Raw genomic sequence first — 243,793 nt, forward strand, 5'->3', positions numbered from 1 at the left:
CCATTCTCGAATCTCCACGAACACACACAAAAAATTTCATCAAAATTGGTCCAGTCGTTTAGGAGGAGTTCAGTCACATACACACGCACACAAGAAATATATATATCAAGATTTAACTAATATTTGTGTGTTTAATATTTGTGTACTTTAAAAATTCCTTAAACACTCAAAAACTTGAAGAAATTTTTTGATATATTGGAAAAAATTAAAATCGATACAGGTTCATACATCTTCATGTAACGGAGAATCGTCACACACACTCTTTTCCAAAATTTAAAATGAAACCATTATTTTATTAAAAATAAAATAAATCAGTGGCGAGCAAATGTTAAATGCGCACATAGAAAGACAGTCCATTGGTACACAGCCGGGGATCGAACCTACGACCTCAGGTATGAGAGTCGCACGCTGAAGCCACTAGGCCAACACTGCTCATTATATTTTATTGACATGCGATAAAAATTTCTAAAGCTTACAGTTTTACATTTATATTTTGGCAATGTGTACATATAGTGTTCTTTGTATCTGAAACATAGCGTGATACGATTGCTTCAGGATAAATCATCAAAGCAATAAAGTTTAAGTTCCGTTCCATGTGTCTTGTCTCATCAACAAACATGGTCGTAAACTTGCCCAATTCCAAGTCCATTTCCTAAAAAAATAAAACTCGTATAATCCTAGCTTAGGCCACATAAAGTTAATTCACCTCCGGTATGACGTCTCATAAATTTTACGCGTTCGTACATACACAGCCGTTGTACCATTGAATAAATAACAATTTCATATGCTCCGGCTTTGCCGCAAGGTGCTTTTAGATATATTGCAGCTACTTGGAGAAGCTTTATGAGAATACATTAACACCTGCCCCTGCCCCTCTTGTATAAAAAACTTTCTTACTACAATTAACTAAATGATTATGGCCAATGGCCAATGACCAATATAAGCCCATAATAATTGTCTTAACATGAGAGGCTTACGTGATGTTAAGTGATACCTTGAGTGCGTTGCCGGCCTTTTAAATATAGTTTTAATGAAATTTAAAAAAGTTGTATACAAAAGGCTTGGTTTTGAATGCGTTAAGCCGGAAAATGTTATTTACTTCAAATAGTTTTAAATTGTCTGCTTTCTTTAGTTGTTGAAGGTTTCTTTTATAATAAGGCTTTGTCGTATTCGTATGTTTTAAAAATCGTTTGTTTTCACTTCAGTATATTTCAGAGATATATATATATATATATATATATATATATCATATTCTTCCGGATATTGTTAGTATAAAGTATGTAATTTCAATTATAACAGTAGACTACATAATGTTCTTACTAGAAATATTGACCATAAATTAATTTAATCGCAACAATTATTTTCAGTGAAAACCGGTTGAATCCGGAAAAATACACTTGTCAGTAAATCTGAAACGTTATGACATGCATAAATTAAATTCTCCGTATAAATCTGAGTTGAGCTTTGCGGGATATACTGGAATTTTATACAATTAATTTTCCTTATAAGCTCCAATTAGATTTTTACACAACCGCAATAAATTTGCATTTAGGCCTTTATCAATCTATTTAACCCATTTTGTATAATGCAGCGCATTATATGAAACACAATATCACATTATTAACCGAGAAACAATACTGTAATGCGTCTTTGTATTTTTAGAATGACAAAGAGTTGCAAATGACAGACGCCATTTCCTCGTCCCAAATACGGTTACATTAAGGAACATTAGTTCGGACAAAGGGTGATGTTAGTGTCTGCTGACGGGACAATGGTGTCGTCAAGATGCACGCGACCTTCCGCTAACGACTTAATACATGAGGCACTGAAAAACAGCTTAAATACGTGTTAGGAAGTTCCGTATAATGTTTCTCGTTTATAAGAATGTCAAGTATTTTTATTGAGAAAATATTCACTATTACTTTTCTAAAAGGACACCTGAATTTTAAAGGCGTAAAGATTATCTATTTATATTTTTTTTATAAAAAAGGAGATTATTACAACTACTATTAGGCAAAGATTTGAGAGGACGTATTAGATTTTTATGAGACAATACAGTAAATATCTATCTGAATAAGTCCTTTCTATCGGACGAATTCGAATCATATGACACCGATCACCTAGAAAATGGGTTTTTGTCAACCAGTTTTGCCTCAAAATTCAACAATACAGTAGGGAAAGGTGGCGCCAGAAACACTTATTCAAATTTATTATACATATATTTATTTTTTACTTTATCACCTAACTCCGAGTCGTTTATTAATAGTTACTTAATTTACGTTAAGTTACGTTACTTATGGCATTTCATTGATATTTAGTTTCGTAGTTATATATTTGATGTTATTTTTTTCTATATTCGAATCTAAATGTTCTAATAGAAAGAAAATTCAAGACATTAGTTGTAGGTTTGAAGTATACTTGACATAAGATGTTTGTGATAGAAAATAAATAAAATTAATAATAATGCGATTTTCAAAAATTGACTGGACTATTTGATAGGCACTTCGTTTATTTTTTATTTACTTTATGAATCTAAACTTATATCAGAAGTCTTTAATTTTGAATAAAAAAAAAACTTCTCAAAATGTTTCAAAAATTGACTTTGAACAATGATAATATTAGTAACATAATTTGCATATAAGTATGTAAATAAGATGAAAAAAAATCTCCGAGCCATAAACATATTTATTTTCTTTTAAAGTGGACATGTAGGTTTTTTTACACTTTTGACCGACTACTCAAAGTAATCAGGCATGCAATTGCTAATTTGGACTGAGAGTTTCAATGTTAGTGTGTTCTCTGTGGCTTAGGAAGGCATGAAGCGCATGTAATATTCTGTACTCCTAGAAACACAATTTTGGATTCAATTTTATACCGAGTAACGACGTTTTCGGTAACAGAATTTCGTTGTTGTGAAATTGTTTTTGAGTTTTTTTTTTATTTTGAAATTGTTCTTCATATACGAAGCTAGCAGAAATTTTGATGCATAACATATAGCCTGGAGTTTACTTTTTAACATAGAAGGAAATTCTGACTTAATTGATGTTGATGGGATTACGTAATAGTGTAGTTTGATTTTCTATATACGAATGTAGAAGTATATTTAAACAGATAAAACTTACACAGCAGTTTTATACGATTTTTTTTTAATGTGGAAAAACAAGTAAACACAAGTATATTTACTTGTATTAACTTACTAATATATTTATACTTTACTATATTATATTATATACTTTATTGTTTTTTCCAAATTCAAAAAAAGAAGCCAGTGTCAGAGTTTCACTGAGCCTAAAAAATAATGATATATCTCATTACAATACAGTGTCATTCATGGTTATGCAATTCAACTGTAAATTTTATGTTCTCTGTAATTGACATTTATTTATTTATTTATTAACACTTCGTTGCATTACATAAAAGGAAAATATTAAACATAATTTAATGAAAAGCAACTGGCGGCTTTATCGCTTTACAGCGATTTCTTCCAGACAACCGCTATTATTTTATTTTAGAATAGATAGATTGTAATATTGAATAAATAAACGGATTAACTTTTTATGAATAAGACAACTGGGTTACACACATTAAGATTTCCCTGAGGATAAATAATACGGATAGCAATGAAGCCACAAAGAAAACAGGAATCACTTGAACGTCATGTCATCATGTTACAGCTTCCCATAGTTGGAGGCTGTTTAGATAAACAGGCTTTGATGGCTTCCCGTTTAGAGATCTTGTTTCATCCCAACTTTTTATCTGATATGGGGATGTAAGATGTTTTTTCTTGACGTAAGCGTTTTATATGCAAATGTAGGAATAAATCATACGTGTTTTCTAATACGTCTTGCATGCAAGGACACACAATTGGCAAAGTGATAAATGTATTCAAATCATTTCTAAACATCTGAACCTCTTTTAACAAAAAACAGCAACCCAGCCATTCCAAGCACAAAACCTAAAGGTTCTTGTTCGATACTTAGAAGCAGTTTTATACCATTTTAACTGAAGTATTCATTGGTTTCTATTTGTTATCTATCTATACGCTTTGGTTCATACACGTCTAATTTATAACTTTAGTTTTAAGTCAATTATAAAGAGAGAACAAAGATTTAATAAAACGGTGTTTTATGACAGATTTAGTTTTTATGAATAAAGCTTTATTATGGGTTAATTATGTGAAGTAAAACAAATGAGTATATATTTATATTGATAAATAAATCAACGTGAGCGCCGGGAGTATTTTTGAACCAATCGCACCAAATCTTTTTATATGGTAATTTTCGCTAAGGTAAATTTATTTAACCTTGGCGAAAATTATATGAAATCACATGGAACCAATTTATAATCCACAACATTTGCGGCTCGTACTTTACACCTGGCTACGAAAAAGTTGATTGATTTTATAAAATATCAAGTAAACGAAATGTTTTTTCAAAAATTAATTAAATTAAAAATGCTAGCGGCAAATTTTGATAGGCAATTTAGTAGATGTACATTCTCCTCATTCTGAATACACATAAAAATTTGATTTTTAGCAAATAATCGATGATGGCACTAATCCTGCAGCCGGATCTTAGATCAATATTGGTAATTAAATAATTCCTCACGGTTTTGGTAAACCGCATCGTGGCTTAAATGATAGCAATATATTGCGTAGGTGTTTGGATGCCAGGTGAAATAATAATATATGTAATTATTTATAAAAGGCTACTTCATATACAATCGTATGTAACCGTCACCAATAATTCTCTTATTAAAGGAGCATACATTTCCGCAACGCAAACCAGCAACATGGGTGTCTATCGTATAAACAATGCACTCTTTTTACTAATACATTCTCTCTTTCATCTTTTCAGTTGTGTTTACGCTATTGTGAAAAGAGACAGATAAATGATTTAGTAGATTAAATAAGTTTGTAGACATGTTCAAAATTTTCACGAACATATTTTCAGAGCACATGTTAAATAAGCACAAGAGCTTATGATGTATATACCAGTCTTGTACTTGAAAAATATCTGTGACAGAGAAATATATCTGAATTTGGATTACGCTTGTTAATCGACAGGTCGATCTTAATAGCAGAAACTAATTTAATTGATGGAAAGCCCGATCTATTTTATCTCAATTAGAGAGGGATTGACCCTACCCACTGATAAACACAACCATTACTCACTTTTAATTACAAGGAAGGTTTATTAACTTGATATTTGACTGATTAGGTAAGTAATTTACTAAATATTACAGAATTTAGTTAAGTACTAATTCTTTTTCTTAAGAGCACAGGCAACGTTCTAAATTTAAAAAAATCTAATTACAAAATAAGTTTGAATTGTATTTGCCTGAGTTCCAGTTTTAAAAACTATGACGTCATGTGGGTTATATCCACGAAAAAGTACGATATCGTTAAGGAGTCAATCAGTAGCTGTATACATCTTACTAATACTGGATAAATATTATTCAAATTAAGAATTGCACATACACAGTGAAAGATTTCTATTTTGAAAAAGTAATTTGCAATTCCATTCATAAAATATTGAAAACCAAGTATGTAGCGTGTGGTTTTGAAAATGTAACTCATTCCGTTGGTCATATTAAAATTTCAAAAATGGATTTTTAACTTTGAACGGCACGTTTCATAGCTTTGTTTGCAACTTTGTTTTGAACTACGGTACTAAATAGATGTGTTACTCGTTCCTGCTAAGACTTACCTGGCTTTTGTGAAGTTATTTATGTGTGAGAAGTTTCTCATGCGATGTTGTAAACATTCTAGTGGGAATATTAAAGTACGATCGGGTACAAAAGTTTCCTTGTTTAAACCCCTAAACTAGACTGGGCATATTAATAAAATTACTATTTTTTTACAAATCAAAAAATAAATTATTAAAATCTATATAAAATTATTGATTTTGTATAAACATCTTATGTAGTCTTAATTAAATTTTTCATAGCTGGTAATACATAACCAAGCATAACATTCAAATACTAGTTATGTACAAAAGCTGAAGTATATTAAAGTATACCCTAAATTTGTTTGAAGTCTAATGATATGATAAAAGTCAGCATCCTACTCATTTCCTTCATAACGAGTACACCTAAATCACACAGTAATATGGCTACATCATATCACATTCTAGCAACAATGCATGTGCATTCGCGCGGGAATTTACAAAGAGCAATTTCATTTTTTTTATCCGCACTCTCTTGTTTCCTGCCATATACATTAACCTGCTCAAAAGCTGTAACGGCACTGGCTTTGAGCACTCAAATAAAAGTTTTCTTTTTATTTTGTTTCACGGCTATGAATACATCCAGCCAGTTTTAATAGCACTGCTGCATATCTTTTTAATTTGTTTCGTTTACTTGCGTTTACACGATTCTTTTTATAAACGTAATTACATTTTCTTTTGTACCTATCTATTTTGTACATCTATTTTAACATAAAATATTGTTATTGTGTGTAAGATTCTCTTTGTACTATTGGGATAACATTTGACGTATTTTGCAAATAGAATTCAGTTTTAATTGCATTTGCACTAAAGACTAGACTATGATAATTTCGAATAATCAAGAACTATAAAATTTTAATAAAATTATTGTAGGGATGGTATTACTACATATGATGTATTGTTACATAACAATTCTTATATACACAAACCAATGTGTAGGTTGAATCTGAACATTAAAATTAATGCCTTCAGACCATGAATAATCCAAGAGAATTCTCGGATATTATATATTTTTATACTTGATATTGTGAACGTTAATCATTTATGAAACATACTAAAGCAGTAATTGTTTTGAACATCGTACATAGAAGTTGTGTAACGTAATATGCAAAAGTTAAATGTATAAGTAGAACGTTTGAAGAGCATTCAAATTAACTGGAGAAACTACTCAATTTTGGTTTAGCCTAAAATCTTTTTAAGTCTTAATATAAAAATTAATCAAACTAATTTGGTTTTCCACTAAAAGTTTAGCCAGTCATATTTCACACTAAATTATTTAGATAACGAAGACGAAATGGATGTAGATTACAGAATCTAATAAAAGAGGATTTATCTTCGCGACGTTGTATTATAATCTGTGCAATTAATATTGCCTGGAGAATGCTGAAGAATGGTTTCGATATTTTCTTTCTAATCTACGCGAACTGTCATGTTTTTTGTTTCTTTGTTTGGTATAAATTGACAGTTTCATTGCATACTTTTACTACTGTAAAGGATTGTCATTTTAGAGATTCTTCTATTGTTTATATATCTCTCGGTGTTTAGAATGTTACAGGTAATGATATATTTGATAGCGATGTTCTAATTTAGTTAGGACCTTAATTCACTAACACTAAATTGGAATACCACGTGCTACAAAATACATAATACGTCTGAAATGTTAACACTTAAGCAACGATGCACACGAGAAACTACAGCACCTTTATAATAAACATGATATATGTATATAATAAGTGTTAAAAATAAAGGTTACATATGAATATTCGAAACAAGTTATACTCACAAAACAGGAAACACTCAGCCAGTAGAATTTTAAAACGTTTATAATATTCATGTTTAAATAAACTAGGAAAATAGTTATGGTACTTTTGTTATAAGAGTTATTAAAACAGAAGTGTGTTAGTTAATACAATAATTATTAGTTTTGTATATTTTCATCCTTTATCTATTATAAAAAAAGCAGTAGCGCTACAACCTCTTTAATCTATTATTTATTATTTTCAGTCTGTTAGAAAAGTAGGTGATTAGCCTCTTATTAGCCGACACGCGTTGTCGACTTTTTGGGTCTAAGTCAAGTCGGTTTCCACCAGATGTTTTCCTTCACCGTTCGTGTAAATAGAAAGAAAGTTTTGTGCACAGCCGGCGATCGAAGCTACGACCTCAGGGATGAGAGTCCCACGCTTAACACACTTGGCCTATACCTAATATATTTCGTAATTTTTTTTTTGTAGACCCCTAATGTATAAGCCGGACACTGCCACAGCTAAGTATTATACTATGCCATAGACCCCCTGGTGAAAAAATACCCTCAACTATGTCAAATCATTTATAATTTGGATACTCTGTGCTGTTTAAAATAATTTTGACGTTCGTAATTCAAATATTGCGAGACTAGATATATTAATTATGCCATATACTCAGTATGCGGGATACAAAATTATGAACTCATAAAATGTTGCTCACTTGCATTTGGCCTTAGAGGTTAATTGCTCAATTAAATTATATCTAAATTACAAGGAGAGCTAACGAGTTAAGTTTCAGTTTCTAGTTCAAACAGCCTGTATCCAACAGGTAATGATAATAAGGGATGCTTCAAGAAATATTTTGATATTTGTTTGTAATGTATCTGCTAGATGGAAACCTACAATAACTAATCAAGGCTTTTATTAATAAATAGTTAAATCAAAGTAATATTGCGTTTATTTTTTTACCGCAACAACTATTGGGTTGGTAGAACACATAAACTCGATTTCACAATAATAAAGGGATACTCTTCTTAAATAAAATCCCAGAGGCTCTTTTATCTCTGCCTTTTAATAAATTTATAAAATGTATTAAAGAAAAGTGTACATTATGTTACCTATATGAATAAATGATTTTTTTAATACATAATATTGATAGTTTTATCAATACAATAATGGTGCCGTGTGTTTATGTGTAGAACTCGGCATTACATACATATATACATAATATATTGTTAAAAGAATTAATTTTATGTAAATCGGCGCTTCTGAAATGCGTACGCTGTAGCGGCGTAAATGATCTAATAAAAATAAATGCGTTCTAAAACAATTATTATATTTGAAATTTAATCGTCATATTAAACGAGAACATGTTCCACATTTGAATTTAAATGAATATAGTTATTAGTGTAAAGTATAATTGAATAAAGTTTATTAGTTATATTAAGTTTTTATTAAAGCTGAAAAAAAAATTGTTGGAAATACTATTTTGTGGATTATTTTTGTTAATTACAATTATAGCGGATAAGCGCTATAATTTAAACTTAATTGTAACAAAAACGCAGGAGGCAAATGTCTTTCTTAAAGATTAAATTGACTGCCAAAAAATATCTGTCCGATGCCCCAATTATTTCATTAACTGTGCTCATAATACAGCCCCTTTGCAAGAGTTAGTTATTTATTAAAACTCGTAAGAGAAAAGGAATTTTTATTCCTTGTCTGCAAAGAAACTTTGTCGGGAAAAATTTTAACAAGGATTTTCTCTCTTAATAAAGAGTTCATAAAGTTTTCCTCTGAGATTTTGTCGAAGTCCAATAAATTATTATTAAATTTGGAATTTTTTGTGAATACTATAAAACCTAACCTAATATAATGTTATTGGCATATTTTCTCTTGAGCTCAACATCACCTTATCTATGGACTACACCACTCGATTTTCCCTATGTCTGTCTCTATGAGGTCTCGCTCTAACCGAAGCATCCAGAGCCGTACTGCAGTTAGAAATGAATAACCCTGTATTAAAGTCGTATCTGACAGTGCGTCAGTGGCGTTTGATGGCCTCTGATGGCGTTGGAAAACAAAAATATATACAACGAACTAATGTTGGACTGTCACAATGCACTGGATGCAATAACCCTGTCAAACAGGCACCATAGAATGTATCTCTCGGCAGTGATGCTGCCGACGAGCTTGCAAGGATTCTGAAATGATGCCGGATGTCTTATACCCGCTCCTTCCATTTCCCGTCTCAAAAAGTTCGAACCTGGATTCGAAAAACTCTAACATAATAGTCGCTTAACGATGACTGCTGACAATCGTAAATGATACTGCCAGCTGCAAACCCACTAATGACTTAGTGACTTCTAAGCCTCAACAGAATTAATCTCAAAATAATGATTGGGACAATTATGGGCCACTGTTTCCTTTATAAACATCTCTTTGTTTTAGGCTTGACAGACAGATACTTATGCAGAGGCTTTTTCAGCGCAATACAGGATTCCTTAGAGCAGTCAGGTCGCTCCGTAAAGCCAGCCAAGTGTCAAGAAAACTTCTGAGCTTTTGGAAGGAGTTAGCTGGCTTAATAAGCCAGGATTTTACATAAAATGAATTATCGTCTAAGTAAAGAAATTAAAGTATATGTAAACCTTAATAGAAAAAGTTACAAAAACGAAGCTTTCGCACTGCTGATTGTACAATAAGTACATAACAAAAATAGAAATATTTCATACATAAAAACACATTTATGCTTATTACACTTCGGTGATCATAGCTTCGCTAATAACACAGAAATGTGGTGTATGCATATGTACGTATGTATTATGCAACACTTAAACGGTAACAGTAAAAGGTACTAAAAATAGACATCGGAAAGTAATTTTGTTGTAAGTAGGTTTAATAGGTTTACCACTGCGAGATGAAAGCTTTTTTAAAATCGTACTTATACTTAGTTCGATCAAAAAATAAATAACAACACAAAGCGTAAACCAATTTTAGCCTATTAAATGTTAATAATTATAACAGTTTTGTTTTACAAGCCAATTATCACTAATTGATGAAGAGGTTTTCCGACGACAAATTACTCGAAGCGTAAAAGCTGAACTTCTGATTATTTAAGTCAAGTTTTAGGAGATTGTTAAAGGAAGATTCTTGGGGAAATTGAAAGTCCATTTCATAAAATTAATGCAATCATTGAGAAATTCTATTCTGTTTGATAACAATTATTGTGATGAATTTGTCTTTAATTACTTTGTAGAATTTTTATTGTTCTGATAATAAATGGATTTGGAGATTTTATCAGAATCCTACATTTTTAATTTCTGTTGTTTATAATAGATTTTTAAGTTTGTAAGATGTCACATTGGTACTGTTATTTCAATGGGTATTCTTAATTATATATTAAGTGGCTAACTGAAAATAATAATTTCTATAATAAGCTTTAGATACTTTAATATATGTAAAGAATATCATATCTGTAACATCATTGTGTTCTTCTAATGATTACGTTGTACAATTAAAGTTAGTAGGGAGTCAATTCTGTACTTCGAGTACTTGTTTATTAGTTTTCTTAAGCCCACACAGTTTTCTACAAAATTGTTTGTAGTCTATGTAATTATAGCCATTTTTGTCCAGCTTCATTGGAGCCTCATCCAAAGCGTAGTCCGCTTCCTTTTCCGTAAAACGGTCACCCCACGTCATTAAATCATGGCGAATTCTGTGAAATGAAATAAGTGATTACATCACCGCGCAATTATCGAGATTATTTATTTCAAATAATAATATTAACATTATTGGTTTAGTAAGAGCCAACAACTGGCGCACACTCGGAGTTCCATTACCCTGCGTCTTGATATTTATATAGGGTCGGCTACCTGGTAAATTTACATGGTTTATAATATTATATTCTTTAAAGAACGCTGATAAATTAAATAAACGCCATTTAGGCTACCAATATGAATATATAATATAGAAAAAAAAAGTAAATTACATGTACAAATAACTTTATTCAAATTTATTCACAAATTTGACTTTTCGTAATTGATTGAATATTGAATAAAAAGTTGGGGAGGCGCTCAATTAGTTTGTATAATATTAATTATAATAATTATTATTTTCTCACAAAACTTCATACATGATAAGTTACAACTATTTATTAATGTATGTAAATAATTGTCATTCTTCTTTTGGGGGATAATTATTGTTTATGTGAGACTGATGCCTGCTAAAGGTTAGAGCATCTGTGTTACAGGTCATCAAGCCTCCACCACTTCGGATCGACAAAGATAATAAATAATAGAGAATAGATAATTATGGTTATAGTAGGTTGTAACATTACTTTAAATGTAGGATTCATAACTGAACTGTAAGGCATGTTATCACGGATTATATTATTATAAACACTTTAAGTTAAAGTAAATAGCTACTCATTGAATTAAAGCAGCGAAACAATTGTAATTGTCCTTGGAACAATCGCATAAAGTTGAACTAAGTAAGGACTATAGTTTTATTTAAGTTCAGACCGGTTTTAAGTTAGTCTGCAAGTTTATTTTCTTGGCGTGATCAAGTTGAGAAGTTCTGATTAAACAAAAAGAATGTTTCCTAATCAAGTCTAAACTTTTTCAATAAATAAAACATGAAATTTATTGAATGAAATAGAAGTAAAAATAACCTTACATTTTTCAATTTAAATTGGAATTAATTATTTTTATTTATAGACAAGCCTACACAATACGAGCGGGTACTTCACAGCCGGGATTCGAACTGACGACCTCAGAGTTGAGAGACGCATAATAACAGCCCATACAAAATATTACCACAACAATCAGAGGAAACATCGAAATCCTTTTTAATATTATGATAACGTTAACATACAATAGACGAGCAATCTCGGTAATGGCACGTCGACTCCCATTTTACAGCCGTAAGCTGCTAAGATCGACAAATGTCTTTGCATTAGTCTTGTCATTACATCTGTGAGAATTATGTAAATTGCTTCGGGGATCGTAAAACATTTATACCATGAGACATTTTGATAATGATCTTGATCTGTTAACACAGAAACGATATAAACCATAGACTGTAGAGTTTTTAGTTCATAGAGCATAGACTGAATTTGGCGCTAATGTAAAAATAGTTTTTAATTATAAATATATATTGAAAATTTCTTGCTTTTAATTATTTATGAATGAAGATATTGCCTGAATTATATATAAAAAGTGTTATTATACTGTTTCAGAGTATCTGACCGATAGGCTTTAATTTATTTATTTATGTATCTAGTAAGAATAGAAATGTATACGTATATTGGTGAAGTATGCGATTCCACAACATTGCTATACCTTACCAAGGTCCTTATTGTAATAAATTATAACGTGTCACGTGTAAAATATTAACATAAAGAATGCAATAAAGATTTCAGTGTGAGTTTGAGTTTAAATATTGAAGTTCATAATAACTAAGCGTACCTTTCTTCTGGTATGTATCCAGTGTTATCTGGGTCCCATCGAGACAGAGCAGTTACTAGAATTTCCTCTGAATCAAGCTCAAGCGTTTTGAATCCGAGTAGGTTGACGAATGCGTCGAAGTCTAATGGATTTGTGGCCTGTAATAAGATAATACTTTCATAAATTATAATAGGATTATACGATTTAACTACGGGACAATGTCCTTAGGTGGTTTAGCCACTTAGAATGTATGACTGTAAAGTCCAGTCACTCCATATTTTTGATATGAAAGTTTGTGTCCGTAATATGTACGTAAAAAAATTACCCAGTTTCATTTAAAAAATACCCATTTTCGACGACAACACACCTGTATATTATGAATGAAGAGAGGTATGTTAGCAAATGAAGATCCGTGGTACTCTCCATACCATTTACGATTTCGCTTTTCGTTATATTACACAAGTCTGTTTATGTGTAACCCGTAAATCATCTAGATGCACAGATAGATCATTCTAAAATTTATATAAATAAATACGATGTTATTATACAATTATTCGACTCGTGTATTTCTAAACGAAATGTTTGTTTTGATAGTGCTAATAAATAACATTAAACATATAAAACTTTCTATAGATATATCGTAAACAAACAGTAAATTTATTGAACGCAAACAATGCTCTGTTTAATTTGATAGAAAATTGTTTAAACAAATCGTAAAATATTTTTACACGAACAGAATTACTCACAACTGGATTAAAGTGTGGTTTTGTATAAATAAAACAGATTTATTGTCATATTTTTTTACAGATGTCTGGCATTTGTTTTGTAATATGTGCAAGATTCTTAAGACTTAGTTTAGTTTCTAGTTATTTATTGTAGTTAAAAATAAATGATCTTAAAAATATTTGAATTATAGTTCTAAATAAACGCACATTTTTATTATGAACGGTTTGAGGCGTTTTATTTTTTATTATTGTTCATGTATTTAATTATTAATTAAATAAAAATACCTAGTAGTTATAGTATGACGTTCAGAATGTTTAGAGAATATTATCAAAATATTACAGACAAACTTAAACTTTGGCTCTTTAATTAAACATAATTATTATTAAGACATTTTTATGCAAAGCAATAACAATTTTTCAAACTACATATATATAAAAGAAATTACACCACTTATAACTCAAGAACGGCAGAACAGATTTGGGTGAAAATTATGAGGTAGCTTAGAGCCAGGAGACGGACATAAGATACTTATATCCCGTTCGACAGCGTTCCCGTGTGACTTGACATGAAACGTCAGTCACTATAAAACGTGGTATAACAAAAAAGAATCAGACTTGGAATAACTAAACGCAATTTCATTATTAATTATTCTGATTTTTTGTAAATTTATGCGCTTTCAATTATTTATGCTATGTCGCGATTGGTTTCCTTAGTTTTTTCATTATGCATAAACTGTAAATAATTTAAACAACGAATTATAAAAATCCCATACTTGACGCTGGCTAATGCACAAACAGTGTTAGAGCCAAAGGGAAAAAAAAAAAAAAAAAACTAAACGCAAATGACAGCTATGTAATGACGTATAGATGACAATTTGATATTTGTAAGAAATCAATATTCAAACTATTTCTATTAAATAAATAATTAACAATTATAATGTAATGATAGTGCCATTGCCCATTCGAATAATGAATGATTAATGTAGGTATTTAATTTTTTTGTATTTTTTCCAATAAAAAAAAACCAGCTTATTAATTGCCATTAAGGCGGAACAAAGTTCGCCGGGTCAGCTAGTATACGATAAAATACACTTAAAATTTAATAAAGTATGTCTAAGTCAAGTACATATTTCTAGGCGAATAGCCATCAATATATACTGAACTGTACATAGTATACCTCCTTGAAGCCCAGTGGTCTGGCGCATGGTTTGTTAATTGAGTTTATTCCAGCATGATATTGCTCAAGCCAAAAACGGTTTTTGATTATTCTGTATAACAGTACAATACAGAAATACCATATACTAATTAAAAGTTCTACCTCAGATAGCATTTTGCTGACGGCGTGTTCATCTACATTTTCTCCTAAGCTGATAAAAGTCCCGCGTAGGTCGTTGTGATCTATGCACCCGTCACCATTCATATCGAATAGGAGAAATGCCTGAAAAACCAAACTCATTAAGAATAAACACTGAAGTATTTCATTTTAAAGTTCTGAATATTAATAAAATTGGTAGATGATGAGATGAATTAAAATTAAACATATAGAACACTAAAATATATATTACATATTTGGTCGCTGTGACAGTTGCACCCTTAATACTGGCAGCATTTTTGCGCGCAGTACCAGCTCTGGGGTCACTGGTACTATGTACCAGGTTCCAATAATTAGTTAGTACCTACATTGGAACTCCATGGCTCAGATGAGAAATGTTTCAGGTACAATGGAATGTCGACTTAACACCTATTAATATTTTTTCATTAAATGTTAAGATGTATCACCTGCTCACATGTTATAGTTACAGAACATACTCGAAAATAAAATTCAAGCCAGTTCCAGCTGACGCATATTATTAAAACAAGAGTAATATTAAAGTTTTCATAAGTCAATCCTTATACCGATACTGAGTTACATAAATGTTAAGAATTTAAGCTGCAGTACTTACGATAGTCTTACGTTATCAGTATATAATTATAAATGGAAGACTAATCTGATGTTAATTTTATGACATAAAACAGTATAGTATAACAGTAGTAACATTAGTTATATATAACAATAAAAATTACACTGTAAGCCAAAGATAGAATTCATAATATTTTCAAAAAAGCTATAACAGTTACAAAAGGAAAAAAAAACATTCAAGACATTTAACTAATATGTAATTTAGCTGTATTGTATGATGGTGTAATAATTATGGTATGTAATTGAGGTCGTGTATGTCGGGTCTGCTCACGATGAAAATCAAAATCTTAATTCGTTTATTCAGTTTAGATGAATGACGAAAACGTCTACAAAATTCGCGAAATAGCAAGACTACGCCACCCATTCGCAAAACTACCAGAAGGCCTTGTTCTGAGAAGAACGGGTAAGAAAGAGGTAGCGCTTTTAAAGAATATTCAGCAATAGCTTAAATAAGTCAAGGCTTAAATATTGGGTAATATTTTGTTCAGAGTAAATCCTTCAGTATATATTCATAACATATTACTTTGACTATTTTGTTTGAAACAGACATTCTGTTTACTCCACTAGTAGATTTTATCAGGCGGACGTGACCTGTTGTTTGCCGAAGCGATTATGTAGACGCCATGAATTGCTCTCCCGGGTTATTCGAGACTTTCTGCTTAAAAGTAATTGCAAATTTTGAACGTTTACGGAATAGCTTTCTACATGATGTAATGTATTATTCTGTGCGTAATGAGAATATGTAAAAATGGTTTTTATATGAATAGCGGACTTCCTCGATAAATTGAATATTATACAAAAACTAGTGACCCGCCCCAGCTACGCACGGGTGCAATGCTGATGAAAAGCAGGTTTTTATTATGTATTGTTATTTCCGTCGCTGGATAGCTCCGATAATAAACGCGACATATACCAGATAGACATATACCATCACGGACTTTTCTGTAAAACTTTTCAATGTGTACAATACTTAGTACATTATTTTGATAAAACTCGTAGGGTTCAGGAAAAAATGTAATTATTTACGACATCACATTAGAAACCTCAAAAATAACAGTATTTTTCCACTATTTAATGGATGTTATTATACATATAACCCTTCCTCTTGAATCACTCTATCTATTAAAAAAACTGCATCAAAATCCGTTGCGTAGTTTCAAAGATTTAAGCATACAAAGGGACTAAGGGACAGAGAAAGCGACTTTGTTTTATACTATGTAGTGATAATTTAATTATTGTAAAAGGTTTGAAGAAAACTCTAGTAAACCAAGAAAAATGTGGCAACTCATAAATGAATTATCTAAAAATAAACTGCATAGCAGAACTGGACCGGACAGACTTGAAACGGAAGCTGGCACTATTACTGACAAAAAAGAAATATGTGAAAGTTTTAACTCATATTTTTCGACCATTGGCTCAACCCTAGCAAATATGATTTCTCAAAAATCAAAAGTTATTCAAATTTTAGAAGAATGTAGGCTAACTGATAGAACAGAATTGCGATTTCTAAAACCAGTAACTACGAAGGAAGTTATTACCATAATTAAAAATTTTGACTGTAATACTGCATCTGGCATTGATGGTATTAGTACAAAATCAATTAAATGCGTAAAAGACATAATTGCCACAGAACTAACAGTCTGCATTAACTATCATTTGGCACGAGGTACTTTTCCCAACGAGTTAAAAGTTGCAAAAATTGTACCAATTCATAAGGCCGGAAGTAAATTTGACCCGTGCAATTACCGCCCTATATCAGTTCTCCCAGTGCTTTCTAAGGTCTTTGAGAAGATTCTTTATAAGCGCTTAGAGTCATTCCTTAATTCAAAAGATTTCTTTTACCAAAAACAATATGGATTTAGAGCCCAATCAAATACCCTCGCTGCTACAATTGACCTCGTAACCAAGATTAAAAATAAAATTGATCAAAAACAACTTGCCTTAGGTATATTTATCGATCTAAAAAAAGCGTTTGACACCATCAGTCATGAAAAATTATTACAAAACTTGAACTCACCGGTGTTACAGGCAAAGCACTTGAAATTTTTAAATCATATATGGAGAACCGTACACAAATAGTAAAAATAGGTGAATATGAAAGCAATCCCTGTGCCCTGAATTATGGCGTTCCCCAAGGATCAATATTAGGCCCCCTCCTGTTCCTTACTTATATTAACAGTATCTTTGAGTTGGGTCTCAAAGGAGACATCTCCCTTTATGCAGACGATACAAGTCTCTTTTACTTTGGAAACTCGGTCGAAGTTCTAGTAGCCGACGCTCAAAATGATCTCAATCGCTTACATGAGTGGTTTCAGTCAAATCTTTTAACTATTAATATTACAAAAACGAATTATGTTATCTTTGCAGCAAAAAATAAAAAAATAAATAATAATTTCGAACTAAAAATAGACGAAAAACTACTTGAACGAAAAACCAAAGAAAAATATCTCGGACTAACTTTGGACAGTAACCTAACCTGGAAGCCACACTTAGAAAAAATCAAACTTAAACTAATCCCACTCACAGGTGCACTACGAAATATAACAAATTGTCTCCCTCGAAAGGTGCGATATCTTATCTATAATTCTTTGGTAAAGCCTCATATCGACTACCTCATTGAGGTGTGGGGTACTGCAGTGAAGTCTTATCTAGATTCAATTCAAAGAGTTCAGAATAAATTAATAAAAAAATTATTTAACTATAAATTACGGACACCAACTAAAAAGATATACGAAGAAACAAAAATAATGAACATAAAACAAACGTACATATACTACACTTGTATTCTAATACGTAAAATATTAAATAAGGAAATTAATTCCAATATAACATTTGTAACAAAACAACAGACACGAAAGATTAACTTAAGACGCGCTAGTTACTTGGTGACGCGCCCTCCTAGAACTAACTATGGAAAAAGAAATCTGGAGTTTGAGGGTGTTTCAATTTATAATAAGTTACCATCGGTTATAAAAGGAGAACAAAGTTATGCCCGGTTCAAAAAGCTACTAAAAGCACACACAGTTAATACATACAAATAAGTGATTAAATATATGTAGATATAAATAAAGCAATACACCCCATTTCGATTAGATTTGCACCGCTAAAGTTTAAATATTAATTATTAATAACTTCTATTAGACAAAAACAAATAAAACCCAATAGGTACATAAAATATTTTATGAACCCATATAAATCATATAAATGTATTTACCTAAAATATCTTAATAGAACAATAAACTAAAAATAAAATAGTCTTATTAAATATATATATAATATAATATAGTATAGCGTAATATAATACATATAATATAATGTATAAATATAAAAAGTAATTAATATAAACCTGTTATATCAGGCTATGCCATCAATGCCACATCTAGTAATAAGTCCAATCCTAAACCTATGTTTTTGTTTCGAGTCTGTTGTGTCTACCTGCATTTTTTTTACTGTATTTGTTTTTGAATTTTTGTATAGGTACCTTCTGTGCGTTCTAGTAATAATTATTTAGTCTCTTGTAATGTTTTTTTCTCAGTAAGCGAATTTTTTTTTTATTCCTATGAGAAATAAAGTTATTCTAACCGTAACCGTATTTTAGGAGTACACAGTAGTTCCTGATATAACGCCTTAAACCAAAAAAGTATTTGTCGCTTAGTATTAAATTATTACATTAAATCATTGTTTAACTGAGGGTGCTTCCACATAAGTAAAAATTATCATTATTGATTTACATGAGTAATAAAATGAAATAGTCAATCGCTATTAACTAAGCTTTAAGAGGAAAAATAATACAAGTCTCTCCAAAACAGTAGGCACGAGGAATATTTTTTTACAGACAATAAACAATATAAAGTCATATATTTAAAATCAATGTATAATTTACCTCCTTAAGTTCGAAGATTTTATTCTCGTCCAGTTCCGCTAATATATTGGCAGAAACTTCCAAAGCTTCACGGGCTTTCGAACCGGAGCGAGCTCTCGGCTCAGGAACCGAAAGCTCAAAAGAGTTATCACCAAGAATAATCCTAGAAAATGTTATCATAATGTAAAATCAGATTTCTTATCAAGGAAGTACGGCTCACTCGACGTTTGAGATATGAGGAATTATTTTCATAATTTCAGAATTTATAACATACTTCCATAGCTGCATAACGTATTTATTCTCGATAACTTAATATAAGTTATATATAATAAGTTAATAAACTGACTAATTGTTATTGCGTCGTGCAATTGCCTGCATTGATTTGGAGAAATATTATCATGTATATACATGGTAGTTGTAAAAATGGTATATGCAAAAACCACTTTAGCTACTATTTTAATAGAGTAATTATTTTTTTTGCACGAGAAGTATTGGCCCAATGGCTTCAGTTTGCGACTATAATTCCTGAGGTCGTAGGTTCAATTGCTGGTTGATTTTCTGTATATGTACGCATCTAACACATGCGCGTTCGTTGCAGGCGGCTTATCTCAAATAAAAAAATCAACATGTGTCAGAGAAAAGGTTGATCACCAGAATGAATGATGAAATAATAATATCAAAGACACGGATGCAATCTGAGGCTAAGACCCAAATAGGATTAGAATGGATTATTAATCTCACTCTTTATCAAATTTTCTTTATTTCAAATCTCTTTTTCAAATCACTATTAGTTATTACTAGTTTTTCAAGGACAAATTTTCATCAAGATTAGAATTGTATCATTTATTTCAATTCATAGGTATTATAAACATTAAAATAAATTATAAATTTAAAGTTTTTAAAATTATAATAAAATCACTTATTTAAGTTCTACCATATCTAATGTTTTCAGACTTACCCCCCGTCAGCCACAGACTGCAGTAAATTCTCCTTGAATTTTTTTATTTCTTCCTGAGCGTCTGACTCATTTCGGCCGCGACTATCTTTGCGTTCTTTACTTTTCTACAAAAGGAAAGCAATTTTGTGGAAATTTCTTCGTTTAAACCTCATCTATGTATAAAATATCCCATCTCAGATAAACCTTTGAGTTATAGAGCAGTTTATTTCATAAAATTTATAAGTTTATCGAAGCTAGTGGAAGTTAAAATTTTTAGCTTTTCTTGAAGAAATTTATGATATTAAATAATAGGGATAAATATATTTTTATATATTGGACAACGTTTTTGAATAAAATAGCTCATTTAAATATTAGCAAATGTTGCCAATACAAATATTCGATTTAACATAATACATATTTAAAATCTTACTGTATTTTCATAAAGCTTATTGAAATTTATTATAGGACAGATCAAAACTCTAAAATGTAATTCACATTTATCTAAGTATCCAATTAAAAAAATCACATTAAGACAAATTATACTGTATGCAATTTCAACTACCACAATTTATTTTTGTAATTTAAAAAAAAAAAATGTAAAACCGACCCAAGTTTTCGCCTACTATCAGAAATTGCTTGAAAGCCTTACACACACACTTACGTTTTTAGTTTGCTTAACGGAATCTTGTTCCATATTCAAATTGAATTTAAAAAAATGGCTCAGATACGTGCTCGTGGCTTACACTAGAATTTGTGACTAAACAAATCGCCGGGATTAAATTTACATTGCAATTCCAGCGGTAGATAGGATCATTTTATTTTGGTTTCTAGATTTTCATCTTTACGTCAACTAATTAATCTTCAGAGTGGGTCATTTAGTTTTTATTACATATGCGAATATTAATTATATTTTTAGACGCCCAACTGGCTTTTAAATAAACACGATCTAGACACATTAAATAGAGTTTTACAAATTATTATATTTTAAAATGTATATAAATATTGCATTAATTACGCACAACTATATTAGTTAGAAGTTTTACTTTATTTTATCTTCCACTAGTACGCCTCGTTCGTATGTCTGTTTAGACTATTTCAAATCAGATTTCAAACATTGATTCTGTAGGTGACTAACAATTTATTCATGTATCAACGATATAACGTTAACAGCTAATTTAGTCACCTACAATTCTATTAATCTACCCAATTTCGATCCAAAGAGTAAAATCTTATACTATACGTAAATCATATCTAATCATTAATAACATGACAATAGAGATTGTGATTAAAATCTGAGTATTTGTTATGGATAAATTTTTGTCTAAAGTATAAAATCGAACAATAAATTGCTAACCCATCTCAAAAGCAAACATTATTTAACTGGCGAAGCACATTGAATTTTTAATTTCCAATGGCAAATAGCGGGAATAATTTCTGCCGTAATAGTTCGGTTTTTAATCAATTACAAGAGCATCTTAAATCCAAATGTTAGGAATTGTGGTAGCCGGATAGAATCCGCTTGCAACGAATAAAATTTAGTTCATGCGGTGCTCTGGGTTTTACGCTATTGTAATTAAACTATAAATCTCATATAGACGAATTGTTTGTCAAATTGATCAAAAGAATTAAAGGAATTGCTTGTAAGCGTTAAGTGACTAAGTTTTTTTTACGTTTTAGAAATTCTTGACACATTAATATCGTATACGTAATGTTTTGTACCAGGATCTTGTATGGAACACAAATGTATAATATACCTTATAAATAGTGTATGGGCACTAGTCATAAAACCCACATTTTTATAGTTACGCATTAATATTTGATGAAAAATTGCGAAACGCGTGACACACTTTGCCGTCTACGTGTTTGTCTAAATATTAATACAGTTGAATTCAAGTTAGTTAATGCTTATTCAACTCAAGTGCATGTCAACTGAGTGATATTAGTAACATAACAGTAGCCTAACTAAAGTGAAGTAATCTTTATTACACAAATGCTATATTTATTTTAATTTTCTACATAAATATACTACTATCCGAAAGACATATACGCATTGAATGCTTTTTATGTGACTTATAATTCGTCTCTTCATGTAAGCAAATTTTTTTTTCTTTATTAACGCCTATAACAGAAAATATATTATTTGGATTGAAAACACCACAAGAAGTCTACTTATCAATAAAATAAAAATGATGAAAGAAACTGGATTATTATTATTCTCGCTTCTGCGAAAATGAATTGAGGATAAATCCGAAAATGAATTTAAAAGTGGTTAAGGCACATTCAAAAGGTCAATCACCTATGTAATCGATTTTACTGTTAATTAAATCAAAATACACTAGTGTATGACCTACATTACAAGTGGATTTATTGCCCTTAGTTTTTGTGTTTTATTTCTCTATATGACAAATCAGAACAAAGAGTTACTATACTTATATGTATACTGTAATTATTTTGTCCTGGCTTCAAAATATTCTTAACATGAAAAATGCTACACAATTGTTAATCTTAATAAAGAGAAAATATGTTTAACACGCTGTTCCTGTATCTCTATCTTTATCTAATAATATAATAACTAATCTTTAAATGTTATAACTAAAATGTATAATTAAAAGGAGTCCCTTTAGGCTAGGTTCCAAAGATACTCACAGCGTTCCCCCTTTAAATAGCTAGATTAATTCTTTGTCCGAGGTAGATGCCAGCTCTTCGGTCTCCAGTGATGTCGACTAACCTTTTCCAGCACTCTGATAATATAGTAACTAATACTTTGCCTTGAAATAGTCTTAAATGCGCACTAAAAAATATACAATTGAGGGCGTAACTAATAAATAAAATTGGAAGAAATAATACATTTTAAAATGCCGTTCGTCAACATAACCCAAGCAAAACGAAAAAGTAACTATCAAATGTGACGATCGGCCGAGTCAAAATATTATAGATCCCCCATCAAAATTACAAAAAAAAATATTTTGTAACTAACTAGGTAACCAAGTACACTTATGAACGTCAAAAATATTAAATTAATTGTAAATTTACATTTACCATCAGTTCGCAAGTCAAGGGCGTAGAGCGGGCAAGAAGAATTGGTATTCAATAAAAATACGAAAGCCTTGTTACATTATGAAAATCACATTAATTTAAACAACGGCGTTTATGCCTATGGTGCTAGATCTTTTTAGGTCTGGGCCTAAGATTTCTGTGTCTGTTCCGAGATCATTTTTGATAGGCAAGTAGGTGCGTTCTGTCCCTGACACACACCGTAAAATTTTCAGCTTTTTATGGGTCGTGTTAAATGCGTACATATTTACACTGATAATCACACATGGGTACAGACTAAGACTTCAAAAGTAACCCAATCAGCTAGCAGGACCGCTAACTATACCAGAAACTATTCGACGACTTAAAAAGCGGCGAGACATTTTTGACCAGGACAACCAAAGACTGAGTTTTAATAAGAATAGGCAGGCTCCGCTGGGAGTAGCGCCTAACACGTCAAGAAGCACTCAACGTATCTACTTATAGTCGCAAACACTGATTGTATGATTCATAAATTAAAAAAATGCGTCCACAGACAGAAAGTCCACAATCGAGACTTGAAACTACTAGGTTAACTCTGCTCTTAGCTAGGGGGTTTAAACTATAAGAAATTGCTCCGAAGAAAACGTCATACAAGTTATAACGAATATCACAGTTCTTCAAAGTATACATTTTTAACTAGAAAAATATTTTATTTAATTAGACGATTGGTAAAGTTATAAAATTGATTGTCATTTTATACGCATAATGCATTAGTATTTATATATTAAACAAATTTATATGTAAATTCGTTATGTAGATACATATTCAAAAATCATAAATATCTTAGAACCTGGATTTATCTTTAATATTGAAATTATAATTTGCATATTAGTTATATATTATATGACTGATTCTATTCATACCTCTAGAAGTATTTTTTTAAAGAAACCACTAGTCTAGTATTAGTCACTAGTAACAGTTAAAATGAATGGAAATATGTATATTAACATGTTAATAAAAACCGATTTTTTATGAAATGGAATGGAATTTTATGAAATATGAAAATTGATGCGAAATGGTTAATAGTGTCATATTTCACCTCTTCAAAAAAATGAAGCAAGGTTTGAAAGTAAACGCAGGTGCTATGACATGAGAAATGATGGAAGTTACAATCGGAAATATTGGTCAAGTTTCTGATAACTAATGGTTCTTTTGCCCATGACGATGTACGGAGATATATCGTATATGGAACAAAACAAGTGATAGCCTATAGACAAAAGAATTTGTCTTTAGTGTCAAGTACTTTCTTAATGTGTTTCGCTTGAACAGCTTATTAATAATAATAAATAATTCGTTCACACCTCTCAATATAACACAAAACATTACATCTCCAAATCTAAATGTTAAGACAGTCTAATTAAGATTAGAATTCGGGAGTCGGACTACTGATATATAACTAATATATATTCTGCTATATAAAAATTTACTATTAATTTATTTCTTCTGTATAGATTATCAGTATCAGTCCATATTCAGCATTAAAAATTTTAATGATTGTAATAAAATTTTGAAAAAAATGAGTTGATACATCAGTATCGCAATTGTGATATTAGCAACCATAAACCATGTTTAAAATGTATCATTTATCTCAAAGAACTCGATAAAAATTTAAAAAAAAAAACTTTTTACTAAAATAAAATCGTTCTTGAAATTTCAAGAGCTGAAACCTCAATTCGAATGCGATTTACGTTCGTACTCGAGTGAAAACAAGTTCATATCGTCGCCTGTATTTACGACTGCGGGGCTCACAGTCTCGCGTTAGTGTACCGTATATAAAATACATACATGTATTAAATGTCTACAGGCGGGTTCTTTACCTAAATTTGTTTTAAGGTATAAGAAATTTTCCTCAAAGGAAGGAAGATAAATATATATTTATAATAATAAATAGTTGTAACTGAAAAATAAATAAAGAAAAATATTATTAATTTGCGTACTATTTGAACATTAGAAATTCTTACATTAGAAAACTTATTTATTAGAAAAAACAAATATGCAATAATAATGATTTCAAATACTCTTGGTTCTCATGAGTTAATTTAGGATAAATTATAATCTGAGGCTAGCTTAGAATATTTTTAACTTGAATTTTGTATAAGAGGAATTCGTTTCACTTTGATTTTATCAGTAACATAATAAAGTCAACGTTACCTATATTAAAAAGGAAAAATTCACCCTGTATACATGCATAGGCACTTAAGTATAAGCTACATTTATAGACGCGTCCTTACTTAACCCTGCTGTTCAATGAAGCATAAAAATGTACTTAATTTATCTTATACTTTGAGAAAATGTAACCGAAGGCTTGCGTTATGTTTCTAAGGTTGCGGCACGTGTTTGATCAAAATGAAATTGGTTAAGAACAATGTTTTACAATTCAATAGACTCGATTTTTTTTTAAATTGCTGTTACAATGACATACATTGAATCGCGATATGGAATCGTGTTTTCGAACGCATACAACATCTCGGAATCAGCCACTGATTGACTTGATTAGACTAGTTGAGTATCCTCTCTTTCTTTCTCTCTACTTTCTTTCTCTGAAAAAGGCTTCAAAGGTATAGGGCATATATGGGCAACCACCGGCCCGCGAGATATCTTGAAAAAACCCAATTAAAAAATATTAGGTACTTATAGTCACGGGAGTGAACAGTGAGGCGGCAAATATCCTATCAATTAAAAAAATTGCCACCTTACTCTTTGACTATCACCGCTATTTGACAATCAAAACAATCAACAACAACAGCCTCACGGGCGACACATACAAATATTTATTATTCTAGACTAGTTTATTCCAGATTATTCCTTCATTAAGCCTATATATAAGGGTAACATTTAATGTGTAATATCACTAAATACTTTTTAACGCGGCCGCGAATGTATTTGCACGCCAAAGTTTGGCCCTCAACATGTCAAAGGTTGCCCCACACCTGGTAAAGGGTATAAGAGATATGAATGGCTCGACTTACACTAAACAGCAAGCTGTTCAGGTAGTACTTAAGCTGCTTTAGTTGATGGAATCACTATCAATATATATCAATGTACCAATGAATAGACGGTATTTTTTTAATAACATCGTAGTATTAACGGTTTAGACTGAATTGAATTTGACAATGTTAATTTATAAGCTCTGTGACGATAGCTGACAGTTACACCATTGCTTTGACATACTGCAATACGACTGCAGCCCAAAGATTTTTTGTTTTAAATTTTATTGGCGAAATTTAATCCTCGCGCAAAGCCAATCTAATTCTTATAATAACTCCTGTTTAGCGTGACGAATGATTCATAAGTATACCATAATTTTATAGTTTATATTAGCACATATATTTTTAGATCTTCGTAATATGCGCTATTTTCTTAAATAGCATTCACGCAATTGCTCGGACGTCAAGGATTTCACATTTCATTTAAAGCAGTATAAATATCTAATTCTTGTACTACAAAATTACAGTTATCAACGATTTTTCAACTGCTGCGCTATAATTCGAAGCCTCATTATTTTCTAGGCTTTATGCCCGAAAAATAACATAAAGTCCCTTGCCATTAAAACGTGCGACGAATATCAAACGTTTTATTTGTTTTATTGGGAGTTTAATGATTACTGCAGTCAATAACAACAGTGATTGTCCGCCAATTGGGTCTGAAAAACTTAAATATTTTTTTTGACAAGTCTTGAAACAATATTTAAATTATTTTTATTTACTTTTAATATTATAAATAAGTATTATTGAACTATCAGTATAGTGATACTTATTAAAAAGTGAAAATCAAAAATCAACTTCCCGTGTTTATGGATAGTTCAGAAATACACTGTAAGATAAATCAAAAATTTATTTGCCTTCCCGTCAACTGAAATTGCTGATGAGATTAAGATGTGTAATGACACACGTAAATAAATATAGTTACGTACATGCCAACTGTAATTTATCAGATGTGTTCTAAATATTGCATGGTTGACTGCAACTTCCCTCGTAAGAAAATTAACAATTAATTAGAGAAAATTAACAATAATGTAATGTTTGTTTTGTTTAGTAATGGTTTCGATTGATATTTGTATGTACTCTAAATGAATGTCATCTTTGCTTCTAAGTGTACTTGTCACATTAAAAATTGTATTTTGTGTTTGTTTTTAATAATGTATCAGTGTGCCGAGCGTTGGCAAACTTTATCTATAAAAAAGAGGTCAAGAGAGATCAAGAGGTTCCGATTATAATGTCTGTCATTTCATAGGTATACATACATTATCTTTTAACTTGTTTAATTTATATCAAATTTTAAATAAAATTTTAAATGCAAGGTGCTTTTATAGCGTGGGCGACTATCTAGATTAACATACACAAATTCTAAATAACTTCACTTACCCATTATTATTTATTATATGTGTATGTTTGTATTATATGACATAAATTTAATATGACATTTGCATGCATATTTGTATATAGCGGATTGTGTGGATTTTTATAATTAATGTATCTAATTTTACCACTACCTTAGCAAATAAAGTATTCATTTCATTTCAAATTCCCATTTTTCTATCTTATCTTTTATTTTATCGATATTTTTTTAAAAGTTTAATAAAAGTTATGATTATCTATAATTATGTGGATATCTTTGGTTCGATGAAAATAAATGCGTCGCCCATCAGCAACCTGGGAAAAGGAAATAATAGAGATTGATTGGAAAATAGGCAAGAAGATGAGAGACAAATGGAAGAATTACAAGGAGGCCTTTCTCCTTGACTCCGTCGAAGGTCATGTACTAATATTAAATGTTAAACTAAACCTATGTTTTTGTTTCGAGTCTGTTGTGTCTACCTGCATTTTTGTTACTGTATTTGTTTTTGAATGTTTGTAAAGGTACCTTTTGTGCGTTCTAGTAATAATTATTTAGTCTCTTGTAATGTTTTTTTCTCAGTAAGCGAATTTTTTTTTTTAAATTCCTATGAGAAATAAAGTTATTCTAACCGTAATAATAACATGAACTTCATGTAATCCTCACTCCCTGTAATCCGTATTTAAATATACGGTATTTTTACGTTTATTTATTTGTATATACATAATTCTTTTAAATAAATCTTATAAACAACTATAAGAATAAAAATTATACTGTCGTCTCTCTCTACGTAGTCGTCGCCGTCTCTCTCTCTATTTCATTAAATCTTCTTATGCGGTTTTGAATGAAAAACTTTGTTTAAAGTAAACAAATTATATATTAAATTAGTATAAGTAATATATACTGTTAATAATTCCGTTATAAAATAAATAACTAATTTGTGCTTTATAATTTTGAGGCATTTTTTCATATTAAGATGCCTAGAAATAATTCTTCGTGCGTTTGATCAATTTCTACCAAAACTACTTCTCCATTCATAGACAGGACCGAAGATAAGAAGGCTTCCGTACGTAAAAACTATACGAAAGATTTTAATGATCTTTTTATTTTAAATGAAAGCAGATAAAACGAGTTACACCTGAGTTTTGCAAGCCCCAAATGCATATTTGAATAAAATTAACACTAACAAAAGTTAAATCTTTAAGACTATGTAAGAGGTCGCGACTTACAAAATGGTGGGACAATTTTTAGATTTACATTTTACTTCCTTGCCACGTTTCTTGAATACTTAGCGCCTTTTTGAATACTAAAATAGATGGCAGTGAATATTTCACGTTTTCTTACAATATAATGTAGAGTAGAATGTACTATTACTATATAGTATTATTACTAGTATATAGAGTTTATATTATATACGTAAATATGTGAGCGACATGTATCAAGATAATAATATAGATATCTGCTGCATTGCTTTTTATAACACTGTGCTTATTTTATTTTATTGTAATTGTTGTCTTTTGTTCTAGATGGTCCAGACATATTTAATCTTTCTATACAAGATATTGTAAAAACTATTTTTTAAAAGTAAATTTTAAATTAATTCCCCATTCTTCTCCATATCCTTTGGATGGCGCAAATAGACTTTTTTTTAAATATTTTAATCATGTTATTTTGATTCTCAAAAGAGCTTTTTTTGATAGACCTAATTGAAATGACTGATTTGATTTTATTTTTGACATACTAATTGTCAATTTTCTGTCAATTAAGTCTTAAATTGTTTGTTTGTTGTTGGAATTTTTTAAATTGCTTTGGGAATCGTAATTTGTAAGCTACGACCCGTTTAAAATATGGGTATTACATATAGAGGTCGACCTATGTTGTATATTATGATAAATTAAATAATTATACAAAAGATAAACAAGCAATCGAAATTCATATAGTTATAAACAAAAAATATACCCAAAATGTATTTTTAAATCATAATAAACATTCGTTTGTTTGGTTAACATGCATAATATTTTGCATATATTTTCCAAAACACGAGGTGATTTTGATAGCATATAATTGGTATATAAAGAAACCAATAGTTACGAGGAACAAAATGTATATAAAGTGTTCCATAAACTATACTTAACCGGTAAATCTACTATTACCTTGCGTAGAAAAAAATACAATTCAATTCAAAAATCATTTATTCATGTAGGTAACATAATGCACACTTATGAACGTAAAAAAAAACATACATTAAATGCTTCTAATTTTACATTCATTGCCAGTTCTCAAATCAAAGACGTAGTACGGAGGAGAAGAACTGACAATAAACCCTCCGTCACTCTTTTTATCGCCAAGTTTTTTTCTTTTACACAATGTTTGTAAGCTGCAACCATTACACCATGTTCCATATGACATCTTGAGTAATAAAAAATAATAAAATAAATTAAAAACAAAGATTTGTCCTCTATCAGCAGGAGGCATGGTAAAATGCACGCACTTACATACTTGTGAGAACAACACGCACATACGTAGTAGAAACAACTAATACCACCGCATACGTTCTATATCCACATTTTTGTCACGTCATGTCATACGTATATGTAAAGAAAAACACTTTTTTACGTATTATAGTTATGTTGTATTGTATTAAAACTATAAATAGTTAGTTTAATAATTTTAAATTTAACGACACCGTGAGCAATTTCTGCAGAAACCCTACATCTTTTAGTAGATACCAACTCCGGGGAAATAATTATACAGACAACATTTTCTACAGTTGTGATACTTTTTGACATTTAACACCTTTGTCTTCAGTCACCGTGACCACGCACGCTGTAAAGCACTCGAAACGTCGGTTAAATTTAAAATTATGTCTAAATAATTATAAGTTTAAATACAATAATACATAACTATAATCCCTAAAAAAGTGTTTTCTTTAAATGTGTAAAAGTTATGTTAATAAAAGATAATACTATACGTATATGTGTTAATCTCAATGTCAATAGATATATCCTTGTCACACAGTCAAGTGTTTCTAGGACATAATATATATAGAGAATATATAAAATAAGCTTTATAACTTTCCTATCCCATTGTTCAAACTTGTATCTTCGAGCCAAGATTTAACTTTGGTTTTGTCTTAATAAGAGAACAGATTAATAGTTTTGCTTATGGGAAAAGTTTTGAAGTAGAATTCGCGTTTGCACGAACCAGTTCTTGTGGAAACTTCTTAAAGCTAAAATATACCTCGCAATCTTATACAGGTAGAAGAGAGGAAATTTTGAATTAATATTATTTTGTTTGACATGACATTTTCTTTACAAATAATTTTTAAAACATTTATTAGTAGACACGAGCAGTGTTGGCCTAGTGGCTTCAGCTTGCGATTCTGATCTCTGAGGTCTTAGTTTCAATCCTGTGTACCAATGGACTTTCTTTCTATGTGCGACTTTAACATTAGCTCGAACGGTGAAGGAAAACATCGTGAGAAAACCGGCTTGCCTTAGAGCTGAAAAGTCGAGGGCGTGCGTCAGGCACAGAGGGCTGTTTACGTACTTGCCTATATGTTTAACAAATGATCATAAAACAGATACAGAAATCTGAGGCCCACTTTAAAAGATGGATTTGTGGCGTTTCTCGACAGATCGCTCTCTAAGACACTTCTTGCTGCACACCATAACTTCATGGATGCAGCTACCATTACAGTTATTTACGATCTGTTCAACTTAGAGGCCTCCAAGTGAAGAGCCTACCTTAAAGACCGGCAACCCATATGCAAACCTCCTTATTGCATGTGTCCATAGACAGCGGTAAATACTTTACTTTAAATGACGTGCCTTCGGTTCCAGTCCCATAAAAAATCGGCAAGAAATTATTCTTTCCGATCCATCCTTTTTGCTACTTTTTAAAATCAACACCTTTATTCTGTTACCTCCAATAGCAACAGCGATGTTGATGCTGACGTTTTCGTATGGAATGTAGTTCAATATCCAAACCACAAACTTTGGTTCACGCGGTATGAAACTCATTATTGAGATCGGAATCGCTATAGGAAGTTACAGAGTATTATAGTAGTAGTAGTGCTTAGATATTGACTGTCTGTATCAATAGTATAATATTATAAAGCGGAAAGATTTGTATGACGAATGAATTGGCTCAAAAAATACTGTACCAATATTAAAAGTTCTTTCACTATTTGAATCCCACATTATCACTGATTAATATGGGCTATTTTAATTGCAAAAAAGGATCTCTGATAAAACTAGAATAATCTTCTCAATCTGTAAAAAAATAACACATGCGCTACGAAAACTATTGATGATATAAAAAAAATGTTTCACAATATTAAAGAACATATCAATATAAACAAAAGATGTTTAAAAATAAATGTCCACGCGTTTGAAGCCGGGACTGGGCGCTAGTTACTTAATACAGCACTTAGTTGACCTTGTTATGTCATCTTTCAAAGTAAATTAAAGCATGTAATATGGGGCCAAAGTACCCAAGTTGCAATGTTCACTTATATACAAACGTTCATTTCATTATTAAATGAGAATATGACCAGAGAAATCGCATCAATATTCACTGTCGGAACTGAACTGTTACTGATCGGAATTAGATTTGATTTAGTTCGCGTTTGTCAGCACGTACTGTAGCTATAAGTCTGCTGCAACCGGTGACTGCGCAAGCTATTTATTGAATTTATGGTTTCATATATAAACAATGAACATATAAACTAATCTATCGTTAATGCCTTAAATATTTGGTTTGTAATTCGATTTTTATTGAAGCACTATTTAGATACAATGATTTAACACAGACAAAAAAAATCTACAAAGAAACCAAAATTATGACAATTAAACAACTATATGTTTATAGCATCTGTATTTTAATTTAAAAAATTTAACAAACTCTCTCCATAGTTGCTTACATTTAGAAAAATCAAATACACAACTACACGCAATACTCGTCGAGCGAGTTTGCTTATCTTGCCGAAGCCGCATACAAATTATTTGAAGAAATCTATTACACCCTCATAGTGTGCAATTGTTTAATCAATCACCATCTCAAATTCGAGATATTGGAGTGTTTGACAAATTCAAAGAGGCAGTAAAGATGCATGTTAAAATGAACACAGTTGACTAAAATTAAGACGGCTAATGGGGATGTGTATCTCGCTTGTATATATACAAATTAAGATTCTCATGTAAATAATTTTTTCTATATTATAGAAATAAAGTTCTTTAAACAAAATTTTTCATTGTTGTTGTCATTTTTTATCTTTCTTTCCTATGTAAGCAAGTTCAAGGCCAAATAGAAACTGAATTAAATTTTATTTCAAAGGTTTAGATTGCTTACTAACTGTATGTCATATATATTAAGGATATAAGAAACATGTAGGTTCACGTGCCACTCTAATATTATCTCCTGGTTAACATGTACTCATTCGTTGAAACACAAGCCACGGTGCCAGTTTCATGCATATTAATGACGTTACACACAATTTACTAATCGGAAATGCAGAATGGATACTTAATTTACATCGTTTTCTATTTTAAATTTGTCAGGACAACTTTTTGGTATCAGTCGATTGTATTTGTTTGTTCTCATTTGCCTTTTTGAATTAACTTGATATATTATATTTGAATTAAGGATATATTCAGTAATCGTCCGGTTACCATCTAAAAATATTGATCTTATGTTCAAAGAAACATTTTATGACTGATGCCTTTTTGAATTATTATAGGCCATCCTAGTAAAATTCAAATCGTATATTTTAATGAAAAACTCAACAAAGGTCTCAATAACTCAAATCTATATTATGTTCGTCATAGTGTTCATTAATATATGTAGAGTAAAATAAAAAAAATGGATTCCAATTACCAGATCATATTTCAAATTATTGAGGAAATTGAGTGAAAGGTGTTAATAATTAAGAGTGAAGTGCAAACGCGAACGAACTCCAGCGTAATCGCCAGGAAAATGATTCCGTGGCACTAATTTAATCCTACCATCGAGTAATCCACGAAATGCAATTTGCACTCTAACTTTGATTACAGTCTTTACCAGTAGTGACGTAATTTTTATGGATATTTAGACGTTTTGGTAAATCTGTTCTTTGAATTAGCAAATAAAAAAATTAATTTACGTTGTATGCTATTAGAATTGAATTATTTTTTTTTAATTATTATCATAACCATCAAACAATTTCTTTTTATTTCAGCGATGAAATACATAGAACTATACTAATATTAGGACGTTTTTCGTCCGTTGTTCGTTTCGAATGTCATATTTCCTGATCAATCGGTACCGCTCTATCCGATATCGGTACTCACCACAATATCTGTCCAGCAATATCAAGGCCTACCGGGTCAGCGACACTTTGATGTACCGAGATGACTTTTTTACCATGGGCTACTTTAATACCTGTTCACACATAATAGTTGATGATGATGATTCTACCATTGCGGGAATGCAAGCATAACAAGACAAAAATCTATACTTAGCTCTATGTCTTGACAAAATTAGACCCTATGGGCCTCTGAGGACCAAAGAGGAATCTACATTTTGCGGATAGTAGATTGTAACTTTAGGTTATATTTAATTATAAGACGTTGCAGAATCTATGAATAAAATGAGAATAACTAGATTTGTGATGGCTTGAAGTTTATTTGCATAAACAGCTTATTTGAATCTATTAAAATTTAGTTATTTAAAAATCCATAGAAATTTACTAATCATAAATTTTTATACAATCTCAACTATCAATACAAAATCTTAATAACATAATTACATTTATAGTTTCTTATTAGCGAACCTTCGAAAAAGTCTTTATATATATTACAATCTCGTATAAGATGATGCATTATTTACTACGATTATTATAAATAGCATATTTTATTTTTTAGTTTTGCCCTGAATTAAACATGTATAAGATGTCCCTTTTATTCTTGCATAGCACTCAGTCCCTTGTGTGTAAAGTCCTGGCTAACTAAGACAGCCTAGCTCCTTTTAGAAGTCTTTTGGGCACTTCGAAGGCTTCACGGAGCAACCTCACCGCTCCAAGCATTTCTGCAAGTTTAGCCACAGCCTCGCATTCCAGTACTATGTATGTTACTGATTCCTACTTCTAAAATACGACAGTAACTATTTCTTATTTCCAATATTATAGCGTTTTGTATATTCATTGTTAATTCGGTACCTTAATTGTACCGTGGGGTCCTAGCGCTATAAGGCTTTTTAGGGAAATATAAAAAAGGTTAGTCGACATCACAGGAGACCGAAGAGCTGGCAGCTACCTCGGACAAAGAATAAGTCTAGCAATTCAAAGGGGGAACGCTGCTGAAGGGACTCCTTTTAATAATATATTTTAATTATTACCTTTTAAGGTTAGTTATTAGGTATATTGGAATTAACTGCAATTATATTTTACTGGTTTAATGTATAATTGTAAATAATTAATAAAATATTTATATATAGTCAGTAAAAGGCAAATTAATATATATTTATACAAAGCCTTTATACAGAGTGTTATTTCTTGAAAACTTTTTATATAGTTCATCCGAATATGTGTAACACCCATAAACGCTAACACTGTAGAACGTGTTTTATCTACAAAGTTATTCTAACTGCATTGCACAGTAGATAAACTTAATTCAAAAAGTGATTCGAAAATGGTGAGAAAATTGAAATCTGGTGCTGCAATCTGAACAGAGAGCATGTAATAACCATATATCATTTTGCACCTGTCTTACCTAAAATTATACTCGGGATATGTACGGCAATTTGATTTAAACATTCACAAAGTTGGATAAAGTAATGTGAGTTTTTATTGAGGAATAGTGGAGACGGGCATTTGTTAAGTTTAACGTCTTGAAACAAGTACGAACATAAATTAAAGTTTTTTTAACTTTTCCGTGGCATTTGGATGTTCAAATAAATGAAGTAATTTGTCAACTGTTTTTGATTGTTCAGAATAAGAGCTTATAGCTAACTATGGCAATATAGATATTTATCAGTAAATTCTTAAAACTAAGTGACGAATCTGTTAAGTATAAGTAAAATAATAGATACAAATGTTGCATATTATTGACATTGTAGAATTTTTTGGATACAAATTACATTTGATATAACCACACAGTATTATATTTAAACTTAAAGTCGAACTATACATTACTTTTACTATACGTTACATTTAGAAGTTATATATAGCTTACGTAAAATCTGTCCCTGTATCCTGGAAAAAGCTGACAATTTCTTATGTATTTACGCCAGTTATGTGATAATAAAAATTACAAAATACAGCTATTACATCTAATCTAAAAAGTAATCCTGTCCTATGCGTGAAAGCTTAAGTAAAGGACTGTTTTCACGGCTATATATTTCATATAACAAAGAGGAATTTTTAACAAAGAAAAGAAGACAATGCGGGCCAAAGTGCACAATGCTTTCATTATTTGCTATATCGTATTTGCATAAAGTTTTGCTTAATTTATGCCTTATTATGTCATCAGATTTTACTGTCGTCTATTTTAGTTCAAGACAGTAGTAGACAAGCTCAGTGAAACATCGATTTTATATTTAATACTTTTATGGAAAATATTTATTTTTTAAAATTATTTGACTTTAATTGTTGGAACTATAAGCAAGTCAAAGTTTCCTAATTGACAATTATTATAATGTTGTTAGAATTATTTACAGTTTATTATTAGATATGTAAGTTTTTAAACCCCTTTAATGTCGCATAAAATGTAAGTATAAAATCTTATACAGTGTTGAAGTAATTTAAGACCATTAATCTTCGCTTTCCTATGAATTTACAGGGTATGAAACATCAAGTTTATTTTATATCTTATCTAACAATAACCTACAGCGTAAAATCAGGAAATTTATTTATTTAAATTATATAAAATTTTATCGTCTAAGATTATCCGTGGGATAAATACAGCATTTAACTACAACATTAGTATATAGTAGTTTTATTAATGGCAATATATAGTAACCATTATTTCCTATAAGAACAAACATAGATAGTTTATTAAAACTTGTAACCACACTCTAATAAAGACTCTTCTCAGTCAACTCATGACGTTAATAAAAATGGAGATGACAGACCCCGCTCAAATTGTCAGCTTATTGAGGGCACGAACTCGCCTGTCTGAATAGTGATATTTTCAATCATGCACCCGACACAAACCAATTGTTACGTCAAAGTTGCCTCTAGATATTTTTAAGTGCCACAGATTCAGGAAATCAATAGACGGTGACCTTAACTAAAAATAAAAAATTATAGATTTGGATATGTATTGTGATACATTGTAAAGTAAAATTAACATTCGATTTTTATACGTTTTATGATTGAGAAAATATTCCAGTGTATTCATAATCTAAAAACCTTAACCTATTTAAAATATTATTAATGCAAATACGAAAATAAATGAAAACAATTTCATTGCTTATCACACAACCACTTTTATTACCATATACTATGACCAACATTTCGAGTGAATGAAAGCCAAACCTAAATTTTTCATGAGAGACGTGAAGCGTACATTTGGTATTGTTTGGTGGCACGAAACGTGGGCCATTATGAGTAGTGTCGTACTATGCATGGGCCCTTCGTATAATACGTATAATGTAGTTCACGAAAGCCTGCACAAGCAGGGTAACATTACATTAATTAGTCCGAGTGGCGTGCATGTCGACGCAGTGACCTCATGAAGTGTAAACACGAAACAGCCACCTAGTTTGAACCTTATTAAAACTTTTATTACGTTATGGTAGTTTTTGTACTCTAAGTGGTAATAAGCTTCACAATTTAAAGTTTTCGGGATAACTGGTAGCCATGACAAGGTTGTGTGCACTTATAATTAATTATAAGAAAATCTTTTAATTCTACTAAAATATTGTATCGGATTTTACTAAAAATCAGATACAATATTAAGAAGATTGCGTTCTACTCCGACGTTCTTCCGGTGATGTGAAACTTAAATAACTTGCATATTAAAATACTTAAAGACTAGGCCTTCTATGAATTAAACTGTTAAAATTAATCCTTTGAAACTCCTTGACCTTATTTATGAGACTAAGACATTTCAAAGTAAAAAAATAGAAATGTTGAGGAACATAGCATAACATCAGTCAGTGCTACGCGATTGCTACGAGGACACAGACGTCTACGCCGTAGCGAGATACTCGCGCGTTTTTACGTTTGAGAACTTCATTCGATTTTTTCAGTAAATTTTATTCTTAAACTTAATAGGGTGATTAAAGAGCAATGTTGTGACTAATCAAAAGACTCATTGTGTCAGATAAAAAGTGTACACTACTTGAAAGGTCAAAAGGTAAGATTTTAAAGTTAACTTATTAATTTTAGACTTTAATAATGCAATTTCAACTTAATTAAAACAGTAATTAAAGTATATATATATATATACTTTAATTACTATTAATTAATAATTAATTAATTAATTAATTATAATTATGTTTAAATTCAAATGTACAACAAGAGTATTGAACAGCATTTATAAAAAGTTAAAATAAGTCACTCGCGATTTTAGGTTAGCTTATAAATTTAAAAAAAAATATTTTACTTTATTGCTCAATGCTATGCCATGCATCTATTATTGATTGATGCATTGTATAGCCTTCACTTGTAGTGATTATATAAAGTATGTATAGGTGTCCACATTCCTATAATTTTAATTAATATGTTAAAACATATTCTTTACAATTAGTATTCATATTATAACATACTTTTTTCTTATTCATTGAAAGTAGTGAGGCTTTAATGATTTTTCGTTTTTATGGTCTGTAATTAAATTGTGAATTACGTCACTTCCTTTCGGAGTTGAAACTGGTATTTGGGTATCTGATTGTTAATCAACTTAATTAATAGATGTTCGTTTATTTAAAATATTGTTCTCCCAGAACATACATAAAAACGAAAAGTACAGAAAAAACATAAAACACAACTTAAACGCATCGATTCAGAATTTCATGGAAACTTCTATGTTATTAAAAGGTATAATTTTATCTGTAAAATTTTTAACGTTTTATCACTGCATATCATAAAAGATAGGATTAAAATTTTCTTCAGCTCAACTAATAATTATTCCTTGAAATAAAACCGTAAAGCGGTACAAGTATAATATCATGGGAAATGAAGTTATAATGTAGTGCGCGGAGGCAAGCAGCATGAATACAAAATAGGGGAAAACGTGTACATCATACTTCTCTTTTTACTGGAATGGGAAATTGTCTCAAAAGACCACATTTATACGTATAATTCCGCAACTTTCTCGTCATTAGTTCGAGTGTTGTTTTCTACGACATACATTAGAAAACGCTAAGATAATTTATAATTTGAGAATAATATATTTGCCTATTTAGTATGTCTTAATACATTTCCTGACATTATAGCTTAGTGCCATGTCAAAATTTTTGTTAGATTTTTTTAAGTTATTACAAAAATGGTTCAATGCCTTGTGAAAAAAATAATTTTTGCACATATTCTATTTTTTTCCTACAATTTAACACTGATAATATTTCATTACAGTTGTTGCAAAATATATGTATGATTTCTCTCTCAATGCTCAGTAATAAAGCTTTATTCATTAGGTATAATTTTTATAATATAACGCTTGACATTATTACATTTATCTCACATTAGAATAATATATAGATTTAATGATCGTAAGAGTAATATTTATCTCAGATATTGCGATGTCAATCAATCACGTAAAAACATCGAATATTCTATAAATTTATTATAAGATCCTCATCTGATTGATATCTTACTAGTACTACTATAATACAAATAGTATAGACTCGACTCAAAAAAGATAACTGGCTATCGGAGGCATTGAAAACATATAAATTACATTATTAGTTAACATAGGTAGATATTATATATTTTTATATAAAATAAAATAATACTAAATCACGTAATGATTTTCTTTTGTACAAATTATACATTAGTAGCATGCCCTTTATTGAAACAAAATATACGCATACATCATATATTTATGAAAATTGGTTCTTATCTATGAGCAATCCCAATAATAATCGTTTTACCGGAAGTGTGATAAATCTAGAGCGATCGATGTCTGGGCGCCGGTTTCATGGATGAGATAATTTTTAATGAATTCTACGGGTCACTAATTTTTACAGGCCAGCTCAATGTTTTATGTACATTTTATTGGCCTGAATGTAATCAAGGCTTTATACCTTCTGGCCTCAGTAATAAATTGATGATGGATAATTATTTATTCAATGTATTCATTCATTCAAACCATGCACTGAAATGAAATTAAGAGTATATTTCATATAAAAATCATATATATGATTCCTCGTGATCGTCATTTATTATGTGCAGTCAAGTATGTAATCATCTGAGAAGTTGTTTGCCGTCTAACTTTTATTTAATTATATCTATTCAAACTTTATAAAATAGAATTAACTGGATTTTTTTCATTTGATTTTGAACAGCGTTGCGTATATAATGAAAATTCTATTTTATAATTGCTATCTAAAATGTATATAAATGGAATCACTGACATGGTTTATATCGTCAAGGTTGCTAAGGTGTCGATCTTGATTGATGAATATTGGGATTTTGACCTCCTTACATACCGATTGGACTTTAAACATATGTCCAGTCTATGAAAGTTATGTATTACATCTTAATATATATAAGCAACCCACTCTTAGAAGAGCTGTTTAAGTAAACATCAGCCACCACAAACAAATCGTATTAAAAAGTGTGTGCCTACAAAGTAAAATTGTCAGAGTAAAACTTCTTTGTTAATTAATTATTACTAAAGTCAAAGCATCAATAGATGATCATGTACTAGTATATGATCCCTCCACGTATATGGATATCGTCTTGTTCATAAAACGCAGATTATAGTACGAGGTCCGGCTGCAGGATTAGTGCGCTCATCGTTTATTTGCTAAAAACCAAATTTAAATTTAACATGTAACAGACTATTAAATACTATCGTAAAAACTGGTAAAAATTTCAAATAATATATTCACAATAAAATTTTCTTTTACAAGTAACCTTGGTTTTTTTTTATTTTAAAAACCCATATTAAATATGTATATTGAATCAATACATTTTTTTTGTTATAAAGTACTACTAGATGATTTATTATCTCGATTACTCTCCGGTGGTTGAAAACATCTAGAAGCACAAGCGTGGTACTGGCGGTATTCGCTATCCTCGTCTGACAAATGATGTTATGCAATAAGTCTGTTTCACTCTACCCTAAATATTTATCATCTTTAACAGCAGGTAAACCTCTAGCGGCCAGTTTTAACAAGGCACCCTTATACGATAATTAATAGAAAAATAAATGTAACGAAATCATACCTGTTTACACCTAGCTTTTTTTTTTATAGAACAGGGGGCAAACGGGCAGGAGGCTCACCTGATGTTAAGTGATACCGCCGCCCATGGACACCCTCAATGCCAGAGGGCTCGCGAGTGCAAAAAGTGCGGCCAAGTGATCAACGGCACCCGTGATTTTTTGTACATCTTTATGTAAATGGCCCTGATGTAGATGATATTTTATTTTAATAACAAGTGAACTAAATGTTTGCCCAAAAATCAATACAATTTTTTTTAATTAACTAGCGGCCAAATTGTAATAGGCAACTTGGTAGATATACATTCTCCTCATTATAAATATACATAAAAATTTGGATTTTATCAAATAACCGAAAACCACACTAGTCCTGCAATAGTTAATTAGTGCCCATTACTGCACAAGACGTCATGCGACATAATTGCCACCTAGAGTTCTTACATGTAACGACTACACGAATACATCAACCAATAGCATGTATTTTTTCTCGATCTCCCTTTCGCACACCTTCTCAATCGCTATCTCCCGTTTCTTCGAGAAGTTTCACTTAAAAACTCAGTAGTATAAAAAAATTATGTTCATTTGCAAAAAAAAATTAATTCTCCAATACACAACCATGAAAATCGCATTATGTAACGCCGCCCGTAGGTAGTATATCATTTCCGGTATTATATAAGTGTAGCTGTTAGAAAATATGTTGATAGCATGGTGGTTCATCTGACCACGATTGTAATTGTGATAAACACTGATAAAATGTAAAAATATTAATACTTCGAATTTTAAATATTAAACCCCACCCCCACAGAAAATGTTAACAAATTTTTACAAAACGTGTTTCCGTACAAAAATATCATATACTCTCGATAGTAGAACCATTAGGACTCATATAATAAACGCCTATAGATATATGTATTTTAATATCCTCTGGGGTGATTAAAATAAAGTTTTGCACTACGGGAACTAAGAAATTATCTCTCAATTAGCTACCCCCAGTTATAATCGTTTAACGTCTTATCCCGCAGCGCTATGCAAATTAATTTTATTCCGTTAACATTGTTAAGTTTCTAGTTTGAATATTCCTGAAATTCTATGTTATTATGGCGAGATTGGAAATTTGTATTTTTAATTTCTTGTACAGCAATTCAGTTTAAGAGCACGAAGTTTTCAAACTTTTCTTCAATTGATAGTTTAACAAAGCGAAAAGTATGTAGTGATATCTTGAAAATTATTCGAAACTATTTTTCCCCATGGATATTTAGTCCAAATACAAACCAAGTAAATTATATTCCTTAACCTGCCACGGGTTAAAACTTAACTTAACTCAAAATACATAATTTTAGTTTAATTAATTTTTATGAGAACCTTTTCCTGGAAGATATCGCTTGTTAGCTATACAAAGCCGTACACAATGGTACTTATTATTTCTATTATTAGGCAAGAAATATTTACTATAAGTTAGTAAAATTTCACGCTGTTATAATGGCATAATATTAATAACTTTAAGTTTATAACTTGCACAGTAGAAACGTACAGTAAGTTTACAAACTATAATATTTATGTATTTTTTTTTTGTATTTATATACCAAGGGATCAAACACGGCTGTGGGTACCAACATCTGGCACCAGGCTGTATAAAAAAATAGATAAACCATAGCAATCAAACTATTTAATCACCTTTCCACCGGAAATAGAACACTACCGTATAATTCAAATTCAAAAAGTAACATAATGTACACTTATGAATGTCAAAAAAGAAATATACATTGAATGCTTATAATTTTACATTTACTGCCAGTTCTTAAATCAAGGGCGTAGAACGAAAGAGAAGAACTGGCAATAAACTTATGTTCGATTAGATTTTTAAGAGTACTTCTGTAATGGGAGGTAGGTTTGAAATACTAACTATAATAATAAAAATTAGACATTTGCATGGCAGTTTTTTATGGCTGACTTTGCAGTCTTATATAAAATTTATTGTTTTTAAATGTGTAATTCCCATAAATTTATGAACCACTTCAAGGACAATAGAGATTTTATTTATATTCACTGCACTCCTGTTTTATTCAATAAAACTTTAATATGGTAGATAAGATCTAGCTTTCCACGGATCAAAGTTGAAAATGTTTAGATTTCCGAATGGCAAAACATTGATAAATAAATTCGCATTTATTCACAAAGTAACGAAAGTGTTGAATGAAACGTCAGGGGTTGATTTGTTGACACTTCACCCTCGATACTAACAACACTGCGTCCAATTTGAACCTCTATATTTTATTTAACAATTTACAACGATTCGTTTAAATTAGCTTTAAAAACATTTCACTTTGACAGACTACACCAACTTTGTTTGAAACATTATACCGCACTTGCCATAAGTAATACTTTATAGTTTTTTATTTTAATTGAAATGAGAAAAAATTTCTTTTTATAGAGCAAACCAGTATTCCGTCTAAGTTTGATTTTATTTTTGTATTATTTTTATCGTTTCCTACAAGATGTTACTTGTAGATTTCATGTGCAATTTCAGTTATAGTTTATTTACTTATTTATATATTTAATGTACTTTAATGTTCTATAATTCAGGTGCGACGATTTATATTTCTTAAATTAATAAATACTTCTAACAATTTTGAGCTACAGTCTCTTTTAAATATGACAATGACAAATATTAGGTTCTTCTTACATATGAATTTGACGTTTGGTCGTTCTGGCCACACTTTGTTTATAATTCCAAATTCTGTTTATACAACTATTTATTTATTGCATTTGTTCATGGTTTTCAACCATGATTCATTTTGCCGTTTTAATTTTAATTTTCTTTGCGTCATTCTAATTCTTAAATGAACAACATACAATATCGCGTTATTTACGAGTACGAAATCCACCATGGCACTAATGCTGAAAAAATTAAATACAGAGCGTTTTAGGTTCCAATGTTTTCGTTCTGGAAATTTCGACCTGCAGAACAAGCCTCGTGGACGGCCGGAGACCGTAGCTGATAACGAAGAATTTATTTAAGTAAGTTGCGGGATAAATACAATATAACTGTATTTAACCATTTGAAGCAAATGAGGAAGGTGACAAAGCTTAAAAGAAGTGGCCACCACTTCACGAGGTGAGTGAATTATTCGACAAACTTGCGTCAACTGCTACATTACTCAAGCGGCACAATAATGGCGGTTTTAGATATTTATAATAAAATACAATTAAGTTACTTACAAAATTTCCAGTAAATGCTATCCTCTAATATCCTCCAATAAAATCCTCAAATCAGACCTAAAGCTTTTTCACTGAAATAGTGAAAATCCTTTTTTAGCTTCTATAGTGCACTTATTAATAGTAAATAAACAAAGTCTATAATTAAAAATTAAAAAATTAAAAATATGTGGTTTACTGATAAACAATAAAATAAAATGAATGCAAAATAGTTACCATCAGATCTTGACAGTTAAATATGGGTAAGGTGGGTAGACTTTTTATTTAAATATTAAATACGACTCAAATAAAACCGCAGCGATTAAGGCATATTGAAGCAATAATTACTGAAACGACTGATTAAAGTATGTCGGTTAATTAATGCACGAATTAAGTGAAATGTCAAAAGTCATCCGCATAGTGCGTGATGCTTTCATTATGTTCAGAAATGTAATGCTCGCTTTACATACAATACAGCTGAGAATTACACATTAAACTGTATGCCCATATATATACTCCATAATCTTGTATTTAATTTGAATGAAATTTAACGAGACTAATTTTATAATAAAGTTTTCTATAATCATATGTCATATTATATTTAATATATTACTAGTCTGGCCATAAATACTGTTACATAAAAACATTTCTTTTTTTCAACTTTTCAATTATTTTGAATTTGGAATACGTATATTAAAAGGCCTGTATAAAAGCCAAAGGTTGCTATTTCAAATAAAAGATATTTTTAATTTTTGCTGAGACTTCAGTAAATGTGTAGGTGTACATTTTATTAACATAACATTACTTGATTTAGAATAATGCATTTTCATTTGTAACAAAACCTATGGCTGGACTATCGTAGGACTCTAAAACACATCAGTTCATCGCCCATATGCTATAAGACCTTGCCAGAAATGTTCAATACGTCTTAATAACATCGCTCCCCATTTATGCATTCAAAAAAAAATTGAAGAAACATCAGTGACATTAAAAGTCAGTGACACAAAAAGATTGGCGGAGAGTTTATTGCCAGTTTTCTTTTTCGTTCTACGTCCTTGATGTGGGAACTGGCAGAAAATGTAAAATTAGAAGCATTTAATGTATATATCTTTTTTTGACGTTCATAAGTGAACATTATGTTACCTACATGAATAAATGATTTTTGACTTTTTACTTTGACATTATATTTTTTTCACTTTAAACTGTCACTTGAACAATGCCCGGAAGCATTCTCTTCTATTACGATAAGGGATGAAACAAATATTTGAATTTTATTTTCTTTCTTATGTTTATAAAGTCATTTGGAATTCCTCTTACAACTTGTTAATCGTATTTTATGATGTAAGAATTAATGAAACACATTAGGTAAGTTATTAAGGATCTCATTAAAAATGTCATCATCAAGGTAATAAAACCATAGAAATAACTTGGAGCATCTAAGAATTTCATTAAAGATAACAGTTGCGGAATTCTAAAGTTAATTATATATTGATACTAGCGGATCCGACAGACGTTGTCCTGTCTACACGTCTTCAATTTGAAAATTTCAATTTTTAATAAGCCATTTTGATGAAAATTATTATTCAAATGTTATGACAATATCTAACGATCCAGCACATGGTCACACACGATATAACACAATGATAACAAAACTTTTTTTAAATTTCGGGACAGACTAAAATTAAAATTCGAATATTATTTAAAATTTGACACTGCGATGGTAGCGCCGTCTGTCGGATCCAATGTAAAACATTCCAAAATCAACAACAACTAATAAATTGAAAATTAATTAAAAAAACATTGTCCAGCGGACAAAATTGTGAATCTAAACCATTCCCAGATCCCCTTGAACACACACAAAAAATTTCGTCTAAATCGGTCCAGTCGTTTAGGAGGAGTTCAGTCACATACACACGCACACAAGAAATATATATATTAAGATTTTATTTCCTTTACAATTGACCGAGCACATGCATTTTTCCTCATTAAAATAATTAATTTACGATTCCCGTAGCGTTTCTGTATTAATTTACTAATTCGAAGGTTTGACACAGTTTGTAACAATTCTTAACGTAATCAAATCGTGTTAATTGCTTTTTTGTTCGCTATTATAGATAGATATCAAAGGCTGTTGAGGTATAAAGAGGCATATTTAGTGTGTAGTCTCACGCGATCATAAGCTTTGTCTACGGTGCGTGGGTATGAAATTAGCCTAAGAATTCAGTTCCATTTTATAACAAGGTTTTTGTAATTTGTATGTTATTGCGGTAAGAATGTGCTTCCGTGTGGGTTACGTTATTCAACTTGTATTTTAAAGGTAATTGAATCTTAATATTTTTCATAACTATTATGGTGTATACAATTAAGTGTAGTAGTGTGCAGCTTTAGTGTGATTGTGGTATGATAGCCTTCATTTGGTTGAACTTATACTTAAAGCTTCTTTTGAAGTTCCCTCGGCCTTTTGCACGGTCATTTATATAATAATAATAATAGCCTTTATTTCCAAAGAAAACTTTAAAATTTAGGAATATTCATTTAGTTAGGTATTGGTTTGTCCACCGTTGGACAAAGGCTTCCTCCATCCGGTTCCACTCGCGTCAGTCGCTGGCCCTGACCCCGGCGACGGCGATAATGTCATCTGCCAAGCGACGGCGCGGCCGCCGCGCGTCGCGTTGGTTCCAGTGCAGCACTCTCTCACTCCATCTGTTGTCACATTTCCTTGCTGTGTGCCCTGCCTAACGCCATTTCAGACGGCACACCACGGTCCTTTATATGGTATTTGCAAACACTAACATTTTTTAAAACATATTGTTGTGAACCCGACAACTAATAGACAATCATGGCCGCACATCGATTAACTTCTGCCCGTTACTAAGACCAAGTTTGTTTGTATACCAACATCCATAAAAATATATGATATTGCGTGAATCGTTTTCATAAACAGATATTGCTAAAGTTTTAAATCACTGCCGCTAATTGGCTATTAAAATAAGTTTAAAATGTCTTCAAAAGTGACGAAGACTAGTTAAGTCAATTAGAGGTGCCGAGCGTAATTAGAAATAATTAAAGTTTTTCAATTTATCGGGTTTCAATTTCATTTTAAAACGTAAATTATTATAAGTATTTAGACCAGAAATGAATTTTTAAGCAGATTGTTAATTAGTCTGAACCGTTTTACATATATATGTTGCTCGGTAACTCGAACTTTCAGTAATTGTGTTACATACCCAGATTTATCCATCATTAATAACATCGTAGGAATACATAGACGCTTAATCTATGCTATAAAGCGAAGTGAGTATTTTTTGGAGTATAGAAAAAGATCGATTGTTTAAATTATTTTAATTATAGAAGCGGATAAGCCTGGTACCAGATCAACTGTTTTGTGTTTTTGGTGTTCGCGACTTTCTGCATTAGAAGTAGCTGTAATAAATGGCTTTTGTACGTATTTTATGCTGGTGAGAGGACCCAGGTTCACATAATACACATTATAGTTATAATAGTCGCACAACAATTCTTAATTCCTTCTTATCTTTAAAGAAGGTGATCAGTTTATTGCGGACATAGACACACATATGACCCCTGTGATGAGTCACATTCTCAAGCGACATACTTCATCATCGACATTCTTTTTTTTATGGTCGAGGGGCAAAGGAGCTGGAAGCTCATCTGATGTGAAATGATATCACTTAATATCCCGCAACATTGACAGTCCCTTCACCACTGTCAATGCCAGAGGGCTTGCGAGGTTGTTGCCGGCCTTTTCGGAATTGGTACACTCTATTTTTTAAGGACTTTTGAGAATCAATCCGTGTCATACTTCTTTGGAAAAAACTGCCTTAAATAAGGCTTAGTCGTTGAAAGACGGATGTCGAGATAATACGCATCGAATTTCGCATATTGCCTCGACGCCGATGATAAAACTCAGCTGAACATAATACTCCGAACAAAACCTCTGAACACTCGCCATTTTTTAACAAGTTTCGGTTTGAAAACAAGCTCAATAGGCGTTGTAACAGTTATATGCAATAAAATAAAATGTGTCAAAGCAAATCAGTAGTAAATTATAAGGAAAAACTATACGTATAAACATTCTGAACCTGAAATGTAACGTAATTTTATTTATGAATGTTCTAGAAGTTTTTATAGTACGTAAAAGCATTTTTCTTTTCCTTCGAAAAGTTAACACGAAGACTGAATGTTATATTGTTGTTGAGAAAGTACATGATTATATAAAATATTATTATGATACTCATATTTTTACGGTCTCCTTAATATAATAATAAAATTCCCGTTCTAGCCGCAGGCTGCCTATATATATAGCGAGGCAATGATGGCTGAAATATGATGGCTTGATACGTGATAGACCTATGTAACATTTTTATATATAAGCAAAAAATAGTAATTTCATTACATGTAATGGGTTGCTATCCGAAAATTGGTAAAAGACAAAAAATCGGACTGTACAAGAGGTAATACAAAATAAACTTGGTTGACAGCATAGTGCACAAGAGTGGGAGTGATGGAGAAACAATGCAAGAATCTGGACTAAGCTTATTAATTAATTGTATGTAAGGAAAAGAAGCTGGTCTAAAATATACATTATTTTTTAAAATAATAGTTACGCGGGATCATTATTCGAACGTAAAAAATTATAGATTCTTAAACTTATTAAGAATGTATAATTTTTTTATTTTTAGTACTAGAGAAAACATAAATGACATGGACTTAATGTAATTAGTGTACTCAAATAAAGGCTATTTTTATTTTTTACATTTATCATAAGACTTAAACTAATCAAATGGAATTATAAAAAACAATGTGGCCTACTTTAATATAATCCGATTGTTATATACATTTTAATAAAGAAAGGATAAAATATTTTTGTAAAGTGACAAATGATCTATTCGAAATGTAAGCGATGTTTTGTTATTTAAATTCGTTGTTCATTTTATTGCAGTTGTATCGCCTGACAACGGTGGTTTAGTTTGATTTATTTTTCATTGAATTTAAATAGAAAAACACAAGTGATTGATGAACGATGATAGCCATACTGTATACCGTATATGTAATGCAATATAAATATATTTAACACAGATATAAAGATACAAGATTTTTATTGTTTTTCGTGCTGCAACCACGCACGATGCCTCTTCTTCCTTTCATCTTTTCCTGACTGGTTTCCAAACAAGAAGAATTCTTTGATTATAGTTTTCCTAAATTATGGCTATCCGTAGGTATGATGCTGTTCAGGTTAAGTTCATTTGCAACTGTTAAACGCGTATAATAAAAATTTATAATTTTATAAAAATCGAAAGCTAGAATAGATAAGTATATATAGATAGATTTTTGACACACGTTCTTAATTTAGCAGACTAAACAAATTACATTCATCAGATATACAGCAACATGATGTAACAGAACTTTCAATGAAACGCGTCCCGATGGTTTCAATAAGCCCAAATATCAATTCATAATATCCGAAATCCATCGCGATCCGTTCATTTTTTCCACAATTTATATATTCTTGTGATTTCGTAGTATTTGGATGAGACCAAATTCATCTCATTTAACCTAATGTGGGTAATTTATCAAAAATATTCGTTGGATTATTTGACATGACATTTGGACGTAGAACTGTTTGCGAATTTGTTTCTTTCGTTTTGTTTCCTTTTCGGATGAACACTTTATCCTATCGCTTTTAAACGTACTACTTGGTATTAGAAACATTTTGATAGGCCTTCAGATTTCATATGTTACATAGATCTTTTGTAAGTAGATCAGCCATTTGACAGGGTCTAATACCGGTATCAAAAATGTTAATTTTAACAGTTCGACAAAGAATTGATTAATAATATGTATTCTATTTCTTGTGGAAAGCCCCTTAGGCCCTTAGGAAAGGTACTTAGTACTTTTACTACTTCTCTTTCTACGTCACAAACAATTCTTGAATTCAGAATCCTTATTAGGATGGTGAAATAACTGAATGTGTTGTAAAACTAGGATGAAACAAGCAAAAATTTTATAAGAAACTTTTAATGAGAGCATTGGAAGCCTTATCAGCTAATGAAGCCGCTAAATTACAGGATTATTCATTAAAAGGTTTTTAAAAAACACAATGGAGTTTTTTCCAACTATCACGATGATTTCAGTGTTTACAATTCGTAAAAGGCTGTTGTACTTACTGCGTACTAATTATTATCAACGCTATACATGGCCTTCTTTTTCGAGAACATACTAGAAGCCACAAATATGTTTTGCCACGTTTGCGTATAGTGAATTATTACTAACTAGAATCTACTATTAGGACTAGTTTAAGATATGATTTATTCATTTATACTGATAAACGAGCTACCTGGTCTGGAACGGTCTGGATATCCATCACACATTAAAATCGATTTTTGTTTAGGTGTTTTAAATGTAAATTTTTTTGTTACTATTTTTTCTTTAATGTTTGTTTTTTTTGAATAGTTATTTTTTATAATATTTGTTTGATCTTTTCGTCTATGTCATGTTTGCCTATAAGTGCTTGTCACATTAAAAGTAGTATTTTGTGATTATTTTAGTGATGTAAGAGTGTGCCGAGCGTTGGCAAGCTTTAATTAATAAAAAATAACAAAAAATTACACTTCTAAATTAGTCAAATACATTAAAACATACTTCGCGTCGTCGCTTGGTGAATTAATAAATAAAATTTCTATCAATAAAGTGTACATACAGTTTTGCATACATAAATAATTCAGCGAAGAAAATCCAGTACATTTGCAAAGCGAATCGCGAAGTCTTAAGAATGTCTTGCAAATAGCTTCACAATTTGAATAGCTCGCGCCCATCGAAGCGCCTAGCGTTCCGTCTATTCGCTCGAACGCCTTAGCGACATCAAATATGGGAACGATTTTAAGATTTCCCTTAAATAATTTAAAATCCTACATGAATCGTATGAGACAAGTGTTCGCGAGTTTTTTTTAAATAATGATTATTATTGCTTTTCGTCGCAGCAAATTGTTCGTCTATTCTTTAAAAGCCAAATTTACATTTATTCGTAGCGGTAAATTTACTTGTCTTCAATTCGATGTTGTAACATTATCGGATTTTCAACCTTCTATTTTAAAGTTCCATAAATAATATATTCGTATATAGCTTATATAGATTGCGTAGTACTATAATCATTTTGATTTAATAAAATCCCAGAGGCTATTTTACCTCTGCCTTTTATTAAATTTAAGAAATGTATTAAAGAAAAGCTGTGTAAAAAGGCTTACTATAAAGTTAGTGATAATCTAGTTGATAAAAGGGCCTGGGACTTCTAATTAATTTGCTATATTTGTTTTAAATATTGTAGAATTGTTTGATGATTTGCTTTTTTTTAAAAAGTGTACCGAGAGTTTTTTACGTCGGCTTTTTCTTTAGGCCAACACCCTCTGTCTTCTTCGCCGATTTTTTTTCTTTGTATGGATGCCAACAGGTTCGAATTTAATGACATGGAATAAGTGATACCATGATGATCTTATGTTCCAAAATAAACGTTTTTATTTTATTTTATTAAATATAAGTAATTTAATAGATATTATTAAGCCTTACTATGCTTTAATGAGCTATTGAACGATGTGTATTAACTACGAGTTTTTACCGTTCAAAGATTAACCAATATAAATGATTTCCCTAGTGTACTAATTTTGTGGCGAATAATGAATGTTTTGTATAAGCCCGAGATTCAGCAAGAAAATATTTATTATGATGCTCTTAATTAACATAACATAATTAATTAATGCCTTTGAAAACTAAGACGCTTTAGATTCTCAAAGGTAATTCACTTGTACTATAATAATCAAGTATAGAGGTTTTGGTAGTAATTTTCTGGAAAGTTACTCATTATACATATATATTTTATACATTATACAGCTATTGAAATTTATATGTAAATTTGCATGTAACTATTGTGCTCTGGAAACTCTTTAATGGAGCTATGAAAGGCTAAATTATATAAAATGTTATATGTGAAATATCAAAGATATATATAATAAATAGTCTGTTAAAGATACGTCGTGTGCCGTTAAGCGGGCTATACTATTCAACAACACCGCCTAATATATAGAGTTACTTAATAAACCCAATGAAATATTTGAGAACGACTCAGGGGCTTTGAAAAAAAAAACAATCGAATCACGTAATTTTATGTAATTAAATTTTGAAATAACGACTTTTCTTGGTGTCGCTTATCCCTTATTTAACACTTTTAGCCCTCGAAATGGATTTAAAAATGTCTCGAGTTAGTGATGCCGTAAAAAAATGCAGTCGTTTTCTTTTAATTTCTAAGCTGGTTTTGTTCTGATAAAAACAATGTTCTACAATTTTAATAATACTCTGGTTTAATTAAAGATAAGATTACGAAAATATTACAATTTTATTGAAGATTGCTTTCCAAGAAATCGTTCTTAAGTCTCGGATAACAAATAAAGGCTCTTAAAGTAATTCCTTATAATATTATGAAATGAGGACAAAAGTCAGAGCCTAAATCTGACCTTCGAGGAGTTAATTTAATTGCCTGGGTCCTGGGATAGAATGAATTTCAAATTTATATTTTTGTACTATTCGTATAAAATTATGCATGATCTACAACCATTTTAATGTCTTAGCCGTAAGTTGCACTACTGTGATCATATTACTCGTATAGACACGTAGATAATCAGATTTTTTTATACGTAATGCCGAATCTTTCACGATAATAATCTTGATCGCACAGCGAGTGCTAATAGCCGTGGTTTGAACGCACTACGCCAACACTGATGTTTATTATTATTGCTATTAAACTTTTCTTATGAACATAATTAATCGATATCCTTCTTCTTCGTCCTCCATCTTCCAAGTTCTTGACTTAATTAGGGGAGTGAATATAAATAGATTTCTCGATTGTGATTGGTCTAACGGACTAGCGTATCATGTATACGTCCGCCCTTCCACAACTGCGCGTTTTGTAGGCAGTTTTTGCCGCGCACCACCACTTTGTGGAACCACCTGCCCCCTGAAGTATGTCCGAACCAATTCGACTAGAAATGTCCACGGGCGGCGGTATCACTTAACATCTGGTGAGCCTCCTGCCCGTTTGCCCCCTGTTAAAAAAATGTCGCAACGCGTGACTATAAGCCACGAGTGAACTATCGTTTTGTCTTTTGTTTTAAATTCTTGCTCTTAGGTTGTAAGAACTGTGGGTCATTCGATACTAAAGCAAACGACAAATGAACTAAATATAAACACACAATCTCCGTCCATCAGATTAAAATGAGTAAAAAACAAAGACTGTTAGGGTAACTGGTTAAGAACATTCCAATTCCAATTACACTAAGCTCTATATTCCATTATGTATCTTAGGATCCCTTGATCAATATCAAGTATGGCGAAAATTAATTAAAATAATGCTTTGGCAGAACAAAGTCTTAGAACTATGTAGATTCACAACTTAAAGTGGTGGCATTAAACTCATAAAATCAATAATGAACAATTCAGCTTGATATAATTAGCTTTATGCTGTAAAATTATTGTTATGTTAAGTTGCCGTAGTATTTATCGTCGGAATTCGGAAGTCTGTTTCAAGTTTCCAGAAAAGGAACTTGAAAGAATTTCTCGATAAAAGCAAGTGTATCTTAAAGCTATTCATAATAAACTAAACACTTAAGTTATATGTAAAGAGACGCGAAAGTATTCAACTGGTCATCATTAAATATTACATATAATGAAGCCCAAATGCTAATTATATGTCATAGATATAATTTGTCGGACAGCTTCTCATTAGTGTCGTCATTAATATTCAACGGAACTAACCTAAAGCGCGGAACGGCATGATTTACAGCCTGTAACCGCCGCTAATCACAATGTATGAGCGGTGACGTCCACTGGGTCATGGTAACACACCCTTTGCATCTTTGTTGAAGTAAAACTTCTATATCGGCGTTGGAAAAAATTTACCGTCACATTTTTCGGTTACGCGTCTCTGATTCTATTGATTCAAAGAGATTCGAAGTCATTAAAACAAAAATATATATTAACGATATATTATAATTTTTTTTACAATTAATGAAATTGATATATTGGTTGAATGATTATTTATTTAATAAATCGAATACACAGTGCAATGAAAATCCACTAGTATTATTCTTAAATTACCTGCCTGTATAATTTTATTGCATTTAAATTGTGACGATAATTCTAAATAATGCAAATATTTAAATTTTATTTTAAATGAGCACTTGTTCTACAGTGTGACAGTTCTCACATACTGTGTACTTAATTTTTACGTAGTACGTGGGTTACTTAATTTTTGATCTAATGTTCTATTCTGAGAAACGACTTACGCAAAGCCTATTTATTCGTCTACAAAGGTTTTTAGATCTTCCATTGGGTTAGTTGAAACACCGAAATCAAATTTATTTTCTTTTAACTGTCTTTTTTAATTATTATAATTTATTTATTTAACTTAAATATAATTTTGGTTAAAGTCATTTTCTACTTTGGCAATTGTATTATTACAGATCGCAATAATACGTATTTCCTCTACACAATTGAAAGGAATTTATTTAACATAAAAGAACAGTCAAAAAACGAATTCATACCAATCTGTCGTTCAAATTGAATTAATAATATTCGGCAATCGACTATAGACTTATAAAACATTAACTTATTGATTTTTTGATAACTAGCAATTATTAAGTCCATTATATTTGCCTGTATTTAGGTGAATTTATTAGAAGCTATGTCCATTGTCATTCGAAGTAAAAATCATCTAATAAATACCTGGAGGCATAATTAGACGACAGTTATAGATCAAAAAAATCAATCAAAACTTAAGTAAAACGAAAAACCCATGATTTTCAAATTTCATAAATTCTCTTTTGTTTAGTACTGTGATTCCTGCGCCAGTGATGTTTATAAGTTAAAGTAGAAATAAGTTAAAGTGTAAAGTTAGATACAAACTAAAGATATAAAACTATTTTATGATATGTATTGTGCTAGCGCCTGCATGGTATACCAATACTCTTGGGACGTAACTTCAACAATTTACGTAATCGCCACGCTTATAACTCTAAGAAACCCAAAGTGAAGAAAATGGCTTCTCTAAGTACAAAAATCAGCTCTATCTGATTTTTGTACTTAGAGAAGTACTTAGTTTTTCCCAGGGACGCATTTAGTGGAAATTTTTATCAATATGAAATACGTAAGCATTTTAAAGGTACCTACTTGAAATGTTTTGTTTATGTTATGTTTAGGATGTTTTACGGATAAAGTATCCAATAGAAACTCTGGGTGAGTTGAAAAGGTAACCCAACATTGCTGCTGGTAACAATAATTCAATTGTCAAAAGAATAAAAAATCAATAAGAATCAATTTAAAAAAAAACACGCAAATCTGATACTACGAGTATTTTATTTTCGCGGGTATATTCATTTGTTTTACTGTCCAGCTCATATGTGTTTAAATAATCATGACACAGTAAGTTATCCAATACATCCGATAGTGAGAAGTTTTTTAAACATACAAAAAAGGTTATATAATTCGATGAAGGAAATTTATTTTTAGTATGAAAACATTTCATACAATAAAAGAGAATTGCAAAAAGACCGTAAAACAATACATAACCAAAAACACACGTCAAAGTGTTTGTGTGACGTTTCCATTCTATTGAGTAGGGTTGGGGACTTGGAAATAGCCTGTCATGAACCAAACGTATGTGTTAGCCCTAGTTTGTGAATCTGTGATAATAAAGCACATTCAAACAAATGGACCCTGACATAACGTGGAATATTCTGTCTCTGTTAAGATAGATTACATAGATAGAATTAAACCTTTACCGTTAGATGTCGCTATTTTAAACTTAGAGGGAAAACCGATAAATTTAAAAATAAATTATATTATCTGAGTCTTTACTCTGTAACTAACAATCCTGATCATAACAGTGAGGTTTTAAACCTCGTGATTCCAAGGTCATTATCACCATGAGCGCGGCTATTGAAGATGCCTCGTACATCGAGATACATGAAAAACTTGGCATTGGTTTCACTGACGCTATTGGAAGATACAGAGTAAGGGCACTGATTTGGAATAATTTTTATGACATCACTTTATTTATTGTTAATTACGACTTCATTCCAACACCGTAAAAAAAATTCTAAGAGAATTATTTGCCAATCTATATATGTTTGGAATAGCCATAGATGTTAGAGTGCGTGTGCGACAGAATTAAAAATTCATAGTTCCATAGTTGGTATCATCCTTAGCGAAAAAGACGCAAAGTAATTTACTACCCCACAAGAAGCTCTTTGTTGATTAATGCCTGAGATATTGCAAAGAGATTTCCGTAATTAGTTACATATAATACAATCCAAACATATACACACGTTCAGAATAATATTGACGCAACATGAAATTTTAATGATGTGTTTCCAATCTGGTTTTCTATATACATATTAAGATACATAGTAAATCTTATATCTTTAAACGAGCAATTCTTGTATATATATATATATATAATTGGAATCTCGGAATCGGCTCCAACGATTTTCATGAAATTTAGTATACAGAGGGTTTCGGGGTTTCGATAAATCGATTTAGCTAGGAATCATTTCTAGAAAATGTCATTTTATTTGTGTTTTATCAACTTAAACATAGAATTGCTCGTTTAAAGATGTCAATCAAATAAAAACTCAAATATGAATATATATATATATATATATATATAATATAATTATCGAATAAAGATAATCTTTATTCTTATATTATAATTATATTCATATTTCATAATTTTATTATATGTTATTCGTACTTAAATAAAATTTCCAAAAAACACGACTTATAAATAAATACCGAGCTAAGCTCGGTCATCCAGGTCCTTTACTTTACATGCCGTAATTATGACTATCTTACAAATATAGAATTTGAATATAAATCGTAGACAATTATTATTGTTTATTGTTTTAGTGGAGGATGTCATAATTGTGATCAGGGGAACCAGTGACAATTATTGTCTTTGGTTTGACACCAATCAAATAATTACCGTGGCATAACTGTTACTCACTGTTAATACAAATTCGGCGTTGGATATCATAAGAATCAAAATAAGAAATGTTTATCTAAAGATAGAAATGTGTAGCAAAGTGCTGGGAGATATTGCTTTTTTTTATTCTTACGGACGCTTGTAAATAACAAACATTTGGGTATTCTTAAAATACATACATTTTCATTGAGACTATTTGTATTTTTTTTTTTTAAATTGTATGGCCTGGTAACGAGACCTATAAGCCAAGATCGACAATCATTTAAAAATATTCTCAATTACTAATTCAAAAACAACATTTAAATATAAACACGTCAGTCAAAGGCATATTGGCTTAACTTAAAAAAATGTTATTTCCTTAATTTAAAATTAAGTAGAATTTATAATAATAAACAGTTATTTATTTATTTAACAATATCATCATGATTTTTTTTAGCTCGGGTTGTTTGACATTACCGCTAAAATAACTTTTTGAGATAAATTGCGGATTTCCTGAACCCAGAGTAATTCCGGGAACTGTAACAGTGATTTTGTTAATAAAGAAATAGGCTGGTTAGAAATATGTTTCTATGAAGTGAGGTGATCAGTCCCTAGAACCCTCAAATATGCGGAACAATAGCTCCATTTCAAAATTAAATTTAATTAACAACACTTAATTTGTTTCTAAGTTTGTTTACTGTCATTTGTTTTAAAATGTCATTTGTCAAGTTTTGATTGAGGAGCTTTCGTGGAAGTTGAGATCTAACTTTTCTTATTGTTTTGTTTTAGTTACTGTTATTCATAAATTTTATTTCCGAATTTCATATCTTAATAACGTAGTGTACGTACGATCTCATACGAGGATCGATTCATTGAAAAATTATGATATGCATAGGTGTATTAACTAATAGCTATATTACAAATCCACCTCAAGGTATATTATAGGTTTCTGGGACTACGGACGTACAGTAAAAATAATAACGTAAAATGGGACGTATGTACGTATGGGACGAAAAAAAATGTTTGTCTAAGGTTTGACTTGAAACAAGCTATTTTCTAAGCGTTCGATATTTAATGCGAATAGCGTAATGGATTTTAAATTATCCTTAAACTACTACTTTTAACTCACATTGTTCAAGTATGCAAGAGCTAACGTCAATATTAATCTTATCGTTTTTTTTTGAAGTTGCATAATATGTATTAAAATTGTCTTAATCGTAAATAAAACAATAGGATTTCATAAAAGTAGTAACTTTTTATATTTAAATTATTATGAATTCTGTGTCAATAACGTCTTTTTTTAATTTTACGCTAACAGTTTTTTTTACACAAATTACAGAATTAGCAATTTTGTGGTTCAACAGTCAAATTGTTTACTGATCGAGTTAAACAATTTTACTGTTGATATTGACCCGTTCGCCACAAGTCTGATGTTGGCAAGGAGAGCTCTGAATTCTTTAGGGACATACATATTTTATCACAAAGTTCACTGTCCTTAATGTCCTAAGTTTGTTCCATTTAGGCTAGATTACAATAGGTCTAATTGTATCAGTCCACTTAACTATTAAGTACTTAATTTTTAATTAAATATTTTTTATTGGTATACAAAGTTCATTTAATTTTATTTAAATTTATAAGCTGTATCTCTATATGCTATATTTAGTTATATGCTGGAAATCTACTTCATATTAAATATAGAGATGTAAAATAATTATGTACATTTTTAACATATTACACAAATCAATAAATAATCTATGGAAATAAAACTTACAACTCACGACAGTCAGACTTAGTAGGTACTAAGCGTCTTTGCTTTTTACGTAAGATTCAAAAATTTAGAGCGCCTTAAGACGATGTCTTCCAGATGTCATCAAGAGAAAATCATACCAAAATACCGGCACTATAATATATAAATGTGTATATTATATGGTGCAAATAATAATTGAATATTATAGTTAGATAAGTTTCAATTGTTAGTTTAGCGTGAACTTAGCTAAGTTTAATTTTGCTAGACGAGAAATCGATTCACAATAGATAAATTGAATTACATAAGTTTCACAAAATCCAATTTTATATTAATATGGTACGGATTGCTCTTCTGTAACACTTCAATACGCATATATCGAATGAATGAAATATTTTTTTTAAATTTGTACGGGATTTTCTCCATGTATGAAAACAATAAATTATGAACGATTTTGAGGTGGCTTTGTTGCCATTATTATGGAAATTTATTTCATCACATAGAAATGAGTTGTTTATTTATCAGACAGACGTCGTTACGAATTACTCAAAAGTATTTTGTTGTTTACTCTTTGATATCATTTACTAATTCAATAATAAAATGTTAGATAATAAACTAATAAACATTCAAAATCCCAACTGTGCAATAGTAATTATCTTTATTTGTAAATAATTTTACTTGCTTTTAGCATGCTTATAGTGAGACAACCTAGTAGACTCAAAGAGAAGAAGCAGAAAAAAAGAAAAAGAAGACAAGAAGAGTACAGAAGTACAGAATACTATGCCTTTGAAAATTTTTAAATAAGACATGAACCCAGAACATCACAATTTTATATGAAACTTGTGACCAACCACTGTCAATTTTTCATTCTATTATTACTTCAAAAATAATAAAATAAGAAATAAGATATGATATAAATGCCTGTTTTAAATCTATCTGCTCAATGCCCAGTGGACGTGGCTGAAACGAACGAAGGACTCACGAATTATTTGATTTCAGTTTTGTTTTTCATCAAATGAGCATTAACATTCATTGGAAATGAGCCGCTTTTCCTCATCAATCAATACGAATTGAATTTCATGTTGACGTAATTATTTATAGAGCTTTAGACAGGCTACATGAAAATGGTATACATTTATAAGTTTACTATACAACCTGAGACAAGATTTAAATTTCCTGCGGACTAAATAACTATGTTGACCACTGGATTGAAAAAAAACATCTTAAAATAATCTTGCTTATGATTTATTACATTATAATACATTTCTGTAATAATATTAATAGGACTATATCTAAATAAGATACACTAATATGTGACAATAGGAGCGTGGTTAATTCAGTCTATCATAATATAGTACTAACATAACCCAATAATCTGTTTATTTTTGTATAATATTTTATATACGTCAGATCAGATTGTATAGAAATAAAAACACTGAGCTTAAATATCTTTTGCTTATATTCGGATTAGTTATTTATTTGTTTTTCAAATCTTTGAGGTTAAAACTTTTTGAATTTGATATAGATATTTTTTTAAGATTATAAGAATTAAAAGTACACTTAATACACATTTGACATTATGACACACTTAAAGAACATTATTATTTTAGGTGAAATATAAAACTTGAATGATCCATAGCAAATATAAGTTCAAATGTATATCATTTTTAAAATATCAATTACAGCGTAGATACAAATTGTCAAAGGTAAATTACTACTTAAGTTAAAAGATTCAAACTGATTTAGTTTTGTGATGAATGATAGTTATAATAATTATAGATTACTGTAGTTGAATATATGATTACTCATAATGTATATACAAATAACAACATACAAGCATAACATATTTGTAAACCCAGAAGAATCCTTAATAAACAAGTTAATATCCATGTAATGAATACGAAATCCACAAAGACACTCCTGTTATTCTATTTAATAGGCACGTTGTATGCGCAACTGCTCTTTTGTGAAGGAATTTTCAAAGAATCTTGTCAGCCACAAAGAAATGGCAAACTTTAATGATGTGTGCATACCTTGTACATTCGATTCTTTCGTCTGATGTTAGAAATTAAATGAAAATATAGACTTTTATATATTTTTAGACAGAAGATATTTTATCTCTATCCGAGAAAAATATATTTATTTAGGTAATACGTTTTAACGTTAAGATATTCATTTATAAGTGTATATTTGTAGTTTTATAGCCTTGTTGCAGTATTATTTTAAATAATATGACATTTTTGTATTCGAATGTTTGAAAATGCTTCCTGTTTCCTGATATAAATTCTAGGAAATTATTTTTAAGGATCCTGTTTATTTTATAAGTTTTTTTATTATTGATATGCTTTGTACATAAATTATACTTAATGTGAGTACAAAATCTGTAGCTATTGCAATAATAACAATTTTGTGGAATAAATTTAAAGGTACCCTCATTTTGTAGTCCTATCTAAACTTGAGTTTCATATACTAATGCGCGATTGATATCTAAAAACCGTTCCTTTTAAAACAACATCATTTTCATAGTTAAATTATAATTCATCTTGTGATAACAACTTCATTGCATACAAATTATATATCTATATAAGATGCTGTTTGTTTGTCTCCTTATCACTTCAGAATGGCTGGACTGATTTGGCTAATTTAGATATTTGTGGAAGTTCAGGAAAGCTATTCGTTGCATGTTTTCGGAATTCTCTTGGAGTAGGTATATGATAGGCACTTTCTTTCCGACTCGTTCAGGTCCTCACGGGCCATAGATGTTTCGGTAGATACCTTCACAGGGTTGCATCCGACATTTGAAACGGGTTTCGGAGACGACACAGCGCAACACTCTTCAACACTCTTAAGAGGTTTGTCCAGCGTAGAGCTCTGAACGTAGCTTACTAACCGCCACCTTCGGATTGGGTCTGTCGTTTCCAGTCATAGTGAAAGCTATGGTGGAGACTCACGTGGAACACTTTCAGAGCGTTCTGTGAGGGCGTCATAACACTTAAATGAATGTGGAGGGTTCGGGAGTGTAACCCAGGCGCTGATTTTCAACGCAAAAATGGCCTGAAAGACGACGACGCAATTACGCACGTCCTCCACTGTGATCTTCGAACCGAATTGGGTAACTCACAAGTTGGGATCGCACAGCAGACATTCATGGCGGAGAGACGGATTAAGGCAAACTGTTACCACGCCTCCCGTCAAGAACGAACAGATGGGGCTGTTGGGTTTTAGTGGGTAGTCCATTGCACCATACGGACTAAACCCCACACTCCCCGCGACACTTTTAAATCATTGATACGGGGTCAGTAAATTGATTTCCTAACAATAAAGAAAAGGTGATAAGAAGTTCGCCGAGTCATCTAGTTATTTATATTAATTTATTTTCGTATCGATCTACCAAAAATTCACACAATAGCAATAACTTACCCGGACCATATGTCACGTGTCGTGAATAGATTCGTTATGAGCCAAGGCTGTCTATGAAATTTCATTAAGTAGATTAACTACCGAGCTAACACATGGTCGTAGCACGCCTGACACATATTGCTGTGGATAAAACATGGTTCTATATAAAAGCATGCAAATGGGCAAAGTTTCTGTGATTATAAGAACAAATTTCTTATAAAATAAATCGGTTTTATATAAAGTTAGCTTAATGCAATTTTTGTCTGCTGGCTTTAGCGTGCGATGCCAGAGGTCGCGCCTTCAAATCGGTTGCAAAATACATTGATGCACTGTATTTTTCTTTCTTTATGCTTATTCAACACATTTTTATTCATTACTTTATTTTTTGAAATGTTTAGGTACCTTCTTGTTATTTATATTTATTTAAATTAAACTATTTGTGAAGATTTATAATTGGCCCATGTTGTTATGTATATATTCATCTATTTTTGTATTGTGCTGTGAATCTTCTTATGAATAAATAAATAAATAAATACTTTATTTTAGGTTTACAAACGTGTATATCTTTCTCTGTTTAATTCGATGTTCCTATAAGAGTAAACTTGAAGATCCTTATTTACTTAAGCCCTGCGACACAAAGCTTGGCTAAATTAATAATTAACAATATTTAATTACGTGTATTATATTTCTTTACAAACTACATAAAGGCTATACAAACCAAATATCAAAACATAACTGAGAGTAGGCATCTGACGGCCAATTAATCTAACGCCGGACACAAAAGACCACAACCAAAACCTTCATATACAATATTCAAAGGCTAAAATAATATCACGAAAGTCTATTTAACTCACTTTCTTTTGTGAGTACAATAAAATAGTGATAGAAATTTCAGTTGGAATGCGGCAAAAGTTATCGTCACGCAAACTTACCGCGCCGTCTAACCGCTTTGAGATTGAATAATTAACGAAATAACGTATTAAATGTTTATGAAGCTTTCTTAGTATATTTGAAATGCCGTTTAAATTACTTTATATAATTAAGCTTCTTAATTAAGTCTTTTCTGAGAATATAAAAACCGAGTTAATAAGTCTGTGTCGATCTTGTTCTTTATATCTTTATGACTTTTTGTTTAGCTCTTTTAATATGAATTAAAATATTTTATCATTTTCATAGTTTAAACTTTCCACTATTTTTAACTTCCTTATGGGTAGTAAATTTTTGTTGCTATGAAAACGCTCAAGTGCTCATGAGATTTTTAAAATTTGAAATCTGTTAAGCCTTTGTTTCCTCACAATAATGTTTTTTCGTTTTTTTTTTTCAACATACAACACATAGTACAAACTGTGTAGAAAAAAATACAATAGATACCATTAATTATGGAAATAATCAATCCCATAGATAATTTTTACAAGAGTCGTTTCTGTTGTGCAAAAAGAAGGTAAATATATATCTAGTAGACACTAGATGTGGCGCGCCATCTTCTGCCCTGTTCTACTTACCTTTTGACCTCTCAGTCGATTTGTCGCTGTGACCGAAGTTGGTTACGTAATTTGTCCAAGCGCAACCTATCCTTTATGTGCGCCTATTAATCTAAGTCTTTATTAATCTTAATAAATATTAATAATATATATTAAAAACAAAGATTTGTCTCAGATTTTCAAAGATCCTCTATCAGCAGGAGGCATAGTGAAATAGGAGCATTCTCATGGGAACAACACGCAAATACATAGTCGAAATAACTGACATCACCACTCACACGAATTCAAGTACGACCGGTCACCACACTATAGCATTCGTTCAAGAGTAAGAGGCATGGCCAGCCATCGGCCATCTCACCATACTTCAGGAAGGGGACAACCCGACGCATGGACGCCGCCACAAGGCATGACATGTAAGGGAGCATGACGATCCTTGAGACTGGCTTCGAAATAATTTAATAATAATAATATAATACTGATTATACTTAAATAATTTGATACCATATGGATCATCACGGATGATAACATTTTGTTCCCTTTACGTTAAAAACAGTTGTTGATGTTGACATTCGCCTTAGAATCTGGGAATGCAGCCGTGAAATTCAGTCGTATTACCTCTTTATACTAGAGAAATTTATATCCAAGCACTAGGATCGTTTAAATATTCATTTATATTTTAATAGGCCTTAGCAAGCAGTTTTACAGTTATGTACGATTTAAATTTATTTATTGACAAAACTTGTATCTCACTAGGGATTTATTTGAATAAACGTATACAATTTACTTGGAATTACTCGTTTTATGCAGCCTTGTAGTTGGTGCGCTAATCTTGTCTTTATTACGAGTACTATAATTATGAGGTATCTATATGTTTCCGCAAACTACCATGTAAACTTAATACTATTTATTATATATAAAATATTTAAAAAAATTACACTCTATTTTTTTTCCTTTTTTTTATATCTGTTTACCAATTATTTTGCAAGAACCCTTCCGCAGGTGAAGGTCTCCTTCAAGGATCTCCAGGTATGTCGGTTTTGGATAAGATGCAGTTCGAACCAGCCGCTTCAGCAGTGTCGTCCACCCATCTAGTGAGCGGTCTTCCTCTCTCTTGTACCTTAGTCCATATACTTCACAAGGAGATATTTAGCAGGACTTCACATATACACTTGGCAAAAAATACATAGACTCGTATTTTTGTGGCGTGGGTTTCCTACTCTTCTCGCGACCTCATGAACCCCTCAGTTCCCAAGACTCTTTTTTTACGCTTTTATTCCAACCCCTCATTTGTTATTTATAATAGTGCCATTATTTCATAAATTAAATTCAGATACGAAGAATAAATGAATTGGTCGGGATTGTATTTGTTTTTCATTACACGCAAGTGTCCATTGTTCTGTATTATGAATTAGAACCGATTTCGAGCTAGCTTTGTTTCCATTATCATGTAAATTTGTATAAGCCGTTGAATAGAAACGTTCGGAATCGTTAATTTATCACGTAAATCTTGTTTGGTACTAGCAACCACATACGAGTGTTTCAGACGCTGTATTGACGCTGATTAACATATACTATATTGTAAGAGCGAATTCCTAAAAATATCTTTATTGGTAATTTAATTACGGACCCGTTGTGTTACGACAAATTACGTAATTTCAAAAGATAAATTGACTGTCTTTGGTTTACTTATGATTTAGTTTGTTTTCTGACTTCTACTTAAAACAGCATTTTAATACTATATTAATACTAATAACAACTTTTTAATTAAAACTAAAATATAATGATTTTACTACTAATAGTATTTTACAGTAGATCGATACATCAGTATAATTCGCGTAGTAGAGAACTTTTGAGTAATGTCTAAGGATTGTATAAAAACTTAGTCTGTACTATTCCTTAGCAATATTGAACAATCACTATTATCGAAAAACGTAAATTACGATTTTGTAAAATTCTAAAGACGCAAACGATTGTAAACTTTCTAATTAAAGATTAGATTGAAACATAAAAAAACAATTTTCTTCTCAAACATGAATTCTAATTTCAAAATTAAATAGAGCATTTCAACACAAACATTTCATTTAATAAATCAAACTAGTCGATGAATGTAGCGTTCCGAATAAAGGCATTCAAAGTGAAGACACAATAACACTGGCGGAAAGATTTACGGCCGTAAACATTTTCCGGTCGTTGTAAATATTAGTCTAGATAGCGAGGATCTTCTATAGATGGTAGACAATAGGGTTATTAACGTTTCAAAAATTTTTAATACCGCTTTTAATCGATCATGTTTTCATTAAACATCATTTCAAAGTTAAAATGGAATTTTTGAGCTTATACACTGCACTGTATGCTATTGCTGTAGAAGATTATATAAACATAGTGGTTTTTACTCTGTCTGACTTGACATTTCATGAGTTGAAATTTATGGTGGATTAGGGCTTAGTCGAAGTAAGGATGTAAAAGCATGACCGTTAATAAAATATAATGTATTATTATATTTTATGAACGGTCATAATAAGATATTAAAATTTTAAGTTATCAAAGATTTCAAATTTAAAACAGCAGGTTTTTGAAACCGCATGACTTAAATAATAATTATATATAATATATAAATATTCGCATAAAACATTGAAACGAATTTATTCAAGTGGCTTATGTTTGTAGTTTTAGTTAATGTGGCAGTAAAGAAGTTAAATCAGAGATTTAATTGAATCTCTAGACAGTTAATTAACAATATACATTTTGTAACATTTTGGTGTCAAAATATTCCTTGTTGTCGCTTCCGTTCTTTTTTATAGCATAATCGCAAAATGGGTTGGAGGATCACCTGATCTAAAGTGATATCGCCGACCAATGCAAGAGTGCTGGCGATTGCTTTGTCAGTCTTTTTAATAATGGGTACGATCTTTTCTTGTAACATCTTAAGTTGTTTTAGTTCGGAAATACCTCGACCTGCCGATGGTTCCAAGCGCTAGTAAGCGGCAAAGTCAGCCTTAAAAAACGCTCAGTTATGGAACGACGTTTCTAAAGCTAATTTACCACAGCAATCTTATTAATTTTGAATCATTATTATTTCATATTTTTCATTTTTCATTTCATTTCATTATATAATCATTATTTTTGAATTACTAAGCCAAGAAACAAAAATTTGAGTTGAATTCAAGTAGTAAGTCGAGACGACACGACGTTTTTCGTGCTGAGCATATATTTCTTTATCGAAATATAACATCCTGTGACCATATAAGTTATTTTGTACTTATACCAATTGATTTAATAATGTGTATTACACGGTTAAAAACCTTTCTTAAACGAATATAAAGTCGGATTCGTCATATTATTTAAATATCTCGTTTTGAGTGCTATACCGTGGAATCAGGTATATATATATTTGGATATATCACGGATATGTAATGGCATTAAAATGTGAATTTATTTAGTTTCTCGTTGCTGATGATGCAGTGTAAAGTGTCAAGAGTTTGATATATCGACACTCGACATTGTGTCACTGACACGTCTGTATCAGATTTACTGAGCGCTCAAAATTGCCGGAAATAACATTGTTTTATCATTTTCCAATTCCGTATTATTTTCAGAAAATTATGATAATTGCAGGCTAGTGACAAATGAAAATTTGATTTATCTACTTAAAACTTTCATAAATATTTTTTAATAATATAAATTATATGTTATTTAAATACACATGCGTACAATTATGGAATCATTGAGAACAATACGTAGAGTAGCAGAGGTCATGATGAAATATCTAGAAATTAATAGACGATAAAAATATAAATGTTATTAAATGTAAAGTTTTTGAAAAACAAGGCTTTTACTGTTTTTATTATACGTGTTTTATTTTGTGGTAGTTTATTATTTTTTTTCCATTGATAGATTACATATGTTCTAATGTAATTGAGGTGTGTTAAATGTTTGATGTCATATTTTCTTGTATTTTTAGGCGTAAAAATAATTAATGAACTGTTATAGAACGTATAAATTAATTCGAACCACAAGCCTCAAATAACTAATAAATATAAAAATTTAAATTAAATTTTAAATTATTTAATTCTTATCAGTGTTACATGAGATTCTTTAATACATTTCAGCTTATGAAATAATTTTTATTAGTATGTATACACCTAAAAAGTATGTTATTTTTTAAATAAAACTTTGAAGGATGAAAGGGTTGCTTGGACACTAGGGGTACATTAAAAGTATTATCTGTGTGAACTGTGAACTCGTTGGAGAGTAAATAAATTATCGGGAGATTTTTCAACATCTGAGCGTAGAAACAATTTTTTTTTATAGAACTGGGGCCTTGCTTGCGAGTGCGTTTTAGAATTGGAATAAAATTTAAAAGTTTAAAACTTGGATTATGATTATCAGTTATGAGTTCAGATTGGCAGGGTTGGTCTAAAAGCGATTAGCGGGCGAGTCTTATCCCTAAAATCGTAGGTTCGATCCCCGGATGTGCAAAAAGCACTCGCTTTTTGATCAAGAAACTTATACAAACATTTCAAGCAGAAATCTTATTGTACACATGTAAGTAGACTTAGGGCCTGTTTCACAATGTATGGATAAAGTGCCAAATAGCTATGCAACACATAAATTATTCGAAAGATAAAAGTTCCAAATAAGATACTTCACATTTCATGACATATAGCGCTATCTGACAGTCGTGAAACGCAAAAATACTATTTATCCTACCAATAAGTAATAAATAGCTTATTTGGAACTTATCCGGACATTGTGAAACAGGCCCTTAGAATTAACAACAAAGATTTTAACATATTGGTAAGATCATTATTATTTATACATATTAATATTTTTTTTTCCTGTTCATAGATAAAGACACAGACCTGTCTCTTTAAATAACAAAAATAACACAAACCCACAAAACGCGAGGTATTATAAAATGTGAATCCATTTTTTATTCAAACACTGAGCTGAATATTTTGTTTCGAGGTAACATTGTAATAAATTGTCAACTTTTAAATTGAAATACTTGTAATGACACTCATGTGACGAGGGTTGTTTATGTTCGAAGTTTAAAATATTTAAAAAGTATTTATTAGGTTTTTGTTTGTGACGCGTTATTTGAAAATGGAACATGGTTTTTATTTATTTATTATGCACGAATAGGGGCTATCGTCAAAAGACTTCAGCCTGCTCTCCGTGAAAATAAAAAAAAAGTATCTTTGGCCGGTATGTTTTCAAATAAGTACGCCATTTATTAAAACAATTTGGCTTACTTTTACAACTAATCTAACATGAAACAGATAAGAAGATGGCATTTATAACAAGCTCATCAGGAAATTAACAAACTATAGACTACTACTCTCTAGTAACTGTACGTGTATTGACAATATTTTTTTTCTTCTATCCTGTGACTAATTAAGTGAATGTGAAAATATGAAATATCTCCAAACAAAATGCCACTAAAAATATTTCTTTACTTTTAGCAGTAATTAAAAGTTTAAAAAGTAAATATTTTACATTTCAAGATTAATACAAGCGAGTTTGATACGAAAATCTTGAAGACTCGTATACTGCGATGAGACTGTTTCTATCGTTTTATTTGCATTTTACATGTTGAATATATTAACGAAATTACAATACGCGTTAATGGACTGTATAATAGTGTCAATATAAACAGAAACATCGTGATATTAACGGAAATTTTAAATAAATCTTTTTTTTCATACAATTTAAGTTAAGTTCACGTTTTTCCTATCTAGAAATTTTCAAATCAATCCATAAATTTCAAAATGATGGACAAATTAAATTTACGTTTGTAACCTTGTTTGACCTTCGGATTATGCCGCTTAATCATAAGAAGTTATGTACCGTTTTAACCAAAGAGTATGTCACTATTCACCACATTGTTAGTATAATTTGTTAGTAAGAAACGGATCAGTGTTTTAGTTAAAATAACATTATAATGTAGTTGTTATGAGTTGTAGCAAAACTAATATCACATGTTTAAATTGTAAATATGTTTTCAAATCTGACATTAATACGAGAATTGCTTTACATATTAATGACATACAATTTTTTATATATTATTAAAACTAAGCATTAGCTGCCATTTCGCTTGTTAGCGATAAGGCCCTCTATTGGTTTCTTTCTTACATAAACGTTGTACATAAGAAGAAAAGTATTAATGAGTTTTTCTATTATATTATTATGAAAGGGATTAAAATAGAGAGTTTAATGCATCATTTAAATAATGAAGTCGAGTGCCTTTCAGCAATCGTGTTCAGTGAGTGAAGAAAATTTATACAGAGCTAAGGCATAAATTTGCGCGTTAAAAATATATTAAATTACTTAGATTTCCACACATAGACCCCAAAGTAAATTTCCCACATTTTCCATGTTTGAAATATATTATACAGATTTTTAAAAAAATTCTCATTCTCTTTTGTTTTTCAAAAACTCATTTTATTATTATTCTTAACTACAATACTTAAAGTAAACCTTTATATGTGAAAATGAATTTTCTCCAGGTTTTGATCAATCACCAAATTTCTTCGCGTTGAGTGGGTCTGGCTTCTGACATCCTAGTGCTCGGGAGTTCGAAATACGCTACATTACAAGCTTTAGATGGTGGAATCTTATTTCTCTTCATCAGCTACCTTATCACAAAAAAATGTGATCCATATTAGCTTAACTTTTAACTTTGTACTATCATATGTAAGTAAAATCAGCTGCATTGACAACTAATATTTTTTTCTTCGCTCAGTAACAAGTAACGTAAAAATCTATATATCTATTCAGAACAGTGAATTTAATGAATAAATACATATCGTCTTATTGGAAATATGTATTTATGTATTTACGAATTTCTAGAAGTCGAAGATTTAAAACATGTTATTTACAATACTACGTTTTTAAGTGTAAGTGAAAACAAAATGAGTTAGCGCTAAGTATAACTTTTAAATGTCAAATTCAGAACGTTTTTAACATACGAGTCATTACCCTAAGTACGAAAACGCTCTTCAATTGTTTTTCTAAATATAATTGTTAAACAAATTCTCATAGAAAACTGTGCAAAACTCGTTTATAAGTTTTAATGTAAGAGCTGCGAAGATTAAAGTTCGGTACCGAAGTTGCTAGACAAAGAATATTATATGAACGCGACGGCACTGAGTTAAGATGGTCGTACCCATAACTACAAAGGCGTCATACTTTTGTTGAAAATTTCAAGGAAATTGCTATATTTCCGAACAAATTGCGGAAAGTGGCGCTCTCTTTCCTTTTCACTAACATTCTACGTACAACGTTCGTTTGACAATATCTTATATCCCCGCTTTAATATAAACTTGAATGAAGTGATATATATCTCTGTTTGTCTTTTTCAGATGCAATGGTTGCGATGGTAGTGCGGAATAGTATGCAGGTAAACATTTTTATTTACATTATTAAGTCAATTTTAATATCCCTGGACGATGAATGTATAATATTTTAAATTAAAAGTGTTTTTACATACGAGTTCGTAAGTTTTAATAACGAAAGTTAATTATTAATGGAAAAACAACTTTATATAAGTATAATTATTTTGAAATTAATTTGAGTAATTTTCAGAAGTTAATATTTTGTTTTAAACCAGTGTCGAGTTACATTCGGTAGCGGTTGTTGTGTGGATGTTCTAGTATATGTTAAAACACTTAGTTTGAAGCTGGGTGTCAACTGATTTTAATTGTTTAAAACATGAGCTTATAACAAAAATAAATTGTATTAAAACTTATTGAGGAGTTCTAAGTATTTGTGACAGTTATGTTATTGGACATTATCAAAAATGAGAGTGTTAAATTACATTTTAAATGGCTCATATTGGCTTAAAGTGTGCCATAATTCTATACATTTTATTTAGGCTTCTAAGCATTAACTAAAATTTAATATACAAAATTCTAGTGTTTATAATTATAATCCTCCGAAATGGCCCAACCGATTTTTGTGAATTATTTGATTATTTTTATTTATTAATTGGTTAGGTCTGCGAATCGGACGGCTAAATATTAAGGTTTACCCTTAAATTTTAATTTTTACACAAAATAATTGGTTTCTGTGTTTTGATGATACAGCATACAAACAACCCTTAATTTTCACCCCTTTACAATCAATGATGGTTTTAGCATCAATTTTAGAAGTGAGTCTCAAATTTCTGTATCTGTTTCGAATCAGTTTATTTCTAATAGCTTAGTTATCAGCCATTCGTGTCTGACACACGCCGTCGACTTTTTCGAGCGAAGGCACACAAAGACAGAAAGTTCATTAGCGCACAGCCATACAGCGAACGAATCTACGACCTACTCAGCTTAAAAATACTATTTATTATATTTTCGATTCTGTTATTATATTTCTGTTTAATTTAGTTGTGTTACTCTTACTTGTATAAGAATATAATACTAATATGTTTTAGTTATTATATTGTAAGGTTTGTTTGTGTTTTTTTGTTATTAAATAATTCATTTAAATATAATATTTATTTATCTAAAACAAAACTCAGTAATATTTGTTTAAATAATTATGTATCAAATATTTGATAAGTAATCTTGTTTAAATCTTTTCATATTATATGTCACTCACAGTTTTAATTGATTTTATATAGAAACATGACAGACACATCACAAAAAACTACAAGTAAGTGAAGTAATGAATTCTTTCACAGTTTATAACTAATATTACAGAACTAATACAACTAAATGAAACAGAAATATAATAACAGACACGGAAATATAAACCCTTTAGAAATTTAGAGTACATACATAAAATACCACAATAATAAAGATTTAAAATGGCGTTTGAAAGCAGCATGGGAAGTCGAAACCATCAACAACGAAAAAGTGAATGTTATAGAATAGAAATTATTCATTCTATGAAAGAGGGCACGAAACATGAATTTGGATCGCGTAATAGGTAAATAAATTGTATGCATGCATAAGCGAAGAGAACTGGCGGGAACATAAAAGTGTATTAGATCGAGGAGTTCAGAGGTGTATTTGACTAATTAGGTTATAAACTCAACAGACAATACTTTTCGAAAAAAAAACATTCATCTGGCAAAATTTTACGTTTTATCGTCTCTTTAAATTAATTAAAACTTACCAAGTCAGTAATCTGTAAATTAATACGCGTGATGTGAATTCTGGCAATTGAAAATCGATATACACGGCCAAACAATAACTGGGCTGTTTTATCTTTTAAGTTGCTTTAGTGAACAATTAAATTAGCACTAATCTTACTCGTCTTTTTAGAAGATCCCAGAAATACTCAATTGGATTGATATCGGTACTTGATGACTACAGTCAATCTAAACGACGGATCCCAACTTCTTGCATATACGCTTCCACCTCGCCAAATCCTACATAAAATTGGACCGATCCTTTTATAAGTATAGAGACTAGTGGATGCAGACTATACCCGTCATTTAAATTTAATTAAATAACTGAATGTTAGACAGTTAATTTCCTCAGGTGCTCGTTTGTTATTGCAAAAGAGTTTTTATTCAATAGACATAAGCTCTTGCTGTATTAAAGTTTTCTGTTAGACGCAAAAAATAATACTCCGTAATCCATTCTACATGTAGAGTATATTTAACTTCTCGCTTTATGTTGTAAGCGAAGTTAGACAATCACTTTCGCTGAGATAAGTTTACAAAGACCTTATCTAGAAAACTTTTAAACAATATCAAGTTAAATTCGCGTTGGACGAAACAAAATAGTACTTTTTCCAATACCGTGTTCGAAAGTTTACCGGTTGGGGTTTGGAGACATTTTTTATTATTGCCAAAACTTTTATAATAGCGCACTTAGACCTTTTCGCTTCCGTGGCCTTCTGGTTAATGCACATGAAATAAACAAGAGTTCCAGCTTGATTTCTGGGAAATCACTACATAGTATTTATGTAAACAATGTCGCTTTCTCTGTCCCTATGTCCCTTTGTATGCTTAAATCGTTGAAAATACGCAACGGATTTTGATGCGGTTTTTTTTAATAGATAGAGTGATTTAAGAGGAAGGTTAGTATGTATAATAACATCCATTAAATAGTGGAAAAGTACTGTTATTTTTGAGGTTCCTCATGTAATGTCGTAAATAATTACATTTTTCCGCTTACATTGCAAACGCAGGCTGAACCCTACGAGTTTTATCAAAATAATGTACTAAGTATTGTACACATTGAAAAGGTCTACAGAAAAGTCCATGATGATCTATCTCTTATGGATAACCCACAATAATTTTTTTTGTCATTTATTTTTTACGACAAATAATGGCTAATTTTCGAAGCGATTTTGACCAATACAGCATTAATCCTTAACCAATTAAATACCTTGAATACATTGTTCATTTAATATGGATCTATACAGCCCATTACAGCTTATTTAGCTTATTATCTTCGTTATATTAATAGACCACGTATATACAAATTTAAGAAATGACTGTTTTCATATAGCATTTATTGAGACTGGAATGTCTGACTATAGGCAACTCTCTTAATACTCCTTTTATAATATAGGTCATGAGCATACCCTACATGTACGTACCCTCACTAACACACCATCACCTTTAGATGGATCGTATACCTACAGGTTACAAATTACCAGCAAATCGATATATTGAATGTGATAAACAAAAACTCTGATATCTTTTACTAATAATGGCTTTGTTTGTTCCTTTATATTCAATATATATTACAATCTATCAATCTATCAATATATCTATCAAGATATAATATAAAATAATATAATCTTAAATATAAAATTCTTGTGTCACGGGGTTAGTAACATTTCATTTAATTTTTTTATCAACTGTATCAACAGCAATAAAAAATACATGGTTGTATGTATAAATTTTTTGTCTAAATTTTCAACCCACTACGGTCAACCCCTATTTTTAATTATAAATTATATACATGGCAAAACGACGTTTGCCAGGTCAGCTAGTATATTAAATATGGGGATGGGGGATATATAAATATATAATATATTCCGCGATAATAGGATTACACAAAGGAATATAAAATAGGAGGCTAAAGGAAGTTATAAAAACGGTGCTGACAATCTATAAAACGGTACATCATTAAATGCTCTGTGCAAAGTAAAATAATTAAAAACTATAAAACACTTGTTTAATTTTTACATGTATATAACTTATAAATCTGTCCGTTATCGCGTGCTATTCAGCATGTTATGTCACTGGTTGAAGCGTGTATGCGTGTATTAGTAAATACTGTAAAATTAATTGTCAAGTTATAAATTTTTCGTCTTGGTGCTGTTTGATAATAATACATTTTATATATGTATAATTATCAAACAGCACTACATATTATATATATGAAATAACATAAGAATCATAGAAAAAACACAGATTGATTAACTACAAGATGTGGGTCATCATTCATTTGCTAGAAATACAGTGAACATTTTGTAATGTGAAACAAAAACGAAAAAAAAACAATTTAAATTAAGAACTCACTTTTCACATTATGTATTTGGGAAACGACGATTTGTTTTGTAGTTCAAAACATAAAATGATTTAAATTTCGAATACCTATCATATTGCGGGAAAACCGTAACCAGTAAAATTCTTTATTTAAATAAAATAATTAAATAGATTCAAATTTGGAATCTGCTGTAACTTTGATTACTTTTATTTTCAAATTGGTTACCTAAATTGTATGATTAACGCAACTAAGTAGTAATACAAAGTAAACGTACAGAATAAGCTATAAACCTCGAACAAGCAAGTGGAGTGGGTCAAGTAGGTATTTACTAAGCACTTGATCCCTTTTAAAGCTGGATTGTATCCACACGATCAATCATCGTATACGGAAAGCGCTGAGAAAGTTTCGAATATTAGTCTCATATTTAATCGTTTAAGTAACTCTTGCTAAATGATGAACACAGTATGTGAACGAAATGAAATGAAATAAATATATAACAGTATGTCATTGAAGCACAATTTAATAAATAGCTTCTTCAAATGAATTTTGATCGTTCTTAATCTGTTTGTCATTTCCTTATATCAAGTTTTGACTGGTCCAATTTCGCTACAAAGATACAAAAACCATGTTGGCTTATCCAGCCTTCTAAACAAAATTACAACTACTATTATACAATATTGGCAAGTCTATTATTTTCTCTTGATATTAAATAAAACGTCTTGTATTTTATAATTACTTTATCATTTCAAAGATTGGATCCAAGATTGTATAGAAATACAATCTGTTCAGACTCAGTCTCCGATGGTTTGTATTACGGTGCGAGTAAATTAATTAACAAGACTGTGTTACAATTAATTTAGGTTTAGATATTAAACTTAATAGCTATGTTATACTGAGGCATTAGTAATAATTTAAACTTCAAAACAATGTAATTCATTTTTCAAGTAACAGTAATATCTTACAGTGAATGATTTTCTAAAAACTCAACTCGCGATCACTTCAACAATAACATTATTCTGGACTTTTGCCAGAACTCGACTTTTGTTTTGCTTGCTTTGTTTGGCTTGTATGTAAATAACTGCCGACGTTTATAATCTACTTCGATTAAGTTTGCGTCGCTAGAGGGCCTAATCTTTTCCTGATAATATTAAATGTAAAGATATTATCAGGATACGATGCTACCATTAAACTCATTAGGTTTAGCATAACCTTAAAATCTGAAGTGAAAAGAGCTTTTAAATGTGTACATAGACACATACATGAAGGTTACGTAGCGATAAGTCTAAATATCTGTGTGTGTGTATTAAAAATTTGAATGATTGCATTAAGGGCTTCAATGTAAAACCGTAGACGCCACTTTTAATTTACCATAAGTATGTGTGTTTCTAGAATAAGCCTTTTGGCTACAGCGTACTATACGTTAAGTATATTTTAAACGGTTTTATTTAGCTCACCCCGTTTGTTTTATTATTTTTTCTTTTTTCTTTCTTGTTCTTAGGTCAAATTTAGTAATTCAAATTTCACCCTCTTCCTGTCAACCGATTAATCTGAAATTTTGTATACACTTTGGATTTTGGTGACAATACAATTATGTTTATTCATTATCATTATAAATTCAAGATGTCCGCCGCTACAAAATGGCGGATAACGTAGGTTTTATCAATCCCATCAATATGGGTAACAAATGAAAGGGCTCAACAAGCAGAATACAATATACTATAAATAACGGGCAAGAAACCTTGAAATAATGAAGCACTAAATGAATTATACAGAATGCGAAATAAAAACTAAAAACTAGAAAATAAAAATAGGTAAAAAAACTTTTTAAGTTAAACGGTTTATGTTAAACATACATTGCAATGTTTAGGATAAATGTACTAAAAAACAAAAAATATTAAAATAGATACAGTCGTGGGAATTATAAACATATGCATAGACTAGACTACAATAAAACCGTGGGGCACGTCAATTGTCTACAAATCGACTTAATTTGCGATAGAAGAATCGTTTAATTCGTCGTTAAAATAGGCAGTTGGCCCGCAGACATTTATCTTAAACATTGCAATGTATGTTGACCATAAAACCGTTTATGGAAATGGAAATTCCCCACGGTTTTATTTTAGTCTAGTCTATGCATATGTTTATAATTCCCACGACTGTATCTATTTTATTATTTTTTGGTTTTTAGTACATTTATCTTAAACATTGCAATGTATGTTTAACATAAAACCGTTTAACTTAAAAAGTTTTTTTACCTATAATTTTTTGTTATAACATTGGTTATAAATTTGTTTAATATTACACGTCACGACACAGTGGTTTGACGGGAGACACAAACCGTCATACTTCTTTTAAAATTGGTTTAAATCAAATGCAGTTCTTTGCCGTTGACGGTTCTTTCGAAACATGTGACGACCAATTTACATTAATTTAGAATATATTATTTTAATTATACTTAATCGGAATTTCGCTAAATATACATGTAACATACACTTTAATAATTGTGTTAAATTGTAAAACAAATATAAGTGGCGCTACAACTTTTTAGTTGTGGGCCTCAGATTTCTGTATCATTTTAGTAATCGCAACTTTTCTTAAAAGACAGTTTTTCTAACTTTTTTTGCCTGATACTTGCCGTCAGTTTTGGGTCTAAGGCATGACGTGTTCTCACGAAGTATTCCTTCGCCGCATGAGAAAGTGTTAAGTGTTTATAGACATAAAGTTCATATGTACTCAGCCGAGAATGAACTACCTCACAGACATTGGCATACTTGCAAAAGGGTTTATTTGTACTTAATTAAAACGATCAGAATAACAAAGCCAACAAACAATCCAAGGGTACTTAAATTTTACTTCCTCGTTTGTTATTCTTAGGGCCTGCCAAGACGATATCACCCATAGTCAGCACTAAGCTCGTTTGTTCACTTGGCTTGGCATTGGTGAGGGTTCAAACATATTTCAATAGAACAGTGTGGCAGTAAATTCAGTTGGCACTGGACAAATAATACCAAGAGCTTGTATCCTGCCAAGCTGTTCGCATTCCATCTCAATAGTACACGAGAGACCTATGAAGACGTTATTGCCTTTTAATGTAAAATCACGGTGCTCGTCTTTGTATGGAAATAAGAAACTCTTTTATCTTTCTTATACCCTGGTACTTCATTTTTTTAACCATTCACTCACTCACAATGTAAAACCATTTTTCATTTTTTTTATAGTTAAGGTTTGTTTTTTTTTAATGTACTAAAGTTTCGGTTTAAGTTGGAAACTTACATTTTTGACAAAATAGTAAAATTACCTGCAAATTTTATACAAGGCGTTAGGAGGTCATATTGGGCAATTATCTAATATGAGGCTTGCTATACAATCATGTGGGTACTTTGTTAGATAGAACTGAGACAAAATAGACTCACAGGTTGAAAACAAACCATTAAAACTGTATCATAGATTATATAAAAACAACGTCATAATTAAAAAGATTTGTTTAAATTTTAATTCCATGGAAATAATGAAAGTACAATTCATTTTCCATCCTACGTGATGACATCATTTTTCCTGCGCGGTACGATATTAATCTCAAAATTTTCCTTTTTATTAAAAACATTCCGCATTTGTTAAAGTAAAATGTAATTTAAAACAATTTGTAAATCTGCTCTGACAAATTTATTTTGCTAATTAAATATTTCTCGCGCTCTTTTGTGTAAGTTAAAATTGATTCAATATTTAAGTCCTTTGTAGTATTTTTATTAATTTCCTAGCACTTATTCATGTATATTATTATATACATATAATTATATAATTTCAGATCATAAGATCGACCCATCTAAACGAGGCCGTAGACACCACTTTAACATATGCCTACTTTAATGTTTTTTTAAACAAATAAATGTAATAGTTGAAACATATGGAAAATTCCGATTGCAAGGCATGGAGAGATGAACTGTATTATTTAGTTATTAAAGAGGATTTAAAACAACAAAATTACAGGATTATAGAACAAGTAAAATCTAATTTTCTATGAGAATTGTATTTTTAGAATCATTATTTATATTAGTCAGCAGTTAAATCTATTAAAGATCTCACAGCGAAAACTAGTTAAAAGCAGAAAATAAACTCGATGTGTAACCACGACACATTCATGGGATTAGCCTAATGGAGATTTACTGACTTTCAGCTAAGGTCTATCTCTAGCCGACATCGCTGTTTGCTTCTTCCATTTATTCCTATTTGCCTAGTATCTATTTTTAAATACTCTGTCACGTTACATTTAGTAGGAATTACTTCCCAATTATTATTTTTATTTTTTATAGTAGCCTAGGTTAATCGAGCGATCGTCTGAACAAATGACTCCTTCTACACGAAATCAACAGACACTGATATATAGCTAAATATAATAAAAATAAAATATATTTATAAACATTAATTTTTTTATAGCCTTATCCTACGATTGTATAGAATGTGTATTGTGCATGGGCGGCAATTCGACTGTTTTTTTTTTATTATATACTATATGTATCTTGCTTTTGTTTCATTTACTACAAATTAGGAATATAAATATCTTCTGAATCTGTTTTATAACAAATTCTTAAAAGGCCGGCAACGCACTCGCTAGCCCTCTAGCATCGAGAGTGTCCAAGGGCGGAGGTATCACTTAACATCAGGTGAGCCTTCTGCCCGTTTGCACCCAGTTCGATAAAAAAAACGAATATACGACCATATTGGAAAGATTTTATTAGCTAACTTACTGACACTTTGCTTGAGTCTTTGCTGAGTTTATATCCTATACTGTGTTTTATTCTACAACAACGTGCAATGAATTTATAATTGTTTTATTTCTATGTTAGCAAATTGATCTTACAGAATTTTATACGGAATAAATAATATTACGGAAATTTTAAAATAATAATCCTTGTATTTCTATCAGTAAAATAACTATATTTTACCGTAGTATTTAGAAATAATACTGCAATAGCGACGCAGGCTATTGAATACTATCAACGGAATTAAAATAGCTTAATTAATAATAATAACAATAAGAAAAAAAAATGTGCGTGAATAAAGGGTCTCCCTTTAATAGACACTTTAAGTAGAGCTACTGGATACTTTCTTTATTTTCTTATATTAGATTTTTAAAATCAAAAGACAAATAACGAATTTTGACGATGTGAACAACGCTCTCTCTTCGATTGTCCATTGGTTTAGTATGAATAACCTTCTGCTTAATGCAAAAAAAAACGAAATGCATTAAATTTTGTGCAAGAAATGCGAGGGTTATGGGTACTAAACCAATTATAAATAATGAGGAATTGAATCTGGATGATACAACTGTATTTCTTGGGATCACCCTGGATTCAAAACTTCAGTGGTCCCCTCATATCAACGGATTGGCGAAGAGACTTAGTTCTGCAGCTTACGCGGTTAAAAAAATTCGCTCACTGACTGATGTCGGTACAGCTAAACTTGTTTATTTTAGTTACTTTCACAGCTTAATGACTTATGGCTTATTGTTATGGGGTCACGCTGCTGATGTCGAATCTGTTTTCATTCTGCAGAAGAGGGCTATTCGTGCAATCTATAATTTAAAATGTAGGGAATCTCTGAGAGATAAATTCAAGGAAATTAATATACTTACCTTTCCCTCGCAATATATTTATGAAAATATTATGTTTGTATACAAAAATAGTGAGTGATAAATATACTAGATTAGAACATACGCACAATGTCAATACTCGGAACAAACGCAGGCTGCAATTTCCCCGTACTAGACTATGTAAAGTTAGTAATTCTTTTTTGGGAAAAGGGATACTCTTCTTTAATAAAATCCCAGAGGCTCTTTTAATAAATTTAAGAAATGTATTAAAGAAAAGCTGTGTAAAAAGGCTTACTTTAAAGTTATTGATTATCTAGTTGATAAAAGGGCCTGGGACTAATGCTGGGCAGGCTACCTCTAATTAATTTGATATATTTGCTTTAAATATTGTTTGATGATTTGCTTTTTTAAAAGAGTACCGAGAGTTTTTTACGCCGGCTTTTTCTCTCGGCCTACACCCTCTGTCTTCTTTGCCGATGAGTAGGGACTACAAGTTCGAATTGATTGACGTGGAATAAGTGATACCTAGATGATCTTATGTTCCAAAATAAACGTATTTTATTTTATTTATTTTATTAAATATCTAATATACTTTACTCATGTCATATTAAATCATGTCTTTAGGATTATTTATAAGAAAATTATATTGTAAAAATATCATTTCATTGCTTCTTATAACGGTTCTTAATATAAACCTCAGAGAGAGAGTGTCCATGGGCGGCGGCGGTATCACTACAATCAAGCCTCCTGCACGTTTGTACTCTGGTCTGTAAAATCTTTGTTATGTTCGTATACGAATCCTGACTGTCAGAATTATAGGCAAATTTACGTTCAAACAAAGCAACTTTCACAGCAACTCTCCTTATCAACTACAAGTCTAAGTAGATAAATAAACTAATTGGGCTTGGAGCTCATCTCGTTATCCCAACGGACTGAGTGGCTGTTGATTTACACGTTCCACTGATACCTTCGTTACTGCACTTTGTTCTTCCGCTACGTTAAACGCTTTTATTTTTAGCTTAACGTAGATCGCACAAATGTTTTTGTTCCTCGAATTTTAATGTACTTTTCACTTAATGGCGGAGCCTCCGTTTCGTTGAACGGAACGTGAAATGTTATATGTTAAAAGCAAATTGTATTTTATAATACTTATTTTGATCAAAAGTATATTTCTTTGTTGTCCTTCTTCGTAGAAAACTATATAAAAATCTCCTAGTTTTACACTGAGGCAATGATACTAGTAGAAGCAAAATTTTGTTTGTTCCAGTATCAATAATTATGGGTAAATATTAACAATATATTATAATTACGGCATAAAAGAATTCTTCTTCACATAATACAGACATAAGTCGTTCGTAAGTAACGTTCGTTTAAGTAAATAAGTATATAAGTGAGAAATGTTACAACGCAAACAGTAGATAAGTTAATAGTTATTTACATTAAATTTTCATAAAACGTTGTATAGAATTTAATCAATAACCCCTAATGTAAATAGCGTACATTATATTAAATTATGTGATAATTAGGCCTCATCATTATTAATTAATAGGATAATATGTTTTCTCTAATTATAATGCATTGTGCGTCAATATGAATTATGATGATAGAATATTTTGGAATATATTAACTGGATTGTATTATGATTAACGATAGATAGGATAATTTTATCTTCATCGTCACCTCGACGTTCGATAGGCACTCTTTCTTAGGTATATAGATTTTGCACTAGAAGCTAATATAATAATAATATAAAAGAATACTCTTTATTTTTAGGAATCAAAAAAAGAAAAGATTATTAAGGTTTCTACAGTTCAAGTGACTCAAATTTTATTTGTTTCTTTTAGGGACTTTGACTCAGATTAAATTGATTGATATACTATAATTGAGATTTTGATACAAGTTACTTACAAAGCGTTTGTCCCAGTCCCATTCCTATAGAAGTGATAGTTAAAAGCTGGGCGGAAACCAAAATTATTGTTACAGAAGAGAGAAGCAAATATATTTCATACGCAATTCATTACAATTTATATCTCATACTCTATTTAACTGGCAAACAGTGAACGTGTTGAAAATACAAACTCAACGGGGCTTAGTTCACTATAAAATAAAGGAAAAATGTATTTTGGCATGCCATAGTCGAATTTTAACAACCACAAAATGGACTTTAAAGTTTGTTGCGAACAAAAAATTCCCCGAGCATGTGTCACCCGCAGACCACAACTTGGCGATATTCTTTACTTGCTTCTTACTTCGAAGCTTTGCTTAAGTGTTTTTGTGCTGGTTGCAGCTTGTTGTAAACTAATATTGTGAATATGAAACTTTATAACAAAACTATACTTAATGAATTCGCTTGCGAGTTTGATGAATTTCATAACAGTTTTGTTCTTTTTATAAACATAGTTATGTTTTACATGCACAAAAACGTAAGCCAAATTTCTATTTATTTATTTATTAGTAATCTTACAGCTTTTTTGCAGCTATTTTGTTAATATAAAATACTTAGACAATATACAAAGTCAAAACAGATTACATAAATAAACAATATATCTATCTATATGGAACAGAAAACATAAGAAAATTAATAGACTAAACCATGAAAGAAAACGGAAATTAAACATTAAACAAATGACAATACAATACGTAATAGTTCATAGTTGGCGAATAATGCAGGTGATTCGTGTATTGTATAGAGGCACATGAAACAATTGTGTATATCTTGTCGCATACAGAGGGATTCTTAGGGAAATTAACGATACGAAATATATACCCGCCCATTGTACAAAAATATGATGAACTGTTTTTCTTAATTCAATATAAATCATGGACATAAAGTATTAAATATAAAATTGAAGTAAAATCCCTATAACAAAGATGAATGCTGAACGAATTTATTTTCAATAAACCTAGGCATCGAGTATCGGCTTAAAAGTAATTGTTTTTTGGTCACAGATACAAACAAAAGTAAAAATAAGTAAACATTCAAACAAATTATGTTTACATGAGCTAAAAACTTAAAATATTTCATTTTCTCTTCTTATTTTTTGTACGTTCCAGTCATATATTTATCTAACATTTTTTATGAAATGTTTACGGACAATGTTGTAATATTTAAATTTCGCACCTTTTGCTCCATTCAATTGAGTTGTCTTTAATTACTCTGTTACTAGCCGATGTACTGTTTTTTAAACTAAATAAATTCTAAGTTATTTCCCACGTATAAACCAACTTGTTTCCATTAAATCTTAACAGACAAAAAGGAACTTAATATTGGAAAACATTTCCTGAAATAGTTAAGCATCCTCTCAACCTTGAATCTAAAGTCAAATAGTTTCAATCCTATGGAGAAATTTTAATCATCCGTATAAACGTGTTTGGCCCTCTGATACTTTTAAGTCTTCGGCAAATAATCGTTTTTATATGTCACATACTGGTCGCATACAGTAGATTAATATAAACACATTTTGTTTGAAATCCCATTGGGCATTTTATGTGCACACATTTATCATTTTGTATTAGGTTATGTTCAACTTACCAATCCGAAACAAAAACCATACTCGGAAATAAACTTAAAACTAGATATATGCCGTTTGCCGTTTGCAGCTACAAAACGGACAGTCACACAATTAATAATTAGAACAAAAACAAAATCAAGGCTACACTGAATTTATGGCTCTACGTTTAGGCCCATAAGGTGCTATTTCAAAAAACCCTCTGCCAAAGTTTAAACCTGAAAAATTGTCTGTTATTTTTAATTGTATTCTTGTTGTTTCAGCTCTCCGCTACGTTGATAGCATTGTTGTCGATTCACGTAGCTGATGAAGGACACGCTGTTAATCCAAGTAAGTAAAGTTTATATTCGTTAAAATTCAATTACAACGACGACGATATGTTGTATTGATGGGATGACGAAAATCGTTTTGTCCTCTATATAAATAAATAAATAAATATCTTTGAAAATTACATATACTTAAAATACAAAGACAGACAAGTATAAGTAGTAAATATAGAATATCGTTGAATAATATAAAATATTGGATATTAAATGCGTTAAGCGTAAAGATTCGAACAAAATACCGGCGGGGATCTTCCCTGAGAGAACCTCCAAAAATTAAAAATTCGAGTGTACTCCTCCCTTAAAGGCCGGCAACGCACCCACTAAAAATGGTTGTCTATGGGCTGCGATGACTGTCCTTTTTAGGCGTCCCGCAGGCTCGTTTGCCCCCCACTTATATAAAAAATCATTTGTATACTTTGTTATTGGGTAAAAATAGCGTTATTTTTCAACAACTTCAATTGAATGGTCAGTTAATACGTACCCGTAAAGAAAAATCTATCATTGTGTGTTCTACTGGGATCTGCGTTGTTTAGTTAGATTTCGACTTAGATCATTCGAAAACCGGTCATGGCTTATTTATTTATTTTATTTTAGGAGCTTGACGTGTTCATAGGCGATGACGGTTATTTAATAACGATTTTGGCGGCGATAAGAAACATCAAAACTTTAAAAAAATTATGTACATAAACAGGCTAACTAGATATTTTCAGATGTATGATATTATTCTAATTAACTAAAGATAAATTAATTGATACATAAAATTATGCCACACAAAAAAAAATAGAGGTAACTTAACAAATAACACAAAAACAAATCAATTAAACCTTGCTATTTATTGAAAGAAATTGAGAGAGCCACATAACCTTCTTATTTGATTTTTAGAAATGAACCGAGGACAAATGTATGTATTTAGTTACCACCGTCAATAATTTATCATGTTAGCGCTATGTACTGATTTGAATTTTGTCATCGATTTGCCTTGATTATGTATGTTACGCTAATAGCAATTCATCACTATAAAATGCCTAATAAAAACCTCTATTATTAATATTAAAGCTCTAATTATTATGTACTCCTAAGTATGAAAGATCGTATCTAAAATAACACAGTCATTTTGAAACGAATGTGTATCTTCGTAGCTGTTTTAAATAATAATAACAAGCTTTACTTATTTTTTCTTAAAAAAAGTGCATACATAAACAAGTTACAGTTAATTGTCTTTGTATTGAGGGAAAAGCATTTTTGATTGACTAATGCCTGCTAAAGGTAAGGGTACCTGTGCCATCAGGCCTCCACAACGGATCGACAGAGGTTCTTAAAAAGTAGAGAAAATGTATGCTGAATAAACAATTATTATAATAATAGGTTGCAACATTAACAAATATATATATATACTAGCGGATCCGACAGACGTTGTCCTGTCTACACGTCTTTAATTTCAAAATTTCAATTTTTAATAAGCCATTTTGATGAAAATTATTATTCAAATGTTATGACAATATCTAACGATCCAGCACATGGTCACACACGATATAACACAATGATAACAAAACTTTTTTTTAATTTGATCGCAGCGCTGTCGGGACAGACTAAAAATTAAAATTAAAATTCGAATATTATTTAAAATTTGACACTGCGATGGTAGCGCCGTCTGTCGGATCCAATGTAAAACATTCCAAAATCAACAACAACTAATAAATTGAAAATTAATTAAAAAAACATTGTCCAGCGGACAAAATTGTGAATCTAAACCATTCCCAGATCCCCTTGAACACACACAAAAAAATTCGTCTAAATCGGTCCAGTCGTTTAGGAGGAGTTCAGTCACATACACACGCACACAAGAAATATATATATTAAGATATATAAGGAAACAACATAGGGTATTTGGTACCCTACCACTACCACATTGGGTAAGTGTGTGTATGTGTGTGTGTAGTAATAAAAAATACATTAAATTTTATTGATTATTTCTCTCTCTCATTAAATATTTATAAAAAGGTCACAAGTGTCTAAACATTTGAAAACATTTTTTAGATTATTTATGATCTCGGTGGAACGATGATCCATCTGTTTCACCACTACATACACGTACACTGTACAGGCTTAATTAATATTTGATTATGAGTAAATTATATAATGTTGATGAACATAATCAATATTGTGGCACGTTATTGGATCCTTCAGATTCCGGATAATATTCATAACATTAGACATAATCTAATGCATGTGAATATTCATCGAGGCTGGATTTGAGAATATTAAGCCCCGGTTAAGTTAGGGAATGTCGATATTAACCTATTACGGATATAACTAATAGTTGAATGGCCAATTTCTACCCGTTCTAATAAAAATTTATTGAACTCTCGAGACTGCAGTGTAGTTTTAGGGTTTTAGGTGACACTTGTGTTGGTGATGGACATATTCACATGTTTTCTGGTTTGAACTGGATTTTCAAAACCAAAACGAGGCAAAGAGGTGTCCACGTTATAACACTCGTCTTTGGTAAGTAGATTTAGTATGAGTCCAGTCTCAAAGTCTGGTCTGGTGGTGATCATTTATTTTTGTAATAGGTAGGTGGTTAGCTTTCTGTGTCTGACACACACCGTCGACCTTTAAAGGATAAATCCTTAGCATGCCGATTTCCTCATGATGGTTGTCTTCATAGAACGAGAGCACGTTCGAATCAGATATCGGAGTTGCTCAAGCTGCTCTCTTTATATCTCTTGTCATATTGTATGCCTCCCATACGTAAGTCTCAAGTTTGAATTAAAAGATTATTGTTTCTAGTCTTAGAAGAAACATGATTTTTTTTATATTGTAATCTAATACTGCGACGAAGTAGCGGTGAAGTCTACAATTACGAATATATTTTTGTTGGCACAATAAATATATTATATTATGTGTTTTACTTAACACATACAACTTAATTGTTTGTGTAAAGTTCATTGTGGTAGGGGAGCCCACGATGCTAAATGGGGATTTACTCGAGCGTCGTGGAGACCTATTGGGTTGCAAAGCTTAGATGATAAGAAGAAAAAAATGTTATATGATATATACCTTTTCATCGGTGGGGAAAGCGGCTATAGATGTTTAAATATGTAAAAAAAAACTGTTGCATGGACATACTCGAGCGCGTCAGATATTGATAGCATCAATGTCCTACGTATTTTTAATAATGTACGTATGTTAATCTGATCATTTGCATGATGGGGGTGGTTGTACGTAAGGGTTAAAAATGAAAAAAAAAAAATTTAATCGAGCGCGTCAGGTTTTCTAAGGGGGTGTTAAGTGCACCAAAAAAAAAGCTCTCATTCAATAATCTGACGATTTCGATCTGACGCAAACTCGCAGCCATTATTATAATGTGCAAAAAAAAATCGCCATTTTGAAATACTCGAGCGCGTCAGATTAAGATATATATGGTTCAGATTTATATTCTAAACGTACTGTCTCATAATCTGACGATTATCTAGAGGGATTTGCCTGATCTGACAAAAAAAATATTAGAAAAACGGTTCACCCTAAAGGCCATGCCTGCAATTCCATTCCTGGGCGCTTAAAATTGTACTTATGAGCTCGCTGAGTTCAAAGAAATAATATTTCTATGCGTTTGAGTTCTCCCAGCTCGAAAGTCTGATAGAAGTTTCATAGAACACTATTTTTGAAATTTTCAAACCCCAATAACTTTTGAATGGATCAAGCAATTTTCCCGCGGTTGACGGCGATCGACGCATTTTTTAAGCTCTAATTATTTAATTTCATCAAAAACGATAATCCGATATGAAATGTCGAAGTTATGTGATAGAAACACTTTTTTCGGTTTTCTTTCGTTCACGATATCACTCGAACGAATCAACCGATTTTGACCAGTTTGGTGGCGATCGACGTCGTTTTTCAAGCTTAAAGATGGATTAGTTTTATGAAGTTGATGGATAAAGCCGTTTAAAAGTTATTGCAAAAAAACACTTTCAAAAAACAAATTGTTATTTTTTTAGATTTTTCAAAATTTCTCAAAATCTATCGGTCCCCATCGGTTCAAATTCACATGAAATCTAATTTTGAGGGAAACGCGGAGAAGGAAATGTAGGCATCACGCAGCTGCACGCGTTTATCGCACGAACTTTATCGACGAAATTTTGTTATTTCGGCTTGCGGAAATCGTCAGATTATATGTTTTTCAATATTCTTGAATTATTTCATTCAAAATAAAAAAAAAATTAGCTACGCTCGAGAATGTCAAGATGACGTTTTTTTTTACAACTTTGCTGCCCTCCCCTCTCTTTACATCACTCTCAAATTGTCAGATTAGTGGAATATACACTTTTTAGGATGTGATTAACTCACACTACCTTAATCTGACGCGCTCGAGAATGTCTGATGATCAATTTTTTTTTACTAATCTGATCCTGTATCCTTCACGGGCGGCCTTATATATGGGCCTCATATTTGGTGGAGGTACTTAACCGGGTACAAGGTATCCCCCTGTATATTAATCTGCCGCGCTTGAGTAAATCCCGAAATCCCCTCTTGGGCTCCCCTACTATTGACACTGTATGATCTAAATACCTGAAATGCCTTAATGCAATGAAATATAAATGCCTTACTGAAACTCGACCTTTAGAGTTTGCGTATTGTAAGTAAGTAATATTATAAATCAACCATTATATTAAAATTTTAGTTTAAACAGCTTAATAAATAAAAAATAATAAATCAGTGGCGCTACAACCTCTTTTTGGTTTTGGCCTCAGATTTCTGAATCTGTTTCATTATCATATTTAAATCGAATAGGCAAGTAGGTGATCAGTCTCCAGTGACACACTGACACACGTCGACTTTTTAGGTATAAGACATGTCGGTTTTCCTTCACCGTTCGAGGAAATGCTAAATACACACATAGAAAGAAAGTCCATTGGTGCACAGCCGGGGATCGAACCTACGACCTCAGGTATGAGAGTCGCACGCTGAAGCCACTAGGCCAAGACTGCTCTATAAACTGCTTAATAGCCTGAATACTGGAAGTATGCGTTTCTGATGAAACCTGTTCACCTTCCGCGGTTTGATGCAATTACAAAGTGAATAACTGCGTATTACAAAGTTGGTTGGTTATTTGAGGGCCACCGAAAAAAGATTGATTCACTTTTAAAAGTATAAATAGAATATGTCAAGTCTCACAGTAGAAACAGAATAAAATTTTAATAAAAGGACTGACATGACGGAAAGCTCGGATTATAACTGAGTGCAGACCAGGGAAAAGCATTACACGGCCGACATTCATATTTTATTTGTAGCGAAGCACTCTCAGTTATTAGAAACTTTTGGATTTATGTCGAGTGTGTGTTTAAAAATAATTTTTATCATTCAAAGCTAAATTTAAAACTGTTAAGGTGAATTAATAAATAATTATACCGTTATTACCTGCTTCGTTTTATAATGTTTTATTAAAAGTAAAAAAATAAAGCACCATTTAGAGTTTTAAGGGCTAATTAATGCTTATATGGCTGTTTATATTTGAGTTATTTTATCTTCAAATTAAACATACATATTTGTTATTTTAAGTGAAAATAACAGAAACAGAACGTACAAGGCAGTGGCAAGTATTTTAATATTAGTTTACTGATACTATTAGTTGACACAACGATGCAAAAATGAATTGTGAAATTATATGCATTTAAAAAAAATATATTAGGTATTATAGTATTAGATTACATAAATTCTAAAACCTTTTTTATTTTACTATTTCGCAAGGTATCGTTAAATTATTTTTTAACTACATTTTTTTGTCACGCTTTTAGTACATTGTCTTTATAATTTTTTTATTTATAAGTAATGTATACATTGTAAATTCTATTTTAAAGGGTAAGTGTGGAGTTTCTTGCCCATTCTTAATTGAAACTACCTTGTGGAAGGGGCAACAAGAATCATCTTTATATTTTATTTAACTTTCAAAAGTGCTATTAACCACCTAAGGTCTAATTGGAATAAATGATTTAAGCAGGTATTTCAAACTCCTGCTATTACCAATGCATAGAGATTTGAAGCGTATGGATTCGTGTAGCTAATTAAATTCAACTTATATAAGAAATTTTGCACCGACGCATACCTATACTATGCTTGTGAAGTGGCTAAAGTTACCCCACATGTAATTTATTATGCCGTTCGACCAGTGTTGCCGGAAATTGTGTCGGTTTGATCTCGGTCTAACGGACCCTGAGTTCTATTCAACGGTAATTTTGTTTTGAAATTTGGGTTAGCAAATCGTTTGGCTATATTACTACGAAAAACACCATGTGGTATTTTCTTTAATAATACAAATAAAGGTAGTTTATACATGACGTCAAAGTCATTTTCTTTTTCATCTTTCACACATATATTCATCATAATTTATTCATATGTTTATTATTTTTACAGTAGTCTCGTTTTTTTTATTTTAAAACAATTGTTTTGATTACGACTTGTTTATTTTATTTTTATTTTTTATGTTTACATTTAGGTACAGAAAGAGAAAACAGATTGATTAGATACATACAGTTATTACACACTAAACAACATTTAAAAATCTGAAATCCAATTATATCTGTACACAGCATTTTACACTAAATATCAACCATATAACATACACATATTAAACATAATAACAAAAAAGAAAAAAATACTAATTAATTAAAACTAGTAATTTAGGTTACAAATTTTCACCGTGAAATATTTTTTTTAAATTTATAAATACTAGATATTGTGAAAAATATCAACTTTAGAATACACAGCATTATAATATTTGCACATTCTAGCGAGTGGACCATTCTGGGATACATTGTTATTAGTTGTAGGTGTTATAAATAGTTCCGGGATGCGCACAGAACGCGTCGGTACCTTGATTTCAAGTTTCTCTAAAAGGTATCAAATGAGCCATTTGCTAATTTATGTAAAGTGCACAGGTCCCTCATCCACCTCCTCCTTTCAAGACTTACCATTTGAAAGTGGGCAAGACGCTAGTAATTATTGCTTAATTTTGAAACTTGTAATTTTAAAGAAGATCGAAGCTGGTCTCTGACTTACTAGGGAGGCCTCAATCTGAATCCATGTACATATTGCTAAACAAATTAAAAAAAAATCAATGTAAGACATGCTTGTACTGATTGTGCGCACAGGTTGTAAATACAAGCGTTATTTACATCTCCAAGCAGTATTAGTATCTAATGTACTACTGAATTTCTAAGTGACATTCCAAGTAACATTAAGCAGATCAAGTTTCCTTAAGCGTGACTCGTGTCATGTGACGTAGAACATTGCAAATTTATTAAAATGTTCAATTTCTGTAATTGTAACAAATGGTATTAGGTTTTCGGAAGTAAATATTAATCAGTGGAACAGACATTGCCTAAATTTAATAAAAGACTTACGACTTTTTCCAAGAAGTCATCGAAATTTCTCCAGCCGAGAATACTTTAATTTTCTTCTTGACAATGTAACCTTTGCCGACTTGTACTTTTATAGCCATTACGAAATATTTATATTATGTTATGAGCTTTGCTTTGTAGTTGACGCATAACTTCAGTTCCGTGATTCACCAGCCATAACATATTCTGTACTAAATTATCTGCTGAATAGTAAAACGGCATTAACATAAAAATATGTTTTGGTTTAAAACAGGATAAAAAAAATTGCCCTTTACTTGCGCCTTGCGAACTGTTATACCTTAATTTATGAATACAAGTTATAAGCTATAATTATTGAAGTTGATTTGTTTTAACATGTCGGTTTACCGAAGCCCGAGTGGATTTTAACAAACAAACAAATACAGGTATTAAACTTTCAGGTTGTTCGTGTATCCGGTTCACGGCTAGGGCGGGCGGCGCAACGCGCGGTACGTTCAGCAGTCCAGATTTTCCTCATGCATACCCTCGCGCCCTCTGCCTTCTTTACACATTTATCGCGCAACCGCACCAGATCATTGAAATTGTATTCAGTGATTTCGACGTGTATAAGGAGCAGCTCGAGTAAGTATCTTATATGAGATATTTATTTATTGATTTATTCACACTTCGTTGCAAAGAAACACCAATAACACAATACATAAAAATTACAAGGGATGCAACGGGTGGCCTCATCGTATACAAGCAATCTCTTCCAATATAAGAAATGAAAATGATGAGTGCAAGAAGTGCATAACCAGAAGTCATATAAATATATTATATATATTTATCTATAGAACCCTAGTCTAGAGAGAAACAAAATAAAATAGAATATTAATAACTAACTAAAACTAAAAAGCTAATTTAAGGAATCATGAATAGCTAATAGCGATGTAATACAAAAGAGGAGATATTGGTATAGTATATTAAACTCCTTTCACTTCTTTTACACGATGAGATAGTTCGAAAGAGGTTTATGTTAGACAATTTATGGCGAAATAATGCCTTAATATAGAAACATTGTTAGCAAAATAGTAATTTAAAACAGTCGTAAATATATCAATTACAGTAATAGTTTCAAGTCGTGGTTTATGTGTATAGAACTTTTCTGATAACACAAACCTTATTATTTTATGAAATATTGTAATCAAAAAAACAACTAAAAAAAACTAAAAATTATCGAAACAAATAATTGACAACATTAAACTGAAAATGTCAATCTTTATCACAACAGTATTAAGTGTTCGTAATGCACGAGTAAATGACGCATTTCTGAGGTAGACTGGAGGTACACTCATCATCCTTTGTACCCGTGACCCGTATAGCACTCTCTATAAACTAACTTAACAGTTGGATAGAAGTACTTAAGTAACATATATTAATCATAGATTGATGGAGTCAAAGTTTGAAGTGTAATTTATCTTCAGAATTGACGTAAAAAGCTAATCACTGGCATGACACGCCGCCGAACTCCGATACCGCTGAGATTACGCAAGTTAGCCAATTTGTTACTTATTACTTACGTGACGATGTTATTAATTAACAATTTTCCTCGGTTTCGTCTTAGTGTAGCCTCCACTTCACAAGATGAAAATGTAACAACATACATCTGCAGATAACTGCAAATTCAGCTTTTGCATATAATGTAAGAACTTTGTAGGACGGATAAAGTCAATGTAGTGATATCCTACTTTTGTCTTACTGTTAATAAAAATTCAGTAAAGAAATATATTTAATTTATTATGAGCGCTAAGTACATGGATTGGATCTAGACTAATCAGTATGACTACTACACACAAGTACAATTTTAATATATAAGTGAATATATCACAACAATAATAGTACATACTTCTTATAAGGCTTTTATAAAAGTAACGATTTCATTAAATATCTCCGAAAAAAAATTTAATGCGTCTGATCAATTACAATAGGAAATCATTAGGTACTTATTTTACAGCCTCCGATTTATATTTTTGATTCCCGTCGAAAAAATAATTGTGTACTGACGGAATCTTTAGACGTTAGCAGAAAAAACAGTATGTTTTAACTGGATACAAATATTTCATTTTAATAACTAACCTAATCTATCTATGTTTAAGGCTTAGCCAATACATAAAAGCTAGCGGCTTCCAACGAACTACAGTTACACAACGTGAAACAACATTTGAAAAGATTGCAGACAATAATTGAGGTTTCTAAGCTTTCTCATTTCACTAGATTATTCTTAATTATTCTCTAGATTCCTTGGACTTGTAGGTCAACGAGTTTTCTTCCTTCCATTTTCCGGTCATTTGGCAATGAAATTGAGAGAATTCTATAGGATTCTTGTGTAACGTTTTCATACAAAAGTATCGTATATGTTAAATTTGCGTAGTTCTTCTTAAAATAATAATTATATATTCGCTTGCGATAACAATTACTTTTTAATCTTCAATTAGTGTTTATTCTACTTACATAAACAAATTTGTTATATATAATAAGCTTGTGTTCCAAATTTAAAATACATTAATGTTATAAAGAAGCACACTACTTTTAAAAATCATGATATCGTCTAAGTATAAAGCACTACCATACAAAAAGTGTTATTTATATGTGAATACAAGTTACAGCAATCCTGATTAGTAATATATTTTATTTATTTATCAACACTTTGTTGCATTATTTATTTCGTACATATAAATTTAGATAACATACATTAAGGAGGCAAAGCTAAAGTGTAAAAAGTTTATAGCTAAATAAAAAACGTTATCTTGCAGATAACAATGTAAACTTCAACAATTTGACATGCATTGAACATAGTTCTAAATTTAAAATAATTAAGGTTTAAATCTAATAAAGCGTTCCTCTTTTAAATTCTCTCTTTTATTCTAGAATATATTGAAGTAAATCAAATAGGAAGCGTGACATTGCATAATATGTGTATAGCCTGTTTTAATATGTAAGCCCAAAATATTCCAGAAAGCCGAGTGTTATGGATTAAATTTATTCCGTCGGAGACGTGCTAATTCTATCATTCGTTTTATCCTTGACTTGCTTATATTTAGATTTGCACAAAGGGAAGCATGAATACTGAGAATAATTCAAAAAATGACCTTGGGGTCATGTAGCCTTTGTAATCGAGTTAATTACGCACCTTCTCAGATTTCATCACAGTGTCGGCAATTTAAAGACCTCAGTAATACTTAAGTAATAGTTTTGTGCTTTTATTATACCAAAACTTTAGGATCTTTTATCATATGTAGGTAACCTTTTCCTTGAATTTTAGAAATATCTTTTTACTACTTAACACCAATATATAGGTGTTACAATGGTTTAGGCCCAGATAAATCAAAAGTACAGACATAAGCATTTCGTACACGCTTGCACAAGCTTGCTTATAAAATTGTAGGTGCCCTTTGTTATATAAATCAATTGAATATTCTCAGGCTTCTTTAGATAAAAATTATGTTTGGTCGTTTCATACCATCTGGCATGATGTAAGTAATAAAAGTTACTGCTATATCACGAAGTAATCAACCGGCGAACCTATTCCTTTTATTGTATATTTAATAGAATTCCTCGCTGTGACAAGTAAAATGGCACAAATTATTGTTATTATTATGTAAATTGTTCATGCTTTAAAATTTAATTTTTCCCGCAGTGAATGACGCTAAATAGTGCAAAGTCCTTCGGGTGAAAATTTTCGCGACCCGTCTATACCCTTGAGATTAGTTTTCACTGATTTTCAACACTCGTTTAAAGTTTAAATTGCTTAGGATGTTCCATGACAATTATATTTAACTACTTTAAGTTTAATCTGGTATGAAATTTCGTTATTGACGAGGTAATTTAATTGGTTGATGAAACCTTCAACTTAGTATTCGTGTGCCTTAAGGTATTTGAAAGCTTTTAAGTGGCGTTTTTTAATACACATTAGTATATACTGGCGAAAGTTAATGGGCTGATACCAGCATTAGGAGGTTTTGTAGGGCAAAAATTATACTTAACAAGTATGTGATAAGAATATTCTGCTTATTACTTAAAAAAAATCAGTGGCGCTACAATCTATTTAGGTCCTGGCCTCAAATTTCTGAATCTGTTTCATGATAATTTTTAAATCTAATAGGGATCACCCACCAGTGCCTGACACACGTCGTCGACTTTTTGCGTCTAAGACATGTCGGTTTCCTCACGATGATTTCCTACATCGTTCGAGCAAATGTTAAATGCGCACATAGAAAGAAAGACCATATTAGTGCACAGCTGAGGATCGAACCTACGTCCAAAGGTATGAGAGTCGCACGCTGAAGCCACTATGCCAACACTGCTTATTATTTTAATTAACTTTTTTTTCTTCTTTTAAATTCTTCTCGAACCTACTTGACTATTAATATTTTTTTTTACTTATTTTACTTATTTATTTCAGTCAGTTGTAATAAGAAAGTAAATATTATGCTAAACTTATTTACGTTCAAAAATAGAACACTTTTTAAGAGTTTTAAAATTACGTATGATACACAAATTTTCCGAAATCGCTGCTTAACAGACCGTTAAGTATATATTTTAACGCTTAAATTGGTATGAATCCAAATTTATTTTTACGATACACTGTAGTGACTTAATGTATGTAAAAAGTTGTTAATTATAAAATACCTATATAATATTGTATACCTTGACTTTCAGCCAAGTATAATGTGGCATTGGCTAAGTCTTTGAGTATTTTTCGCTATTGATTAATTTTGTTTTTTTTCCATGTTCATTAATGTATACATATAATTCTTGTATATGCAATACATTGTATTTTGTGAAAAGGGATAGAAATTTATTTTTTAATACAGTTGCTCAAAAAGTGGCGTATGACAGGGACGTATAGCGGGATGTGGGCCATTACATTACTCATGATTTTTCTATTCCTTTTCTGAACCCGAAAATCTCTTTCCCAACTATGAAAATAATGTCTATTAAAAAGAAAAAAACAAACCACGAAGTTTCTACTGTAAATTTTTTTTTTTAAGTTTTTATGATTCATACAATATTTTCCGAAAAGAATCTATTAATTTGTATCTATATCAGATTTAATGATTTGATTCAATGATTTAGGTTAGGTTTTTATTTTATATCATCTTATAAAATTTCATTTCCATTTCATATCAGTAAATAAATGCTACTGAAGACTTGTATGTATAGCCCTTTGCCTACCCAGAATGGGTGAAGAAAACAAAAATAATATCTACTTATATTCTTTTATAAGAAATAAATGATTAGTTTGTTGAGTTTATTGTGTTTTTATAATTTTATTCACGCGCGAAACCGTCATTGCAATTTTCCGACTGTCAACCTGTAAAAATTTGTCGGAACTCTTTGCAATTACCGGCTTTGCACAGTCGTAATGAAATATACTATTTATTTATTTTATACATCTAAAAGCTATAAGAAATAGCTATCAAATTTATGCAAACATTTTTTTTAATAATAAATTGTCAGTTGTGTCATCTAATGGTAAGTGATAGGTCCGCCGCCCATAGCAATTGGGCACTGAGATGGTCTAGAAGCCTCACAAGTGCGTTGCCGGCCTTTTAAGAATTGGAACGGTCCATTCTTAAAGGACTTAAGTGAAAAAGGGTCGGAAATACCTCAGTGCGTCATTGCCTTAAAAACACTCAGTAGTGTATAATCTATTCGGGTACAGTTTTTAAACATAAAGACGAATCAACCTTCGCGATCGATCTGCCAATTATAGTTCTACCAGAATCATTAATTATTAACAGAGCTTATCCTCGTTTCTATTTAAAAAACACTAACTGAGACATGAAGACTGCCACAGAGTAATCAATATAGACTAACTATACTCTTAAATCATACGTCTAATAAAATTCTGTGCAGCTGACGCAAGCTCTAATAAAAACAATGCACGATATATGAGTGGAGTAATATTGCTTCTAAATTCTGGATATGAGAGAAAATGCAAAACGGATTGCTAAAAGATTGCATCTTGTTGTAAATTCGTTGATGTTTTAAAATGATAAGTGATTAGTACACATTAAAAAGGCTTACTATAAAGTTAGCGATTATCTAGTTGATAAAAGGGCATGGGACTGGTGCTGGGCAGGCTACTTCTAATGTATTTGCTATATGTTTTTTTTAAAAAAAGTATTGTTTGATGATTTGCTTTTTTAAAATAGTACCGAGAGTTTTTCACGCCGCCTTTTTCTCTCGGCCTACACCCTCTGTCTTCTTTGCCGATGAGTAGGCATGCCTACAGGTTCAAATTTAATGACGTGGAATAAGTGATACCTTGATGATCTTATGTTCCAAAATAAACATATTTTATTTTTTACGTATATAATATATGGAAAGCAAATGGTTAAAATAAAAAAGGGGGTAAACGAGCCTGCGGGACACCCAATAAGGGCATCATCATCATTCATGGTCATCGCAGCCCATAGATACCCATTTTTAGTGGGCACGTTGCCGGCTTTTACAGGAGGAGTACGAATACGAATTCTGAATAGTTGGAGGTCGTATCTCTCTGGGAAGACTCCCGCCGGTATTCGATTCCACAGTTAGCTAGTTCGCAAAAGAAAATGCTCTGTGAAATGGAATGTGGAAGATTTCCGAAATACTTTGTGGAACCACCTGCCGACTGAAATATTTCCAAACCAAATCTTAAAAGGCCGGCAACGCACTCGCGAGCCCTCTGGCATTGAGAGTGTCCATGGGCGGCGGTAACACTTAACATCAGATGAGCCTCCTGCCGGTTTGCCCCCTGTTCTATAAAAAAAAAATAGAAAAATAGAACTTTAAATAAATACACTTTAATTAAGTCAAGTAATCGTTTTGGTGGGATACAACAAAACAAGACACAGTTTTTATTTTTTTAAATTTATGTCCATACATAAAAAACAAAACATATCAACATTATTTCGAGTTTCAGCTTTCTCGTAACACATTGTTCCCATTTCAAAGTTTACTAAAAGTAATGGATACACATAATGATACTGGTGGAGGGAAGAAATAATACTCATTATTTCCTGATGTAGGAGCGCGTGGGAAAAATAAATAACTTTGTTCAACACAAGTAACATTGGGCTTGAAAGCTTCAAGGAACACTGACGGATCGACCTTTGGAATAAATTGCGCAGGATATTGAATTATGTAGCAGCATTCGATTTCTGTACCAACGTTACTCGTGTGAGACATTTCGTTTGTAAACATTTTGGTTTGAAAACGTCCAACCGTGATGAAGCGATTTCATACGCTAATGAATGACTATACAAAAACGCCTGAAAAAGATTACCGATCAAATTTTTTTTTATAGAACAGGGGGCAAACGGGCAGGAGGCTCACCTGATGTTAAGTGATACCGCCGCCCATGGACACTCACAATGCCAGAGGGCTTGCGAGTGCGTTGCGTACGCTCTTTTCTTGAAGGACCCTAAGTCGAATTGGTTTGGAAATACTTCAGTGGGCAGCTGGTTCCTCAAAGTGCGCGGCAAAAACTGCCTAGAAAAACGCGCAGTTGTGGAACGGTGGATATCTAGGTGATACGGGTGGAATTTCGTATTCTGTTTCGTATCCTCGACGTCCGATGATGAAACTCAGCTGCAGGTATTAATCCGAACAACCTATCTGAACACTCTCCATGGTAAATACGGTAGAAGATGCAGAGTGACCCCACATCTCTACGCAACGCCAAAGGATCTCTTTGTTGAATACGATCAAGTGGAAGGAGCTGGTACTGGGGAGCACCCGCCCAGAGTTGGTAACAGTACTCCATGTGGGGCCGAATTTGCGCTTTATATAGTTGCAAGCGGTGGCCCGGAATGAAGTGCCGTCTCGCCTTGTCGAGCACACCAAGCTTTTTGGCTAATTTAGCCTTTTTAGATCAATGATCAATTAACATCACATTCACTATAATAACTATGGATCTTAGATTTGTGTATTTTCTCCAAGGATAATTTCGTCATTGGCTTTTGGGTTACACGAGCATGATCAAAGAAAATTCAAACATATCAAAGTCAGTTCAAAGGCTGAAATTTGTTGAGTTTTTAGGATTGATGTTTGATATATAAATACACTTTATAATAAACTAGCGGACCCGACAGACTTCGTTTAGTCAAAAAGATTTGGATTGTGGCAGTTTTTTGTTCCTACCTATTCTATAGTCGGTGCAAAAAGTTCTTCTAAACAGAAAAGTCTCCCTGATGATAGGGTGTGTGAGGTTCAGCTTCACTGCCGAAAGTATCTTCGCTTCCACGACCATGTTGACCATGCTTGACCACCCTTCTGTGACCGCGACTGGGATGTCTGCTTAAGGGCTTCAAACTAAGACATGAACTTAGGGTTCAAACCTGATTTGAAAATAATCTAAAGGGAAAGTGGGAACTGAAAGATGACAAATATTTAAAAACTGTGTGCCAATGACATAACATAGAGATAGACTCTATTGAATAGCAAAGTTCAAATTGATTCTACATTTTAGTTAGAAAACGTTTGTATAGAAAAAAGAAAAGGGCTGTTTTTGGGTTTTCCCGCAAAAATTTCAACTTTTTCTTGCCGTAAAACCATCCTTGGACTTCAAAGAACATTAAAAGAAAAGAATTCGTAAAATTGGTCCAGGAGATGTTGAATTATATGCCTACCAACACATTTTGCGACTCATTTTTATATTATACATTATACACCTACGTAGAAAAAATGAAATACTGAAATTGAATATTTGAATTCAGCCAAACAACTGGACAAAGAACTTATTATCACAATCAACCTCTTTGTCCAAAACCATTTTTACGGGTCGTTTTTCAGAAAGGAAACCCTTCTCGATTGAGTAGCCTCTCAATAAAGCCACCATTGATTTCAATAACGGTAGTAACCATCCATAATATATTGAGTTTATCTTCGTACTTCCCACAATTTATAGAGGTATGTGATTTGCGGTTCAATTTCGTTGTACATACCTATTATATATACCTTATATTTTTATTACGGTTTATTAACATTAAAATCACCTCTTAACAATCATTATATAAAAATACAATGCTCCATATATAATATAATTCTTCTGAATATTTTCTACTTATCTATTTATTTATTTTTTTGGAAACAAAACTGACACATCTTTACAATAAAAATAAAGTTAAAAAAGGAAACATAAAATAAACATATTGGATGTATCAACAATAGAACTACATAAAATATACTTAAAATATAGTCGAAGCTAAATTTGTAAATTGTATGATTAATGCCGCAGACGGGCGTGATTTATTACAATATATTTACCCATAAAAATAGATTAAAGTAGCAGTTCCATTGTAAACATACTATAGAACTCAATCAGTTAAGGAATGTATTGGAGTTCATTTATTAGCAAGCCGACACAAAAGTGACACGGACAAAGCACTAATTGTTAATGACAATGAGTTTGTCAATATAACGGGTTATTTATTTTTGATTAATATGTAAAATAAAGTATTAAGGGCCTATTTCACAATGTATGCATAAAGTACCAAATAGCTATGCAACACATAAATTATTTGAAAGATAAAAGTTCTTAATAAGATACTTCCCGTTTCATGGCATGGCAGTCGTGAAACGCAACAGACACTAGGTTATCCTACCAATAAGTAATAAATAGCTTATTTGGAACTTATCCGGACATTGTGAAACAGACCTTAAAAACAGCATATATGCATTTGCCGTAAACATAAATATTAATAATGTAAAGATTACAAAGGAAATAAATAAAAGAAAAGAAATGTAGCCAATTTCATTTTTATGTAATAGTATTTCGATCTATTAAATTATTCCTTTTAAATCTCAATTGAGCTTTACTATCAAAGCCCTGCCTTCAAAGGTGAATCCTTAGATAAGAAACAATCGCCTGATCAATTGGACCCTGAGTCGCATTCTACAAGGCACAAAGGAACTTATTAAGGTCTTTGTGGTTCAAGTAAAGGAGTAATTATTTCAGCGCAAAGTAAGCTTTTAAGAGCAAAGTATTACATGAACCTCTTATATGGCTACATATTAACCCTTATATATAATATACTAGCAGACTCGGCCACTCGGTGGCTAAGATTTTTGTTATATTACAAATTGAATAGTAAGCTATTCAAGGTATTCAACTGTAGGAGAACTGATGTGAAAGGTAGATAGCTTATGTGAAACGTTGGTACTTTTAACACAGCGCCATCTGTTAGAATTGTATCAAATAATAAACAATTAATTTGCAATAAAATAGTATTGCGACTTAATTAAAGATCTAAGCTATCCTATCTTAAGTTGGACCGGACTGCACACGGTGTGCAAATTTGATTGATATCGGTTCGGTCCAAAGGAGTCCATCGTTTATTTATTAAGATAATTATCTAACATACTAGCCTGTTACGACTTCAGTGGATATATAATTTAAAATTGTTGTATATACATGATTGTGTACATATTAGAATCATTTGGTTTTGTTAATGAATTTTGTATTTGGGGTTCGCACGCAAAGGAATGAAATGAGATTCGTAGTAGTATTTAAGCAACATTATATTGCTTACTATTTAAACTTGCCTTAGCAGACAAATGAATGGTGAGATTCCTGAACTATACGATATTCAGTTTTGAGGTGATGTAAGCGCCGTACTTTTTTTAGTGTATTATCATTATCAAATAGGATGATGAGAGATATTTAAAACGTAAATATCAGAATTGGAAAGTGAACGAGACAAGGCATTTTGCTCACTCAGGCTTTGCTTTTTTTATAAGCGTGGCGATTTCTTAAATCTTCGGAGTTTCATCCCGAGAGTATCGCCAGACGTAGGCACTCTCTTACACCTTAATATTGCACTCGTTATATAGCAATTAACATTTGATTATTTCGCTTATATACTTAGTTGTACGCAAGTGGTTAATAGAGAGTAAAACGAAAATCCTCTATTATTAAAAGCGCCCCCATTATCCAGGGCAACAAGTTTTTTTATTTAATTCATGTAAAATAATACATTTGGAAATTATACAGATTTTATTTAATACTGATTTATTTTTAAACACTTATAAAGTGTTATCACAAACTACACAACATTTAGCATTTGAAAATAGAACATCGAATACACAAGGTTTATTTACAAGTTAGTAAATTTAACAATTTATTTATTTCGTAATCCTACAGCTAACATAAATTATATATAATAACAAACAAATACACTGAAATATAGCCAGAGATTGAATACATCATACATTTTACTACAAAATAGTTTGCAGATTAACAAAAGGGAAGAAACAAACAAAAAGTATTCAATACATTCCACTAAGTGGTTCCTAATGTTGCTGTGTTGTGTGATGGTGTAAATTTGAAGCTATATATGTGATGGTGTGTAAGTGGGGTGTGGTGATGCAGGTGATTTTGCGCTATGGATATTCTTAACACGTACACTTTTTAACCACATTCCGCGATAGTCTAAACAAGTCAAGGCTTAAACAGTGGTCGTTGTATGTCCGGGCTGCGCGATACAAAACTGAGTTTTTGCATAGTATTGATGTGAGGAACATAATACAAAGCACAATTATATTTACGTTGTATAAACGTTGTAGTAAAACAGGTTTCAATTAGAAGAAAGTCTAGGTAAATGCGTGTTCTATTCATCCAATTCAAATGTGTTACAGAGCATCTGATTGTAGCGTTGAAGGACCCTCAAGCTCCCTCGGGATACATTGCACGATCGGAATGTTTGTAATTGAAATCTGCAGTATACAGTATACTCCTTATCCTACACATGCTAGAAGCCTCTAGTAGATATTGAATGTTTTGTTAATATTACTCCTTGTCGCTGTATCAATAGCAATTGCTACAATATATACTTCTTATTCGTTACGCCTAACTTATTAAACAATTAATTCATAACACAAGGTGCCTTAATATCTATTATGAACAAATGATACATATTTAAAACTTGTCATGTTTAATCAATTAATAATGCAGGTATTTCGTACCACGGCATTGCCAACATAACATACTTACATTTTTGGATCTTTATATATCACGTGAGAAATATTTATTATCCAACTTACATATTTCAGGCACTTATTAAGTATGATTAGTTAAAATTATAATGATGCGTATTTCAAAATGTCTATGGTCCATCGGTGTATCAATCAAGTGTGTCAAGAGCCACATTGCCCCTGGAGATACACAGACTATCAATTCTAACTCAATACTACACGTTATCTATTACATGGTTCATAACAATGAGTTTACTTATGTTTGGACCATCACCAAAACATGGGAACTTGGTTGAGGGCGTTCATTATTCATCATTCTATAAATAGGTTGGCGCTGGATATAAAATCTATATATTGTATTGATCTTTCATTAGAGCAGTGCTGACTACGAGCTTGCAACACTGAACTCTAAGTTCTACGTATAATCGGCTGCCAAAGGAGATTTCTTCCCATATTCATCTTTACCACAAAAATGGAATTTCTTTAATAAAAAAATTGACAACTTGACAACTTGTAAAATTGATTTATGTATATATATTTTGTAATTGTAACATGAAAATTAGCTTTATTTTGACATTCTACAACTCACAAAAATATATATGATAACATAGAATTACAATAAAAATAAAGCCAAAGATGGAAAACATAATATTTGCAAAAAGGTTCAAACATTAACAAAAAGGAAAATACAATAAAAATCATTCAATATATTTAGATAACTAAGTACGTAATTGGGCTTTGATGTGTGATGGTGTAAAAGTAGGGTTTGTGTGATAGTGTATGCTCATGATGCAGGTGATTTTGTTATGGATATTCTTAATACTCATTATAACTATATTCCATGATAGTTTAATCCATCGAACCTTAAATATTGCTCGTTATAATAAATATCATGCCTGAGCGATACAAAACTAAGTTTTTGCATAGTTCGTGTTGATGTGAGGAACATAAAAACAAAGCTACGAGACTTTTAGGCGTAACATGGAAGGCCAATTTTTGTAGAAGTGCTATAATTAATTTTATTTGTGATTATGACATGTAGTAGCAATAAAATAGATTGATCGTTCTTAAGTTTCACTCCACAATATAATGTGAAATTCTAGTAGTTTAAAACAGAACGCCTTCGTGAATATCAATTTGTACTCGGAAATCCAACTGCATATCTTTGCATTCCGTAGACTAGTGCAACTTATCCATTCATCATGTCTGACGCAATCGTACAACACGTATTGTTTTAATGAAAAAGCAAATTTAATTGCGGGACGCAGATGAGGTTAATCTGTGGCGTTATTGTGTTTTCAGAGTGCGAAGTTTTGTAATAGTTATATTTTTTAAATAGTAATGTTACTCTTAAGTCTATATGCTATAGGCCAGTTACGGAAGTTTGATTACTTTTAGGGATAAATAAAATAAAGTGTTTGTAATAATATTTAGTAGGTATATCTTGGTCTGAGATATCTACATCTATATTTTATTGATGATTAGTTCTGTGACCAACATTCACTGATTTTAAGCCTAGTCGGTTTCCTAAAGTTTTTTTCCTTTACATCGGACCCAAGCAAAAATCCATTTATGCACGTTTATTTATCTCAGTAATTATATTGAGAGGACTATAGCAGGCTATATGAATGTTCTATCTACAGATAGCACGATATAACACAAACATAAAAAAAATCAAAGATTGACATGTTTTATTTGTAAATCATTATGTATAAGATCCAAGATCCAAGATTTCTATCTTAAGTATTGAAACTATAAAGGAATTAGGCTGAAATTTCATACATAATTGTTAGGTGAAGGTAAAAAATTATACAAATATTTTTCACATCTTCAAATGTCAATTATGGGTGATTTCAGAATCTGTGGTTTCCAAGTTTTTATATTAGAATATCAAAGTGTTTGAATCGGATATTAAATCGAACGAGGCCCTAAATTACTGGTTTCCGAAATTCCTTAGGGGTTTCTTTCTAACAAAAAGCTTTTGTTCTTTGATTAAATTATAAGAACGTCTGTGGGGTTTGAATTTTTATTAAAATATTTTTTGTAGTAATGCGCTTAAATGTTCCGCCGTTAAATATGTAATTTCATTAAAATTAAGCTTAGGCATAAAATTTATATTAAATGATTCTATACTACCCTTGTAGTATTAATTATTATTATTAGTATTATTATTAGTAATAGTTAGGGTATAATTACATTGTTACGGAAAGCTTTAAGACGACTGGATCATTTCACGAATTATTTTAATGTTATCCTTGAACTCTGAAAAAGATTATACAGAGAGAAAAATTGTATCAATATTTAAAAAATAAAAAATATTAAGTAGTTTTTTTAGTACGGTAAAGCAAATAGCAATATGGTGAATCATAGTAAAATGTTCCATATATTTGTATGTAGCTAGTAAAAAGGTTAGCTTAGTAGCACTTAAAAATTAATATAAACGGAAATAAATGTGATTATCGATTTGTGTTATTAAGGAACTATCTTGTGAAATATTATCAGCCGCTAAAAAGCAGAAAAAGTCCATATTAGCTCTTTTAGGAAGAATAAAGTCCAATAAATTTACCTACAATCAGATATATTGTGGATACATAAAGTGATTAGTGCAAGGTCATTAGTGTTAAAGTGAGTGCGTGACTAGAAATACGATTGTTATTAAATAATAATTAAATTAGTCATTGACCTTCACGTAAATTAAGTTTTAAATACTATAAGATATATTCGGATTTGCCGTCACGGACGCCGTAGCTCTGAGAAGAAAGAAGTGATTTAGTGCAAGGTCAGTAGTGTTAAAGTGAGTGCGTGACTAGAAATACGATTGTTATTAAATAATAATTAACTTGGTCATTGACCCTCACGTAAATTAAATTTTAAATACTATAAGATATATTCAGAAGTGCCGTCACAGACGCCGTAGCTCTGTGCATAAAGTTCTTAACGCATTGATCAACTGAAGCCAGTTCGATTCTGAGCGAGCACACGTAATTTTTAACTTGCATTTTTTTACTTTTTTCTTCTATATATAATAAGGAAAAAAGGGAAAGAATAAGCTAATAGATAAAATGCTTAAATGCATTGCATGCTCTAAAGACCTAGACATAAGCACGCAGATTCAATGTACGCAGTGCTTTAGAGGTTGTCACAGTAAGTGTACAGGAATTACAATGGAAGAATCAAGTGATACTTGGATATGTCCACCTTGCACGCGAAGAGGACTGCGCTGCCCTGATGCATCGCCTGAAAAGCAGCAAGCCTCCTCGCGGCGTCATAAAAAGGATCTAGGACAAAGCGACAAGCACTTGTCAAGGGATGACTTACAGAAGGTAATTACAGAAGGAATTAATCAGGCAATAGACACTAAACTAGGTTATATACAGAATAAGTTGATCGAAACTCTAAAAGCTTCTCTTATTATGGAGTTGCGAGAAGAGATCAAGTCTTTCATTGTTCCATTCGTCGAAGAAACAAAATCTCTAAAGGAAGAATTGACTGTACTTAAGAATGATCTCTTGAATTGCAATGCCATGGTAGGTGAACTGAAATCTCAAATTGGGAAGCAGCAACAGTGGAACCGGATGAACAATTTAGAGATTGTAGGTTTACCTCAAACTAGCAACGAGTCGACACGGTCACTAATGCAAAAAATCGCAAAACATGCTGATGTGGATTTGCAGCCGGGCGATATTGAATTCGCCAATCGTATACAGCCGAAACAATCTATGCCAGGAAAGCCAAAAACAATTGTGGTGCGTCTCAAATCTCGCGACATTAAAGATAAAATTTTGTCTGGTTTAAGAAAACGGCGAGGAATTCAAACATCTGACATCGGATTGGTTGGAAATTCAAAGAAATTCTTTGTAAACGAGCACCTGACCCCTGAAAACAAATATCTGTTAAAAAACGTTAAAACACTGGCTACGGCCAAAGGTTACAAATTCGTTTGGGTCAGAAACTGTTGCATTTTTTTACGCAGAAACGAAGAGTCCCCAGCCACTACAATAAATTCGGAGCGAGACTTATCAAAAATTTCTTAAAAATTTCCTATTCCACTTCCCATCTGTATTTTTATATTATCAATTTTTTTACGGCATTGTTCGTGTATTCTCCAGTAGTTTTAGCAACGCTTTGTTTTTTGATTTACAATTTAACAGCAATAATAATACAAAAGTCGAGGTCTTCCCGCCGTAGTAAGAATATTTGCGTAAACGTTGGTACATTTACATTTTTCTTTAAATGTCTGATAAAACCCTAACCATATTTTATCAAAACGTGCGAGGCTTGCGGACTAAAACGAGTGAATTTTGTCGTAATCTACTCTTGTCTACTTTTGATATAGTTCTAATAACGGAATCTTGGTTAAATGATAAGTTTTACGATAGCGAACTCTGCGGGGGTAACTATACTATGTTTCGGCGCGACAGAACAAAAGAAACATCACATAAAAAATATGGGGGAGGATTATTAATTTATATATCTCGTAAATTGCAGGCATACGAAAGACCTGAATGGAACTGCACTAATGTCGAAACTTTGTGGATAACTATACCCGAAAATTTGCTTGGAGCTAATGATCGGCGTAATCTTCACATCGGATTGGTCTATATACCTCCCGATTCTAAGCAGCCACAACGACTTATGACGTTTATTTCCTCGTTCAGTCATATAATTGAATCAAACGCAAGTGACAACTTCATAATTGTTGGTGACTTTAATCTTCCTAACATTAGTTGGTCTCCCTCGGGACCTATTATTTTAAAACAAGGAACGACCCATTTACAAGAAATCTCCGAAGATTTTATAAATAAGTTACATTCTTCTGGCCTGACACAGCATAATTTTATTTCCAATACTTGTAACAACGTATTGGATTTAATATTGAGTAACGTCTCTCTAGATAGTACCAGAGCTGATATAGCATTGGTTAAGCCCGATATGCATCATCCCTGTTTGAGTATAGATGCAACTGACTTACTTCTACGCAAAATGTCTCCAAAAGTAGATCTGAAGTATAATTTCTACCGCGCTAACTATAATGCTATCAATCAGGAACTAAGCAAGGTCAACTGGACGCAGCTTCTAAATGGAGATACTATTGACGAAGTAACTGCAAAGTTTTACGATATTCTGAATAAAATTATTGTAAATTATGTCCCAATGAGTCGTAATACTTGTAATAATAAGTACCCCGTGTGGTACTCCAAATCTCTGATACATGTTATCAAGGATAAACTAAAAGCTCACAGACGTTGGAAAATGTATAAGAACCCGCGGGACTATGATGAATTTTCATTGTTACGTAGTAGGCAAAAGCGTTTATCCAAAAAGTGCATGCTATCTTATGAACAGCATATACAAGATAGCATGGCTAAAAATCCTAAGGCGTTGTGGTCATATTTAAGAAATAAGAGGCAAGGTAAATCTGAGTACCCAAGCATGCTAGTTCTTGGCGATGTTTCATACAAATCGGAGCCTGAGATTTGTGATGGTTTTAACAAATTCTTCAACAGCGTCTTTCACTCTCCCAGCGATACTTATGATCTACCTGACCTACCCGAGTCAGATGTTATATATAACAACATTTACATAACGGAACATGATGTCTTTAAAGCTATAACAAAATTAAATATAGATAAGGGTCCAGGTAGTGATGGAATACCTGCAGTTTTCCTACAAAGATGTAGTAAGGAACTTGCAACACCACTATCATATATCTATAATTTGTCCCTTAACACATTCTGTGCATTTCCTTTAAAATGGAAAGAAGCACATGTCGTTCCAATTCATAAAAAAGGCTCCAAAAATAAAATTGACCACTATAGACCAATCTCAATTCTTAATTCTTTTAGCAAACTATTCGAAAAACTAGTCCATAATGTTATAAGTCCATTAATCTCTAAACAACTACCGGAACAACAACACGGCTTTACTAAAAATCGTTCAACTATTACTAACTTAACTACTTTTACTGACTATATACTGCGAGGCATGGATGAGGGCGAACAAATTGATGCTATCTACACGGATATAGAAAAAGCTTTTGATCGTGTTGATCACATTATCCTTTTACATAAGCTTTTCTCCCTTGGAATACGTGGCGATCTTTACCGATGGATAAAGTCATACATAACTAACAGACGACAAGCAACAGTAATATGCGGGTACAAAAGCATGTTCACTAACATTACATCAGGAGTACCCCAAGGGTCAATACTTGGGCCGTTATTATTTAATGCTTATTTATACGATATAAAATACTGTTTTCACTTTTCCAAACATCTTATGTTCGCGGATGACAAAAAAATTTTCTTAAGAATACAATCTATAGATAACTGCAATCAAATTCAACAAGATCTTAATAGACTAGAAATATATTACAAACAAAATAAACTTACAATAAATATAAACAAATGTAATAAGATAACTTTTTCACGTAAAAACAAAAAAATACAATATGTTTACAAAATCAATAACATCCCCATTAAACAAGTAAAATTAGTTAAAGACCTTGGAATATTATTAGATGAAAAAATGGGTCTATCAGAACATATCGATAACATAACAGGCAAAGCGTATAAGCAGTTAGGGTTTGTCAAGCGGTCATGCAAGACATTTCAAAATATAAATTGCATAAAAACCCTTTATTTTGCATATGTCAGAAGCGTGCTGGAGTACGCAAGTATTATTTGGTCTCCATATTATGTAAAATACAAAAAAGCTGTGGAAGGTGTGCAAAAAAAGTTTGTCAAATTTCTTTGTTACAAGGGGTATAGGGGTTTTGATGGTTATACTGATTCTTGCTCATATTTTAATTTAGACTCGCTAGAATATCGACGGAGTCAGCAAGACTTGTTCTTTTTACATGCTATTCTTAATGGGCGGATAGACAGCCCCTATTTGCTATCATTAATTACATTTAAAATTCCTCCTGTGTATGCGACAAGATACTCAAAATTGTTCAGTGTGCCTCGTACGAAGTCGAATTACCTGCGTAATTCTCCAATGTTTAGGGTTTTGTCGAATTATGACAACCATTTTCAAGACATTGATATCTTCTACCCCAATAAGAGAGATGTGAAGAAGTGCCTGGAGAAGCGGGAAGACTCCGATTTTTTTAAGTAGTACTTTTTTTTTAAAGTAGTAGATATTAATAAATTCTTAGTATTATTTGTAGCTTTTTCTAATTTTGCAGTTTTTAATTTTATTCTTTTGTTTTTCTTTTAAATGACACTTTGTCTTTTAATGCTTGTTTACTGTTTTTATTTAATCTGTGTAATCTGTTTTGGCTTTGTGTATTGTATTTGTGTTTTGTATGTAATATGTGTTAAGCAGCTGTTGATTACTTATTATTAAATAAATAAATAAAAACAATTAAACTATATAAAAAAATATACGAGCTAATACAAGCTTATCATTAACATAGGTACATATCTTACACTTTTATTCATGTAACTAAACATAACAAGAAAATATACAGTAATGCGGCTGCGGTCGCGCCAGCTGTTTTACTTGTCCTAGGAAGGTGAGACGGGACAAACGGTTCCAAACAAGTACAATTCCATACTAAAGCCCGTCCCATCATCCAAAAGATTAACGACATCCCAGTATATATGAATGTACTATGTAAATAAAAAATATGGCGGCAAAAAAAGTTTACGGGTCAGTCACAAAATGCACCTAACCCAACCCATCGTAACTTTCCGAACTGAGCTGTCTACTGACCCTTTAGAATAACAGCGAGATTCCATTAAAAAAAACATGATAACATCTGTTCGTTGCCTTAGAGACTGAGGCATCAAAAACAAGAATAAAGTATACAGAAATGTAACACGCCAATTAAGTTAATGTTACTTTTTTGACTACTCATGCCGCTAAAACTCCATTAGCAACTACTAAAGATATTCCGACGTAAATGGCGAAGTTAACAACCCCATTTTATTTAACACCTAATTATTGCGATCATTATAACTACAATCGTTAAAGTGTTTATACGCGTTCTAGGTAGATTTACACAGGGTAAAGTTTGATTGAAATAATAAACACTACTATTTGTGACTTCCATACAAATAATACACCTATGAGGACACACAACTGAGAATGTGATTTTTTTTGACGTGACAACGTCTTATAATTCGATGGAGCCGGCTGCACGCCCGAAAAACATGACGTATTCGGCGTTACCTCGGTTTGAGGCGTTCCTTTAATGCTAAAAGTGCAAGCGAGAGCGCGGAACGAGTGACAAAGAGGCACAATCGGCCTTCGCATTCGGCAGCGTTCGACATCATAATTGTATTTATGCGTACAAATAAATGTAACTTGATCAATTCAATTGTGATTTCCATTTACCGCCTTCTCTATATCCATACAAAATATCTATCAATTATAATAAATAAAATTGCCTTTCAAGTATAATTTCAATAATTTTTATTTAGTTAGAAAAAATACAGTTATTTCAAATAATAATCCATGGAGTCAAAAATAGAAATTACCTTAATTTTCAATGTTCCAACCGGATTTTGGCAGTGATCAAAAAAGCATGACACTTTATACAAATTACTAAAACGGTTAAAAAATACTAAGTTATAACCATTTTATGTGAACTAAAATTAAAGTATAACCCTCTATTGGAAAATATTAATAACATTACTTCACTTACAAAATCTTTAATATTTTGGTCGTAAGATTTTCAATTATTTCAAAGATTAATTTTTCAATTTCTTACTCCTAGCAAAACAATAAAATAGGAAATCAGAAACGCGTTTAAAATACGTGACTCGAAAAACAAAGCTAAATAAATTCTGGATGAAAACTAATACTCACGCTCTACTGGACCGTTAAGGAATGGAAAGCGAAGATATGTCTAGAATGATATAATCAACAGTATACTTTAAATTCCCCACCGAAGCTATATTAAGCATAAAATTTGTATACTAACACACATCTAGGTGTTCAACTATGTTCAGATAAACTATGCGTAGTACAAAATTTCCTGTATATACCCTTTTTTCCTATTATGTATGATGATGTTAGAAAAATCTCTCTCTCAAAACCTATTCAAAGTTAAATATAGCATTGAGAAGGGGTGGTCAAAGTTTATTAATTCCTCCAGATGTCATATTATAATGTAATGATTTTTTTTGTATTATCTTCCACAAACAAAAGCTAGTTTGTAGAGCAAAAAACAAAAGAGCGGTATCCATTTCCAGATATAAAAATCTGTGCCACGGATTATATCGTACGGACTATACACATGACACATAATTAAAATGAAATATGTTTGTTGATAATATATGATATTACCTTTAAATAATATTCTAGTGATCTGTACCGAAATAAATACTATAATGCTTTAACAAGGATGTTATGTCATTAATACAGGCTGTCAAGTGTATCACAGCGTTCTAGTGGCGTTGCCTCTCAATAAATCTTATAATTTGCAAAAGCTCCCTTGATAATAACGACAGTTTGAAATAGGTTATGTTTGATGAACCGAACTCTGAACGACGCTTCAAAGGCCACGAAAGTTTATACATTTACAATTGGTAAATTAGTTGCATTTATTACACACATACTATTAGACATGACAGATTGGAAATAGTTATTGACATTTGACGTTAAGACAACACAATCGCGTTGTGAGCGCTGTCAAATAAGTCAAATTGATGCAGAAAAATGGTTTAGCAGATCATTAAACTTTCTGAACATGATCTAAATAGAATACGGGCCCATTATGATATTTAGTTCCCTTCTAATGTAAATAAATACGTGTTATTTAGACTTCAATGTGAATTTCATGTCAATAATATTGTTAAAATTTTACGCCCGAATATTAGAAGCGGCAGCTGCCAGCATATTAAATGCATGTATTTGCATGTTATTGAATGTATTCAGAAACATAACCATTAGAATAATTTATTCAGTCCAGTTAAGTTCATTGCGTTCATTTTCATAATATTTTTAGTACTTATTTTCGGGAAAACTAGGAGTAAATATTTATATATTTAATAAATCATGTTCCATATAATTAATTAATGCAATAGATGTATATGATGAAATTTTCTAATTTGTATTAAATATTGCTTTGGCAAATCTTCTTTTATTTCGGTCACGTCATTTTAAATAACGTATTAAGAGGGAGAAGAAAAGGTAGCTTAGTAATTTTTAAACTTTGATATTTATAATATCTGCATGGAGTTTCATTTATTAAACTCCATGCAGATATTATGATGATGACTTTAAAGGTAATTGAATGTAAACAATATTATTGTAATTAGTTTGGAATGTAGAAAATATAAAATAAAATGTAGAAAAATTTGAATATTTTGTACCAAAACTACTGTTGTATAAAGTTACAAGCAACTGAACTTTTTTTGCAGTATTTGCCGCGCCGCTACCACGATATGGAATTAATTACCAACTGAAGAATTTCGGAACCAATTCGATTTAGGGTCGTTCAAGATTACCAATTCTTAAAAAAAATACAGATGTAAAAATTTACAAATGCCCTTATTTGTTATGTTTATAATCTTAATTAATCCTGTATATCCTGTATTACTACTGAAATCCTTATTACATATCACTTATTCTAAACCGTATTTAACTGTGGTTATGTGTAAGCGAATCCTTCCAATACGAGATTAATAGTTTTCCATACGGACAAGTTTGGAAATCTCCCGAACGGTTTAGCTTCAGCGGAAATTTCAAGTTGAAATCCGTCGCTTTGTACACGACTCCGGAAGTATTGCAGCTCTGATATTTATGTCAATTAATATTCTCGTAATCTGGGTGGTTTTTCATATACCAGCGAATCGTGGTTCCAAACTAGAAGTATAGAAATGTTGGTATAGAGGTGTAATTATGAAAGAAAATATGATAGAAATTTGTATCACTGTAAATACAATTTGATTGTAATAGGACTATTTTACAACTACACAGATATATGAAGAGATACATTAAGATATTTTATACTTATTTAAAAATAATCGGGTATTAAAAAAACCTTGATTGCTTAAAAATCAATTTGCGATCGCGATGTAATCTATAACTTATTGTTCGCTTGGTTATGAACTGGCTTATACAACGTATAGTAGAGAATAGGACTATATATTTCTATATTATGTGACTACGCACGCTGTAAAGCACGTGAAACGTCGGGTAAATTTAAAATTTTGTTAAGTAAATATAAGTTTACAATAATACATAGTTTCAATCCGGTAAAAAAGTGTTTTCTTTAAATGTGTAAAAGCTATGTTAATAAAAGAAAATAATATATATTTTTCCTAGGTTAGTAGAATCGTTGGCTTTTATGAAATAATTTTCTTTTATTAGGTTAAATAAGTGAGTGTTAAAATCCCAGTTGATAAATAATTTAATATCTGTTCCTCATGCGTTGTAACCCAACCGAATGAAGCAAACAATTTCTTATGATTTTATATCTTTTGATTATTTAAATTACTAGCCCGAACATAGGCTAGTCATTGGTAGCTGCGAAAATGAAGTTTGCGTTGATTGAATGCACTCAAGCTGAAAACCAACTTCATTTTTTTTTTTTTTTGTATGTGCTCTAAATGAATGTCATGTTTGCCTCTAATTGCTCATCACATTCAAAATTGTATTTTGTGTTTGTTTTTACCAAATGTATCAGTGTGCCGAGCGTTGGCAATCTTTATCAATAAAAAAAAAAAAAAAAAAAAAAAAAATAAACGTGTCATGGTCATTAGTACTTCAAGTCCGATGATTTTAACCCTTACGCCTTGCTAAGAGCTCGTTTGAATTTTATATTTAGTATAGAGTTTACCTACTATTATCAGACACGAACGAATGACCTGTTTAAGAGAAATAAAAAATATTTTTACTTAATTAAACGACAGTTGAGGTAATAACTGCCAAAAGTTCAGAAAAATGACAGAACTTCGTGGTGGTAGGTAATTAAAGAGATAAAAGAACCAATAAGTTTTGCAACAATTTTTTTCTTTAATACTTGCAAATTAGCGTCTTTTCGTACTACAAACAGCTCGACCCTTACTTTAATCACAACTGAACTCATGTATGTACGTGATCTGAATCATGTATGTATATTTGTGCTGTGTATTACAAGTACCATGAACAATGACCACAGACTAGATATGTTTATCAGCTAAAATTTAAAAAGATGTAAGGTTTTGAAATGTTATAAGCCTTGCAAATATTTTGACACATTAACTTAAATGAGAGTTACAATAAATACTGATGCTAAGTTTAGGGATCTTCCTAATAAGTAAAAATGAAATAGTACACATACCCAATACAATAATCAATATCACACATTTATATGATATAATCGTTCCAAATCATTGAACAATTATTATATGGTAATTACATTGATATTTCCTGTCACCGCATAATATCGTATATCGAGTGGCGGCAAATATTTGACTAGTCTGTTAGCGCACTACGGAATGCAGCCAGAATATAAATGAGGTTACACACGATTAAATACAATACGTCAAGACAAAGGATGTATCGATTTCAATTAGTGCTTGCAAAATAGCAGTACATTTGTAATGTTATCTGAATAAAGAGCTCGTATTGAGTCCGTAACTCTGGTTTGATCAATTCCTTTCGATTTAGGTCAAAATTTCAGAGATTTTTTTCAGAAATAAAAGAGACAGAAAGACTTTGCCGATGAGTAAGGATGAAAACAGGTTTGAATTTAATGACGTGGAATAAGTGATACCATGATGATGTTATGTTCCAAAATAAACGTATTTTTTTTAAGTTTAAATTATATAATGATGTCACTGCATGGTGTTAAAGTATGTATTTTATTTTTATAAAAGCCATGTTATGTGTATTATAAATCAAATTGTAATGAATCTGGGGTCGTTTTTCATGGTATTTGTAATACACAGCAGTAATATTATACATACATGTTTGAAAATAACAACAGTATCATATAATTTGCAAACCTTTAAAAATTACACCTTTGTTAGCGGAATATTCTTTGCAAAGTTGCTCATATTTCATGTATTGCGTTTCATGTTAGAAATCTAATACAGTGTGGGTATTGGTGTTGTGTTTGCAATCCACGCGACGATAGCTTGCATTCGATGCATATTAATGTGTTCGCGCCAAAATTGCCCCAATTTGCACACTACACTCACAAATGAAAAATTGTAACGTATTCGAACTCAATACAAAGTATTGACTTTCATTTGTTATTCGTGAATGAAATTTCCGGAGATTCATTTTGTGTTTAACATGCATGTATTACTTATTTGTACTTATGTAATACTGTTTTGCCATCATAACTTAGTGCTTAAACAAGTCAAATGGGTAAGCAGTGCTGGTCTAGTGGTTTCAGCGTGCGACTCTCATCCTTGAGGTTGTAGGTTCGATCCCCGGCTGTGCACCAATGGAATTAACAGATTTTACAATTGATTTAATATTCGCTCGAACGGTGAAGGAAAACATCGTGAGGAAACCGGTTTGTCCAAGTCCCAAAAAGTCGCGTGCATCAGGCACAGAAGGCTGATCACCTTTCCTTTGCCTTTGCTTTCAAATGCCTTTCAGATTAAGGAATGATAATGAAATAGATACAGAAATCTAAAGCCTAGATCTAAAAAGTTTGTAGCGTAGTTGATATATATTATTTAAATTACTACGTATTGTAGTAATTAATTGTGTAATCTTATTATATTCAGTGAAACGTCAAACTATCGGCTCAGAACAATACGAATAGAATAGATGAAAGATGAAGACATACATAAAATTTTAATAAAAAAAGGTAATTTACTAGCGGTCTATCACGGGCGGACATTTACTTTGAAAGCAAGTATAACCTATGTTTCTACTAAGCATGAGGAGAAGAAAGAGATGGTTTCCTTTTGGCATATTAAGAAGAAAAATTGTAACGAAATATAATTAGAAAAGTTATTGAGGCAGGGGCAGTTTGAGGCATAAGTTTTTTACTTTGGAACATCGTAATTTCAGTAACATTGTTATAAGTGGCACTCAAAACAAAATGTGATGACAGGACGTTAAGACATCCTTGACCCGACTCAACTCGTCTAACTAACAAATTTTCTTTCTCGTTGTTTAACATTTCAATGACTATTATTTAAAGTAAGTTGTCTTAAAATTTGTTAATTCAAATATATAATTGTTATCTTTAAATATCTATGTTTGTACATATCACCTTAAAGTTTTTCTAAAGCATTATTATATAATTGTAGTGAATGAGGCACTGAACATAATATATAAAATAAAATCGACTGCTTTTCTTTCTGAAACATGTGTCTTGTTGTACTTATCAGCGTTCCGTAAAGATCATATCTAATAAATTATATCAATGAAAAATCCAATACCAAATAATAAACACAAGGATTTCATAACCGTCAAACCTTAAATGTTCTTCCCGTCGACACGATAAACTCTCCCTTCATATTAAAGAGCGTATTTAAATAAAGATTACGAATCGACAAGTTATATCCGCAATTTAGTGGTTGCCTGGAAGAGATCGCTCGAAAGCGATAAGGCCGCCAGTTGCTCTCCTTTTCTTTTAATTATGTTCATGTTGTAATGTAATAAATTGTTAATAAAAGAAATATAAGGATAATTGATGAATATTAGATTTTTAAAATTTAAAATAATTAAATAGTAATTAATATAAATATTGGTTATCAAATATAAATGCGCGCCTCCAGACAATTTTGTGTGAAACTAATATTTATTGTAATACTTACATAAAATCTTAAATAAAATTTAGCAGCCTATCACGACATTCATTGGAGAGGTTATTCATAGACGGTAAGACATCAAATCAGCTGAAATAAAACAGATACTCTACAGAAATTACGATGGGCAACAAGGCGTAAAGTACAACAGTGAAGTAGTCTTAATCAAAACCTGCTAGCTATAGAAATGAAGCTTCAAACCTTCCCGTGATGCCTCGGCCAGGCCAAGGTTTAATTAGCTGTAGCACAATGATGATGCAGTCTCTTTAATTGAATTTATATATATTAAAATACCAATCTATCGAATAAATAATCTTGAATGGTATTGATTTAAATGAAAGTTAAAGAAGCGTAAACGGCGGCGAGGCGTTTTATTTACATACTTGAGAGTAATTGAATTTTGAGATATCTTCGGAATTTCTATTTAGATCTCGCAATCAAATAGAATATAATTTATTCTTTTTCATTAAAACATTGTTTCATTTCTTTCTATTAATACGATAAGTGTTTTCGTAGTGGTTGTTGGTGCTTTACCACTGTTTTTCATATCATTGTTTTTGGAATATGCGAACAAAATATGTTCAACAGTGGTAAATTCATAAGTTTTGACTATATAAATTTAGAACGCTCTGCTAGTCAAAAGACATAACAAAAATAATTCAGCACAGATTAACTTTAAGTAGTATTATATTCATAGATCGCAAAACCAAATTTCATATTTAGATTTAAGTCCTATATATAGATATTTTGATATAATAGAATAATTGAACGATTCAGAACTAACACATATTTAACCGTTGAATCATCATTCAACGGCATTCTTTCAATAAACCATCGTAAGATGACACTAATGCTTGTTCCTTTAAAATATAGAGCCTTTTAGATTTAAGTTCTATATTTTCGCTAAAGCTTCTTTAACGTAAAAAGGTTTTGTCGTATTTATACACTTTCGAATTTTCTATTTAAAATATATATATCCTTCAGGGTTTAGCTTGAAAAAATATATATTATGCATGTTCCTCAAAAAAAATTTTGATATTCATATTTCATTTTGATATTCATATGTCTTGTAGGGATAATAGGTACTTTCGATGATTAAAGATTCAAATGGACAACAAAATACCAAATTAATTTACTAAATGTATTCGTGTAGTCTTAAATTTTAAGTTCCGATTTTATATCGGATATAATTTGTTCACAGCAAATATTTCCACAAGGTCGGTTAACATAAAATTACCAGATATTACGAGCGAATTTAAAATAACGGTTTTAATTACATTAAAATAACTGCGCATAAGCTCTCTCAGTTCAGTAATTCCTAGTTTAAGAGATGCTTACTAAAACTATTACATTATTTTATCAATGACTTAGTAGTAAAAGCGTAAATTTTTATTACATTTCTTTAACGATTTTAAAATATCGTCTGCCTATAAAACTTTGGATAGACAATGTATTAATAGTAGTTATATCACTTTTATCTCTTCGTTGTCATAATTTAGTATCACGTATTATTTTAACAAGAACAAGAAGGGTAAGTGATCTCATTGCTGTCAGTGCCTCAGGCGCGTACGAACTTACACAGAGCATCACTATTTATGCTTGTCTAGTGCATCCTAAATATTATTGCGTTGAGACAGATGTATTTACTTGCACACTTGCTGAATTCATGGATTATTAATAAAATAGTTTACGTTTTAAGTTTTTAAGTTTAGTTTTCTATTGTATTAGTATTCAGTTGCATTGAGCAGTGGCTTCATTGTGCGACTCTCATACCTGAGGTTCGATACCCGGCTGTGCATCAATGGACTTTCTTCCTATGCGTGCGCATTTAACATTTGCTCGAACGGCGAAGGAAAACATCGTGAGGAAACCGACATGTCTCAGACCCAAACAGTCGGCGACGTGTGTCAGGCACTGGAGGCTGAGGCACCTACTTGCCTATTAGATTTAAAAATGATCATAAAACAGAGTGAAAAATCTGAGGCCAAGACCTAATGAGGTACAACCTCTTTAGGTCTGGTCTAGTAAGGCGCCACTGATTTTTTTAGTATTAAGGTCTTAGAACAATAGGAAATAAGGAAATAAATAAATAATAAAAATGATATATGTATAAGAAGAAAACCTCAGATAGAAAAACGTTAAAGATCACCTTATAATACTCTTCCCTCGCTGACGATTGTAGTAACCATTAAAACTGCCTTTAAAATATTGTATACCAGTAGATATAGCACCATATTTCACCGTCTCTTTGACTAAATGCATTTCGCTTCCGTATATCTCCGCATACCATCTTAATACGCTTAATGAGCGTTTATTGCGCCAAATTATGCAGATGAATTATTAAAATACCTTCTATATTTCCCCTTTTAGTGCTGCATTTCTAATTGCTTTTGCTATGGCTTGGTTAAAACGATAAAAAACTAAATGTATTAAAATATTTACTTGACAAATGTTTTACAGGTGTACTTATATGTAATAAAAGTGAAGTCAAATTGTGTTAGAAATTAAAATATTATCTTAACGATTAGAGCCAGTAAGGCTTATCACGAAACTATTATTTTCTTGCCTATCATTCCTTATAATCCTTTTTTAGTCTACTTTAAAATCCCGTGGACTTGGATAATTTAAGTTCCTAAGGACGCACTTAGGCCGAAAACCATAAATAGCTCAGAAGAGCAAGCATTTTCTAATAATAACAATTTAATGTTAACAAAAGCAACTTGATTAGTTCCTAATAGTTTATATGTATTTTTCAGTTGCTCAAGAGGAGACTACATAAAGGTGTACTGGGAAGTGCAAGGTCCTGGGCCACCTGGAGCCATCAACGAAAGGTCGGGCTGGGCAAAGCAACTGTGCGGCGGTCGTGCTGATATCCCGCCCGCCCTGTACTCGCCTGGCCAGTCTTTAGTGCTGGAGTTTCACACAGGAACTAGGCAGAATAATGCAACTGGCTTCTTTGGAACATTCAGTTTTATTGATAAACGTAAGTACATAGGATGGTTTTTATTTATTGATACATTTGAATTAGTACTACTATAAAACAAAACACGACAATTCAGCTTAGTGGTACAATTGATTTCACCGTTATTAACTGTACAGTAATTTGAAAATGGAAACTGCGAACAAGACACATTGGGCGGTAACTAAGCATTTTATTAACCAAGTGTTCTGTTTTTGAAAATAATAAGGTAAGTACAAATTGTTCATTATATTTCAAATTTAGAATAGTAAGCTATTTCAAAATCAAATATAATGAATTCTTTTTTTAAATTTATGACATATGCGCACAGCAGTGTCACTTTCAAAGCATAGGCAGAAATATTGAATTAATTTATTACTAAACCAATTCAGCGAGTCGTAGATACACCACAAATAGATTTACCGGATAATATAAAACGGATGATTGCATTTAATTAAAATTAGTCGTTAAAGTATTAAATATAATGACAATTATGAGATCAGAATTTATTTAATTAAAATTGTTTTGCTTCATTTTGAATCAGTTCAGTTATCTTTTAGGATATTTAGAAAACCATAAAGATAAGATTTTACATGTGAAATAGTCACAAATGAACTTAAATTTGAATAAATTATATAATATTATTATTATATATACAATTTTATTCTTGCAACAAAATATAATAATCAAATTTACTGTTTTAAAAATTTTCGCGACATTGGCGGAATTTTGATTAACACAGAAGTCGCCTTTAAAAAAAAGTGAAGTGACATATTAAAACTATAATGTCAGATAGGTGTTTGATATACCTTATCTTATCAAATTATATAAAAAAAATATAAAAATTAATCATCAGTCTAGTATATGGACTCAGTATAAATTAAATAATAATAGAAATACCTAATAATAAAAGGAACAACTTTTCCAATAACAAAAATAACCAATGAAAATATTTCATTTAAATAAATTTCAGTTACCGCCATTATCGTTAAACCATGGCGCCAAGTGTATTTTGGAGTGCTGAAACCTGATGATGTTCTGGAATAAATTGGCATTTGTTACAATTATAGCAATAACCATGAGTGTTGTAGGCGTAGAACTTGGCCAAATGGGCCCATGCCAGATGCTACGTTGGTGACTTGGCAACATTCCTAAGGAAAATTTAGCTTCGTTTTTAACGTGAATAATCAATCGGAAAGACAGATGCTCGCTTTTACAATTTTTTATAATTGTCGCTGTTTTTAGCGTTTTCTTGGCAAATGGATGAGGATTTTTTAATTAATTTTAGAAAGATTTAAGTGATGAAAGACAAAGCCGTGCTAATTATGTATATTTATATAACCGTTAAGACATTTTTTTACAATACTATTGATGAATCCCAAGGGATCTGGGATAAATAGGTTGGTGTTTAATATTTGTTAGTTAGAATTACTGACGACACAAAGCATATATGGAATCGGTTATACAGTTATCTGACCCCATATTATATTTTTCATACATACATACACTCAAAGTTTGCCTGGCCAATGACCTATCTGGACTGAATAGGCGAACCGTTCATAACTCAAATATTATTACAAGGTATTTATTTTACCTATTCACATACAATACCCAACAATGTATATCATCCAAAGCAAAAAGCCAGCCTGCTAGGTACACGGTACAAACACAAAAGTCCTCCAATCTCAGAAACGCTCGCAACCTATATTCAAAACTGTGAAAGTCAAATCCCTCACCAAGGTAATAGTAAGATGTCTATAAATCTATCAAAGGGATTTCAGTGGTGTCAATACGTGTTTGATGTTGGTCCCGCATTGGTTAAACCAGGGATCAACGATTTAGGCCTAAGCTTATCTTTATACCCATCAGTTGTGATCGATTTAAATACATTGACAATAAATACTTGGACGTAGTAGCGGTGTTGGGAGAAGTGTGAGAACAATATTTGTATACGAGGCACTGAATGACATTTATGTGTCGCAATTACCAGTTAACACGGTGAAATATACCGCGAAACGCTTAAACCCGGAAATCGATGATGTGTCAGGCCGTGATCACCTAATTGCCTATCAATGCAAGAATGTATTTTCTATTGTAGTATTAAGGGACGTCATACACATAAAAGGATCACAGAAAAATAACATTAGACATAAAAGTATCTGTAACTAAAATTAATTTCATATAATTATTTTCCTCATTAGTACGAAGTAAAGTATTAAGAATGGGGCACACACATTTCAATGTATAGCCAAGCTTGTAAGAACCATATTGAAGTTGCCTGTGCTTTTTAACTGAAGTTGAACGACCTAAAAACGTGGATTTATGGTAGTACTGTTTTTGTTACACCGGTATCAAGTTCTGAACTGATAAAATATCACAACTACCAAACACCACGATCCACACAAGCTCTCTAATTGTCATGTTAACAAAAATCTTAAATAGAAAGATATTAATGAGTCTTCAACTACACATAATCATATCGTATATGAAGGAATTTAAAATAAATAAACAAATGCGCTACAATCCTTTTAGATCTGGGCCTTAAATTTCTGTATTTCTTTCAGTATTATAAGCCTCCTGTGCCTATACACGCCGTCAACTGTTTGGGCCTTTGGCAAGCCGATTTCCTTGCGATGTTTTCCTTCACCATTTTTATTTATATAGATAAACAATGCACTTTTGAACGTCAACAGAAAAGATAAATTCATTCTCAATTTACATTTACTACCAGTTCGCAAGTCAAGGACGAAGAATGTGCAAAATCGAGCGAATATAAAATGCGTATTTAGAAAAACCATTACTGCACAGCTAGGGATCGAACCTACTAGGCCAATACTACTTTTTTACACTTCATTGCCATAATTAAACATATAAAAAAAACAAAAAGTAAGTAGGTAACATAAGTTATGAGGCAACGGGCGGCCTAATCTATTTCAAGCGATTTCTTCCAGGCAACCCCAATATGGAACAATAAAAAAAACCTACAGAGGGTAAAGTACAAGAATTGCATAATTTATTGACAAAATGATACTAAAAATAACATAAATAATATAAAAATAACATAAATTAATAAATTAAATAAAAGAAAACTGTGTTCTTATGTACACGCGTTAAAAATTATACTTCTTTAGCGTATGGAAAAAGAACTAAAATGTGGTAGTGATTAACGATAAATATTAAAATTAATCAAAAAGATTTTATTTAAATAAATAAATTATTAGTAAATACTATCACCGTGGTATATGAAATTGATGTAAAACCCCATAATAATATTTATTTATTCACACTATTTAATTGTACTGTTACGAAACAAGTGTTCTAAAAAAAATACTAGAATATACAACTTGAACATAGTTATCGATTTCATGCCACCTAGACCTAACTTCACGATGTCGAACTTAACATTTTTTCTCCATCGCGCCAAAAGAAGTATAACTTCAAAAATTAGTTAAAAGAAATGCAAAAGTATCTCAATTGAAGGTGAGTGGCGTCAAGTAGCCTTTAAGTATTCGGGCATCAATCTCACAAATAGCCTCTAAAGCTAAACATTCCTATCCGCTTTGTCGGCGCTCATAGGCATTTCACGTGTCAATGCATGCTTGATTTTATCTATCCTTTGTCTAAAACACGTGAGCCGATAAAATGTCGATCGTAAAGGATCAAAATCGGCGGATGAAAATGTACCGTATATTGTAGTCGATGTTAGGATGTGTCTAGCGTAACGCGTGGATGCTTATTTCGATGACTTGGCAGTTTTTTAAAGACCACGGATGATAATGTCATTAAACCGACAAATCGTTGCGCTTAGTTGTGATTGGCTGGAATTTCGTATCATGTCTATGACTGCAAATGTTTATTTTCGTAAAATGTTAGAAATTTCTATAATCTAACTCCTGACGGACTCCTGAAAAAAACCTTTTAAATGAATTTCGGTCTATAGACATGAAGTGATTAAGAAACACAATTATAATAGAAATTTTATTATTTCTTTACCATAACTACTATAATATCATAATATAATATATTAAATACGTTGAGGGGTTACATGGAACATTAGTAGCTCTCTATATATAAGCAAGCAAGCAGACTATATGTATAATAAATTAAATAGGCCCTAATTACTCGCTCGCCATCTACAATCTAAAAACAAGGTTAAAGGACTGGCTTATGAACGGACCTTACGAAGTGTTGAAGATGCCTCTGAAATGCGTAACTAAGTTACGTATTACGTAGTTATACATTTCATTCAACACTCACTCATTCGGTCAGTCACTCACTTGCACCCATGCACTTACTCACTCACATGCACCCACACACTCACGAAAACAGTTAAAAAAAACAAAAATAAATAAAATAAAAGTTAATTAAATTATATTAATTACATCATTACAAAGTAATGAAGCTAGGCACCCACACACCTTGACACACGTAATGTTTACTTAAATGGTTCCCACCTCTTACACATTGAAATGCAAATGAACTTGTAATTAATAAATACATTTTAATTTTCTTATTTTAGTACACTACTACATAGCTATCACGACCGCTCTGTCTAGAGTGTACTGGATAAGATAATTTGAGTAATCTAAGAAACTGATTCCACCTTTGGATAAAATCTTTTTAACTATAACTCATTTTGATCCATGTGTTACCTTAATATTATTATCACATACAATACTTATAACTCCAAAGTCTGCACTTCGCCTTTGGTACGCGTTCTCAGTGTCAGATTTCAAAAATACACAAGTTCAGCTACACTACTCATGTACCAATTACTTTTGATTAAATTTAAATAAATACTATGAAAATTTGATATACCTTATTGGAAATAAACCGCATCCAATACCAAATACCACAAATTAAATGTCACAAACAAAGTATCCTCACTGGAGTTCCATAATTAGTGAATTAAATTCGAAATTACAGAATTCACAAGAGTCCACGCATTCCAATTATAATGTAATTATGTAACTAAATATTTTATTATTATTTTATAATAAATATACGTGTAAGTAATAAATAATATATAAAAATATTTTTTATTTCTTCGTATTTTTGTTGCATTGTGAATGATTTGTAAGTTCCTTTTTGTGTTACTAACTAAAACATTAACAATACACCACTATTGACAAGCGTTGTTATTACGTTTTTCACGATTTTTTATATCTTTTATTATCGCATTTTGAATTAACTTTGATTATAAAAATGATTATCAACATTAATTACACGTTTATTAGTATGTAGAATATTATATGCAATTATATAAAATTTTGTTTTGAATGAAATGCTACATAACATCTTCCATAAGATGGTAGACCTTACTTACAAAATGGATTAACCCCACAGGGCCTAAACTATTGTGACGTTTAAAGGGATAGAAGAGGCAGACATTGCAAATACGTGTCAATTGATTACGACCATAATTCTACGTCTGACTAAGGAACCTTAATCTTACGAATAGCTGACCATCTTATACTGAATAAAATAATTATATCGAAACAATAGCCTGAAGTATTTGGCCTCTTTAGAAGGAAACTGAATTCCTACAATGTACATTTCAAATCTTAGCTTTAAAAGTTGAAAATTCTATAAAATCTCTCGCTATCTTAATCTTGTTAACTGAGTATTTTATAAGCACATTGTCTTCCGTCCCTACAGACTTCCGTAAAATTTATTTAAAACGTGAACCAGGTAGTGTATTCAAATTTCATAAATTACTAATTTATTGACTATTTCCATAGACGATTTATGTCTTTATGTATGCCTCAAATAAAGGAAATTATCAAAAATTTGTAGTCAAATCGTGACTAACTAACAGTTTTCAACTACTTTAGACCTCTTACTACGATACTCCATTGGTCGAAAAGACGTAAGAACAAATTACAAGGAATAATAAGCGTAAGATACAGTCATAAAAATTCTAATTATTTTGTCTTAAGTTAACGATTATACATGTTTTAATCGTTCTTCTCAGAACAAGACCTCCTGGTAGTCTTGCGAACGGATGGCGTAGTTTTGCTCTTTCGCGAATTTTGTAAACGTTTTTGACATTCATAAGCATGCCTTCAGTCGCATCTAAACTGAATAAATAAATTTTGATTTGATTTGATTTGAATCATTAATTCATAAAAAAATCATTATGAAGTAACTGTTTGCTCTTTCTATCTTCTTATAATATATCGATCTGGTGAATCATATTTTAAAATTGGTTCTACTGGTTCTCTATTCTACCTTATTATAAAAAGGAGATATGATGACAGCGTTTTTACATAAATAAAACTTTGTTCAGTGACGTAATTAATATGGTTTAAAGAAATTATTTACTGTTATAACACTGAAACATTCGAGTTGTGATAAATTCTCATTTCTGCTCCAGAAGTTTTTTTTTATATAGAACAGGGGGCAAACGGGCAGGAGGCTCACCTTATGTTAAGTGATACCGCCGCCCATGGACACTCTCGATGATAGAGGGCTCGCGAGTGCGTTGCCGGCCTTTTAAGAATTAGTACGCTCTTTTCTTGAAGTATATATAGTATAAACGTAACGATGCGCTACTCACGTAAAGCAAAATCATTTTATTTTCAGATTAAGGACGTGAACATAACGTCTTATTTGAAAAAATATAATATTATTTCCAGGTATAAATAGTTCTAATATGTTTTTAAGATTGCATGGTTTGTATTCTGTAAAAATATCTTTATCGACTAAAAAGAGTGACTTGTCCGTGGCTATTAAGTCTCGCACGACCCGTTGACACTAGACGTATTGCACGAGGGTAAGCGCGATGTTCCACTGTTTGTATACGTGCGGTTAACGTCTCGACCGTATCGTCCAAGCAAACGGGCACGCGCTCTTGGACTATAATTGGACCTGTATCCATACCCTCCTGTAAACATGATTTAAGTTTTCACATTAAATTTTAAAGTTTAATATATATCTAGTCTATACTAGTCTAGTCTAGTAGGGAGTTAATATAATCAACGAATACGTTCTTACTTACTTACTACTACTACTACGTTCCTTTATAATTAACGATTCGATACGTCTTTTGATTTTAAAATTACTGCCAGTTTTCCAATCAAGGATGTAGAACTGGCAGTGAATTTAAATTTAGAACTCATTTTTTTCAACGACGTTCATAAGAAAACATTGAATTTGAAATATTATTTCGATTAATTAGACTACTTTAAACACATTTTTCCGTAATAAAATTTGTACCTGAGACAAGCGTTGGTATACAATAAAGAAACATTAATGGATTATCGTTGAGTAAACACGCGGCCAAATAATACGAATAGCAATTGCCAGTTACAAATTAACTCGCAGTTCTAAATCCGAGGTTTAACGGATTTAATTTAGACCAAAACCCCAAAACTGAGTTCAACCCAATTTTGCTAACCGTTCAGTTCCAATGTTTATGTAAACTAAACTTAAACTTGGGAGAAGCACACGTTTAATTCACCAATATTTTCATTTAACAATGTAAAGTTCAGCATTTGCAATAATTATTCTTCTGTTATGATCAGATAATCTGGGCAAGCTGAATGTCTTCGGCTTCGGTGAAACGCTAAGCCACTGGTGAGACTAAGTCATAGCTCTTACAGGTTGTTAGGCCGGCAAACCGATCATTGTATAGAGATATCACTAAGGGCAGCGGGAACCTTAGATTGATACGATCTTCAGTAATTAAGAATACGACTGAAGAATACGAACATTCTTCTGTAAATATACCGAAGCCTTAATAGTAATAGTACACCTATAAATGTATAATGGAGAAAGGGAAGTATTGGCGCGGAGAAAAGTATAAAGTATCGTTGATGACAAAGTCCAATCAAGTAGCCATTTTGCCAAAAAATCCAGTCATAACGTATTGCACCATCTATTGTCGCAAAGAGCTTTGATACAGTATATATAGGTATGCATAGATGGCGTTACTATCAACATATTTCAATAGACTCTAAATAATGAGCCCTCTGGCATTGAGAGTGTCCATGGGCGGCGGTAACACTTAACAGCAGGTGAGCCTCCTGCCCGATTGCCCTCTTCTATAAAAAGAAAACACAATATGAAATATTTATATATTAAGTTGAAATGATAATCCTTGCTGAAAACCTTTTAAAGATGATTAATGTAAAAAAATATAAATTCTGGACGTTAAATAATATTTTTGTCAAACAAAATAATTGAATACTTAGAGTGCTCGCGTCAACCAAATACATTATTATTTCAAAAATAAATATTAAATAATTAATTACTCCTTATGTGAAATTCTTGTGTTCTTATTATATAACCATGTGATTAAATACTTAATGAAGACAGTCTCATTAAATATTTAACTGCATTTAAAAATCTAGGCTAAAACCTTCTTTCAGTGACATTTTTCCGACATCTTATAATTTATTCTCAAAGAAAACCCGGAAGGATTGAATAAGATTTTACCTGTTCTGAAATTCAGTATCTTATAAACTAAGCTAAATTGTTTGTACTGTCAACTAATTTTAAATTTATAATTCTAACTAAAATATTGAGTTGGTATTCGTACCTTTATCCATGCATCGGGTTGTCTCTCTCCCTAAAATATGGCGAGGGGGCCGATGGCTGGCCGTGCGTCATACTCGTGAACGGGTGCTACTTATGGTGACTGGTCGTACTTGAATTCGTGTATGCGGTGATATTAGTTGTTTCTACTACGGATTTGCGTGTTGTGCTCACGAGTATGTAAGTGCGTGCTCCTATTTCATGGCAAAGGCATGGCCTCCTGCTGATAGAGGATAAATCTTTCTTTCTCATTTATTTTATTATTGTTTATTACTGCCATATATATGTTAGATGTCATATGGAACATATGGAACATGGAGTAATGGTTGCAGTTCCTTACAAACGTTGTGTAAAAGAAAAAACTTGGCGGTTAAAAAGAGTGGCGGAGAGTTTATTACCAGTTCTTCTCTTCCGTTCTACGCCCTTGATTTGAGAACTGTCAGTAAATGTAAAATAAGAAGCATTTAATTTATATTTCTGTTTATTGACGTTCATAAGTGTACAATATGTTACCTTTATGAATAAATGATTATTGAATTTTGAATTTTTTATTTTAATGTTCAGTTATAGTCACAGGCAAAGTGACAGAGAGAGAGTCCCTTTGCCTTTTTTATATCGATTTAAGTGTCATTCTAAAGTCTAAAATAAGGTAACCTCTGATGAGTTGGGTAGCAAAACCCATTATACCTGTATTGCACCCCGCGCTACTTTCAAAGCAATCATGTTAGACCTAACTCAATTTCAATTTATGACAAAACCTACATACACCTAAATTTAGAGCAATCTTCAATCCTCTAATATTTACAGATTTGTGAAATAAATTCAAATACTTTATTTCATTAATTAAAAATAAATTTTGATATTACATGCCCCTATAACAAGTGTGTTCGAACTTCAAAATTCTTAATGAGTTCCGCCTTACAAAGCCTTCACGTATCAGCCTATAGATTAGCGAGCAGGAAATTACATACCAACTTAGCGGTGAAACTCTACGAAAGAGCTATGCATTGTAATCCAGCTAAGTTCAACTTAACATGTATCGCAATTCGCAACTTATTTGTTTTCAAATAAAAGATATAAATGATATAATAATGGTTATTGGTCGCTAAACATCTATGTTGACTTGAAAATGATTTGTGGATATTGATCATCATAATCGTATCATTATTTTATTTGAAATTATAAAACTGTAGGTACTTAGCTTTACGCTCTATGCATGACTAACATAATTAACCGTGAATAACGCTCGCATTCATAAAGTAAAGTGTATTTTACTTTAGATAATTATATTTTTACAGATTCAAGTAAGTTTTTTGAAGGATTAAAATTAGGTTACAAAGTTATCTATGTATATACCGCAAGAGACCTAAAAACACTACATAATTCGACGGCGGTATCACTGAACATCAGGTGAGCCTCCTGCCCGTTTGCCCCCTGTTCTATTTTAAAAAAAATACCCTTTCCTATTAGGCACATAATTTTATAACAAACTTAATATTCCTTTCACACACATTCAATCATTGTCAGTGTTGACGTTAAAGTAATCTTCAGACAGAGATGTATAACACGGTTCCAGGTGTCGGGAATCCTTAACAAACATTTGTCTAGGCTAACTGAAAGAAACACGATCGTACGAGAGGGAATTCTATCCCCTTCTCATAAAATACAAATTACTATGGCATATATTATGCCTGCGAACAAGAGCATAGTTCGCTTTGAGAAGAATTTTGTAAAGAAAACAGCGTTGATTGGAGGCAACCCGTATTTGATGAAATAACACGCTCGATGTTTTCTTTGAAAATTTCTATATTCCAATTAAATGTATATTTCTATTTAGAGACGTTATGAAATCGGGTGTAAGATATTTTTTTTTTAATATCTGTCTTAATGCGCTTTTTAAATAGATAAAATAAATCAGTGGCACTACAACCTGTTAAGGTCTTGGCCTCAGATTTCTGAATCTGTTTCATGATCAATTTTTAAATCTTATAGGCAAGTAGGTGATTAGCCTCCAGTACCTGACACATGTCGTCGACTTTTTGGGACTAAGACATGTCGGTTTCCTCACGATGTTTTCCTTCACCGTTCGAGCAAATGTTAAATGCGCACATAGAAAGGAAGTCCATTGGTCCGGGGTTTGAACCTACGATCTCAGGTATGAGAGTCGCACGCTGAAGCCACTAGGCCAACACTGCTCTAATGCGCTTTTTACTTAGTTATTATTTATTCGGCATATATAATTAATTTTATGAACTAGCTTTGTTAATGCTATGCCGGGTTCTGTTATAGCTTTTTAACATTTTGAATACAGCAGCAGTGCTCGATTTGTATCGTGGAATCAAACTCAAAAAAATGAACGTTAAAAAAACAAATTAAATTAATTTTAAATTTACATTTACAACCAGTTCGCAAGTCAATGGCGTAGAGACTGGAGCCGAATTAATCTAGTCCAATTATCCCTAAAAGGATACAAGTTAAAGAAGGAAATAGGCACTATAGCTACAGAAAAGTTGTACTTGAAATTATACGTGATATTTGAAATATACGAAAACCTAAGCTGTGAACGTAATCGTTATTCCATTCAAGTCGGACTTTATTGAAGTCCACTAACATAACTTTCAAAGGAGAAAATTCAACTGTAAAGTGTATCCATCTATATGATAATGTGACAATTGTAGCTATTATTTGTTTGAAAATCACATAACGCCAGTGCAATGCATTCAAATAGTTCTTTAAATTTTGCATTTCAAATATTTCTGCATGAGAAGAATACAAAATCAATTCCTCTTTGATATTTGAAGTTTAATTTATAAAATAAAAATGTGTTTATTCATTATAAGGACATCACAATGTGTAAGATGTGGCGTCCCTTTTAAGTAAAAAAAATATCTGTGTCTGGGTGCCCAGTTCTTCCATAATAAACTTGTTTACAAATTTCTTAACATATATATGTATTTAACATATAACATAAACATCTATTATTTTATTTATTTTCGTTTTTGATTCCGCGAACTTGCATTTAAGCATACCTATTTAGTAGCTACAAAGCAACATATGGAACATTTTGCTATGGTATCCCATACCATCCCCAACTATTCATTTCTAAAAAATTAAGTACTAAAAAAATATATTTCTCCAAGTTGTCTTACCATAAAATCTTCCTCAGAGGTCAAGAAATAAATAAAAAAAAAAATACCTACTCACTTAGTCGAGAAGTTATCGTGTTTAGGGCATCATATTTTTCGATTCTTTCCTATTTACGTTGTAAATTCTACGTTTATCGTGAATTCTTCAACCAGGTAAGATGCAAAAGACCACGCGTAACAGGAACGAAGGCATCACCTTAACAAACTTGAACATTTGACTTGTACATACAGAAATACAAGTAAATAAATCAGCGTAGAACTTTATGATTGATTATGAAAAAGCAAAAGGTCCTGTTATATTATTAAAAATGGCCATCAAAATAAAAATCAGTCAACTTTGTTAGGCTCCCGGTTTGTTCGACTGCTCAATGTAAGTAAGAGTCAACACCAGCCAGTGCCTGATTTAATTGAATGCCTGTGACAAATATGTTCCGTAATACTTCAACCTATTGTTCCAAGACCGAACCCGATCCGACTACATAGTCGGCCGGAGGCCGTGAATGACATGTAATTGACAAATTAACTGCCTGGCAGTCTTAACAGCTTACAATATTCTAGGCCAAAAGAAAGTTCAATAATCTAATACATCGATCTCAAGTGCGTTGTCGATTTTTTTGAATATCTAAATGACTACGATTTCGGTTATCATATATAAAGAAGTAAGACGAAACGGTAAGTAATGGCATTAAAATTAAACTAGTGTTGAAATCAACTCTTGAAGTGATGCTAAGACAAAATTATTTTGTTTCTAAAAACAAACGGTAAATATAAAACCTAAGCAAAATAATAAAAAATGGCTTATTGTGTAGTACAATTTTTTTTAATTAGAATTCGATAACATGTAACTTTATTCACACTTACAATTGACACTATATATATATATGTACGTATAAAAAAATCAACCATTGGGACTAGATATGCTACTAGTGGTACCGCAAGAGTTTGGTGGTATTTAAATATTTCCCAGCTTGCAATTTTTAGCTTAGCTTTACTCTTCGACTTCGGATTTTAACTATGTAGTCTGTCATGGCTAAAAACCACTGGAATGAACCAGCCAAATACAAGGAAACTATAGCAAACGGGTCTAAAGGGGGAAATTTCCTGGGCTAGAGGCGCAAGACTTAAAACAATATAATACTTACACTGAAAAGGCAAACCATCAAAATGATGAGGCAAAAAGGCCTCATTTTTATTAGTAGAGTTCTTCTAATGTAAAACAACTTTCTATAAAGATCTCTTAAAACGGCCTCTTTTATACCGTCTCTACGTTTTTTTACAGTTAATTTCCATAAAAACAATTATTTTTCATTAATTGATGTAATTTTCTTTTTCTTTTAAAGATAATAACTTCATATTATAACATATATATAAAAACCAAACTGCTTATCTAAAAAACGGTATACGATGAAGCATTGGACAATTCAATATAATATCAATTGATTTGAAAAAACATTCGTACGAACAAATTAATTTTAATGCTTTTGAAATTGCTTTTGACTGTGAGAACATATTTTGGTGAAATATTTAAAATTACTTTTATTTTACCGTGATAATATGATTAACTTATATCTATCGCGTTTTTGGACGGATTTAATCAGGAAAAGTTATTTTAAAATACATTTTTTTTAGCAGTGTTGGCCTAGTGGCTTCAGCGTGCGACTCTCATATCTGAGGTCGTAGGTTCGATCCCGGGCTGTGCACCAATGTACTTTCTATGTGCGCATTTAACATTTGCTCGAACAGTGAAGGAAAACATCGTGAGCAAACCGACATATCTTGGACCCAAAAAAGTCGACGACATCCTACCTACCTACTTGCTTATTAGATTTAGAAATGATCATGAAACAGATTCAGAAATCTGAGGACAGTACTTAAAGAGGTTGTGGCGCCACAGATTTTTTTTTTATAAGCAAAATGTTCCTTTTTTATTTAATTATGAAATTTGTATAACATAGAGGAATGGGACACATTCGTTTCTTATTGTCCTTTGTTTAATTATTTTTTTCAATTTTTTTTTTGTTTTTATCAGACGACAAATGCTATAAAATGCCTAGTAAAAAATCACTAATAAACAACGCGATAAGTTTGTAAATGACACATTTCGATGTCTTAAAATATAAAATAAATGAAAAAAATTATACAAAATGAAACCTTTTCATCCTTTTCTGGAAATCAGCAATAATCTTACAGACCAAGTGAGTATATTATTTATCTACTGTTATACTTTTATATTATTTCGTAGATACACTTTTAACATACCTAAACCTTACATGGGAGAGAACTACAACTTCTCAAGTTTGACCTTACTGTTCTCATCTCTGGTCGCGGTTCGCACGTCAAGACAGGATACAAAATACCATCAGTATCACCGCGACATTGTTTCTTAAGTCAGATTTTTCCGCGCACCACCACTATGGGGAACCATTAAGAGCTTCAGGATCTTTCAAAAAAGAGCGTATAGATTCTGAAAAAAGCAACGCTCTTGCAAGCCGTATGACAATGTGAATGTAAATTAGCGGCGGGGCCGTATCCTGTAACATGCGTTTTACCCCGTTTGCCTTCTATTTCTTAAAAAAAATACAATCGATACCTCCCGATTATTTGGTCCTAGCTATATATCCTTCCCTTCCTTGTTTCATTGACTATCAACGAACAATATTTTTTAGTTCATACAAATAATTTTTGGGGCAAGCACGTCAACCAAAGAAAATATCAAAGGGTACGCCAATTCTTAAAAGGCGTGCAACGCACTCGCAAACCTTCTGGTAGCGTAAGGTTAATCTTATTACTAAGGTAACGGCTGTTAATTTTAAAAAATCAATAATTAATGAAAACAGTATAATCGTGGTTAAAACATACGTGTTAACCATAAAGTGCTTGCTTTAAAGTTTAAAAATTAAATCATAGAATAATGTTATTCAGGCTGAACTGGTCACGGCAATCACTTTCCCTTAATTGAATCCTACAATACATTTGGTGATGTCATTTCATCATTTTTTTATTAAAATCGCAATAACATCTGTCGTATTAATTATATATATTTGAATCCGAAAGAAAGTGGAGTCGATTATACTTCCACTAGACTACTTCATTTATTCCTAGTCAATTTATATTTCCAACAACAATTAAGAGGCACATAGTGTGAAATAGGCTATCAGTGTATCAAGGGAAATCTACTTTATGAAATAGAGACTTTTTAAATAAATATAATATTCCAAATAATTACATATATTTAACTTTACTATAGTTTCTTCAAATATTTTTCGACAATACGATAATTTTAGTGTTTAATATCTTTTTATACAATTTGAATTCGAACGAAACATGTTCGTTGTTCCTTTTAGTTCCAAATACGTATTTATTAATAATTGAGTGTTCCTGAAGAAAACAAGATTATATAGACTCCCTCTTTTCGCGTTTGTACTGAAGTTAAAGACAAAATTCCTTATGCTTAGTAAAAATCTATCAATTTAGGCGTGGTAAAGTGTTTCCTTTCGCTTTTTGAAGTAGTTATTATGTGAAAGGCAATGGTTCATATTCAGGCTTTCATCAAAGATGGTAAGGAAATCGAAATGTCCTAAAAGATGCCTTCGAAACACTTACTCATAGCTTTTTTCTGTTCATTTAATATTATTTTTCTTGTTGGCTAACTTTTTAAATACACCACTTTTTTGGTCTTGGTTTTGGTTACATTTAAAACTTTGAAAAATAAGTGACACGTTAGTATATAAAAAAAAAATTGTGCTAAATTAAATTACATATTCAAAACACATATTATTTATTTCACAATTTACATTTTATACTTTATATTTGACTCACGTTTGAATATATATTCAGTTTTAATATAAAGTTTCCGTTTTGTTTTTAGGATTTTTCTTAGCCTCAAGCACTATTATACCTTGGGCATTTTAGGGATCTTGGGTAGTTTAGGAGCATCAGGCAATTTGGGTAGGTCAGGAAGTTTGGGCAACTTGGGTTTCTTGGGCATCTTGGGTTTCTTGGGCATCTTGGGTTTCTTGGGCATCTTGGGTTTCTTGGGCATCTTGGGTTTCTTGGAATCCATGGAGCTCTTGGGTTTTGCGCTTTCACCAGTAGCAGACTTCATCTAAAAAATAATAAGGGTGTCACTTGTATATTTATTGAAAATCATACTTTGTACCTAATAAAAAAATATCTATAGCCTCACGAATAAGACGAGAATTGATCATAATAGATTATTTGCCTTATAAAGCTGAGGGTAAATGGACAAAGACCTCACCTAAAGACCGTAGTGGCTTACTGCCAGTATTTGCACAAACGCATCATAAATTAAAAACAAATAGTATGGCCTTTCCCTTATATAGACATGTATGAGGTTATATATTATAGTGCATTGAAATGTATAATGTAGTAATTGATTTAACGTAAAAACTTCGATAATCGCAATAATTCATCTTTCCTTATACATTCTCACCCTCTAGACTTTAGTCAACCACACTTTTGGTTTTAATATAACAAAATTTAATTAAATATTTGTTGCCAATGCTATGCTGATTTAATTTTTAATTTTTTCCAAATTTAATTTATGTTATTTATATAATCATATATAATCTAAAATCTCAATTAACAAATATATATTATATTTAAATCAATTACTTAATAACAAAACAAACTATTCAATATGATAGCTAAAATATATTGTTAAAAGGAGTTCCTTTAGGCAAGGTTGCGAAGATACTGGCAGCGTTCCTGCTTGAAAAACCTAGACTAATTCTTTGTCCGAGATAGCTGCCAGCTCTTCGGTCTCCTGTACTGTCGACAAATTTTTGCTATTTTCCTAAAAACCTGGCGCTTGGACCCCACGGACCAAGGTTCTCGACACTGGGACAAAATCATTTTCGGAGCATAGAAAAAAACCTACTTAAACCTATTTTATTTTTAATTGGAATTTTAACTCACCGATACTTTCATGTTCTCGCCAACACTGTTTTCAGATTCTGTGTCCTTGCTATTTGCGAAAGCAACCTGTAGCATATTTAATTGATTAAAAACACACTATTTATTATAAAATGCGGCATTTTAATACGTCACCTAGTTTAAATATAGCCCGAAAGTATCGGGTTGGGTGATCTGAAGAGATAAGGCACTTATCATTTAACCAATGATTCAGTCAAATAAAAATAGATAGTAACAAAAACATATCACTAAAAGATAAATTTTAAGAGGCTAATCACTTAAAATATACTCACACTGAAGAGGCAAACAGCCAAAATGATGATGGTAGAAGCCCTCATGTTTATTGGTTTTCTTCGAATGTGAATCATTTCGTAAAACGCTTTCTTTTTATACCATTTCATTGCGTTTTTTTTATTTTAATTTCCTTAGAAACAATTGTTTTTTGTCAATTGTTTCATTTTAAATTAATCGATAGTGTCTAATCGATAATTACTAAGTTATGCTACCCATATTTGTCTTATAATTAGTTATTATTACTATATTTATTTAAGCTGTAATGGGTAGACTATGGGACTGATAGACTGGAGATTATTCCAATATTTTGGTTTTCCTGGATTTTTCTTAGAACTCTGCATTATAAAGCCGCATTTTATGTAAACAAGTATTAGTACTTTATTGTGTGTTTCGTATGAATGAACTTTAATCTTAAGTAAATCGCTCCTTTTACTCTTAATAAATGACATTTGGCAATTTAATTTTGTAAAGTGTTTTTAGACAAACTGACATACAAAGAACACATTTATAGTGTCAATAATATTTTAGTGAAATATAACATCATTTTTGTATGTTCACATCCTTTGTTATTTTAATGGAATTTTTAAATAATCATATTGCCAAAATGATATAGATAATATAAATTGGTTTTATAATTACTACCACGTGAATAATTAATCCTTGTTATTTTGTTAAATGCCGAAGGTTAGGTATATTGTTATGTTAATGTATTTACGTAAATTGTTTACTAGCGACGCCTTACGGTTTCTCACGTATATTCGATCATTGCAATTTATATTAACCCTTCCTCGTTATATGGACTAGCAAACACAAAAATATTTGTTCAGTTAAAAACGTGTAGTTTTTAAGGCTACGTCCACAGAACCTCATCAAAAGGGCCAATTCTTAGAGTTTCGCGAGTGCGTTGCAAGCTTTACAGGAGCATTTCACTTGTTTTATCACATAAGACGAGACTCCTCCATCAGCCCATTATTAATGAAAGCAATAAATGTATGTAATAAAACTGGTTTGCGATTAGATCAGATCAAAAATCAATCAATGAAAAAACTATTTACGCAAAGTAGCTCCTGATAGCTGTTAATCCATAAGCCATACGTGTTAGCTATAATATTAAGGTTTTTAATTATTAAATGTAATAAAGTTCTCCAAGCTGAATTGGCCATGGAAATCGCTTAATGTGCTTTTCCTTTATTTTAACAGTAGGTTTTATTATTAGGTAATTTAATTAGTCGCATCGCATTTCATAATTTTTTTATAAAATATAAAATCTCAATTATATATTATTTCCTATTCAGGATTTGAATTCGAGACAAAATAGTATCAATTATGCTTCCATAGTTAAATAGACCATCAGTGTTTCAAGGAATAGTCTGTCTGATTTATGAAACAGAGGATCTTTCCAATATTTTTGAAACTTTACCATAGTTTCAAAAATATTTGAATTTTTAATTTTTAATGTTTAGTTTTCTTGTATTTTTAGTTAATTATACTTTACTAACTAGTTCTAGACAAAAAATCTCCCTTAGACTTTAATATAGAGTTCCAAAGCACCCTTCATTATTACAACAATAGAACAAAATAAATAAAAATAGCCTTTATATAATATATAAGTACTAAAGTAAGAATTATATGAAGTTCATCTTAATATTGCATTTAACATTATGGAGTACATGACCTCCTCCAAACTCTTCCATTCTTTCCACTCTTAATAAAGAGGAAAACTTTGTTTGTTTGTTTGTAATGAAAAGGCTCATAAACTACTGGACCGATTTTGAAAATTCTTTCACCATTCGAAAGCTACATTATCCACGAGTCATATAGGCTATATAGATATATAATTTTGAACAAACATAGGGTTCCGTAAGATATTAGGGTTTTTCGGACACAAGGTGAAAAAATCAACCAAAAAAGTTACTTATTTTGCGTACCCTGCCTAAACTATTAAAAATAGAGCCATAAAATGTTCTAAGTAATTGTAAATCTTATACATATCTACAAAAAAATCCGCGACACATTATACCTATCTATGTCAAGTGAGGCACAATAACCATAAATGATATACATGGCAAAACGACGTTTGCCAGTTCAGCTAGTATTTTATAAACTCACATGGTAACATACTATCATAATCGTTTCAAAGAGTTTCAAAAGTAATAACACTACTGTGACAAATAAGCCATTTAATTATTTGTTAAAGTATTTCCTTCCACTTTTGGAGTAGTTTCTGGAATTACTATTTGAGAGGTTGATGGCAAGAGTTCAGGCTTTCATCAAATTAAAAAGTTAATGGAGGTTTCATCAAAGTGTCCTTTGCTTTGCTTTTGAGTAGAATCTTAGATGAACAAAAAATACTTAATCGTTTCAAATTTTCATTCGTCAGGCAAATGAAAGAAATAGTTAAAAATTTGAAAAAAAAGGTACCACGCTGATATATAATAATTTAACAAAAAGATTGTTGGGGTTAAAAATAAATTAAATATTCAAATAACATATTATTTATTTTATGATTTACATTTTGTTTGTTTGTTTGTTGTTTGTTAAAAAAATCCGTTTTGTTCCTGTTATTTTTCTTAGCCCTAAAAGTTATTAGGTGCCTCGGGTTCTTTTGGGCCCTTTGGATTCTAGGGATCCCAGGGAAATCCAGGTGGTGACTTGGGATGCTTGCGTTTACGTTTAGGTTCCCTGGGGATCTTGGCGTCTTTGGGTTCTTCACCTGCAGCTGCAGCAGGTTCCAACTAAAATAAAAATAAATTGTTAAGGGTGTTTTTGTATGTTTATTAAAACCGTACTTTCTACGTACAAGTTCTCCCACATATATAATTTGAGACCATGATCGCGACTACTATTTATTAACACTTCGTTACATTACAATATAAAAATTGAGCATAGTTTAATGAAAATGAGAGCAACTGGCGGCCTTATCGCTTTCGCGCGATCTCTTCCAGGCCACCACTGTGAGTGAAGAAATTAACTTTAAATTATATTGGGTAGGCAAGAAGTGGAAAATACATATTGCATATAGTTATTAAGAAAAAACTAAACAGGAACAAAAAAAACTAAACTAAACTTATACTGGATCCCTGAAAAACAAAAAGGAAAAAATGCACATGAATCACGAAAATGTAAATCAAGATCAGTCTCACGTCAGTAAGTACGAATGTTAGGAATACGATGTGGACAGGTAATGTTTGCACAGAAGAAGGATTTATTTACTAGTACGGTAAAGATGAGGTAATTACTTATTTATAGCAAATTGAAATGTATAACGAAGTACTTGGTTTAACGGGTAAACGTCGATAAACACGTATCTAATATACCTAAGCAAATCGGTTGCGTAATCGTTTTTATAAAGTGAAAAAATTCAACACAAAAACACTTCATGAAATACTTATTTACAATGTGACCTATTTGGAATTTTAACTCACCGATATTGTAGGATTTTTGCTTTCAGCTTCTTGAACTTTCGAGTTCTTATTATCAAGACTGTTTGCAGATTCGGTGTCCTTGCTATTTGCGAAAGCAACCTGTAACATAATTTATTGATTAATAACAAAGTTAAAATTAATAAAAATAAATAATATAAGAGCTGGCCTCGGTATTTAAATTTTCACGGTTGAAGACTAGTTTCAATATAACCCTGATCTAGGCCCAGATCTCCAAACCTGATAGTATATGAAGAGATTAGGCACTTATCATTTAACCGATGAGTCAGTAAAATATAAAAGAAACAGTAATTAAAAAAAATATCAGCAAAAGATGGAGACATTTTCTGTGGCTAGAGGCTAAGATTTAAATAGTACTCACACTGAAGAAGCAAACAGCCAAAATGATGATGGTTGAAGCCCTCATTTTTATTGGATTTCATCGTAGGTACAGGAATAAACTGTGAATAATTTCGTAAAACGCTTTCTTTTTATTCTATATTTTTGCTTTTTTTTAAATTCAATTTCCTATTACAAAACTCATTATTAATTATCGATACTAGAACATTACTAAGTTATACTACCCAGATTGGTCCAATCATTAGTAATTATTTCTATTTTTATCGAAGCGATAATGGATGACTGGGTATTTCTTGATTGGGGAATACTCCAATAATTTACTGTGTTTATTACCCACAACAGCAGAGTTGAGCAGTGTTGGCCTAGTGGTTTCAGCGTACGACTCTCGTACCTCAGGTCGTAGGTTCGATCTCCAGCTGTTCACAAATAAAATTTCTTTCTATGTGCGCATTTTACATTCGCTCGAACGGCGCAGGAAAACATTGTGAGGAAACCGACATGTCGTAAACCCTAAAAGTCGGCGGTAGGTGCAGGCACTGGAGGATTACCTACTTGCCTATTAGATTGAAAAATGATCATGAAAGAGATTCAGAAATTTGAGGCCAAGACCTAAAGAAGTCGTAGCGCCACTGATTTTTTTTAATACCTAATATGTGTAAACAAGTATCAGTAACAAAATATTTTTATTTTGGAATATAAAAAAACAGGTATGATTTATTAAACGTCATCATATTTGAATGGGCATCTACTCATCGGCTGAGAGAAAAGCCGGCGTTAAAACTCTCGGATCTCTTTTAAAATAGCAAATCATCAAACAACACTTATTTTACAACAATTAACTCAAATTAATTAGAAGTATCGCAACCTAGAACTAGTCCCAGGCTCTTTAATCAACTAGATAATCGTTAACTATATACTAGGCCTTTTTAAACAGCTTTTCTTTAACACATTTCTTAAATTTATAAAATGGCAGAGATAAAAGAGAAATACATTTTCATAAATATGTTGCGTGGGAATGGTAAGTATATTAATTTCCTTGAATTTATCTCTCAGAGATTCTCTACATTTGAATATAATTTTTGGTAGAGTAGAAAATTAATAGAATTGTCTCTAAACTTATTGAACAGTTATTATCATTACTTGGGAGTTGGTGGTTTTTTCTTTCTAACACACGTCATTTTAAAACTTGTTCGCAAATAGCGGCAAGTAAAGATTCCCTATCAAGCTTTATACACAATCACCCTGTATTAGGCACATTATTTGTACTTTATCATCGAGGTTCCAGTGATAAAGTACGTTCATTACAGATGTAGCTTGATCCTGGGTGCGAGAGCTCTTCAACCAAAGTACAGCCATAAGCTGTTACTTTTCAAAACTGAAATTAGATATGGCAGTCGTACTTATTTAGACCATCTGACATCAAGTCCAGATAATAATTTTCCATCTCAGTGAACAGTAGGTATGTCGTCTTCGGGCATATTATTCCAAGGTTTTCAGCTATAAAGAATCCGGTCTATACGCTAGTTTTAATATTTAGTACATAGAAAAAATTTCTTATGCTTAATTGACATCTATTGATTGAGGCGTGATAAAGTATTTCCTTCCACTTTTAGAGTAGGTTCTGGAATTACTATTTGGGAGGTTTATGGCAAGGGTTCATGCTCAGGGCTCTCATCAAAGTATCCTTGTTTTGCTTTTGAGTAGAATCTTACACAAACAAATAATGTGTCACCGTTTCAAATTTTATATTTTTAGTTGGAACTAGTAGTATTTAGGCTAGCACGTTTTACCAAAGAAACAAAACACATAAAAGGGAACAGATTTATCAATAAAGGTGTCAAATGCCTTTTCGTTAGATATTAAAAATGATTTATGGGGTTAAAAATAAATAATATATTCAAAACACATATAATTTATTTTACGATTTACACTGTATAGTTTATTTTTGACTCACGATTAAATATATATCCAGTTTATTATAAAATTTCCGTTTAGTTCTTGAGATGTTACTTAGGACCAAGCACTATTAGGTGCCTTGGCTTTTTTAGGGGCCTTTGGTTTTCTGGGTCAACCTCTGGGATGTATGGGTATAGAGGGAAACTTGCGTTTCTTCTTAGGTTTTTTGGGTTTCTTAGAATCCTTCGATGATTCACCTTCAGCATCAGCAGCAGCAGCGTCCCGCTAAAATAATGTTGTGGGTGTTTTTGTATTTTTTTTTACTTTTACTAAGTGTAAAAATATTCAATATAAAAATATTTAATGACATAATTGTTTGCAATGTTATGCTAATTAAATTTTTAATTGAAATTTTAACTCACCGATATTTTATAGTTTTTGCTTTCAGCCTCTTGAACTTTCGAGTTTTTATTATCAAGACTGTTTGCAGATTCGGTGTCCTTGCTATTTGCGAAAGCAACCTGTAACACAATTGATTGATTAATAACACACTGCATATATATATATATATATATATATATGTATATTTATTACGTATATATACATAAATACTTCAACTAGTTTGAGTTTATCCGGAAAGTATCGGGTTGGTTGACCTGAAGAGATTAGGTATTTATCATTTAACATTGAGTCAGTCAAATACATATAGATAAGAAATGCTTTTGTAAAAAAAGCTAAAGTAAAAGATATCGATATATTATATAAATATATAAATTTTCTGAAGCAAAAGATGTACTCACACTGAAGAGGCAAACAGCCAAAATGATGATCGTTGAAGCCCTCATTTTTATTGGATTTCTTCGTAGGTGCAGGTATTGACTGTGAATAAATTGGTAAAACGCTTTCTTTTTATACCATTTCTTTGCGTTTTTTTAAATTTAATTTCCTTATAAATTGTTTTTCAATATCAATTAATCGATACTAGATCATTACTTATTTATGTTACCCAGATTCGTCTGATCATTAGTAATTATTTCTATTTTTATATAAGCGATAATGTATAGACTGGGTAATGCTTAATTTGGGATCACTCCGATATTTTGCTGTGTTTAATACCCGCCAGCTACAACAGTGTTGAGCAGTGTTGGCCTAGTGGCTTCAGCGTAGGACAAAAAAAAACAAACGTCTTTAAATTTGACTCATCGGCAAAGAAAACAGAGGGTGTAGGCTGAGAGAAAAGCCGGCGTAAAACCCTCTCGGTTCTCATTTAAAATAGCAAATCATCAAATAATACTTGGATATGAAAATGAGCCTCTTATCCTGAATTGCTTTCTTTGCATGGTGGTGTCTGTTTTATTTATAAAATGTCTCTTAATTCAGTGTGCCTCTTGGCAAAGGCCTCCTCCAACAATTTCCACTGTAACCTATCACTAGCAATTCTTCTCCATTTCGGGCCCGCCGCCAGTGTCAATTCGTCTTCCAATCTCCTGTTGCTCCATTTCTTTTGTGTACTGCGCAGCATGTGCCCAGTCCATCTCCACTTCAAACTATCTATTCTAGTAAGTACATCTATGACTTTTGTCTTACTTCTTATGACGGTGTTTCTTATCTTATCTTGTTTTTTTATACCTATCATACTTCGTCCCATAGCTCTTTGGCAAATAATACTTATTTAACAACAAATATCTCAAACTAATTAGAAGTATCCTAACCTAGAACTAGTCCCAGGCTCTTTAATCAAATAGATAATCGTTAACTATATACTAGGCCTTTTTAAACAGCTTTTCTTTAATACATTTCTTAAATTTAGAAAAAAGCAGAGATAAAAGAGAAATACATTTTCGTAAAGATGTAGCGTGGGAATGGTAAGTATATTAATTTCCTTGAATTTATCTCTCAGAGATTCTCTACATTTTAAATTATTGATTGCTCGAATAGCCCTCTTCTGCAGGATGAAAATAGTTTCGATATCAGGAGCATATAGGTACTAATTATATGTTTTGTATGAAGGAACTATAATCTTTACTAAATCGCCTAAATAACTTTTCAGTCTTAGTAAGCGACACCTAGTTATATTTGCTAGTTAATTTTTGGATTTTTTTTACACAAACTGACATACAAAAAGAACCCATCTATATTGACAATAACATTTTAGTGTAATGAAACATCATTAATGTATATTCACATCCTTTGTTATTTTAATGGAATTTTTTAATTATCATACTGCCAAAATGATTTAGATAATATAAATTAGTTTTATAATTAGGATCATCTGAATAATTAACGCTTGGTATTTTGTTAAATACCGAAGGTTAGGAAAATTGTTAGCTGTGCTTGTGTTTTTGGAACGAAGTTCCTTATCGCGCGTTGCGAAAGGGTGCTACAGTCTGACGGAAAAAGTTAAGGCGGAAAATTGTAACCCAAGAAACAAACCTCATAAAAGGGGGACAGTTTAATCACTTAAAGTGAACTAATATTAATGACACCGGTTTAAGAATCAATTAGTATAATAGTAAAGAAAAAGCTCCCGAGAGCCGGTGATCGTGGTTTAAAAATGTTATTAACCTTTAAGATTGTTTAATCTTTATCAAATGAAGTTTTCCAGGTGGTTATCTAATATAAAAAATAAAAATAAACTAAAAATAATCCATGGTGCCTTAATTTAATCCAACACAATTTGGTGGTGTCATTTAATTATTTTTTTATTAAAAATCGTAATAACATCTCTTCTACTCATCATTTACTGCTACTGCTACTGCTACTGCTACTTCTACTTCTGCTGTCATTTCATTATTTTTTTATAAATATAAAATCTCAATTATATATTATGTCCCATTCAGGATTTGAATTCGAGACAAAGAACTATCAATTAAGCATCCATAGTTAAATAGACCATCAGTGTTTCAAGTAAAAGTCTGTCTTCTTTATGAAACAGAGGATCTTTCCAATATTTTTGAAACTTTACCATAGTTTCAAAAATATTAGAATTTTTAATTTTTAATGTTTAGTTTTCTTGTATTTTTAGTTAATTATACTTTACTAACTAGTTCTAGACAAAAAATCACCCTCAGACTTTAATATAGAATTCCAAAGCACCCTTCGTTATTACAATACAAAAACAAAATAAATACAAGTAGCTTATATTTGAGTACTCAAGTAAGAATTACATGAAGTTCATCTTATTATTGCATTTAACATTAGTACATGACCTCCTCCAAACTCTTCCATTTGTCTCTCATCTCTAGTCTCGCTAGTATTTTATAAACTCGCCTAAGATAACGCTTTCCAGGTTCCCAGGTTATTTCATCTTCCCAGCTTTCTGGAGCCGTCAGCGTCTTCACTTTTATACTGTCCTTTCCTTGTCATACATTCATAGTAGAAAAAACAATGTGTTGTCTACTATTCACTTAAAAATCCCAAGTTAAAAATAACAAACAATAAAAGTATTAAAATAGGGTTGCTATCACAGGTGTGTAAGGACGATTACAGAATATAGATTTAAAACTCAGTTGAGATTATTTGTGTGGACTTTTTTCGTCTAATTCCGCATGTCATGTAGGGTACAGTGTGATGATATGTGCATAAATGGTAACATACTATCGTAACCGTTTCAAAGAGTATATGTTCAGAACTAACACTACTGTGATAAATAAGCCATTTATTTATTTGCCACACAAATTATAGAAGAGTTTCCTCACTATGTTTTAGGCGTGTAAGTGACCTTAGTTGACATAGAAAAATTGAATATAATTTTTGGTAGTGTAGAAAATTCATAGATTGGCTCAAAACTTATTGAATAGTTATTATCATTACTTGGGAGTTGGTGGTTTTTTCTTACTAACACACGTCATTTTAAAACTTGTTCGCAAATAGCGGCAAGTAAAGATTCCCTATCAAGCTTTATACACAATCATCCTGTATTAGGCACATTATTTGTACTTTATCATCGAGGTTCCAGTTATAAAGTACGTTCATTACAGATGTAGCTTGATCCTGGGTGCGAGAGCTCTTCAACCAAAGTACAGCCATAAGCTGTTACTTTTCAAAACTGAAATTAGATATGGCAGTCGTACTTATTTAGACCATCTGACATCAAGTCCAGATAATAATTTTCCATCTCAGTGAACAGTATGTCCTCTTCGGGCATATTATTCCAAGGTTTTCAGCTATAAAGAATCCGGTCTATACGCTTGTTTTAATATTTAGTACATAGACAAAATTTCTTATGCTTAATTGACATATATTGATTGAGGCGTGATAAAATATTTCCTTCCACTTTTAGAGTAGGTTCTGGAATTACTATTTGAGAGGTTTATGGCAAGGGTTCATGCTCAGGGCTCTCATCAAAGTATCCTTGTTTTGCTTTTGAGTAGAATCTTACACAAACAAATAATGTGTCATCGTTTCAAATTTTATATTTTTAGTTGGAACTAGTAGTATTTAGGCTAGCACGTTTTACCAAAGGAACAAAACACATAAAAGGGAACAGATTTATCAATAAAGGTGTCAAATGCCTTTTCGTTAGATATTAAAAATGATTTATGGGGTTAAAAATAAATAATATATTCAAAACACATATAATTTATTTTACGATTTACACTGTATAGTTTATTTTTGACTCACGATTAAATATATATCCAGTTTATTATAAAATTTCCGTTTAGTTCTTGAGATGTTACTTAGGACCAAGCACTATTAGGTGCCTTGGCTTTTTTAGGGGCCTTTGGTTTTCTGGGTCAACCTCTGGGATGTATGGGTAAATAGGGAAACTTGCGTTTCTTCTTAGGTTTTTTGGGTTTCTTAGAATCCTTCGATGATTCACCTTCAGCATCAGCAGCAGCAGCGTCCCGCTAAAATAATGTTGAGGGTGTTTTTGTATTTTTTTTTACTTTTACTAAGTGTAAAAATATTCAATATAAAAATATTTAATGACATAATTGTTTGCAATGTTATGCTAATTAAATTTTTAATTGAAATTTTAACTCACCGATATTTTATAGTTTTTGCTTTCAGCCTCTTGAACTTTCGAGTTCTTATTTTCAAGACTGTTCGCAGATTCGGTGTCCTTGCTGTTTGCGAAAGCAACCTGTAACACAATTAATTGATTAATAACACACTGTATATTTATTACGTATATATACATAAATACTTCAACTAGTTTGAGTTTATCCGGAAAGTATCGGGTTGGTTGACCTGAAGAGATTAGGTATTTATCATTTAACATTGAGTCAGTCAAATACATACAGATAAGAAATGCTTTTGTAAAAAAAAGCGAAAGTAAAAGATATCGAAATTTTCTGAAGCAAAAGATGTACTCACACTGAAGAGGCAAACAGCCAAAATGATGATGGTTGAAGCCCTCATTTTTATTTGATTTCTTCGTAGGTGCAGGTATTGACTGTGAATAAATTGGTAAAACGCTTTCTTTTTATACCATTTCTTTGCGTTTTTTTAAATTTAATTTCCTTATAAATTGTTTTTCAATATCAATTAATCGATACTAGATCATTACTTATTTATGTTACCCAGATTCGTCTGATCATTAGTAATTATTTCTATTTTTATATAAGCGATAATGTATAGACTGGGTAATGCTTAATTTGGGATCACTCCGATATTTTGCTGTGTTTAATACCCGCTAGCTACAACAGTGTTGAGCAGTGTTGGCCTAGTGGCTTCAGCGTGCGACTCTAATACCTCAAGTCGTTTTTTTATACATAATATATGTAAACAAGTATCAATAAAAAAATATTTTTTCGGAATATAAAATAAAGGTATGACTTATTCCATGTCATTAAATCTGAATGGGCATCCCTCTACTCATCGGTAAAGAAGACAGAGGAATGGGGGCCGAAAGAAAAACACGGCGTGAAAACTCTCGGTACTCTTTATCAACTAGATAATCGTTATAGTAAGCTGTTTTAAATAGCTTTTCTTCAATTAGTTTCTTGAATTTATAAAAAGGTAGAGAAGAGCCACTGGGATCCCTTTTCCAAACAAAGTATCTCTTTTCCAAACAAAGAATTACTAACTTTAGATAGTGTGGCCTGTGTTTATTTCTTTTTCTTTCTAGATCTATTCTAGAAAACTTATCACTATTTTTGTATACATACATAATATTTTCATACATTTATTCCGAAGGAAAGGTAAGTAAATTAATTTCCTTGAATTTATCTCTCAGAGATTCCCTACATTTTAAATTATAGATTGCTCGAATAGCCCTCTTCTGAATGATGAAAATGGCTTCGACATCAGCAGCCTATACTTATTATATGTTTCGTATGAAGGAACTATAATCTTTACTAAATCGCTTTAGTGTGTACTCTTACTAAGCAACATTAGTTGCATTTGCTAGTTAAAGAACCCATCTATATTGACGATAATATTTTAGTGTAATGAAACATCATTAATGTATGTTCACATCCTTTGTTATTTTAATGGAATTTTTAAATAATCATACTGCCAAAATGATATAGATAATATAAATTAGTTTTATAATTAGGATCACCTGAATAATTAACGCTTGTTATTTTGTTAAATGCCGAAGGGTAGAAAATTGTTAGCCGTGCTTCAGTATTGACATTGAGTACATTGTTTACTAGCGATGCTTTACGGTTTCTCACGTATATCCCGTAGATTCTTCAAATATTTATCGACAATACGATAATTTCAGTATTCATTATATCTTCATAATTTGTATTATTAATGATTAAGTTTTCCAAATAAGTCTATCGTAACTTAAAAACTAGTTCTAGACAGAAAAATTCACCTCAGACCTTAATATAGAGCCCCATTATTATTATAATATAACAAAATAAATAAAAAAAGACTATATTTAAATACATTGGATTACATTCATGTTATTATTGTAACTATTCCATTAGTTTTTCACCTTCAAGTATTTTATAATCTCTTTCCGCTATCTTCCTAGCTTCCCAGGATATTTCATCTTCCCAGTTTTCTGGTGGGCATCGTCTTTAGTAGGAGTCTTTATGTTCCTTATTATAGAGTCAGGCAATTAAAAGTATGTACAAATATATTTTAATTTATTTAGTAGAGTTTCTGAATAATTAACAAAACAGTATATTGCCTACAATTACTTAAAAATTTCCAGTTAAAAATAACAAACAATATGTATTTCAAGGTATTAAAAACGATTGCAGAATACAGATTAAACACTTAGTTGAAATTATTTGTGTGTTATTTTGTAGTGTATTCTGTAGTGCCATTTTGCATGTGTAAGTGTGTATAAGGGTACTGATTGATACTATGTACATAAATGTTAACATACTATCTTAATCGTTTCATGGACCCTATAATATGTTCGGTACTAACACTACTGTAATAAATAAGGCATATATTTATTTGTCTTTCACAAACAAAACCTAGAAAACTTTTCTTACTATGTTTTGTGCGTGTAAGTCCGCACATAGAGATCTTTGATCCAAACTCGATTTACTTTTATCAATAGCCATAGGCATTAATCTTATATAGAAAATTCTCGTGTCGCGGTGTTTGTGGTTTCCCGATTCTCATGAATCTCTCATCTCTTTGTGTGCATGTTGGGTAGGTCTGAGAATCGGACAACATCTATTTTTCATCCCCCTAAATATTAAGGGTAATAATACCCCTAACTTTTTTTCGTTTTAGATGTAAAAACAATTATGATACAGCATTAGTATGCAGTAGCAGCAGTAGTAGCACATATAACCCTGAATTTTCAACCCTTTACGATCAACCCCTATTTTGTAATATAAATGATATACATGTATGATATGATGATGGTATACATGGCAAAACGACGTTTGGCAGGCCAGCTAGTGTTTCTATAATATTGGCTTGGCTGTTACACAATTTAGATTATTTCATTTCAGTAAAAAAAAAAATTATTTCCTTTGATAATGTCATGTAAAGGAAATTATTTTATATAGATTATATTATAATTAAAAAAGTTAACTAACTATAAAACATTTATTACATTTCAAGGATGGTTTTAATTGATTTTATTGTTACTCGCACTCAACGAAAATGAAATGAGTAAAATAAAAGTAACAACACTTTCTTCCATCCTGAACTCATCTACAAATCTTAAGTAATTCTAGATGCGCCGTTTAACTGTAACTGTAACTGAACTTCTTATCTATTTCTTAAAAACACAGTGGTATATTTATGTGTGACATCTATGTTCAGTATAGCGCTAAGACTCGACATCAAAATCAAATCAAAAATCATTTATTCACATAGGTAACATAATTAACCTCAAAAAAAAAATTATACATTAAATGATTCTTATTTTACATTTACTGCCAGTTCTCAAATCCCAACGCCCTTGGCGTGTAAAGGAAGAAAAGAACGGGCAATACGCTCTCCGCCACTCTTTTTAATCGCCATTTTTTTTACACAACGTTTGTAAGGAGCTGCAACCATTACACCATGTTCCATATGACATCTTGAGTAATAAAGAATTATTTTATTATAAATTAAAAACATAGATTTGTCCTCTGTCAGCAGGAGGCATGGTGAAATATGACTGACATACTCGTGAGAACAACACGCAAATACGTAGTATAAACAACTAATATCACCGCACACACGAATTAATGTACGACCAGTCACCACAAGTAGCACCCGTTCTTTGTTCTCATCGAATGGGACAAACTCATATTCGAAGCCTAGACCCCTGTATTTACAGGCTTTAGCTTTTTCAGCCGCATCACATGCCTTACCAGGTCTGTTGTTGGTTTCATGGTGATGGGAAGGGTCCAGTGTGTCTAAAAAGGTTGCATCCCATATCAGATCCCAGAACGAAGAGCTGGCAGCTATCTCGGACAAAGAATTAGTCTAGCTATTCAAAGCCAATGCCAGTATCCTCAGAACCTTGCCTAAAGGGACTCCTTTCAATAATATATTTGCTATTACATTTTAAGTTTAATTATTGTATTAGAGTTATTTTTACATATTACAGTTTCTAATTATGAGTTATATTTCAGGTTTTGTAATGTTATTTGAAACTGTATTTTGTTCAGTAGTTATATAACTTTCTCGCATCTATAAAATAAATAAATCAGTGGCGCTACAACCTCTTTAGGTCCTGGCCTCAGATTTCTGAATCTGTCTCATGATCATTTTTAAATCTAATAGGCCACTAGGTGATCACACACGTCGTGCCTGACACACGTCGTCGACTATTTTGGTCTAAGACATGTCGGTTTCCTCACAAAGTTTTCCTTCACCGTTCAAGCAATTGTTAAATGCGCACATAGAAAGAAAGTTCATTGGTGCACAGCCGGGGATCGAGCCTACGACCTCAGGTATGAGAGTCCCTCGCTGAAGCCACTAGGCCAACGCTGTCTTCACGCATCTATACGTAGGTTTTTAAAATTAAGGCGTTAAATTATATTCATATTTCTTTAAATTGTATCCTCACATAGCAACACAAGGGTCTTGGGCTCGATGCTAATTACTGTAGGTTCACCAATAAAAGCCGTTAACTTTGTTACTGAAAAAACACGAAAACAACAGTCTGGTCCGCCCTATTGACCATGGGGACCTGAGAAAAAGGCTAATAAAACCAATGAATACTAAAGATTGTCCATTCGGTGTAACTTACGTCAAAGGTCCAGCATAAATCTGTCCAGGCCACGAAAGGCTCAAAGTGGATCAGCGTGGCAGTAAGTCTGGCTTATCTGCACCCTCCTTGCATATTAAAGGCAGGTGCACACGAGTTGGCGACCGACGAGAATATTTTATTAGGTGATAAAGAGAAACTGAATTTATTTCTTCGTGTTTTACACTTGGTTTAGCGTTAATATAAGTTGCTGCAGCTTTACGATGAATTTTTAAAAGCCGTAGTTGATGTCTCGAATGGTATGACAGTATTTCAATGTACAACTTAATACACATTTTATGACACTTAGGTTCCTTCAAGAAAAGAGCGTACAAATTAGAAAAGAGCGCGAGCCCTATAGCATCGAGAGTGTCCTTGGGCGGCGGTATCACTTAACATCAGGTGAGCCTCCTGCCCGTTTGCCCCCTGTTCTATAAAAAAACATACTTAGGTTAGCAGGAAGCACTTAGTAAAAAAAGAAACAAACTCAATATAGCATTGAGATTCAAGATTACTATCACTGTTATCAGTAAGCAGGCTTAGGACAAAAATTATGTAAGAATTATTGGAATACTGGTATGAAGTCAAGAAATATATCGTAAGAAACTATCAAAATACTTTTAAAATGTTCAAAGATTCTACGGCTTTCTCCAGTTCAAACAATTCTTCTTGCCCGTTCTACGCCCTTGAATTGCGAACTGTTAGTAAATATAAATTAACAATTAATTTAATTTTTTTGGCGTTCACAAGTGTACTTGTTTACCTATATGAATAATGATATTGAGATTTTGATTTTTACATTATTAAATTACAATGTTTAAAGCGATTGCTAATCAAGTTTGTAATTGTTTTAAAATAAGTGGTGTTTTTATGATTTGCTTGTTTCAAAGAGTACCGATAGTTTTTTACGCCGGCTTTTTCTCTCGGCCTACACCCTCTGCCTTCTTAGTTCTTGTTAGTCGATGAGTAGGGATGCCTACAGGTTCAAATAAAATGACGTATTCCACGATACCTATCTTATGTTCCATAAGAAACGTATCTCTTTTTATTTATTAAATCAAGTAACAAATATGACTTTTATAATTAAAAAAAAATATAACAAATTCCATAACCTGGATGAGTTTTAGTTTTATAATTGTTTATTATTATTTTAATTAAAAAACCTATTGCACCGTTTTTAGTGTAATTTAAGCATTATGTAAAAAAGTTAGTGGTTAACTTAAAGGACGTCAACGTGAAGACAATAAGATAATTTCTAAAACCTCTTGAATTAAAAATGATTGCTGTTACTATGTATATGTATAAAACTCAGAGGCTAAAAATGCCATGACACGCTTAGGCAACATTAGGAATAAAAGTGGATTTGATACCAAAACCATAATAAAATACTATCCTGGCTTGATAAAGGCCAATCATTGTAGCCTTTGAAATGTGGGGCTGGAGGCGGATGCTAAAAATACCGTGGACTGCCGAACGCACCAATGTATCGATCCTGATCTAACTCCGTAAATGGACTATCTGCCATATACAGGCAGCGAATTGTATCTTTCGGTTATCAGTAGAAACTCATTGTGGTTTGTAACACATAAGACAAAAGATCACGTGACCATTCACCAAAAAAATGGACCAATCAAGTTATTGAATTATCGTCCTCAAAATATATACTATACACTGTTATAAGACAGGCTCTAGACAGAAATCAGTGAAAACAGATAGTCCGATCCAGATGTTCTGCACAAAAATGTGGCTGCTGATTGCCTAGGCAAGACTGCAGCAAAGATCGTGAGTTTCGACCTCGTCCACATGATTGGGGTAAAATACGGACAGCAGAAACAAACATAACTCTACCCCCTAACTGACTGGCGGCTCAAAAATAATATGTTTTTGTAAATTCTAACAACAATATAAGGCACTCCTATTGTTTGGTTAGGACGAACAAATTAAGCAGACAAAGCATCTTTTGCATTTCGATTATCAGCGCCTTTTTATCGACCACGTTTACAGGTTTAAGAATAATTTTCGATTCATTCATCTTGCAATCATGCATTTTCATTTAATATGATGTAGCAAAATTAGGTTCGAAACATGTGTCGCCTCATAAAATAAAATAATCTACTACTGTATACAGTAGTTTTAATAAGTAAGTAGTAGAAATATTTTATGAGGTATAAAAATTTGTAAATTACATTTATTTGGTTTGCATATTTATTTAGTTATGTAGGAAAATAACGTTTAAAACAATAATGATATTTATATTTTTTATGACTTTACATTTTATAGTTATATATCATTTAAAATAATGATAGTATGAAACTATTATGATTCCTTGGCTGGTTCTTTTGCTCCAATATTATCAACCTGAAAATGATTTATATTATTATTTATAACACTATGATATTCATGTTAATATAATATTAAGAATAATGGGACAAGTATATACGTATATCTATACTCCTAAGTATTAATATATTATGAAGTGAAAACTAATATCAATTAAATATAATTTTTTAAAGACAAAACTCATTGTCAAAAGAATTCTATTGTTACATATATTCGTATGTAGCTACTAAAAAAGGTAGCTTAAGTAAATTATAGCTCTCAATAAAAATTCATTTACCGATGTTTTTAGAGATAGTGTAAAGTAGCATTTATAATTCGAAATTACGGTATGAGCGACACCTGTATCCAATTGATGTCGAGAAACAAATAGGTTATACTCACAGCTTTTTTAATGTTATCAATTGCATCATTAAAATTTTTCTTTATATTTTCAGGGTTAAAAGCTTCGCCCAATTGTTTATTAACGCTTTCAGCGAAATCCTTTACTTGTTTTGATAAGGTGTCTAATTGATTTGCATTTTCTGTATCACGTTTCACAAAAGCGTGGACCTGTAATAGTCAATTAAAAGTTTTTTAAACATGTATGAGAAGTATTACATTAAGGGTCTGTTTCACAATGTCCGGATAAGTTCCAAATAAGCTATTTATTACTTATTGGTAGGATAAACAGTATTTTTGCGTTTCACGACTGTCAGATACCTAGCACTATTCTTCATAAAATGCGAAGTATCTTATTCGGAACTTTTATCTTTCCAATAATTTATGTGTTGCATAGCTATTTGGTACTTTATCCATACATTGTGAAACAGGCCCTAACACTGTTTACAAATTTGTGTAATTATGTATAAATGATTCCTAATTATTAAACATGTTTGTGATTAGTAAATGGGGATATTGAGCCCTAAATGACTTTATAACTGTTGTATTTTTGATGATGATTAAGGAAATGTTAGGACTAGCGAAGCGTAGTTGAACAAAAACCTTTCGACTGGAACACAGAACACAATTTTAGTAAGAAGCAAATTGACTGACAATGTACAGAATACAAATGTTCACCCTTAGCAACAGTAATAACATTGTTTGATATTCCTAATATACATATAAAGGAAAAATTAAATGTTGCTAATAGTTATAGTGTCGGTAGGTAAACAAATATTGGTTTCTCACTGCTGAAGAAATTGCTTTATTTATTTGCTTAGGCATATTGATTCTACCTAATTGGTTTTTGCCAGCGTTGAAGAATCCAATGACTATGGGTTTCGGAATCTATTTTATTGTTTTTTTTTTATCTGCCTTCATTGCCTATAAGACATTTAAGACAAGTCTAGTTTTATTCGATGATTTCCCGCACAAACAAGAGTGCGCGAAGTAAAGCATTGGTTCACTACAGAGTTCGAGCACCGTATGCAATAGTTTACAAGAGCATTTCTCTCAAATTAAGAGAGCTACTTGTGATTATTCTTTTTATATTGTCTTATTTCTACTATAATAAAACAAAATTTTAATTATATATTATATAAATTATTACGTAAATTTTATGCCTGTAATGGTTTATGCGTAATTGTTGAGAATGAATATAGGTTAATAAACAGCTTAATACATAAATTGATAAACGCACCATATATTATATTATAGATACAGTTTGACCAGTTTATATAGTTTTAAAAATGTACAATTTGAATACTTTGCCTATTAATAGGAATACAAATTTTTAATAAAGAAAAATAAAATCCTAATTGTCATGAAAACTTTTAAGAATAACAAGTATAATTTATAATAAATAATAATTATATACTTACACTGATTAGGCAAACCGCCATAAAGATGACAATTGACTTGTTCATTTTGCTCACGAGTTTACTTGTCAACCAAAGATCGTTCACTGATCACGACGCGTTAGATGCTTCCTTTATCAAAGCGGGTATTTAAGCTTATCAAAAGGTCATTTCTAAGAAAATAATTACATAGGATGTAATCATCACTAATCTTTGGCCGGACTTGTTTTGTTTGACAAATAACACTGAATATTTGCTCAAAATAGTGCTTAACAATGAGAAATAATATTTTTACTAAAATCAAATGTTATTTATAACTTAGAAATATATGTCCTTGAAGGATATTTTATTATATGTACACAAAAATGTCTAGAAAAATGAAATTTAGTATCATAATCATTTGTTTATGCGACCACAAAACATTAATATTGTTATATTAATTAATATAATATGTATAGCACATACGTTAAGTTATATTAATTAATAAATTATAAAATTTACCTACATTAGATATTGATTTCATCTTCAGAAATCCGTACGAACGTATACACATATCTTAACTACAATATCTTTCTTTAACATGAAACTTAGATCACGTTAACTATCATAATTTGACTTTAATTTAATTTGACTTGACAGTAAACTGTTTCACCTCAAGTTCGGGAAAAAATTGTGGACAAACAAATATACATACACTTTTGACATTTGCCCACGTACTTATAAGCCAAAATAGACCATTCAAGTAGAATATTATCCAACTATTTTAAAGTCGATTATAATAAGAAAAACGAGGCAAATCGTTTTAGACGCAATGCGGAAATTTTTGTCATTTCTTACACTGATTTAAGATTTTTTGCGATAGTTACGATTGTTGTTAATTCCGCTTGTCGCTTGTTATATCCTCAAGGTGTTTAAAATAATCTGTTTAAATAAAATGTAATGTACAACTTGTCCCTTCATATTCAACTTACATATTGCTAGAGACGATGTCAAGAGATCGGACGGTATAAGTTTGATTCCATGGGAGATGGGCCGAGTTTTGTTATGGGATGCCACCTGTTCAGACACACTGGCCCTTTCCCATCGTCATGGAACCAACAAGAGAGCTGGTGCGGCTTGTGATGCGGCTGAAAAAGCTAAAGCCTGCAAATACAGGGGTCTAGGCTCTGAATATGATTTTGTCCCATTCGGTGTCGAGACCCTTGGTCCGTGTAGTCCTAGCGCGTTAAGGCTTTTAGGGAATTATCAAAAAGGTTAGTTGACATCACAGGAGAACGAGAGAGCTGGCTACCTCGCACAAATAATAATTAGTCGAGCTATTGCACTTATATATTCGATGTGATTTATTTATTTATTTTATTTACGCTGTCCTGTATCCCTATCCTGTATTATATCCTATCTAGATATATACGCATCCTCGACAACACAGACAGTATGTGGGTATTAACACACTCTGCTACTCAAAGTGCCGAGTGATAAATATCCTATAAAATTTATTTGGGTCCCTATTACACTGCCGCAATCTGAGGCTCGCAGAATTAATTTGTTATAATCGAGATTTAACATTTTACTTATAATAAAATCGACATTCTAAATATTTTTACTGCTACAATTTACATCATTTAAATGTATTGTCAACTCAATCTTCAGTTCCAACTTAAAGTAAAAATAAAATTTATTATCGTCTACATTTTCGTATTTCCGCCATTTAAAGTGAGGTCTAAATGCCTGATTCTTTTCTCAGTTATGAAGATAAAGATGTATATTTACGATTTATTGACGTACTGTTTTAATCAAACAGTAAACAAAGATAGACTGCTAATTTTATTATTTATGATTATGTTATATGTTGTTAGCTCGTTCGTTACTTCTTCGTTTATTCATCATTAATTAAGTACTCGATACAAATGTTTTATTTACGATTGTAGCTGACTTCAATGAATTTATTTTGATTTCTATAAAAAGGACTTCCTTAATATGAAAAGTTATATTGCTCATGAGCGGTTTTATTTAACAACGGCTAGAAACTACTATCATGATATCGATAGCATTATTGTATTGACGTTATAGAGCCATTGAAGCTTGCCGAAGACCTTGACTACTAATTGTCCAAAACCTAAGGAAATTCAGTCAGCAACCGCGACCTTTTGATATGAAAAACGCAGCATATATATTATATTGTGTTCTTCCAATAATTTGTTATGTTCCAAACCACAACAATTTATTTTCGCCGGAAATTGACACGGGGCTACGTTGTAAATCATCGAAATTATGCGAACAACGGTAGTAGTATGTGTTTTAAAAAAATATTTATTTTACCTCAAAGTGACATTGACTAAAATGAAAATTGCACCTTTGATGGCAACGAGCAATTGTAGTGTAGCCTTTGTTCTGTGATTGAATTGTTAAAACTGCATTCGCTATAAAATGTACTGTGGGAACTTAAATGTTTTTATCTAAATTATGGACTTGCTACGTAATGACAAATACAGTAGTGTTGTTTTTCATGTACTTCAATTATTGTTTTTTCAGCTCTAATGTGACTTCTAATAAGGTTGCGCTGAACGGTTAACGCTACCGTGGAGGGCATTGAAAGCACTGTTGCGTTAAACGCTCCTGGGAAAGGGGAATGGAAAGAGACTGAGAGAGAGAGAGGAAATGCGTGGCGCTGGGACGTAGTATATGTAACCTGCATAATGCATGCGCGTAGTATATGTAACCCTTTACAGACCAGCGCGAGCGTTAGGAACGAGTACCGTCCAATATTCCAACGCAAGAGGGAGAGAGAAAGAAAGATACACAAAGATTGATAGTATATATATAGTGATAGTAGGAGAGAGACAGTAAGTCGGAAAATCAAAATCATATTCTTGCTATGCAACGAAAGAACAGTGTAAGCGGCGTAAAATTATACACTTATTAATAATGATATAATATAATTTGTTATACTAAAGAATATATTACTACGACTATATATTATGGATACAATTTCGTTTGGTGTTTTATTTGTTAAAATAGTATTTCTATTATCTCTCTCGCTGCTTCTATTAAACGGCCATTGTACTTTTTGTCTCATTTCACATACATAAGTTGTGGGTACACGCCTAACGCTCACGGTAATGCCCAGAGTTTCAACACCAATGATTTCGACAGCAAATGCCGAGTGGAAATTACCTTGGCCAGTATTTATTCGTCTTAAGACAGAGAAACCCTTATCTACGATCTAGGAGAGCCCTCACCTTTTAATTAAACTACTATCGGAATGTTTGTGAAAGGAAAAACATCTCGTTAGGCCGTTTTAGTGAAAATTTATTCTCTAATGTTTGTAGAAAAGTTTAAGGGGTAAGTAAGATGAGAATTAAGATTTTATTATTTGATCTTAATCCAAAGCAGTCAAGACATTGAAACAATAATTTCTTTTCGGCCTATTATACCTATTTACAAAATCTACGAGCTGTATAGGACCTGCTGTAATATAAATAAATCATAAGTTTGTGTGACTATTTGAGAGTGTTTTTAGTAAGGAATAAATCAAGGAGAATTAAGTGACAAACTTCGAGAATGTTCTCAAGTTTAATGAAATCTAATCTTTAATGAGAATCAAAGCATCATGGAGACCGGGTTTAAAGACACTTTATTGTTATATTATTATTATTTTATTAATATACTTTTACTGTAAATATTTTTTTTAATGTAGAAAAGCCACGTACAAAAAAAACAACCAATAGCGTAGCTTCATGCTGCGTTCGCTCTTTCTGTCTCACTCTCTTAATCGGTCTCAATCGCTCTCTCCCTTTTCTTCGACAAAAACGCTACACGTCTTCGTGACGCTGGTATTATTATTGCGTTTCATCCGTAAAAAATGTAACCTCATGTGCCTAAAGACGTTTCACTTCAAAAAACGGATATATTGGAAAACCATTAGCCCCATACGTTATTGGGACACTACGGGGACCAGACTGAATATACAAACATTGTAATACAATACAAAAATTCACTTTTAAAGTTAGCCGTTTTCTGATATATAGATTATCTATAACTTATATCTGTATATACAAAGGTCATTGTAGAATAAATTTTATCAGAAGTTTAATCTTACACAGCTATTAAAAGTTTGTTGAACCCACAGATAAAACGTTACAATTTGATATTTATTACCATTTATTAACAATTACGACTCAGATGTAAAGTCAACACAATTCATAATATATATGTTGTTGTATAAAATTTTAATATGTCTATCAAAATCTACAATAAAAAGAAACAATTTTATTCATATACATTGCAGTAAGGGTATTCTTATCTATTATATCCTTCTATAAAAGGTGCAGATGAATGATTTAGTTAAGTTATTAGATCAAATCAACATTAAAGTCAGCAATCATAAAAGTTTTAATTAATCAATAATATAAAAGTTAATAGTAATTATCTGTTACCAAAAGCTTAAAGATATCAATTGGTTTGTCTTATCAATACTAAATCAGCGAGCGAATTCAGTTTCCGGATTAGAGATTTTTGATGTTTTTAATTTCCGGTTTGGTTATAAAATCGAAAATTCAATATAGAACCAGAATAATGTACATAAATTATAGAATCGTTTTAAAAATAACAGACTACATTGAAGTAGCTTTTTAAACAAGGCGACAGACCTTATTTCTATTCAAATATGATTTTTTTTTCTGTTATTAAAAAAACTATTATTTACTTTTCATGTTAAAAGGAAAAAAACAGTATTATTTTACCTGACCAATTCGTGTTTGTCAGCATTATTAATTAACTTGAAAACTAACATTATTAAAAACTGTTCTTATTACTAGCAATTACTTTTTTAATATCAAACGTAACATTACTTAATTAAAAATTATAATAATTGAGACCAAACTTAACCATATTCGCATGAATGTGTGAATGTAATTTATATGTATGTGTATTGTGTATTAAATTTATATATATAAATAAATTAAAGTGTATTAAATTTGTGATGTCATATTTTTTTGTATTTTTTAGGCATACACATTGTTTTAGAATATATATAAATAGATAAATAAATATAATGAAGATTTTTCTCTAAAACTAATTGAATAAAGCGTTCAATTAGCTTGGACTTAATTTATAAATATTGTTGTTATGTTTAATAATTGTTGAAAAGATATATTAGCAATGACTGTCATATGCCGTAATAAATAGGCACGCGTCTCGCAAATGATTGATTAATAATAGTTATTCTTTGGCAGAATATGAGACAAAAATGTTATCGTAGCAAAACCTAATGTTTGAAATTTGTCTTAAAATGAATTTTTCAAAGAAGTTACAAACATATGGAGACATATCAGTATAGTAAACTATTATATTTTGTAGTGATGAAATACCATAGTTAATATAAGGATCATCACGAACTACCACGTACAAGACGACCAAATCACAATATATTTCAGGCAAAGATAAACTATTCAGAAAACACATCTGAGAAGGTGGTAGAGAATAAATACAAATTCAGAAGTGCAAAGAACATTTTATTAGACAATCACTACTTATAACACAAAGCCAATATTTCCACTTTGTATTTGCATAAAATATGAGTTCAAGTGAGACCACAGACTTATGTATAATATTTTACTACATATTATTAATTTTGTATTACTGTTAATCCTGTGGTTTTCTGTCCCTAGTTGTAGTCAGTACATCAACCTAAAAAACAAAAATACATTAGTAAAATAATTTGAGTATTTGCTATTATTGCAAGAATACCACTAATAGTTCCGGTTAAAGGAGTAGGAAACATTCAAACATTAAACCAGTATCTGTATCGTAATTCGTTTTTTTGTCTTTCTCGCCGTCGCTATCGACTTTTTAGGTCTAAAACAAACCGGATGCTGTTCCATCACCGTAAGAGTGTAAAATGCACACAACGCACACACACAATGTCGATTGGTGCACAACGGGGATCGAACCTACTACCTCAGGGAATGGAGTCACACAGTGAAACCACTAGGCCAACACTGCTTGTGTTGGCCTAGTGGCTTTTGGTTTACTGAACTGGAATACTGGAATTCCAGTTCTAAAACTGGAATACTGAACACCAACATATTTTTATGATGCATGTTATAAGTATCTACGTTGGTAGTGTGCGTACCTTTTGTAAGCCGGTGGAAAAGTTAAAATCGCAACAAGGATGACCATGATAGTCTTACAGGTACGAAACAGTAGAACCACCATATTTGCAGAACCAACTGCCAATAGAGGAATTTTCTATCCACACAACGGCATCAGTGTTGGCAACAAATCAGCAAGCCCTCCGCTGTTGCAGGTGTCCATAGGCGGCGGTTATTAGTTTATTAATTAGGCCTACTCGTTTGCTATAAGGCAGTTTTAGATACCATTACAATGCATAAACGTCTGTTTCATGATCATTTTTAAATCTAATAAGCAAGTAGGAGATCAGCCTCCAGTGCCTGACACACGTCGTCGACTTTTTGGGTCTAAGACATGTCGGTTTCCTCACGATGTTTTCCTACACCGTTCGAGCAAATGTTAAATGCGCACATAGAAATCCATTGGTGCACAGCCGGGGATCTAACCTACGACCTCGGGAATGAGAGTCGCACGCTGAAGCCACTAGGCCAACACTGCTCATTATGCATAAACGTACTTCGGGATATTATAAAGTGCTCAGCACAAGCTTCCAAGTACAAGAGTAATAATATTAATATCACTTACCACTCTAGTAAGTTTTCCCAAATGTTCTTCAACATTATGGAACAGTGGCTGCAGTTTGGTCTCTGTAACGTCATCCACTATCTCGGTCAAGGTTTGACGAACACAATTTCTAAATTCCTTCATGTCATGCTGGAAGATGTCCCATGTGATTGGGGTCTTGTCATTGCTATAACGCTCATATTTTGGACCTTCGGACTGTAAATAAAAATTAGTATTAAATTTAAGAAATAAAATTATTCAATAAATATTTTGTTTGTTTTTTTGCGTCTTTGTAATAAACTCAACTGTTTAGTTTTGTAAACACTTTAACTCACAGTGCTTTAATTTATGTCATCTAATCACAATCAAGTACAGACAAAAATTTAATATATAATAATTATGTTAATATACAGAGAAAAAATGTTTAATTTATTTATCGCTACAAGCGATCTCTTCCAGAAAAAAATACATATAGTAGAAAGTCTTTACAGCACCGGGTATTGTGCTAACTCAAAATAAAATAAACTTTCCTTTATTTTCACGCGAACATAGACGTAATAGCTGACATTAAATTAACCTGCGGTTTTACGTAAAAGTCTTTATCAGAAAATTGAGAGCTCGCTCTTTCCTCACATATCGTAGAAATCTAATTACACCATAATTACGAGTTTAGTACATGACGAACAGCTTTTAATTTTTATAATTAATTTTAAATTATAATTTTATCCAATAAGCATAAAACCAACATCATGCTCGGGAAGACTGACCTAAGTGATATATAGTAATAATGAAGTAGCCCTGCTCATATTGGTCATAGTAAAGATGGAGGGCAAGAAACCTCCGGTGGCACAGTTGCTGGTGTGACAAAGACACGGCTCTCAGAAGAGTTAATATAATATGCTACATTAACCAACAAACAAAGAGCGTACAAATTTTTAAAAGGCTGGCAACGCACTCGCGAGCCCTCTGGCATCGAGAGTGTCCATGGGCAACGGTATCACTTAATTCACGTGAGCCTCCTGCCCGTTCCCCTAATCTATAAAAAAAAGAGAAGAGAATATTCCAAAAATACCAGTCCATTCCAACCTTACCTCATATCTTCGAATTTTGTTCCACGAGTGTTCGAAGAAGCTAAGTAAAGGCTGCAAATGCTCCTTTTTGACAATATTGACAGTATTTGACAGAGTTTCGCCGTAGCAGTACTTGACTCTCTCAATAATGCCGTACGAGGTTTCTGCGTTTGACGCCTCTTCCGCCTTTTCTGCCTCAGCGACCACATCTCGCTTTGCGAATGCATTTACCTGTAACATTCTCCTTTATAATTAATGAAATGATAAATTTCGCTTCCAAAAAGAAATATCTAGTTTATTAACTTTAAATAATAAATATATTTATGTACACTTACTGTTTATATACTACCGTTTTATAAGTTTGGAAAAAATAGATCAGATAGTTTTTGGTATTTACTATTTAATACAAATATAAATATTATAATAAAATTAAGCAATATTAGTCAAATTTCTTCACTGTTGTATGGTCGTGAATTCGATACAGGTGAAAAATGATGCCCAGTTCATGTGCTTGATGATGCCGGAAAATATATATTACAGTAAGCAAAAAACGCAATCTGCAGGTACAATGCACCAATTCAAATATAAATTACTGTATTCAAATCTGGTATAAAGCTATACTCACATTCGCAATGATCAAAACACTGAACAATAAACAAATCCTAGTATCCATTTTGCTGCCTAATATTAAAATGCAAATATTTTCGTGTTTTCGCAGCCTTATGTAGTTCATTGCTATAAATTATTCATAACAGAGCTATATACTTCATTATTAAATAAAACGCACTTTAGCTCGCGTAACCGCAGATTGCCCACAAAACGTTGTTCAAACCACGCTGCAACTTACAAAACTATTCTTGATTATTAATAATATTATATTTAGCATAATTTCCCAAGTCTAGTATGTTTGTTTTTATTTCTTTCTTTCTTTAAACAAATATCTAAATTTATAAAACATTAAATGTCTTGCGGTTTCTCCCATTTTTTCTGTATACCAGGTGTATATAATTATAGGTTTAGTTATTATAAAAATTTTGATAAGCCAGCAGCATTAGTTTCATCATATATTTCATTTGATAACTTTATCATGGACAAGTTTTTTAAGATGTAATAATATTAGACAATATCAAATAAATGACGATGAATATAAGAATATAGATATTGCAATCTTATATTTCCATTATTTTTTTTAAAGTTTAATACGAGTCGTACAAATATTTTTACTTGTTGTATGACATAAAAAAAGGCTCTGCATGTTCACTCTGCACGTGCTAATTCAGTTACATTACACATAGAAGCAAGTTATTTAAAGACCTATACAGTCACCAAACTCCAAAAAAGTACATTGTGTCTTTCCATTTTTTATCATCCTTTATTAGTAGTTTATGTATCCATTTTGAAAGATCGATACGCGATTTTAATAGAAAAAATCGCTCAAAAAACATCCAAACAGCCAATTTTTGACACTGCATTCATTTCATGACGAAATTTATATACAACATGATTTTGAAATTTACACGATATATTTAATCGAAAGCCAAGTAATCCAATTCAGAAAAAAATTGCCAAAATTATTATACACTGACACAGCAATTCGTGCTAGGATAGGGCCTTAAGGAAATACTTTAAACAACGTATGGCCAGGATATTAATAAATTATAATGCATAATTAAAGAGAAGACAAAATATGAAATACTTTTAATAAAATACAATAATCAAAAATAACATACATTTTACGTCACGAAACGTTAAATTGTAATAAATATATTCTAGTATGGCTTATTTAAATGGGAGACACCCGCAAGATATTATTTGTTATAACTCATTACAGTTGTTCTACAACTGGCCCGACTGCACCACTTTCTGCTGGGTTTAATTTTTCAACTGCCGATTCCGGTTCTTCATCATTTGTACTGACTATCTCTGGTTTTGCTTCAGCCGTAGGATTTTCGGATTCTCCTGCTTCATAGCTTTCGGCAGCTTCAGGTTTGTTTTCAAGTAAACTTTCCTCTGGAACATCTAGAGGATTATCTTGTAATTCCGGATTGTAAATTGTTGGATTGTGGTCTGGAACTAGTTGTAGAATCATTTGATCGTCACAACTACTGTCTTTGTCATCACTGACGCTGTCCGTATCGAACTAAAATAAAATTGTTACATTTTAGTACTGCGATTTAAAACTTTAAACATGCTGCTCTGTACATGGCTCTTTAATAAGTAAATAGCCATATACAGAGCAGTATGAAATTTGAGCCATCATGAAAAAAAGTCGGATGAAAAATTTTGGTCCACGATTCACACATAGAATGAAATTCACGGTTCGTTTATTATAATTACAACTCCTTGATTTTTTTATATGCTACAACAAGAGATATAATTAACAGATTATTAATTATTTATTCTGCTCACAAATAAAAGAAACAACATATCTTAACTTGGCCTAATTTAACGTTTAATTATCGTAATTATTAAGCACGATTTAAACGTATTTTTTACTGAATCATATTAGCAGCCAATAAATCTCTCCTAGTTTTAATGTGGAACTGATGCAATGCCAATCGGTGCACATATATCTAAATATTTTACATACATATTTATACATATGTGCACCGATTGGCATTGCATCAGTAACTATCTCTGGTTTTGCTTCAGCCGTAGGATTTTCGGATTCTCGTCCAGACGAGCAATTAAATAATTACTAATTTATGCTTTTTAATATTGTGATTAAAAATCGTTCGAATGTGTGCGAATAAGTCTTCTTTTAAATAAATAATATTTTACATGATCATATGTTACGGATATCTTTACTTAAGTAAACGATTTATCATATAAATTACTTTATTAAAATATAATTACAGCTTAGATTGGCTACCTACACTATCTAGGTTCTACTTTAACGCTCTCTACGCTACACTAACGCTCTCTGTATAATATTACACATGCCTTAAATAGGAAATAATTTCTATATTAAGATTTTTCTTTGCTTGTCTTGTAGAAGTTTAATCCTAACACAGACGTAGTCTATGTTGAGAATATTCTTCACTTGTCTTGAGAAATGTATTTATTCTCAAGACAAGCGAAGCCGGGCTGGCCGCTATTAGTCATTAAGTAAACATAGGCCGAGAGCGCCGTATTTGTGTTAAGTAAGGGTTTACAAGCCACTTGGCAGATGCACTCTGTGGCAAGAGCAGCAATACAAAACTAGTTGAGCAAATATTTAACTTAGTTTCAAGCTACAATATACAAGTGGTATTTAGGTTCTAAGTACGTACAATCTTAAGCGGTTTATCTTATATTGTTATATACAATTTGTATATTTGTAGTTTTTACTTAATCATAATTATTTAAAATAAGTAATTTGACAGTAAACTACATAAACTTTACATCAATTTTAATGCATTTCGAAACATGCTTCCTGCTAAAATACACACAAATATCTCGCCATTAAATATATATATATATTGTACACAAAAGGCAAAAATCTAATTTCAAAACAGTATACTTTTTCAGAAGAAGGGTCTTCTTTGTAACGTTAATCCTATAATTAGCTTCTGGACAAAATTTATTTTAAAACAAAAGCGAAGATTAGATTTTTCTTCGGATCTCCTTTAAATTGTTTGTCTTACTTTAAATACTTAACGTAAAAGTCAAACAAAACAAAACCCTCAAATATGTCATATAGAAAAAAAACTTTTGATTAGACTTAAGTTCTATGCTTTACACATAAATGCGTAGCAAGGTATAAACTTTATATATAAATACTAAGAATAATATCTACGAAAGAGAGGAAAAAATCATACAAGTATGTTACTAAAATGATGTTATTTAACACCTCTTGTAAATTGTAAAAGACACGTCTTGTTAGCTACCCAACTTCGATAATGTCTACATTTAATTACTTACCATAAAATTTAAAAAAGGCATCAGTGCTTGCATGTCTGCATTTATTTCGTCTTCAATGTTTTCAATTTCCGATAAAATCGGTCCCAAGTGGTAATCACTCGATGATGAAGTATTTGCAACGAACAAATGTAACTTATCTGAACCAGCGCTTACCGCCTGATCAGCCGGTCTGCATTGTACCTGAAATTTTGAAATAAGTTTCCAAAGTCCATTATACAGTTGGAATAAATCAAATATTCCTTATAATTTGACGGTAACTTGAAAAATAAGATGGCTATACGATAGTCTGATAATCTGAATCGCGAAGAGAAGAGTAGATGTTTATATTATATATGAATATTTTATATACATAAAAAATTATTTGTAAAATATAAAACGTTAAATGAAGAAATATTAATCTGAATTTAATATATATATATTATATATATTAAATTCATTTAGAAATTTTGGTTTTCACCATTCATAGATTTTAGTGCGAAACTTCTACTGTTTATGGCATATACATTATTTTTTTAATTTGACGTATCAGTGGCCGCGTCCGCTTTGTTTGTTTGGATTTTTAAGATACGTTGACCGTTTACGTCGTAGGATCAGTATAAGAAATTAGATAAATGAATCAAACTGTACGTAACAATATATTAAGTATGTAGTATGTAATCTTAAAGAACTATTATTCCTTAACGATTGTTTAAACCATTTTTTTAATCATGTTAGAATTATAATTTAGTTGCTCTTGGTAAATGACGAAAACTTGGAAGACGATACAGTTTATAAATGTCTTCAGACCAGGCTTAAAATGAATAAACACAAAAAATCTTACTTGGTGCAAGACTGCCAAACTCAATAAAAAACCCAACATTTTGAACCACTTCTAAGAAATATGTACTTAGACTAATATATGTATTTTATGCACCTGCTTAAATACATATATTTTGTTATTGTCACTTAAAACAGTGCATTTGACACGTACACAGTTCTTATCTATTTTTTTAAACGATTTAGTTGTTTACGAATATGAAATATGTATTATTTTAATAATTCTTTAGTAGTACTTCTGTAGTAGTGTAGTATCTAATGATCAACCGGAAACTATCTTTGTTTATTTATTAAAGTACTATATTTGTATATTATATGAAGTTATAATAGACCTATTCTTAAATACATTACAATTACGATGAACATAAAATTTACAGAAAAATAAAAAAATTGAGATAAAATAATTGTATGTACAAATTTCTAAATTGCTTCTGAGCATTAGGTACAAGATAGATTTTGATCAATAACTGCTTTTTAAATATACACTACCTTATTCATCAAGCTCTAAGTAGCGTTAATTCTGTTGTATTCGCCAATAATTTTTGGTTGGTTTATCTTGGCTGAATTCAAAGAAAGTTTCTAATAATAAACTCAAAACAATTGAGATAACTATGCTCCTTAATGTTATATGATGTTAGACATGCAAAATAAAATCTTTAGCTGGTTGGTTTGAAATTTCCTAGTAACTTCCGATATTTCTTTCTACGTTCAGAATTAGCACATCCTTGTACGATGAAGCAAAATCACGAGATAACTATGTCGGCTACACACCTGCTATTTGCAATTTTATCAAATTTTTAAGTCGTGACAAAAATAATAAAAGGTCATAAATATCTAATCTATTCTTATTATTATGACATTATGATTATTGATATGACTTTTTATGCCTATTTTTATCTTGCGGCTACTTTATAATCAATTTGAATGCACCACTTTCTTTGCAAATAAACCATTTGTTATTTATTTTTTATTATCGTACATAGACAACTACAACTCCAGTTTGTGGAGTAACCCCACAGTAAAGTTTAGTACGTTTGTAGTAAATTCACTAAAATATGTAGTATTTTATATTATTAAAAAAACGAGTTTTTTTTTAATATATGTTATTATTACTGTCTCGTACTTCTTAATGTTTAGTTGTATGATGTATATTCTTAAAGTATCCACACATAATTATGTCCTAGGAATATCAGGTATCACTTTGTCTTATCATATTGTCGAAATCACTAACAATGACGAGTATAACTTTTCTTATTTATAAGTATCGTGTATCAATGAGTAGTTTCTAGCCATTGGAACAAAAGATTCAATACATTTTGACATATGAAAGTCTCTAGCGTCATATATGTTTAGATATTCCACCTACATGACAATCACGTGTTCCTAGTGTAAAGGTCACTTTTGATAAGACCTTGACTCATGCTTGATATCAAATAATAACATATTACATGTATTTGACATTAATTAAAAAGATGTATTCATCAAGAAGCAATTACTAGATTTATACACTAAGTATAGACAGTTATTAAATGCATTTTAACCCCTAAGGTGTGATTCAGTAGTTTACTCTGACATATTGCATTGTAATACGTGTTTGCTGAAGCGATATATTCCTATTGTTTCGACGGTATTTAAAAATCCCGGCCTCGACCTAGTTAATGCAGACATCTTTTTTATAGAACCTTCATGAGTGAACTGAATTTGATATATTTTTAAATGGTGGTTAGTAAAATATTGATTGTAACTTCTGAGCGTTTGGGTTATGTATAAATTAAGCGTAAGACAAAGCATAAAATTCAAAATGCATTTCACAGAAGTCAAACTAAGCGCCTCTGAATAATAATGTAATGGTCTAATGGTAAATAAAAAATCTAATGGTCATATTTTTATATTGAATTTCATTTATTTAATATACTATAAACAACGGATTGTCTTAACTATAGTCGCTAAAAAAATCCTATTGAGAAGTTCCGAGAACTAACTCGCATAATTCATCTGAACATTGTAAGCTTACCGATAAAATAGTATAGAAATCGTACGGTATGTAATAAAATCTTGATTTGAGGGCACATAAAACACAAGAACTAAGTTTGGCTATAAGTACATTTTTACACGAAAAAGCCCTATCCTAATGGAGTGGAAGAAAATTCTTACGAGAATTTTTCGACACAAATATTTCTTATATTGATTTCCAAGTTTGGCATTTGTATAGACGAGAAAACATTCAAACATTTCTACGTATAAAACTAAACTAGGCGGATAAAGGATCGCCTTTTCCTTTAAAAAATTAAGCTAAAGTTCACGTCTTTAATTCCCGGCGAAACAATAAAGATTAGCTTCAAGGGCTATATAATCGTGCAGCATCGCATTTTATTTTATGTTATAAATAATATTAAAGAATTATGATTAATGAAGTCAGTCGTGCGTTTCCTAAATAATTAAAAAAAAAATTTATTCCGTATTTTACGAGTACATTTTTAATACAACGTAAGTTCTCATGTATTGCTAGAAGCATACATTATTATTAAAAGAATAAGGGCTTAAGTGAAGTGGAGCAAGTTTATATGAACATAAAATTCCAGTTCCCCGATATTGAATATTCATGTCGCAGTACGGGTACGTTGATACAAGACGTTGAAAATTTTTATTGAAAATTACTTTAAACTTCCTCTTTCAGTGAAGTGGTCGTTTCATTGTTACTTTGTTGCGTAATACTGCCAAAGGATTGTTCACGCTACCATTGAACAAACGTTCCGTTTCATTACCTACAGTATCCTTGAAATATGATTTGTTATTACATTATTAAATTATGTAATTTACAATTAATATGAAATGAAATTGATATTAGGTTTTACACCTATAACGTTCTATCTTAATATATATAAATCTTCTGAAACCTCCTGACTCCTAAACTACTTAACCCATTTTAAATTAAATTGGCACACTGTAAGCAGTCTGGTCCACCTTAAGAGATAGGATAGCTTAGATCTTTAATTATAGTCGCAATTTTATTTTATTGCAAATATTTGTTTATTTGTTTCAATCCTAACAGATGGCGCTGCGTTAATAACTACCTATGACATAAGTTCTCCTACCGTTTCCCTTGAATAGTTTACTACTATGTAATATAATAAAAACCTTAACCACAGCAACGCTTAGCCGAGTCTGCTAGTTTTATAATAAGATAAGATTAACCTACAGAAAATCACTACACTTTGTTTAAATTTTTTTTTAATTATCTGCATAAAAACCTTCCTGAGAGTTCAAGGGATAAATAAAAAAAATATTATATAAATATAATTGGTCTAGCCGTCTTTGAATTTTGTACTTAACAACATATTTTAGGACTAATTTATATTTACTTTTTGATATCGATATGTTCTTTAATATTCTGGATCAGTTTTTTTGTTTTAAAATCAATAATTTTCGCAGTGCATGCGAATACAGATATTTTATAGGTTTTTAATTTACACCTTGGGTAACAGTATTGTAGTTTATTATGATAATATCGAATTCAAATGGTGAAAGAACATTTAAAATCGGCCCAGTACTTTTTGAGCCATTTCGTTACAAATTTACTTAAATCTTTTTGTTTATAGACATTAAACATATTGGTAACAATTAAATGTTTTTTCCGCATCGCATGCGCATAGACTAATGACTAATTAATATTCAAATACACTAATTACATCGCTTTGTACTGAGCACAGTGCGTGTTAAGTATAGCGGTTAAGTTCATTACCAGTGCTCTAGATACGTGGCATTCATTTGTTTAAATATTTCTATATTTAATTATTAACACTCAGTTATACTACAATGAAAACTGGCAGCGCACTTGCGAGCCTTCTGGCAATTTGATGTGTCAATGGGTGGAGGTATCTCTTAACACCAGATTAGCCTTCGGCGCGTTTGTCTCCTATTACATAAACGTTTCTCACCAATAAAGGTCCCCGCCTTCACCGGGGAAGGCGAGGACCTTTTCTTCGTACTTCGCTCACTCCAAAGCGCTTCCGTCCTGCCCTTCAGGAGATTGGCCCCCGCGACGGCCCAAGCCGAGGTACGAATCTCACAGGAGACGCCCTTGCGCGAGTTGCGGGAACCCCACAACTCGGGAAGCCCTTAAGGCCAACAGCGAGATTCCATTAAAAAAAATAATAATAAAGAAACATCAATTAAATAAAAACGAAAAACCAAGAATAACAAAACCAAGGATATTACTGCCAACGTTACAGTTGATTTCACCGGCCAATGTTAACTTAGCGTTTGCCTATAAGTATATCTCTCTAGGAGAAACAGATGACAGAATGTGTTCTATGGATATTGCTTAACACGGTAATGAGGTCTCCAACAGCAAATGTTATTTTAAAATTGAGTCTTAAATCGTCTTAGCAAGGTTTATCTTGTTTATTAATTACATATGTTAAAAAAATGGCTAATAGGTTTCTGCGTTTGCGTCATTCTGTAATTTGTAGGAAATTAATTAATTTTTATTGCGTCGTAGTGAAGTTTCTAACAACATTCACAATAATAGCGTAAAAAAAGTACTGATTTCTCTTTATTACAACGGCTTTAAGTATCACTCCGATGGCAAATCTGTTACAAAGACATCGTAATCTTATAGTTTCAAATACAAATTGTATAACGAAAAGTTATACTGACTTTGTAGGAATATAATCTATGGGTACCTCATACGGATTATTGTATTGACAAGACTATATTAAAGTTATTGAAGCACTGAACGTATGATTGAATGTAATTGAGGATACTGCGTTGAAAAAATTGTCGTAAGGTTACTGCTGATTTTCATGCATATTATTAGGATTTGTAAAGGAAGAAAATCATCAAACTAAGGAAAAGCTACTCTAGTCTTTGTTACATATTATATGTATATAATTAAATATTTATGGTTACAATAGGTAATAATAGTCATTTCATTATTAAAACTTTCCTAATTTTTTGTTAGAAAAAGACAAAATCCCTGAGACTCATAAAATTATTTTGATTGTTCAATACATCTTTTCAAAAATGTCTCAATGAACATGCCCTGTCCTCATGGAATATACATAATATTATTATTAGCTAAATAACTGTAGATTTTAAGAATTTAAAAAATGTATTTATCTGTAGTATTATGAACAAGTATTTATTAAGAAAAACAGTTTATGTTTCTCAATTGTAAATCATTGCCTTATTTTCGGAGTAAGAGGCTTTATTCAAAAATGCTGAAATATTTCCTTACATTTCTCTTTCTTTCAACATCAAATGTTTACTGTAAGTGACTTTTCCCCTTACAACTTATTACTGGCTTTAGACAATCGCTATCTTTTGTAGTTGTTATGTGATTTACATACGTAAGTACTATTAAAGAAATGGTTTACAAAGTCAAACATGCTGCTTAATGGTATGTTTAATTGAAATTAATGTTTAAAGAACTTTATTTCTCATTACAAAACAGAAATATTTTATTTACATGAGAAACTTAATATTAATATGTATATATTATATACGAGCGAGATACACGCCGCCATTAGCCGTAACAATTTTAGTCAGCTATGTTCATTCTAACATGCATCTTTAATGCCTTTTTGAATTTGTCAAACACTCCAATATTGCGAATTTGAGATGGTAATTGATTAAATAATTGCACACCCTCATACCTAATAGATTTCTTCAAATAATTTGTACGCGGCTTCGGCAAGATAAGCAAACTCGCTCGACGAGTATTGCGTGTCGTTGTGTATTTGATTTTTTTAAACGACAAGCAACTATGGATAGAGTTATTTAAAAATTTTATCAAGATACAGGTGCTATATACATACAGTTGTTTAATTGTCATAATTTTGGTTTCTTGGTAGATTTTATTAGTCGGTGTTAAAAAATTGTATCTAAATAATGATTTTATTAATTAATTTTGTAGTGTTTGTAATTAGAAATTAAGAGAATGTATGTGATTAACCTAACAACCCGAAATAAATTATTAATTGTTATATTGTTTCTAAAGATATTAAATTTAACGACAAAGTGCACCCGATCGAGATGGCCACTAGGAACAGTCCTCCTGGTACTCAATGTCTACTCACTGGATGGCGATTTACTTTTGTGAGATAATAATCATTGTTTTATTTTAAGCGTAAGTAATGATAAAGACGACTTCTTTTGCGACATAATATTAAGTTTTATACAGTTCCTAAATCTGCTCTTATTCAGCGACCCGTCCCTTCTTCGCACGGATGCGAATATCTACATAACAATTTTTGTAGATATTAATATGTTCTTTAATATTGTGAAACATTTTTTGTTCTAACATCAATAGGTTTCGCAGCGCATACGGTGAAAGATATTTTATAGGCATTTACAGGGATCCTTAATTTCCTTGGAATTATTCTTATATATTATGTGTGATACCTAATGATATAATTGTTGAATTTAAAGTACACTTTATAGATAAAGATGAGCAATGATAATTTTATTGTTACGTTTCAAATTATTACGGGTACGTGACATATTAACAAAAATGGATGTCATAAAAACTCGTGTAACAGTTTGTTCAATGGATTTAATTTAACATTGTATTAACATTCACAATATTGTAGTATGTACATTCTCGAAACAGATTTTGTAACCTTTTAACTATTTTTTTTTATAGAACAGGGGGCAAACGGGCAGGAGGCTCACCTGATGTTAAGTGATACCGCCGTCCATGGACACCCACGATGCTAGAGGGCTCGCGAGGTCGTTGCCGGCGTTTTAAGAATTTGTACGCTCTTTTCTTGAAGGACCCTAAGTCGAATTGGTTCTTAAATACTTCAGTGGGCAGCTTGGAAAACGCGCAGTTGTGGAACGGCGGACGTCGAGGTGATACGAATTTCATATTCTGCCTCGACGTCCGATTATATTTATTTAAATAATACCACATATTATGTAAAATGGCCAATGTTCGCATTCTTTCTAGTCATACGTAGTTCTTGTGACTATAATATATCCTAGTTTATTAAATTATCCCATTCATAACAAAGACCTCCACGGACGCCAAATCTATCTAGCTACTCAGCCTAATTAATTTAATAATAAAACTTATAAATTTACATCTCCCCCAACACAGAAGAAGAAGTAGTTTATTGTAATTAATATATTGTATCTTTTTAAAAATCTTTTTTAAGATATATAAAATGTCCCTGGACATATTGGCAGTAGAGAATTATTAATAAAAACACAGAACAAGACTGTTCATAAACACCTGGAGAAGTGTCGCTAACGATTATACGACATATTATCAGACAACAAATAGACTGACACAACACACACACGATATAAGAATATCCTTCACTATTAGTGAAACATCGTATTTCACTTTGGTAGACAGTTCATTGCTTATTTGGTAACCAACAGTTACTGGAATATCGAGTATTTACATATTCTTGACCTACGTAATCTAATAAAAATACTAATTAAATATAGTAGAAAACTAAATTTAATGTAATAAATTTAGACCCTCAGTGTACCTTTAATGCTGGCAGCATTTCCTCGCTGTATTGTACTTATTCAAGCACCCTGGAAAGCAACATCTGGTGGGGTAACCGGTACTATCTACCTGCTTTAATCTTTAATTCAGGTGCGCTTGCACACTCAAAATAAAAGATTTATATATTACGGCGGTCGTTAAAAGCCAACTCAGATATCTTTATTTTTGGGTTATCAGCCTACATGTGCCTACTGCATGTCGTCGATATTCATATCAAAGACGGTTCACGATATTTACTTTCATCGTACGGGCAAAAATGCTTTGCTCACATAGAGATAGGAAGCTATTGGTATACGATTGGTGCACGTATTTAGAACGAACGAACTATTGAGATGTGTGTCCACTAAGCCAGTGCTTGCACGGCGGTTGTTATATTAATAAAATGTATGTAAATCAGTATTTAATTTAATCTATGTATGCACATAATTAAAAAATATATATTTTACAGTAACTCATGTCGGAGTTAACAGTTTTAACCTATAACGACGATATTTTATAAATATTGAAAATCAGTCAATTTTTGAAGGAAATGATTTAGTTCTTTTATTAAAGGGTCTCATTTTTGATGTGAAACATCTATAGCCGCACGTAAAACCGATTTCTGGCGTGGCGACGCATGCCGTGGCGACGCTATATTATATACAGTCTAAATGCAGTAAAATTTCATATTAAAAATATTTAATAAAAATAATGTTTATTCAACAAATAGTCATCGTTATCTGGAAAAAAAATCGTAATATTTTATTTTATCATTATGATATACATATTTAGTTCCTATCACAGTCTGTTCTTTTCTGCATATTACTTTTACAAAATAATGTCGATGTTTCACATCAGCCAGGCGTCCAGTGACGGCTCACATTTTTGTTCTACATATAACAGTTCTATAGGATCTAATTAAAAAGTTATCACATTAAATATACGCAAATCAGTAAGTTAAAGTAATAATAGCTTTATCTTAGTACCATTTGGCTAACCGTCGGTCCGGCACGTACGTGTACGTGTTGCTCGCGAACATAGATAAACATAATTTATATTAATAGACCAACAAAGAAATTCAATTAATAGCTTTTCATTGAATTTTAGACATTCATTTACATTAAAATTATGCATATAATTCTGGAAGCCTTAAATAGCGATTTTAATAAACACAATTCGACATAAAAGCATTTATATTCCCGGTTGGAATACACAAAACACCCGACTCAATACATAAGTTCTATTACTGTTTACTTTGATAAGAAAAGGTTTCTTAAACAATGAAATAGTATTTTTAGATGAAAGAAAATAATATAATGTGTCACATATTTCATTTCAACATATGTAGTAGCTTTGCACATGTCTCTCTTAGTTTTATCATTGGCAAGACGGGTTTTATCGGTAATAAACGAATAATTACAAAAGCTTAAGCACTACCAACTCCCTCTTCTAAAAGGAAAACTTAAGGTGGAGAATTCAGTAGTATTTTTTAGCAATGATACGCAAATGCAATATTTAAAATCAAATCGCATAATATCAAACATTTCAAATAATTTTAGTTGAATTTCATCGTTTTCGTTTTGAGTGTCAATTATTTAACATGAACCATTAAACTGGTACAATACGTCCTATAAGAAACATATAATTATAAATAATCGAACACCGCAATGTATAATTTAATGTATGTATTGTAATATAATATGTATAATCACTGTAGCAACCAAAAAATGCGAATCAGCCTTTTATCTACTATTACTACAAATCACTTACTGACATTTTATACTTTTTTTTAATAGAACACAAACGGGCAGGAGGCTCACCTGATGTTAAGTAATACCGCCGCCCATGGACACTCTCAATGCCAGAGGGCTCGCGAGTGCGTTGCCGGCCTTTTAAGAATGTGGTAAACTTAGATGTTTTAATCCTAACGTTACTAAAACAAAGTTTAATATGAGCATGTCAGAAGCGAGGTCGTATATCATGGCGTGTCTGTCAATTAAATGGCTGTCAATTGCAGCCGGCACAAGTGAAGTTTTAATATTATTTACGTTGTAAAAACTAAGATTACCTAACGATCATAAAATTACCTAATATTAAAATAAAAAACGACTCGTAGAATTTACGAATGATATTAAAGTATTATTAATCAAAGCAATTGATCGTACTTCACATTTGTAAAAAAATACTTTATGAATGATATAAATACACAATACATACAATGGAAATATTAATTTACAATATTATATAGATAACAATCTCGCTTTAAGTAGTGTTAAAATCAAGCATTGCCTTCCTGACTTTTGGTTTTCCATAAAAAAAAATACGTTTATTATGGAACATAAGATAGACAGAGATCACTTATTCCACGTCATTCAATTTGAACCTGTAGGCATCCCTACTCATCGGCAAAGAAGACAGAGGGTGTAGGCCGAGAGAAAAAGCCGACGTAAATATGTAAAACAAATACTGTCGAAGTTAAACAAACATTATGACAAGTTTATTAATATTTATTTAAACAAAAAGCATAGAAATGTTTTAAAATTTGACAAAACTGTGGAAATATTGGTTCTACGCGAGGCAGCAGGTGCGAGAAGTCCATTTGCAATGTTTTATCGATTTTAAAACCATATTTTACTGATTTCACGTTATGTACTTGTTATTGCGCCACAAACAGATGGTGTCCTTTGTATTTTAAACCTTAAAATAGATTGCAATTTTAAATATGACTTCGGTTTAATACATTATTGAGATTTAATGTGCGCAGTGTCGCTACATTTCATTGAAAAAACTCTAACCTAAAAATTAACTAAAATGTGAACTTCCGATAGTAAGTTCGATTCTGCGTTAAATACACAGACACATGAATGTCCGGTCCGGTGATTTATAAATCATTCTCCACCACATGTCTCACACACACACACACACACACATCTCTGCCACATTATAGGTATATAATTTTGTATTAATAGCGTGATGCGAGAAATTTTCCAAAAGTTATTCCTGTTACCTGCAAGGGTCTGTTTATCTGTGTTTCGTCCTGGATGCCAGGCAATTAACCCACAAACCGGCCATAATTTACTGTGAAGATTAATATCCCGGACGCGGGCAACAATGGAGATAAAAATGATGGTTCTGGTTTATTTGAATCTTTGTTAAATGAATGAATATTTAGGAGTTAATTAGTTGACAAAGATCGAGCAATATTATATATAAACATATGCATATGTGCTGATATAGACACATATATCATTACAGGATACGTGTTAAGGTTACGTCAGTTAAATTTCACTTTATTTAACTTGGGTAGGTAAATATGTTTGTAAACCTTATTATAGCATTATTTACCCAATGTTCTTTTACTTTAATTAGTTTATAAGTACAATTTGAAAACTATTTTAGTCAAATATTTAAAAAACTTTGCGTCTGACTACATCCATAGAGCTGATAAAGCTGTCCCTAACGCCATTTTTCCGACGAATCACGCAGAAGTAATTAGCCCGTGCCTTATGAATAAGACTAATGATTACCAAATAATTCCAGGTCTTTTCGAGACAGAAGGCGTACACCTTCCAGGGACAGAGTGTGACTACCAGTTCAGTAGATCCGGCAACCGTCCTTCACATGGCCGCCTCTACAGTCCCAGTTACCCGTCCATCTACCCAAACAACGTGCGATGTTCCTACCACTTTCATGCAAGGTAAGAAATATCTGTATATCCAAATCAAATCGCTAGTAAAAGCATTTTTCTTGTTTTTAATTGAATATCAGCTAATTCAGTAATTTAATGAAATAGCTAGTTTTACGGTTACAAGAAGTTTGTATGCGATAAAAAAATAAATAAATCTTTAAATCTCATATTAAAAGTCCTTATACATAACTTTACTTTACTTAGTGAATATCCAAAACATACAAAAATATTTACTCAAAATCGAAGAAGTGAAAAGCCATTTTTCATTTTCAGACCGAAAGACCGCGTCAAAGTAGTCTTTGAAGAAATATTCTTACAAAAAGGAGATGTGAGGTAAGTCAAAGGCTGAATTTACTTGATGAGAGATTTAGGTTATTTAAACCCGAGGAACAAGCTCTCAGACAGTTCTTTTAAAAGTCTATAACATCTTAATTGAAACTCATTGTAGAAATTTCCTTTATATTTTAATTAAAACACAGATTACATATTATTAATAACACATATTGAGTTGAATAAACTTTATAACGTTACATTTCTAAACATAAATTACGTATAGTTCTCGCTCGTATATATACACATGAATATTTTTTAAGTTATAAGTATAAGTATAAGTTTCTCATGTAAATAAAATATATATGTTTTTGTAATGAGAAATAAAGTCCTTTAAACGTTATAGTTTATGTTTTACACGTCCATACTTATTTGAATAATATATCAACAATAATCAAATAATGTAACAAAAATAAATCTATCGTTTAATGAGGTAATAAAACTGCCCTAAACGCTAAAATATACATTTTTTAAATTAAATATTAAACTTTGAGAGGATTACACGTCGCAAAATCTCCGTCATCTGTAATATAAGATTATGCCGTCAAATATTAAACTTATTAAAACAAGCCAGAAACATTTAGTAATGGTAATATATCTACCGTTGTTAGTATAATTTTTGTTGTTGTTAGAAAACCCTACGTAATATTATTATTTATACTATATATTTGTCAATAAATAAGTTGAATATCATCGAAACTAATCGTGGGTAGAGCAACTCACATACATTAGCTAAGATCATCATTATTTTACACCAAACAAATCTGTCGAATCGTTTATAAAATTAAAGCTATTATAACAATTTACATTACGTGTCGTAATTACTGTAAGTCCTTAATAAAATTATTTCGACCGCAAATCAAACTGCACGTGTACAATCGGGGTAACTGAATTATTAATATCAGTGCTTCAGTAATGAGCCTCGATACTGAATCGTTTAATTAAGTACATGCATGAATTCACCCGGTAAAGCCTGTTTGTATAGATTTTCAGTATTTATTTAATTAATATACAACGTGTGTCTTTTTGTTGAATCTGAAATGAGTGTATTCTGTTCAGATATAGATAATTTAAAATACAGCTAAGTAGTCAGATTTATAGACTTCTAATTTTTTTATATATAATTAGAACGCCCTATTTCTACAATAAGTTGTAACCGCCTAACAGTCAACGATCATCTTGTTACAGATTTAAAATTAAAAAAAAGACATTAAATGTTTTTAAACGCATTGTGTTGGTAAAGAAAATTAAGTCACCGTTTAAGCCTTCCCGGAACTTCCACAAATATTTCACTACCAACGTTAGCCAAATCGTTCCAGAAACTCTCGAGTTTTAGTGAAACAAACGAAAAGCATTTCATTTATATATTAGGTTTGAGGTAATCGTTTTACAGAATGATTATACCGCTTTACTCATGTTTATAGAAATTCTAAGTAAATCTGTTCATTGTATTGTCATGAGTTTTAATCTCGGATGTGGAATGCCTTTGAATCCACACACGGCTAAGTTCTCAACAAAACAATGTGCCCTTCGCAAACTTATCTGTCCGATGGGCTTAATTGAGATGAATAAGTTAAACTCAATACTGTCTTGGAGCTGTTCCATTGGGGACGGGCTTAATTAAATTAGAAGACATTACTCCGGGTACAGTAACAAATAACTGGGTTTGAATCCTGTAAAAATGATTGTTTGCCTGTCTTTTTAGTATCTTGACTTTATAGAAAGTAAGTAATAAGTAAGTATCTTTGTGTGAAAAAAATGTTAACAAATCTTTCATATTTGTTATGTAACGTAAATATATTTGACATTAGCGTGATCACATTATATTTTGACAGCAGTTTTTATTTCATTTTACTCTTCGTTGCATTAAAAAAAACACAAATAACACAATACATACGAATTATAAAGAATGCGACTTATCGCTAACAAGCGATCCGCTCCAGGCAATCCTAGTAAGGGAAATACTAAAAAAAGTAATATTATGAGTAAAGCATAAGAAGAAGAAGCAAGATATTTTTAACTGATTTTTTATACTCAACTTTTTATACGTAAACAAATAACTGATGAACTAAGCAGACAAGCTATAATTGTCGCGCCTAAAATCTGTGATTTGACATTATTGTTCTCACATTATATTTTGATGTAGCACGTATCTTAAAACCTTCTCTGATAGTCACTGAAGATAAAATTAGGTCATTAAACAAAATCCTACAATCATAAACAGTTTTATTTTTATATATGTATTTATTTATTCACACTTCGTTGCATTAAAGAAATAAAACACAAATAACACAATACATAAAAATTTACCGCTAACAAGCGATCTTTTAATAGTAGTAAAAGAAAAACTAAAAAAAACTATGATGAGTAAACTGCAAGAAGTGTATAATTATTTTTTATACGTAAACAAATAACTGATTAACAATTCAGACAAACTATATGTGCCTTAAATCTGAAAAGGCATAATGTATTATGATGTCCCCGTACAATTGAATGTAGCAAGCGATATATCACAGAAGATAGGTCACAACCACACACCGCATCGCTCACTGACCCTGTCCCAACTGATGGTTAGTTACGTAATTTGACAACCCAATTTCCACACATTTTATCTATATTATATTATGACATTTATGTGTATATACAAAAGAATATAAATTGGTGAAATTAGTCAACCACCGACCGCCTAGCAAAAAAGGAAATTACTGGAAATTAGTATCTCATTCGCCCATACACATTAGTCGTATTAAAGATTCTTACTTAATACTTCGAGCTATTAATAATTCCGCTTCCGTTCAATACTATATCTATAAGAAACGTTAAGTACTTCCATTTCTATGCATCATATAACACAAATGTGTATAGAAGAAAACCTCAGTATAGTCGACCCTAACGACAGTAACGAAGTTAATACCGCTACCTCGCCTAACTCTTCCGGGCAAGGGAATTAGATTTATCGGTACACAACGTTGCATCCTCTACAGTACAGGGATGATTTTACTTTGAAAATAATTAACGTCAAGTTCTAAGCTTAGACAATTGCTAAAATGGAATAATACCGTTAATGACATCATTCAATAATTAATTTATTTAATTGTTACCATAATATTCATCTTGTTAATATTCATAAAGTTATGTTTCATGATCATTTTTAAATCTAAGGCCAGTAGGTGATCAGCCTCCAGTACCTGACACACGTCGTCGACTTTTTGGATCTAAGACATGTCGGTTTCCTCACCATGTTTTCCTTCACCGTTCGAGCAAATGTTAAATGCGCACATAGAAAGAAAGTCCATTGGTGCACAACGACCTTAGGTATGAGAGTCGCACGCTGAAGCCACTAAGGCCAACACTGCTCTTAGAAATTTTTCTTAGAATTATTGAAATTTTAGTTTTTATCTCTAATTAGTGATTTTTTTTAAGTATTTTTTGTCACTTTATTAAATTATATTTTCTGCTTTCAGAGATGGTAGTGTTAGGTTTATCAGTGAAGTAGCTATTAAAGGTGCTCAGAACACGTTCTAAGAAATCCGTCAAAAACCTTAACAGAATAGAATTTTAGTCACTAAACGCGTATAACTCTAAAATCCTTAGGAATCAATTACTTGTTAGGTTTTATATTAAGGCCCTTTACAGACGTTACAATATTCCTAAACAAACATATTTTTTTCGTAGTATTTGAGAATAACTGTAATCTGGCTACCACATTACAAAATGTACATTTCTACCACCAAGACAGTTCAAAAACATTTTCTATGAAACTACTATTACAGGCGTACGAGGCTCGTTATTAGTATTTTGATTTAAATACCATGACATTTCAATGTGAATCCAGGGTCTGTTTATTTATATAAAGTACTCAATCTTCTTGCGATATTTTCCCTTCTTTGTTATCCTTGATATAGAACTAGATGTTTCTGAACTTACCTACGGCTCGCATATATTTATTGCTCCTGTTAATATGATGTCTCGTTCATACAATACTAAAATTAATGATAATATTGATATATTTCATAACAGTATTACTATTAAGCGTAATCTTATCTATTCTGATCTTAATCGAATTAGTTTTTGTTTAGGTTTAGTTTTAATATTGCGTTTTTTCTAATTTTTTCTCGGATTTTAAACACGAATATTATTTGAGATTCTGGTCGGTATAACCATGAAAGTGTAAAAAAAGTTAAAGACATTATATAAGTAGCAGATTTTATTTATGCACACATGTAATAACAATACAATTGTGTTTTCATCTAGCAAAAATAATTTTAATTGTTTCTCAAATTTTACGTTAATACATGAGTATGAGACAGCCCCCGTAAGTAATCAGAGACACTTGTATTGGGGTTGACCTTACTTCCCTTATTTATACAAATTCTTATAGTTTCTCTCATAGAATTGCTATGTACTTATTCTACGTATGCGTGTTTGTATGTGTATGTGCGCATGTGTGTGTGCTGTATGTGTTTGTGTGTGAGTGAGTGTGTGCTGTAATGTTGTTAAGTATATAGTTAAAAAATGAATCATTATCACATTTAACATTGACCTTATCAAACTTGGGCCTATCCCATGTCTTGTTGCACAAAAATAATTAAAATATTTGATAATTGAACATCTTATAAACCACTTAAAGGTTAAATAATATTATGAGGATACAACTATATGTATTAAAAGCGTTACATAATTTCAGTTGCCTTCGCCGAGCGGATATCATCAAGGTATTCGACGGGCGAGACACGGAGGCGCCAACAATAGCTATGCTGTGCAACGAGCTTACAGGTAATGAATGGTATCTCATTAACAGAGGATCAAAACGCCATAAATACAGCTAATTATCTATTTATTCTGTTAGGCGTCAAATTGCCTTTCCAAAAAGGAATTCGTCCTTATCACTCTTGTGGCAAATCGAAAATATAGCAAAGGGACAACAAATCAGGATGCTGAATTTCTGATGATAATTTATCGATTGATATGTAAATAGTTTCAATTATTTAGTCGTTAGCATTACTGCATAATATCACAAAGTACTGTTCGAGCCAAAAATAAAATGATTTCTGGAAATTTTTACGGTGGCCCTAATTTAAACAGCCCAGCATCTCGGATAAGCACGTAAATCTGTTGATTTTGCACTAGCAATTCTCCGGACACGGCGGACACGTCCGTCCCATCGTCCTGTCAGATATGAAATTGTGTGTACCTGTCATTGTGCAAACACTATAATACCCTCCGTAGATTCTCAGCCATGGCCAATCATTGAAGCCTGATTTTTTTTTTATTATAATGAAATAAATTTGCACCACAATTCTGTGTACTAAAGTTAATATATCTTTGAAATTTCTTTGATTATATTCCAGTTTTAAAGAGTAATTGAGATATACCTTAATACAAATAGAAAATAGGCAAGCGTACTAAAATAATTAACGAGTAAACAACCAGTGCAGCTGCAACGCCGTCATGGCTTCAAAATTTTGTATTTGATTTTTTTATTGGCAATTGATCTTCCGACAAGAATCTTTAAAAAGCGACTTAGTGCATTACTTTTAGAAAAAACGTACTACTCAATAAACGATTATTTGTGTGAGACATGGTAATTTATATAAATTTAATTATGTATGATAATTGACTTAATTGATATGAATCTGACTAATAATGTAAAATCTAAACTAAGATAAATTTGCGCGCCACTGTGTGTGGCAGAATATGCGAACGACTGACAATTGTACCACCTTGACATTTTGTACCATATTCGTGCAATGAATAAATTATTATTATTATTATTATTATTACCCCTATATCTTAAAGTCCACCAAGGGAGGTGATGTAAATTAGTTTTACTAGATAAAAATAATAATAAATAACTTAAAAATAATACTTTACTGTAGTCTGTAATACCATAGTAAGTCAAAGAAAACTCATTAACGATTTGAAATTAATTACAAAATGTAATGAAAGCCTCTACAGTAATAAAACCAACAAGTGAAGCTTTAATAACGTGATAGGTAAAGAGGTTGTATTAAACCTGTAGAATCCCAGTTGGATATAATACAATTTTGTTTCCATTAAAAATTATCAGGGAATAATTTAATAGTCATACCAAATACTATTATAATAATATTATATATTCACCGGTTGGTTGGTTCAACAAACCATTGGTTGAAATAGCTGGATATAAAACCAAAACTTCGGGGTGGCGCTGTACGTTACCAGTTACTTAGGTTTTGTTATATCTTAATATATATATTTCTTGTGTGCGTGTGTATGTGACTGAACTCCTAAACGACTGGACCGATTTAGACGAAATTTTTTGTGTGTGTTCAAGGGGATCTGGGAATGGTTTAGATTCACAATTTTGTCCGCTGGACAATGTTTTTTTAATTAATTTTCAATTTATTAGTTGTTGTTGATTTTGGAATGTTTTACATTGGATCCGACAGACGGCGCTACCATCGCAGTGTCAAATTTTAAATAATATTCGAATTTTAATTTTAGTCTGTCCCGAAATTTAAAAAAAGTTTTGTTATCATTGTGTTATATCGTGCGTGACCATGTGCTGGATCGTTAGATATTGTCATAACATTTGAATAATAATTTTCATCAAAATGGCTTATTAAAAATTGAAATTTTGAAATTAAAGACGTGTAGACAGGACAACGTCTGACGGATCCGCTAGTCTATACATATATTTAAATGATATATGAGAGAGAGATAATAGCCCTTTAAAACATAGATATGTTTACTAAGTAATATATGACTTATAGAAGAAATTCGAACCTTTTTCCAACAAGTAATAAAATAAAAATACGAATGCCACAGCGCGCCAAGATAATTCCTCATTTTGACATTACATTAAGTACGTTTCAGATTCGTCTCCATGGAATAGAACATTCGATAAGCTTTTATGAAGCTGTATTTTGTACATGTGTTTTTGTATAAAATGTTCAATACTTTCTACTTTATACAGTTAGATTACAAGGACTTCTTAGTAATTCTTGACATATTAAATAAGTGTAGTGTTGTTTTACACGGGTTTTATACACGGAAATAAATACCTATCTAAGAAGAAATATTTATCAGGAGTTAAGGATAAAATATCGATATATAGGTTGTATATGATAAAAGAAAAAACCGATGAGGTGTTCTTCGAGCGTTAAGTAAATAATAATTATGATTTTTATTATTATTATTTATCTGTTTTAATACGTAATAAATACATTAAATGTCTGTTGATTTTGTCCTAATTTCCAACCCAATTACATTTTCATGGTAAGTCACCCTAGTTAAACAAAGAGTAAATTAAATATAATGTGTTGTTATTTACAGACTGTAAGGGCGTGGTTAAGTTGTCGAGTTAGAGTTATGTCTATTCGCCATATCTAGTATTATTCACAATTTGCTATCTGCCCATTATTCAAAAGATTTATTCGCCTGCTTTTTACGAGACCACGATATTTCGCCGCCAGACAATTGGCTTTTGTTTTTGTGATGCACTACCTGTCGCTTAGCACTATAAAGAATAAACCAACACTATAGTCTATACGCACGGTTGGGGAATGAAAATATTAAGTATTTTTTCAGTCGCAATATATAAGTAAAATTTTTAAAAAAGCAGGCAAGTTTTATAGCAACAAATACAATTTTATGATTTCTTTAAAACCGTTCTCGTTTGGGTTGACCAGAGTAAACTGTTCTTATCAGTAAGACATCTTACATCTTGTCGCTACGTTTTAAATTTTATTTTGTAAAAAGATTGTTTAAAATTATTTCATATTTGTATTCCTTATCCTTCTTTTCGGTTTTAAAAAGGTGCGAATATAATATTCATATGATTTAAAATACGTTAAACTATCTCAATTTTACTACAGCTAAAATAAATAATTATTTGTTTTCAGGATTTGAGGTTCTATCTACGGGTCCATCGCTCTTGCTACAGTTTACGGCCAACTCCGCAACACCAGGCCAGGGTTTTGCTGCAACATACCACTTCCAGCCACCACCAGACTCAACTGCAGCTGGTGAGACAAAACAAATATTGAAATAGATATAAAGAATAACAATGACTTACACATTACTGTTGTAATTTATAGTGGCATCAGCGTGCGACTCTCAACATCGAGAGTACGTTCGTATCACGGTTTACGTCACGTTTATAATTCAGCTGCATTCGGTTATATTAAATATTTACTCGATACCCAATGCATATTGCATTTTTGCTATACATGTGTAACCGGCCAGAGTTATGTAAGTCGGAACTACGAGGAATAGCGGTCGAAACTGTCTCCTATCTGTATGAGTACATTTGTGTATAAAGATTTTATAGGTACATGTATGTCAGAAGTTAATATAAAAGGGCTGAAATTGCATTATCTAGGTAACACTCGCATTCGAAATGATACATTATGTTACGCTCATTTATCTAAATACATGAGTCCTTTATACCGATAATCGCAATATTTGCGAATTGGTATTGAGCGCAAATGTGGGATTAAATAGTGCAAATCGTTTGTTTTGCTCAAGGTGTAAATAAATTGACTTCTCAACGATTTTCTTTAGACCACAACAGTCAATACGATTGTTTATTTCAATCACGCATAAATCAGTTACGAACATAGTTTTATATTTGTTGTCAGGCTTACAAATACACTTTAATATATTTTCATTAGCATAAAAAAATGATATACACAAATAATATACACATATGTGTTTGTCTAATTAATATATCACTTCTGGTAACAAATGTTGCATGTTTTAATGACTTTAGATGCCGACATATTGTGTTTAAAGACAAAAAAATTCTTGAAATAAATACAAAAAAGTATATTTTAATAATGATTTTTACCTAGCAATATTGCCAAATGTCGCAACTTATAATCTGTGTATTTACGTCGACAAAATTAAGTTACTTTCTAGTTAATCCATTACATATATAATTTTTATTTTCTGATCGCATCCAATTTTCACATCACAGACACGCGTTCTGCTGATTACGCATATATTATATAACAAAATAATACTCAAAAAATTCAAAACAATATAATACTCAAATTACCCATAAACCTTTTTATACGAAATGAATGCAATACAACGAAATTGCATGCAACGTACAAGGTATGAATGGAGTTTCTGGCGTTTGGCCAGATGGCTTTCGGCAGTGCTTATTTCAGAGGAACTGTTAATAGCCGCCGGCCCCTAACAAGTGTACCGACACGCGTTCAGGCCTAAGTACACAAAACGATCGTGTCCCGAAATACGAAACGCGAGTTTAACGTCCTTGTTTCCGAAGACTATCCTTCTTTTGTTAGTTTGCGGAAATGTGCGATGTAAATATTTTGTTATTTATTCATTTTGAGGCGCAGAATATTATGCATGTTTAAAAAGAAAACGCATGCAAGATTCTTCGTAATATACGGAGTTATATGTATTACAAAAACAGAAAAATTATTCATCAAGACTTTGGGTTCGATTCCCGGGTGAAAAATATTATAATTAAATTTAGGCCTCAAGTAGAATGCTTATAGTATACTAAGGGATTTGAGCAGGCTATCATATTTTATGTGTAATTCGACAAGACTTGTGTATTACACAGGTAACTAATAACTCAGATACTGTATCATTTGATCAGTTTCATATCTTCAATTTTTATTTCTCTCAAAACTTTTGGCGTATTCAAAAATAAATTACAGCATAAAATATAAGAATACGTCACCATTTTGAATAATAAAATTAATTTACAATCTGAATTGGTGTGACATCTTGCGATATCAAGGGGATTTCAACGTTTTCTTATTTTATGTAACACAAATATACAACAGACAACAGTTACGATTTTATGTTGAATTAAGAATACAGCTATGCTTATATTTAATACAGCGCCACCTAGTTTGTAATTTCAGTAGCAGTCCTACAAATATATGATCTTGAGTTATTATACTTCTTTGTGAAAGGCTTCTATGACGCACTTCTAACATGTTTCGCTAGGTGGCGCTAAAGCAAGAATTTCTGTTTCAGATTCCGATCGTCTTCTTAAATTAAGTTTTGGAAAAGCGTTCGAGTCACTGGGGCCGGAAGTTAGTGCAACAAGTAAGTTTATTTTTACATATTTTATCCGACTTGTTTATTTATATACAAATTTTCATTAGCGCTAAGTGTGTTCTTTCAGAAGTTTTAAATATAAACTTCTTTAACCTTCACTTTGCAACAACATGTTGTAATTAAATAATTCTCAGTAACTTAACGTTAGCAAGTGAGTTAGAAAGTGAATAACGTTTTAGTACCATTGTATTATATTATATATGTATAGTATAGTATAATGTGATGAAAAAGGTAGCAAGGATTGACTATTATTATGAGACCAAGCATCTTTAAATCATAAGGACTTTTAAAAATAATCAGCGCATTTATACAGAGCAACCATAAAATGATCACAAATTCTTATACATTTTTTAATTTAAGCAATTTATCTTGTTTACCTAATACTGTAAGCTTATATTTCAATATATACTAGCGTTCCCCACAAACGTTGATCTGTATACACGTCCTTAATACAAACAAAACATTTATTCTACGTTTTATTCATATATTAAACCGTTCTCGAATTCATGCCGATTTTGGGAGGATTTTAATTATGAACACACGCATAGTGGATTTATTTACAAAAAGATATTAAATATGAAATCAAAATGATATCAGTTGATTATTTGTGCATAAATATAGACATATTTTCTCCATTGGTGTTAGTATGATATACTAACAACCGAATCTCGTCGACGTACGTCGTTCCACAAATAAGAGTCTCTTAAGGCCGGTTTCTCTTCACCACTATGTGGAACCAGATGCCCACTTATGTATTACCAAAACACTTCGACGCAGGGTCATTCAGGAGTGTACCATTTCTTAAAAGGCCGGCAATGCACTTGCGAGATTTCTGTCATTGTGAGTGTCCATGGGCACTACATGTATCACTTAACATCAGGTAAGCCTTCTCAACTTTTGCGTGAACGTTGTTTTAAACATAATATTAAAAATCAACATCAACAAAGAACCTATCAAATATGTGAAATCTATGAAGCATATGTGTACAACTAGGCACTATTTGAATTAGTATTTTGGCTCATTAGTGACCTCATTATGTAATCGCACCGTGTTTCATTTTGTAGTTTGAACATTTCTCTATCATAGTCTGAAGCGTTTTGGCACCTAAGAAGTAGGTCAATTACATCCGCCCACATTTAAGGATGATTTTTCAAGCTTATGCTGAACTTATCAAAGTTTTCTCATTTGAAATGAAAAGTAATATTGCGGATGGAGGTTGCAATGTTTTTATACCTAATGTTTTGCTACTGTTAGAATAGTATCGCTAAATTAAAGAAATATCTTACATTAAACGCGAAGATTTATATCTCACTATATTCCGTCTTTTACTCCGTCTTTTCTTTCACATAGTCAATAGAAGGCACAAGTTTACTTACCTAAAGTCTCGTTTCCTAAAAGTTAAAAAAAATAATTGAAGCAACAGAATGATGATGAAAAGGTAACTCTAAAACGGATTACCCTAAGCATCTGTAAGTTACCTATAATTTTTTTTTATTGATTAATAAGCTTGCCAATGCTTGGCACACTGTTACATCACTAAAAAAAGAAAATCACTAAATACAATTTTAAATGTGACAAACACTAATAATAATAAAAAGTATTTATTCATTTTAAGTACTTTTTTTTCTAAGTGTAAGCTTTGGAAAACCTTTTCAGTAAAAAATACCTGTGTTAGGGTTCCCAGCTCTTCCATAAACAAACATACTTAAAATAATGACATTATTTAACCTATTTTTTGATCCGTTTCCTTTTTACCAACATTTAACCAACCGAAAAAAAGAGCTTAACAATTCGTCGTGTTAATTTGTTTTGTGTGGATATTCAAGTGTGACCTATAGCCATCCGTGGACCGTCTGGATGGTTTATGTTTCAAATTATTTCAATAATTAAAAAAAAATTACATAAATAAATTAATAATCATCGTTTTATACGTTTAAATTTCCAATACAATACCAATCAATGGGAATAAGTATTGTTATTTAACAGTTAGTGCAATTTCAATTCAGTTTTATTATAAAGAATTTACTAAACATCAGGTAAAACTGTCTTTTTTTATGTAACATGTGGAAAACGCTTCACGAGTGTTTTGTTACCGGGAGGTAACATAGAAATAAGACAAGATGTAGGTCAAGAGATATTGATGTTCTGGTAAACACTTTGGGTTATACTCACTTGTTAGTGAGCAAATGACAAAGTGAATAAATTATGGTTTAGCGTTCAGCTCATGCTACTGTGAATTTCCGTACCAATTAGCAACGAATTTTAATGAAACGCGCATTATGTTACGAATAACCTTTGACATAATTATGGTTCGGTTGCATTACGATCGTGCAATATTCACGGAAATAATAAATATTCAATGTACGTGACAGAAAAATCATAGCAGTGATTTTGTGACTTATTTTTAATTCGACGATCCGAAGTTGTGGAGGCCTGATGACCTGTAACACAGGTACTCTAACCAGACATCGGTCTCACAAAAACAATAATTATCCGTCAAATGAAGAATGACAATTTACATACAATAATAAATATACATTACTAATAATGAAAAACATGAAAAATGGAGCAAAATAGTGACGGAATGGTACCCTAGAGACGGAAAACGAAGAGGTCGACCACGCAAAAGATGGGAGGACGAACTGAAACTAAATGCAGACTGAAACTGGAGAAGAGTCGCAAAAGATATAGAACAATGGAAAGGGTTAGAGGAGGCCTTTGCCAAGAGGCACACCGGACTCTGAGATATACTGGAGTGAAAATATATATTAAGTGAATTTCGAAGAATTTTAGACTATATTTAATTTATAATTATTTATTATAATATATAAGACTATATTATTATAATATTATAATGAATAATTGTAACTTATAATGTATGAGGTTTTGTGAAAAAATAAAGATTATTATTATTGTTAATAGTATAATAATAATAATAATAGTCAACTAAACCATTTTAAATTATTGTGAACAATCTAATTATTTGGGCTTTTCCGTTCATAAAAACAGCAAATTTTACACAAAATGCACTGAAGCCTGATGCATGATTCGATACTATTTAAAGTTCATAAATATATGTTCGAAAATCTTAAGGAATAACTGGATAAATAAAGGCCAATAGGCTGGAAAAATTTGGCAAAGCCTCAAACAGGTCGCTTCTAATACGTAACGATATTTACTGTAGGGCCTAAGATACATTACCTACGGCACAGTAGTTTGAAACTTTTTTCCATTCTTGCTCAATATATTTTTAAACGTAAACGATATTCTTTCGAAAAGCTACTGAAAAGGCATCCCCTAGCTAGGTTCCATCCACGGTTCTACACCAAACTTTCTGACTATATGAGCATTTAATTCTCATACGATGAAGGTGATACTCGTTATGCCTAAGGACTTAGACCCAAAGAGCACAAAGCTGATCACCTGCTTGCCTAACTAAAAAATAATAATAATCATAATGACGAATCTGTTTTAGAAATCAAATGCCGAAACTGAAATGGTTATTGAATCACTTCTTTTAGTAGTAGTAGTAATAGTATGGTACACATTCTTCCCAATAAGGTCTTTGATTTTAAAAAATCTTACTAGTGAACACTTTTACAACGAAGATTTGTTAGAACTTTAAAGAAGTTTTGCCATCGCATTCTTTATAACTTTCTTTATGACTTTAGTAAAATTTTAAATTTCCAATTTAAACAAAATAAGTATTTTTTAAACACAGCTGTTGCAGCGCTGTAAATAAACTGTCTACTTTAAATAAATAATCAAACGAGTGGCTTCAAGCGATGCATTATACATAAATGCACACGCCGCGGCAACACGGCGTGGAAGAGCAAGGTTTTATTTTGATTTGAAATTATAATAGGATTTTTGAGTGAATCCGTGAAATATGTTTTCCAAAATCTGTATCTTTCTGTGAAAAATTATTTATTTATTTATCACTACATTTTTCTATCTTAACAGTAATTACTAATACGATAGAAATTCAAAATCCCACACCAACTATTCTAGATAAAAACATTAAAAAATTAAACTTATATTCCTAAATCTATCTATCCATAACTAACAATATAGCTAGCAACTCTTGTGAACTCAGCCAGTGTACAAACAATTATGTGTGTCAATTATAAGGTTCGTTGTTAAAAATCAAGTAAACACGTCTATCACATGATATATCGTGTAGGTATAATTTTTTAGTTTTATAATTATTTTATACTGATACCATACAATATTAGATTTTTATAAAATATAAAAAAAACTTTAAATAAAATAAAAATAGTCTTTTACCAAAATATTTAAAACAATGCATGGTTTACTTGCGAGCAACTATAATACTTAAAATGTACCTAATTGCCTAAAACATACAACAAAAGTTGAAGTTTTAAAAAAGGCAAACTGGCACTCTTAATATATTACTAGCTGACTCGGCATTATTCTTACCACCTAACAGACAATGAATGTGATGTTACAGATTAAGTAATCTTCATTTATGATTTTATATAACTTGTAATGATACTATTTATTTCTATAATTTATCCAATGTTTATACGGGACAGAGATAAATACAACAAATCAAAAACTATTTGTCCAGCAGTTAACTTTGTTTTCTATATTAGGTATGAAATTGGCGTTTTGGCAATGGTACATTTGTTTAATTTAATGTATTCTATTTAAAACACCTACCTTTTTGCCAATTTAATATGTAAGGCCATAATATAAAGATAAAAAACATTACTCATTTATGTACAAAGCTTACGTGTATAAATTAGATTTATAATCTGATAGGCTACAAGTATTACTTTATACTAAGACGTAGGGTGCTCGTAGCCCATGCTCATTGTTTAATATATAACACTAGTTTAAGTTACAAAGGGCAAATATTAAAAAAAATATTTATTAGATTAACTAGTCAATATTTTATATAGAATGATTGTTTAAAAGAAATAAATCAAAGATAATCTCAAAGGGAGAGCTTTTCAGTAGCAAGGTATGATAACAAAAGATTTGTTTTTGTAGAGGTCGTATGTTGAGATATCGCCCGCATAACTCAATATTCCGTTACGGAGATTTACTTTGAACTGGAGAACCTATGGAAATTATGAAATACCTTCGCTTTTATCTTTGATATAGTGAGTGCCGTTAAGTGCAATAAAATAGTAGAAATAAACCGTTAAATTGTGTAACGTTTGAAAAATCTGTCTTCTTCCATTGACACAAGCTCTTCTTTTGACAAAAACTTATTATTAAAAACAATATTACAACAAAAACAACATAGTGACTTCGACAAGTGACTTTTATCTCTTGAGGTCGTAGTTTCGTTCACCGGCTGTGCACCAATGGTTTTTGTTTATGTATTTTACTCTCGGCCGCAGTGTAGTTGTGCATTTTTTAACAAACTCTTCTCAAACAGGCATTTATACAGTGCTAGACAGACTTTTATTTAACTTGCGATATTTGTTTTAAAAGAAGTGTTGTTTGCCGATTTTCTTTTTTAAAAGAGGACCGAGAGTTTTGTACGCCGGCTTTTTCTCTCGGCCTACACCCTCTGTCTTCTTTGCCAATGAATAGGGATGTCTACTGATAAATTTATTGACGTGAAATAAGTGATACCTGTATCTTATGTTCATTAATAAATATGGTTTTTATAAGTATACTATATATAACTATTCGCCTATGAATACACAATACTGTAACAGACAGCATTTTGATTTACAAAAAAGACAATTCTCACGTATAATCCAAATGCCCGTTGCCACGATAGCACAATATATAGCTCGGAAACAATTCTAACTGCAGTCGCCGAGATTTAATTAAAAGCGGAGATTTAAAGAAAAATAGCTACAAATCTAGTTTCGGACTGTCCTTGGCACGTATTTGGTGCTCAAACGACCAAATCGCATCAATCTAGATATTGTAGACTTTCTCTCATAGGTATAAGATCTGTATTTCCTAATAGGTACATATGCTAACAGGGTAAGGTAATAATTTAAATGCGGTTTCTGCATTTGTTTTAAGGATCTTTCTATAAATGCAAGTAAGCAAACGTCTTGTGTTTTTTAGATTTAAGATAATGAGCGTTGGCGCAGACGAGGAATAATATCCCGGTTTCAAGGTTTAGATAAATTACACGTCAGCAATATAAAGACTTAAATAACACAGTAGTAATAACGTTAATTTACTATATCAACAAGATATTGATTTAAAAAACCTAACTCCGTTACTTTAAAATTTAATTTCCACTTTGCTGTTTTTCCGCTAAGCAAACCTTCCTGAAATTTTTAAACATAAGACGCTTAGTCGAAGATGAGCCAAAATATGTTAATAATATAAATAAGATAGCATTTGTTATCTACATCATTATTAGTCTGGCCATAAATACTGATACAATTAATAATAAACCAAATATTACATTTGAATTTGGAATCTGTCATTCTGAGTTTTCTCATTTTGGCGCCAATACCTTGTTTTGCGATATTAAAATGGAGTGGCGTGATAAAGAGGGATGCAACAATCAGCCATTGACGACCACTTCGAATAAGCTTTTTATATTATAAATTGTTTTTTATTTATATATTAAACTAACACAGTGTAAAAGTAATCAATGTTATTTGCAATATAAAAAAAATATTTTTCTTTGTATCAGTATTTATGGCAAGACTATGTATATAAATGTGTTATTTCATTTGTATGTAGTGTACATCTTGTGTGAAAAACACAAAATGCAAAAATTTATTAATCACATTTATTATTTTAATCATATATGCTGTAACATAAATAATAAAGACTATGAAATTACTACAGACAATCATATAAAATATAAACCTTAAACATTATTGATATTTTTGTAAAAATATATAAATTTGCACCGATATATACATAAGTACACACACGTTCTTTTACTTAAGTTTCAATACTTCTTTAATGTCGCACTTATACCCGATAAATGTGACATTAAATCTCTAATTTCTTCTAACCTAACTTCGAGTGTTTTCAGTGATCGTAATCAGTCATTTGACATTTAAAATGAAACTCACGTAAACCAAAAACTTAACAAGCTCTTAGATACACTTTGGAAAGTTAGTTCTACCTATTATCATACTATCCGCGAGAGTCGAGCCGGTTAATTATAAAAGTTTCTCAAATGGCCCATTGATTTCGTCGATTCCAATATCAACACAAGAGCAGCTTCAATTAAGCACATCCAAACGAGCTTGAATTGCCGATAGCGTTTACCTTACAAATGAAATGATGTCATGTGTTTTGCCGAAAGGCGATTTCATCAGAAAACTTTATTTAATTGGCCAATTTTCGCTACATAGGCTTGAGAGCACTAAGTTATTGATAGCGCAGTTTTGAAGCGAAGGTTTTTGTAGTTCTAAACCCACCATAGAACCATAAACGTGTTTCGAAAAGTTAATTTAAGTAAGACCAAGGTCGATAATAACCAAAATAATAGTGGGATGAAAACCATTGGAAAAGGTAAATTTTGGACGATGTTGTAGCATAATAAATTGCTATTGTAATTAAATATTTCTAATATACAGAGCCATCTTTCCTTATCTATTTTACGCGAGTAGGCACTACGTTTATATTATGTTCCTAACGACACATAAAGTAATAATTAAAATTATCGTTTCAACCAATTTGACTCGAAAAAACAAAACGTGAAAATTGGATATTGTCAAATAGGTTTCCGATTAGGTAAATATTTGTTTTGGATATGCAAATGTTTGTATTGTGTAAACATTTGCTCTAATAAATGTATCCACGCCGGTTCATTTAATTGTGTTGCTCGACAGACTGTAAATTGTTTATTTTAGTAGAAGTAAATTTATTAAAGCAAGTGTATTTTTCATAAAGATCGGTAACTCTGCATTAACTCAGAACTCGCTTTTTGCGCCGCGCATGGCGTTTTCACAATATTTTACGGGTATTGTTTTTGTTCATTTTAATTGATAGGCGATATTTGACAAATGACACTTGACATTTTAATTAATGTTAATAGCATAAACACTATGCATAGAGTATCTATTATATCCTAACATTTGATTAAATTACCATTGCGAATGTAACGAACTACTTTTAATAAAAATAGTAATAGGTCAACTTTAGGGAAGGCTATCATTAATTGCAAAAAAGCTATTGAAATATGAGATAAAAGTTTGCATATTATCGCCATGACAATTATATTAAATACAACATAAACCTCTAAATTGTATTTTAAACCGCTATTTAAAATTAAACATCTGTTGTTGAACCAATTTAGCGTACGTAATATATTCTTCGTTGCCTCTATGCACAAGGTTGAATTTAAAAAAGGCCGATTACAAAACCTCACTAAGGTGAGCTTGCAACAATAATGCAATTAAAGTGAGTTTCCAGCCTTTGATTTATTCATTTTTAAAAGAAGAAATAGTAAAGTGAAACAAAGGAGAATACCTAACTGATTAGTATGCAATTTAGAAACACGAGATACGGTATACAACTAAACGTAATTTAAGGTAGTTTGTGCCTCTCTCCACCATTATGGCAGTACCTGCTGAATTTCCGAACTTATGTTCAAGGGTCCTTCAAGAATAGAGCATACCAGTTAAAAAGCTAACAACGCACTCGCGAGCCATCTGGCATTGAATGTGTCCAAGTGCGGTATTAACATCAAGTTAGCCTTCTAACTTACCTATCTTCTTACTCCATACTTTTTTTTTTTAATCTAATATCTCCTCTATTTATGATATGTTATGTTTATTTCTTTAATTAATACATAGATTGTAATCGCAGTTTTCTGAAGGAGGAAAATATAGTGATTACATGACTCATTAAATTTTATAAACTAAAAATGATTCTATTGAGAACAATGTTCATTTTATGTTCTCTTAAAGTCTTCTTCGTCTGGGTCCTTAGGTTTCTTATCTTTTTTGTGCTCATTTGTTTTTCAGCCTTCTGTGCCTGACATACGCCATCAACTTGTTGGGTCTAAGGCATGCCAGTTTCTTCACGATGTTTTACTACTGCGTACGATCGGAGTCATCGCTAAATAATTGAATACACGCAAAATAACAGTGTATTTTGATTAAACATTCGTAACGTACGTCAACGATGAATTTTAATATGAATCATGTTATTCAAATTATTATATGGTTTACTATCTGTACAGTGTACATTCTAATTTTTATACATAAACTAGGTGTGATTTTTAATGCCACATAAAGTATTTTTCACAACAGAGTTACCATTTTTACTCAAACAAAACATTTATTGTAAAAACACAATTTAAACACTTTTGAAAAAAAGGTCCCGAATGGCCTATAATCCGCACCCATATAATATAAGATGGTAAATAATTATATAAGACTAGCGGATCCGACAGACGTTGTCCTGTCTACACGTCTTTAATTTCAAAATTTCAATTTTTAATAAGCCATTTTGATGAAAATTATTATTCAAATGTTATGACAATATCTTACGATCCAGCACATGGTCACACCCGATATAACACAATGATAACAAAACTTTTTTTAAATTTCGGGACAGACTAAAATTAAAATTCGAATATTATTTAAAATTTGACACTGCGATGGTAGCGCCGTCTGTCGGATCCAATGTAAAACATTCCAAAATCAACAACAACTAATAAATTGAAAATTAATTAAAAAAACATTGTCCAGCGGACAAAACTGTGAATCTAAACCATTCCCAGATCCCCTTGAACACACACAAAAAATTTCGTCTAAATCGGTCCAGTCGTTTAGGAGGAGTTCAGTCACATACACACGCACACAAGAAATATATATATTAAGATAAATTTAATCCCTAAGAAATATGAAACAGTAAATGTGTGCTATGTAAATGTACTACACCTCGTAGAATACACATCTGCAGTCTAGTCTACATATTATAGTGACATTCCTTACATGACCGATTCACTTAGAGGCAAATGTTTTCGAGTCGTTGGACACGTCAGCGCAAAACCCTTTCAACTCCCCTCAACATACTAACCCAGTGAATTTGAAGTTGACTCAACGAATTACATGACCAGTGAATGCGGGCTTATTAAGCGTTTTCGTAATAACATTTATTTTCGTAAAGTTTAAATCATTATTCAAAAATAAAAATGTGTCTTACATTTACAGAATACATAAGAATTGAAGGAGATTAAATCGAATTTTATTTATTCACATAAATACATACACTATCCATACATGCTAATACGATAAAAAATATAGTAAATTATATGATATTAAATACAAAAGACACACAATATTGTTATAGTTATTTTTCAAACATATAAATATGTCGATAGTGTCAGAGTCTTTGTTAACGAGTATCCGTGCAACATATTGTTTCTGGTTCTTGGTATGGCAGACAATGCCATACCAAGAATATGTATGTATGTATATATACCATGAATATGTGCGATGGTGAAAGCCAAGCTTTCACCATCGCACATATTCTAGGTAAAAAGAAACAGATTTTGAAAAATAATTGTGTAACTTACCAACCCCCGCAAGACTTTAAATACGTATATATACATATTTAAAGTAAGTCAACTATCCCACCTTGTTTTTAATTTTTTGTACGAGTACTCCAACGAAAACAAATACTTTTGTACTGATGTATCAACACACCGATATTATTTTTGAAGAAAATTTATGAAATATTATCCAATTGCTCACACACTACATATATTTGTGGTTTGCTGTACTTACAACCATCCTAATTAAGATCTTTCTTTCTTTCTAAAATACCTTAAATAACCATTAAATTAACATTTCTGATGATAAATTTCATATAAACAATGCCTATCAAAGATCGTCGAAGACTTTCAGTAATTTAGTTTATCCATCTATACTTTTCTCATGTTTGACGTAATTAAGTAGTATATTTTTTGGAATCATCTGCTTGACACTGCCGTAACACTGACTTTTATGCTCCAAGTACATGGTTGCAAATAGGAAAGCCTTGCATATCAAAGAGAGAAAGTAACCATCGTTACAGAGTTAATAATGATGTCTTCTGTCCTAATGTTTCCATAAACATAGATAAGAGTACTAAGTGAAAGAGTACTAAGGGAAAATGCGCACTCCGGTCCAAATGAAGTCTGAAAATTAAACGACTAGACGGAAGCAAGGACTAATAATTTTGATGCCGTGATTTTTTATGCTTAATATATATATTTTTACCAGTAATAGTAGTGTAATTAAAGATTTTACTAGTAACTTTACCAGTAATTTATTGCACATTTCTGCAATAATGAGCCCTCTGTACCTGCTTACTTAGTTATTATTTCGCCCAGTATCGCACTCAGGATTTGTGTTTTCATTAAGTTGGTAACTACTTAGTTACTAAAATTGAGCCCAGGCTACACTGAATAACGAGAGGGTTCAATTTCCGGTGAGATAAATCATGTAACGCAAACAGATCATAGTCCTGAGTTAAAAAAAAATATTAATAAAAAAAGCAAGTCACAAATTGTAAATACACAATATAATAACCAAAACAAATTAAGCCATTGTCCACTTGAAAACGCGACATCGCCAACTATAGATACTACAAAATTGTGCTAATATGATGTAGGTATGATGTCGTCGACAAGTTAATAGCTCACCGGTATTTAAGCTCCAAGCCTGCAATTCTAGGAAAGTCACTGGAGCAAATTTACAAATCTTATGACAACATTGTAAGTACTTGAACGTTTCAAAGGCAATTTGGTTAATGTATAGGATGACTTGTTTAGGGTCTGTTTCACAATGTCCGGAAGAGTTCCAAATAAGCTATTTATTACTTATTTGTAGGATAAACAGTATTTTTGCATTTCGCGACTGTCAGATAGCGCTATTCGTCATGAAATGCCAAGTATCTTATTCGGAACTTTTATCATTCGAATAATTTATGTGTTGCATTTGGCATATTATACTATTTGGCACTTTATCCATACTATGTGAAACAGGCCCTAAATGTCAAAGGTATAACTATAATGTTCATCAGATCTTTTTAGCTACAGAATCTTATCACTATTGAAGTCTGCGCAGACGAATTTAAAATATTTTGATTTATTAGATAGATTAATTAAATAAATCGAAACAGAATATGCTATTGTATACAACGAATATTTCGTAAAAATATATATAGAAGTAAAAACTTTTTTTAATTTAAAATACCACTTAGTTGTACCTACTTGATGTACAAATCTATTTGTATTTATTAAAAAAACAGGTGTGTATGATAGCTATTTAAAAAATGCCACTTTGTAAATGAAAAACTGTCTAAATTCATATTTAAAATTGTCTCAATATTAACGTTTATTTGAACCAAACGCATTTTTTTTGTGTGTTGAAATTTTCACATACCTACTTGTTGCTACATTTCTACCAATACACATATAAAAAAATAAACAAAATATTTTCTGAAACCTCTTTTTTATAGAACAGGGGGCCGCCCCCCATGGACACTCTGAATGCCAGAGGACTCGCGAGTACATTGCCGGCCTTTTAAGAATTGGTACGCTCTTTTCTTGAAGGACCCTAAGTCGAATTGGTTCGGAAATACTTCAGTGGGCAGCTGGTTCCACAAAGTGGTGGTGCGCGGCAAAAACTGCCCAGAAAAACGCGCAGTTGTGGAACGACGGACGTCATGGTGTTATCCTCTGTCGGGAATACGTATTGATTTAATTTTTAAGATAATTATACTTTGAAAATGATAAACAGTCTAATTTCAAATTTAGAATTATCTCAAAAATAACGTTTCAACGTACTTCAATGTTCCATTTCTACCAATACACATGTCATAAGTAAAAAAATATTACCTTAAACCTCTGTCGGGAATATGTTATGATTTAATTTTTAAGATAATTATACCTCAAGCCACTACGGTAGAATGTAGGCTTTGAGTGCTTCGTAGCTTAGCACTTGTCCTTGCGCCCGATTCTATTTATTACAACTTATATACTTAGCTATCTCTCTTAAAGTGGAATAGTTTAATCATACTTAAGTTAATTAACTAATGGTGTGTTTATACTTTATTTCTTTTATGGTTATTAACGCCTGGCAATAGCCAAATTTGTTTCAGAAAACAGACAGGCAGAAGGATCACGTGATGTTAAGTGATACTAGCGCCCATAGACATACGCACTATAAGCAAGCGCGCTGTCGGCCTTTTAAGAGTTGCTATATATTCAAAAAAGAGTGTTTAAAGAAAAGGCTGAAAATTAAAATAAGTTTTATATAGTATTCGTTATAAAGTTACGATGCTGAATTATTGGTCGCGCTATCTCGTAATTAAATTAGCAAACATTCACTTTAATTACTCACGAAATTTAGAGTAGGTTTATTAAGTACATGTGTTATGAAATTATTGGAAAATCAGCTAAATAAAATAAAAATATTAGTTTCTACAATAAGTCTACAATAAGTACAATATTATTTACAAAACTGCAGGTAGGTCGCATTGATTTTACGATTATTTATATAATTTATAATTACATAATATTTTAATTTATAATTACAATAACATTCCATGGGCGGCGGTATCACTTAACATCAGGTGAGCCTCCTGCCCGTTTGCCCCCTATTCTATAAAAAAAAACATGCTTTATGTGAATATTGAATAGCAATAATTTCTTAGACTCTCGTTCTTAGATATAAATAAATGCTAGAAAGGCCTTTTTGATATTAATTCCATTAATTTATATTAAACTTTAACGATTTTTACATAGATTTATATAAGTCTGTATTATTTTATTTTTATTTTATAGGTATGTTGTTGTTTATATGTACTTTTAAAAGTTTTTGAATTTGTAAAAAGGTTTTATTTCTTTTAAACTGGATGGCAAAGTATTAAATATATTTTGTGCGCCTTGATACATAATATTTAGTTTTCCGTAATACATTATACTACATACAGATACTTTGCGTTTATATTATTTATCTGTCTATGAGTTTAGTAGAATTAGAATAAAAATAGTAAATTAAACAACACATCTGCGAGCTAAAACTCACGTATATTGATAACGACCGTTGCTATGTTAAAAGCAATATCACAACGGTCGATCGTTAAACATGAGAGTCCGAAAATTTGTAGTAAATTTGGAAATGTATACAAAACATTTTCAAAATTGCTAAAGCAGTTATTATAATGTTATGCCTCACTGTTTCGATAAGTTGTATTTATCACAATTATTATAAAATGGTATCACTATGTAAAGAAATCGCCAGAATCATCAGTTTCATCATTTACTTCCACCAACCTGGTAATAACCACCAGTTCCCAGCAGGGTAACTCAGTTTACACCGATTTTCAATGATTGGCCTAGAAATCAGCTATAATTGGCACTCTTCTAGATTTTAAAGACCTTATCTAACGACGTTACACAAGTGCGATAAAATATTTCAATAATATATGAATTATGGCATAGAATTTTTAAAACCTATGTATTACCGAAAAATCTCAGAATTCAATATAAACAGTTATTATATAACAACCTCTACCTCATATCATAATGCCGAAATGGCATTTGAATAAATCTGTTCAGAATATAACACAACTTATTTAATTAATTCGTTTCATGTGCGTTTGTTTACCCACCCATATCATGCCTTTAGATGTATTGGCAACTGCAAATATTATACGACCTTACTCCGATATTAACCCTCTCCCCAACGGTTTGATTTCGTATTGGATTTGGATAAATAATAAATTTTACTTAAGTTGTAAAGGCATGCGACCAAATATTTATTTCACGAATAAAAAAATCAATGAATACCGCATTAATGCACATCGAAACATTAATTAGTGCACAATCCGAAACACACTAACACATGATGTAAATGAAATGTCAACCAAACATAACTAGTAGAAAAAAAGGTAAAAAGTTGTGACATCCATGTTACACCAAGTAGGTTAACTTATTCAGTCTCTACTTAAGGGACTTTCTGTCTTATCAATACTACAAATCTTTTTTGATTTATTTAATACATGGCTATCGCATGCAAACACTTTTTTTATAGAACAGGGGGCAAACGGGCAGGAGGCTCACCTGATGTTAAGTGATAGTGATGTGATGTTAGAGACCGCCGCCCATGGACACTCTCAATGCCAGAGGGCTCGCGAGTGCGTTGCCGGCCTAAAATTTGATCGTAAGTTTGTTGATCGGTCAGTGAGTGACAAACTTAAGAAATTGGACTAGCTACGATTCATTAACTACTGGTTACAATTTAATGAATATTATAACACTGTGTTTATACAATGCCTGCATACAAGGTCATTGAAATTACATAATTAGGTTCGTATTTTAATCCAAAACGATGTTATAGGATGTTTACATTGGCCTGAACTGGTTTGAGAAAAGAATGGTTCAGTTTTTGCTCGACTTGCCGTGCTTCCAGATTAACATAACATAATTTCTAAAGTTATGGTAAAACTTTTCTCATCACATAATACATTGTGTAGAGATATACTGATTATAAAATAAATCCAATTAAAATTTAATGAGTAATAGAACACCAATAGTATCAAAGTACGTAAATTCCATCAAATCGTAGTATTTACTGTACAATTTTAGGCTTGTTTAGGGCGTGGATTAAACCTGATACGGCCCAGTTTCGAGCTTAAATCACTGATTATATTAGCAATTACTATGTTTGTCTTGCATATACACATAATGAAGTAAATATCGTTATGTATGTTGACACGGCATAATTAATATAATTGCATGTATTTTGCAAGATAATTGTAGCGGTAATACGTGAAACTTTATACATATATTATTATGTAAATCGATTGTATTATCAGTAACCAAAAACATTAATGACATTAATATAAAAATATGCCTTTTTAAACTTGTAAATAAATGTATTTTAATTGTTAAATTGGTTAATAGTATGCGGTATTGACGTGTGATTCGTGTACTCAATTGTAATAATATTCTGTCTCTCACTCCATTGATTTCGTCTTTGTCGATGTCCGAAATAAGAATATTTTAGAATTTCTGTTCTTTGCCGCCTCCCGCCAATAATAATAATATGATATAAATATTAAAATATTAGAAACTCATTTTAGCTTCATATAAAATTTTAGAAGAGTAAATTACGACAAAACTGGCGCTGTAACTTTTTAGTATGAGTGATCTTTTCTAAAAAGTGATCAACGTTCTGTCTTACACACCGTCAATGTTTTGGGTTTAAAGCATGCCAGTTTCCTCACAATGTTTATATTCACCATATAACGAGTCTTAAATAGAGAAAGATAGAAAGACCATTAGTGCACAGCCGGGATCGAACCTATGAACCCAGGTGCGTCGCACGTTGAAAGAATCTATTTAAATAATCATGTTTCATGTATAAGTTAATGGCTCAATTTCAATCTTTTACATTGGTTACAGTATAGAAGTTTACAGAAATATAAAATCACAAGAACATTATTAGTAATTCATATATATCTAGCCTATTTTCACTTAGAAATTCTGGCACTAGCACTTTACGATTGTGAGCCTTTGCTCTAGCTCTCATCAAGTATTCTTTAGTTCAATGCGGTAGTACAAATTTACCGAAACCTACATTTCTACATACGTTTACTTTAGTATGTACTTCGAACGATGTTTCTTGCGAAATTGGCTTAAAGTTTGAAGTGCACTTTGCAAGAAATAAATTGGTTATAAAAATGCTTTCAAATTATGTTTGTGGTCGATTGTAGCCATTTAAAGCGGCTTTAAAATAAATGCGTTTGATTTATTAACGTCTATGTATATTATACGTGACTCCATCTGTGGGCTTATGATTACAAATTATTCAGATATTAACTTTACTAAGACTTTTTTAGAGATTTCTGATGTTGATGATATTTTCTAAAAGAACTTCATAATTTTTCTTACACAATGTTCTTAATTCTACATTATAAAGGATTACCATAGTTTCTTAAGGCTGCACTGAAAGAAAGAGTCGTTGAGTAAACAATTTACTTTAATTACATAATGTAACTTAATTGGTCTTAGTATGACGTATTTTATATTTATCCTATACTCCAATTTGTAATTTTTTTGCAATACTTTCACTTAATGTCAATTGTCAAATATGACAAAAACAAATTTTCGCTAAGTGTCGATATTAAACAATCAAGATGATTGAACCCTAAATAGTCATCTGATGAAACGCGTATATATGGTCCAGAATTATCTGATACATTTCGGAGGTTCGTTACAATTTCAGCTGCAATGTCATTAGCGGCTGCCAATCAAGCGATTGAAGCGAATTCAGCTTACATTTACGGCAAAAATTAAATTTTAAATAGCCTCTACTACTAACTATAAATAAATAAGTTTATTTGTGTTGAGTAGCAAAGGCATCTTGTAAATCAAAATGCTTACACACACAAACATAATTTGAAAGCATTTACCATGGAGAGTGTTCAGAGGAGTTGTTCGGATTAATACCTGCAGCTGAGTTTCATCATCGGACGTCGAGGCAGAATACAAAATTCCACCCGTATCACCTCGACGTCCGCCGTTCCACAACTGCGCGTTTTTCCAGGCAGTTTTTGCCGCGCCCCACCACTGTGTGGATCCAGCTGCCAACTGAAGTATTTCCGAACCAATTCGACTTAGGGTCCTTCAAGAAAAGAGCGTACCAATTCTTAAAAGGCCAAACGAACATGGAACATTTTGGCAATGCCACCCCAGAAACTATTCGGTGTTCCACAATGAAAACTATTTAGGTTTTTCTGTGATTTTCTCTATTTAAACCTCAGAGTTCAAGTTCTCAGTTCTTAAATAACAAATAAAAAAAGGTTAATGGTATAGGGTTGATGAAAATTAAGGGTTGTATGTATTTTGTATGCTGTATCAGAAAAAAATAAAAACAAAAAAAATTGTCTAAATTTTTTTTGTGGTGGACACCCCTTATCACTTTAGAGTTTGAAAAATAGATAGTAGCCGATCCTCAGACTTACTGAATATGCATAAAAAAATTATAAGAATCTGCCGAGCCGTTTCGGAGAAGTATAGGAAAAAACATTGTCACACGAGACATTTATGTTATTAGATTTATCGCTATGTTAAGAAGTTCGTCTTGGACTCCCTTCCCTTAGATGCTCTTCCTTGCCCATGAAGCCTTATTCCATTGGGTCGTGTCAGACATCCATCGCATTGGGTACGAGTGTATATGTGCACATACTACTTACATAATTGATAGGTTGTAATAAGGATATAGCATTAATAAGATTTAACAGATTCCTTAAGAAATAATACCCTATCTTATTTGGTAAATTTCCTAGAAAATTATGTCCATATTTCATTAGGTGAATTGATATAATTACTGCATTTAAATACACGTGTGTTTATTTCATATGAATTATGTTCGGAGTTAGAATTGAAATTCAGAAACGTATTTCAATACGGTAAAGAGCGATTGAATTCGGCGATATTTATACTATATGAAAATAGGGTTGTCATTTATTCCTTTTTATAAAACATCGTTTTGTTCTAATGCAGTAGTTTCAATTTATATATGGACATAGACTTAACATTTACTAACAAAACACAGACACAGTAACACACAAAATAATAATAATCAAAGCGAAAAATAAAATAGAATGAGAGATAACAGTTTTTTTCTTTTAAAGAACAAGTTACTTTTTAAGTAAAATGCGTGTGTTCTATGGTTGTATTTATTTGGCTCTGGTTTAGCATTATGTTTAGAAGAGAAATTTAACTTTGTCTTCTGTCAGGTGCTCAATAAACTTATGAGCTACTGGGAGGAAATAGGCTGACTTAATTAGCTAGGTCTAAATGGGCGTTGGAAAACTAACCACACAACATTACCTTGTATTCACTTACGCCCAAACCCCTTATCTATCTCAATATATTTTTGACCATCTGAGATATACATCTTAATCCAAATATTGATAAAAATGTGCCAATAACCAATTGGCGAATTGTTATCGTCATCTTTCTATACAAGCTATCCATGGTAGGTAGGATCGGTGTATGTGGATACCTTTGTATGAAAATTATAGTTCAACTGTGCCAATATTCTATCTTAAGGTAAAATCTTACATCCGTGTGTATAAAAATTAAAAAGCATCAAATAGGTTTTTGTTTTAAACATAGACATGTTTATTTTATTTGTACGGTTTTATTTAAAATAGCAAAGAGATTGCATTCTATCCGACGCCAATATGTATTGTCTTGGTGGGGTTCACTTCAGAGGATTACAAAATAACTGACCATATTACTGGGACTCGGAGGCAAAGAAACTGTTAAATAATACAAAAACAATATAATTAATTTCTCCATTTTTCTTACTTAATGGAACTTTTAAGTAACTGCATTCTGATCTAGGTTAAACTTTTAATAATTGTTTGATGTGTGTGTAACATTGAAAAGGATTAAATGCAGATTTTATTTGTCATAAAATTCTAAATTGTAATTATTGTTTAGTATGGCTGTGAAATTAACGAATACAAAAAAATCCCGCCAGACTCGCATTTATATTTTATTTCTTAAATATATAATACTAAGTTTTAACAACTAATGTTAACATGCTAGATTCCAAGTGTTAAAAAAGTTTCTTATTGCAATTCACAAAGTACCAATGGAAACGCATATCACATGCCCACGTGATAAAACTGAAATCATTTTCAAAGAGGCTAATTTTCCTGCTCGCATTCTTTTACTCTTTCTGAATAAGCCATTGTGAAGTTGAAAAAGCGAATAATGAATGTTTGTCAAATGAAACGTTCTTTTGTTTTTAATATAACCCTGCTATTTAAATGGCAATCGATATGGTCGATCAAGTTCTTAATGTAGTTCACAACTTAAAAATACCTTTATTGATTCATTCTCAAATTTCTGTATAACGATTTTTTTTCTTCTAATAGTTGAGTTGATCTTCTGTGCCTGTGACTATTATAGTAAATATTGCCTTTTTACCCAAGTAATTGGTACCAGTAGTTCATTATTAGTGCTTAACCTCCATATCATTTGATTACAATAATACTCAATCAGTTGGCAATAATGAGACCTACTAGGGGAGATGTAACCGCATTGCGTCCCGTTTGCAACACAAATTGATTTGTCCGCTCAATTCTTATCAGATATAATATTGTTTATTAATCAACTATTTTAGTAATTCATGCCTACATAACCCATTAAACGAAATACAATTATAAATATTTTAAAAACATTAAAATAATAAAAAACATAATGAAGTAGATTAATAGAAGTCTCGCCGAAAATGTGTAGTCTTTATTATAGCGGTCGTTTGCGTAGACTTTATTAATAGACAAGAATTCGAGGTAAAAATGTTCCGTTTACAAAACTATCATTATAAGTGAGACTCTAGTAGTAAAATAGCCAGAATGTTTTACAATCGTGGCGAACACAACAATGATTAAAACCCATATGTATTTATGAGATAATTATTTCATTCATATAAAAAATAAAAAAATACAATAACGGAATAAAAAATTCATAAACTTTTTAAGGGAAAAAGTTGCCTGTTCCGGGACAATACTTTTAGTCAATTAAAATATTGATAATAAATTGCAGACCTCCTCTGTTTCTGTTCTATCTCTCTGCAACAATTTCACAAATTTTTGCTTGCCTAAAAAATTGTAACACTATGTGAATTCAAATCACTTTTTCTAAATATTGCCACTAAATATTAAAAGTGTGTTAGAAACACCTTTAGGAACACCTAATATGTATCTTGTTAGAAATGTCTAGTAAGTGTTTTAGTTTATGCTATCAATTAAAAAGTCATATCCACAAACGACTTTACCGATTTGGCACGAACTGGAATTTTTAACTTTCAATTTTAATCTTCTACACATAACTGCAAGTATGCTAGCTAATATTGTTAATGAAACATTTACTGGATGAAAATATACTTTGATATAATACTCCGTTACATTTATTTTAATATAATCTTGCCTAAATTTAGTTCTGATAGTAAGAGTAAGTATTTTTTTTAGTTTTAGTATAATAAACTAAAATATTAAAATAAAGGTAATCATTTTTTTATGTGATTGGAGGCTCACTTGATGCTATTCGATATATTAGAAATTGTCTGTTATTCTTAAATGATGACAAAATGAACCATCATTTCAGTGTCAATGGACATAAAGAAAGATGGTTGGTATCAGTTGTCTGTGGTCAGGCTAGAAATGCTATTATCATATGACAGTCATGGAAATTGCGCCATTTTTGGTCTGACGTTGTCACTGCGTCATGGAGTTCTTTTTCTTAAGATTATTACTAAACCATGACAAGTGTGCTTTAATGCCACTAAAATAATATGTATATATAATTTATCATAAAGATAAAAAAGTAAATCTTATTTGAGTCAGTGATAGCCCTGCGTTGGTTATCCAGGTCATATTCACAGGTCAAACAATCAAAACGAGACGCCCACGACAGGCGGATATTCGCTTATAGCGGTCTAGGAACTCCACTTCAATTAAAAACCCTTTGTCTAAACAATATTTTATTCACCTTATGGTCTACCAGCGACCTACTTCGTTTGCCCGATGTATGAATAGAGTATACGCCAAAATAATAATTTAGATTACAAATGATGTACTTATTCTTAGTTAAGGCATTGTATGAGAAACGAGAAAATATGATTCTCTCGAAGCATGCTAAGATTACTATCAACACTAGCCTTTTAAATATCATAAATTACAATAATAAGGGCTATTTGACAGATAAATAATTATATTGATTTACCTACGTCAGTCATTAAAAACAAAATGATCACAGATAAGTCGGACCGACAACGACAATAATACCATTAAATAACAATAATATCATTAAATAATATGTCGGTTGTTTAATTATTAAAATTTACCTGGTACTTTATTTCGTCGGAGACTGTTTTTAATTAAAAATAAATGTGTGTTTTTTTTTAATTATGATTGTTTTATTTGAAATTCAGATACTAATTAATCACCGACATGATTGTTAAAATATCTTTTATGATTAAATCAGTCCTATATAGTGTAGTAAATTAGACATCTAGCTTTATATTACAATGCGCCTACTAATTATTTTATTTATTTATTTAATTATAAGTAATCTAACAGCTTACTTAATACATATTATTATACTAAATACTAATACAATATAGAAAGCCAAAACAGGTTACATAGATTAACAAATTATGTAAAAAAAAAACAGAAAACAAGCAAGCGCATTAAAAGATAATTTTACATTTAAAAAAAAACAAAAGAATAAAATTAAAAAACTGAAATTTGACATTTAAAAGCAATAAATAATACTAAGAATTTAAAACTACTACTTAAAAAAATCAGAGTCTTCCCGCTTCTCCAAGTACTTCTTGACATCTCTCTTTTAGAGGTAGAAAAGATCAATGTCTTGACAATGGTTGTCATAGTTCGATAAAACCCGAAACATTGGCGAATTACGCGGGTAATTCGACATCGTAATTATAATTCTAAAAATATTTATTTCCTATTACAGAACATTATTTATCAGTCCAATATCGAATCCCGTTACTAAAATTTCCGTTTCCAGTTATGGATAAATATATATGTAACATCGCGTTAAGTAGGTTAGTATTTTATATACTCTCGTTGCCATGTAGGTCTGTATATTCCACGATTATATTGATAGTTATATATTCAACTTTATGATAGGAATAAAATCCATGTATACTGAATTCTAGGAAAACAAGAACTATTTTTAAGGTTGATTTAATTGAAAACGGGAAGTGAAATAGGATGTCCTATTTCTAACATATATATATATTGTACTGTTTTGTTGTATTGTCCTCTCCACAATGGCGTGGTTTATTTTACATATTTGTGTTGCACTACATTACATTCATATCTCTCTCCTTGCTCAAATGCGCCATTTATTTACATTTAATAAAATCTGCTTGTGCTGTAATGGATAAAATAAAGCAAGTATTTTGTTAACATTGGATCAAAATCTACTTAATAAAAAATTGTCTGTAATTAATACGAATACTTACTTAAATATGATAGAAAAAGTTAAAAAGTTTAAAAGTTTATGTATAATTATAGTATTAAATTGTACACTGTCGAAGAATTGTCAAGCTTAAGGAATAAATAGTGTCCCGGAATGAGGTATGGGGCAGACTTTCTATCTTCCATTATTAGAAATAAGAGAGTCGTTCGGTTAGTAAAACTCTTGTGTCGCCGGATATCTATTTATTTATAGAAAAGCAAACATGATACACACATCACAAATACAAGCTTTATAAAAAAGTCCTTGAGTTGATTCACAGATACGATTGTTTCTATAACTATGAGTAATAAATAAGTATAAAAATATTTTTTGTCACCAGTAAACTTTATATTCGATAATACTTGCGTTTTATATGAGTTAGTGTATACTCATTTTTAATTGCATATCATGTAAGTCTGTTTTCAATAACCAGTATAATATTTCGCCGGAAATTGATATCTTATCGTCCTCGCCTGTACCTGATGGTTAACAGCTAATAAAGATCCTTAAAAATCATATCTGATAACTGTTCCTTTCTTGCCTACTCTACAGGGCTTCCGCAGTAAGACTATGGAATTTACTTCCTGCCTCGCTGTGCTCCCACTCCACCTTTCTATTAATCGCTACCATGCAGCCATTACATATCCATATAGTATGTTATTTGCAGTTGGCACTTTTGCGTAATATTTTGTCATAGCTTTCTTTAAAGTCGTTGCCCAGACAACTTCATTAAACATTTAATTACTTAAGTATTCTCACTGTTTTTTAAAAGCAATGCCGTGTTAAATAAAGTTCGTCTCCCGTTTATTAAACTGAGTAATACAATTAAAAACTCACCACGGCTCCACAAACATACAACCGATGTGAAAACTTTCCTCCATTTTTTCAAAATACACACGCATTTTTCACGAGAGAGATCATACATAAATTCACTGGGCGAAACGGGCCATGACTGATGCACAAAGGTAATGTACCAATAGAAGTAAAGTAAAAAGATATTTTTTGAAGCGAATACTTTAAATTAGCGACAAATATTGACATCTTTTGGTCCGATACATTTTAGAATATCTTACAAAATCACAACTATGATACCTAAATTTTGGCCTGAGATTTCTATAAATTTCCTTGATCATAGGTAAGTTCAGTTCTATGTTTGATCTAACTCATGTCGAAGAGTTTTGAGCCATACTTTTATAAATACAACTTCTTTAATAGCGTGTATTACATTATATACAAACTTCGACGCGACGTTTCGAGTAGATAGCCTTCGATAGCTTAAGCTAAAGTAAGAAATTCGCGTGTGTATCCTTTAATAATATATACTTTTATATATTATATACTACTCGCATAAACCAAAAGTGAAATAATAAATGCACACAAAAAATGCTTGGGTTCTTTCGGCCTCAGGATCGTAGGCCTATACTAGGTGACTAAACTTGCTTTCATACAATGTTACAATACAGTAGCATTTTACACCAATAGCTAGTTATAGCAATTTAAAGGGGGAACGCTGCCAGTATCTTCAGAACCTTGACTAAAGGGACTTCTTTTAATAGTATATTTTTTATTATTATATTTAGTTATTATATTATATTTTTAAAGCTTTTAGATTTAGATTCTTAATCAATGTAATACTTGATATGAAATATCTATAAGTCAGTTATATATAAGAATTTGTAACCTAACTAACCTCAGTATTTTATGAAATTATTGAGATTATATTCGGTGAACACACTCAATAGTACTTTGTAAGTTTATAACGTCGATGTTTTTCTATGAAATTATTCGTTCTACTCGTAGTACTCTCAAAAGTTCTAGATGGTTTAACCTATTTGACACCATCAGTCCCTGCACTCAAGAGATATCGGTTTCTAAGCTCCTTATCAAGACTATGTACCGAGGAAGATTTGCTCGTAAACGATTTTGCAACCACACAAATTTCAAGTTTCTTACAAATACCATAAAACCCATAATATCTGTGGATCTGTATATATGTATTTTTTATTTCACTGGGAATAGTTTAGTGTTCGCACAGCAAAAAAAATAGTTTTGATTCATTTTCTCGGTTGTTACTTTTTAGTAGAGAAGAGACTTCAAAATCGCCAAATTACAATGCACCGTGTATATTTTCTTATATATTTAAAAAATTCGGATTACAATTATTGATCTTTTTTACCTACAAGAGTTAATTAGGTCAGTAAAACCTAATAATTTAAAATCTCCATTTTTTACTACTGTAACTTAAAGCCTTGTTGAATTGTTGATATTACTTCGCGTTCGGCCTCGGATTGCCCTTAAATATTAGCGTGGCGTGCTACAACAAATCATGAATATTGTCGTATAAGGAAACCTCTTAATTAGATTTTAAATTTTAATAAAAAAAATTGGAATAACATACGTCTGCACTGCGCAGTTGATTTGAGTCGTCCCGCTGTACTCGTTGCCGTTAGTCGCATCTCGCGAGCCGTCACCTACCGACCTTACGCCCGCTAAGCCAACCTTATAATATGTGAATGTGTCGTAAAAGTGCTAGCAATGATCAAGGAAACGTATCAAGGATTGCTCTTGAGTTTCGTTTCTATCTCCTTTTGCTGTCAGCTGACAGAAACTATGGCGAAGAGTGCCAGCCGCTACATAGGTGAGTAAAGAAATCGTTCTAAATTTAAATACATCTTAATTACATCCCACGTTTCCGTCTTTCGCGCTTATTAAAAGTTTCAACTTAATCTCGCTAACTTTAAACTTGTGGCTTCTGGCACTAAAGTCTAATAATGGAACTTTTAACACTAAGCTCCATGAAGACTGAAATTTACTGAGTCGTCTGAAGCGCGTAGTATTAGGCTTATAATAGAAATAGAATATAATTACTAATTTCCAACGTAAACATTTTAATAATATGCAATATCGTAACGAATACCAAAGGTTATTAATAAAAAGTATTTCATAGTAACATTTCTATTGAGTTGTTGCTATACTATATATACATAATATATATGTATAGCGTTTAAATAACGTAAAAACTTTGAAATGTAAGAACATTAAAATGTCTATTTAATTTTTATTTAGGTCAAAACAGTGTAAAAAGTATTCAAAATACTTAGTGAAGAAATTAACTGACTTGAAGTAATAAGCACACAAAGTTAAAGTTCTAACTTTTACAATTAAAATAACTTTGGCTATAATAAAACAATTTACTGTCGAAATAAAGCCCAGGTGTAAATAAGTTGTCGATTAATTCTTACAAATATACATTCCTTAAATTTTTGTTCCCTTTTGTTTCTGATAAATTGATAATATATAAAGCCTTTATTCACATATATTAAAAATAGTAGTTATAAATAGTTGCCTTCTGATATTTTAAACGATTATCAATTATGTCAATTATTTTCCAACAAACCCTTATACATGCATTGTTCTTAGTGTATTAATTTTTGTTCGTCTTATATTTCATTATCCTATTTTTTGTAAAACATTGCTTACTCTTGTCTTTTATTATATTTTTATCCACATATTCGAAACCCCTTTATTAGCACCAGTTCAAAAAAAAAAATACAATTTAAAAGAACTCGGTTTTGCGTACTACCATAAGACTTAAATTCTAAATAGAATGTTGATGTCTGTCTTATTAAATTGAATCGAATACGTATTTAAAGATTTTCTTTCTTAAATATGAAAACCAGAAATCAATGTGCGGTGGCCTCAATATGTCAATTTTGCGGTTTCATTTGGCTGAAAACTGGTTTCTGAAACAAAAGTCGTATTTTATAGAAAACGAGCCAATATCTACGATAGCCTTTAACCATTTACTTAATTAATGAATTGTTATTTTGTTTTTATAACTACGCAAACACAAAAAATAACAAGCTAGTATAATTCGAAGGCAAATTAAGAAAATAAATTCAGAAATCTGTGGTCAAAGCTAAGATTTTTTGTGTAATTGCAAGCTTTCTTCAGCAGCGATTCTGAAGTCACTTTAAAACTTAAGAGTTACGTAGCCAAAACAGTATAAGAATTTGTTTTTATTAATTTACACTTTATATCACAAAAGTAAAGAATTTAGTTGAGCATGCTAATTTTAGGAACTATTTGTTTAAATCAAAAGCTCTGAATATAATTATTTGTTACGTTGGACCATCTATTTTTCATGAAACATCACGCCAGCACCGAATTAGCGTGGAGCACAGTTAGAGAATAACTCTGTAATTATTCTCAAACTACTGTTTAACTTATGTTACCAATACATATATTTAGTTTTATTCTTTCACTTTATTTATTTATTTCGTAATCCTACAGCTAACACAAATTATATATAATTACAAACAAATACACTGAAAATATAGCCAAAGTTGGAATACATGATACATTTTCCTACGAAAAGATTTACAAAAGGGAACAAACAAACAAAAAGTATTCAATACATTTAACTAATTGTGATTTAATTTATTTAACTAAGCCTAATTTGGTTGTGTTGTGTGATGGTGTAAAAGTGTGGGCATGTACGTGATGGTGTATATGTGGGGTGTGCTCATGTTGTAGGTGATTTTGCGCTATGGATGTTCTTAATACACTTTTTAAGCGCATTCCGCGATAACCTAAACAAGTCAAGGCTTAAATAGTGGTCATTGTATGTCCAGGCTGCGCGATACAAAACTGAGTTATAAAGACTGCACTTCCTATTTTGGTCCTGCATAACAATAAAGATATTGTTATGACTAGGTAGGATCAAGAGATCCTAGGACGGAATTGATTGAAGTCTTTTATTTCGGAAATAACTTTCTCATTCTAAGAGAATACATTTTTGCAATTATCTTGAGTTGTAATCCTTTTGGGACTGTTCTGCCTCGCCAATACTGCTATCATTGATCTTGCAATTAATTGATTACATATTAAATGAATTAATTTATATTGGAAAAAAATCGTTTATTTCATAATTACTAACGGCACCACTATATGACAGATAGGTATTGACGCTCGTGTATTTACCTATTTAAACTCAGCTTCAAAGATAAATAAGAAGTCATCAGTCAAACGGCTATCGGGTTATAAAAGTCGATAGTTTAAGTCAATCCTAAGACTCACTTGAAGCCCATGGATCAATCTAAGTTTAAATTACTTTTCCACCTGTCAAAGTATCATGCGCTTTTGATAAATGTGAAACTGAGTACACACTTAGACGCAAACCCAGATCTTCTCACAAATCTCAAGATTCTTAAATTGTTGTATAGCAAACATTACTTTTATTAACGCCACAAAATTTTAGCAAGTAACGTACAGAGCCTAGTAATTTTTGTCGTTTACAACCACGAGTCAGTGTTAATCAGACCTATTGAAGAAAATACCCATTGGTGCAATGCCGTGTTTCGAACGCTCAACCTCAATGTTGAGATTCGCGCGCTTAACTACTAAGTCTCTACAATGCGTAATAATTTCTACATTTTATGTTAAGTACATGATCTTATACCATTTTTAGTAAACTTTATTAATATTAAAATTCGAAAATATAGTAAAGAAACAAATACAAGCAAACCGAGTAAAGTCAAAACATTCATAAGTATTTTCTCATTAAACTGAGGATTAAGTAAATTTTCTCGTAAAATTCCCTCATTTTATATTCGCGCATAAGCTTCAGAACGCTTTTCAACACATGGAAGGTTTTAAGACTGCCATATAACATCTTTTAACCTTTGCACCCTAAATAATTTATAATTACTCACTTTTTTTAAATGTGACGTACTTTTACAAATCTCGGTCGGCCACGTTTCTAGAATGCACAACGTTTAGTTTTTCAATAAAAAAAAACAATGGTGGATCAATAGCTTAACTCGAAAACGTCTATCGTTTTCGTGTCGCTTTTGCTTTAGCGAAATTTTGTTTGACATTCTGTCCCCGATGAACTGTATTTTGCTTAAATATTTTACAAAATCAAAATCATTTTAGAATTTTTTAAAGGAACATTTTCTTTTTATAGATTCGAATAGTTATTTGGCTAGTCCAAAAAAAAACTAGCAACGCTGTGTATAGGTATTTATATTGTGTTATATTCTATATGCAGGTATTTATCACTACAGATACGAACGTAAAATGAAACCACAACCGATAAGTTTTCCTCAGGGCATCTATTTTAGATTCTCCGAACTAATTTATACAAAATAGGCTTTAAAGCCATTTTGGCCCGCATAGAATTGGTTTCTTTCGGCTAGAATTTTCGAGATATCTTCCACATTGATTAGTAAATTTTAGATAAATGCATAACACGTATAGATAAACCTTAACGCTCCCTAAATTTAAAAATTATTATGCAAAATATTATACTTATACTTAAATAAGGATAAGTATATTATTTTACAATTTCATATAAACATTGAATTTAGTTTTACCGTCTATACATTTTTTTTTATATTATGGCCCGCACGGTTTGTGCATTGTGGCCCAGGGTCAAACGGACATTAGACTTTCAGAGAAATGATGGGACATGTAAAAACTTCTTATCTTATTCGCAGGTATATATTTATTATTTTGTAAGTCGTATTTTATGTATGAAGTCCGTCTATCAGGTAGAAACTTTATTAAGCTATTACCATGGGGAGTATTCAGAGGAGTTGTTTGTGTGAATACCTGCAGGTGAGTTTTATCTTCAAGGTGGAATAAGAATTCCTTCGGTATCACCTCGAGATCGTTCCACAATTGAGTTCTTAAAGTCAGTTTTTGCCGCGCACCATCATTATTTGGAACCAGCTGTCCTTAAAAGGCCGACACTCTCGAGTCTTTTGGCATTGAGAGTGTACATGGGCGTCGACTTGACTTAACATGCGGTGAGCCCGTTTGCACCAATTCATATCTCCAGTCTTCTTCTTCTCTCTACGTCAATACTACGACGACTACGACAACGATAATATGACCTATAGTATGAACAATAAGCAACCATGCGGTCCAGAATTATATCCAGAATTGTTGCAATGAACCGAATAAATGGATCCGATTTTGTTAATTAATCGTCATAATCGTTTTAATCGCTTCATAAAACCAATCCATTATTTGCGCTTTACTGAGCCCTGGAATTGGAAAAACTAATTTGCAATATTAAATATTAATAATCATAATAACTCTATTGTATTAATGTGTATCATAGATATGGCAACTTTTGACGGCTTTTAAACAATATACAATAATGTATGTGATTATCCTTTCGTATGACGTATGATAAATTCTGGTATAACATTAATTGTTCTTTTTATATGTTATACAGCAACAAGTAATGTGCAACAGTTGTAAAGTTTAGTAACTGTTTATTATTTTAATTGTCAAATGAAAGAGAGTAGCTACCCGAAGCTCAGGGTATCTGTGTTGGGGGCTTAATATACTTTTTCATTTTACGATACATCTTTTTTTTTATTCCTTCTCTTCTCTTCCTTCATTTCTTTTATACAAACGTAATTCTGGCATCAGTTACAGGTTTAAGGTATCATATGATCTATTTATTTGGATAAATACGAATGCCTAATTCACTGTTTACAAAATAGATACGTACGTACGTAGATCATTATCATTGAAAGGCTTGCAACGCACTCGCGAGCCCTCCGGCATTGAGAGTCCATGGGTGATCCTAGTACTTAACTTCGAGTGAGCCTTGCCAGTTTGCCCCGTTGCCGTTGCAAAAAAAATATTTAATAGATTTTAAAGTTGTGATTTGAGATACAAATTACCTTTACATAAATATAGACCTATGATTTGATCAAATTGTTACTTAACATCTATGGGGGAAGGGAAAATGTGAGACGAGAGATGTTGTGGGAGAATGCTAGTGTTTATTTTTCCGAACAAAGATCCATACGGAAATTGCAAATCGGTAAGAACAAGGCAACTGAGAGTTTCCTTTAAAAACATTGCCCAAATCCCTGACACGAACACAATTTAAACGACACAATGTATGTTGGGGATGTTTTTCTTGTATGTCACCGTCAAATTGAAACTAAATATAACTACTATCAACAGTTCAGAATAAAATCAAATCAAATCGTTTTTTATTTGCTAGAATAGTCTTACAATTAGTTACATAAATTACAAAAATCCGCCACATATAGATAGGCATGCAAATGTCATCTTATATTTTATTTATTTATTTACATAAATACATTTATTATCCTTTCAGACATGTATGTACTTCTGTTCATGTTCTAAATCTATTTATTTTCACAAAATAACTCGCCATGAAGGGCACGATACGACAGCAACTATAAACACAAAATATGTATCACTTGACCATTAAAACTACACATGTACCTATAATATATTCTTTAAAGTACACAATAATAAATGTGGGCCTCAGATTTCTGCATCTGTTTGATGATCCATTTGCCAATCTAATAGAAAGTAGGTGATCAGCTTCCTGTGCGTGACACAACGTCGACGTTTTCGGTCTAAGGTTTACTTACGATATTTCCGGAGATCATGAAACAGATTCAGAAATTTGAGGCCAAGACCTAAAAAGGTTGAAGTGCCACTGATTTATTTTATTTTAAGTCGTAGGTTCAGGAATACTTTTGTGGTGGTGCGTTAAACTAATTAGGTACCCGTTAGTAAGAATATTTTTTCCCTCTGTCAACCTCTAGCTAATTTAAAATGTTTAGAACCAGCATACCTATTCATCATTACCGCGACATTTTTATTACAAGCTTAATTAACCGTCATGAGTTACGTGAAATACAACAGAGATATTCCAGGAACTACGGCAAAGACTGAACTCTGCAAACTGTAATAACACTCACGAACTGCTAAATTTAACTAGAACAGAGTTGTCTCATGTCATATTATATTTTATGTATAGCAATTGAAAAATCTCAACATACCAAACTGTAAAAAGTCACCAAATATAAGAGAATACTTATCTTCAAAGAGAAACCTTTTTTCAAAGTATTAATCTAGAAATTATGATTTAATTGTAAATTTATTAACCACTGTCAATTGTAAATGGATATGCCGCTGTTTAAATTATTTAAAGTTATTGCATTATTAAATTATCTTATTTCAATTAACGATTAAAATTTAATCTACCCTTTTATATTTTGACCTAAGATATATGGTTTTTAATTAATTTAAATGTATTTGTTATTTCATGACAACATGGCTTTTCAAACTGATTAATTAATTCATATCACGTAAAAAAGTAATCGCTCTTCAGTTATTAAAAGTAGAATTTAAGAATTGAATATTTTTTTAACATAATAAATAAGAGAAGCCTTCTTTGCATAACTATAATACTCAAATTGTAATTGCCAAGGACATGAAGAATTATGGTTAATAAAAATACAGATATCAATTAAGCGTTGAGCTTCAAGCTATGTTCGAAAATGTCTATGGTTATCTTCATTGTCTATGCTTGTTTCGTATAACATGTGATATTCTACACATCCTGTAATCTAATGGAGTCACACAAAGGCAAAACTTGATGTAACCGCATAATAGAGATGAAAATACCTTTTGTCGCTTTCTCGGCGAAAATACGGAAATTAAATTAGAATTTCATATGACTAAAGGTATGAATTAAGGAAGTACTACAGTATTACTAGGTTTTTTTCTAAAATACTTCTGAATAACTTCAACAGCAATTTCAATTGTTTTAATAATTATTTCAGCATCGGTATTAAAACACTAATCTAACCACGAAACCTTCCTTTTAAAATCCGTAGAACTAATATAACAAACGCGCAAATAGATGTATGGAAATTAGATTAGCCCACAAGCAGAGTAAAGAACGTTGAACGGATATTTCTACACTTGTTTTACTGTTTATATATAACACTATGTAAATATGCTTTACATGCTAACTAAATACATACGCTAAGAAACTAAACATAGTTTCCGTATGAATGAATAATAATTTTTAATTGATAAAGTTATTAATTAAAAATAATAATAAGTAAATAACATTGTACATTATTCACTATTATATTTATATGTTTACATATAAATACATACGGTAAAAGTAAACGCAATGGTTTGTAAAGATAAATGGGAAAAACTCAAACATCAAATAGGTTTGAATAATAAAATGTTTTAAAAACTCGGTTTTAAAAATTTAAGGGTATTGTGGAAAGCGAATTAACCTTGTTGTTTTTTTTTTAATTTTAACTGGCTTTTTGAGATAATACGATTTTTTTAAATTATTATGAAATATTTGAATATGTTGATATATTGGAACTTCTATAAACTAAACTTGATTTTTTTTATATGTCCATATTAAAAACATGTTTAATATAGACAATATTGTTCACAGTATTAAAAGTGTATTACATGAAATATTACTATATATTTTAAAGTAGGTTTTTCTTATTAACACTTATTTTTCAATCGTCTTATATATGTATATATTGCTTATGTAGAGTAGAATAAAATATTTGAGAGCACATCTATTTCAATAAAAATGAATAGCAAATTACATATGTAGCTGCAAAACTGAAAGACAAATTTAAGTGATTTTTTTGATGTATTCCTTAAACTCTGAGATAGGCTTTTATAAAGAGAAAAATTGGAAATATTTTTAAAATAGCGTCATTTTTACTTTCTGATTTTGCCTATTGATTGTATTTCTCTGGAAAAACGAACAGTCTGTATGGGGTAGCATAATTTTTTTTTTATATATTGGTTAAAAAGGTAGGCTAAGTAAAAAAAATATAATAAGGCGAAATGAGTATATTAATTTTGTTGCATGCCACTTAAGATCTGTTTCGGTATGATGATACAAAACTTTGATGATACTTTGAACTAGAGAGCAGTTTCAAGTGGAGATGTAGTTCTGTTAAGTAATGTTATATTTCAGAAGCAAGAGTTTTAAAATTTAATGGATTACATTCGGAATGTCTTGCTTATTTCCCGCACTTATACTGTAATGAAAACATCTAAACAAAGCTTAACTTACTGAATAAAATTTTAGCGGTAAATAAAGTTACATTCATTAAAACTTAGTCTGTTTTGACTAAAACACTGATCTTATTTCACAACTACGAACACAACTATATATTTGTTACATATTTGTAATTATAAACGAATTAAATAATAAAGTTAACAATATTTTTTTTAATAAATGTGACAGGCGACCTTATACCAAGCGATCTCTTTCAGGCAGCCCCAATTATATAGAACACAATAAAACAACAAATGTGAAGTACTAAAGTAACTAGTACTTATAAATGGTAAACTTATTAAAAACGGAGTAAATGTATATAAAACTAGATTTTTAACAACTATAAGTTTGGGCCAAAATAAAAACCAAATAGTATTAATAACTGCAAATAATCGATTGAGTGAATGTCACAAAGGATTTTATTCAGAAATAAATATGTAATAATATTATATGACAAGGTCTATATAGCCATTGCCATAGAGGTTGGCAAAATTGAATAAGATAAATAAAATCCAGAAATTTCTGGAGAAAGAAGCTTTCATATATACTGAACATTTTTATTTCAATTTACTCCAATACACAATTATTTTTTTAAATCCAGTTTATATAGCCTTATGCAAAAACATTACTTAGCGGAATATTAATGCTACATTTATAACTTTAAAATAACGTTTGTCATAATAATTAAGTTCAAAAAATTATATTTGCTTTAATTACCGCATTTCGTATTTACTTCAATGTAATGACTGCTGAAGTTCAGCTTTCAAAGCGAGGCTGCTTAGTTATTAAAATAAGCTAGTATTTTTCTTCTAGATGATGTATAATAATTAAGATATTTTGTTCCGTAAAAATGTTAAATCATAATATTATACTATATTCCCACACTGACGGTTTAAAAACGAGGATTCATCTCATTACCAGCAAGGTGTAGCAAAATATAACTGCCGTAAGTCAAATACTCATTCCATTGTTCATATGGACTCGTGTCAAAATATATATATAAAAAAAAAACAATGCGTGCAAACAAAGTACACATGGCAGAAGTGAAACTAAATTTATTTAGACTGAGATAAAAAGCCCCAGTAGATGATGATGTACCAGTATATGATCACTTCATGTAATTGTTTATCTATTTCTCTGTTTCCACACGGTATATGTGATAATGATAATATAAATAAATAAATAAATCTTCGTTTAAATGCAGACGTTATGTGACAGAATCGCCATCTAAAGTTCTAATATGTAACTACTTTACGAACACATCAACTTGTATTTTTTCTCGATCCCTCTTTCTCACTCTCTCTCAATAGGTCTCAATCGCTCTCTACCTTTTCTTCCACTAAAACGCTGCATATCTTCGTGACGTTATATCCATAAAAAAATTATCCTCATACGCCTAAAGAAGTTGACTTCAAAAAACAAAAGTAAAATACTTTACGGAGGCCCACCTCTAACCCAGATTGGAGATTTACGCGATTTTCTCTCAGAAACACGAGCGCCACAAATCTTTACTGTACTTAACACTGACACACCACAAAGCTAAACATTTTTTACGCATAATACCTAGAAAATACACTGTTTTACACACACAACAAAGTTAATTGAGAATGTTTTGTATTGGATTTGTATTTGATAAATAAACCAAAAATCTACCAAAGTCCTTTTTTTTTTTTTTCAAAAAATCATCCGATATCTTTGCACTGCAATCTACGATATTTTTACATTAATAAATTAATCCAAGAATAGTGTAACATAACATATCTAAATAAAATCGTGAACCTACTTTAAAAGTTGTTTTTACATACAATTTAAACATATTAACTTGAAACGCAATATGATAGCTTTTTATATACCTCATGAACACTAACAAAAATATACATATAACGCTATCAAAAATTTCAACCCGAAATCTTTTAATTTACCTAGAATTACTATTTAACTAATGTTAACTTAGTTTAAAAATTCACATAAAAATAAATAAATTGTTTCGATTAATGTTCCCTGTTCTATTATGTAATGTATTTTTCATTACGTATGGGGTAACATTAATCTAAAAAAATGTAACGCTCAAAGGTATTACTTAATTACAAAAACGCTTAAAATAGCGTCCAAAACTTAACGAATAAAATCGATATTGAAAAGGTTGAAGTTCATTGTCATTGCACACATGGTTACGTAAGTTTCATGCAAAGTCCATAGTTTACGCGAATAACGTGGGCCCAGTCTCACTGTTTAGTAATGCATGGATCGGTCCCAAGCCTTCATTAATTATGACATAGCTTGTGTTCCTGAAAATTGGATGTTTAGTACTGTTTTAAGTTATTAATGACTTTAAAATTCGAACACGCTTAGTTTTTAGTTCCGGTATTACTTGTTCCTATGTGTTCATGCATTGAAAGAAACGCAGTTAAAATCGCTTTGAATGTATATTTTTATTAAAAAGAAACATTATACGCTATATTGATGTTAAAAAACCAGTGGCGCTACTTTATAGGTACTGAATATTTGTCTTGAATATCAGTTTGGTGTTTATTATTCAGCTTTCTGTGCCAGACACAGGCTGTTTTTTAACGGGTCTAGCGCCGGTTACTTCACACGTCGTCCACATTAAATGAGCGTTTAATGCGCACATTAACGGAAAGTCCATCGAATCTACGACCCCTGGGATGAACGCCGCATACTTTAACCACTAAGATATACTCCCCTTTGTTGATGTTTGGAATTAAGATATTTCGTAATGAAATAGAGCATCACCGCTGTTGCGAACAGAATTTATTCCTGAATATTGTTATTGTATCGTCTGCTAGCACCGATATCCTCTGTAACTACAAAAATTTGTTTGTATATAAGTATTTATGATCGTTACTTAGTAATAAGTCTAGAATATTAAGGAACGTGAAAAAAAAACAACTTTTGGCTTGAATTATAAAATACTATTGTAGATTCAGTCTTATTTTATATTACTATAAGAATTATTTTTGTTAGAAATGTGGAATATTTCATCCATTACAACTTTAAACTGGAAGCTATCCTTTTTAAGTTTTATTAACGGTTCAATGAATACGTTATCAGTGGCATTTGCTAATTGGATTCTTTACGCAACTAGTCGGAGGTATTTTCAAATGCAGTTTGAAAGGACTAGCTATTTTGAAATACACTTGATGAAATAGTTTGGTATTGTTTCATAATTAATACGTTTTACATTTGTTTTTGATATGTAACTTAAAACATCTGGAAATATACTTGTGGCAGTTAACAGTACACACAGTTAGAACATATTATGTATGCTATTCATGTGGAGTGCTTTTAGTGAATTACTATGTAATGTAATAAGTAATAATAATATGCATGGAGTGATGCTTTACGTCATGCTGGTAATAATGTTTATCTGTTTTACTTTTTAATGTGGTACAACTAATACTGATATAATCGATATATACAGCTTATAGATAGCAATAACTCAAAACTATCAAATATGCCAAAGATTTTACATTATGAAAAACTTATTGATTCTTTACGCCTTGGTCTTTATTTCTCAAGACAATCTAGTGTTGAGCGCCGCGGCCGTTTAATATGTCCAACTTACTGAAAAATTGGTTTGACAGTTCATGAAATCAGATTTATGTTTTATTGACGTTTAACTTAGACTCAGAGTGCTTATTCATATAAAGTAATTTTTTCAGTTTGTCAGAGAGAGACATAACAGTATTTTAATGAATTATATAGATTTTAAGAATGACATGATTTTCACATAAAACTATTTTACTGTGACGCTAACATAACTATTCGTAAGATAATATAGCATGTAAATTATTATCCAAAATACCAGTAACAAGAGAATCGTTGGCAAACTTCATGACAGAGACAAACAGTGGCCAGTGTTCCCTTAACATAAACAGATCTATGAAAGGCACGACTTCCTCCACTATTTAAGCTTTATCGCCATTATTTCATTGAAATAAACGCTATTGTTAGGCGTATGTATTGGGAATGTGTGCGTTTATTTATGAACTAATTGGCGCTGGTTCATAATTTCCATACAAATATGCGTGAGCTGTTTACGACTTTTTTTTATTGAACAGGGCGCCAACGGGCAGGAGGCTCACCTGACGTTAAGTGATACCGCCGCCCATGGACACTCGATGCCAGAAAGCTCGCGAGTGCGTTGTCAGCCTTTTAAGAATTGGTACTTACGTTACTTTTATACGTTATATACGTTCATACTTTATTGTCGTCTAAACCGTTAGGTTTTTGTTAAGCAGCTGAATATGTAAAAGAAGAGATAGAGATAAATTGATGTCATTAATTTATAATGGTTGCAATACATTGAATAATTATTGGCTTTTGGTTTACGATACATATATTTTATATTATCATCATCATTCAGAAATGAGAATTAGCCGTAATTCTGACTTGGGAACGTAGAAAATGCATTGAATTTTGACATACAAGTCTTACAGAAAAGTCTTCAGACACCCTATGTCTAGGAGTCGCAAACTATGAACCATGTATAGCAAAATATAATCTGTTTTTGACATATGATAGTTGTTCAGCCATTAGTCTCGACTTTGCATCTTACCAAGTCCACAGATTAAATTCCATGTCAAAACTTAAGAACTTGAACGTGACAATAAACAGACCAAAAGGGCGTTGTTCAAATATATATTTTACATACCATAGATGGAAATACATAATTACACTTTTGTTTTTTATTATATCAGTATGCTTCGAAACATTATTAAAGTAGTAATTGTAAAAATCGGAATTCAATCAACACTTCACACTTTCGTATATCCATATAAAAAATTCAGTGTTATTTATTGCTGGAGTAATTGTGCTTTTAAAACCCTATTTCTTTTCAAATTAAAAATTCAAGTCCTGACCTATTTTCACCTTTCCACAGACTAGTTAAATATCGTCTAATCTCTTATCCGCTGAAATCTTAAATCGCTACAAATCTCCGTAAGAAATAAGCTTGCTTTATTTCTAGAAGTAAAAAGTTCTACCTGTTGGTATAAGTCACAACTTTAACAAAGGTATTTTTTATAATACAATTTTGTTTTAATAAATACAATGGGTCTAGTAACCTTTCGTAAGTAAACTGAATTAACAATATAATTTAGTATTACAATGTACATACTGTTTATGTTTCTAATTTTTACTTTATTATATTAAAAGCAAAATCTATGTGACTAATATATTTACCAACACGAATATATATAAACATAAGCTAAACATCTAGGTACTCCTTCACCTAGGAAATCTTTTAAACAAACTGGTGTAAGATAGTAAAAGTTATATAATATTTAGGTTGTCACCCCGTACGTCACCTCACACGCGAAGAAAATTCCTGGTGTCATTGAATTTCATAAAAAAACAAGACATCGAAGTTTTCATTCAGGCAATTTCCTTTCACGATACATTCGACATTTTTATTAAAATTTCCTCAAGCTGCGAGTGCTTTAATTTGAAAGCTAAAAGCTTTTCGAATTTCGAGGATGTTTCCGCGGAAGCCAATGGAAAAGGCAAGCGCACTATGTAAATAAAAATGTCTCCCACCTGCAGCAAACGTATGAAATTCGACGTGAAAGAGACACTTTATGTGTTCATTCCGTTTAAAAGAGCAAATATGTCGTACGTATATTCTCCAAAATGGAACCTACGAATAAGTCAACGTGCATGTAAAGACAAGGCAAGGTTTGATTGTTGCTTAGTAGTTGGCTTGTCTATATCTAGTTAGTATTAGTAAAAGAATATCAGAAAAGCCGACGCAGAATCCAACGGGTACGAAAACTATGTATATTTAATATATTCTTAGCAAACTCGGGCATTTACAATTCACCAATTCCCTAAACAGATTAAAATAACAATGGCTCTGGCTAGTACCTTCCAACGAGAAATCACGCATGTATCCGTTTGTATCTTTGCTAAATTCTGGCGCAATCGGCCACTAAACTACACATTATTTGGATATAATTCATTAACTACAATTTTATAAAATGGTTTCTTATATATCACTATAGTTACAATAGTAGATTCAGACTCATATTTAGAACGTAGATTGATCATCAGGCGTCGAGAGAGAATGCGAAATTCCACCCGTATAATTGCGATGTCCGTTGTACTACAAATGCGCGTTTTTAAAGACAGTTTTTTTAGAGGTGGTAACCGCTATGTGAAGCTGTCCACAGAAGTAGGTATTTCCGAAAAAATTCGACTTCCTTCCTTCAAGAGTCCTTCAAGGAAAAAGCGTAACAATTCTTAAAAGGCGGGCAAGGTACTTGCGAGACCTCTATCAATGTGTATATCTAGGGGCGTTATCTCTTAATTAGGTAACTAACCTGCTGTTTTAAGAAAATAACCTTACAATCGTCATACCTACGTATCACAAAATAAACGTACTATATCCATGTTTTATGCTCTAACATTCGTTGTTGAATGTACATGATAGATGGTCAATACAACTCGTGTAGATGCGATAATTTTAGTTCCGAAAATACGTAAATGAATTATTGACTGAAGTTTGCATTTAGCATTGGTGGAATATTAGTTCAGTGGAAATTAGACTACTAAGCGAAAAACAAAAGCACTAACTTGTTCAGAATAAGAAATTATAAACGCTGTTTATTGTGACACGTATATAATATTAAATAACTATTATATATTAACTATATAAGCTGCAGAAAGAAAACGGATATATTCTTTATATTTCACTTTTAAAAGGAATTTTAGTATTAAATAACTCAATATAAGTAATTTCAAAATAAATACGATATGAATCTATCAGTCATGTTACATGTGAAGCTGTTAGCGACAGTGCAAGTTATCCAATTTAGAGTTACCTCGCGACACATAATTAACTGGAGGTCGGCGAAACAGTCATGAATAACTAAAGTCTATCTGACACCTCGTAAAGCACCTGTGAAAATGTTTAAATCTCTCTTTACTCCCCGACTCTAGTGTTCTCTTTTCAAATTCAGTGCATTTTTAAAGACGGCTACATCACATCAATCAACGATGCGCTCCCGACCCATTTTGTTGCAAACGAAAGGTGCAATGAACTGAGTTTCATATATATTTAAGCCCAAAATGTTCAAAAGAATGTCTTCAATTCGCTACATTTTTTATAACAGTCGGATGTTATACAAATTTTCAATATTCATAGCTTTGCATAACATTTCTTTTATTCTTAAAAGGCCCACAACGCACTCGCGAGCCCTCTGGCATTGAGAGTGTCCATGGGCGGCGGTATCATATCGGTGTTCTATAAAAAATAAAAATACCATTTCTTTCTTGTCTAAGTACTTAGACTACTAGTACTAGTACTAGTACTTACATAGTAAATTATTAATATGGCTCTTCGATGTTATTGCACTCTTCCAACTTCAAACTTTGAATTTTATTTTTGAATGTATATCAAAGCTGGAATAATCATGAAATTATGCTCAAAGAGCTGATTCTGGACGTTAGGCGCATATCCAATGCGTGCCTCTATATTTGATATACATTTCTAGATGGTTTCGCGTTTAAAATATGTACCTATATTTTCAGGTGGAATTTTCAAGACTGATTGAATTTTCATTGCAAAACGAAATCGTCGATAGCTGCCGTCCCGTGCGCGTTTATTGAAAATCTGTTACGTTTTGAAGATATTCAAGAATGAATATTATATCTTAAATTAAGTTTTCTACGTTTATAATCTCACACATACATTTTACACGATTGGCGTCTATTATTAATGTAATCTAATCTCTAATGTAACATGTATGTTGATAATCGTAATTTCGTAATTATATATACTAGTTCATCAATATGTTGTTAGTGCTATTAGCCCTATTAGCCTATTGGCTTGACGCACGACTCAAGCCGGTGAGGGGGTTCGTGCCCCGGTTGTGCACTAATAGAGCAATCCTATGTGAGCATTTATTTTTTTATATTAATTAAATAAATGAAAACGTCGTAACATCGGCGGCACTAATTTCGCATGAAAAAAAGGACCAAAGTCATCATCAATGAAACTTGTTCATAATTAAATATCGTGAAAACCTAGGAATAGTTTACATGAGAAATCTAAGCCCCCAAAAACCCTAGCATTCGATGGCTATAATGTAAATATTCCCAGGGCAGTCCGAGTAAGGAAATCCACCCTATTGTGTAAATAATTAATTCGCGTTACACACAAGCAGGTATAGTATATTTCATTACAAGTGCGGAAAGCCTGTCATTGCAACGAGTTCCGACGAATGTCTACCCGAGCCGAGGCGCAGCCGAAGGTGAGGGTTGACAGTCGGGACAAGTTGCAATGACGGTACCGCACGTGTACTGAACGACTATTTTTAATACAGTTGCGAAAAAATTAAGCAATTTTATTAAACTATTTGCTTTTTTTCTCTTCTCTCTACGGAATAAATTCGTTGCACGTAGATATTTAGCGACTTATATGTTTCCGGTAAATTGTTCTCCAAAGCATTTTATGCAATTATACTGCGTTCGGGTGGTATTCATTCAAATAAAATATCGTCGAAATTACTCATTTTGTGCAAAAATAACTCAACTCGGAAAGAACATTTTTGGAAAATGGCGCCAACCGCAAAGAATATGAGCAAAGCTTGTTTTTTCTTTTCTTCACCCATTCTGGGTAGGCAAAGGGAACTTGGCCTCTACAGCCAATTCTTCAGTAGACTATTTTTATTGAAAGAAAACCAAATCTAACTCATTGAGTCCAATCATTAACTCTGATATTGAAACAAATAGTAGCTTCTTTTTAAAATATTTGCATGAATCATAAAAACTTCTGTGATTTTTTTTTAGTAAAAACTTCATGGTTAGTTTTTTCTTTTTAATATTATTTTTATTGATATGAAATATAATAAACCTAACCTAACTTATTGAATCCAATTATTAGTAAACTTTTTAAAAATACGTATTTGCATATATTATAAAATTCTTTTTAATATTTTTTTAATTGATATGAAATGAAAAGAAACCTAATCGAACTTATTGAATCCAATTATTGTAATATTTAGAAATCATATATCATAAAAACTTCTATGAATCTTTTTAATAAAACCTTCGTGGTTCGTTTTTTCTTTTTAATACACATTGTTTTGACAGTTGGCAAAGAAAACGCACGAGTGCGGGAATGGCAAAGAAAAAGCACGAGTGTGTAATAGCCCACTTTCCGAACGCTATACCTCCCTGCAATATGCCACTTTTTGAGCAACTGTATTAAAAAAGTTGTAGCGAACTCATTGAAAATTTAAAGCAGAAAACACGATACGGCTTGGAGGTGTTCTCAACTGTTATGAGCAATATTTGTTTTCCACGTTCCCTGTGCGGCTATGTAATGTTATGTTCTGTTTGGGCCTTTTTGCCATAACGTTTTACATATACGTTTATGAGGGTTTAGCAAGAGAGGTCGTGCAATAAGAGTGCAGTAATGTGGTAATTGGAACATTTGTATTGTAGTGAAATTTTATTAAACTTAACAATTGCAACAACATTTAGAATTCTAATTTATCTTTTACTACTTAGCTTCTGTGAATAGTCTAGCACATCCAATTATTTGGACTAATGGTAATATATTTAATAACAGTTTTCTTAGTTTTAGTTTATTTGTTAATAGAGATCTTAATGACGTTAACTTTATTTTCTTTAAGCTTAAAGCTTTTATTAGATTTTATTTTGAGATCTTAAATATAAATAAATATAAAAAAAGCTACTAATGTCATCGTTTAGCTATATGCAATTTGTATTTTGTGTAATTCTATAATATATACCATTGGTGCGCCCCATTGGTGGAAACAAATGTAAGCGAAAAAGTCCTAGGTCTGATTCCGCATGAACCGAAAATTATTTTGTGTTTACTAACAAAAATCGGAACTGAAAATTGATCTTAATAGTAACTAACTTAATAACTTAATAGCCTTTAAACATACAAAATATAACCAATAACGAAGTTACTGTTACCAGTACTGGTTGAGATAGCTAATCTTTTCATGTATACAGCGCCACCTATTGCCGGATTACTTAACTAAAAATTAAATTTCAGCAGGTATATTTAGATAATATATACTTAAAATGTCAATGCATCCAAGTGTATTCTTGGCTTAGTTTTAACAAAATTTGAGGATAGACAATAAGTGACCTCTATAACTTACGAATAGCTAATACACCTAACATATTAGTAAAAAAAGTTTATACGTTACAACTAGATGGCGTTATTATCACACATTAAATCTCGATAACTAAGTTTCGGATTATATTTAGGTATGCCTGTTTGACATGAAATTTTGAAATTAGAATTGCACATTTGTATACAATCAATAGATTATATAAATCTGTAGTAATAGGATTTATTAATTCTATTTGCAAGTTATTAATTGTATTAGCTATTGTAAGCGTGTAATGAGATTAGAACCCCAACATTTGATAAATAAAACCACTCAACTAAGTCAACAACAATATATTGAATAAAAATACATAATATAAGTTATTTAAAATTTTATATGTATAATAAACAGATAGCTTTTAACTGGGAGATGGTTAGTAATTAAATCTTCTGTTAAGTATTGATTTTTCGACAACAATTTCTTTGACACAATTTAAGCCTGCAATGAGTCTTTTACAATTTAAAAGAAGACTTTTAAAATTACAATTTTTACTTCTTCAAGAATCCCGAAGGTTTACAATAGATGTGTTGTATATTTTAATAGGGTTACCTAACCTTGATCATGGAATAACTGTTACTGCATAGTGTACAGTATTCAAAAGTTCCACATCACTTATACAATTAATTAACCAATATTTTGTCACATGTCGTACATCACCAACCAATTTCCGTTTTAATTTCAACATATTCTTAAATTGTATTTCTTCATCATTGTGAACTACATAATCAACATCCATGTGTTTTATATTCTTGATTACAATCCCGCCATAGGCAATCCAATGGCGTTCAAAATCGTTTCTCTCATCCTCGGGAAAACTAATAAAATCTGGATAAAACCCAAGTTTTTTGCCAAGAAAAACATCTGGCAATGGATCGTCAGGAAAATCATCTTCGATTTTGCAAATATACTCAGGAATTGTTTTATCACTATTTAAATTGGTATCTGAATCTTTAGAATCATCCTTTAAAATTTTGTCAATTTTTATCTTTTTAACACTTTCATCGATTGTAGAATTATTTCTACTGTCAATTGATGAATTTGAGTCTTCCAAAGCACGTTTTCTTTTTTTTTTCTTTGTATGAAAACTGTCGTCTTTTATAGATTTCTCTGTATCGCTGTCATTTTCAGATTTTACAGAAATGCTATTTTCTTGTTTCTGTGTAAAACTTTCATTGAGAGGTTTTGTGTCTTTCGGTGATTTTTTAATATCTTTCTGTATAAATGAATCTAAATTACCCATTTTTGTAGGAGTCTTATGTGATTTTGGAGATGTTCTTGGTTCTTCGTTCACTCCTATAGAGTTTTTCTTTTGCTTTTTTGTGGGAGGTTCACTTGAAGATGCGGTTGCTGCTAATTTATTAAGGAGAGAGACATCTGTTTTTTCTTTTGAAGTTTTGAATAAATTTTTCAGTTCCTCCAAGTTGGTTGCAGTTTCCCAATCTTTATCATTTCTTATTCTAGTGACTCGTGGAAATCTGACAGAAATACCATCAGCAGTATGGAGATTTGCTTTTGTAAGTTCCGTTCCTGAAAATACCAATATTTACTGTGTATATAACATGAGGATATGAAACATGGTTTTTATCTAAAATTTTGGCCACTAACTCAAGATTAATCAAAAAGTTATAATTTGATTCATCAGTCATACAAATGATTAGAATGTAATAGGCTAAAATAAATTATAGTAACCTGTGATTTCCCAAACAGGTTGTTTCGTTGGATCCATTGCTACAAAATCAGGAACCATTCCCTTATTACAATCCAGCCAATTAGGTACTTTGTTATAGTCTTGAGATATTTTCATCATTAAAGGTGCTAATTCTTTTTGTAATCGCTCTAGGGTATTATCATCATGTCCAGTATGCACTTTGGTCACAGTTACCCACTTATTCCTTCGCCTGTCATGGCAGCCCATGAGAAATACAGACATCATACCACCTTTTTTTCCAGTTCCTGTAATTATAAGGAAAAACTTTTGCTATAATTAAAAACAAAAAAATGTTTATAATTTTTTTATTAGACATAAAAATCTAATCTTGTTTAGACTTTTATTTTGCATATTAAACTTAATATAATATGTATATTTGTTATATTTGTACTATGCTACTGCAGTTAATACTGTATAGTCAATAAATTAGCGAAAGAAAACTCAGAACAATAATTTTGATATAACTTTTTTTGACAAATAAAAAAAAATGTATTTTTTTAAACACAACCACTATTTAACATTATGCTCATTGCTGAAGGTACATAAAATTATATGCTTACCAAACCATGCTCCCAAAACCAATAAATCAGCAGTGTCTGCCATGGCACCATCAAATAAATAATCTTTTTTTACTTTAAGCCAATGTCTCTTGCCTGGCTCATATGTAGATTCTAGATCTTTCAATACAAGACCTTCTAATCCTAACTGGAGAACCTGAAATTTTCAAAGTAATAATCAGTTGATTATAGTAGAAAGATAAATCTTTGAATCTAGAAAAATAATTTAATTCTATTTACTACTAAGATATTTATTCTGTAAAAATAAAGTCTAGTGCTATATAAAATGCTAAGAAAAATGTTGAATATACTTTTGCACTGCTGCAACTACTATAAAATAAAATTGATTTACCTCTGCAATCATGGTAGCTAAATCAGCAGGTTTCCTGATCAACTGCTGTTCAGAAAACATTATATGATTTTTAACTTCTACCATATTTTCATATAAAAATTGTCTTCTCCTTTTAATGGGCATATCCATCAGAACTTCACCATTGTAATACAAACAGTCAAATATGTATAAGCATACTTGGGCATCTTTAAACTCTGACTGTTTATGTACACCTAAAGTGCCAAACGGTAATGGTTTTCCTGTTTTCACATCTACCATTAATACTTCTGCATCCAAAATCATATCTTCCCCTTTTGGAAATGCTTGTGGTAAATAGTCTTTAAAATGATTTACTTTATGTGGCATTACTGGCTTTAGAGCTCGAGAAAAATACTTAAACTCCTTACCTTTTTTATGAACTTGGACACGCTCACCATCATACTTTATTTCAGAAAACATACCATTTGGACACTTTTTCATAGCCATTTCAATTGATTTACAGGCCTCTGCTAACATTGGCAGAATAGGAGTCATGAGACTTAAATTTGCATGAACAGATTTCTGAGAAGCATACTTATGTTTAACCAAATTTGTTTTAAGCACTTTGTCTATGACTAAATCTAAATCCCGAGATGTTTGAAATACTTTGTAGGCATCAGGGTGCACGCCTTCTAGTATATGTTTTGGACCAGCATTTATTCTCAAATCTCCTTTAATTAATCTTACTAACATTTTAATGTCATTTAAAGTGCACTTCTTAACAATTTTTTTAAATTGATATATCTGTTCTTCCTCCTTTGTAAGTTTTGATAAGTCCTCCAAAAAGTTTTCAATGTCATGTATTGTCAAAGTGCTTTCTGATGCAGGATTTATGGCCTTGGACTTTGAGAAAAAGTGTTGAATGGTGTCTGCAACATCACCTTGTTCTAAATGAGTTAGCATATCATCATGATCAATAATAAAAATTCTAGAAAATAGTTTAACTAGCTGTTTACTCTTTAAGTTATACACTCGTTTTGACACCTGAGGTAGTAACAATTTACACCATAAGACCAGGTCACCTTCAAATTTATCAGTACATCCCTTAGTAAAGAAATTATTTACAGCTGCTGTTTTATCTGTATATGCATCTACTCTAGATATTTTTTTACAAAGTGTATGGAAAGTTGAAAATTTGTTGTCTTCAGTCAGTATTTCTGACTGATTACTACTCATTGTCTCAGTTTTAGTGTTCTTAGGCCCAGTAGATACATTTTTCAGTACCTTAGCTATATATTTCCCGCTATGCTTCTCTGCATATAATTTTTCCATTTCATTAATTTTTTTTATAATGAATTCCTGATCTTCTTTGCTTAAACTTGCCCAGTTCCCTATGTCGTCTATGGAGTCTATGCGTTTGGTGGCCGGACGTTGTTTTAAAAAAACATTCATGAAGCAATCGACATGGTGCCATGATTTCATTTGCTGATTCTCTCCATATGGACTTGGCACTACTTTAGCGATCCGGATTTCGCCACTTGGGCAGTTACCTTTACATCCTTTGCATGACGCTCTGCCAACTTTCGCGCGATCTACGTAATATGGTGTAAAATCCGTCATAATAATTGTTTAATGTAAAACAACAATTATAATATATTAATAAACGAAGTAATGTTACGTTGTAGAAAAACCTATACATTGGAAGTTATATCTTAAGCCAATGTTGAGTACGAGATATTGAAAACTTAAACTCAAATTTACGACAAATGTTACATTTCATGTTAATTATTTACAACTAAAGAAACAATAATAACAAACTTTTGAATTTTAATCACAGAACACTATTACTTCTAGCGAAGTGATTATAATAAGGAACAGTCAATAGTAATCGTTAGTCTGCAGAATACAGATAAATAGTCTGTATTCTGTTGGTCATGCCACAGACAGGGTTACCTATCGATTAGTACGAGGCGCATGCGTGGAAATCCAAATATAATAGTGTTGTTAAGACCTTTGCAATAGTATGTCGATAAAAAATAATAATGAATTCACAGTTTCTTGTATTCATAGAAAATTAAAGAATGAAAAATAATTATCTCTATTGTTTTTTACAGCTTCCTCCTGCCATCAAGAATTTAATAGTGACGGAACGAAGCATGGCACGCTAACTTCACCTCACTATCCTCTTGCATATCCTTCTAATACCCACTGTCATTATGAGTTTTTTGGAAGGGGAAAAGAACGAATTAGGCTTATATTTCAAGATTTCTTCTTATACAAACCAACGGATGGCTCTCTTGAGTAAGTATACATTTTCTTTCACTCAATTATAACAAGGTAATATATAATATAGAAGTTCACGTAAAGTTTCATTTTTTATTTATATATTTTTTAACTACTATCAAATATATAATTCAAATTAAATTGATTTTCTCCATTTCCAGATGTTCCAATATCGATTCCCTTCAAGCTTTTATTAACGTTGACGGGAGATTAGAAAATGTAGCAACTTTCTGTGGTGTGGATCTCCCAAAACCTATCATGTCAAATGGCCCTAAACTTATGCTGGAATTCCGAGGAACACAATCGTCAAGACATGCTAGGGGATTTAAAATTTCATATTCGTTTGTTGAGAGTATGTTCTTTTTTTAGTAATATCATTATGTTACTTAATCAGAGATCACTAAAATTAGGTGTAACACGTTATGATGACAAACATGACTTTAAGTTTATATAATATACTAAGTAGTATTTTCTTTATAAATACTAACTTAAAACTTTATTGTTATTATTTTCTTCTTACAGATTTCGGTATATCAACAGGAAGACAACTTAAAGAATTTCCTTGTGCTTTTGTGTATAATAGCACAGAAGCTCGAAATGGAACCTTCGCGTCTCCTAACTCTCCTGGTCCATACCCTAGGGATACAGAATGTTCTTATTTCTTTCATGGAGGACAAACTGAAAAAGTGCACCTTCACTTTACTCATTTTGATATAGAAGGCGTATCACCGTACGTATATTACAGATCAATCGTAGTCTGAATAAGAAAATGGCAGACCTTCTTTTGAGAACGTACACTGGTCATAATAAGCATTGATTATTTCTTAAACAAAACATAACCCTAATTAATTATGCTAACTAATATAATATATAATCAGACTGCAATTGAGGTTGTTTGCTTATAGACAAATGTAACAATAAAACTTGCCCTCTGCCGTAAAGTAAACTCATATTATTACTTATATTAATGAATAACCTTCTTTCAGGTGTGAAGCTGAATCAGCAAGTGATTACGTAGAGTTTTCTAATTACATGACTGAAGACAATAGATATGGAAGATACTGTGGACAGCAAAAGGAATTTCACGTAGAATCTGAACGAAACTTTTTCAAAGTAACATTTCGATCAAATGATCGATTAGATGGCACGGGGTTTAAAGCTATTTATCAGTTTTTAGAAGCATCGGATGAGTATCAGGCACCAATATCTGATTACGCATCATCACCTCTCCGTTAGTATTAATTTATTCTTGTGTGTCTTGTGGCTTAAGAATTTACATATGATATATATATATATATATGTATATATATATAGATTATTGCGTCAGTTATTTCTACCTGACAAACGTCATACACTTTTGAAACATTGATTTTACCACACCTGTATTATTACTATGTTTATCTTTCATATGCAAGTGTTAATTAAAATATCTTACTAAATCCGGGTTGCAAACGCAGGCAGCACATACCCTGAAACGCAATATTTTATCAGAGGAAAAACAGCACCTTCCTAGTTGCGTCTGTAATTCAAATTAAGTACATATATATTATAATGTAGGTAATATTGTGTCAAAATGTTTAATTTTTCATCTTTTATTTTCAGCGCTGCGGTTGTGGTTGACACTGCTCGTCTTCGTTCCAGCTTACCTGCATCGGTTTTATTATTAAATAAAGTGATATTAGATTTATTATAAATAGGTAGTTTAATAATCCTGTACATTTTGTACCATAGTCTGTGCCATATACTTGTAATTTGAAAGTAGGGATTTAAATTTTTCTATTAACCGAATGGTAAATCTTCCTCTTACCAACTAAAGCAATACGACACAATAATGTTTTATCCACGCTGGCACTTAATTTTAAAAATAAATTTAAAATGAATTATATTTTGTGGTTTCATTGTTTTAATCGTAAGTTGATAAGCATATTTTTACTTTATCTATGTGAATTAATCTACTAAAGTATTAAACTACACAAAGGCCAACCGATTTATTTTTGTTCTGGCTTAGGTATAATCTTAAAAAAGGTACTAAAAGGCTGTCAGCAGGTTACATAAAACTGTTTTCTTTTTATATTTTATCGACTGAACCATCTTAATCTAAATTACCTAGCAGTAAGTACTATTTTTAAAAATATAAGAATAATTTATTAAGTTTTAAAATAGTAAGTTTGTGTTTTTTTCTTATTATATACCAAAGTGTTGAATAACAGTGTCAGGAGCTATATGAATTAGGTACCTAAATGAAAAAAAAATTCATATAAATTAATAAAAAAAAGTGCGTGCGTACAAAAATACACATGTCATAAGTGTAACTTTTTCGTAAATTATTATTACTAAGGTAAAAGCCCCAATAGATGATCATATGATCACTCCATGTATTTTGTATAAGTATCTATGTTCACACTGTTTAATCATTATATACGTGCTAATAAATACATTATACGACAGAATTGCCACCTTGAGTTATAATATGTAACCACTAAACGAATACATCAACCAACAGCGTGTAATTTTCTCGTTCTCCCTTCTCACTCTATCTCAATCAGTCTTGATC

General features: G+C 31.3%; 7 protein-coding genes across 7 annotated transcripts; 1 reads left to right on the forward strand and 6 right to left on the reverse strand.

Annotated features, from left to right (window-relative positions):
* Positions 1-10,898: 10,898 nt before the first annotated feature.
* On the reverse strand, positions 10,899-21,184 carry LOC111001153 (myosin regulatory light chain, smooth muscle). The gene is made up of 6 exons (XM_022270880.2): positions 21,055-21,184; positions 20,415-20,518; positions 19,478-19,619; positions 14,953-15,072; positions 12,931-13,067; positions 10,899-11,180 (listed from the first exon to the last, which is right to left on the reverse strand). Exons 1-6 carry the CDS (start codon positions 21,085-21,087, stop codon positions 10,997-10,999), a joined length of 720 nt encoding a protein of 239 aa, XP_022126572.1. The 5' UTR covers positions 21,088-21,184; the 3' UTR covers positions 10,899-10,996.
* Positions 21,185-37,954: 16,770 nt separating this feature from the next.
* LOC111001163 (suppressor of lurcher protein 1) lies at positions 37,955-243,124 on the forward strand. Its single transcript, XM_045632316.1, has 15 exons — positions 37,955-38,140; positions 71,375-71,412; positions 84,820-84,886; positions 92,699-92,879; positions 121,726-121,952; positions 181,768-181,924; positions 182,189-182,248; positions 186,933-187,021; positions 190,132-190,254; positions 192,248-192,319; positions 241,071-241,257; positions 241,401-241,591; positions 241,762-241,969; positions 242,226-242,470; positions 242,842-243,124. Exons 2-15 carry the CDS (start codon positions 71,380-71,382, stop codon positions 242,904-242,906), a joined length of 1,905 nt encoding a protein of 634 aa, XP_045488272.1. The 5' UTR covers positions 37,955-38,140; positions 71,375-71,379; the 3' UTR covers positions 242,907-243,124.
* Positions 137,374-138,931, reverse strand: LOC123689101 (protein PELPK1-like). Its single transcript, XM_022270916.2, has 3 exons — positions 138,841-138,931; positions 138,551-138,616; positions 137,374-137,717 (listed from the first exon to the last, which is right to left on the reverse strand). Exons 1-3 carry the CDS (start codon positions 138,913-138,915, stop codon positions 137,505-137,507), a joined length of 354 nt encoding a protein of 117 aa, XP_022126608.2. The 5' UTR covers positions 138,916-138,931; the 3' UTR covers positions 137,374-137,504.
* Positions 156,358-158,392, reverse strand: LOC123689993. The gene is made up of 3 exons (XM_045632315.1): positions 158,266-158,392; positions 156,848-157,015; positions 156,358-156,484 (listed from the first exon to the last, which is right to left on the reverse strand). Exons 1-3 carry the CDS (start codon positions 158,308-158,310, stop codon positions 156,443-156,445), a joined length of 255 nt encoding a protein of 84 aa, XP_045488271.1. The 5' UTR covers positions 158,311-158,392; the 3' UTR covers positions 156,358-156,442.
* Positions 163,738-166,870, reverse strand: LOC111001167. Its single transcript, XM_022270913.2, has 4 exons — positions 166,633-166,870; positions 166,029-166,238; positions 164,959-165,153; positions 163,738-163,929 (listed from the first exon to the last, which is right to left on the reverse strand). The coding sequence occupies exons 1-4, from the start codon at positions 166,738-166,740 to the stop codon at positions 163,885-163,887; spliced, it is 558 nt and encodes a 185-aa protein (XP_022126605.2). The 5' UTR covers positions 166,741-166,870; the 3' UTR covers positions 163,738-163,884.
* Positions 167,691-170,872, reverse strand: LOC111001168. The gene is made up of 3 exons (XM_022270914.2): positions 170,731-170,872; positions 169,911-170,090; positions 167,691-168,147 (listed from the first exon to the last, which is right to left on the reverse strand). Exons 1-3 carry the CDS (start codon positions 170,767-170,769, stop codon positions 167,833-167,835), a joined length of 534 nt encoding a protein of 177 aa, XP_022126606.2. The 5' UTR covers positions 170,770-170,872; the 3' UTR covers positions 167,691-167,832.
* Positions 236,659-240,802, reverse strand: LOC111001635 (DNA ligase 3). Its single transcript, XM_022271580.2, has 4 exons — positions 238,999-240,802; positions 238,650-238,803; positions 238,071-238,334; positions 236,659-237,908 (listed from the first exon to the last, which is right to left on the reverse strand). The coding sequence occupies exons 1-4, from the start codon at positions 240,574-240,576 to the stop codon at positions 236,941-236,943; spliced, it is 2,964 nt and encodes a 987-aa protein (XP_022127272.2). The 5' UTR covers positions 240,577-240,802; the 3' UTR covers positions 236,659-236,940.
* Positions 243,125-243,793: the final 669 nt, after the last annotated feature.

This window comes from Pieris rapae, chromosome 19, assembly GCF_905147795.1.
Source record: "Pieris rapae chromosome 19, ilPieRapa1.1, whole genome shotgun sequence".
NCBI lineage: Eukaryota > Metazoa > Arthropoda > Insecta > Lepidoptera > Pieridae > Pieris > Pieris rapae.

What these genes read in the sequence shown, in the direction of transcription:
- LOC111001153 (XM_022270880.2), bottom strand. Translation starts at nt 21,087, where the DNA reads ATGGAACAAGATTCCGTTAAGCAAACTAAAAAC. An exon ending in AAATCTTCGAACTTAAGGAG is followed by an intron (nt 15,073 to 19,477) that starts GTAAATTATACA and finishes TTGGTTTTTCAG; the next exon opens with GCATTTCTCCTATTCGATAT. An exon ending in GGATACATACCAGAAGAAAG is followed by an intron (nt 11,181 to 12,930) that starts GTACGCTTAGTT and finishes TTCATTTCACAG; the next exon opens with AATTCGCCATGATTTAATGA.
- LOC111001163 (XM_045632316.1), top strand. Translation starts at nt 71,380, where the DNA reads ATGGTTGCGATGGTAGTGCGGAATAGTATGCAG. An exon ending in TCCTACCACTTTCATGCAAG is followed by an intron (nt 181,925 to 182,188) that starts GTAAGAAATATC and finishes TTTCATTTTCAG; the next exon opens with ACCGAAAGACCGCGTCAAAG. An exon ending in TTACGCATCATCACCTCTCC is followed by an intron (nt 242,471 to 242,841) that starts GTTAGTATTAAT and finishes TTTTATTTTCAG; the next exon opens with CGCTGCGGTTGTGGTTGACA.
- LOC123689101 (XM_022270916.2), bottom strand. Translation starts at nt 138,915, where the DNA reads ATGATTCACATTCGAAGAAAACCAATAAACATGAGGGCTTCTACCATC. An exon ending in TGGCTGTTTGCCTCTTCAGT is followed by an intron (nt 138,617 to 138,840) that starts GTGAGTATATTT and finishes AATATGCTACAG; the next exon opens with GTTGCTTTCGCAAATAGCAA. An exon ending in GCGAGAACATGAAAGTATCG is followed by an intron (nt 137,718 to 138,550) that starts GTGAGTTAAAAT and finishes ATTATTTTTTAG; the next exon opens with ATGAAGTCTGCTACTGGTGA.
- LOC123689993 (XM_045632315.1), bottom strand. Translation starts at nt 158,310, where the DNA reads ATGAACAAGTCAATTGTCATCTTTATGGCGGTTTGCCTAATCAGT. An exon ending in TGGCGGTTTGCCTAATCAGT is followed by an intron (nt 157,016 to 158,265) that starts GTAAGTATATAA and finishes TGACTATTACAG; the next exon opens with GTCCACGCTTTTGTGAAACG. An exon ending in TTGATAACATTAAAAAAGCT is followed by an intron (nt 156,485 to 156,847) that starts GTGAGTATAACC and finishes AATCATTTTCAG; the next exon opens with GTTGATAATATTGGAGCAAA.
- LOC111001167 (XM_022270913.2), bottom strand. Translation starts at nt 166,740, where the DNA reads ATGAACTACATAAGGCTGCGAAAACACGAAAATATTTGCATTTTAATA. An exon ending in GTGTTTTGATCATTGCGAAT is followed by an intron (nt 166,239 to 166,632) that starts GTGAGTATAGCT and finishes AGAATGTTACAG; the next exon opens with GTAAATGCATTCGCAAAGCG. An exon ending in ACAAAATTCGAAGATATGAG is followed by an intron (nt 165,154 to 166,028) that starts GTAAGGTTGGAA and finishes TTTTATTTACAG; the next exon opens with TCCGAAGGTCCAAAATATGA.
- LOC111001168 (XM_022270914.2), bottom strand. Translation starts at nt 170,769, where the DNA reads ATGTTGGGTTTTTTATTGAGTTTGGCAGTCTTGCACCAA. An exon ending in GTTTGGCAGTCTTGCACCAA is followed by an intron (nt 170,091 to 170,730) that starts GTAAGATTTTTT and finishes TCAAAATTTCAG; the next exon opens with GTACAATGCAGACCGGCTGA. An exon ending in TGCCTTTTTTAAATTTTATG is followed by an intron (nt 168,148 to 169,910) that starts GTAAGTAATTAA and finishes ATTTTATTTTAG; the next exon opens with TTCGATACGGACAGCGTCAG.
- LOC111001635 (XM_022271580.2), bottom strand. Translation starts at nt 240,576, where the DNA reads ATGACGGATTTTACACCATATTACGTAGATCGCGCGAAAGTTGGCAGA. An exon ending in TAGCTACCATGATTGCAGAG is followed by an intron (nt 238,804 to 238,998) that starts GTAAATCAATTT and finishes TGAAAATTTCAG; the next exon opens with GTTCTCCAGTTAGGATTAGA. An exon ending in GGTTTTGGGAGCATGGTTTG is followed by an intron (nt 238,335 to 238,649) that starts GTAAGCATATAA and finishes TTATAATTACAG; the next exon opens with GAACTGGAAAAAAAGGTGGT.